This window comes from Gambusia affinis, linkage group LG05 (genome assembly GCF_019740435.1).
Source record: "Gambusia affinis linkage group LG05, SWU_Gaff_1.0, whole genome shotgun sequence".
NCBI classification, from domain to species: Eukaryota; Metazoa; Chordata; class Actinopteri; order Cyprinodontiformes; family Poeciliidae; genus Gambusia; species Gambusia affinis.
In genome coordinates, this window is record NC_057872.1 from 18,297,142 (window position 1) to 18,566,108 (window position 268,967).

The window sequence follows — 268,967 nt, forward strand, 5'->3', positions numbered from 1 at the left end:
TTTTCTTCCCCATGCCTCTGAGTGAGTCACCTGCAGAAAAACTAAAAGAACATTTCATAAGCTACAACTTTTTTAGGATTTAGATTTGCTGCCAGGGATTAATGAACAGTGTACACATTTCGTCCATATAAAATAACAAAGTTTATATTATTTTACTGAGATCTTATTTCATAGATCAACACAAAGTGCATGATTGTTAGGAGGAGCAATACACATATGAAAAGTGTGCATTTGTAATTAACACTATTCTTGTGATGCCTCAAAATAAAATTTAGTGTAGATTTTTTTAAATCAAGATCTCAGATGTTCTTTAGAGATTATACAGCATGGGATAGAAAAAATCCTTAAAGTAGAAGTTTACTTTTTATCAGGAAAACAAAACCTTAACATACAATCAATGTTTTAGATCAGAGCTTTTTAACAAGTTAAGAAAGTCCAATCAAAGTCCAGATCTAAATCAAAGACTTGGAAATGTAACTTTTACAGGTGAAATTCATCTAATCTGACTCAGCTTCAGATATTCTCCAAAGGACTGGCAAATGAGATATCTTTAGAGCTGGTAAAGACAAGTAGCAATAAAGCTGCTTGCACAACACTGCTGAAAACAAATACATGCCACACTTTTCAGATTCTTCCACTTCACAACTGAAAATAATAGTACTTATTACCACCAAACACTTGCATGTCGCTTAATTTTCTACCAAACAAATAAAATAACACAGAATATCTTGACGGTTTAGCTAGGATTTTATTTTTCACATGTTTTGAGATGTTGGTGTGAAGCCGGCAGGCACAACAAACCTGAAAACAAAGTGTAGGTGCTGTTGCTCCAGGTGACAGTGAGGAGATCTGGAAATGCAGCAGGAGCATCAATGAGTCAAAGAAAAACACAAAATCTTGGTTTCCAGGGAGTCAGCAGTGGTCAATCCAGAGTTCACCTCTGCAAAATATGTGAAGAAAATCTTAGTTCAGATATTTTTTCAAAGGAATTTCAGTGAGTGTATTAACAAAGATATATTTTTTATACAATGCATATAGTTTTTTTATGAATGAGGAAAATTTAGGTGGTGTAAGTTTTAAAACAAAAGTATAAAGATTTTTGAATTCTGAACTGTTAGGTTCAAAGAATCTGAGCACCCACAAAAAGAAGAGAGAGACAAGTGAGTTTTAGATTTACTTGCAAGGAGAACGGACAGAGATGTACTCAGTTACAACCTCTTCCCGCTCTGAAGTACGTCCTGCCAAGCCCTCACTTTTATTTCCACACAGGGGGTCCCTAGTTACATAGCTTGTTTGGTTATCTTGAGTTAATTACATAGCGTTGCTGTTTCTTCTGTTCTCTTCAGTCACAGGCATGTTGCACCTATGGGCTGAAGTAGTGCAGAGTGCAGAGTTCAGTTCCTGTTTGTTTCCTTCTGTACCAATAATGTAGGAACTGATGAACTCACAGAACAATGGAGTTTCTTGTGCATTTGTGGTCTCAAGCACAGTTCCCGCGTCCCTGGGTTATAAACTTTGACCCTTAATCTTCCGTTGTTTATCCTACCAGGTCAGTTCTCAGTTTGACACGGTTATCGTTTCCTGCAGACATCTCTCACAAGACACACATTACAGACACAGACATAGAATCTAACAGTCCTAATAATGATTAGTATTTATATGGGTTCTTATTTTAATTCTATCATGAACTGTGCTTTGTTTATGAAATCTAAAGAGATGAAAATATTATTTTGTGGGACTTTGCACATGAATGACGTAGTGAAAGTTGTGCTTCTTAATGACCAAAGAAAATTCAGATTGATCAGGCATAGCTGACAATAAAAAGTTTATTTGATTGTCAGCTATGCCTGGCCCCAGCAGTCACTTCTAAAACTCAGTAACCAACAGTAAAGGTATTGATCCACAGGCCACAAACACATATTTACGAAATGCAAACATAATCAATAATATATCATGAATAAATGTCAATAAAAAAACCTGGTGACTCATTATGAAAGAAATCGCAGCCTGCACTTATCTTCAAGCTAGCAAAGTTGAATTATGCCTTTATAGAAGTGCAAACAAAGCTCAAAGTGACCTTCTTGTCTCGAATGCGTGTGGGTGTGTGTGTGTTTAAAATACAGTGAAAACACACACACATATGTCTGGGTTTCTTCTCCTGTGGGCAGTAGCTGTTACAGGGCCAATTAGGGGAATGAGGAACACCTGTGCTGGTCAGCGCCGCTGTCAGCTGCTGATGCTTTGTGTTGAGCTCAGCTTTGCTAACACACACCTACACAAAGGACATGATACTGACTTGTTTTCTATTTAGAGTTAATAAGCCACGCATGCAGACCCACACACTGTCTCAGACCTGCAGAGCAGAGCAGGAGAGTAAGTTTGCTGCTAAAACTGTTACAGTAAACCCCAACATGAAGCCAACCATCAGATCAGTCGTCTGTGTATTTATGGGAAATACACAGAAACTCTTTGTTTCTGATAGCAGAAGTTGAAAACCTTGTAAATATTTGAACTGTCAGTTTTTGAACAGCTGAGTCTCTCAGAAATACAAACTAGCTGGATGTGAGGTTGATCAACACTGCAAAACACAAAATCTTACAAAGTATTTCTCATCTAGTTTCAGCACAAATATCTTAGTACATTTGCAATAAAACAGAACTAACTTACAAGTAACTTTTCAGCAAAACATAGGAGCTTGTTTCAAGTGAATAATGCCTTATCAATGATAGTGTTAGTTCTAATGGCAGATTATTTCACTTATAAAATGGTGTCTTGTTTTAAAATGTTTTTAAAGTCTTTTTGAACAGGTTTTTTTTTAAACAAGACTGTGTGTTGTTTTAAGACTTTTTTAAGGTTTTAAAACAAGACATTTAGAATATCCATCCATTGAAGTTCTAGGTTGGACCCACACAGCAAATACTATGGCAGACAGGGATTTCTTTTAGGCAGAAATAAAAGCCAGTGCAATGGCAGAAAATGATTTCTTGTTGGCAACAATAGAAATTTTACAGGAGAGCTTCAAAAGATGGTGGAAAACCTTAGGATGAAAATCGAGCACCTCAATGGTGGCAGAAACAATAATGCAAGGAGCTGGAAAGCAGAAAATGAAATACTTGCAGATGCAAAAGAGCATTACGAGATTAGGGCTCTTAATTTTGAATTGGAAGAAGCAAGATCCACTATTCAGACGCTGAAATGTGATTATGATGCCATGTTAAGGTTAAATGTGCTGCTGGAACGGACACAGATCACAATTAGAAAAAATGCAGAGGATTCTTTGAGAGAAAAGTCCAAGAGCAGGAAAGGCTTGAAGCAAAGAATGATGAGTTCAATAAAGAAATCGTTGCTTTAAAAGTAAAGCTTGACAGGATTAAATCCAGGGTGGCAGAAAAATCAAAGGATGTCCCGCAAAGTGAAGAGACCCCGGAGGAAAGCCCAGAAAAGACCGCAGAAGAGACAACAGAAGAGACACCAACAATGTTTCGAAGAGTCGGGCAAGTTTTTATGAACATGTATGAGTCAGGAACTTTAAGATACTGGCTGCCAACCTGGATTTTTAAATTTCTGTACAGGATCTTTGGGGGTCGCCGGCACCAGGAGCCTAGGGGGATAGCGGCGGCAGAGCAGGATCTTTGGGGGTAAAATATTGGTAGGTTGAAAGATTGGTTGAGGGAAATAAATTCTAACTCACTCCATATCGTAAATGAATGCAATATGAAATGATTTAATATTGCTCTACGCAAACAAGAAATGTAGGGTACAAAATAGTATGTGACACATTATTGACCGTTTTGTTTTGACTCATTGGCTTTATGCAAACCTACACACTAAACATTATTCCTCGTCTTTTATTAGTTGCTCTCATACTGAAACAAATAGCATGCTAATTCCTGGAAGATAAAATTTATTGGTGGGTTTCTAAAACTGTCAAAGCATTAGATTATCCCACAGAGCATCATTAAATCTATTATGAAGAAGGGTAATAAGTTTGACGCCAAAAAAAGCTAAAACGAAAAGAGGGCCATCAAAGCTCAGAGAGGTCATAAACAGAATCGGTAAAACTCTAAAACAGTTGTACTGCAAATTAATCTGTAGGATCACTAAACGTCTTTGAAGAACATCTTGAATTTTAATAACTGCCTCTACATAATGAAGAAAGACTGTGAAAGAAACATACTTCAGGGATGTTTTTGACCAGAAATCTATAAAACTGAAACTTATCTGAAAACAGGAAATGATGAATATAACCGATAGAGGTAAAAATATTTCTGCGTAATTTTTTTCTGTCTTCCAAAGAAGAGACACATATCTATACAAGAAAAAACTTAAACCGGCAGAGTGTGGTTTACAAACCACACTCTACACAGTCAGAGCTCTGACTGTGTAGAAATAAAACAGAAATAAAATACAGTCCTTTACTGTATCTGATTTTATTCACCATGACCCTTACAAAAAAAATCCCATGAAATTCACATGTGACTACATATGGTCACATGTGATTACATGTGGTTCCCATGTTCCACATGTGATAAAGTATTTTGTTCATGTGATCCATGGTTCATTCAACATGGGATCACATATTTCTCACCTGTGTCTTTGTTTATGTGCCTCTGTCCATAAAATGTAGTCAAGATCGTAGGAGCTTTGTTTTATTAATTTTTACATTTTGTTCGAGGCCAGTGGTCCAGTGAACCTCAGATGAGGAATGAATCACATCAGAACAGCCAGAGACCTCACCACCTTCAGCACTGGAGACGGAAAACTCCCCACCTGAGCATCACCACCCACAGCACCTGCTCACCACCCACAGCACCTTCACCTGTGGTTACTGGCACGTATAAAAGACCCCTATACAAGCCACCAATGCCAACATGTATGTGTGTGTTCTAACCATCCTTGAAGACATTAAGGACACTCAGAGGGTTCACAGTCGAATGCTACGGTCTCTCCTGAAACAACGTGAAGGACCAGTCGCTGAGGTTTTACCTGAGGTTTTGTTTTCCCTCTCTGGACTGGCACTGATGGTATTAAACCCGTTTCTACACATCTGGTTTCGACACGTTTATTGTCTGGGCCTAATTTGGGGCAAATCTGCATGGCGTCATGCTCAGATGTTAAAAGTTGTTCCTGGTTCTCAACAGTTTCAAACAGAAGTAAATAAATTGTTGTTTTTTGTACACTTATACTTGTCTTAGAAGTCTTGGTTCATAGCTACTTTAATATGCAGTTATGTCTTAGAAAATTATATGAGATTGACATGTGACCTCATATTCATCGTGAAAGTGAATAATATCAAGAATTTGGACATTTTCATGGTAAAAAAAAAAAAAAGGTGGTCCCATTATTTTATAATTGTATTATGTATATCACATGTATGTCACATATTTCCACATGTGGAAATGTGTGTATCACATGTGAATCACGTGATTTTACCATGAAATGTTCCAAAATTACATGTATATATGTGCTTTCACATGTGATTCACATCTTTCACACATCATTCGCATGTAAAAAGTTGTGTGAACCACATGTGTGGTTTTCATCTGGTCACGTGATTTTCTTGGAATTGTTTTGTAAGGGGAAGTTCAGTGTTTATCTTTAATGTGATTTTACTTGTGGTTTTTAAATTAATCAGAAATAGAAAAAAAAAAACTTTTTTAAAAGCAATGACATAATTTTCTGGTGATCTTTTGAACTGCAAGGTAAAGTCAGACCACAGGAACGAGAACTAAAGTCAGGTTACATGTAACTGACATTACATCTAAAAGGTGATTTTTTTACTGTAAGAAAAAGAAAAAAGTTAATAACAAAAATGTGAACACACATTGTTGAATAATTATATTTTGTTTTGTTTTGGGTGAAAAAGTAACTTTTTTACAAAATCATAGTCATAACTCTAAGAATGGAATTTATTCTTTAGGATTTTTTAATTTTTTTTTATTTTTGCTGCTCTGAGTGTTGCTATAATTGTTACAGTAATCCACAGACGAAATGCTGAATGTAAAGGAAAAAAAAAAACAGATTTGCCTGGAAATTAATTTCCATGTTTGTGTCTGTGTTTCGTGGTGATAAGGACCCAAAAGCAGACTGGCGGCTGGCATGCAGCTACAGGAGGAAAAAACACTCTTAGGTATTTCCAGGGATGCAAGCAATAACTTAAACAACAGCAACACAAAAGGAAAAATTGATGGGGTGTGAACAGGAGCTGAGGAAACCCCCAGTGACAAACCGACAGGTGTAAACACGAGGATCTGACAGAGAGCGGATGAAAACCAGGATTATTAAACAGTGGGGAGAGCGATTGTTGAATGGATAACAGCAGCGTTCATGAGTAGCATTAATGACCAGATAAATCACAGACACCGTGGAAGTAACTAAACTCAACAATGATGTGGGAGAACCAAATGTTACAAGAGGAACACTGAAACCTGGGAAGCAAAGAAAATTCTCAAGACAGAACACAATCCAGACACCAAGGTCCATAATTCATGAGTTTGTTCCTCCGGTGTGGTTTCAACCGTGACTTTCAAATCATTCACATGCAGGAACGTTCCCCTGCAAAATTTCCAGAGACAAAAATTATTCTCGTCACAAAACTTTTTTCATATCAAAAGAAAATATAACTCAAAAACAACAACAAAAAACACCTGTTGTGCTTCTTGAACCCCGTATCATGATGCTGCCACCTCCGTAGCTCTCTGTCAGGAGCTATTTCTCAGACAAAGCAAAACAAAAAGGCGTATACCAGTGTCGAGGTAGAAAAATGATCAGTATTCATCAGGTTTATTTTTGTTTTCTTTGTCAATTTCATGCTGAAAAGCAACCAGTTTCCCATTACTTTTCCTATTGAATGATTCATTTTGGTTATAGAATTGCCTGTGTGACATTATTCAGGAGAAAAACTAATTTTCTCTGATTACGACCCCTTCTGTGCATCATGATTGCTTTGAAAATGCTTACCTCTTATTCATTTGGTTTTTCAATCTTTTTCCTTTCTTTTGCATATTTATATTCAGACATATGCTCAGCACACAAGTCCAGATGTTGATAAAATCTCCTAAACTTTTGGGAATATCTGTGTGATAAAGATTATGCTGTATATATAAAACAGTTTGACATCCAATTTTTCCCAACATGGGCCCTATAATATGTTATAGATCCAGATGCCATTAAGACATATTTTAATCTCCTTCTCCAGTTGAAAGACATAATTTCCAGATATGAAAATGGTACTCCAGCAGCTCCTGCGTGGGCGTCGGAAGCAACTGTGCATGTTGAATGTGTGCCTGGTGGTTGTAAAGGATCGTGTTCGTGCCGTCCTAGTGGTGTTTGCTTTAAATGAGGGTATCCTCAAAAGCCCATTATCAGGCTCAGCTGCAAGAGACTGTTGGCCCTGCAGGAGAAATATTTCACAATTATGGACTTTTGTGCTTTTTCTACGACATGACCCTCACTGGACTGAAGAGAGTGCTCTATCTTTTTTATTGCCAATTACAGGTGTCCAAAAGCACATTGAAGTGAAATAAAGTAAGAATAATCTGCACTGAACTGGGTGAGACTGGCACACAGAGTGAAAGACAGACAGGGAGATGTGCAGCAGAGAGTGAAAGATGTTTAGGTTTTGTTAAGTCGTAGTAAACCCACATTAATGTTGCATGATAAAAAGCTCTCAAGCAGATTTAAACACTGAATGTACAGTTGAAACCAGATATGTATATACACTGAATAAAAAAAAAGACATATTTGTCATAGCTGAGTTTCCATTAATCATTGAATTGGGCAAATTGAAATTACGAAAGTAAATTACACCAATGGAAATTTTTGAAAAAAATAATGTTTTTCGATCAAATGTTTTTCTCTAGGATGAGGTGGTTTTATCAAAATGGACGTATTTTGATAAAGCCGCGATGGAAACGCTTTTTTCACACGAGTCACGTGATCAACAGCCGGACGATATTACTGGCGAAAATGAAGAAGAAACCCACAGCAACTAGTCGGAGAATGTTGGGGGATTTTTTTTGTTGTTGTTTTGGGGGGTGTTTCGGACAATGTTTAGCTCAAAGGATCGCACAGCTCATATGTTGAGTGTTGAATCCATAGCTCTTCTGGAAAATCGCCGATTGAAATTTCCCCCAAAACGCCGCATATATACGTAGCCGCTCCCAACGGCTGAATCGGACGTCAACGTCTCCTCTGACTGCTAACAGGTGATTAGCGCCAGCGCCATGTTTGAATTATGAATATATTTCATGTAACTGTTTACATTCGTTGCTGCCATTCTTTTTAATTACTTATCGCACGAACAAGCTTATTCATATGTGATTTTAGTTTCATTTCCCATTTAATTGAAACACCGCGATTGCGAAATTGTGTTTTATCGACTTTAGCAGAAAAAAGACGAAGATTTGCGCACATCTGTAATGGAAACGCAGCTACTGAAGTTGAATCAGAACAAACGTTTCTTGTTTTAGTTTATCTCTGATACAGAACTGCTATGTAAACTTCTGAATTCAAGGGACGTTACAAAAAAATTCTTAAAGATATTCCTACAAAGTGTTCTGGCATTTATGAATTGGAAATAATTTTGGTAATTCTGACTTAAAGCAGAAAAAGTTTGGTAAGATTTATCTCCAGATAGTGAGAAGAAAAATTATTATTATTATTATTATTATTATTATTATTATTATTATTATTATTATTATTATTATTATTATTATTATTTTAAATCTGTGTATGTAAATAACTGTCTTTTAAAATTTTTGACTTGGGTAAAACCTTTTGGGTTTTTCCTCCATAAACTTCTCACAATAGTTCCCTGGAGTTTTGGTCCATTTCTCTTGACAGATCAGGTGTTACTGAATTCATTTTGTTATCTCTGTTACTGACGAGATGTATGTAACCTTTTAAATTCAAGGAAAGTTACAAAAAAAATATCTAAAAAACATTTTATGACATTTAGGAAATTTTAGCTAATTCTAACTAAGCTAAAACAAAAATAGTTTAAACTGATTTAACTTCAGACAGTGAGGAAAAAAATGTAAATATCTGGTTTGTATACCTCTCTATCACTAATAAAATGAGGTAAACTGGATCTGTTTCTATGGAGAACAAAATTTAGAAGACTCTATTTCTTCTAAATAATCAAAAACAACTACATATTGCCCCCTCATTTTATTTCCAGCAGCTAAATTTGTAGCAGAGAGTGTCTCTCAAGAGGCAGGTTGTGTTCAGACTTGTACAGCACAGTGAGTGTGATGTTGGCACAGATGGAGGCCAAAAAGCCAATAAGTATCAGGAAAAACGTCTGACTCCTCAAACACTCTGCTCCCCCCCTCCTCTGTCCCTGGGAGCCTGATTAAACACAAAACAGTCTGCAGCGTGGTAGCTGTCAATTAATCCTCTGACTCTGAGCTGAGCGGAACCGTTTGACCAGAATTTCCCTTCAGAGCATTATCTACCCCCGGAGGATAACTGGGAGTCAAAGTTAAGTGAAGAGGATTTACTTTTTATACGGTGTTCTACACTGTAAACCTTACACTACCTTATATAAGTGTTAACACCGCTTCAGCTTACACAAATCTTGCCACATTTTAATGAATTTTTATGGAATCAATCCACTCATTTGTGGAGAAAGTAAAAACATATATGAGTTTTATACATTTTTTATTGTTGGTAAAAATAGCACAGTCAAAGAAAATATATGGAACTAAGTTAGGGCCAAATGTTTTGTTAATTTGAAAAGCTTAATTGTAGTAGAAAAACTAAAACTTAAAATTGAAAGCTAGAGTTTTAGTCTAAAACTTGAACTTGTTTCCAAACTAAAAATAAGTGTGCTATTTTTTTTTTATTAAAAAAAAGTGATTTAATACTGGAAGTACTTTGAATAAGTTATTAGTTTTTATTTTTCAGTTTTTATGTTTTTAGGATCAAGGCTTATTTTTTAAAAGCATCAAATCTTTTATTCCACGTTTAGATCTGTATTATACTTTCAGATCATTTTTTTTCAGGTTCAGACTTTTGGCCCCGATTTTTCAAAGGTATATGGAGCTACATTAGAGCATTTTCTTTTTCAAGTTAACAAAACATTCAGCTACATAAAGACCTAATTGAGAGTCAGCCATAATTCTTGAAAATCTATTCAAAGATGTTTTCCATCCAAACTGACATGGCTTCAGCTAATTCACAAAGAACTATAGGCAACAAAAACAACCTACATTTAAAGAAAGTCAGTGTTTCAGCAATTGTTCCAAATTAGACGAGCATAAAAACTAAATGCTGCTTCTCTCCTATATGTATAAACTTTATACACAAATTAGGAAACCTACATATTATTGGGTTCTGCATTTTAAGCTTCATTGTTTATTTATTTCTTTCCCTGTTAAGCTCACCAGATGTAGTTAAATGGTTGTTTTCTCAGACTGAAATTTGCAAGAATATTTCTATAGAAAACATAATTATCTGAACAGCTAGGATGTAAAACTAGCAGAAGAGCAGCATCAGGACAGGATTTTATACATTTCTATGAAATAACAGTTGCAGTTTTTTTAATCCTGCTAAAATGAACCTTGCTGAAATTACTGAGTCAAGTCAGGAGCTCTCTTGAGGAGGCTGTCATTCATTAATAAAGTTTGCAATCAGCATGTTGCTGATATGAATATAAATGCAGCTCACCTCAAGAAGCAAAAACCACTGGAACAGATCACACTTTTTAAGAGAGCATCTAAAAATCAGCAGGAAGATTTTTCCACATTCATGTGTCCCCACCAAGTCCTTGAGGTTACTTTTTAGCTTGATTCTGACTGTTTCCTCTTTTTTTTGTTTGTCATCTTGTTTTATTTATGGTGTTTTTGTTTTGGGGCATTTATTTTTGAACCGCAATGTATCAGTAAAGCTGAACATACTTTGCTTTGGATTAATAAATCATGAGTAACCTGCGCAGTTAAATAGGAATATGTCACCACATAAGGGATTATCAATCATTGTGCCATCTGGAAGAACATACAAAAACACAAATTTAAAGAAAGCAAAATAAAAAGAGCATTAAGTTTTGATGTGTTTCTGGCTCATTTTCTGGTAAATAACAGGCCGCTGACCTTGATGATGTGACTGCTGACAAAGGCAGAATAATCTCTGAGTTTACAGAGTTGTGCTGTCAGCTCGGATTCAGCCAAATTCAGGGAAACCGACGGCTCAGCGCTTCACTGCACAGATGGATGATGACTGAAAGCAAACCACGAGAGCAACTCAAAAGCTGCTTAATGTTTTCAAATGGCTGAGTCAGTCAGCAGACCTGATCAAAAGAGCAAGAGTTTTATTTACGCAAGACAAAACTAAAGTCGGAGAGTGAGAGAAACATCAAGTGAAGACAGCTGCAGTCGGTTCCTGGCAGAGCATCAACCACGAGGAAGCTTGGCGTGCCACGGCGGCGGCCATGTGTTTACGATTTCATTCGATCCAACTGGTTCCCATCCAAGTTTTTAAAGAAGAATCTTGTAATTACATTTATGCACACAGGTTTATCTCAATAAGTTAGGAGATCATTGAGAAGTTGAATTATTTTAACATTACAGGTGAAAACGAGACACCTATGTGGATTTATTATGTATTTTATGGCTTACAGCTACTTTTAATATGACACAAAACAGATTTGAAATGGGCTTTTATGTGACAGAAATTTTATGTCATGCCCATGTCATGGACAGCACTATCGCAAGGAAGCAGATGGCAGACAGTCACTGACTCAGTGAGCTGCAATGCTAAGAAGCTAGCTGTTCACAGAGGGTTGTATCTAACTGTAATAAAAAAAAATTGAACAGAAGGAAAAAGTGTGTCAGAAAAAGGGGTAACAATCAACAAAGATAACAACAGAGAGTTATGCTTCCATTAATAGGTTAGTATAGGTTTATGTCCAAAACATGTTCAGAACATTTTTTGCACAAAATTATTCTTAAATAATGAGATTTTAAACTGGCCCATTCTGGCTATTTTCAACTCCGTTCAGAATGAGCTGAAAGGAATCCAAATAAGTTGCTGCTGGCCACTCAAGGTTAACATTTGCATGTGACAGAAACACAAATATACAACCATACATGTTTGAAAAGCAGAAGTGGAGCCTCCCGCACAACCAACAAGAATGCAGCAAGTGGTTCCTGAATGGTAACTCAACAACAGAACTCTTGTCCTTTCCAGCAGCCATTGTACAGCACATAAAACCAGCTGCCCAAACGTTTTGGAGCTTAGCTTGGGTTGCTAGGTTGAGAGATGAATTGTTCCAGAAATGATTGTAATAAAGGATAACTTTGTTGTTTTCAGGTAATATTGATAAGATCAATACATTTTAATTCTGTAAATAATAGTAACATAATCATAATATAAGCAGTAATAACAGCAATAATAATAATATTATAAACTATAACTACACAATGGATAATGATGATGGAATGATAATGCAAGTTTGCCGTCTCAAATTAAACTTTATTTTGAAAAGAACACTTCATATTGGAACTAAAGATATTTTATACATTCAAAATAAAAAAAGCAGCAACTAAAAACAAAGAATAAAATAGATTATGAGGTCTCTGTAAACTAATTTGCCCTTCATTGCATGGAGCTGATTTTAATTTATCATGGGATTAACTAACGAATAGCTTATTACGACAGGCTAGATGTAAAACGCAGCTGATTTTTGGTACTTGAAGAACAAAATGTGTGAGTTGGAGAATCTCCTGCAGGCCGTTGTAGTTTCCTCTCTCCATCCTCCACGTCTGTCTGTCGTGACCTTGTTAACACTCCCTCTCTCTTCCCTGCACCTCCACTGCTCCCCAAAGGCCCCGGTAATCTCCACTCCTCCAGAGCCACAATATTTCTCCTCAAAATCAAATTTGTCGCCGCTGGTTGATTTATCGAGGCGACCTCTCCTGCCTGCAGAGCTGAACCAGGCTGCTGTGCAGCTTCACCGTTCCTCATCCACGCTCCTCTTTCTTGGTGCAGGTTGTTATATTTGCTCATGATGCTGGGATGTTTTCTCTCGCTCTTTGTTTTGGCCGATTTGTACCGTGTTGCTCAACCTCTGTACTTTCCTGCCTTTCATCCTGCAGAGCTTCTGGATTTGGCAGACGAATGAGTCAGACTGCTTTTAAGAACAGGTGAAAGAAACAGCCGGTTCTTTCTGCTTCCTGACAGCTGATGTATGCGCATGTTTAAAGAAAGAACACCTCTGAATAATGCGGGAAGTCCAGGGATTTCGGTGATAAGAATTACTCATAATGAGTTCACTTCTTTTTTCTTTGCAAACAAGTCGTGGACACAGAGATAAACACTAAGCGCTCCTTTTCTCCGTTAATTAATTTGAACAACCAGCCTCATGAAGCAGAGAAGCTGACATTGTTAGTGGGAATAATGGGTCGTGGGGTAAAAACATTTGGACTTGAACCAAAACAAGACAAAAAAAAAGTGACAGTCTGTTGCAGAACCAGTGACGTGTGTGTGTGTGTGTGGGGGGGTGGGGGGGGGGTGGGGGGGGGGGGGTTTAAAGGTGATATTTTTGCAGCTGTCCTTGTTTATGAAGAGAATACAAATAACTTTCACACACAGACACAACTTGTGTTCCAGCCGCTGCTGAGTCATTTTTCGGCTCCTGTCTTTGCCAATTTCAGGAGGATTTCAGGAACAGAGAGGAACTTTGCTTGTCAAGGTAAACAGCACCAGATCTGTGTGCCAAGACTTTAACAACTTGTTTCTGTTTGTCTAACCTGCTGGCAGGCAGAAGCATCAAAAAATCATTCCACAGGAATGGACGAGTTTTGACTTCAAAAGTATTCATATGATAAATTAAAAGGAGTTCAATAATTCCCATTTGCATGATTTGTTGTTTTTCTCATTTTTCTGTCTCTTTCTTCCAATTGGATAAATGATAACAGTCTTCAGTCTGGTGTTTTGGTCTCAACTAGCTGAAGGACAATTTTATTTATAGAGACTTCATAATTCATTATATTTGTTGTTTCTCTTGTTTTGTTTATTTAAAATGTCTCCCAGTTCCAGTGTTAAATATTCATTCACATTTAAAGTTTAATTATGTTTTAGAATGTGTTCTTTTGTTATTATGCCAATATGTTAACTGAAATGGTCTCAAAACAATATCATCATTATCGCAATAACTTCTGTGATCATTTATTGTCAATTTCTCTTTTAGAGCCAAAGATAATAACTTAAAGCACAAACTATTTTCCTTTTACTTCTCACTACTTTTTGTTGGTCTGTTATTTTAAAACTCAACAACAGCAAAAAAAAATAAAAACATTTACATTTCTTTTCTGGAATAAACTCTTGATTTCCCAGTTAACTTTTATAAATGGAAATAAAGTGAGATGGAGGCCAGGATGAAACGTCCTCATCTTGCCAGAAAAGGTCAGAGAAGTGGGCACTGGTTTGGCAGAACGACCTGGCACCATTTGAGATTACGTGCTTTGATGATATGGACCAATCTCTCTGGCACACTTTTGCAATCTGTACTTTGTCTTTTCTGTAGTAAACAAATAGCTCTATTAAAACCTCCAGAGAGCCTGAAGGGACCATGTGTGATCTCCAGCTCTCTGAGAAACACGATGAATCCTGTGGCCGGTGAGATGATCTTCTCCTAACAGCTGGTGACTCTGTGTGTGGTCGGTCTGCTCTCTAACTTTAACCGATCTAATGTCTGTCGTTAGCCTCCGTCATCTTTGCTCTTCTGGGCCTGCTGGTTCCTGAAATCGCCTGTCAGGAACCAAAGACCCCTGAGGAAGAGGTGGCCTTTCTGAAAGTGAGGCTCGATTTGATGAAGGATCGCTACAGGCTGCTGTGTAACCAGTACGCCAATATGGCCGACAACTGCTCAGCTCCAGGTATGTTCGTCCTCCATGCTCCAGCAGATGGATATATGCTGTTGCTTGCCAAACTGTTTACCTCACATATCTTTATAAATATGTTCGCCTCAGATCCAGTAGGTTGACTTCACCTCAGACACACTTAACTTCACTGTATTTATTCTAACAAAAGAGGAAATCAGGTTGGTGATTAACATCATTTCAGCAGCTCCTGACCCACAGTCATAGACAGCAACAGAAAAAATGGGGACAGCTGATTATAAATAACAGTTAATATTTTCGTACAGGAAACAGGAGACTATAAAAGACATCTGATAACTGAAAGATTACTTTTTGTCAAAAATTAAAACCTAAAAAAAGAGGTTTAATTGCGGCACAGTAATCCTTCACAATTGGTGTTTTTGTCCGAACAGCCATAACCTGCACAGAGTGTCCAGCTGGATGGCTGCAGGTGGGAGACCAGTGCTTCCACATGAGCACCGACAGGCACAACTTCTCCTCCAGCGCTGAAAAATGTAGAGAGACAGGAGCCCAGCTCGCCATGTTGACCACCAGAGAACAGCATGTAAGCACTCTGTTCATCTTAAAGGTGCAGTATCAAATAATTGGTATTGATTTTTAAGTTCTTAAACAATAACTTTTAGGACGCAGTGGAAAAAGAAGGCAGGAGGATCGCAGGGTTTCACATTTACTACTGGATCGGACTGAGTGACAGTGTAACTGAAGGAGACTGGAGATGGATGGACAACTCACCACTAAAAACTTCGTATGTATTTAAAAAACAAGTTATTGAAAATCTGTTCATCATATATTTAGAAATACTTACTAGTGTAGCTTGTTGGTAAAGGGATGGGCAGTTGTTTGCTGCCATCAGTCATAAAAATGGATGTGAGATAATAGACAAAACTTCAATAAACTTAATGTAATTTCTTTAACCTATGAATTTTGTACACTTTGATCAAATGTATATTTGGAAAACTGACCCATTTACAGATTTCTTCTGTTTCCTTTAGAAAACAGCCATTGTAGATAGAAAAAAATGGGGGACTAAATTTCTGTCAAATAACTTAGAGATAATGTAGAGATTAATCTCTGAAATTTTCTAGAAAGAAAAATGTAAATTTTTGAGTTTAAAAAGTGAAAAAATCTTAGAAAAAACTCAGAAATAAAAAAAATACTTGAAAATTTGTAAAGTAACATTTTATTTTACTTTAGGAAAAAAAAATAGAAAAGTCTAACATTTTTAAAACTAAATTTTTTATTTTTTTCTAGAAAATTCCTGCAATTAATATCAAACTGTCTGAATTTTTACTTCTCCCATTTTTCTATCTACAATGACCCTAACACAGTTTTTCCTGCAATCAGTTAATCAAACAACTTTTAATGCCAGACAAAGATAAAAAAAAAATGCAGTTTTCATATGATGATTTCATTTATTCAGGTACACAATTAGAATAGAATAAATAAATTTAACTCAATTTGGCTCTTTGTGAAAATATAATCACCTTTCTAGCCGAGTTATGAACCAGGAAGGTTTCACAGCTGCACCGAACGTCAGATCAGATGTAGCTGCTATGGAGAGAAAAAAAAGAAAAGAAAATGAATAGTCGAGAGTTGAAAAAAGCAAATAATGGAGAGTAGAAGAAGAAGAAGTGAGGAAAAGTGATCCGTTCGACACCCGCAGCCTAAAACTACAGAAACAGCTCAAGATAACATTTAAATTGTTTATGGAAAAAATACAGTAAAAGCATTTTCCTGCTTCAACCTTTATTTACATTTAATTATTGGTGTTTAAGTAGAACTTGATGCAGATAATTAGCCACATGGTTAAGTCACGTGACATAGAGACAGTGTGTTGCAGTCACTCTCTTGTTTACTTCTAATGTCACTATAAAATGTGAAAAGCACTTAAACTGTTGAGGGGAAACTCAGATTAGTTTGATCAATAGAATAATGTGTACAATCTGTTATAGTTTTCAAAGTTTGCACACAAAACATGGCAACATGGTTTGCTGCTATGAGACTGAAAAAGAAAAAAAATCACAGCAGCAACATGTAAAATTAAACTAGAGGAAATATGAATGCTTTTAACAGCAGAACTGAGTGATGATACCCAAAAGTCTGCAATAGTTTGAAATCCAGACATAAAAGATGTCAGAAAAAAACGAAACAATAAAAAGTAGATGATGTTTTTAATTGAGTGCAGCTCACACATTGACCATAAAATGATTCATAAACTTGCACCAATGTTACAGAAACACGTCACAGGTTGTATGTAGGTCATTCCTGCTGTGAAGCAAACAGTGAGACACCCACACTAGATTAATTTACGTTTACAAGAATATTCTTCTAATAAGTACAATTGTTTTGGAAACAGCTGATTTCAAGCCAGACCTCGGGATCAGGATGAACAAATACAGAGAGGGGTATTGTTACTTCAATATTTTCAGCATATATTTTGATTTTTAATCAGTTTTTTCAGTGTTAATATGTTAGCATTAGATTAGCATGTGGTAGTTTAAAAACTGATAAATGTCAGCAATTGTGGGAAATAATGAAATACTACATCCCACAATTGTGCTTACGTACATTTTTCCTACTTATGAAAGTAGATTTTTTTGTTGGCATACTTTTGACTTTTACTTTGAGTATCTGTACTTTCTACTCCACTACATTTTGTGCTACCTAACATATTACATTTGCATTACATTGTGTTGGTTTTTTTTATTTGTGAGGTATTCAATTAGAGTTAATAGGTTAAAAAAAACATTAATGCTGTTCAATTCTTGTGTCCACATTTTTAAAATAGTGTCAAGAAATTAAAATATTGTTCCCTATTGACCCATTACAAAGCTGAATTTACAGCAATTTAATGCTTAAAACTTTAAAAATCAGTGGAATTTCTTTGTTAGTTTTGTCTAATGCCCCTTTCTTCAGAGACAACTTTTACTTAAATGTGTTTACTGCAGTTAAAATAACAGATTGGTTTTGCTTTGCAAACCTTCAAAGGTTTGATCATTCCTCTTTCTTATTAGCTGAATGGTATTTAGTTGCAGGTCAAATTCTGATGCACAAAATCACACTGCAAAATTTTTACATCTCACCAAGTACGTTTGGCTTCTAGTGCAAATATCTTAGTTCACTCGAAATAAGACAAAACTCACTTACAGGTAACTTTTCACCAAGACATAGGAGCTGGTTTAAGTCAATAATTCCTTTACTAGTTGTTAGTAAAGTAATCTTCCAGTGGATCAAGACATTTTTCCTATATTATAAATGAAATAATCTTTCAGGTGAACTATTTCTTTTTCATCAATACTAAGGAATTATTGGCTCCTATTTTTAGTTGAATAGTTACTTGCAAGTTTGTTTTGTCTTATTTAAAGTGTACTAACATATTTGCAGTAGAAATGACACCATAAATACTTGGTAATATGTTGTTTTTGTGACCCAGTAAAGTGGGTCACAGAATGTAACCACAATTATAAAGAAATGCATTATCTGCAGATTTGTTCATTAAAATGGCACACGATTGACTTATTAATGAAAATACACAAACAGTAGACACACTTGATGATATTCTTCTACACCACTGAATTAGATTTAACAAGTACTTTTACTCTCAATGCTTTCACACGTTTTTAAAAAGCACTTACATTTACTCAATTGAAAATGTTGATACTGTACTTTTACTTTTACTAGTGCACTGTACAGTTTTGTCTGTTTATTTGTATTTTAACTAAAGCACAGTGTTTGTAGACTTGTGAACGTGAGTAGCTCATAAAAACCCTCTTTGGGACTTCCTTTACAAACCTCTAGGTGGCGCCTGGGAGTCATTCTGTGTTCGAATACAAATACCTGCTTTTGTGTCACATATCTACATATTTTATTTTTTAAACGGTCTTTGTGAAAACACTGGTTTCTGTTCTTATTTTTTAAACAGTCTTTGTGAAAACACTGGTTTCTGAGCTTATTTTTTAAACGGTCTTTGTGAAAACACTGGTTTCTGTTCTTGTTTTTTAAAGGTTCTGGAGTGTTCACAGATCAGAACCAGACAACAATCAATCCCAGGGTCCTGAGGGAGAGGACTGTGCGGTGGTGGACAGCTACACTCAGAGCTGGTACGACGTGCCCTGTGAATTTGAGTATCCTCGAGTCTGTCAGAAGGCCGCCACGCCGCTGCTATAAACCAACAAACCACCACTCAGCTGCTGCATACTGAGCCTTTATTGAAAAACTTCATAATACAGTCATTATATTACAGATTCACCTTTAAATCAACTTTATTTTTCTGGAAAAATCATCCTGTTTCTGCTTTTGGGAAATAAAGTATCACCATCTGTACAAAAAGATAATATGTTGAGTATATTAAATTTTTTTTTTTTTTTTTTTATAAATGGATAACTATATCATGAACAGATAATAAAATATAATTGAAAATGCAGATTACATGACAATACACAATAAAATTACAATAAAAAACTGTATTTCTACAATAATAAATTCACAATATTACAGATATGTTACATCTTAAGTACAATTTTCTGACACAAATATATATATGTATATATATATATATATATATATATATATATATATATATATATATATATATATATATATATATATATATATATATATATATATATATATATATATATATATATATATATATATATATATATATATATATATATGAGTTGTTTTTATATTTATATAAGTTGATATGTATATATAAGCAACTAAACTTATTCCTGGATTTAAATTCAAAATGGAAACGGTAGAAAAACAGCAAGTCAACATCAATAATGCTGTCAGGAGGTACGTTCAGGAAGGTGAGGGAGAGGCTCTGAACTGTCAGACATTACAGAAAAGCAAATATAATCTCCAATGAATCACTGATCTATATGGTTTAATATATAAAAAACCTTCAGGGAAACATTAAAAGCTTCTGTGCAGAGGAAAGAGGATTAAAATCAGTTTTGTCTGACTGGCAGAAAAGACAAAATCCTCCATGGATCGTTAAAGTTACTTTTTAAAACAACTGAAATAACCTTATACTTCTGTATTCAGGAAAATTTCTTTAAAATGTGAATATAAATAGCAAAACTAAGAAAAAAAACTTCTGCCTTTTTGTGGTCTGAACCGTTAAAATTGATGCATATGACCAATCAAGACGCAGTCCTTATGAGATATTTTTATGGTCTCTATTTCTGAACAAAGAGAATTTGAATATTTTTTTAGATGAATGTATTCTGATTTTTTATTTAAAAGATTGCCTCGACTCTTTTGAAGGGCTGGTTAAAACGGCTGGCATTTCGGCCGACCTCCTTCCATTTTATATCAAATCCACAAACATCTCAGTTTTAATCTCAAAGTTTTTATTTATTTCTACAAACTATAACAATAAATATTGTTCAGTGTGTTCAAATCATTTGCATAATCTAATTGTATAGTATTTTATTTTCTGAAAAATTTAAATTCTATTGTATTTCCACTGATTGTGGTTCTTCTCCCAGTTGAACAAAGTTTACTTTTGCAAAATATGAAAAATTATGATCACTGATGAAGCCAAAGTAGCAAGCATTGATATCTGATTGATGTATATCAATTACCAGAGTCACATTTAAAAAAAGAAAATACTAAAAATCATTTGTTGGAAAAGTAGTTAAAACTGTTTCCAAACTGACTCGTTTTCATTAAGATGCAAAGTTAAAAACAGCAAATATCTGATCTGGTTGAAATGACCATTATCAGTAAAAAACAATCCAAAAAGGTAAGAAAAAGTGGTTGATACGTACAATTTTTACATTTGTTTCCAGTCTTTTTTCATTTTAGCAATGTCTACAAGTTTCCGTCTCTTCTGTCTCTCCTTCAACACATGAAAGAGCGTTAGCACAGTCCAGAAACAACGAGGGTCCGTTTGGGACAGAATTGTTTGCATGATGCCCTGATGTCCTGCTGCGAACTGTCAGGCCTTGTAGAAACCTTTAGGCTTTGGGCTGAAAAACAAACAAAGTAAAAATGTTTAGTTCAAGAAAAGAGACACAAATGTTCTTGATTCCTAAAGGTGACCTATTGTGCAAAATTTTATACTTTCATTTGGGTTTTCTAAAAAACAGCCCAAGGGCTTTTAATAAAAAAACAGCCAGTCGTTTATTGGTAGTAAGTTAATGTTTTTTAGTGTATGGAAAATGAGCCGTTTCGAAAACCTCTCAATTGTGTTACATTCAAGGGGCACTGTGCCGTTACCTAGCAACTCAAGTGGACCAGGTGACCAACATGTTTGGTCATCTGGTTTTACCAGTGTATGAGTTGTACTCTGGCTGCTGGAAAAGACAAGTGATTAGTTGTTGACTTACCATCAACAAACTACTTGCTACACTCTTGATGGTTATGTAGGAAGTAATGCTAATGCTTTTCCATATCTGTTTGCAGCCATTTTTTATGTGAGCGTAAACACTGAGTTGAGGGGGCGTGGTCAGCAGCACCTTATCTGGATTTAGAGTGACAAGACACCCTAAAGCAGGGGTGTCAAAGTCAAATGGACGGAGGGCCAAATTAAAAATTTAGCTACAAGCCGAGGGCCGGACTGATCGAATGTTCATTGAGACTTTTTTAAATGACGCATTTGGTCTAGTGAATTTACTGCGGACAAAGGGGGGGCGCGGGGGGGGGGGGGGGGTGCGCGCGTTGTGAGGATCGAACGGGGGGGGGGGTGCGCGCGTTGTGAGGATCGAACGGGGGGTGCCGGGCCGGTTCTAATAATAAATCAAGATCATCCCAGGGGCCGTAGAAAATCTTCTCGCGGGCCGGATGTGGCCCGCGGGCCTTGACTCTGACATATGTGCCCTAAAGCATCTCTTCCTGAAAGAAGTTCAAAATGATTTTGTAGCCTGTAGATCAATCCTAATCTGTTCAAGGGAGCATAACAAGGTCACCTTTAAAACTTCAGTTATATGTGTCTAAATGTATCAATGCGTGCCATCCTGTCAATCCAGCACATGATTATCGCTTACTTTTCGCACTTGCAGAGTCGATGCCTTAACAGTCTCATCTTCCGCTGATGTGAGTTACAAAAAAGAAAGACAGGCAGTGAGAAAACGAGAAAAGAAAAGAAAAGCTAACATTAATGTCTGATCCAAATGAAAATGAGAAGAGTTTAATGTACCTGTCTGCGCCTGAAGAGGATGAAAGCTAGAATGAGGAGGAGGATTAAGATGACTCCAGCAGCGCATATGGTCACTATCATCCACACAGTGAGAACGGGATCTGTGGAAAACAGAGAGACAGAGTCGTCAAACAGTTTACAGTAGAGGAAATGACACGTTCAACCAAGTTTCTGTCTTCAAGTGGCCGCAGGTTCATAACCATGTCATATTTCCTGCTCTCCTCTGGCTTCCTGTGCTCACCGATCTTCAGAGCTATCACAGCCGACGTCAGCGTCGTCGTGTTCCGCCTCAGATCACACCTCCACTTTCCAGAGTCCTCCGTTCCCACTCTCGGGATGATGAGGTGACCGGGCAAAAAATTGGCTTTCGCCAAGGATGATGTAACCGGGGGGACCCATTTCACCGTGACGCCAGTTTCCAGAGGACCGCCGGTGGAGCAGGACAGGTTCAGGTGGTGGCCTGAAATTAACTCCGTTCCTGGGGAGGGGATGACTGGAGAACAAAGAAAAAGAAGATTTTATTTTTCATTTCAAAGCAGAAAACTCACTGAAAAATAAATCTGTCACGGCCTTCTAAGTTCCAAAACCAAAGTTTTTCCAAGGATGTGGGAGGCAACAGGTGGTTTGTTTCTTTCACGCACTTCCGGCCCGATTGTTTGAAAAACTGTTAGACAAAGCAGCAACTAAAAGTTTCTTACAACCTATATAAAAATTAAAGTTAACTTAGGGTACTACTTTTTGGCTTACAAGTTCAAAGGGTAGTCAAAAAATTGTTTTAAAAAACCTCCTGTTGTCACACCAGACACCGTCCTCCACCAAGGTGTGCTTTTAATATCTTAAATTAATAGAAAGGTCTAAAAGTTACCAATGCAATCTTAACAATTCAAAACAATTATTTACAGATTTTAGTTCAAAACTAACTTACATATTTTCTAACTGCCTACAGAAAATATAAAGTAGTTGTGCTTAGATTACAAATCTGTGTCGATATTCTGCTAAAAACCCATTTTTGCAATCACAGTGTTTACATTAAATAAGAAATTATTTTAAAAAATATAGATAGATTCATAATCATAGTGCTAGTGCTCATCATTCATCAGAGGAGACGTCGGCGTCTTATTCAGGCGTTGGCGCGACAAGCTCCTTGTACTTGGGAGCGGCTACATAAACGCCGTTTTGGGGAGATTAGTCTGCGGTTTTACAGAAGAGCTATTTGATCAAATGTCACACAACCTTTTAGAAACTGTGCGATGCTGTGAGCTGCACATTAAATGAAAAAAGAAACAAAAATGAAGCATCCTCCTTCTACCGCTTCCTGTTGTCTTTGTCGTTTTCACCAGTAGTAACATCCGGCTGCTGATAACGTGACTTGTGATGCAAAACATTTTTTTCAATTGCAGTTTTGCGGAATACATCTATTTCGATATGACTGAAAATCCACCTCATCATCATGCAAAAAAAGGAGGATTTTTTTTAGAAACTGTTGTGTTTACATTAAGCAAATTTATTTGCGTACTTTCAATTTGCGCAATTTTGTGGCTAACAGGAATGCAGCTGGTGAAAGAACTTATGTGTTGCAGTCAGGTAACATAAACCAGCTGAAGTTTTTGTTTTCACTTACTTTCCAGCACCTCTACAACCAGACTCCTACTGAGCACGTAGCCGTTTGTAAATGTGATGGAGCAGTTGTAGGTCCCTCTGTCTTCTGCCCTCGCCAGATTTCTGTGCAATGAAAAATTTCCACCAGCTGTGAAGTTTTTAAAGCTCAGTTCTCTGGCTGTAGCCTCCGGTTTCAGCTGTCCATTCTCTGATGAGAAGGAGAAGACAGTCTGTTGAGTGGAAGATGTTTTCGGGGTGAAGAGCCACTCAATTGTCTTGATGCTGGACGAATTTTTTTGCACAAAGTCTTTGGGAGTAATCCAAAAAGGAATGCTAAGAGGGTGGTTTGTAGATGTGTAGACGTATTTGGATGCAGAGGAGAAGTCTGAAACAGAGGAAAACCGTAAAAAGATTCAAACTTTTTTCCAACATGCAGTAATCTGTGTTCACAGTCAATCACTCACCAACAACAGAAACAAAAAATTTGAATCTGCTCTCTTTGTTGTCTTTCACAACACACTGCCACTCTCCATTGTCTTGGCTTTCAGCTTTCTTTGTGATTGATCCTTGGAGAGGAGTTGCTTTGTCGCCCGCTGGTTTTATCCAATAAACTGAGTGTTTTCTATTAGTCTCAGCCTTGCAGTTCAGCGACAGAAGATTTCCAGGGATCAGGGATGATGGTTGATCCTTCATACTCACTAACATAAAAAACAGAATGCATAGATACGGAAATGTGTATTTAAAATCTTAAAAAGAAAACTTTCAATAGGGAATATTTCAGCTTCATTTTAGTGATTTTGGAGGTTTTCTTGGAAGTCAAAAATCTAAAAAATCTATTAAAAAAACCCCTAAACGTTTTAGGTCAATGCTTTAACTCTGAGCAAGACATTCAAAATATTGTTCATATATTTTGCCATGTTAAAGTTAAAAGTGTTGTGGTTAAAATACAAAACATCCATAATTTCTTCTTACCCGTGACTTTGATCAGGTGAAATTTTAATGTGCTATGTAAATTAGTACTACGTTTCACTTCGCAGACGATGGTTCCAAAGTTTTCCTCTTGCATGTCCTTGATGGTCAGACCACTGGTAGAGATGTCCAACCTGCTGCTCCAGATTTGACCAGAACCTGATGCAAAATTGATTCAATACAAAATAATGTCAAAAGTACCACAAATTACAACAATTATTAATATTGCTTTTAGTGGTAAATTTCCATTTCTAATGCTTTGCTTACCTGGATTAACATGTTTTCTATTTAAATAGGAAATGTCGGCAAGCTCAATCCTAGGGTCTCTTTCAAAGAACCAGCTTACGTAATATTGTGAGGGGAGTGATGGAGACTTCAGATCAACACTGTCTCCAACACGAAGATAATTCACTTCATCAGCCCCTAAAAGTGAAATAATATTAAGTGTTGATATTCAAAACCAAAACACCTTCTTCTAAAAAGTCTGCACTTTGCGTTTCTTACCAGTTGTGTTGAGGACAATGATGAGACAGACAAAGAACTGAAGCAGGTTCTTCATTTTGGTGCCTGAAATCACAGCAGGAGAAAGGATACAGAAAACTGTAGTGAATGAATTGTTAATTATATTTGAAGAGAATTAATTCAGAAATTAAGAGAGCAAAAGATTTTCTTATTTCAAGTGTAAAGTCACGACATACAGACATATTCAATAAGTAAGAATGCTTTCTGATGAGGCTCATTTGTCAAAAATACCTTTTGAAAAATAAACCTTAATCTGGTATCAAGAATATACTAAAATCCTAAATTCAAGAACGGAGGCATTAAAGAGTCCTATTATATCAAAACAAACCATTTTAGCTCACATGACCTTTTTCACTCTAGTTTAAACGAGTTATGCTGTGGGCTTTGTATTTTGAAAATACTGCAACTTGTCAGCATTTATAATTTTTTGTCTTAATTCTTGACTTTGCAAGGAAGAGAAATCCAATTTTTGAACTAAAGTCTCATAAAAAATTTAATTAATATTTCAACGCAGTTTCTAGAAGAATTGTCTTTTAAATTTACAGCTTTATTTGGTAGAATTATCCTTGTTTTAACATTTAAATTGCTTCGATATTAAATTTTGGTAAAGAGGTGAAAGGATTTAAGCGGAAGCAGCCCTGGGGTTGTGGTGGTCTCAGATTTAGAGAGATTTTTAGAAGATAAAAGAGGAAAGCTTCAGAAAGCTGAGAGTAGGCGGCCTGTGGTGGGCTTTGGATTCAAACAGGCAGGCAAACGTCGAGGGGGAAGAGAAACTCTGAGCGCGTTCGCTGGGTTGTGGTGGGACTTGATTTAGTTAAGGTGCAGATTGTTATCCCAGTTCTCCCCTCCCTTCTTCCTCCCCATCTGCCTCTCACACCCCCTCTCTTCCTCTCCTGTTCCACGAAAGACGGATCTCTCCACGCCTGAAGGGAGAAAAAAGAGAGACCACAGCACCAGCAGCGAACACAGACTGCGGTTTAAGGTACATGTTTATCCTTTTATGCCTGTTTTACTGCTTCATCTCACTTTCATTTCTCTTTTATTCTCTGAGTTCTGTTCAAAAATCTGTTTTAAATAATCAGAATCAAAATCAGATTCATATTGTGTGCACAAACAAGGAATTTGACTTAACTTTTCAAGCGCTCACAGCGTACAGACATTAAATACCAAAATATACACACTACAGTCAAATAAAATAATGACAAAGGAACTATTTTTTAAATTTAATTGTTACATTAAAGAAAAAGTGGCATTTCTTATATTATATATATATATATTTCTTTTACACATTAGCAATAAAATACTTTTTTTCTTTATCTACTTTACAAATGATTTATTGCAGATTTGTTGTCCAGATTATGAAGACTGTCAAGCTCATTCTGGCTTGAAACATACCAATTATACAAAATCAATGAAAATAAATGGCACAATTTGTTTAAAATATATTTTTAATAATTTAAGACACAAAACATTTTATGAGAGGATTATTACTCTACTGGGTCTTAGATGATACTGAACATAAGAAATTCAACTGTTATGAGATGCTCTGTATTAATCTTTTAGATGAGCGGTGTCAAAGATTTTTTTGGGTCGGGGCCAAAATTGGCAAATTTAAACTACCCATGGGCCACAAAATTAATTAAATTAAAAATGCAAAAAATATGTTTATTGTAGTTTTTTGTTTGATGTTCCACCTACTCAACAATAAACAAAAAAAAAAATAATTGAAACCTGTAAATAATTAAAGATCCAAAACATAAAAAGGACTTCGGACTGTCAACTTATTAACAGAAAAACATATAATTTCCAATTTTTAGGGGGTTATCAATTGTTTTTTATCTTGTTGGCCCAATTTTTGGCATTCTTGACTTTTGATCGGGGGCTGAAAACAATTATCGCAAAGACCACAAATGGCCCACGGACCACATTTTGAACAGCCCTCTGCTCGACATTTTTATCCTTAAATTCTTATAAATGTGTCTAATTTTATTTTAAATGGGCCTCAACCTTATGACAAAAATAAACAATGCCATGTTTAATAAATATAAAATGGTAAAAAAAAAAGTTGTTTAGCTAGTTTGTTGAGTTTTTCATATATTATTTTTATCAGCGGTCGAGTTCAGAATGCCGTGATTTTGGTTTGGGCTCGTTTTCTCACCTTATCTTCATCGCTTTATTCTTAAATGATCTGTATGTTTCTCATTTGGTTAAATGACAAATGAATTAGCCAAATTTCGATGTGTTTATTTATATATAAAACTATTGAAAAGCTGGCTTTGCTAATAAATATTTAATGTTTATAGTATCTCATTGACACATAATGTTGCTAAAAAATTTTTTTTTAAATCTAATCTCAGTTTTACTAAGTGTTTCCTTAGTGAAACAGAGACTGTAATGGCCGCTACTGCGCCCTATCTGAGTCATGTGACTTGCTCAGGGCGCTGTCGTTACATATCCGTAGTCAAATATCCGTCTGGGGGCGAAAACTGCTCACATGCTGAAACATTATTCCTCCAAAATTTAAATCTGAGCATTAAGACAAATTTCAGCATGTAATATCAGCGCGGCTACAGGCTAGCATTATTCACTTCGGAAAAACATGAAAACGGCATTAAAACGTGATCATCGTGAGAAAATGAAAGTTTATTGAATACTACGGCTTGTTTTTATCAAGTAAGAAATACATTTACACCTATTTAATGGATCTTTGGACGTTTTGAAGCGACTTTTTGTTACGGTACAGTAATAGCTTTCGTGGCTAAGCTAATCTGCTGCTGCAGGCCGTGCTAACGAAACTACGGTTGCAGTACTGCTTTAATTTAGACCGCTGCGTCTTAAAATGAGGAGTTATGTATTAATTTAAGACTGCTGAGTTTTTGAGTATATATAGCTAAGTTCAAAATAATTCATATCTCTGGTAGATTTAGATTTAAAGTGATTCTCATTCAACCAGGAAGTTTGTTTTTAACTGTAATAGGAATATGGTATCAAAGGAAAAACCTAGAAGTTTTAAAAATAATCATTAATCTCATTTATTTAGATTTTTAAAAAATATATTTGTCATAAATTATTTAAACTATTCTTAGTTATGAATTAAAAAGCTTTGTATGCATTGCAGCTTCCTATAATTGCTGTCCATTTAATTAGATGTTTCCAGTGTTATTTTGTAAATTTATCTTTGGTTATAAGCTTCAACTCTGAGGATGGAGGGCCTCCTTGCCATCACCCTAATCTTTAACAGGTTCTCCGTTAGTTGTAAGCGTGGATCCTGACTGCGACACTCAGAAACATAATGCGGCTTGCAGCCAGAAGAAACAATGTGGTAAAATAAAAAACGATACATTAAATAATAATAAGAATAATTTTGGGCTCAACTGCACATGACATTATTACTTTTAGCATTGTATTAGACTCAAATAACTGATAAATGCATAATCATAGGTGACTTGGATCACTATCAGAACTATGTCAAATACATTTATGTGTAATGTGTTTGTTCTGATAGCAATAGTATCCATGTGTCTCTATGATAAACTTTGAATGCCTAAAAAGCAGAAAGTATCATGAGTCACATAGGTTTGGACTGAGAAAGGAATAATGATTCAGTATTTGTTACAGCTGATCTGCAAGAGAGTGATATGTGAATGTAGAGTGTAGAGTGACACAGATGATGAGCAGACGTTCAAAGTCTTTGCACCTGTGGAAGTTTAACCCAGAAACCACCACTTTGTTTTTATCCTGCATCTGTAGCAGGATGAAGATTCAGATCCACTGATGAAGAGGAGGGAAGGGCAATATGAGGGCCAAACAGGGCGGAAAGGTTAGAGAAAGTTAAAACACAGGACAGACGGAGGTTCAGTCTTTACTGAGGGAGTTCTGTGATTGTTTGTTGGTTTTGTTATTTTTTAATCGCCTCTTTCTTGTATTTGAGGAAATTTGAGGCGAACTGCCTTTTTTATTCTCTGACAATGACAGAAAAGAGAAAATATTCTCAATACTTGCTGTCCGGTCTGGTTAAACAGGCAAATTTCACTTCATATTTTCAAATATGAAATTAGTTTTCCTGAATTGCGCCTTCAGTTTTACGCCATAAAGAGCTTCTTGAATATGTAGTTGTTACTTATTATGAAAATACATTAAGACAGCTGTAGATAGAAAATTAAGTAAAAGAGGTAAATGTTACAGTGGAGTGAGGTTATAAATTATTGTACACAAGCTGATTGTTTATTCTTATAAGTTTTGTGCCTATTGTATTGCATCACTTTACGTATAATTGAACTTTGAAAATCCTTATTTCTTTTTTTTAATATATATATATTTGCATTTTAACTTTATAATTTGCAAATTGCACGTAATTTAAACAGAGCATGAGTAGCGCTCATCGTAGCGGTCAGTTGTCCTGAACCTTCAGAACTGTAAATTTTATTTATAGTTTCTATAAAAAATAGACAGAAAGGGATTTACTAAAGAAAACGTTGAAATATAAACTTTTAAGTTTTAATTTACTTTCACCATAATTACATATTTATCCGTTTGTGTTGCTTTTACACTCGACACTTTGTTTTTATGTTCAATCTTATCAAACATGCAGAGAATAAACATCGCGTCAGTGAATAAACATGGCATTTGTATCCTGTGATTATATAAATAAAATAGAAAATGTCTGTTGTTGAGGCCTCGGTGGGCCTGCGGAGCAAATGACTTAAAATCATTTTTCAATAAAGGTGTCACTCTTTAATGAAGATATTAAGAGCAATTTATGTGTTTTGAAAAATAAATGTAAATATGTACATTTAGAAAAAGGTTATACTTACAACCCTTTTCAAGTGCCAAGCTCAGTGTGATCCGTTGTAGACGGTGATCTGGAGTCAGGCGGAAATGCTTTGTATTTATCTAGCGAGCCTGTTTTTAAGAACCGTTGCACCTCCCACTGCAGCGATTGGTCTGAAAGAAAGACGCACACTTGTTAATTAAAGCCGGAATCAAAATAATGACCTTTGATTGGTTGTTGCAGAGAAAAAAAGAGACACATGTGCATAAAAAATACAGTTTTTTTTAGCCTAAGACTGTTTCCATCTATTTGTGACAAGAATTTCCTGGATGAATTATAGCTTAGAAACAGAAAACTCATCTTTCGGGTAGTGTAAAGATACCGTTTTAAATCAATAAGATATTCTTTTTACAATTTCTGTCCAAAATATTTCATAAAGTGCCTATTGGTCTAATAAATATCTAATGAACACATTTTAAACAAATAATATTTTATTCAATATGTTTTGCAATTTGTTTTAATTTCCGTACAAAATATTCAAACTCAGCCTTCACAGTGCGGGTAGATTTATTCCAGCAGCAATCCCTGAAAAATAAGCCGCCCACAAACAAATATATATATATATGATTACACAAGAACTATTAGAGAAAGAAATATTTTTTTTCTGTTTTCTGTTTTTTCTCTCTCTCTCTTTCTGCAGGTGTACAAGCAGACTTCTCAAATCTTGTATTTTTTCACTGACAGATATGATATGTTAAAAAAAATAAATAACCACAACTTGAAAACAGTTAATTGTATTTAGTATAATCTGCATAATTTTATATCTAGCAAAAATGAACTAGTTCCATCTCAGAGGTTTACGAAAGACCTCGGCGCCTGTTTCCAAACTTCAACCCGTCAAATCACGAGAACAGAGTTTATCACAGCTTCTTTAGTGTTTAATGCTCTTTTTAAAGGATTTTAGTGGCCTTTTTTAAGCAGCTGGTAGACAAGAGGAAGGGCAAACAGAGAGAAGTGGAAAACATGCAGAAAATGGCCCAGGGCCGGGAATCGAACTGGGGACAACCGCTTCGAGGACAGTAGCCTCCGTTTATGAAGCGCAGGCTCTCTCACTGATCCATGTGGTGGCCAGTCATCCATGGTTTCAGATTGAACATTTTTAATGCCTGAATCGGCTCACCGGTGTAACAAGTCCACAGCTTCTTAGCGCCACAACAAATCGATGTCGAAACGAGGAACGGGAGCTGGAACGGAGGTTTCTTTGGATTTAGAGGACGCAGTATGTCCATGTCTTCTTGCGCATTTGAAAAGTCAAAATTCAGAAATCTGCATTTCCACACAAACTGAAAGAATCCCAAAAAGAACTTTTGCAAGGTCAAAACACTGAACATCTATGGACGTACGACTATTTCAGGTCAAACTATTCTTTTTAATTCATTCAGTCCAACATACATAAAGCAGAACTTTGTTAGTCCATTTGATCAACTTTAATGTGCTTAGACACATTTTGTCTTTGTTTAGACAGAAGGCAATAGTTTCTGTGTTTCTGCCATTTTTCATTGTTGAATCTGCAGCTTTGAGTGAAACGTTAAAAATTCAACACTATGTTGTCTTTATCAAAATGCAAATTATTTTACTGTAATTTGGGCCGATAATTCGAAATTCTTCACATGAAACATTGTTCGCTTGAAGAATTGTGTCGAACGTTAATCAAGATAAGGACTGAAACTTGTCTGTCCGAATCTGGTTTTTGAAAACTTGTCAAACAGTCTGTTGCCGTCAATAACGTGGCTCTGATAACTGGTGAGAAATGACCATTTAAATAATTTATATGAGCCCATTTTGGGCTTAAAGTTTAAAGCCTGCTATAGGAATCACCTCCGTCAAGATGGACTTCAATAGTTGATGCCTATGGCTGCGTTTGCTCTTCTAATCGTGTTTTATTCCTGCCCAGTGGAAGCTTGTTGTTGGCAGTTTTACTACCACATTAACCTTTTCCAGTATTTTCTGCAAAACTGAGCCTTCAGATGGCTATAGCTTTTTAAGGCTAAGAAACACATATTGTTCCTTTTCTGCTCTGTCTGACTTTCATTAAGAATACAGTGGAGAAATTAAACATTTCACTTTGTGATCAGTGGGGGTTTGTTTCTGAAGGTATTACAATTATGGACAAATAATTCAAAGTTTATCTTTTGCACCAAGTTTTATTTTTAGCCTCTGACTTTTAATATCAATATCGTTTTATTGTTTATTTTTTCTATAAATAATTAAAAAGGAAAGAAAGATAGTATGATTTTGTTTTATGCCTTTATGAACAAATTTAACCTCTGACTAAATTTGCTTGAATTTAGTCAGAGGTGATGATTAATGATGATTAAAATGAGCCGTGGATATGTCCCAGCAACACAAGTCTATTAGTGGAAAGTTTCACATATGAAAAAAACCTTAATATTTTAGTTTAAAACATGTAAAGATAATAATTTGGAAACAGTTTATTGAAGCCCAACTTTGGCATTTAAAAACAAAATTAAACAACCAAACTTTTGTAGAGACTTTTGTGTTTTTTATTGTAAAAATCCATGTTCAATTTATGTGTTTCTGAAATTTAAAGTAAAAATCTGCTGCATAAAATCAATTACTTTCTTTATGAGAAACTACTGAAGGACTGAAGTTAAAGATCTGCTCACAATAATCAGTTTTAACATTCAGGAGAAGCTGCGTCCAAAACTATTGTCTATCGTCTCAATAACACAAACGCAATCTGATTCACTCTTTTTTCAAAAACCCTGTTTTTTGTTAAACTTAATAAATGGGGACTCAAGACCCATTGGATGAAAGTCACTGGATGTTTGTGGTCCAGCTAACTTTGAAATTAAAATGACCATGAAAACATTTGGTTAAAACAGATTAAATCTCGGGGATAAAGAACATTTTCCATTTTTTGCATCATGTCTGAAAAGCTTCTCACTAAAAATTTAAATGTGTCCATCTGAATCCAGCGCAGTGCAGAAAAGATGAAAACATGAAAACATGTATTAGTTTCATTTAAGTTCAACCTCATGCAGACTCTAGAGAGAGACACCAGAATCAGTTTCCTTTAATCGGGCAGATCAAATTCTGAAAAATCCGATTATTTTTAATTCACTGAATGCATAAAAATAAGTCTTCCCATTATTATTCCCTTTATTATTTCAAAACACATCAAGCAACAGAGTTTTTTCTAAATTAAATAAATAAATAAATGCTTTGATGAAGCAGCACTCAAGTCCAGTCCTCAAGGGCTGCTGTCCTGTAAAGTTTAGATGCATCCTTCTCTAACGCGCCAGAATCAAATGAACGGTTCAGTAGCAGGCCTCTGCAGATATGAATGATGAGGAGGATGAAAATAAAATTCAGTAATTTGATTCAAGAGTTTTGGTAAAGTAAAAGTTGCAAGAGGATAACAACTGTAGAAGAAATATTTTTGATGGAAAAATTGAGGCTACAAGAAGCACATCTGTGGAGAAAACTGGAAAATTAAATTTTAGAAGATTTTAAATGCAGAAGGAGGACTGGAATAATAATTGATGAATATACTAATCAGCTAAATTGTCAAAACTTTACAGTCTCCATAAGCAGTTTCTGGTTTGTCTTTTTGTTGAAAAACATACTAATAAAGATCTAAGTGACTAAAGAAAAGTTGCAAGAGAGCAGCTAGAGGACTGGACTTGTGTGGCCCTTCTTTGAGTCATTTACTGGAATATTCTTTATCTTTTATATGTTACGGACTTTTAAATGTAAAATCTCAAAGAAAACCGATCGGTAGCAGACAAAGAAGGCAGATGGGTGCATTTCTAAAATGTCGAGAGGATTTTTATAGACACATGTTTCTGTTTGAGACATGACCTTTGGTCATGGATTTGGTTGGTTTGTGTGAAAATCGCCTGTTAAAACTGTAGTTTCTCAAATATAAGTGAAGCTGCACACAAACATTTGGGGTTTTTTTATATTATTTCCCAAGCTAATTGCTTCAAATCTGCTTAGATACCTGAAAAACCTGATTTGTAAAAGGAGGAACATAAAACAAAAATTGATACAGTTCAGCACATTTCACACCGTTAATCCTCTTATAGAGTAAATTTTCACTGAAGCAGCTACAGTTATCAGATCAGTGGGCCGGGTGCTTCAGAAACACACTGCTGAGGTGGTTTGGAGACAGGAACCACAACAAGGACAAAACAAACATCTCATACACGTCTCATGTGTCTCTCTGAGGTTTCTGTGCTTGCCTCTGTACTGCCTTCATGAAGGCTTCACACCTGCTTCTGTTCCCTCTGAGCTCGTAAATGAAACGGGCCTGTCGCTTCCTCTGCACGACGAGACCTGCAGGTTAGAAACACGTCTCCTGTACATAATAAACCCTCTTTAAAGAGAGTCTGGGAGTGAATCTGTTTAAAAACGCTGCGGGCCAAGCGTGGCGTTCCTCTCTGTCGATTTGTGATTTTGATGGAAAACACCTGAAAGTGAGGACTCCCTCGTTAGTCACTCACCTAACGAGGGTGTGTGTATCACAACGTGTCATTACCGAAAGAAAGAAAGACCCAGTGTGGGCCACGATCAAGACACAAGGAATGATTCACATTTTTCACTCTGCTCATCCCCCGTGTTCTCCTTCTGAGGGTTTCCCTCTGCGATCGATCTCAGTTTTTCTTCTGTTTTCTTGCATTCCGAATAGCCATTTTAGGTGAAAGCTAATTTAAACAAATAAACAAACGGTGGATGTTTGAGGCGCAGTGGAAAAGAGTGAAATGTTTCATTCTCTGCAACACTTCAGATGTGTCAATGCACAAAATGTCAGTGGAAAAGAGAGTGAAAAACAAGTGACATTCTGCTCAGTGACTGAAAACATTTTCGTCTTTTAGCTGATGGAGGGGAACGTCATTCAAGCTTTTTTGAAACCTCAACATTGTGAAACAGGGGATGAGGACAGAAAAGTTTACGGTCTCTCCCACTCATTTCTTCTTCATCTGTGAGGTTATTTTTGGTTAGTAGGATGCTCTGTGATCACTTCGTCAGAATGTAAATACAGGCTCCTTGTTTTTGACAGACAGAGTAGTTTATAACACAAACAGGATTACAGTAAATCAGATTACCGTATTAAGCAGATGTACTGTGTTTTTTGATACAAACAGTATAAAGTGAATTTGTATTTAGCTTCCCTTAGCTAAAACTTTCCGACTCAAGCTCCTTGTTTGGCAATTCTTCATAAAATAGCTAATTCTCAGTCTGATATTTGGGGATCTTCTTTTAACATGAAGTCTTTCCTACAGATTCTCACTTAAATTTTGGTCTGAACTTTGACTGGGCCACTATAACATCTAAAGTAAATTGTTCCATTGTATCTCTGCCGCATGTTTATGGTTGTTGTTGTTCTACTGGAAGCTGAGCCTCTGCTCCTAGCTTAAATGTTTGGCAGATTCTAACATGTTTTCTTATATTATTGTCCTGTGTTTAGCGTCACCCGTCTTCCATCAACTCTAAATAAAGATGACCAGGGAGACATCTTAGATCATCCAACACGCTTGAATCCAAAAGCTAAATCACCTCCTAAGTGCAGTCAGGTTCTCCAGAGTCCTGCTAATGACCTCATTATTTGACTCAGGTGTGTTGAAGTAGAGACACATCTAAAAGTTGCAGGAGACCAGCTCTCTAGGCCTGGAGTTGCCCACCCCTGGTGTAGAGCACGTTCTTCCACATGTTTGTTGTGTCCCTAAACTGCAAACGGATTATGCTTCCATTAATTGGTTAGGATAGGTCCATAGACTATGCAAAACATTTTCATTCCATTTTTTCTTTTGCACAAAATCATTCTTAGATAATGAGACTTTAGTCAGTTCTGAACAATTTGGGTTCCTTTCAGTATAAGCTGTTTTAAGGTCTCCTGTCTCTTTAAATCCAAATAAGCTTCTGGTGGCCACGCGCCCAACTCACCCTCGCCTAGAAAATGGCTACAAACTGCAACTCTATGCACAATTATACAACCATCATTGAACATTATACAAACATCTTTTCTGAATGGTAAGTCAACAACAGAACACTTGTCTTTTCCAGCAGCAACTTTACAGCGCAAATAGCGGTAAAACTTGCTGAGCAAAACCCCTGGAGCTTGCTGGGGTTGCTAGCGGAGCTCAGCTACCAACCCCAACGGGGTTCTGCTGTGGTTGCTAGGTAACGGCTCTTTGCCGGTTGATTGAGACTGGACAAACGGTAGCTTTTTTTTAAACGACTTTCAGACGCCATAAAACATAAACTTATTGGTAAAAAAAAAAAAAGGGGGTGTTTTTTAAAAATTATTTTTTATTTTTTATAAACGCTTTGAATGTTTTTAGAGGCAGTTAAGACCCAAAATGAGAATTTTGAGAAAATTCCTAATAGATCACTTTTAAGACTTAGATCTCTGCTGCTATTGTCAAGTTTCTGTCAAATGGGCCTAACAAGAGATTTGGATTTGCGCCATGCTGTTTTCATGTTCAGATGATAGATTGAACAGCAATCTGAGATGTTCAAAGCTTAGCTAACCTAGCCTGGCAAGAAAAGTCATGGATCGCTAAACGTTTCTGCTCTTTCTTGTTCTTTAAGATGATGTTTGTTCACTAATGTTACCTAACAAACCCTAGACATCAACTGAACAGCTGGATTAGATTAAATTTCAGTTTTTTTATTTACTAATTTGTTTTTTATAAAGGGTTTTATTTAGGTCTATGAAAGTAAAAAGGGTCTGAATACAAATGTGTATCACACTTTTCAGGTTTTCATTTGTAAAAAGTTTTGAAAACAATTTATTCATTATCTCCCATTTCACAATTATGTTCAACTTGATGATAGTCTAAAATATAACCCCTTCCAAAAAACATATTAAAGTATACAGTTTGATAGAAAAGGTTAATTACAACAGAAATAAACTCAAAGGGAGGAAGAGTCAAAGTAAAGCCTCGAATCTAATCGTCTAAAGAAAAATAAGCTTCAGTCTACTGAAGAAGAAAAACTGATTCCACTGTTGACATTATGAATGTTTTTATGCTCTCATTTGTTGTTTTTATCATTATTGTGTGTCACTTCACGTGACCTGTCTAATTTGAGACACTTGTGTTCAATAAAGGGTGTGTCCTTCAAACAAAGGAGGTTCAACACGAAAGCCACAACCTGTGTGAGTCTATTGATGTCACGTTGAACGCTGTGCTTAAGAGTGATTCTGCTAACAGGTTATGGGCCCAGAATCAATAAAGTAAGTAAACAAGGAAAATGAACAAGAGAGAAAAAGATTTGCCGCACAGCCGCTGGTCAAGGCTTGTTTTTGATGGTGACGAGAAAAATTACGAACTATGGGAGACAAAGTTTTTAGGTCATCTCCGATTGCAAGGGCTGAAAGAGACAATTTTGACGAAACCCCCCGATGAAGACGATGAAGAAGAAGACGCAAAGAAAAACGCTGAGGCTTATGCAGAGCTCATTCAGTTTTTGGATGACAAAAGTCTAGCACTCGTCATGCATGATGCAGCAGACGACGGACGTGCAGCGCTTGGAATCCTGCGGGCACATTACGCCGGCAAAGGAAAGCCCAGAGTGATTAACCTGTATACCGAGCTGACGTCACTGCAGAAATCACCCTGTGAGACAGTGACGGAGTACATCATCAGAGCTGAGACCGCAATCACCGCGTTAAGGAGTGCAGGTGAGGAGCTGAGCGATGGACTTTTGATCGCCATGGTCTTGAAAGGACTTCCAGGGATATTTAAGCCATTTGCTATTTATATCACTCAAAGTGAAGAAGGTGAGAGCTTGACTTTTGCAGAGTTTAAGACAAAACTTAGAAGTTTTGAAGACATTGAAAATATGCGTGCCACAGTATCTGAGGACAATGTGATGAAAGCTAAGGCACATTTTGGCACGAAATGCGCACCAAGAGGTGCAAATGATCCTGGAGAAGGAAGTTCTGACATTGTGTGTTTTAAATGTGGAGGTAAAGGGCACATAAGCAGAAACTGCCAGCGAAAGCAATGGTGCAGTTACTGTAAGAATAACAGTCACAGCAACGCAACCTGCAGACGGAGAAAACAACGAGACAACGCAAGGAAAGTAGCCGAAGAGACGGGCGGCGACAAAGAGTTTGCTTTCCGGGTGGCGGACGCTGACACACGACAGTGGGCGACATCAACAGGTGAGGTCTGTTGGTGGACGCTGGTGCGACATCACACATAATCACCGACATCAGGAAGTTTCGGAAGCTTGATGGGAGTTTCCAGGCCAAGACGCACTGCATGGAATTAGCAGATGGATCCAGGTGTCTTGGGGTTGCTAAGCAACGAGGAGACGCGGAAGTGTGTTTGATTGACAGTAGAGGTCGACGTCTTAAAAGCGGTGCTGAGGCCTTATACATCCCTTCATATCCGCAAGACATCTTCTCAGTGAAAGCTGCAACATCCAGCGAACAACGGTGATCTTCAAAGAAGGAAAAACGTTCTTCTCCGAGGCAATACCAAGTTCCCCATTCACGTATGTAACAAATTGTATTACTTACAAACTATGGACAATGAATGTGGTGATCAGTGCAAAAAATGTTATGACTTACAAAGTTGGCATGAGATTCTTGGACATTGCAATTACAGAGATGTATTGAAGTTAGAAAATGTTGTTCAAGGCATGGAAATTAAAGGGAGAGGAGAACCGAAGCCATATTGTGAAGTATGCACAAAAGGAAAATTTGTTCAAACTAGGAACAAGGAGCCAGATGCAAGAGCTAAAGAACCGCTAGCAATGGTCCACACAGATTTAGCAGGACCTATAGACCCAATGTCCAAAGATGGTCACAGATATGCATTATCCTTCACAGATGATTATTCCAGTGCAGTCTTTGTATACTTTTTGAAAAACAAGAGTGACACAGTACAAGCTACTGAAAAATTTATTGCTGACATGGCTCCACATGGAAAGATTAAATGTATGAGGTCAGACAATGGTACAGAATTCACAGGAAAAGAGTATCAGGCATTACTGAGCAGAAACGGTATCAGACATGAGACCTCAGCACCATATTCTCCACATCAAAATGGTACGGCAGAACGAAATTGGAGAACTTTGTTTGACATGGCTAGATGTATGTTAATCGATGGTGAGATGCCAAAAATGTTATGGCCGTATGCAGTTCAGACAGCTGCTGTAGTGCGAAATAGATGTTTTAATAATCGCACAAACCAAACGCCCTATTTCATGTTGACGGGCAGACAGCCTAACATTTCTAGGATGCATAAATTTGGATGTGTATGTTACACTTACAAACGAGAGAAAGGGAAGCTGGATTCAAGATGTGAAAAAGGCATTTTTATAGGGTATGACAAGAATAGTCCAGCCTATATGGTCTACTATCCAAACAGCAGGAAAATCCAGAAACATAGGCTTGTAGAATTTGTATCCAGAGAAAAAAATGAGACGGATGTAACTTTGGATGATGATGATGACATGATTAGAATTGGTCCCAGAGTAACCAAAACTTCAGAGGCTGATCCAGAAAACGTTTCTGACCATAAAGTGAGCACAGTAGAAGAACCAAAAGCGAGTACCAGTGACACAAGACATGAAGAACCTGAGAGGCGATACCCTGTCAGAGAAGGAAAGAAACCAGGTTATTTAGATGACTATGTATGTGGCATTGATGATGAAGAACAGATAGCTAACATTGATTATTGTTACAGACTGATAAGTGGAGTACCTCAAACCTACAAAGAAGCTGTAACATCTGTAAATGCAAAAGAGTGGGTTACAGCAATGGATGAGGAAATGCAATCATTAAAGGACAATGTTACTTTTACCTGACCAATTTACCTGAGGGTAAAACTGTAGTGGGTGGTAAATGGGTATATGCAGTCAAAAAGAATAGTGATGGTTCAGACAGATATAAAGCTAGATATGTTGCTAGAGGATTCAGTCAAAAGAAAGGTATGAACTATGATGAAACCTTTTCACCAACTGCTAGCATGACAAGCATCAGAGTGCTGATGCAAAAGGTGGCACAGGAGAACATGTTTGTTCACCAGATGGATGTAAAGACAGCATATTTACATGCCCCAATTGAATGTGAACTTTATATTGAACAGCCAGAGGGCTACAAGGAGGAATCTCAAGAAAATAAGAGACTGGTGTATAAACTGCAAAAATCTCTTTATGGACTTAAACAGTCGAGCAGAAACTGGAACAGAATGTTGCATGACTATCTATGTGAAATCAAGTTTGTTCAAAACCCTGCTGATCATTGTGTTTACACAAAGATTACTGATACTGAAACTGTATTTATCATTATATGGGTCGATGATTTGATTATTGCTGCCAGTGATACGAATATCCTTAGTGATATAAAAGAAAAACTTAACTCCAAATTTAGGATGAAGGACTTAGGAAATTTGACACATTTTCTTGGCATTGACTTTGAAAAAGATGATGAAAGTATTAAAATGTCACAGTCAAAATATGTGAAGAAAATACTGGAAAAGTTTGACATGCTGAACTGTAAGCCACGAACTACCCCTTGTGAGCAGAAACTTAACTATGCTGATAATGCTGAAGTAATGAATGATGTCAGAAAATACAGGGAGGCAGTAGGAAGCTTAATCTATTTGTCAACATGTACAAGACCAGATTTAAGCTATGTGGTAAGTAAACTGTCACAGTACTTTGCAAACCCAACCACAGAACAGTGGAAAACTGTAAAGCATGTTTTAGGTATCTAAGAGGCACACAAGATAAAGTACTATGTTTTAGAAAGGGTGCCTGTGGGAACCTTATATATGCATACAGTGATGCCGATTGGGCAGGTGATGTAACAGATCGAAGAAGTACAACAGGTTACTGTATGAGTCTAAATAGAGATGGTCCAATGGTCTCGTGGAAGACCAAAAGACAGCCTACAGTATCTCTATCAACATGTGAAGCAGAGTACATGGCATTAGCTGTTACTGTACAGGAATGCTTATACTTGAAACAACTGTTGTTCAACATGGACGGTAAGGATTATTTAGCTAAGATTTATGAAGACAACCAGGGGACCATATCGTTAGCCAAAAATCCTGTGTATAGACAAAGATGTAAACATATTGATATTAAATATCATTTTGTAAGATCAGTTGTAAATGAAGGAAAAGTCATTTTAGAATACTGTCCAACTAATGAAATGGTTGCAGATGTACTAACTAAACCAGCAACAAAGATTAAGTTGAGGAAGTATGAAATGTTTATGTTTGGTGTAACATGAAAGTATTTTGGTAGAAATATTCAGAGTCAGAGGAAGTTACCCAAATGTGAGCAAGTGGGGGTGTTGACATTATGAATGTTTTTATGCTCTCATTTGTTGTTTTTATCATTATTGTGTGTCACTTCACGTGACCTGTCTAATTTGAGACACTTGTGTTCAATAAAGGGTGTGTCCTTCAAACAAAGGAGGTTCAACACGAAAGCCACAACCTGTGTGAGTCTATTGATGTCACGTTGAACGCTGTGCTTAAGAGTGATTCTGCTAACATCCACATTGAATTTAATCCAGTGTAAATTTTGAGGGAAAGAAACACTAAAACAGCAGAATATGTCTGTATGATTATGTGCCTCATCGTCACTGAAATCACAAAAAAACACTTAAAATTTTATTCTTGTAAAAACTTTCAGACTGTTGAGTTCAACCTTTACACACAGGTTCATCAGTTCAGTCATTTAAAATGGTTTCACGTTCAAGGTATTCTCCTCAGTGAGGCACGTTGCATCTCCAGTTAAATACATGCACTGTGGTTAAGACAGAAACCTACATTCTACCATTTGATCTGCGATTGGCTAATGATGACAGAGGTTATTGATGACGTTAGTTTGCCATGGAAAACTTGCTCTGCCTACATTCTGCTCTGTCTGTATCATTTACTGTTTGTGCATCAAAAATTGCTGCTATATTCCTGTAAATAATCAAGATATGTATTCATCTTTTTATGCCAACTCATGTAAAAATTATAATATGGCTACTGAAATAGAAACAAAAACTGTCATGTGTGGAAAAATAAGTTTAAAAATCCCAGAATGTTTATTGTTAGTGTTGGCATTTTATTATGTTCTTAGGTTACACAGTGAAAGTAAACAAAGCATAAGGTGTTTTAAACAAAATGCTTTGGAAGATGAACAATGTATATAAAATATAGGGTTAAAAACAAACAAACTATGGTGGTGGTTTTGTTAATATTCTGCTTTACTTAATAATATCAGTCTGCTATAAAAAATATGTTGAGCTTTTTCCGCCATTGGACTAAATTAAACAGTGAAAGAAGCGTTAAACTTATTTTGTATATCACTTTCTACCCCTGTATCAGAAATGTCCCCAAATTTCTTTCTAATTTGAGCCATATTTTATTGTCTAAATGGATCATAAACGTCCCTCGTAGCAGGAAAACGCATTCTGTCATTCCTGAAAAGCATTTTTGTATTTTTGTTTTGAAATGTCTCTCTTCTGTCCTCTATGAACTATATATTACCCTACATACAGCCATACTCAATAATTCGAACATTGAATAGTTGATTTTTTTTCAGTAACTCAAGTCACTAACTGAAATCTTTTTTTCTCAAATTTCTCTCTAAATTATAATGATTTTCTGCTCATCGGTAATGAAATCGCATTCTAGATTAGAATATTACATAAGATTACATGAAACACATGTTTAATACCTGCTTAAAGGTTGTTATTTTCAAAATGTTCCTTTAATCTGGCGAACGACTGTAAAACATATAAAGCATGCAACAGAGTAACAATCTGTACTTTTGTAGCTTCATTTAAACCCAAAACCTTTCACACCCCCAGCAGAGTTTGATTTTATTTCATTTTTATTCCTTCAAGAAATTTGTTTTTTGATGAGAAATCAGATAAGGATCTCTCAAAAGATTCTAGAGCAAAGTAAAAGGTGCATCAAATCTGGAGGAATATCAACAGAAACCTGATTTGCAATATAATAAAAAATATTTATATTTCTTTATAATTAATTAAATAAGTCTCTAAAAATAGCGCATATCTCTATATTTCTGAGCAGGCTCTTGCAGGTTTCTACTGCAAGAACCTGCAGTAGAAAGGTTCATTGATTTCTCGTCAATGATGAGCTCCGATCTGAAACAGATGTGGATTATTGTGTGTTTAAATTTGAAATATTTACAATGGAGCAGGAGGAATTTAACCCTTTTAACACTTTTTATAGAAGAAATCTGCTGTGACACTGTTGGGCAACCAGACCCACCATACCATTTGTCGGTGTTATCAGAACAGAGCCTTTTTTTTTTTTTTTTTGTGCACTTATATATATATATATTTTGTGTGTAGGTCCCCGTATGGATGGGTGCCTATCTAAGTGGAGGCAGACGTTGTCAAGAGTATTGCAATGATCGTAAAGGTTTTGTTCTTTAATATGAAGTAAAAATGTATCAAAACAAAAATTTCATCTGCTTAACTATTATCCCCCATTTGGATGATCTCAAAGTTCAGTCTCCACAAATTCATTGCTGCAGAAGCAATTTCAGTATGACAATTTCATGTAAAAAGATGTTCTTTTTTTCTTTCTCTCATTGTTTCAGAGTAATTACACGTTGTATTAGAGAAGATGGAGAGCAGTGCGTCTGCAGAGCAAGTAAGTGCCACTGAACCAAGTCGATTTGTCCCTTAATGTCCTCAAATAAAAAACTAATTAAAGCTCCAACCTTCATCCTCCTAATGAATACTTTTTTATTCGCTTGTTTATACAGAAAGCCTTTATTCTTTATGTTGTATACTAAAGAGACTCAGAGTGGTTTGTAGTTTTAGTGATGTTGACGTTAGAGACAGAAACAGAGTGAATGCTTGAAAACGTGAAGATGAAAATGTAATTTTACCCACAACAGTTCAAAGGCGGTATGTTTAATCTGCTGCACAAATATTACTAAATCCACAGGAGATGCGTTATATCCATCCATACTACAACTGTCCTGAAGCGTTTTCAAACATTTCAGCTCAGGAGAATAATTTTTCTTAAAGCCATAAACCATCTGAGAATTCACTGCAAAAACACAAAATCTTACAAAGTATTTTTTGTGTTTGCATCATTTTCTACTGTAAATAGCCTAGAAATAAGACAAAACTAACTTACAAGTAACTTTTGGGCAAAATGTAGGAGTTTGCTGTAAGTCAATAATTTCTTAATATTGATGAAAAAGAACTAGCTATAAGTCAAAATATCTTTTTCCGCTGAGAGATTATTTCATTTATTGCTAATTCTTTGTCATCAATATTAAGGAATTATTGAATCAAAATAACCTCCTACATTTTGCTAAAAAGTTAATTGTAAGTTAGTTTTGTTTTATTTCAAATGTGCTAAGATATTTACACTAGAAAGTAGAACATAAATACTTGGTAAGATTTTGTGTTTTTGCAGTGAAAGAAGTAGCAACGGTCAGGAACAAAACAAATAGAGGTTTTTCTGAATGTGTAATTTTTGTAAAATGGCAGGATAAAGAAGGTTGTTATAGTTCAACCTGCAGCTCTTCTATTACTTTAAAAATGTTAAAAAGCGCCTCCAGTTCAGATTTAACGTATTTCTTCAGGCAGTAAAGACTTTTGGGAGAGTTCATGTAGAAGGCAGCTTTAATGCTACGTGGATAAACATGCAGACGCATCCGTTTAGCGTGATCATGAATCAAAGGATTATCTCACAAACACAGACAGCTGCTCTGATGCTGCTGGCCTGAAGCACACCTGTGAAACATTAAAGGCCAGTTTCACCATCACCTCTTATTCCCTTTAATTTGCACCACATCCCCTGGTGAACTATTAGCGCCCAACAGATAACCCACTTAGTGGGACATGGGTCTCTATAATACCAGACACCCATAGCACCTCATCGGTCTCAAAAACAATTTTATCTCATGCAGAGTCTGAAGTCTGATCACAATCTGGAGTTTACTTAAACGTGAACTCGAGTGATTTCGACGTGTGAAACCTACGTGGGCCTGCAGCTACACATGAGGGGAGTTTACAGGGAGGGAAAACACCTCAACACACGATCGTTTGACTCCGAACAGATCGAGAACATTCAGTTTTTAAAATGTTTAAATCCTTTGGCAGGGCTTCAGTTTGCACCTGCAGGCCCGGCCCAGCTGGCAGCTTGTTTAAAATGCCTAAAGCTCCCATTCTGCAGCACCGCTGCTCTCTGCGCTCAACATGAATGTGGCACAAATTTGTGCTGGGGTTTCCTGCACAACAACGGCTGTTTTATGGTGAAGTAAAAGCAAGTGAAATCACATTAGCGGATCTGCTTTGGCTCCTGATGGAAAACACAACTTGAAATGGAAATGCAAGAAGGAGGGATAATCACCAGTTCATGAATTTCGGTTTCGCTTTGAATGCCTGAATGTGTGTGTATGTGCGTGCGTTCATTTGTGAAAGACAATGAAAAAGGGAACTGAGTAATGCAGGTTATTATGAATCTATGAAAAGGGAATCCTATTGTCTCATATGAGGACACCCCCAGTGAATAGACAGTTATATTTTCATAACAGGGAAACACAGCTTGGTAATAGCCTGCAGAGAAGAAAAATAACTCACATTAAGGCTCGAAAGTAGACATAAACGTTGGGTGAAATGATGAATTAAATCCAGCAAGAGGAAATGGAGAAATTTAATGTGTTTTTGTTCTTTAAAATGGTGCAGAATAAAAGCTGTGTCACTTTAATCCATCACAAAGTCAAGAGTTTATCAAGAACTGCTGCTTTTCAGGTTTATGTGCAATAAGTGGACGGACATCAAAGAACTCAGCAAAACAGCAGAAGTTTTGGACAACAAAGCCATCTGTTGATCCTGATTTCCCACAGCCAGCAGACTGAAGGTAAAAACAGCTCCAGAAAAGTGACACTGCAGTACAAATGCTAAAACATCACAAAGACAGATATGCCTGCAGGACGGCATTGAAATTATGAAGCAGAGTCTCTTCGTCTTAGTTTTATCGCAGGCCATCAACAAGGCGAGCTGTTTCACTCGCAAAATACACATAATCCCTTCTTAAGATGTATCGACTGAGAGAACAAGCATTATCTTTAAAGGTAATTTCTTAAAAAGAATCAATAACTTTTCTTTTTTTAACCAAAGTGAATCTATTCTGTCTTTAGACAAAATCTTGCAGCAGATATGATACTAAATACTTGGCATCGGACTAAAAAAGCTTCAGACAGCTAATACAAAGACTCCCCATTGTAATATGATATAAAATATGGCAATTATATGTCCTCAGACTGACTAAAAGCCCAATAGAGATACGCACAAATGGCTTTTTGAAGCAGTTTAGTTTGCAGCGAACACAAACATAACAAGCTTTATTTTCCTTACGGTATATTATATTCTCCTGCATTTTGGAAATTACACAAATATGTTCGTCCGCAACAAAAAAAATACACCACTACAGTCTACAATAGTTTAAATCCTAAACTCGACTGTCGTTACAGCATTTAATCTGACCCACCAGCAGTCCTTACGGGGCGGTCACCGAGGAGATTTGATCATTTCTAAAACTAAAATGAGACAAGAAAGACCCAACACTCCCCAACATATCAGATCATATAACAAATCAGGAAGTGAAGCAACAAAAGTTTGTTTTCATATCCTTAAAGAATCTCCATTTACGAAATGGAGACTCAAGACATGAGCGCAATGTTACAAATGCGCTCATGTCTTGAAAAAGCAAAAATAATTATATTAAATGTTAAATTTGATTTATCTTTTAATTTTAATAGAGTGGAGGTTTTTATAACGAGCTTATATCTCATAATAAAACTTTTTAATGATAATTGTTCTTCAAATAAGCTAAATTTAATCCATTTTATAACCGCAAATCCTCATCCAAAATCTAACACTCTTGAGACAAGAGATTTTAATCCTAATTCATAGATTTTATGCACTTATAATGAAGAAAACTGAATTTATACTTTCAGAGTTAAACAACGAGAATGAAAGGAGCAGCTACAGTTTAAGTGCCTCTGAAAATACAAAACGATTTTAGTAGACATGTTTTTTCACCATCATAATACCAAACACTCAAAATGTTTTTATTTTTTAATTTGATGAATCAAAAAGGGAAAGTTTAAAGTTGCTTTTGTATTTTTTTTTTTTTTTTTTTTTTTAAGCCCTAGCACCAACATGCCCACTAATCCCAGTAACAGATACTGGGAGTTTAATTAGTATACAGGATAAAATATAAACAGCACCTCTGAAGATTATGATCACTGCACCAGATTTGTAGTAAGAATACTGAAGTAAAATACAGACTTTTATTTACATAACAGATCACAGACAATTTCCCCCGGAAAAAAACAGCGAAACAGAAAAACACTGGATGTTTTTTAGAACTATTTTATATAATTATCTCATAGATATTTTTAACCTTACAAACTAGCATTACAAAGCAGAATTCATGCATTATTGTTGCATTTTTAATTAAAAAGTGTTTTAAGTCAAGGCTCTATGATTGTGCGCCAACACATCCATAAATCCCAGGAAGTGAGACAGAAAAATCCAGATTATTCTGCTCGCTGGATTTTTTTAGACATCTGATAGCAACAAATCTTGGCAAATACAGGCATCGGATTTTATTTTTCACCATCGCAGTCCTCATTTCTTAAAATATTTTTTTCAGTGTAATGAATGTTATCAGTCCTCTAAATCAGCAATATAAGGGCGGATTTGGTTGATGTCTCCCATGTTATTTGTACACTTTTAATATAAGAAATGCTTCGTTTTGCAGCACAGGTGCCAAAATGAACATGATAGGACTTAACGGAACCCCCTTGTTTTAAAATCTGTTATTGTGACCCACCAAGACAAAACATCTGCCAGAAAAATAGAAACTGGATGGTTACTTTTGATGGACTAAATGGTAGTTTTATGTTGTCACCAGGTTTAAGGGCTTTAGTTGAACTCTTGTTTCTTTCATTGCGTTTGCAACAAACTCCTGCAGACAACAGCTTAAAGTGTCAGCTCATGAAGCCTTCGACCTGCGTGGCGCCCTGATGCTTTCTCCCCACAGAGATCATGAATATTGGGATTTATTCAATCTATTCTTATTAAACCTTCACTGTCGTTACACGAGAAGCTCCAAACCAGCAGTGTGTTTACGATAAAACCCAACAGTGACACTCATACAAGCACTGCACGGACCTAATGACCCTATTAGCATCATAAATCACACAAAATATGCTCTGTATATAATATCTAATCTCATTGCTTTGGCACAGCGAGCCAGGGGGAGCCATTAGGGACACGTTTTGTCAAGAACGTCATTATGGTGATAATATTAGTTATATAACCTTCTGCTCTTCAGAAAAATACATGAATATTCTGCAGTTTTCTTCAGTAAATGTGTCCCCCAGATCAGCATTTAGTTTGCAAATGACAGGTTTTTTTTTCCAAATGCAGATGAACAATTATTATTCTAAATGCAAACTAAACAACGTAACAGTAGTCAGGTTTCACATTATCAGCAGCGTTTTCAACCGATTAGCAGCAGCTGGAGATAAAAGTCAACAAAACCTCCATAGAAGAGCTTCACTCTCCAGGATTAGTGTACTTTTAAATCAAATGTGCTGAAGTTTGTTCACCTTCATGTATGAACTGCTGCTGAAGGATTAGCACATATTTAGCATTCTCTTTATCCAATGATTGCAAAATATACGTGTTCCAGTTGCATAAGTTCTGATCTTTCAATGTAAAGACGAGCATCTATTTTTGGCATATAGGTTTTGACATTTTGAAATTCTCTGGCTGTCGTAACTGGTTGTTGAAAGACAATAGAAACACTCGTACATTAGTGAAAGCCGCTAATTAAAGTTGGTGTTTCAGGTTTGTTATAAGTGCAGCCATGAACAGGAGTAACATATTAAATCCCACAAAATTTTGATCCACTTCTTTACTGTTTTGTGTGTTTTTATCAGATAATAACAATAGACCGTCTGATATCTGATTCCTTGTATTTGTTGTACATATTTCAGTTATGGAGACATTTTTATAAGGTCAAACACACCTGAATCTGTCTAAAATCATATCAGTTGTTGCACAAAGTGAGTTACAAAAAAGGCCAAAGTTACACCAAAGTATTTACACTATCTACCCTCTTAAGGAGTTCATCACTGGTCGCGTTTCCTAACTTGTTCGTTTTGCTATTTTAAGCCTGACTTTTATCTCTTCTATCAGAAATAAATCATTTTTAAATTTGCCTACTGTTTTCTAATAAAGCTTTATGTGAATAGAGAATATTTAGGAGTTACTCACAGGTGATGATCTCAGTACAGCAATGAGTTCAGCTCTGACATTTGGCAGCTTGTATGCTGTGACACCGTCTCGTTCATACACCGCGACACACACAGGAAGTCAAACACCTCTATGATCCAATTCGTTCTGCTACAAGCCAAATGGATCACCTGCATTAAATTCAAATAGCCTATATGCCACTGACTTTTGTTTAAGCACTTCTGCGTTTTTCAGCCACATAGACCACTTCCAGGTGTCCGGGTATGTTAGCAATGGCTCCTCAGTCACTGCAGGACTATTAATGATGTTTAGAACATTATTCAGATGTCCTCAAAAGCTCCAACACCAACAAAGGATTTAAGCTGTTGGTGTCAAACTGCATAAAGAACTTCGAAGGTAAGTCGTGTGTTCACTAAAATACTGCATATGTGTCTAACATAGCAAACATCGACAGTCTTACACAGGTATTATGTAAACGTTAAGTGTTTTGTTTACCTGTGCAATGTTATATGTTTACCATGGTGCAGCTCTTGCTAAAAGCAACAGGATTGAGAGGCAACCGGAAATGATCCATGTGGCTTAAATTTGAACAGAAGTATGTCACCACTACTTGTGGCATATCGGCTATTAAGGAGCAGGAACAACAGGGAGCTACCAGCTGACAAAACAAGATTGCATTTTAACTTATAAGATATTATCTTTTTACTCTTTAGTATATATGTCACTGCTGTTGGTGTGTGTGTGTGTGTGTGTTTAACAGGTGTTTTATTGCATGTAGAGCTGCACTGGGGTCAACACCTGTGTCTCAGTGCACCAGTTGTGGGAATTTCAGATCTTTGGAACCAGTACAGGCCCAGTTTACTGCGTCTCAAACAAAGTGTTACAATATTGTTTGAAGTTACGACGAAAGAGCTCATGAAGCAACGATTTCTCATTTACTGTGCCTGAATTAAATATCCCTTCAGTATATGATTACATATAGACGTTTTCCATTGATTACACTGCAATATTACTTTATGCATGACCACACTGGGGAGCCGCACAAAATAATGTGGCAATCAGCGGGCCGTGTCGTGTTTACTGATGTGTGGTATTGTGATTTTTAGACTGGTGGAGGAATCCAGAAATAATGAATCATCTGGGTGTTCCACCTGATTTATTGATTGGAAATGAAAGTAAAAAAAACAGTTTGAAGCAAATCTTCAATATCTTTATTTACAACCAGCAATAAGAAAGGGCAATAAGTTTACAAATGAACAAGCACATATCAAATGATAAAATATGTTACCTTGAAGCATTAATAAAGAAATATTCACAGGTTTATCTTGTAACTTCTTAAGGTGGAGGAAACAGAAACAAAAACGATTAAGGTTGGAAAGGTCTTAACTTTCCAGCAGCAGAATGTAACTCATAAAAAATATATTTAACATATTTGTTGAAACTGTCACAATGTTGTGACAGTATGAGACTGAAAATCTATTAAAAAAAAATATATATATATATATATATATATATATATATATATATATCTTTTGCCTCCTCCTACTGATATGTAGAAACAACCAATCAGAGCCAGGAGGCGGGTCTTAGTGCTGTCAATCATCCTCCATGTGACACTGCTCACCTCCCCTTGCTTTCTGCTGTACTGCAGTTAGCAAAGCCTGTTGTGAATGCGAGGCTAGTTAGCATAGCCACTGATGATGCCGTATAAACGGTTTTCCTGTAACGTAAAGTTGTTTCTCCCCTTTCAGCACATTGAGTACATGAGAATGATTGACATCGCTGAGACCCTCCTCTTGGCTCTGATTGGTTATTTTTGGTCAGGTATGGTGCATTTCTTCAGATTGCAATATTAGTCCAGGAAGGGGATGGAGAATATCAATCTTATCAGCGATTATTTCATCTTGTTACGACATGGTTATAGTCTAAACAGGTAAAACCTTTTTATTTTTAAATAAAAGTTGAATACTGCAGCTTTAAATCAATTAGCTTGCGCTTTTATATCAAAAAGAGCTCAAATTTGCTCATTTTAGCAAAGATGATAACGTTAGCATGACAGCTAAGAAGATTAAAAAAATACATGTTAAAGCTAAAATTACAATGATCACCTCCTATACAGTATTTGCTGAAAAAGCTCAAAGTGCTGACAGCATTACATTTGATTATACTTTCATTCAGACGCTCATTTACATTCGTGCCGCATTCACCCTCTGCTGTTCACTCCTCTTTATCTCCATCTCTCTCTCTCTCTCTCTTTATCTCTCCTTCCTCCCTCTTTCATGTCACTCCCGCAGCAGAGGTTGACGCGGCAGGGCTGGCGGCTTCTCTCTCCGGCGTCCTTGCTGCGGCTTTGCTGCAGCTGTTTGGCTGTGATAAAGAGAGTAAAGAGAAGTTTTCACACTAATTACGGCAAAAATAATGAAGAGCTCACTAAAAGGAGCAGAGAAAAGCAAAGGTCATTTTGTACAAAATGAGCAGAGTCTATTAGAAAAGCAGAAGGAGATTAATGGAGACGGTGTAAAGGGATGTTTTAATAGATAGAAGTGAGCGTTTACCGCACACACTGGCAGTACTTCTTTGGTTTCTGAGACAGTTGGGTTTTCTTCATCCTCAGAAATTTCTTCTGTAAATAAAGAAAGCAGAGTTCAGCAGTTACTACAGTAGTTACATTTACATCTGTAACTATTTGGAAAAACAAAATACTTTTTGGAGTATTTTTACTACAGTGTACTTTTTACTTTCACTTTTTAACTTTATTATGAAGTGTCGCTTCTCTTACTTGAGTAAAATCTCTGGATAGTGTGACTAATCTCACAGGCTTGTTTTAATCAAAATTTCAAACACAAACTTGCAGTTTTTATTAGTTTCATATTGAAATAAATTGATTTGCCTGATTGTCATTTTACAATTATGTCATTTATGTAAATTATATTCATTTTGAGCTTTAAAATACCGATTTTTATTGAATAACTTTATATTTTCTTCCATCTGATCAGGTCAGTTTTTAATATTGAGTGATTGATGTTTATGAATTACCTTTTTACCAAATACTTTTTCCTCTTACTTGGACGGCAACTTTTTACTTTTACTTGAATAATTTTATTATGAAGTAGAGCCACTTGTAGTTGAATAACATTTTTGGATATTCAACTTACTGTGAATAACTGAATGAAGAACAAATATGTTTTAAGCAAATATTCACCAGACACACACTTGCATTTTTTTTAATTAAAGTTTCATATTGGAAGACATTGATTTGGAAAATAATTTTAAAAATCAATTTTGATTTGTTGTGATTATTTCTACAACTTTCTGCACAACTTTATAATTTGGTCCATCTAATGATGTAATTTCTAAACATTAATTGACGTTTTGATTAGTCACTTTGTACTTGAGTAGACTTTTTTTTACCAAATACGCTTTTACTCGAGTAATTTCTTGGAAGATTACATTTTACTTTTACTTGAGTAAAAATATGTTGAGGTTCTGCCACTCTTCAGCAAAAGTTTTGGGCCTCCTACCCACCTACAACAGGAAGCAAAAAAAGTGTCCTGCCTTTCCACATGTACCTTCTTTCTTTTGTTCCTCTTGTGCATGACGATGATGACGATGATCAGGATGATGACTACCAGGCCTCCAGCTCCGATTGCAGCCCAAATCCACCAAACCAGGCCCAGCAGCTGTATTGGGTGACCAGATCCTCCGACGGCTGCTTGAGCAAAAACATCAGACTAGATTAAAATGAGAGAAACTCAAAAACAGGAATTGGTTGAGTAAGTGATAAATTCAGTCCTCACCAGTGGAGTTCTTCCCATTTCCTTTATCTGAGGATTTGGGGTTTTTGATTAATGTAGGAGTTGTTGGAACCACTGAAAAACCAAAAAAAACAAAACATTTTATACTTCTGAACACAGCATTTTTTTCAGAGTAGGCTTATATTTTAGTGAAAACATCCTACCTTCTACATTCATGGTTACAGTTTTAGTAAAATACTCCCCTTGATGGGACACTATACACTCCCAAGCCCCTTTATCTGATAAAGCAACAGGTATGAGCTCAACTTTGGGTTTGGGCTGAACTGAACCATCGGGTTTCCGCCACTCGATTATAGGTTTGAGTTGACCTGACACTCCAGAATTTGTTTTACACTCCAGAGCAGCGTCAGCGCCGACCTTTACAGTCTCAGAGGGAACAACAGAGACTAGAAGGGATGAGAAACAGAAAGAAGAGACGGTGAGATTCTTAAAAGATGGACAACTCATGTAAAAGCTGCTGTGTATTCTGGCCACAAATGTTGATGCATCTAAAAAACATTTTAAGACGTCTAAACAAAGAAACTGAGCAAAATTGTGAAAAGCAAAACTGTATAGTCTATGCTTCTATTGTGTTAATTGAGATGAGAAGTAAAATGAACTTTTAAACCCGTTTCCTGCCCTTAATTGACTATATAGGGACGAAACTTAAAGGTAGCCAATCGTGACACTCTTACTGCATCTATTGGTACTCCAAAAACACTTTGTATCAATTATTTGCCAGTTATGTAAGAATAAACTGTTGGTTCCAGAAACCAAGATGATAAGATGTTCAAGCACAATGGGAAATCCAAATGTGGAAGAGCAGGATGCTGGGATATTATTGACATATATTGTTGTAGGCTGTGGAAAAGCAATCCAAGCTTGAACAGGTTTAAAAAAATCATGTGGTTTTTTAAACCACATATTTGTTTTTAAACAATTTCCTGTTGTTTGGTTTTTGCTCTTATTTTTAAATGGTGTTCTGGTGCAACCTTCAGTTTAGTGGAGTATTGTAATTATTGCCACCTTTGTTCCCCATAAAACTAACTCACAGTTTTAAAAAGAAAACATGTTAAATATTCCCACTTTGTTCATCCGTTGCTGTTCCATTCATTCTTAATAACTACAGTTTCAATATATCAGTGTAATCACAACCCTGTGTGCTGGTTTTTCACAGACTGTAGTTTTATTTTGTCATGGATCTGTTACTCACCCGAAACTACGATCAGATGGTGTTCATGAACTGAACCATCTGCAGCACAAGTAAACTTTCCAGAATCGCTTTCCATTACATTGGAGATCTCCATGCCTGTCTCTCCTTTTTTCTTTGCCCTCAATTTAATTGCACTTGATCCTAACATAGAGAACAGATATACTTCATGATTATATTTGTATTAATGGCGTAAAACACACAAGTACATTGCTGTGACTAATTTTGTAGGTACCTTTGGTAGGAAGGCTATTTGTCTGGAATCTGAGTATAAGCTCATCATGAGACCATTCCAGCCTAGTTTTGAAGCTGTTGACGCCACACTCTAGGGTGACTGTGTCCCCAACCCCTGCGATATAAACTTTGCCTGCAGCAGAAAGCGCTCCCAGCACTGAAGAAAAAAAAAAAGTTTAAGCATTCTTTGGTTGAGCTTTGTAGCTTACAGTATGAATATATTTTCATTGGCAAACCAACTCACCCAAACCAAACAAGATGATTGTCTTCATTCTAGAGGTGAAAGCATAAAACAGAAGCATGAATGCAGCAGATCAGAGTGAAAGCAAACTCTTTTTTTCCATTTTACCGACACGCAGCTACTGTTTCAGAGCGCCTTACCAACCATGTGATCCCTAACCACCAAGCTCCTCTCTACTTCCTGCCGTTCTCTCTTCTTTTTCATTAAACATGTAACTTATGCTGGTTTGACTTACAATGTAGGAATAATGGTGAAATATAAAACGTATAGAGGATTTGCTCTTTTAAAATTGCTGCAACTGTGATGCATCTTAAGGATGCTTCCGGTGCAGAAACACAGTCAAATCCTCAATCGAAAACAAGTTTTAAATTATTTTACTGAACAAACAATATGTATAAATTAAAAATGATCTTAAAAACAATTTATCAAAGCAGTAATTTAAGTTTGTAAATGTAATTATACAATCAGAAAGGTTTCAGTGGGTTTTCAGTCTGCAAACGTACTTTGTGCTACATTAAAGCAGCAAAAATATTAATCTTATATTAGTTACTCTGCATACAATTATAATCTGATCAGTTAAGGCTGAAAACAATCGATAAATTATTATTTGCTACAATTATCAAGCAAAAATAAACCGACTGGTAATTCAAGCACAAAATATTTTTGAGTACATACTTTGCCGGAAAGAAAAATGGAGTATCCGAATGTAAAACATTCAAGTCGTTTTTCTGTTTAAACTCCAAAACCGAATAAAAATGTATTGAGAAACACCAAAAATACTCAAAATTTGAAAAACAAATAAATCAAACTATTTACATTTAGATCTTACCTGAAGACAAAGTTTGTCGTTTTGTCTTTAATGCCGTTATTGAGGGTAAAAACCTCTTATCCTCTCACTAGTTCAGTTCATCGAAGCAAGTGTGCAAGGATGCAGAAAGTGTAGAAGGCGGAAGAGCTCTGAAGAGAAAGCAGCACTTGGAAAGTTGTAGGCCAATCTAAACCCCAGCTCTCAGTGGGTTTGCTGCTGACGCCTGTGAGTTTTCTCTCAATCGAGGCCTGGCATTCTGTAAGCTGTTCTCACAGAACTCCAGGAACTTAAAAATGCAAACAGAAAGATTAAATAGTTTGCCAGACTATTCGGTTCCTACTTTCATTTGCTCATAAATGGGAAGTCAGAAAATGGGAAATCCAAGAAATGAGGAGTTGAAAGACACGGAAGAGCAAGGTTGACAGAGAGAAATCTTTATTTTTCACAGCAGAAGTAACAAAGCATTTGTTTTCAAAATAAAACACAAGTCACCCTAGTATCACCCTCACCGGACGCTTATGGAAAAACATGTTGATTTATCGGTTTTACCGGGTTTTTTTCTTATGAGTGTTTTTAGCACTTAAACAGGTAGAGGAGGTTGAGTCTAACTAAAGTGGTGCAATGTTCCAGTCAAACAAGAAACAAAGGCCTGGAAGCGTCACATGTCAGTGAATACGGGCAGTGACTACCGATGGCAGTGGAAATCAATAGTCGGGACAGATAAGCACTTGCGTAAACATGTCAATCATGAGCTCAGCGTCCGAGTCGGGCGCATGTTTGGGGCATTTGTTCAACTTTTCCGAACGCGGTGGATATTTTGTCTGGGTAAAACCCGAATGTTGCGTTAAACTAGTCTCGATTAGCTCTGGCTTTGACTCAGAGTTGCTCTGGTGAGTTTATCCTCCATCAGGCCTGCGGTTTGTTATCAGTGGCTACAGACAGACAGCAACTCCCTCATCCCACCCCCAACAATACTTATCTGTACATTTGCACCAATTTATTAAAGTGTGTTTATAAGCAATCTGAGGAACTTATTTATTTACATGTTTGTCAGTTGTGAAGCGTGCCAGAGCGTTTTTAAGAGCTTGCTGTTGTGGGTTTTGTTGGCGTCGTCTTCTCCTGGAGTGAAACGCTGGCCCGCCTCAGTCGGCCACTCTGCGGTAGAAGTAAAGGTAGCCCAGGTCTTTGGGAGGTTTCTCTGAAGCACAAACCTTCTGATCGTTAAAGATGATCCATCTGGGGGAAAATAAATACATACAGAGTCATACAACAATCCGTTTAATCACTCAGTGAATCATTTTGGAAAGTAAAATACCAGCTGAGGCTTTTCAAAGTATGTAAAGATCACAAATGGAAACAGTGGAGGCGAAAGAAAAAGAAATAAATATTTAAATCTTGACGAGGAAGCCTCTCTGTGAGGACTTATTTTTTTATGTGAACTATGATGCCATCTACTGTGCAAACTTACAATTTACATGATTCTCAAGCTTTACCAGGACTATTTACTCTGAGGAAATTATATATTTATAGGACAACAAGCTCAGCTTCTCAAACTATTTGAATATAAAGAAGTAGTTTATTTTATTGGGTAAGTTAATTTAATTTAGAAAAATAAAACTTAAAATAAAATACGTGAAGTGTTGTAGCTTTGATAAGTTTTTTATATCAATTGATGGATTTTATTTTTTTTTATATTTGAAATATTGCCAGACTGATGGGGTGAACTATCCTGTTTTAAAACAGTTTTTTTTATTTTTAAGCAGTGAAACTGTCGGCAACTTACTCAACTAGCTGTCGCTAGGTAACCACAGAATAAATGAGTTGCTAGGTAACCATAGAGCGAGTGAGTCAGTTAAAGCCACCAACCTTACTGAGTCATTGTTAGAGGTTGAGCTGATAAAGCCTTTCCTACACCTACATCCACCAAACTGGCGAAAAAAGGTGTTTTTTATGTTATTATATTTTTTGTTTTCTTCTGAATTATTTTATCTTATTTCTGATATTTTAGCTGTTCTAAATAAAGATTTCATTTAGTCACTGGTCTCCACCAAATGGGTTTATTACAACCTGATGATTAAATGTAGTTTTATTAAAGAAACTTTGAAAGTTAGTAATATTTAGACAAACTTACTGCTGGTCCTTCTTGATGTGACAGACATAGTGTCCACACATCGTGCTCGTCCCCATGTGACTGATGAATGCAAACAACTCGTACTCTAAAAAGGAAGAAAACCTTTATGCTTCATCATTAAATGAACAAAGCTAACCTGTAACTTTTCTTCTACAGAGTGAGATGGCAGGTAATTCTGACCGCCTGTCTCTCATTAACTCACTTCCTGGTCCATCTCTGACGCGAGGTCCAGGCGGAGGATCCCTCCCACCCTCGCTCTCTGCGGCTGAGCGCCCGGCTTCGGACACCTCCATGGAGTCCAGGTCGTCCAGGTGAGAGAAGATCCAGTCCACCGCACGCTCCAGCACGTTACTCTATAACAGAGATCAATGTAACGTATGACCAAATCGATTAAATCCACTAAAAAGTCAAGGTTTTTTTTTGAGTATCTTAAATGTAAATGTGAAGATATTTTCCTAAAATAGGAAAACTGCATAATGGATCTGCAGACCAATGACTGGAACGTAAATATAAAACCCTGATGGATCCTCCTTGGATTTTCACAGTTAACAGCAGACCTTCCATCATTCTTAATGCTTCAAAATCGACATGACTCGTCCTTCACCACACAAGTTCTCGCTTTTCCTTTTTCTCAGCCTTTTCTCTTACTTGAAAATGGCTTCTTCAGAGACACCCTCAGTGACGATCAATGAATCACTTCATCCTCATCAGATTCTTAAAGTTTTTGCCGCTTAACTTTTAAGCAAATATCTTGCAAAATGTTAAGGTTATGGGTAACACTTTAAATGACGGGTTGTGAATAAGACTGTAATGACACTGTCATAAACATGAGTAAGTCTTCATGAATATTTATGACTGTTGTCAGAAAATGTCATTCGGTAAATCATGACACTTTTAACACAAAGTTGACATTATTCAAAATGTCTTTGTCATGACAACTTGACATTAACCAAGAAATTATGATCCGACATAAATTTGTTTTAAAAAATATTACTGATCATTAAACTTCAGCTTTAATAACATAAAGCTACATAATTTTTTTAAGTTTAATCAGTCATACTTTTATTAATGACTTAAAAAGTCCAAATAAAAATAACAAAATACATCCAGAAAGCCTGGAGCTGCTTCTCAGGAGAACATCATCATCACAAGAAAGTGAAACTGAAAGTTGTTAGATCAAGTTTTCCATAATAAAACTGGAAAAACCCAGCAGCATAATCAGACAGATTTTCCAAATGTAACCAAGTTGCCAATTCCCTCCTCTAAACGGACGTTGTGAAACTAACCGTTGCTCTGAGCGCTTTGGTAGCCTGATCTCGACTGAAGCCCATTGAGACGATCGTTGCCAGATGTTCCTCCGAGAGGCTTTCTGTGGGAGTGGTTCCAGGTCCAGAACTGCTGCCTGGCAACACAAGTGGAGCCGAAAAGTCTGCAGAGAACCAGGAGACAGAAGCACCAACAGATTGAATAAAGAGCCCATTGGAACGCTGCCTGGAAGATCCCCAGTTTCTACACACCCGGATCGTCCATGTGGCTCATGATCCAGTTCATGGCAGCATCAATTCCAGTATTCCCAGTGTAATAGACCGCTTTCCTGCAGGCTTCCAGTGGAAATCCCATTTCACATAACTGGGACACAGTGGAGTCATCAAGGACTGGAGCTGGGATAAAGTTGACAGGAAACAGTTGAATTATTTTATGATTAGCTACTTTCTATTTTTCTGAACTAAAAATCTGAATCTTACCAATTTTTATAGCCTAATTTCTGGTGAAAATATACAAATAAACTTGAACACAAGATTTCAGCAGGATATATCAGCTTGTTTTAAAAATATAATTTCTTCATACAAATTAATAAAAAAATTTACATAAAATTTAATTTTATGTCATTTTTTTATGTGCTTTTCCTGTATGCTTTGTGAAGCACTTTGTGATTTTATCTGTAAACGGTGCCAAGAAAATACAAATTTACAAGATATTTTTCTGCAGTAATTTTTCAATATTGTGGAAATATTTACTTAAAACAAACTCTTACGTTTTGCTGATAATTTAACTGTAAGATAGTTTTGTCTTTTTCCAAGTATAATAAGATATTTGCACTAGAAACTAGACAAAAAATATTTGGTAAGATTTTGTGTTTTTGAAGTTCAAGTTACTTAGTAAAAGAAAAATGACATTCAAATAAAATAAAAAACAAGTTAAAAAAACAAAACAAAACCAAACAGATGTTTTCTTTTTAAAAGAGAAATTAATTTAAAAATTGTGAACTAAAAAGGCAACGGACGGACTCATGAGAACAGAAAAGGTAGAAAAAGGAAAAGAAGGAAAACAAGTGAGGACAAAAAAGTGGCAGAAGAAGAAAAGGAGCAGAAATGACAGACAGACTGACACAGCAGCGGGGAGTAGAGCGAGTCGTCGTCCTCGTTGCCATGCGAACCCAGGATACCTTTGACCTCCACATCTGGGGTCATGAGTGGGGGCGGGGCCACCTCAGGTAGAAGCTCCTCCCCCGGCTGCTGGCCGGTCGCACGCAGGGCGCTCAGGTCCAGGGTGTCGGGAACGTCGATGCTCACATCTGTCCAGAGAAATTCACTTCATTTCTATCACAAATATAAACTTTTGTTTCATGGTGACGAGATTTTCTTTGCGAAAGTGACACTAAGAAAGTTTATATCGAAACTTTTCGTTTGTCTGAAACTTTCCGAACTCATCAAAATGTTCGTTCTTGACGATTAAAGATGAGGACTTACTCAGTTTCACACAAACAGCAAACAGTGTCTTTGCTCACCCAGTTTCTTAGGCACCCAGTCAAGGCCAAAGGTGAACTTCTTAATCTGTATGACCAGGTGATCGGGGAAAGAGGCAAACCGCGTTGTTCTGACAAATGAGATGACACAGATAAGTTCTTCTAGGTCATCAGAGTTGAGTTATGTGCAGGCTGTTTAGTTCCATACTTGGTAGCAGAGGTTTTTGCTTGCACGGCTGAGCTCCAGAAGTCTGTGAGCATCTCTGGTTCGCTGAGTGCCGCCATACAAGCCGAGAAGGGGATTTGTGCTCGCACTGTCGGCGCTGATGAGTCCCCCTCCTCACGGCGGCGCTCTGCCTCCTTAAGTTCCTCTGGAAACCAAAGAAAAAAAAACAGGACCAGATCCAGTAGATTACTTGTTTGTACTCCTAATTTAAACATCTGACTCTACATATGGATGTGGTGAATGTCATTTAAAACTAAAGATAAAGAACAACATGGAGGTTTATCAGCAGCTCACCTGTGTTAGCAGCCTGGTCCATGGGAACGGGCAGCTGTACTATGTAATCCACCCGCTGTGTGTACTTGGCTTTTTGTGACTGCTGACAAACTATCTTCTCCTCCACCAAAAACCTGAAGGCTTCAGATGGGTTGGGCCCGGAGCGACAGTTCCTCTGTGAAAGAAAAGGTGGGTTCATTTAATAAGGAAGCTGAGGACTAACGGGTGTTTACACACCTGATGGTCAAACTAAAGTTGGGTCAAAACAGTCTAAACAGGGATGGTGTGAATGCACACTCTGGGAGGAAGATTGAGAGAGTATCTTTACCTCCACCATGTTAATGAAGTGCAATAAAAACTCCTGAGCATCCTGTTGTCGATTGGTAGAAAACTCTGGGTGGCCCCGCCCAACAAGTGCTTTAAACATCCGCGGTGCTATCCCAACCTGGTCGCCCTGCAGGAAAAACACAAACAGAATTTAAACTGGACTGCTTTAGATATTAAATATGTTTTATTTATAATTCCCAAAATGAGCATTGCAAGACTACGTCTTCTCACTCTGGGTTCAGGTGAACCGACTTCATCTACGGGATCTGGAGCAGGTTTGGAGTATTCTCCTGACAACAGGCCGTAACCGAGCTTGGCTCTGGATAAACAAACAAAACAGACGTCAGTGCATCCAAATGTGTCATTAAGGAGATTCAGAAAGGCTTATTTTATTTTTTGTTTAACCAGGATAAAAACCCACTGAGATTTAAATGATCTTTTTCAACAGAGCCTGGCCAAAATAAAGCAACAAATACAGTAGCAGTGACTTTTCAACCTGAAGTTTGTGGTCCTAAATAGCAATATTGAGTCATTAATGTATTGCAATTAATTTTTTCCAGATTCAATATCAATTTGGGAAACCCTGTGAATCTATTGAAATTGTATTAATATTATCTTTGATTGCTGTGCTGTTTATTTTACCAGACTGCAGATGGAAATTAGCATCTTGCTAAATTCTGTGTATTTATAAAAATATTGTACATTTAGTAATATACACTGGTCCATTTAAATAAAATAAATTCATTTTTTAAGTATTTAAATCAATATTGAATCTAGTAGAAATAGAATTATGACCTAAACAATAAAAGTTTTATTGTTAGCTTCTTAGTATTACCTAATCCTAATCCTAAAGGAGAACTTCAAAGGTGAGAATAATAACTGTGCAGAAAAACAAAAACAGATTGTTTTAAAGTGTACTATCCACACCAAATCTGGTACGTTTCTGTTAGGTGATTTCAAAGTCAATGAAAATATGAATCTGATACACAGATTGTAGATTCTGGAAAAGTACTATTGTGTCTAAGATTTCAGATAATTTATGGAGATATCAGAGTCCGTTTTGAAAACACTCACACTTGAGTTTTGAAGTCCTGGGTTGAGTCACTTGGTGCTTCATCAATGATCTTGTCAATGTTTGAAACGTATCTGTAAGGAATAAATAAATAAATAAATAAATAAATAACATCTTCACTCCTTTAAAATAATATAAACCAGGCTGAATTATTTGATCCTTCCAGTTTCATTAAAGTGATCATTTCATGTCAGTCTAAAAAACCACTAAGTGCTTAGAAAGACAGTTTCAGATTATAAAAGCAGGAAAAAAAGAGATGGCGTTACTGACGTGCTCTGGAAGTCTGGGACGGTGAAGAGCACTTGCATGACGGAGTTGAGGTAGCAGCTGTTTCCCAGGTTCTTCATACCCGTCAGACCGGGTCCAAACATGGGCTTCAGGGTCGTCCCCGACTCCTGGATGACCTCCCACTCCCCCACTCGCTGGTTTACAGCAATTTCCAACTCAGTCATCGTCCGCTCAGTCTGAAAAGAGAGAGTTCAGAGGTGAAAACAAACACTGGGTGAGTCCAGTTGTACGAAGGTAACAGAGTGTGAACCAAGAACTTTTTAAATCTCAACACTAAGAGTTGCAACACTTCTCCTGCAGCCTGTCTGTGTAGCATCATTAGGCAAATGCATAAATATATCATAAAAACAACATTTCAGCGCGCAGTGAGAGGTATGGAGATCTGAGCCGTCGACATTAGTGCAATCTGTGGTTTGCATTGGAGAAGCAGCTGGCAAAGAAATTAAAAGCAGCAGGGATTCAGAAAACATACAGGTGTCGCGAAAAAGAAGCCAAATGAAGATATGTTGCTGCCTTAATAGATTATGTGCTTCTACTACTAGATAAATTTGATATAAAATATGCATAAATTGAATGTGTAATGTCCAAACAAGATACTACTACATGCCTGTCAGACCTGACAGCAACATGAACTTCTGTTTTTATTTTGTGCAAGCACATTGTGTACACCAAAAATGTGCAAAATGTTGAGTGTGCACAATTTTGGACACTCAATATAATAAAAAAAATAAAATAAAAATCATCCATATGCACAAAATATAGTTGATTTTGTGTTCTATATAAAAATCTGACTAGATCTGCTACAATTCAGTTTAGGGCTACAACTAACAATGAGTCTAGTAATCAATTATTCTGATTAATCGATTAATCGGATAAAAAAATTAGCATATTGTGCAAATTTTTTATTTAACCACTTGTGCCATTTTCTTTTTTTTTTTTTACAAATATAAGAGACAAAATTAAAAGATGCAAATAAACAATTCACTTCCTTTTTAAAAAAAAATTAAATAAACATTTTATTGCCTAAAATGCATCAAGATAACATCCCTTTACCAAACATTTGATCATTTGTAGTATCGGATGAATCCGCAGCTAAAAAAATACTTTAACATCATCATGTGAAAAGTTCAGTTCTTTCTGCTTGACTCATCAGTACAGTGTCGGGCTGATTTATTGATTATTGTTCTGGATTAATCAATTAATAAATGGATACTAAAAGCTGCTTAATAGTAATTTTAGTTTTTCTTACAGAATTTGAACTCTGTAAAAATAATAAAAAAAACAAAAAAAACATGCCACATTTCTGAGTAGAACATATTTACAAAGGTGTTTTTTATTTCCTTAAATTAAAAATGTATATATTTTTGTACAGTTTTGGCTTCACTGCTGCTCTGAATATGTTGTTCTTTCAGGAAATCGCCCTTTTTTTTGAGTCTGTATACTCTAGTTATCGATTATTCAATTACTAAATTAGTTGAGGATTATTAATCTCCTCAACTAGATCAAGTCAAGGTATCAAACAGATTTAAGAAACTGGAAATAAGACAGAAGAATCAGAAGATCTGTTGGTCGTACAACTCGACCTTCTGGAGTCGACTGTTACACGTGTACCTTCTCCATGGTCATCATGTTGATGCCGAAGTGAGCGAGATGCTCCGGTAACTTGGAGTCCAGCACCATGTCGTCTTCATCGTATGAATACACATCTGGACAAACAGAACAGGGATGATAACTGAGAACCACGACATACAGACAGAGACTAAACAAGAGCTGAAATGCTGACAGAACTGATCAATAGACTTTATCTATGATTAAATCTATTTCCAGAATCAGTAACATTTGGAAAAAGAGGGAAAAAAAAAAGATTGATGGGAACCCAGAATCTTAGTGGAGGTCAGGGGACAGAAATTACATTTTCCACAATTAAATTATTTTAGTCATCAATTATTCTGGTAATTAATTGGTAAGATTTTTTCAAATGGGCTCTTTGTGTCCATTTTTTATACAACATCATGAAACAAATCTTTAATGTAATATTATAAACACATAAAAATGCAAATAAATAATTCAGCTAATTTTATAAATAAGCATTTTATTTCCTAGAGTGCTATATTGTAGCTTTCCTTTAGTGAATGTCTGATCATTTGCAGCGAAGGATGCATCTGCAGCTAAAAATAATTTTACCACCAACATATTCAAAGAAGAAACAAATATTTCCACCTGCTCTACAAGTCATTATTATAGATGATAATGTAGAGGCCTGAACACTGGAGCAAATTTAAAAAAGGTCTATTAGATACGAGTCACTGGAAAACAGAGGGTGACCTACAGAAAGCAGATTAGTGACAAACTATATCTCTAGAAGAATTATTATTATTATTATTACTCCTTTGCTGGTTTACACATTTACAAACTTACAAAGCAACAGCGCCTCCAGAATACAGATAAATCTATAACCTTTACTACTGAAAGCTCATGATTGGGTCCTCAGCTTACCAGCACCATCAGGAGTGATTGTGCCCAGTTTGACAGCCAGCGGGTATCCAGTCTCCTGGAAATGGAGGAGGGCGTGGTTGTTGCCCCCGGAGCCGTCGAAGTACCTACGACCGCACAGCACTTTGCCGTCTGTGAGGTTCATCCAGATGTTCTCCTGCAGGTCACACACCTCACACCGCCAGCCACTGCCGAGGCGGAGAGAAGATTAAAACCTCACATATCAAAGCTCTGACACTCACTGGGGGAAAAAAAAAACCCAGTGAGTGTCATAGAGTCCATGTTCTCTGAACTCTATTATTACAGAGAAAGCTAAAGTCCTGCAGGCTGAATGTAAAACAAGGACCTCAGAGTTTCCCCAGAAAACCTGACAAACCCGCTGGTAGAGGCGCTAAGTGTTTCTGAATTAAAAATGTTTAAAGTTGACAGAAAATTTGACATCACCTGGTAAAGATGTTACTAGAAGACAGTATGAACAAAACCTAAACACCAACTATAAAATCTTTTAAAAAAAAGACAAACATAAAAAAATTCTGTTGAGATTAATATCAATGTTTGGTAACACTTTGTTTGAAGAGGTGTGCATAAGACTCACCTGACATTGTCATAAACATGAAGGGAGTTTTCATGAATGTTTATGACTGTTAACATAAAGTGTCATTCCTTAATTACTGCTCTGACAAGTTCTTTCAGCAAATTGTCTTCTTTTGATGCTATATACTCCAATTAATCGATTACTAAATCAGATGACGATTATTTCAATATTTGATTCATCCAATTAATCATTTCACCTCTACACTGAAAATCTGGACTCAAAACCAGTCTCAAACAGTAGATTGCTAACAACCAACGTTGTAATGCTGCAACCTTTTTACTAACAACTATATTTTCTGAAGACGATAAACTTTTTTAAGCAAAAATATCTACCAAATGAACCGACCGGCACCTCTTTTTTCCTATTTGGAAAGAATTAAAAAGATTTACTCCACAGGATGAGTAAGAATTAGTTTCTAATCTATAATTTCAAACATTGAGTAACGATCTTAAATAATGAAGCTGCTGCTAATATGATCAATCTTTAAGATAAATTAAAACATATTCTGTTTCCTGTTAGTTAGGTTTACATTTTCTCAGATCAGAACTGTGTTATAAGGGTATAAGACGATTAGCTGTCACTTGGTTCTTTAGCGTGTGAATGTGTGGAAGTGCAACTGTGTTGGGCAAGTTTTTATTTGAATAATCTAAAAACTCTCTTATGTAACAGATTTCATAAAAACACATTGATTAGTTTAATAAACCACCTGGGAGGGATCTTGACTCCGTTGTCCAGCTGTTTAAGGTTGGCGGCGTGCTTCGACTCCTGTCTCACCTCTCCGTCCCACTGTTGAACTTGTAAGGTGTGAGACACTGAGTCTGCTGCCATGATACCCGACATAGACAGAGACACCTGGAAACACAGCAGAGGATGCACAAAATGTTAGAATAATGTCTCAGTTACTTGGAACTACAAGGTTTATTTAAACGGCTCTGGTGTGAAAATGAAAGGTAACACTGTAGATGTTGCAAAAACCAACACTCAAGTTACTGAGTGAGAGTAAATGAATAATACACAGATAAAATTGAAAATAAAATTAAATTCTACAATTTTAATACAGAACCTCTTGCAAACCAGAGTACAGGTTCTGACTATTTACGCTACAAACAAAAATAAAAAAACAGAAATTTTGGAGAGACATTCGTTGATAAAAGTCCAAGAGTTCCCAATGAACCATTTGGCAACATGTGGACCATCTGAAAAGTTCTTTTTTTATTTGCCTTGAGCCAAAACAATAACATCTAATAAATAATGAGTCAATGCTCCTATTGCAAGAGAATAAATCCTTCAAACTTGTAGTGTGTAAGATCAGAGGAGCTTTGCAGCTGCTGTAACCATCTGAATATAATTCTTAATACAATAAAAAAATGAAAAGTTACCCGCTCTCTAACAACATCCGGCATTGTGCTAAGGTCCTCTGAGGTCACTTCCTGTCTGTCAGGTAAAATGACCACCTTTACGTCCTCCTCGTAAAGCTCCTGCTCCACATCAAAACCTCCTTCAATCCCTGGAAGAAATTAGAAACAATAATGATGCCAACATGTGATGTAGACATGAAATGTCCCTCCATGGTTCTCTGAGGTTTTCTCTCTCTGGTCCAGGTTCTGAGTTCTGGTGAAGACAGGAAGTAGACGCCTATTTGGTTGTCCACTGACCCTCACTGCTGTTCTTCTTTTAAAAGTGATGCAAAAGGCCAACAATAACAAAACTCACTGGAAACAAAGCCAATGCTAGAGTGATGTGCCCATATTCAAAGTCAAAATTTTGACTGAATTTTATTGTTTTAAAAAAGCAGAAACACAAAGAGCAGAGTGCAATTAAATATCAGAAAAAACTCATCGGGGGAACACAACAGGAAAACATTAAATCACACCAGAAGTACGCTGCTTGCTACATTAAATGTTATAGCTTTTTTTCTGACGGTCGTTTGATTTAAATGCCATAGAATTATTTGTAGTTTAAATCAATAACGCGTGCAAAATACATCTATGTGCATGGATATCGAGATACAAATATTAAAAAGTTTCGTGAAGTAGCATTTTGCAGCTCTGGTTCATTGCCTGTAAGAGCAACCAAGAAAGATCCTTTCCCAACTGGGAGAAAAGTGACCAAAATTAGAAATGGAGAGAAAAAACAAAGGAAAAAGAACCCACCTTCTCACAAGCAACAGGAGTCGTGAAGAAACTTTGCATTTTTTCCTCCTTCATGTTCAAACCACAATAAACTGACACTAATACCAAAATTGTGACTTTGTGTGACCATGTACCACTTTTGTTTTAGAAAATTGTTTTAGCTCCAACTCATCTCTAACAGATTTTTGACAAGTTGTGCAAACTTTTCATCCATTCCCTCAGGAAAACTCACCTATAGCCAGTCTAGTGGGCTTTTTCTTAGGTGGGTGTCCTGAGCCAGAGTTGTTTTCATCCTCCTTCTGTGAACAAAATAAATGTTTATTATAATTTGAAGACGAGTAATTGAAAAGACAGTTTACATTATATTACACAGTAAAATCTACCTTAGCCTTTCTAGTCCGGGTAATGTGCAGGTAAGCCCTCTGACCAGTCCGAGCATGATGTCTGTCCACGTACTGACTGCCAAAACCCAGAAAAGTGTTCATGCACACGTATATGCCTCCTTCGCTCTCCTGTCAAGATAAAACATGTACCAAAAGTCAGAAAAATGCGAATAATTCATAACATCAAGTCACAACACAAGAAATTAAAGTTGGAGCACATCTGTAGCTCTTGATGACAAAGCATCCGTTGCTCTAGCTCCTGTCAACCTGCTAAGCTTCACTACTTAGCAGCTTATGTTACAATTCCAGCACAAAATGAGATCAGAAAAGAATGGTTAAAGTATGCGACAAGGTTATATTAAATTCAGCTCATTCAAAGTCATAGCTATTAAACAAAGTTTACTTGTTTTCTAGCTACACGGCTAGCGCTGCTAACTTTCCATTACAGAGAATTACTAGCTTAGCATCAAGCTAGCCTGCTAGTTAGCCACAACAAGAAAATTTAGTTCAAAGTAGAAAACCTCTGGTATTTTTTTCTTGTCACAGTACAGCACATGATATGAATACATTTGGAAAACTAACACTCTTCTTCTGGCTAGTGGAGGTAGTGCTTCACAAAAGGAAAAGGCTCACCGGCGACGAAAATGACAGGGCGCATTCGTCTTTGTGGACACGGTCCCCAGGCTTTGGGACGCGAATTGTGGACAAAACTGACATCAAAACCTCTCCAACGTCCGCCATGGTGAAATGACTAGTTCTGCTTTTCCGTGGGACGGTTGCTGTCCTGAGTTTGGACACCTAGTCGGTTGTTTACCTGGTTCTAAAGGGAGTCTGGTGTCTCTCCTATATGTTTGGTCTGAATGAATCAGGAGCCGATGCCTGGTGTTAAGGAAGGAAGGCCGAACGAAAGAACAGCCAGCTTTTACCGTAATACACAGTATAAAGACACCCACTGTTATTTGTTGTAAACTTCACACAAATCGTATGAAGATTAAATTAAATTTATAGAAATTATTAAAATTTCTGTGATAACCTATTGTAAAGGAAAACGTTATTTTTATGACAAGCTAGATATCTGGAACAGTTTGGGCCAAATATGCTTTTACTACACCTTTCTAACTTTGCTATGGATTGATGATTCTTTGACATAGAATTTGTTGCATTTTATTTTCCATTTTCTGATTTTCATCTCAGATTTTAAAGAATTCATAGGTTGGTGAACTCTAATTTGGATTATTCAGAGCTATTTACAAAACAATGCAAAACAACAGTTTAAAATTGGACATCTTGCAATTTTTTTATTTTAATAAAAGGATCATTATGGAGCTCCTTTCTTCTATTCTCTACAAAAATAGGTCTGGATTATATTTACATATGTGAAAAACGCAGTTTGTAATATATGGTTCTTATATTAAACTCTAAATCAAGATGACATGATTATTTTATTTTTTTTAATTGTCAAACTCCAGTCCTCAAGGGCTGCTGTCCTGCAGTTTTTAAATGTGCCACAGGTACAAAAACGCTGAAATGAAATGGCTTGATTAGCTTCTTGTTGTGTAGATAGGTGCTCCAGAGACTTGCTAATACTTAGTTATTCTATTCAGGTGTGAGGCAGAAGAGGTACATCTAAAAGTTTCAGAGCCGTGGCCCTCCAGGACTGAAGTTTGACACCTGTACCTGTCTTGTTTATGCTTTTTTTTGCATTTGATATCTAGACAGCTTTAAGGAAATTTCTTTAAAAAGAGAGAGAGAGATCCAGCCGAGCCGAGACCGAATATTTGCCTTGTCGGTGAGATTCCAACAGGCTGTTGACTTTGAGATGACGTGTCGCACTTACTTTCTTTTTTACGGTAGTAGAAGTTAAGTTAAAGAAAATCACGCCCTCTGGTGGCGAATTATAACAGTTGCCGTTTCAAACGCTGTCTAAATTAAAACATGCTCTGTCCCTTTAATAAGTTCAAAACAAACCAGCAAACTTACTTTGCTTTGATTTCTACACACATCTTTCGGATTTGGTGAGGTAATAAAAAAGATGTGAAGAACTGGTAGCATGCAACGATGAGGTTTCGATTTCTCACACTTGCTCATTTTTTTTCTGGATTGTCATTATCTGCAGACACTCCTCCTCTTCCTCCTCTGCTGCTGCGGTGGGATCTGCTTTTTGGACCATGGCGCTGCGCTCTGAGCACTTCACTGTATACGTGGCGTTGTGTTTTCTTCTTGTAGCATTATCTACCCTCACTGTAAGAGCTTCCGCAGGTAGCGGATCTAAAGTTTTGTCTCTTTTGCAGCCGTATGACTTTCTGTATTACAGCGGGGTCCGTGCTTATTACGGAGAGGAGTGGACAAAGGCTGCAGAGCTGCTGGAGAAATCCATCCAGACCAAGGAGGCTCTGCTGAGAGCCCGCAGACAGTGTCATGATGACTGTGTGTCATCTGGGACCGAGGCTTTCAACAAACTGGGTAAGTTTATAGATAATAACTATATTCTGGTGAAGATATTTATTAATCAGTCAGTCTAAATTAAGAATAAATATCAGATCGCTCAGCTTAGCTTCTAGGCTGGTTGAGTTTATTAAAGTACAGTGGTTTGCATAGAGATTCATAAACTTTTTCAGGTTATCATGCTACAACTACAAACTGTTTTTTTGTTGGGATTTATGTAACAAGGAAAACTCAAAACAGCCTAAGGAACAGTCAGACTTTACACAGCTGAATTTAGGTTTCAACTAAGGATGCACTGATCCTCTTTTTTCACTTCCGATAGAGATATTTGAGGTTTAGGATTGGCTGATACCAATCCGATACAGAAAATCTGTGCTGAATTAACTTAAAAATGTAGTTTTTTAAAACACAGACTTAAATGTATCAAATTACAAATGTATTTGATAGCCCTGCTCCAGTACAGCACACTTAAGCAGGTATATAAGCTGTATGGCTGGATGTGAGATGTGTTTGTGTTTTCTGTGTTGTCAGACTCAGAGAAGGGCAGCATGTGGGACCTCTGGGCTCTGGACTGGATTCAGCAAAAAGCCGAGTGTCTGAGGTTCTGTATCGGACGCTCCGTCTCCCCAACGGGACAGCTTCCTGTTTCTAGTGACATCGAATATGAATTCAACACTCGCAACCCCTACAACTTCCTACAAGTCACTTACTACAAGGTAAGATGCACTTTATGCTATGAAGAAGTATTAAAGGCACTGAAAAAAATCTGACTTTAAACTTCTGAGATCAAAAGTCATATATTTTTTCTTTTTATTGTGGTCCTACTCATCTTCCGTACAATGGCATATTGGGGCCATTTAAATAGAAAAAAAGGTAAATTTTTGTAGTCAGGAAGTAAATTTTTGCCAAAAAAATCAGAAATTCTTTTCTAATTTCACAAATTGTCTAGAGAAAACAATTACATTTTCTGAGTTTCAAAATTCAAAAATTTGCTTAAAAAAAACTCAGAAAATTTTAGATTAATCTCTGAAATTTTCTATTAAACAAATGCGGAAATTTTCTGAGTTTCAAAAGTTGAAAAGTTGCAAGAAAAAACTCTGAGCATTTGAGATTAATCTCAGAGATTTTCATGAAAAAAAAAAAGTTTCAAACGTTGAAAAGTCAACGTTTGAAACTCAGAGGTTTTTCTTGAACATTTCTGAGATTAATTTAAGAAATTCTGAGTTTCTTCTTGCACATTTTTGACTTGTGGACCTCAGAAATTTCCACATTTGTGTCTAGAAAATTTCCGAGATTATTCTTAAGTTTTTGGCATAAATTTCCTCCTTTTTTTATCTACAATTTGGACACACCTTCTAATTGAAATCAATTAGAAGGTGTGTCCAAACGTTTGTTCTGTACTGTACATTGGACCAAATACGTTGTCAAACACTCGTACTGTGCATCCTCAGAGCTCTGGTAAATAAACATATTAGTATTTTTGCTCCCATTGACTCTACAGTTAACATTCTGTGATGTTTAATTGAAATGAGCTTCTAGGCTGTTAATTGTGTCGTATTTTCTGGAAACACGCCAGGGTTTGTCTGACATTCTCTCCTCCTCCACACCAGTTGGAGAAGTTGAAAAAGGCGGCGTCTGCAGCTCACACGTATTTTGTGGCCAACCCGAGTCACCTGGAGATGAGGAACAACATCGAGAAGTACAGGCGGATGGAGGGAGTGGCGGAGGACGACTTCCATGACAGAGAGGCTGAGAAACATTGGGTAAGATGAGAAAAAGGGTCTGTTTATCAGCAGTAAGTCTGAATGAATGCAGTGATGAGGCACAGCGTCCTACAGAAATATTTGTACACCTTGAAATTTATATTTTGTTTTAGTAAAACCTCAAAAATTTATGTTTTTGTGTTATAGAAAAACAGAAAGTGGTGATGACTCTTTCACTGTGAAGTGGAAAATTCTATTTAGGGTTATTATAATAAAGAAAACTGAATGCAAATGCACACTTTTTATATTTTTTCTTCCAGTTATGCACCAATCTATGTTTGTTGATGACTTTAATAAACTTTGAACCTTAAAAATATTTAATAAAAACAGCAAAGGTTTAGGTTGTGATGTGATAAACTGTAAAAAGAAGAAAACGTTGCAGTAACGTTGAGGATTAAAAATATACACCACTGCTGCTCCTGACGTTGTTTCATCTAAGTTTCCATTTTAATGCAGGCGCCTTGTTTTCCCTCAGGTTCTGTACGATGCAGCCATGCAGCACGAAGCGTCGTCCGACTGGCTGCAGGCGGCGGAGAAATGGAGAGCATGTGTGAATGAAACTCTGTGGCGGACAGACGAGTGCAGGGTGCAGTGTGAGGTTTCACCGCAGCCGCTGCCTGAGGACCGGGGCGTGGACGGCGTGGACGGCGCCTTCGAAAAGGCTGCAGGTGGGAAAACTTACAACACAGGATGAGACATTTTCACACCACAGGAGAGGAAAACTTTGTTCTGGATTATTGTTTAGTGTATTTTCTCAATGCTTTTAATGTCTTTATGCAGTTTGGTTGAATTTAAATATGTCAGGGAAAAGAGATGAAAAATACAGGAGGAAATAGACAAACTTGTAATTTGTTCATTTGATTTTATGTGTTTTTCCTTCTGCAAAAATTACAAACTTGGAGGATAAATACATTTTTGATTGACTCCTTATTGTCTCCAAAAAAATGACTATACCGTCATAAGTTTTAATGATAATATTAATATAGCTCCCATATTATTTCTGCCAAACATTAACATCCATTTAAAAAATCAATAAATATACAAAAACCTGTCTGGCCCAGCAATCAGGAGTAAAAACATGAACGTACTGAAATGACCAGCGTTGTTTATGACACATATGGACGTTCGTTTGTCTCGTCTGTCCAGCTCTGTCCCTGTCCCTCCTCTCATGCCGGCAGTCCTGCGTGACTCAGGTCGCCACACGACCCGGACGGATTTCTGCACAGGAGGACTTCTTACCCACTCAGCTTGAGCATCTTCACATTGCACAGTTTAAATGTGAGGCTTTGCTCAGTAAAGAGGAAATGTTTTAGTTATTGTTCCATTATTTATGGTGGATTTTTGTTTCTCCAACAGCTGGTGATGTGAGTGGAGCGCTGCAGACACTTCGCTCCTTTCTGCTGTTTTACTCCACTGACAAGGACTCCTTAGACAACCTGCAGCTCTACTATGAGACACTAGGGGGCGATGCGGAGTCACGCGGCATTCAGCCTGCTCGGGTAAAACTCTAGAGGTCGTTTATTGGCAGATAATCTAAATCTGAATATTTTCCTGTTTCAACCACAAACTTTCATGGATTTTATTTGGACTTAGTGTGAAAGACCAGCACCAACCAATACAGAACTATAAATGAATTATTATTATTATTATTTTAAGGAATAGTAAATCTGTACTGATATGTTGTATTGTAAATAGTCTGTTTTTGCTATTTTCAATACACACGCACATTATGAACATTTTAGAAAAGTGATCCGACTCAGTTGCACATCCTTCGCATTTCAGTTACAAAGTAACTGCTGTAATCGTCTTGTACAATATACTATTATTATGAATGAAATCTTGTTTTATGTATAATATTTTACACTTTAAGAACTTTTTTTGTGAACCTTTACACCTGATGATGTTGTTACACCTGAGTTTGTCCTTTGCGAGACAATAAATTATGTTTTTATTATATTCTGTTGTATTATATTATAAACAGAGGCATGGATTTGTGTTCAGGCCTTCATACTTTGATTCCTTTTGATGGAAGTTAGTGCAACCAAATGCCTTCAGATCATCTAATCATTAAATTGAGCCCAACAGTTTGTCATTTAATCTCCACATAAATGGCGGTTTAAATTTATTAGTGGACATTAGTGAACAAAAGGCATCATGAAGACACCAGAGACGTGTGGAAGAAGCTGCTCTGGTCAGAAAATGCTGGGCGATGCATGCAAAATGTTTTGTACAGCAGGAAACAGGGTGGAGGCAGCATCATGCTTAATAGAGGGCAATCCTGGAAGAAAACCTGCGGAATCAGAGCATATGTACATGTGCTGCAATGGTCTAGTTAAAGTCCAGACCTAAATATAGTATGTCACACAACAGATTTCTAATTTTAAAAAAGTTTGAAAACTATAAAGCACATTGAATAGCAAGACAAAATGTGAAAAAGTTAAAGAAATATGACCCTGAACAGGGTGGTTTTGTGTTATTATTTTCCACTGATAGGAAAATGAAGGAAAGCATAAATCAGAGTTTAGTCGTGCAATCTCCCTCTAAATATTTTAAGTTCAAATTTCTTTTCCAAAAATGGGATAACATGTATTTATTTAGAGCACTTTATGTGTAAATATATAAGATTATTGGCAGGTGGCTAATTTCCAACTCTAGTCTGACTGGCTGGTTGATGTTACAGTGATAAAAACTACAAAATAACACTTCAGAAGAAGAAATGCATAAAATCTATACATCATTTAATCAATAACATTCATCCAAATAGTCGCGTTTGACTAAAAGTTTGTGTTTTCATTCAGGAAATTGCCAGATACATCAACCAGTCGCTGCAGGAGAAGAGCCTGTTGTATTTCGGTGTGGAGAATCTGAACTTTACTTTCACGGACCCGGTAAGCGCCGACACCCAGAGCAGCGACTTAAACCATGTAAACGTCTGTTTGCTCAGTTTATTCATCATCTTGTTTGCAGGATCTCTGGACTCCAGAGGATGTTGTGCCTGAGTCTCTCAGAGAAAACTGGAGGTGCGACAAACTGAGGCAAAATTCACCTGAAATGTGAGGTTGACTCAGTGTGTTTGATTCCCTACAGAGCAGAAAAACAGATGATAAATGAGAAAATAAAGGAGGGAGATCAGCCAGAAGAAGTGGACGACAGCGGGTTTTATGCAGGCAAGAAAATCGTTCCATCGTTTCATAATTTAGTTTTTCTTCTGTCTCATTTTTTGCTGTTGTTGGTCTCAACAGGGGGTCTGGTTCCACAGGTGGGAGTGACCATCACCATGGACGATGATGCTCTAAACGGGACGAATCGGGTCGTTCTGGACGGAGTCATGACTGAGAAGGAGTGTGATAAAATACTGCAGCTGGCAACTGTAATAAAACTCAACTCTCCCTCCAACACAGAGGCTTTTGTAGGTTTGCACCGATTTCCTTAACTTTGGGAGATCGGTGATCGGCCCGTTTTTACACGTGAAGCCGATCTTAGCCATCCATTTTATGCACCTTGGAAAAGGTCTGAAAATCAACCACTGCCCTCTTCTGCTCTCCTGTTAGGAAGAGCAGAAGACTCACCAGGTCAGATCGACTCAAGTTTGCAGTCAACAATAGTCGCCCCATTGTTGCAAATTCAGCGACTTCTTTGCTATAATTAGCAACATTTCAGACAAACAAATGTAAAAATTGGCCAAAAAGGTTTTTAAATAATCGGTTATCAGCGAGGGGCTACAAAACTGAAATCGGTGCACTCCTAATTGTTTGTCTAGTTTTTAGTCAAACGTTTTTAGTACACATGAATTGAGATTATACTAACTTAACAGTAACGTATAAAGGCTTGTTTTAAGTAAATAATTCCTTGACATTGATGACAAAGTTGTAGTTCTATTGAAAGACAAATTTACTTTAATTTCCCTTTGTTATAAATGAAATTATCAGCCAATGGATCTGGAACTTTTTTTTTATCAATATCAACAAATTTTTTACTTAAAACAAGATTTCATATCTTGCTTTTAGTCAATGTTAGTTTTGTCTTAATTCATGTCTCCAATATTAATATTTGCAATAGAAACTAGACAAAGTGGTTGTTTTTACAGTGTACGTTGTGCTTTTCAGGTCGCGGCGTCTCTTGGCGATGGCTACAGAGGACGGCGGTCCCCCCACACTCCTCACGAGACGTTCGAGGGTCTCACTGTCCTCAGGGCTGTGAAGGTGGGTGGAAATCAGAGGATGAGAGCAGCAATAGGAGAGGTTTTTGTTTGGGTGAAATCTCTGAAGTCCTCCTGCTGTCTGTGTCCCAGCTGTCTCAGGAAGGACTGGTGGACCAGTCAGACACCAGACTGCTGCATGAGCTGGGAGAGAGAGTGAGAACCCTGCTGCACTCCTACTTCAGGAGTCCCTCAGGGCTTTTCATCTCCTTCACACACCTGGTGTGTCGCAGTGCCGCTACGGGTAATCACAATCACTCTTTATTCTGTCCTGGATCAGAGGAAGTTTCATTTCGACACGGTGATTTTGTAGTCACATCATGTTTCCGAGTGTTTCCCCCATTCCTACTCGAATCGCTCCATCCTTATTCTGAGTCAGGTTAAATACTGACATCATCAGCTTTTGCTAATTAATTTCCAAAAGGTTGCAGCATCAGCATTTCCACATAGAGTGCCTTAAAACATTTAGTCTCAACATAAATCCAGCTGCATGCACCCTAAAAGTCTCAGACGTTTTTTTTTTTTGTTTTTTTTGATACAACATTAGTGAACAAGCAGCAGACAATCATACAGACGGAGGAAAACACCAGATGAATCGGGGACAGAAATATGGAGAAGTTTAAAGGGAATCTGTTGTGAAAAAAATCACATTTTGTGTATTTTTATACTTCCAGTTGGCTTTTAAAAACCCTTCAAGCTCTTAAAAAAACATCCAGTCATTATCTGGAAATAAGTTAACGTGTTGTTGGTGTCCGGAAAATTAACCGTTTCGAAAACCTCCAGATTAAGTAACAAACGATGAGCTCTGAGCTGTTACTGAGCAACGCCAGCCGAGCCCAGCCCGTCGCCTAGCAACCAAAGCAGAGCGCCAGCACGTCTAAAAACACTTTGTGTAATTTTTCCTCCTCTTTATCATCATACAGGTGCTTCATGTTGGTGTGTTGCATGAAATTCTAATGAATGAAGTTTGTCGTTGTGAAGAGATAAAAATTGATTGAATGCAGCAAAGCACAGGACATTTTATTATTAAATATGCAGCAGCTTTTCAAGTCTTTTCTTCACTCTATAACTGTGTGATATTAAGAAATAATCTATGTTTTTGTTGAATATCAGTTTTAGAAGTGATATAGTCGTATTGTCCTCTCTTTTGCTTTTTTAATTGTTGAAACACTCTTTAGGGTCAAGGGTCATCTGGGTCAGGTGCAAATCTGCCAGCTGGAAATTTTTGAGCTCGTTTTAATTTATTATGCAGTTTATTGATTTATGGATTTATAGACTTGTTGCTCATTGCGATAGATCTGCAGATAACTTAAAAAATACTTGAATCAGCTTCTGAGTCGATACTTTGGACCGGATCAGGACAGTTTCCAGTCCATCACCACGCCGGTTCTGAAACGTGAATCTGTTTGTCTGTTTCCTTCCAGGTGAGCAGGAGGGCAGGATGGATTTGTCTCACCCGGTCCATGTCGATAACTGTCTGCTGGAGCCGGAAACCAGACAGTGCTGGAGGGAACCGCCTGCCTTCATACACAGAGACCTCAGGTACCAGAACACCGGAGGTCCACTAGTCCTCAGTGTTCATTTCATTTGCTCCATTTCGGCCATTTTTTACTCTGAATCATGATTTAATGTCACTTTGTTCCAAATGTGTAAAAAAAGAGAAAGCATATATAACTTAAAAGGAAGTGAGATTTTCAAATAATCAGATTCAGGAAAGATGCATTTTAGTTAAAGGTGTTAATTTATGGAAAAATCTAAATTTCTTTCTGCCTTTAAAAGAAAACTGAAAATCATTTTGATGAAGGGATTTGGCATTTAATAAACTGATAGTTTGTTTTGTAATTTTGTATCTAATAGTTTTCTGAGTTGAACAGCTGAGTTTGTCTTCATAGAGGAAAGATATAAGTTTATACTTCTCTCTGCTCCTGTTCATTCGCTTTTTCTTTTAGTTGTTACCTGAACTACTTATATTTATTGAGTGAATTGGAATAAAACTCAAGATAAAGGGATAAAATGAAATAAATTCATGTATTTATATAAATTTTTTAAGTCTTCTTCAGCATGTAAAAGGTATTTAAACAAACTGTCACTGCACTAACAAACTGTCTAAAATCAATACATCCTATAAAATATAATAAAATGTTTTTATGTGTGTAAAAATGAGGAACATTTTTACCCAACAGCGCCATTCTCTACTTGAACGATAACTTTGACGGAGGAGAGTTGTTGTTCACTAAGCGAGACGCCAAAACAGTAACAGTGAGTCACTTTGATGATCTGAAATATGCTGATTATTGATCTCTTTTTTTTTTTTTACGCCGTGATGAATGTTGGATTTCTTTGCCCTCATTCTTGTCTGCAGGCTCGAGTTAAGCCCAGCTGTGGTCGACTGGTGGGCTTTTCGTCCGGGCCGGTGAACCCCCACGGCGTGACGGCCGTGACCCGGGGTCGGCGCTGCGCTCTGGCCCTCTGGTTCACCAAGGAGAAGCTCTACAGGGACATGGTGAGCTCTGCGGTCCGACCCGGCCTCCTCCCCGCTTATGTCACACCTGAGGCTGCGCGCGCTGGTGTCGTGACTCTGGTGTTGGATAATCGGAGCGGCTCGAACACAATGCAAATCTGCTGCTGGTTTTGCATGACGATGGGCATTTACTGAGCCTGTTCTGCGGCCCGGTCGATGCGGTCTCATCGTGTGCACGCTTGGAAAAGATTAACCATTTAGGACTCGGCGTTCCACCTCTTTACTCCACATTTAGTGATTTCACTCAAACCTGGGAGGAAAAAAAAAAAAAAATACAGGTTTCGGCCGTGAAACGAAGCATTCCACGTCTTGTCAGGTTAAAACCGTGAACTTTAATGTTTTATGGAGATTTTATCTAATAAGCCGACACAACGTACCGCAGTGAAGGGAAAATTTAGAAGTTTTCTTTTCTAATTAAGATCTGAAAAGTGTGGCCTGCATTTTTATTCAGCCTCATGAGTCAACACTTTTCACTGCAAGCCTTTTAACATCTACCTTTAGTTTTGGGTTTTTATTAAAATTAGAAGTTAAATACAAGTGTACAGCCAAACTTTACACAGTTTCAAATGTCCTACAGAAAATAACAAGGAAATTTTGAAACAAGAATTTAAGTTATTCCAAAGTAAAGTAAATATTTATTTTAGCTTCTTAATGTGAGTGAAAATAATAGAGTAATATATGCTCCTGAACTAGATAAGAGCAGATTTTTTTTGCATATTGTGAAATAATTATTATTTGGTTTAAATTGCAGCAATTAGTTAAAACTCACAATTCAAGATTGATGAATTATCAGAACTTGAAAAAACAATTTTAGACATTTGCTTCTTGTTGTCAAATCAACTTCATAAACTTTATTTTCTGAGTTAAAACCAAAACAATTTTTCTGTTGAGTTAAATTTTCAAGTTAAATCACCTTTAAAAGTTTTACAGTGTACAACATAGTAAAAATACTCTTAAAAGTTTTTTTTTTTTTTTTTTTTTTTTTTTTAAATTTACTAAGGTAAATGTACCGCAACTCTGGCTCCATCACAAAAATCCCAAGGTTGATTAGATTGAAGAGTTTGGTGTATAAAAAGTTTTTGAGTTCAGTTTCATCAACTTCACACAAAACATTAACAAGATTGAATTTAAAAACAAGAAACAAACACACTTTGTTCTTCCACAACTCCTTCAGAATTTGCTTTCCAAATCAGTTTCCAGCTTGAAATCAGCATTTTGATATATTTTGCATCCGTGCTGCAGGAGCGAGAGGAAGCAGAGGCCTTGTGGGCCGCCGACGGACAGAGCGCGTTGAAGAAGGACGAGGAAGAGGAGGAGAAGGAGGGCAGCGCCACCGCGGGCCGCAACGCCCGGAGCCACGCGCTCAAAGAACGGAGCAGAGAGAGAAACACGGTGACGGGCCGCAAGGACGAGCTGTGACAGTCAGAAAAGACGCTCAAGACTGAAACTGGAATTTATTTTCATCTTTCAGTTTCCACTCAAGCATCTCACTCTGTTTTTGTTTTTTTATTCTGTGTCTAGTTTGTGCTTTATTTATGCTGTAAGTGATGGAGAGCTGCCTCTGTGATGTTAGTCTGGATGCTTTTCCAACCAATCACTGAATTTGAAAATGGAAAGAATATAATGTGCATTAAATGTGACTCTTTACCAGCGAAGCATGAGTGCCACATGCCAAATGCATGCAAGAGGAAAGAGGATTATAGATGGAGAGAGAGGTTAGAAACGGTGGCAAAGTAAGGCCAGGCTGCAAGATCTGCTCAGCGATTTACCTCCGCCGGTTTTATTCTGCTCTGAATTTGAGGAAAATGATAAAGTTCGACTGACATGAGCCTGACGCACAACACTCTGCTACCAAAAAAAGCCCCCAAAAAACAGTAGAGAAATGTTGGATAGAGAGAGAGAGGTGAGCGAGGTTAAAAAAAAGGATAGAAATAGAGAGATTACTGTTAATCCCTTATAAATGAGTGCATTTGTTTATGAAGCTTAAAAAGTCTCCCATTTAGAATATGGATTATTAATCCAAGGAGAGAGCACTTAATCATACACATCCAGTGGTGTGACAGCCGGCCGGCCTCCCACTGCAGCCTCACCATTCCCATTACAACCAGTGTCTCTTTGCAGCCTTTTCTACCGGGCCCATATTAACACTCTCTGCTGTAATCTGACACAAATTTGGGTCGAGCGGCTCATTTAAAGTAGTTTTAACCCTTTCCTTTCCTCGCCATACAAAATGTTGGGGTTAATCTCCAGGTGCCATTATTCTCCCGACTGCCTGGTGCTGCGATCACAGCCATGAAACTCACATCCAGGCATCTTCCTGCTGTTTGGAGTTTTAGCAGAAATTACATAGAGCCCGGATGACAACTTCTGAAACTGAAATCAGAGCTTCCCGTTGTCGGTCTTTTCCTCAAACTCACGAGCTCTGCTTGGTTTTCTGTGAATGAACTGACTCAGCCGGGTGATTATCTTTGATTTCTTTTTAGATCTACAGAATTAGATTTACCATGAACACGAGGTTTGGTCTGGAAAACATAAAAATAACGTTTAAAGAAATCTAACTTAATTGGAAAATTACAGGGTTCTTGAAGCAGTCTGTAAATGTATAGAGTTAGATTCAGGTATTTATCAATTATCGTGATAAATTTCTTAATATGATAAAAAAATTCAGATTTATTGTCACGACTCAAATTCAAAAATACTTTATTGATCCCAAAGAGAAATTATCCATCCATCCATTTTCTGTTCACCCTGGTCCCTAATGGGGTCAGGAGGGTTGCTGGTTCCAATCTCCAGCTACGTTCCGGGGGAGAGGCGGGGTTCACCCTGGACAGGTCGCCAGTCTGTCTCAGGGCAACACAGAGACACACAGGACAAACAACCATTCACACACACACTCACACCTAGGGAGAATTTAGAGAGACTAATTAACCTGACGGTCATGTTTTTGGACTGTGGGAGGAAGCCGGAGAACCTGGAGAGAACACGCATGCACAGGGAGAACATGCAAACTCCATGCAGAAAGACCCCGGGCCGGGAATCGAACCCAGGACCTTCTTGCTGCAAGGCAACAGCTCTACCAACTGCGCCACTGTGCAGTCCTCAAAAGAGAAATTAAATGTTGCTAATTTAAATCATTCAACGAGTTATTGTAGGTTGTTATGGGAGGAAAGATCTCCTGTAGCAGTCTGTATTTCAGCAAATTTGAAGAAGCCTCTGACTGAAGAGGTTGATCTTTCATTGATGTACAATAATAGTTCTGTAGCTTTACTAAATCTTATCACATCACGTCTTTAAGTCGCTGATTTACAAAAACAATAACTGGAAAAGCAGGCAGTGACTTTTAATTTAAATATTTCCTTTCTATCTGTAAGCGCTCTATCCTCATGGTGGAACACGACGGTGGCAGCATCATGCTGCTTTTCTTCAGGAAAACTATTCAAAGTTGCAGAGACGTCACTTTTAATTCATGACACATTCAGATTCCAAGGCTTTACGTTGGAAATCTCCTGATGAACGGTAAATAATTTAAGATTATTCATCTGATTCATTCATACTACCAACATATTGTCCCGTTAGTCCTAAAATCACGACTTGCTACTTGCTCTCTGTGTCCTGTCTGGTGTGTCTGCTAACAAATCCCCTCTTTGCATTTCTGGTTTTTGTGTCCCGCAGCCTGTCTCTCCCAAACGCAAACACTCTTTCCAAATCCCGGGTCAGGGCTGCTGTCGTCACTGCACTCGACGGAGCACAGGTCAACACTTTAAAACCCCCCGCAGCTTAATTTATCCTCACTGCGTCGTAATATAAACCTCAAAATGGGCCGCACACACATTGACACACATTACAAGCCTGTTTATTCTGCTCCAGATTTAGATATATGGATAAAACATGCAAACAAAGAGTTCATGCTGTGTTTTGTTTTTTTGGGGTTTTTTTTGGCACAGTGTTTATCTTTACTGGTTTCAATCCTTGATTGGAAATAATATGTTAATATTTGACCCGTTTAACCTTTGGTAGGGACATTTTATTTTATTTTATGTTAATTGCAGGCAGCGTTTTAGCATTTGAGTCCGTTAGTGAAGATTTCTAGTCAGTTTTCTTCTCACGATGCTCAATCAGTTGTTATGTTTGTGTACAGATTGTTTTGGTGACCACAAATTCATACAAACGTTACTGCTTTAAAATGACTATGTTTTAGGTTTTATTAATATAATATTAGCCAATCCAAACATTCTGTGTGAAAAAACAAACAAATAAGACATGACAGATTTAAAAAACTGAACACAACCCATAGATATTGTGATTTCTGGTAACTTTATAGCAATAGAAGTTTAAATTTCAAATAGATTTTAATTTCATTATGATATCAACGCCTGTATTAACCATTTAGTAAAGTGATGTTAATATTAACAGAATATTGCCTTCTGTTAATATTAACCAGAGTATCATTTATCTTGGTCTGTTTTCCAGCTTTTTATTTCCTTCCTTTATGATGCCACTGCAATGTAATGTTTTGTTTGTTCTATATTTTCATTATGTAAAACACTCTGAACTGCCTTGTTGTTGAAATGTGCTACACAAATAAGCTTCCCTTGTCTAATTCACTTCATCTATTCACACAGGTGCTGCAGCCGGAGCTTTAGAACGGTCAGTTATAGAAATACTTTTCTATCGCTGGACAAACGTGAATACAGAGGAAAATCTTGTGTTTTACCTGGTATAATAAAAAAAAAAGTTCTCATGTAAATTCAAGTTCATTTGTATGGCACATTTCAGCCCAAATCATAAAAACACAAAAATAAAAAGTAATATAAAACATTATACGGCCAAAAATTGAGAAATGAGCGACAAATGTTACATTTTGTCAAGTGCCATCATCAAAATGATCAATGATCAATATGTTGATCAATGTTCCAGTGGTTATGAGGCAAAAGCAGCTATAAACAGGCAGGTTTGCAGCCTTGATTTAAAGGAACTCTGTTTCTGCAGTTTTTCAGTTTTCTGGAAGTTTGTTCCAGATTGGAGAAGCTGAATGCTGCTTCTCTGTGTTCGGTTCTGTTTCTGGAGATGCAGAACTAGAACCAGAAGACCTGAGTGGTCTGGAAGGTTGATACAAAAATTAGCAAATACTTTGGTTCTGATTTTTAGGCCGACCTGTGAAAACACTGTTGTAGTTTAAAACGTAAACCACTGCAACATTTACCTTTCAAACATTGTTCAAAAGGTAAATTCATACTCAGACTTAAATGACAATTAAATGTTAAGTCGAAGAAGTAAAATCAACACATCATTCAGTTCCCTCATCCTGACAAAGTACAGGGTGACAGTGGAGAGGAACAACTTCCTCTGCAGCAGGAAGGAGAGTCCTAAGTGGAAACGCACCACTTGACCAAAAGCACCCAATCAGAGCCAGGAGGCGTGTCTTAGCGCTGTCAATCAGTGCTGCTAACTGAGTTAATGATTGACCTCCTGGCTCTGATTGGTTGTTTTTGGTCAAGCAGTGCGTTTCCATTTAGGACTCTCCCTCCTGTTGCAGAGGAAGGTGTTCCTCTCCACTGTCACCCTTAGCATTTGATTGTCATTTAAATCTGACTATGAATTGAATTTATTTACCTTTTAAACTGCAACAGTGTCTTCACAGGTTGGCCTAAAAATCAGAACCAAAACATTTGTTATTGTTGTATCAACCCTCCACTCCAGTCAGGACTTCTGGTTCTGGTTCTGGAGATGCAGACATGGAGAAGCAGCATTCGGCTTCTATGCCCTTTAATCTGGAACACACTCCCAGTTGGGAATAGTTGGAGGAAATTGGTATTTTCACGGATTTGTCTAATATTATGGTGACAGTTTTAACAAATATGTAATGAACATATTCTTGTAAAAGTCACACACTGCAGCTTTAATGAGAAACACAGACGTTTTTAAGCAGCAGGGTTTCCATAATGAGCAGCTCAAACAAATTACTGAAAGGTGTTTTGGGAACTCCAGCAGCTGATTTAAACTCTTTTTGCTCAAACGTGCTGGAGAATATTTGGTTTCTGCTGTCTTAAAAGTTAAATCTTTGTCTGGATCTGCCATTTCACAGAACAGATCCAAGCTAAGCTGTTTCATAACGACTACAGGTGATTTAGGTGGTTAGGTAACGTGCAGCAGCTGTGAAGAGAAACCTCTCTGGAGAATTTTGTCAGGTTTCATGAGAGCGTCTTGTTGTAATGAGTGAGCAGAAACAGAAAATAAAGATTTTAAATCAAACCAGACAAATCTTTCTTTGGGCACTGAAAATATGTCATTAAGAATATTTTAAAAAGTTGATTTGGTGCAGTGTAAATATTTAAAATCAGAAAGAAAAATCTCTGAACCATTTTGTTTTTCCCAAAAAGCCTTTAATTGGCAGCAGACTTATTTTCGAGTACTTTGGAAATAGCAGAACAATTAGCAAAACGTCACCTGAAGACTTTTGTCATCCAGTTTATAGTAGAGAGAAAAGAGAAAAGTGATAAATCGTGTAAATAGGAATTATTAATCTCGTTTTAATTTATCGTGATTAACTGATTTATTGCGACAAGCCTATCAGTAATTTCCCACATTATTCCTTCCAGTCTGGTCTCTGCTCTGCTGATCTTCCTCTCCATCCACCAACTTTCTAATATTAGCTTCAGTTCAGGTTTACAGAACACAAACTGCAGCTCCGACCTCCATAAAAAGCCATGTTCCCAGGTCTGACATCCAGTCTCCTTCCCTCCCCAGTATGGTTCCATCTCTGTGTTTCTCACCCTGCTCAGGCCCTGTGACCCCCCACATCCACGTTTTACACCTTGTTTGGTTTCCCTCTGCTCTCCCCCCGCCCTGCCCCTCTTCTCTGTCCATCAGGTTTTATCCCCTCGTTGCTGATCTGCCTTCATCCCTGCAATCCTCATCTGTTCCTGATAGGAGCGGTGGACCGAGCGAGAAGCATCGCGCCGCGTGTGGGACAACAATAAGTGACAGAGCGGAGGAGAAAGTGTTCTGAACTTATGACAACGACCTGAAGCGACTTGATCGCTGGAGGAAGAGCTGCTGAAGATCCAGACAGTCGATTGGTGAGTGGATGCTCATGTGCTTCCCTTCAGACTTTTGTTTCAGTGACCAGGAAAAAAGTTTACCGAAAGGATAAAATCACATTTAGTAATGGAAAATATCTATAAATCCTAAAGCTCATATGTTAAATTGCTTCATTGTTTTTGTTACGCTAAGTTGATTACCTCCTCCTTTATTTTATTTTGCTGTTTGTGTGTTTTATTTTTGTTGCTACTATTCATCCTCTAATCTTGTTTTTTCTGCAGATCAATACTTATTCTGTGTAAATTTAAAAATAAACTAAAATAAAATCACATTTATCATTAAGTAGTTTCTTTATCTTTTACATATAAAAGCTTTCAAATGTAAAAATCCTGCATATCAAGATGAATTAATTTTAATATTCCCCTTCATGCTGATGACAACCTCATATTGCAACGAACTCAGTGAACATATTTGTTTGCTAATCTTTTGTGGCGGATAAAACAAAGAGATTTGAGGCGAATATTATGGTGGTATTATATGGAGAGATAATCTCAGTAAAAGCAACTTCCCTCTCCTGTGGGATTCCTTAAAAAGCAGAATTAAATTGGTTGTGTGCACACATTCAGATTTATACTGAGGAATACGCGGAACCCGACTCTAACCGCCATTTTTCAACTTGATTTAAAACTTGATCAATAGATGTAATTTTCAGAAATTACTGCAAGAAAAATCTCCAGCTCCCTGTCCTCCATCTGCCCGTCTCGTCCCGCTGTCCTCTCCCCATCCCTTTCTCCGTCTCTCATCCAGATGTAAAGAGCAGTCAATAATCGGATGAGAGCAGATTTGATTCAAAAGGCTTCCCTTAAAATCTCAGCCCTGTTGGATTTTAAAAAAAAACTAAACTGGCTCTTCTGCCTCACCTCTCGCCCTCCCTCCCTGCCTTAATGCACTTCTCCATCCAGCAGCCATTTAATCACATGGGAACAATGACAGAGTTCCAGGAACAGGACGGCAAAAACAACAAATAACAATAAAATAAAAATAACAATAAAATCCTGCCCAGTTTTCACTTTCAGGATCATCAGCTGCTAAAAGAAACTGCCAGGTTTTAATTCAGATGTTGTTGGGGTTTTTTTTTTTATAAATCAGATCTCTTTCATTTAAAGTCAATACCACCTTCACTCTCTTCCCCTCCTTTTTTTTACTTTAAACAAATTAAAGGCAAATCCTCTTGGTCATGTGTTATGACAAGGGCACTCATTCAAATAGTGAGAAGAGCGACTGAGAGATTGCAGCCTGCACACATTGGATAGCACACACACAATTGTTTTTCAGGTAAGACAAAGGAAGAACAGATATCCTGATTGCTCATTCATAAGAAAAGTAATTTGCTATGTCAGCTTATCATATTTTTTGCTGTGAAATGCTCTATTTTTAAATCTGTGATTGCTTCTTCGCCTGTCTGCTGATTGCATTTGTCACACCGTGTGAGTTCGGCCATTAGGCGATTGATTTTCTCCCCTTTTTAATCACCACATTACCAAAATTCAAAAGCCATCAGCACTAAGTGAGAGCTCAGCACAAACTCTGCGTTGTTTCAGGAGGAGCCGATACACATCTGACACGGCTACAGGACATTCTGGTTTTCTGTGTACATTCAGGGTGAGGATGTGTTGCATCTTCTGGAAGAACAAACTGAGTCGTTAAAGTCATGTTTGCCTCCTGGTTCGACCTCTCTCTGGTTTCTGCGTGTGTGTGCGCTGACGTTGTCCTGAAGGTGTGCCCCGCCGGTTCCTCTGCGAGTTCCTGCGTATTTATGAAAGTTTGCAAAGCAGACGAGGGTTTGTTTGACTTGCAAAGCAGCACTTACTTGGAGTCAGGTGTAAGGCAGGTTGACAAGCTCAGGTAGGCGCGGGTTCGATTACAATATGAGGTGAAAGCTCAGGTGGATGGGTTTCTTTTTAATTACCTGACTTTTACTATGTTTTCTTCATGGTTTTTATTTTAGGACGTCTTTTTCTGTTTCCACTGGTGACATTTGCTGGTAATCAGCACCATGGGTGAAATGGAGCAGCTGAGAAAGGAGGCAGAAAGCCTCAAAGATCAGATCACTGTAAGTAGATCCTTCTCTGTCAAGAACCAGGAAAAAACTAAGTTTATTGTATTTTATGGTGATTCTCAGGGTAAACTATCATCCTTACTAAATGAATCCCTCTTATTCTGTGAATCAATAGGAGAAAAACACATGTAGAAAATTTTTCACATGTGTTTTTCTCACTGTTAAAATAACATGAGAAACATTTTCACATAGATATTGTCATAATGGCCTAATGTGTCATTTAAAAAATAAACATTACAAAGAATTTGATAGATTTTTTTATATATGTGTATCAAATTAACATGTGAAATAATGTCTTCATGTCACTTCCAAAAAGTATTTTATGTAGCAACATGTGAAGTTTTATTCCATGTTTTCTCATGTGGAAATTAAATTGCGTAACAGTATGTGAAACTGAAGTTAAAGCCTTCCATGTTTTTTGTCCAAAAATGTTTTTCTGATGTGAAAAATTATGTAACATGTGAAGCGCACATGATCAAATATTCAACATTTAAATTTTTTCCGTTCGTTTTTCACATGTAAATGAAACACATGGGAAAACTTTGCACATGCACAAACGTTTCCCGTGTGTAAGTTACATGTGAAGCTTTGATGGGATTAACCATCAAATCTAATGTTTTGTGCATGTATGTCACATGTATGTAAAACATGTCACATTAGATCATGTAATAACTTTGAAAATGTGTATTTCACATGTAAAAATTATAATTTATGATAAAAAAAAAAAAGAAAGTCAAAAACATGTGAGAAAAATGTGCTAACTTTTAAATTTTGGATGTTACATGTATTTATTTATGCGACCACATGTTCCCGAGTGTTGATGATGATTTCTGGTGACATAATCACATTAAAAAAACCTGAATTTTGTGCATTTTCTCTGTGAGGGTAAGCGTGTTTTGGGTCTGTGTGCTCTGTAGGCGGCCCGTAAGGGGGTGCAGGACACCACGCTGCAGGAGGCGGCAGCGGGGATCACTGTGGTGGGGCGCATCCAGATGAAGACCAGGAAGACGCTACGGGGTCACCTGGCCAAGATCTACGCCATGCACTGGTCCACCGACTCCAGGTAAATACATGCAACCATGCACACGAGTTCACCTGGTTTACCTGCAACAGAATCGATCTCTGTTAGGACGCACAACGGTGTGTTAGATACCATAATAACTCAAACAGCTTGGGAAAATTATTTTTCTAAATCTTTTGTCTAGTTCCTAGTTCAAATATCTTAGTTCACTTGAAATAAGAAAAACAAACTTAAAAGTAACTTTTCAGCAAGATATTGAAGCTTTCCTTAGTATTGATGAAAAGTTCTAGTTCCAGATAAATTCACTTATAGCAAAACATCTTTTCCGTGTTATAAGTGAAATAATCTGCCAGTGGAACTTCAATATTAATATTATTACTTCTAATTTATTTTTGTGTTATTTCCATTGAACTAAGATATTTGCGCTAAAAATTAGACGAAACTACTTGTTAAGATTTTGTGTTTTTTTCAGAGTTTGATGTGATTTTTGTGTTTTTATTGCTGTTTGCTGCAGGCTGTGTGTCAGCGCCTCACAGGATGGAAAGCTCATCGTGTGGGACAGCGTCACAACCAACAAGGTGGGTCAGAAACAAACACTGTCACCTGCAGCGATGAAGCTTTGGATTTGTCTTTCCACTGAGGACTGAATGTCAGGAGGTGTAACGCTGGGCAAAGAGCCAGGCGGTTTCATTTACAGAACATTTTTAACAAAATTCACTGTAGAAACACTTGAATGAGTTACAACTTTTTATTTATTGATGATTTTGTCTTTTTTTTGAATGCCTGTTTTACAGCTCTCTGTATGCAGCGATATCATAATAAAACTCCTGGTTATTGTTATCTAGTGTTTGTAAAAACTCTCTGTAACTAAACCTGCCTAATGTAGACAAAGCCTTGTCAAAACAACCTGCCAAAATATACAAGGTCACACTGTGACATTGTTAAATGTCAATACTACTTCTGGTTCAGGGGTTTCCTTTTTTATGTAAAATTTAAGGTAGAATTTTATATTAAATATGTTTTCTGGCTTTTAATGTTATCTATTATATTTTATGTCTTATTCTAAATGGGTTATTGAATAGGAATATTTAGCTCATATCTAAAGAGAGTGAAGAGTGAAAAACAAAACAATATCCAACATGAAATAATTTTTTAGAGGTGCCACTGAATTTTTAAAACTAGAAATAAGTACAGAAATAATTCATTAAATATAGAATTAATTATGTGCATTATTTCATTTTAAAAATTGGATATAGCTAATTATTTATTTGAAAAGTTGTTTCGAAGCAGCCAATCAGACGCCAGGTCTTAGCCCCGCCCACTGAGTTTGATTGGTGAAGTTGACAGTTTAAATTAATTCGTGATGTGCTTCAGCAAAGGTACATAAAATGATTTATTGAATCATTAAATAATTATAATTAGTTTGTAGAACGAAATAAATACATTTAATTGAGGCATGTATAAATAATTGTACCTTTAATAAATTATTTGTGCATTTACATCCAACTTTAATAAATTAAAGTTATTTATTACAACTTGGCACTCTTCGCTTGCTAAAACTAAATAAAACTATTTTGATATGTAATGGATTAATAGCATTATATTTCATTTTGTAGCATATTAGTTCTGATTGGACAATTAACAGTAGACGGTTTTTGGAATTAGTAAAATTTCATCTTTAAAAATCTATTAAAATAATTTAATTTTGTTAAATTTTATTGAAATTTTAGAATAAAGTGTTTTTAAAGGCCTTAAATCTATTATTTGCCTCTGTAGTGTTGTTCAAATTTATCCTAATTAAATTCAAAACCTTATCTTAGCTATTAGGCGTATGAAACAGCAGTTTTTCAGGTTTCTAAGACAGCTGGTCGCGTCCTGTGTGTGTCCCAGGTGAACGCCATCCCGCTGAAGTCGTCCTGGGTGATGACGTGTGCCTACGCGCCATCAGGAAACCTGGTGGCATGCGGCGGACTGGACAACATGTGCTCCATCTACAACCTGAAGGGGAAGGATGGGAACGTCAAGGTGATGCGAGAGCTGGCCGCACACACAGGTAGGACGGGTGAAATTGAAAAGACAAAAATAAATTTGCCACTTTAGGAAACAAAACAAAATTGTATTTTTTACTACAAAAGCTTTGGCGGTCGGATGAGGTAGTTTATTTTTGTCGTATAGACATTGATGTATTTCACTGGAAACACTTTTTTGTATCACGAGTCACATGATCAACAACCGGATGTTTACACTGGTGCAAACCGTGAAGAAGACGACGACAGGAAGTAGATGGAGGATGATGACGCAGCATGATTTTTCAATGACTTATCTCGTGAACAAACTTATTCACACGTGATTTTAACTGCTTTTAGTGGAAACACCGCAACTGCAAATTTGTGTTTATTTTTTTTTTACATTAGCAGAATATAGACAAAAGTTTTTGCAAATTTGTAATGAAAATGCAGTTACTGTGACCAATACTTGAGGGCACATCTATTCAGTCTAGTTCTATATTTTGTTGTCTGAGCACCTCCTACTTTATAATTTATATTTAGAATTCCTAATTGCACATTTTGAAAGGTTTGTTGCAGTTTGTTTTTGCGTGTTTGAACAACGTAGCCATCCTATTGTTTTTGTCCGTTTCAGTGTCATTATAATTTATTTTACACTGGTCGTTATACTTCTAATTGCTAAAGTTGTGTTGCGTTTACATGTTTGATCAAGCCAGTGAAGCTACTGGTGTATTTGAGTGTGTTGTACTGGTGCAGAGTTATCAAAGAAATTTATTATTCAGTATAATTATGCCTGTGTTTTCAAAAAAGAAAAGCTTTAAATCAGTTCAGTTCTGTCTTTCTGTATCCGAGCGACATCAGCTGATTCTAAACCCCAGATATTTGTGTCAGTATTGGAAAAGAAAAAAGTGGATCTTTTCATCTGTAGTTTTAAAACTCCTCTGTTTTCCCAGGTTATCTTTCCTGCTGCCGCTTCATCAGCGACACTGAGATCATCACCAGCTCAGGCGACTGCACCTGGTAAGAACAGATCGCAGATGATTGCACCGCCATCTTAGTGTTTAGGACATAAAATAAAAGCTAATTTCATTTCAGCATACTCTGGGACATTGAGACAGGGACCCAGAAGACTGTTTTTGCTGGACACCAAGGAGACTGCATGTCCTTGGCCGTAGCGCCAGACTTTAAGTTTTTCATCTCAGGAGCATGTGACTTTACAGCGAAGCTGTGGGACATCAGGGAGGGCACCTGCAGACAGACCTTTGGAGGCCATGAGAGTGACGTCAATGCCATTGGGGTACACATGAAGAAGACGTTTTCAGGAGGTTTTTCCTCTGAAAGCCTCGATTTGTAATAATTTGTCATTCTTTCCAGTTTTTTCCCAATGGTAACGCAGTGATAACAGGATCAGACGATGCCACCTGTAAACTGTTTGACTTGCGGGCTGACCAGGAGCTCATCACCTACCAGGACTCCGGCATCATGTGCGGCGTCACTTCCCTGGCCCCGTCCCTGTCCGGCCGACTGATACTGGCTGGCTATGACGACTTCAATGTGAACATCTGGGACACGCTGAAGGCTGAGAGAGTCGGTACGTACAGGTGGATAAATTATGGATTACACCAGACAATGGAAGAAACATTCGCCCTGCAGAGGACAGTGAGGGGAGCTTTGTGATGGCCAACCCATCACTTTGTTGTCCTTGGAACTGAATTTGCTTGTATTATTTGGCTCATTGTCCAGTTGGACTTTTAACTTTCTGCCTGATGTTTGACGCTGTTGCTTCAGCATTTCCACATAATGTTCTTTACTCATCATGCCATCTGTTTTGTGAAGTGCACCAGTCCCTCCAGCAGCAAAATACCCCCACAACATAATGTATCAGTTCATATCAATAATTATATTGATATCGATATATCAATATCGATATCAGATATTTTTTGTTTTAAATATCTGAAATAATGCCAAACTGGTGATGTGACCTTTCCTGTTTTATCCAGTTTTTTCTCCACAACATTGTTTTTTTATTTTTAAGCAGTTATGGGACAAAGTGGTGAAACCTGAAACTGCTGCTGAGCAAGTTGCCCAACAGGTTGTTGCTAGGTAACCATAGAGTGTGTTAGTGAGTTGATTGTACTCACTTTACCGAGCTAGTCTTGAGAGGTTTATTAGCTAAAGTCTTTCATCTGCCTACATCTCCCAGAATGCTGTGCAGTTCTGGATTATCTAAATATCTATTGTTATTGATCACAATTCTAACACATTATATATAGTTATTGGTTTATTGTCCATCCCTAATCCAAAACAGTTTCCTAATACAGTTTGATTGACCTATCAGGAGTTTCAGACCAATGACATCAATTGGACTATTGAAAACTATTGGAAAACAGTGAATATAAGCAAATAGAAATAAGTTTAATCATTTTGACTGACATAAAACAGAAAAAGGATGTTTGATTTAATGTTGGATAGTGTTATTTTATACAGTGCATGTAAATACCTAGTTTCAAATGCATAAATAAGACTTATATTTATATTGTTATGTTATTTATGTATCATATATAGTGGTTTTTATTTCAGAAAAAGTCACCTTCTTTGATTTATGCTGTTTTTCAGGGGTGTTGGCCGGTCACGACAACAGAGTGAGCTGCATTGGCGTGCCTGCAGATGGCATGGCCTGCTGCACGGGATCCTGGGACAGTTTCCTCAAGATATGGAACTGAGGCTGTCCCTCTGCTACAAGCAGAAAGAAAGCGGTTCATTTATGCTTGGAAACATGTGAAGATTTAAAACAAGACGAGATCAATGGAGGCAGGAGGAGACATAGAGTGAGAAGAGGGTATTTTATCTGTGCCAAGTCATTTCTAATGTTGGAGAAGAGGAGCGTAATGCAAGGGTTTCCTCTTCTCCCAGTCACACTGCACTCTCACCTTCCTTCTCATGTTCTGGCGGAAATTAGGGTAGAACAAAAGAGTGGGCGTCCTAATCAAATTTCTCATTAGTTAATCTGCAATTCAGATGAAACAGATGGCGGATACATAATTTTTGGAGCAATATTAAGATTACCCAATGCGAACAGTTGCCAAATGGAAATGGTAGCACGCTGGATGAGTCAGAGCTAAAAACATGTCAAGTCACAGCCTGTGTAGAGTCACAGACGCTCCACTTATATGCTGTTTTATATGAGAATGTAGGTTACACCATATGAATAACATGATTTACAATCATTAGTTTTAGCTTCGGTAGATCCCCTAAGTACTTAAACTTTCTTTTTATTTTCTAATTTTATTTAAACTTGAGTCAATAGTTTGCAAATGTCTGCATTTGTGTTTGTTTTGTATGTGACTGATGGACAATATTTAGCAGGATTTGGGATCATTTTTGGCTTTATCCCCTCAGTAAATAGGTAAAAACTCAAAATGACAGATGGATTAGTAAAATGGTTACTTGGTGACCCGTTTATCTCAAGTCAAAACTGTATCAAAGCAGTAACCTTGAATATTTATATATCTGCTTATACATTTATCTTTATAGCAGGTAGGCTCTGAATACCGATTATATACATTTAGATGATAAAACTAAAATTTCAACTACATTCTTTTTCAAAACTTGATCTGCACTGCAATGTAAATGAATAAATTTGGGATTCTGCTAAACAATTGCACATAGTCTTAATTTCTGACTCTCATAATGTTCACTGCTTTGATAAACTGAAGTTTACGTGAGAACACACTATCAGTTATATCCTTTTATTCTCTGTATCTGCTTGTCCTTGGAGGGTTGCACTAGTGTTCATCTCCAGCAGTCATTGGTCAAGAGGAAGGACACACACTGGAAAGGTCACTAGTCCATTGAGGCAACACAGAAACACACACACACCTAAGGGGAATTTAGGGAAACCAATTAACCTGACAGCAAAAGTGGATAGTCAGCACAAAAAATATACATATAAAGGGTACCACTTGTTTTATATATCTGTACTAGACTGTAGTCATCTGAAAAAAATACTGAAGAGTGGAAAACTGTCAAGTGGGGGATGCTGTGGTGGTGCAGGGGGAAAGCATGATCCACGCATTGGTCTTAGAGCTCATGGCAGTGGTCGCAAGTTCAATTCCTGGCCTGGCAACATTTGCTGCATGTCCTTCCCTTCTCTCATTACCCAGTTTCCTGTCGAACTTCCTTCAAATAAAGGCCACTAGAGCCAACAAAACCTTGTAAAAAAAAAAAAAAAAAAAAGAAGCAAAGTCTATTTAAGTGCAACTCAGCCTGTTACCTAGCAACCCCAGCGGAGCTCAGCCCATCACCTAGCAACCCAATGGAACTCTAGCAGGTTGGAAAAGTACTGTTTAATTTGTGAAAATGTTTAAGCAAACGCTCAAGATGGATGCAATGTAAAACCAAGGATGAGTACATGAAGCACTTCATGTCCACTGTGGAGGATTCTGTGGCGGCGCAGACAAGTTTATCTGCCTAAACTCTGGGAACACTGGAGTTTGTGGCATTAAAGTTTTAATACCTAGAGACTTACAAAAAAAATAAAAAATAAAAATTCTGGTGGACCCTAAAGGGAAAATGGGTCAACATTGAAGATTCAGCAGGAAAAAAATATACAAAACCAAATTAATTATTCCCCAGACACAAAAATCAAGATTGTTGATTGAGATTGTACAGACTTGTATGCACTCAAATCCCTTATAATTAAAAAAAAATAATAATCTGATGAGATGAAAATCACAATAGGAACAATCAACTCTGTATACTTCAGCATTGTGAAACGTTTTAGAAAACCAAATGGTGTCTCACTGGCTTAAAAAAAAAAAAAAAAAAAAAAAAAAAAAAAAAAAAAAAAAAAAAGTTTTAGTTAACAGCAGGTGTGAACTTGTGCTACAACAATTAGTTTTTAGGATTTTTACTAATTTTCTGCATGAGTGGTAGTAAGAGCAGACACAGGAAAACCAAAGGAGCACTTTGCCAAAAGCACCAGAAAATGAAAAGGCAGCTAGACATGAGCTGATCTTTTAGTGTTAAATCTTTATTCCGTAGACAAGATTGGACAAATTTAAATTACACAAATGCTTTAAAAAGGTCTGACAAAAAAAGTGAACAAAATCTCGCATGTAAAAGGACAAGCAAAACAATAAAGGAAAAAAAAAAGACCAAGCAAAGTAGAAAACTGCAGCATGTAGCAGATGCAATATTTACATACTTCAAATATAAGCTTCCAGAAGCTATACACATAAAAGCACATTTTTAAAAAAGATTCTGAATATCTTCCTTCAGTGGTTCTCCTTGTCCAGAGACACTGCCAGCACCCTGCGGTCCGTCTGTCCAAGTCTCTGCTTGGACTGATTGGACACCTTCAGCTTCGTCTGCCATGTGAAAACAGAGAAAGTCACTGCAATGATTCATTTTATTGAATTACACATAATCAGAAATCCTTCTGCAATAAGTCAACATGGGCTTAAAGGGTTCACATTAAGCAAAATTCACATTTTTGTACTTCCATTTGGGTCTCGACTGCTTCTAAAAAAAATAAACAGCCCAAGTGCTTCCAAACAAAGCAAAAAACACCAGACTTCTTTGTGGCAATAAGTTAATATTTTTTGGTGTTTGGAAAAAGAGCAGTTTCAGAACCCTCAAAACGTAGCATCACAAGCAGACCCTGCCCCTCACCTAGCAACCCCCACCCATTACCTAGCAACCCAAGTTGAGTTCCAGCGTGTTTGGTCAGCTGGTTTTACCGCTGTACAATGGCTGCAGGGAAAGACAAGTGTTCTGTTGTTTACTTACCATTCAGAAAAGATGTTTGCATAATGTAAAAAAAAAACAAAAAAAAAACATGTCTATAATTGCACATCGTTTGCAGCCATTTCGGCTTGTGCATGTAAACATTGAGTTGGGGGTGTGGCCAGCAGCAACTCACTTGGATTTAAAGTGACAGGAGGCCATAAAAATCTCATTTTAAAAGGAGCTCAAAATAAGAACTGACCAGACTGAAAAATCATCCAAATATAATTTTGGGCAAATGAAATACAAAAAAGGTAGTGAACATATGTCTATCTGTTCAAGAAAGCATAATAATGGGTCCTCTTTAAGAGACGATGGTATTAGTGTAATAAATGAATGCCTGTTTGTACCTGAGAACGTTGGTCATGGGGAGAGTTGGTCTCTTTAAGGATCTGAAGGGGAGAGCGACCCTCAGTACCTGGAGGAGAAACACCCAAAGTCTTACAAATCTATAAAAAGAGACAAAAGTCTTCACACCAATTCTTTCCGCCTTACACACCTTTTTGCTTCAGTTTTCCAGACTGCCTCTTGTTTTCGTTGCCGATGCTCTTTACTGCCACATGGACAGCAAGAGGAGAGGCGCTTCCTTTGTTCCCCTGAATTCCTCTGGATCTCAACCCAGTGGCACCAAAACCTTTCCCCAACCACTGTGGCTTGAACTCCAGCTGACTGGGGCTCTTTATGTCAAAGGTGGGGCAGCGGATACCTGTGCACACAGTTACCTGCTCTGGACTGGGGGTATCTGGTCGCTCTGAGGGAGGCAGAGGAGATTTGGTTTCCTCTGCTTCCTTTGGCTGGGCCGCAACAGAAGGAAGGGCGTATGCATGATCCACGCCATCCACAACTTGGTCCTTGTCCACATTAGGTTCTGAGAAAGCACGACTTCCATGGTGAATCTCAGCAAACACCTGAGATGAAGTTGCCCCCTCATGGCATGTTATCAGGCTCATGCTCAGCCTCTTGTGCAACGGGGTCTCCCTTGCTTCTTCTGCCTCCTCCAGGCTAATATTCGCTTCCGTTTCAATCTCCACTGCCACCTGAGGATCCCAGAGAAGCTCAAAGGGACTCGAGTTGCCAACAAACAGAGAAGCTTGATCGGGGGTGGCCAAGAGGTTTGCATGTTCGACTAGAGAGCTAAAGTCAGTTGCTCTGAGTGGACCGAGAAGCGGCTCTGTGGAGGCCAGTTCCTCATCCCCATGGACCTCATCAATTGGATCACTGTGGTGTTTCTGAGGATCTTCAGGGACTTTGCCTTCAGCCTCGTTGTGGAAGAGCATGCCCAGGCGGCGGGCAAAGGATCCGACAGTCGCTGGGGGAAGAATAAGCAGAAGTTCAAGTAAGACCGCTGAGGCCGAGTAAAGCCCAGCAGGAAGTTACTCAAAATATTTACCTCTCATGATTTCCCTCACAGGGGTGCGGGTGATACCAATGGTAGGCGAGCGGGGATCTTTTACAGCCAGGGGACACTCGCTTTTCACAGCTGCAGCAGAGGGGGACTCTTTTCCACAAACCTAAGAGGTTTATAGAAAGGAATGATCTCTCATTTTTTATGCTAATGTAATATTTAGCCAGGTGGACAGAGTCTCACAGCAGCAAATTACGAAAATGCTCAAGGTCACAGAGTGAGAACAAGAGATAAGAGGAAATAGGCTAATATTTCTACTATTATAGTTGTTGCAAAATTTTCTAATATCATGCAGCCACCTCACCTAAATCAGGTGACCAAATTACCTCTCACAGAGAAATGCTAATGAGCCAATTCAACTCAAGAGTGTTGGGGCACATGCACAACTACAAGTTGCACAACAGACTCCAGGGACTGGAGCTTTAGTGGGAGCTAAACCATTTCATTGGTATTGTCCTGTTGAAAGCTCCCAGTCTCAAGCATTTTGTAGTCTTTTAGCAAACATGACCTCTTATAGGTTTCTTTTTTCACTCTTGTATAAAAGGGCAGATTTATGAAGTGCACAACCAGAAGAAATTCTTGAACCTGAGCAAAGGATCTTTGTAGCGTTACCATAGGACATTGGTTTGCTTCTCTGATTAAAAGTTCTGCATGCCCAGCTACTTAGTTTGGCCATGACTTGGTAGGTTTGCAGATGTGACATATTATCTACTCGGACAGAACAATGCTCAAATGTTAGAAATATTAAGATATTTTATATCCAAACTTCTCCATAACCTTCTGCCTGACTTGTTTGCTGTGTCCCTTGGTTTTCATGATGCCATTAATTCACTGATAAACCTCAGATGCCTTCAAAGTGAAGCTGGATTTAAACTGGGATTACAGGAGCTGAAAAATGCATTCACTGATTTGTGTTGGTCTGTGTCAATAAAATGTATTCAAGTGTGTAGTCAAACTAGATAACCAACCTGAATAGGTGATCGATCAATCCCAGCAGAGGGAGAGCGTGGATCTATCAGATGGCTCACATGCGTCTTCTTGATGGTTAGTTGTGGTTTTGCATCTGCAGACACAGCCATCTTGCTCTCACTTGTTCCCATAATGCCTATTAAAGGTTACCTGAATCACAGGTGGACAAAAAGCAAGTTTAACGTTAAAAAGGACACAAGAAATATGCGACTGATTAAGAACTGACATGAACCCTGCAAAGGGATCTTAAGTCAACACGTTTCTATCTAATAATATAACAATTTAAAACAAATTTCTTCTGTCTACAGGGGATTCTATACAGCCGCTGTTCTAAAATAAACACCTAAGTGCAAATATCTGCAGGATACTTGCAATAATTGCTTGGACAAATGCCAGCTATGGTAAGGACTAGTGCAAGTAGCAAATCTGTAAAAAAAAAGAAAAAAAGAAAAAAAAAGAAAAAAAAAGCAGAATAATATTAAGTGAAGTGGTAAAAATTGACAGGGTTTACTTCCCAAAATGCATAAAGAGAGAGATTACAAACTGTACAAGCCTGCATAGACCCCACGTCTAATTGTACTAGATATTAAAAATATCTAATTTTAATATATCAGCAATCACTTAATTGCTGATATATTTAAGCAATTAAGTGTTTCAGACTAGAAAGCAAGTCAAAAACAATGCAGTTCAGTCAATGAAGCGTCAATTAACTAAAGAGTTACCAGTTTTAATGATAAAGCTAAGAAAAATGCGTAAAGTTTAAGTTTACAAAGTGTTTCTTTACCTTAGACGAGACAAAGCCACTCGCTGAGAAACACAACTTCAGACCCTTTCGCTTCCAACTTCACCTTCCGATAAGCAGGAAAACACGAGTTTTTAAAAGATTTAAATGGCGGGGTTGCGTGCCTCATGCTTTCAAACGAGCCAATAAGCGCACGTTTCCGCTTTGCCGCCTCAGGCCCGATTGGCTTAAAGCAAGACACGTTTGAAATGGGCGTGGTCTATGCGTAACGACGTTTTTGAACGTTAAGCTAAACAGCCAGCGCCAAAGATAAAATATTCGTTTGAAATCTTTGAGAATAACACCCATTTGCATTATTTAAACTCATTTATTTCCGGAATAAAAGATATAGAAGAAAAACACGCGGTGTACCTTGCAAAACAGGTCAGTTAAAATAACTAAAAACGTAGTGATATTCAAGTTTAATTTAGAAAATTACACATTTTATCGCTGTATATTTAAAATATCTTTCTAAATGATGAATTTCTATGTGAACATTAGTTATTTCAAAATATTTAACTTTTATGAAATATAATAAATGTAAGTAAACTTGAATCAGATTCAGAAAGAGATTACGTTTTTCTATTTTTCTCCCAACAGTGAGAGAAAATCAGCAGACAATTTCAACTGTAAAAGCTTCATCTTGATACCTGTTGTGAAAGTTTTTTGCTAATTAAATATCCCATAAATCTCCCAGTACATCCAATCTGAATCATTCTTAACTTGGTGTATAATTTTCTGTGTGTAAGTATATTTACACAGCATGTTCTTGTCCATATGTACAAAAAGTACATTATACATTATGTATTGTGTGACGTCTTCTAGCGTCTCTACAGCTACAAACATAGTTGTTAAAATACTCATCAAAAAAAAAAACCTCTTGTGGTCTCATGTTTGGAATCAAAGCTTTATTGCTGGATATTATATTAAAGATTGCAATCAGGCTTCAAGTAGCCTGAAAACAACCATAGTGCATCAATTATGTTACAATACACAGTATGGCATACAGGAGTATTTTACAATGAAGCAAAATTAGTTTTAAGAGCATTACAAAAAAGAGCAAAACAGGGGAGCCATAACAATCATTCTCATGACGTGTTTTAAATGTTACCCAGTTAATCACAATGAAGAGACACACACACTTGATCATAGCAATAACAGTCCTGCTGGTTGCCAGTTCACTGTCCTGGCAGATCAATGGTCACTAAGAAGGTACATGATATAAAAACAAAGCTGCAGCACTTTTTGACTTGTGTTTCTTCTCCTGAACTGCATCAACCGTCTGTCTTCAGAGCTCTCTGGGTGAAAAGCAGAACTCATGGTATTACTACAGCAGCACTGTACCTTTAGTCACCTAAATCCTAAAAAGTACTTGTAGGTAATGAAGACTGGGGGAGTACTGAGTGTCATAACACAAACCAACCTAACATTACTCGCTACAGAAGATACAAATCATCACCATGCTTGTTGTTTACTTTATTCATCAAAACTTCAAGTAAATAAAAGGGAACCTTTTTAACTCATTTGCTAGAACAACAATATGAGGACTAGCAAATATCTGAAACCTAGCAGCAGCTTGACTGAACGACTGCTGGTTGCTTTTCTCCAGCTGGAGACTGATACTGCATTATAGTAATCGTTTAAAACACACATGAACATCTAGTATCTCCGATGTCACAGTGTCCGCGTCTGCCATTTATATCCGACTATTAACCGCTCCGATTCCCCCCAAACATCGACCTCCATTCCGAGCGCATTCACACTCGATGAACCCTAGTCCTCATTCACTTCCACCCTCCACTTCTCTCTGGCTGAAATGAGCCAGCAACGTGTCCAAGTCTCTGCGGTCAGCCGCAGCGTACAAAGAGCTCTCTCCCATCATGCTGAGAGCCATCCGTAGTGTGGACCAGATGTTGTCGGACATCACCGTGGCTGCTGCGCCTCCGGGTCCCCTCGCAGCTCTCGCTCCGTCTCCTGCAGCCTGCCGCTGGAGAGACAGCGCTTCCAGGAAGTGCTCCACAGCCTCTCTGTGGGCAAATTATTTATACGCACATATAAGAAAAGTAATTTTGGATAAATATTATTTGGATAATTCTTGGATTTGTACCGTTTTGCTACAAATTTGGGCTGAAAAACGCATCACAATATAAGGGTTTCATATCAGTAAATATTGATAATTATTGATTTGTTTTTTGTTTTGAATATGTGAAATCCAGCCAAAGTGGTGGAGTGACCTTTTCCTGTTTAATCCACAGTTTTCACTTCACATCGTTCAAGCAGTTAAGAGGCATGGTGACAAAACCTGAAATTGCTTCTGTGCCAGTTACTCAACAGGCTGTTGCTAGGCAACCATAGAGCCAGTGAGTTGCTAGGTAACCAAAGAGTGAGTGAGTTAGTTGATGCTCCAAACCTTGCTTGGCTTGCCTTGCAGAGCTAAAGCCTTTCCTCTGCCTACATTACCCAGAATGCTGCGCAGTTCCGGATCAGAATTTGGTGAAATTATTGAATATTATATTAGATCCATTTGATTTAATTTCCCTTAGGGATCAGTAAAGTAATTTTGAATTTGAAGGATCTACTAATACTGATCACTTCTATATAGTAATATATATTATTGATTTATTGTCCAGACCTATTATTGATACAGTGCAAAGTGAAAGTATCAAACATCTAAATACTGATAGTTCAAAGTTTCTGTATTTTTTATTTGAATTTATTTATTTATAGTTAACTAAGTAGGTATTTATTTATTTTTTATTGTTATTTGACAAGACAGTCTATCAAATTGTCATTTGACAGTCTTTCATAAGAAACCTATTAAAATTAATAAAATTATTAGTCTTCAATTAGAAAAACTACTGTAAATATGTTTCAAATTCTACACAGACACTGAATGAGTAGGGTAATAACTACAATTGCTTACAATTTACTGTAATTATTTTACATCATATAAATCTATGTATTTATTTCAATAAACTAAAAATCAACTTCAGAGGGTTAATTGCAAAGACTACTGAATTCAGTTTTATGTCTTAGATACCAATTTCTTATCCCCAATTAGAATTAAAAAAAAAAAGAATGTGCCTTATACTATTGTTTCCTAATTAGACATTTCCTCACCTGTGTGCCCCTAAGTTAACGCAGCTGATTCCCAAGTTGTAGCGACTGCGTACAAAACCTGGCTGCAGTTCCAGAGCTCTCCTGTAGGCGGCCACTGCCTCTTCTGAGCGGCTCCCATTGGCCAGCGTGGCGCCCAGCTTGTTCCACAACAGATAATCCTGATTGTGCCACATAGTAAAAGGAGGTGATGGAGTTATGGAGAGCTCAGAAACAGACATACAGTGGCTAGGAGCCCAGTGTTGACCTCTGACCTGTGGAGTAACTGAAAGGGCAGCACTGAAGCAGTCCACCGCCTTGTCGTACTCTCCGCTCAGGTTGAACAAAACTCCCAGACCGCACTGCAGCTGGGGGTCCACCTGGGAAGGGTCAGAGTTGGCAGCACATAAGAACAGATTCTGGACATCGGTGAACAACGACCTGTGCAGGAAAACAAGAAGAAAAGAGAATAAACAAAAGAGTCACTTCTATAACATGAGTGCTGAACGTCTGCCGTGCTTCATTACTCACTCAGGCAACAACGATCCGAACCGCTCCTTCTCCTTTTCTCTTTCGTGACCGCCGTCTCTTTGACGGTCCCGCTCGGACTGCTCCCACACAGACTGGTATTTTGGATTGTGCTTCAGCCAGTCGCGTAACGTCTCACAGGCCTGCCTGTGCAGCGACTCGTTAGTGAAACTGACAGCCAGCGCCATCAGCGCAGTCAGGTTGTCCTTTTTCAGCTCTATACATCTGTTGAGGAAAAGCAGCAAAACAAAGGGAGGAAAGTTACATTAAAAGACGCAACTAACAGAAACTCTCACAGGTCGCCAGTCAATCCCATGCTACCGACTTGTTCATAAAGACTTCTCTCCACAAATGTGCATCAACATAAGACTGGCTACAAGAAAAAGGTGTCTTGAAGGGGACCTATTGTGAAAATTGTACACTTTTGTATATTTCTGTACTTCAATTTGAGTCTCAACTGCTTCTAAAAACATCCAAAATACCCAGCTGTTTTTTTGGCACTAAGTTAATGTTTCAAATTACAAATTAGCAGCCACAGCCCCTCATCTAGTAACCCCAACTAAGCCTAGCCTGTTACCTAGCAACCCCAACAGAGGTTTACCCTTCACTTAGCAACCCAAGAAGAGCTCCAACACATTTGGTCATCTGATTTTACAGCTGAAAAGACTCTCCAGCTTTTCAACAATGTAGGGACGTATAATTGTGTGTCTGTTTGCAGCCATTTGTAAATGTTGAGTTGGGGGCGTGGCCAGCTGCAGCTTTTGGATTTAAAGTGACAAGAGGCCCTAAAACAAGCAGAACTGAGCAAAGTGAAATCTCAAACAAAAGTTGGCTTTTAGGACCATTATTGCTCTTCCAGAAAGCTTTTTTGCCATAATTTCTAAAACAATATTTTTCCATGTTCTTGGACCAACATGTCCATTTTAACATAATGTGATGCCAACACATTATCTGTATTATTTGCCAAAAAAAATCTTATGCTCTGCAATGTTCTTATATTTTAAATATAAAAACATTAATTCCCTATTACTTTGTATTTATCATTTTTACAAGTATAGATTTTTTCACCTAGCCTTAATCTAAATTTAACAGTTTAGATTAAGGCTAAACCGTTAGAGACTCCTTAAAAACAGAAAAACAAGAAAATACATGTTGCATATATTTCATTGGACAACTGTATAGAAGACAAAAAAATGTCTACTTAAAAGAAAAAGCATAAAAATTAAATACAGTCGTCTTGGTCAATTTTGATCGTTTTCCACTATGAATCATAATTTTGCAGTTGAGGTTTAATTTAAAAATTATGTTCTGCAATTTCCAGGTCTCACCTGCGGAGGGCGCTGATGGCAGCAAATTCCTGCTCGTTCTCTGCCTGGCAGGTTCCCAGATATTGCCAAGCCTGCAATAAAACAAATACATTTTTTAATTTCTCCTCCTTTGCTTATACAGGGCTGCTACAAATTTTCAATGTAACATTTCTATTTTTTTTTTCTCAGAATCAGATTTCAAAACATTTCTGAGAAAATTTTTTAAATCATTTGAAACAGCAAAATGTGGAAGTTGGTTTCAGATTTTGGAATATTAAGTTACCTTAAGTTTAATAACACTGAGAATGTTATTACACTTAATTAATAACTTAATTTAATAACATTCAAAATGTTAGTATTTGGAATATTTTATAGAAATACAAATTACTTAAATTAAAGTTTGTTTTAAAAAAAAAAAAATCATCCAAATATAAACGAAAGCAAAGCGATCTTTGTTTTTAATCAGAAACATAAACTTAGATTTGGAAATTTGGAAAATGACCAAATCCAATTCTACACTTTTCTAGACCACAAAGGTTTGAGTTTTTTTAGAACTGAAAAAATACATAACCAAAATATTCTTAATAATTTTGTCTGCATTTGAGTAAAATTAGGTTAGAAAAAATGATTTAGTAGGTAATTTTAAATAATTTTCTTGTGGATTAAATAGTTTAACATGGCCGCTGTTGCCGTCTCACCAGCTGGTTGTCTGGTTCCTTCTGGACGGCGCTTTCAAAGAAGCGCACAGCTCCCGGGATGTCGCCCGCCTCCATCCTCTTCAGTCCTTCTGAGAAAGGGTCTGGGTGGGACAAGCAGGGGTTGTCCTCCTCAAACTGATACCCCTGTCAGAAACACAACCAAGAAAACTCAGAAATGGTCCCGGTAGAGAAATTAATGGGATTCATTGCAGCTCGGTCACCTTGTCGTAAGAAGAGCTGAGCAGCTGGTCGTAGTCGGACAGCCAGGGATGGCTTTCTGCATCTCTCTTTGCCATCTCCTCCCACTCCTGCTGCAGCTTCTCCCAGAAATCAACGTCACTCTGGCAAAACCAGCAACACACACCGTTACTGCCTGGTTTGTTCACATCAGGCATGTTTGACATTTTTAAAGGAAAAAGAGTTTCAATGCATTCAATGAGTTTTGAAACGAGTCAAAGATTTTAGAGTCGTGCATCTGGAAGAGATGAACTGATATCAGCCCTGATTGGTGACTGCAAGGTCCGAAACTCAGAAGTCCAATTTTTTTCTAATCAGTGAACAAAATCACACGTGAATAAGTTTGTTTATGTGATGGGTCATTAAAAAACACGACGCGCCGTCATCCTCATCCACTTCCTGTCATCGTCTTCTTCAACAGTGACATCAGATTGTTGAGGCTCGTGTGACATGAAAAAAAAGTTTCCATTGTAGTTTTGTGAACTAAACCAATTTCAATTAAAACAATGTCAAAACTTTTTATCAAAAACAAGTTGTTGTTTTTTTTGTTTAAATTGGCATGTTTCCATTGTAAGGAAAAGGATTAGGGCCACCGGAAAAAAAAAGAAAAAAGAATTGACTATAAAGTCAGAATTCCGAGATTAAAGTCAGAATTCCGAGATTAAAGTCAGAATTCCGAGATTAAAGTCAGAATTCCGTCTTTCTGACTTTAATCTCAGAATTCTTAGATTAAAGTCAGAATTCTTTTTTTTTTTTTTTTTTCGGTGGCACTAATCCTCTTCCGTACCGTTAAGCTAATTCATTTTTGAAATGTGAAATTATGCCATTATGTGGTGAAAGGAAACAGCTGCTGAGGCTAAGAGAGAAACCAAGAGTCCCAGGAGATAACAGGAAGTCTAGATGGAAACCAGAGTTTCCACCCTCCTTTCTTTCGAAAATTTAAAATCCTAACATGTCAAATTTCTCAAAACAATATTTCAATACTTTAAATGAATTTTGCTCAAACGATTCATATTAAATAGTTAACCCCTTTGAAAAATAGAAATTTTAAAATAGTATTTTTGATAGTTTTAACTCGCTAAGAGGCATAATCTTTAAGGAGAATTTTTTTTTTTTAGTAAAATAAATTTGTAAGGGCTTTTTATTTTTTAATTATTAGGTTTTGAGATTCGTCACTGACAGCAAAAATGACTTTGAAGCATCAATACAGATCCTAAAGACAATTTTTAATCTTCTCAGACTAGTTTAGACTAAAATATTCATACTAATAAGAAAACATGTTGAAAATTTTAACCCTTTAAAGGCCAGAATGTGGACATAGCTTCACTCTTGATGGAAAAGAAATCCTAAATAAAATACATAGAATAAATTTAAAGAGTACTTGATCTTCATCATTATTATGTCCTGCAATATGGAAATTATGGTTTTAATGCATCCATATTAATTGTCAGATTAAAAATGGAAAAACAAAGATTACAAATGAACCACAAATCTCTTTCTGTTGAAAGATGAGGAAGGTTTCCTCATCTTTTTCTTGGTTTAAAACCTCAACCTGTCAGGAGACGGCGTCTTCAGCAGCTTCCCCCCCAATTAAACCACTGGATTTCCGTTCTTTCACGTTCTTCCCGTACCTCCACTGCAGCTTTGGCTTGTTGGAAGTCTGGTCCCGACGTGGTGAACTGGTCCACCCAGGCTTCAGCCGACTCCTCCGACACCTGGAGAGCAACGAAGAGCAACGACAATAGGTGGCAGGGGTCTGCAGGTGCTGAGGCTAAGGAAACTGTTACAGGAACGAAGGATGGCGACGTTTAAAAAACGGGACAGAAAAGAGCCGGGAGGTGAATGTAAAGGAAGCAAAGATGAAAGCAAAATGGACACAAGAAATCATTTCTAGTTCCTTCCTAATAAACTAGTTACTGAGTGCTTAATGCGTCCTTAAATTAAAAATAACCATTATTTTATAAAATAAGCCTTCTGCTGCCACGACCACAGAGGTCCTACCTGCCTGACGACTTTGGCCCACTGCTCTGCTTGTTTAGCTTTAACTTTGTCAATCCTTTGATTCGTCGCTGCAGGTTCCAGGGGAAGACTCCCTCCCCCCGTCTCCGTCAGGAACTACGATAAGGACGGCGAGGGGAGGCAGGGGCAAACGGATGCATGTTTCGAGGGGCGGCAAGCAGTTTGTGGGCAGTTTTTTTATATTTTGGGGAGGAGAGGAAGGGGGGATAAGCATCAAGTTTGAGTAGTATAGGTAATTAATTAACAAGTGGTAGTTGTTAATTGAAGGAATGGCATGCCAGGATTTTAAGGGAAGGTTAAAAAAAAAAAAAATAGGAAAAATGTATTTAAGTTATGTCATGGAAAATGGTACACAGTCAAAGCAACAGCAGGACTGACATATAAACCATTATTTCGAAGTTCAGTATTAATGGAAATATAAAAATGTAGCTTTAACGTACAAATAATAAGACAATAATGATGATCTGAGATGAGTTAAAGACATACTTTCTTATTGAGCCCATTAAGAAATTAAAGACCAGTAAACTTAATTCTTACTAAAGTTCTCTATTTTTGTCAACACATATTTGTCAAAGTTGGTTTATTTAGGGTAATAGGTTATTTTTTATAAGTTGAAATTAATGAAGCAGAAAGATTTACAGTTTGAACTGCCAGAGGCCTTTCAGGGAATAAATTAATTAATTGCAAGTTTTCTAATGAAGGATTATTCATGATTCATGCAAAGATTTTCAAAAATATGCCGCTAAGCATGAAATAAAAACAAATTTATGGGTGGATAATCATTACTAAAAATCCCACCTTGCTTTGGGTGGAGAAAATGTGATTGTAAAATTCAAATTTCTGAAGATGATCTGTAAATAAAAAACTTTTAAAACTAAATATCAGATTCCAAGTAGGATTTCTAAAATGGTCTCTTTTACATGAAGTATCAGTACAATAACACAGCCCGTTAAAGATCTTAAATTCTCCAGTTATCAGTGAAAAGTAACAAGTCAGATTCCTGGAAAATAAAGAAATATATTTATAACTTCTAGGTAGGTTTTGGAAAGTAATCTCTAAAATCCTGGAAAACAATCTGTAAATTCAGAGAACACTCCAGAAAGCAACCTGGAAGTAAAAGAAAAAAAAAAGGAGTAAATTCAGTTAAAGTTTTTAAACTTTGTGTTTTGGAAGTAACAGCAAGTGGTTTCTGGACGGTAAGTCAACAGCAAAACACTTGTCTTTTCCAGCAGCCATTGAACTATAGCAGTAAAACCAGATGACCAAATCTGCTGGGAGTTGCGCTTGGTTTGCTCGGCAACGGGCTGGCTCGGCTGTGGTTGCTAGGTAACGGCGCAGCGCCCGTTGATTGTGACTCGAGAATGGAGAGCCTTTTGAAATGGCTCATTTCCAAATGTGAATTTTTTCGGATTAGGTTCCATTTAAAGTTCCCTAATGAAACCTGAAAGTTATGGGAAAGCAAGCACTAAGTTTCAAAAAGTAACAAGGACATCCTACAAATTATGGGCTGTGTTATAGAAGGCTAAAATGTTGGACTGCGTATTGATTTCCCCCCCACCCCTAATGTTGAATGCAATTATCCCCCTTCCTGGTTTGCTAATCATTTTGTTTTCTTGGCATGAGTGGTTCTACACACTATCGTAATCTTTAGCAGAAACCCAAAATCAGACGTCTCCTTTTTAAGCCTCTGAGACGATGCAGCAACTGCAGTAAAACCAAGGACAGAGGAAATATTGAGTCAACTGGGAAACAAACTGAGCTTTGCTGCACACGTACAGAAAGCAAAGATAGGAAGCAGACATTCATAGAGCTCCTCTATCTACAAAACAAATTTAATCTCCAAAGCTGTGCAGCCTTGAGATTTTTGTTACAGGGAGACTTGTGGCTTTATTTGGTTAGATTTGTGGAAAATATTACACCGATGAGTCACAACACAAAAACCTACGCTGTGCAAAAATGAACCAGTTTGCTCCCCTGATATGTTCCCAGTTTAAAACCATTCCCTTCTCAGTGGGAAGTGACTCATACCTGGTTGAGGTTGGAGGCCCAGTTCTGAGCCTCCTCGGCCTGAACTTTATCTGTGAGCTGTTTGTCTGTTCTGCTCTCCACTGTCACACTTCCCTCGCCAATCTGCCTAATGAATCGCAGGAACTACACAACAACAAAAGGAAATAAATAAACAAACAAAAGATGCGTTTACCATTTCTGACGAGTCAGGCTTTTGCCGTTACAATGACTTGAACAAAGCAAAGTAAAACTTGATCATCCTTATGATACAGTTACAAAGATCCATACAACGAAATGGAAAAGAAATAGAGAAAGAGGATGGTGACGGATGTTGGAGAAAGAAGGACAATCTCAAAGATTGAGCACAGAGACAAGCTGCCCACCTCTGTATTTTGCAACTTAGGGTCATCGACCTTAGAAACAAGCTCATTGGCTGTCTGCTTCAGCTCGTCTCCAGCTTGATACTCCTTGGTCCTGTCAGATAAAAAAGAAAACATATAAAAAACACCAACATAAATAACTTGGGCTGGAGGTGCAGTGAGAAGCAAGAGTTTCATTTCCTTGCGGTTATGAAAGCTGTTTAAAATGAACCCAGGCTGAAGACAAAGAACCACATTGTTGCTTGATAAATGAGGCCAACGAAGGCCAAGGCTCACATCCTCCAAGCAGCTTTCATTCGTGTTTAATTGCCTTTTGCAAGATGTTTGTCAAACAGGAACATATTTAGGAAAAAACAGTAGGCTAAAAGTTTAGAGGAATGAAATTTCAACTGACACATTCACCTGACTACACATCAATGTTTCAAGGTTTAGCTCAGAATGTCTTTCAGTGCTCCTCTTCTCCTCTGGTTTATCGCAGCTTTCTGTTTTTGAAAAGCCATTTATTGTCTGAATAGACTCAAAGCAGAGCCTGCTCTCACCATTCAGCCTCCTTGTCCCCAAGGTCTCCGAGCCACAGCTTCTCCTCAGACTGCTCCAGATACTCCTCCGCCCAGCGCCCGGGATCTGCAGCAGAAACAGGCAAACATGCCGTTAGTAAACAGCATCATGTCTGAACCACATATACATCATGTAGGTCGGGGGTGCCTAAAGTCGGTCCTCGAGGGCCGGCATCCTGCATGTTTTAGTTCTCTCCCTGGTTTAGCATGCCTGCATCAAATGATGGCTCATTAGAAGGCCTAAGGAGAACATAGACTTGCAGAGGAGGTTGTTACTACCACTAGGGAGAAAACTAAAACATGCAGGACGCCGGCCCTCGACGACCAACCTTGGGCACCACTGACGTAGGTGGTATTAAAGCATTTCTAAATAACCCCAAATTAAGTTTCTTATTTAGAGCTCATCGACTTTACTTTGTTTTATTAGTATAATCTATGACGGCAATCTGGTTTTAGGTTTGATGCTTTTATCTTGAAAATACAATTTCTAATGTCGGTATTATCGAACGACAGTTTAACAACAACAAAAGAGTTGATCAAATGTATCATGTCATTAGCAGCCTCCTTGATAGATACAAGGTATGTTTAATTTGTAGATAAATATGTTTTTGATATTGAGCAACTAAAACTGTGCATTTGTTTGTTTTATTGAATGCTAAAACTAAAGTTAGTTTTAGATTATAGACAATATTTTTAAGTTGTAAACAAGAGTAAGGTCTTTTAGCTAATACTGTTTTTTTGTGTTCATATACAAGTGAAACTAAAATTTTATTGTTATTAAACCTCACTGTTTATCAGCAAAGCCTCAAGCTTCATTGCTGGACTGATGTTAACCACCAACTTGATTTTCTCCCTTGGTTTTTAATTTCCCTTTGGGATAAATAAAGGTTTTTTGAATTTGAATTTGTTAGGTATGTTTTAATTTTCCATGTAAAGTTTCTGTTATCAATTGTGTGATAGTCTTTGAATGTGATTTTATTTTCAACACTAAAATATATGTTTGTTATTTCTGTTAAAGATGTGGATTAATTATGTAAATTTACGTTAAAAACCACAATACGATCACTGACAACTGGCCGTGTTTTCTGCAGAAACTGTTGGGCTGATGATAATCGCCAACTTGATTTATTTCTCTTGACAGAATAACAATCCCACGGTCTTAAACTTCTCCACAACTTTCTCCTAGTCCTGTCTGATGTGTTCCTTTGTCTTCATGATGCTGTTCATTCAGGGCAAATTACCCACAGATGGACTCCATAAACTAACTGTGTCACATATGAAGGTAGTTATTTAGTTTATTAAGTTACATACAAAATATGTAACTTAATGAAGGGCTGTAATATACAAGCATCTGCTTGTTTTCTGATTTTTTTTTGTAAAAAACATTAATCCGTTTCCCTTCACTTCACTATTATTCTCCACTTTCTACCAGTGCAGAACATAAAACCCAATAAAATCCACAAGGTTTGTGGTTTCAATTTGGATGAATGTGAAAACCTTTAAGTTCTGAAAGTCAATGTGTGCCTGATTTGATTACTGCGCTCCAATTAAAAACAGAAGACATATGGCAAACCGATGACAACACAGAAAGCTGAATTGCACATCCAGCGTCGCAAGAGAACCCTGAGTGAGACAATCTCGGATTACCTGCAGCTTCAGCGATAAATTCTCTCGTCCAATCAGCGTCTGCTGCTTCACCAAGAGCATTTGTGGCAGCAGAGTCCGAGCCGGAGACGAACTCTGCTGCCCAGTCGCCTGAGAGGGCCAACGCTGCCACATCTGGTGCTATGAGGGAGAAAAGAAAACACTTATACTTCTCAAAGAGATTTGAACTAACGTCACTCCGTACCTATAGAAATAATCACGTCTAGACAATATGGCTGAAAAATAATCACAATATAAATGTTTAATATTAGTCGATATTGATAATTATTAATTAGGTTTTTTTTGTTTTAAATATCTGAGGTATTGCCAAACTGGTGGCATAACCTCCTGTTTTATCCAGATTTTTCACTTAACGGCATTGTTTTTTATTTTTTAAGCAGTTATGAGGCATGATGGCAAAACTTTAAACTGCTGCTGCTGTTGCTAGGTAACCGAAGTTGCGAGTTGTGGGGATTTGAAACTGCTTGCTACTCAGCAAATTGTTGCTAGGTAACCGAAGAGTGAGTGAGTTAGTTGGTGCCACCAACTTTGCTTAGCTAGCCATGAGACGATGCTAAAGCCTTTCCTCTGCCCAGAATGCTGTGAGTTTCTGGGTCAGAGTTCAGTGAAATTACTAAATTTTCTATTAGATGTATTATCTACTGATATTGATCACGTCTCTATCGCGATACATATTGTCATACATAGTTCCCACAAGTCTAAACTGGAGGTGATCTGCACCATCTTACTAGACAAACGCAGCTCAGTGCGCTCTTGACCAATGTGTGAGAGAAAGACACATGAACAGGGTCACTGCTTTCAGGATCAACTTGAACAGAGAAGAAAAATATGCAAGATGTTGCCAACAAGCTGCCTCCCATCTCATATTACGATCTAGTTTACTACCTAGTGAACACTATGAAGGAGCTTTAAATCTATGACCGAATACAATCAGTATTTAAGCAGATTTATAAAGGATGTACTAACACTCAGTGCGAATAACAAGGTTCTGGTGACTGGCAGAGTAAGTACATTTGGTAATATGGGTTAGTAACATGTAGTAATGTGTAAGCTAAATATCCCTCTTAGCTTGCAGATAAATGCGACATTAGCTAAGCTAATTTTGTTAGTTCAGCAGTAATACAGCACTGATATTTATCTTGGTATTACATAGCGGTGAGTAGAGTATTCAAGAAATTAGAATGTACTTATATTGTTTACAAGTTAGATAGCAACAAGGCAAGAGCTTGTTCTAAGCTGTTGTCATAGCAGCTCTATAGCAACTGCCTGCCAAGATGGCTGTCAGTTACAAAGTTCATGGAAATGTGACGTCACTTTGTATTGATTTATTGTCCAGCCTTAGGAACAACCTGAAGTGGTTTAGTACCTCTCTGTGGAGCTTGTCTGTAGCTCTGCTGGTCAATCTGCTGCATTTCCTCTAAGAGCTGACCCATGTCAAATGTGTGTGCGGGCCGAGGGGGAGCCTGCAGGAACTCATTCACAAGCTGAAGGACAAAATAACCAAGAAGTCAAAAATATATAAACAAAAAGATGTGGAATTAATCGTCCATTGGGGAAAAAAAAAAAGAAATCAACACTGACCTCTTCCTCTGTTGCAATCTCAATAGGAGTGGGGGCAATCTGAGAGAAAAGATGTGTTTACAATAAAAACCAAATGTGGTGGATTTAAATTAAGCCGTGATCAAATGGCAAACCCATAGAAAACTCACTGTGGGTGTTGAGCGGTGCCGCCATGCCCCTTCTTCCTTGGTCATGTGACCGGTCAACTTCATGAGGGGATTGGCTCCCCCGCATTCTGCCTCCACCAGCTCCCGCATCGCCATGGCAGCACAAGGACGAGGCAACGCTAGCCAGATCCCCTAAAAGCTAGAGAGAGAATTCGGATAATTTTACCTGGACCACATAAGAGGTAAAATATCAATGTTTTTACTGCTAATAAAGTTTAATTTACAGACATTTAACACATGGTTGATGTTTGCCCCAGAAGATTTAATCTACAGCATTTTCCCAAAACTATTCAAATCCCAAGCAGCTTTAGAAAAATCAACCAATAACAAGTTTGATTTTAAATCGGTAAGATAGAAATCTCTCAATAGAAAACAAATACAACAGGAGAATCAAATATAAAACAACAAAACACACCAACTATTTCTATTTACATTTTATTAAAGTAATGTCATGTTGGAAAGTATTCATACCCTACACAATGCAGGGTTTCCTTCAGTGTATTATAAGCCTGGCGGGCCACCAGGCTTCAAATGTGCCCCACCAGGCTTAGCATTGTTAACTTATCTTAGTTTTTATTTATTATTATTATTGCCCTTTTAAGGACTTTATAGTTGGTGTTCAGGCATTAATCTTCCACTCTTCCAAAAATCCATAACTATGAAGTAATATTTTCAAGTTTCCTGTCAACTTTAAACGTTTTTAACTCAAAAACATGGCGGCCGGCTGGATGACTGCCGTAGCACCAAGCGCTGGGCTTAGCAAGTTTTCTGGGGGAAACCCTGCAATAATAAATGGGAAAAAAAACTTTCTATTATTTCAATTAAGTTCTTGTTCTTTATGTTTTATTAGAGTCCAACTCAAGGTAGATGTTGTTTGGTTGTTATGTTTAAAAAATATTATTTCATTTTATGTTACTTAATCTAGCTAATTTCGATCTATGTCTGACTGAGTGGAGCATCTCTACAGTCTGCATGGCCACCATTAAAACGAAGTGTTAAGAAATGCAGCTTGTGAGGGAGGAGCTATCCTTTTTGCACTTTTTCATCATTAATGTTTCTCAGGAAGAAATTAAATAAGTGATGTTTTTCACAGCAGACAGAGCAGGCGAACCCAAATCTGGAGGCTCTTGTCACATCAACTAATTCAAAGCCCATCTGCTGTTTTACATGACATTCTCTGGCCTTCTGTGAGCCATTAGTAATGAGGACACAGAGGCCCGGCAGGCACTGGCTGCCTATTTCAGCTACTGTCACATCATTTTGAGCTTTTAATGCCACTGTAATCTCTACATTCAGAAAAAACAACAACATAGCATTTATGAAAATAACAATGACTGATAATACACATTTGAAAGAAAACTCTTTTTCCAAAAGAGATGCACCAAGAAATCACCTGTTATCAAAATCTGGTAAATTTTAGACAAATGATTCTGCCATTTCTTTTTGATCAGCAAAAACACAAGATCATCAGCTGATTATTTAAATAATTAATACTGGATTGGCAAAAAATAACAGTGAAGGTTGTTATTGTTTGTTTTTAATCTTGTGTTTTAAGATATTTCATTATGTATATTATAATATTATAATATTTGAAAAATGTTAAAAATGTTGAGTGGGTTGATTTGAATTTTGTGCTTTGGTTTTGTTTGTGTCTTGATGTATTTTATTAGCTCTTTTTTGTGTAAGATTTGTAAAAGTAAGACTCCAATGTAATGTTTGTGGTGTGGACCCTGGGAGGAATCGTTTCTACCATGGAAGAAACTAAATGGGATTTTTGAATAAACAAACCACTCTATGCTGTTATCGAGTGAATGTCAGTGAGCTGTCTTTAAATAAAACTAAACTAAGCAAAAGAGGTTTAAAAAGACCTTTAAAAGCAACATGTACTTTCTGTTACCATGGCAACAGCTTATTCGGGTTACAAGACAGAAAAACAGGAAGGTCAAACATAGCAGAGCGAATTAGTGCTGTTTGAAGTTATTGCAATAAATGGCAATGTTGTTTTGAGACAATTTTCAAGTAATGGCACAATAATGCAAGAACTCATTCTTATTTTAAATTCTAAAGAACATTTAAAACAGGAAGATATTTTAAATATCCAAAATAAATAAACAACCGAAACAACAAATTATGAATTATTAAGTTTCTGTAAACAAAATTTTCCTTCAAAATAAAACAAGTTGAAACCAAAGACCCAGGCTGACTTTTGTTATCCAGTTTTTGAAGAGAAAAATGACAAATTATGCAAATTGAAATTATTGACGTTTTATTTCCAATTTATTATGCGATTAATTGACTTGTTGCAACAGGCCAAGTTAGATTCTACATTTTTACTAAGCTAATGGTTAATATAAGATGCTAAATTATGTAATCATCTGGTCTTACATAGGGACTGCTTTCTGACAGATGGTGTGATTTCACATCTCCCTGGTGAAATATGTAATGAGTGATCATTCATAGCAAGAATATTTGATTTTATTTTTTTAGTATTTCTATTATATTACAGTTCTTAGAGAAATCAGCAGTGCATTTCTAGTTTTATAACTCAAACAGTTAATCCAAACATTTTGTTACATGGGCCAAAATCGTAGTGCCAAAAGTACTTACTGGCCAAAATTTAAACAGGATTTTGCATGTTTGCTGTATTAAAAGAAATGCATCAAGTTTTCAAAAAATGTATACAGGATTTAGGTCACTTTCTGTCAAAATGCTTATTTATATAACCAAGTTTAATAAATTAGATTAAAGCTGATTTGGATTCAATAAAGTTGCCTTTTCAGTAAAAGTCTGAGCACAGACATGGTTCCATTTATTACAAAATGACAAATCTTTTGTGCTGTTGTAAGAAAATTATGTTGGTTGTAATTCTACCCTTATTACAAATAAAAAGCTAAGACTCTCTGAGGGATGTTCCAGATTTGTATCATTGTTGAATTGCAGTCCAAAGGCCACGAATGGCCCTCAGGCCACACTTTGAAGCAAATGAATGTGTATAAAATGTACGTTGCAGTTTAGATAAGTTTATGGCTTAACAGAAGACAGAAACGTGTCACATCCTGACCTACTCCAAATCCCTAACCTTTCTAGGGACACAACTGAGCTACAATTTCCATAATGAAATGCGTGGAAGTGTAATTTAATTCCCCTTCTATTCCATAAAAGTGAAACCTTTTTTCTTTCTACTAAAACCACCACAGAGTATTGCTTTGTAGGTAGACAATTCATTGTAGAGTGCAGTTTTCTAACTGATTCACACAGCTGCTGCATTATGATTAGGGTCAAAGTAAGAGGATTAAACAAAGATATTAATGCTCACATTATCACAGATAGGCCACTGTGACACCTGTTTACACACAGCACTCAGTTTTTGTTATACACAGCCTACTTTTACACACAATCTACGTAAAAGACCCAGAAAATGTTGAACTGTGCACACCTGGCAGCCTTCAGGAACGTTAAAGTGTTGCTACCTGAAGCTAACTGTAGCTACAGACCCAAACAGCAACATTAGATTTGATACTCATGTTTATCCCATTACCCAACATGCAGCTAATAACACAACAACAACAAAAAAAGATATGAACTATAACAGGCCGCTTGTTTTTTGCTAACAAGCTAGCTACAGAGGGCCAGGAGAATCGATCATTCCTGCGGTGTTCACCCCGAGGAGGAGTGCGAGCAGACGGGTAGCGTGTTGTTCATCTCACCGCCGACAGCTCCGGATGAAGCCCAACGAAAGTAGCTCCGCTGCGGGATGTCGCTCCACGTCCTGTCCGTCTCTTGCTTACACGCCGATAAAAGAGGAAAATCCCCCAGCAACCGTCAGACAACGACTGCTGCTGCGTGTTCCCTGCGCCCCTTCTTTATTTACCTTCCTCCTCCATGACCCGCAAAGCCATTGACCGAGCGCCTGGAGAGAGACTAGCGACGTAACGCAGATACGTATTCTTCAAACGTTTTACGCAGAATGGTGTCAGAGAGGAAAAAGAACGTAAGTTTACGTAAAATATGCGGGGAACGGAACAAAGTCCTGAAGCAGCATGATACAAAAACACATGCAGTGTCATTGAATAGTATGAAACTAGTAACAAAGAACACATTATAGATAGATAGATAGATAGATAGATAGATAGATAGATAGATAGATAGATAGATAGATAGATAGATAGATAGATAGATAGATAGATAGATAGATAGATAGATAGATAGATAGATAGATAGATAGATAGATAGATAGATTTACATAATAATAATAATAATAATAATAATAATAATAATAATAATAATAATAATAATAATAATAATAATAATAATAATAATGATAATGATAATTTATATTTATATTATTTATCTTTAGGACACTCAATTTATTGTAAATTAAAAAATAAACACACACTCTATGGTTTTGTTTTGCATGTTCTGTATGTTATTGCTATATTACGTCACTTATGGTTTTGATGTATTTACAGTTTGGATGGAGTATCTCGTAAATAAAAAAAAGCAATTTCCTCAATAAAGCTCAATAAAGTGTATGGTGTTTTATTTTATTCTGTTCTATAGGTCAAAGCTTCAAACTGCTGTAAAATGTACATGATTTCCAGATCCTCAGACAAAATGCTGCAGAGATCTGTTAAGCTTGGGAAGATACTACAACACCATTATTTTTTTCAACACAAACTGAATCCAAGGAATGTAAAACTAACATGCAAAAAGGAAGTTATATATCAAGTCAGTGTCAAAATACTAACAGGTTGTCTGCATGGGCGTAAAGTTATCCCAGATGGACAGGAAGACTGGATCTTCCATGACAAATCTACCTTTGAGTGTAAAGAAGCACGATGTGCCAAAAATGAAAAAGGCTGAGGCCGTGATAAATCTAGAATCCGGGATTGCAGCATATTGGATTCAGTCTACATGTCATGGGGTTATTTGAAATTGTTTGAAGGTACGACTAAAGCAGATATATAGTGTTACAATACTGAAATATTTGGAGCTCAATTAACTAAGTATTCACTTTATATTGCCTTACATAATTATTCATTCCCCTTAAAGCTGCAGCAGCAACTTTTATAAATAATATATTTTTTTTAATATTTGTTGAAACTGTCACCATGTTGTGACAGTATGAGGCAGATAATCTGTGGGGAAAAAATAGTTCCTCTGCCTTCTCCCACTAACTAGAAACAGTAAATGAGAGTCTTAGCATTGTCAATCACCCACGTGTGTGCTGCTAATCCTCCCTCCAGCTTCCTTTCTTGTTTTTTTGCTATTCTACTGTAGCCACCAATGACAGATGAACAGGTTTCCATCATTAGCACATTCACAAGGATGATTGGCAGCACTAAGACATGACTGAGCAGTAACAGCTCAGTGAAATCAACCTTTTCATAGATTACCGGTCTCATACCATTCTGTCATAACAAATATGTACAATACTTCTTTAAATTAAAGTTAAACACTACAGCTTTAAACATTTTTACATTAAAACAACAAGCTAGGATTTATTTCATTGTTGTATTTTGAAACATTCCTCTATTGTTATTTTTAGACCCTCCTTAAATAAAAAAGTAAAACTTTCTCATGGAGACGTCATATAGTGTTTTTATTATGAATTTTGCAATGTTTTCTGACACTTTTCAATAACAATTACTCAGCATAATCCATGTTGGCATTATATCATTAATTACAGGTAATGTTCAAATAGCAACATAGTAATAATGTAAGTTTTTAACCAACGCAATTTTTATTCCTTCTTAATGTGACACTTGAAAACAACAGGCCTTATTTTTTTTTCACTGAGAGCCTTATAGCACTGCACATTAATAGGCTACACAGACAGACAGCAAGAGACACGGAGGGAGAGGTGAGGGGAGGAAGGCTGGGAGGGAGGGGAAGCTGAGGAGAAGCACACGGTTGTACATTCACTGAACCAAAGACGACAGATGAAACGGGAAGGAAACAGAAAAATAACAAAAGCAACACACACACACACAAAAACAAATAATTTATTTTTAAATGTGGACAAAAAATAAAATCCCCCGATGAAAGAAAACGAGCAAGACATTTTGAAATATCACAACAATGTGCCCTCCTTTTTTTTTTGGTGATGCAAATTCTTAAATTACAACAATATTACACACAAATTAGGATACACTCATCAAGCCAAAGATGATCATCCTTATCACTAATACTACTCTTTATTATAGCTATCATCTTTATACTATTTTCTGATCCTGGAAAGGTGACTCCTTAAATGGAAAAATAAATCATAATCTGCTCCCTCTCAGAAATGTGCAGTAAAAGAGAAAGAGTGAATGCATTGATAAGAACAACAGCAATAACAATAATATCGCAATAGTCATTGTTGTTTGTACAGAAAAATTAATTACAATCGATACAATCAAAACTGCCCAAGCTGAGCGGACATTCTGGAAACAGCAGGGGTCGTGGGGGTCATGGATGGTGCTTGTGTGTGTTTGTGTGTGTTTGCAGTATAGAGTAGCGAGTGAAACAGTGACATGAGAGTCATTTATAGGGAGGTCAGAGAGGCCAAGTGCTGTTTTCTTATTTTGTGGCACAAGCTGCAGCGCTGCAAAGACTCCAGTTTGAAGCTGAAACTTTGACAACGTCAATATTTGAGCTTTTATTTTGGAGTATTGCAGCAGAAGCGCTTGTGTTGGATGTTGAGGTCTGCGGTTGGTTATCAGGAGATCAATACAGAATACTGCAAAGTAAACCAGTCTTACACTGGATCTCAAAGGTGAAGATCCCCTCCTAAAAAAACATAATAATTCAGATTATTCTTCTCCTCTAATGTGACATTTATTCTGTAAATTCAACAAAGCCACAGTAATGTGGTTTTTTATTACTACACCATGAAACAAACGCTTTTTTTTTTTGCTTCAATTTCAGGTTTTAACGCACATGTCCTCAATTACAGTGGCTCTCATTAACCAGAAATAAATCAAAAATAGAAAGATGTTTTTATTTCTTAGTTACAGCCACAGTTTGTATTTTATAAAGCATCTCACTGGTGGCCAGAGTTAGGTAGTAACTAGTTACATTTACTCGAGTAACTTTTTGGAACAAAATGTACTTTTAGGAGTATTTTTACTATGCTCTATTTTTTACCCTTACTTGAGTGAAATGTTTGGATACTCAAGCAAATGTGAGTAACTTCAACCAAACATTCACCAGACACAGACCTGCAGTTTTTGTTAAAGTTTATATTCAATTACCGTAAATAAATTTCGACTGATTTTGTTATTTTGTAATCATATTCATTAGAATTATTTTCATTTTGATCCAAAATTTACACATAACTTTATATTTTGGTCCATTTGCTGATGTAATTTTTACATATCAAATGCAAAAATGATACTCAGTACTTGAGTAGCATTTTTACCAAATACCTTTTTAGTCTTGAGTAGCTTCTTGCTACTTTTTTACTTTTTCTGGAGTAAATATGTTGAAGTAGTGCTACTCTTACTTGAGTACAATATTTGAGTACTCCACCCATCTCAAGTGGAGGCAGCATAATGCTGTGGGGTTTTCATCTAGAGAAACTGACAATTTCTTTAAAACTCTTCCAAATGGCAGTAAGCTCTGACCCCAAATCTTCATGAAAAGCTGAAGATCAAGATGGATTTTATTTCTCAGCATCACAGAAAGCACTTCACTGATAAACTAAGAACTGAATGCTGAGATTAAAAGATGCTTCTAGGATACGTTAGATACGAGGAACCAGAGTTATCTAGTGAGATTATTGCATCTTTCTTGTTTCTTTTTCAGTTGAATTTCACAGCTTAAATGTCTTTGGTGGTAGAAAAAGTTTTGAAATGTATTTTAACAGGAGTGTGTGCACCTTAGAGATCCACTTTATTACATGAATGGAAATAAAATTGCAAGGACATAGAGGTGTTTCTTTTGAATAGCTGAGTGCGTCTAATCTCACTGCCTTCAGTCTGTGGTTAGAGGAGACGACGCAGCGAGGGAGAGCAGAGCTTGTGCACAGACTTTCTGAGTCTCACAAAGAGGCTCAACGATGTGTCGGGATCAAGGATTGTGTCTTTGCTTAAGGATTGACTCAAAACCTTGGTGCAACTGACATTTTGCTTCATTCTTGTCATTAACAAAGGATAGAATACAATCAATATTTTTCTTGATGATTAAACAGTCCCTTTCAACCAGGGTTACACTATACAGACACCAATTTCTGCGTTAGAACGAGTGCACCACAAACGATTCTGGTGGAGGGGGTTTGTTTAGGCGGGTAAATTACATTAACTGTACACATTGTGCCATTGAACATTTAAGTGGAGAACAGCAGCCAGTTGTCGGCTATAGGTCACATATGGCGTTTGAGCGTCGAGAGTATTATGGTGATTGTGTTGTGCGAAGTGTTTGTAAGCATACATTCCTTATACTAGTGGAGTCAGTTTGATATTAAAAGTGTCGGAGTGTGTGACTGGGGAGCTGATTTATGGAGAGATACGGCTCAGTAGCGGCGGGCGTTTCCGTCTCTGCCCTCCTTCTTGATGATGATCCGCTGGTCATCACTTGCGTCGTCAGGTGACTCCGCTGCCTCCTCTTCCTCCTCCTCTCCATCGCCCTCTGTGTCGGCAGAAATGCCCATACGGGATTCGTAGGACTGGGAGAAAACAGGAGGGCAGAGTGAATAAACGAAAAAATAAATCGATTTATCCTGACACCAATCAACGGGAAATGATCTCTACCTCCATTGGGTTGACGATGATGGTGAGCGCCGAGTCGTCCCATTGGTTGCTGCCCTCTTTAGCCCCGCCCCTGGAGCCTTCACCCCGACGATGGATCGAGCGAATTCGGAAGACACCGAGGATCACCATGACAACCAGGAAGCCCACACAGACCATAATGATGACGGTGGCTGCTCCTGGAACCACTAAAAGAAATGAAGAAAAAGTGTGACAATTCTGGAAAGTGTGGTGTGCCTTTAAATTTATTCTGATAACTCTGTTTAAATAAAAGAACAATGCAGAGAACAGTCCTTTGAAGTCCTCTACTTGGTGGATGTGTGACAGAATGGACATTAGAAGTATTACACCCCCTCCCTTTTTTTACTTTACTTTATTTAAAGACTTCTTTTGACCGTGCCTTTGGGCTGCACTTCCCCTGCTTGAGCTGGGATGCAGTTACAGCAGTTCGCCACCAGTTGGCACATGGAGCACGGTGAGCACTCCTGACTCAGCGAGCCAACGGCAATTTAGTGCAGTAACGGCTGGTCAGCGGAGGCGCTCACTGTCGCTCTTGTCTGTGTTAACAGTGTAAAGAAAATAAAGAACCTGCGAAAAACACACTGTCTAATCATTAAAGTGTGCAACAAAAATTGGTGGCCCGTACGGGGATCAGCGGTGCTTCAGTAAAGAGAAAGAGAGATCGTGGCACACCAGCGATGGAGTTGGAGCAACTGCAGGACCAGCTAAGTAAGGCCCTAGTGCAGTTGAAAGTGGACCAGCTACAAGAGGTGTGTTTATATGGAAAAGTCTCAGCAGAAAACCAAACCAGGAAGCACAAGCTGATCAGTCTAATAAATACAGCTGTAGATACAGCTATAGATTGTGAGGAAGAGGATGTGGCTTGTGAATTCCTCAGCAGATTAATATCAAAAGCTAAAGAAGTGAGCGAAAATGAGATGTCACAGATGGTCGATGATGCTGTGAATCAGGATAATGCTGCTCTTATAAGTTTGCAAGAACAATATGCAGCATTACAGTTAAGTTTCAGGCTGCAACAAAGAAATTACAGGGATAAATGGCAAAATTGGAAAACAAAGTGAATAAACAACCTACCAACCCCATTGTAGCACATCCACCAGAAGTTACAATAAGAAGAGAATTTAAAATTAATGGCCAAATTGGAGAAAGAGGTCAGAGAGACAAACTGTCCTATTCAAACCTGATCCATCAGATTGAAATGGGCCTAAAAAGAAATCACAGTGAAGTGGAGATCATAGAGGCTGTGGTCAGGGCTATTAGCCCAGGTCTACCCCTCCGCGACATGCTAGAGATCAAAACAGACCTCACTATTGCACAGCTGCGAACAATACTAAAGGGTCATTACAAAGAAGACAGCTCCACTGACCTGTACCATCGGTTAATTAACATCACACAGGACAGTAATGAGTCACCACAAAATTTCTTGTTTAGAGCAATAGAGTTAAAAGAAAGATTGCTCGCGGCATCTAGAGAACCTGGCTCTGAGGAAGATTACGGCCCAGAACTGATTCAAAAGAAGTTTCTGAGAGCAGTAGGAACAGGACTTATTAATGATAATGTTAAACATCAGCTCAAGAACTTCCTGGATGATCTGACAGTTGCAGATGATGTACTGATAGCAAAGACTAATGAGGCAGCTAGTATTGAATGGGAAAGGCAACAGAAGTTCAGAAGGAATAATAAAGATCTGAAAGTGAGGGAGGTTAGAGCAGAAGCACAGGCAGTTCCCAAAACAACAGTTGGAGCAGTTTGGGAGCAAGAACAGCCATCTTCCATCGAAAAAAAAAATAGAACTGGAAAAGTACAATCATCTGCTTCTCACACAGAAACTGAGCTCCTAGATGCCATCCGACAACTTCAAAGTGAGATGCAAGACATCAGGAGACTGGTTAATGACTCTCATTTATCTATTTCCAAATCAAAACCAAGTCGGAGGCGTGGATGTAAACATTGCCAGGAAAACAATAGAGGAGAGTTTTGTGACCATTGCTTCAAATGTGGACAAGGTGGGCATCTATCACGTGGGTGTAGATTTGTTAAAAACACATCAGACAGGCCCGGAGAAGCAGATATGTCTGTGAGCAGTGTGACATCTGTACCAGCAACAGAATATGATAAAAAGGAAAATGACCAAACAGGAAATGGACACAAGCTGACCACTGACATCACACATCATTCGGAACTTAAGTGTATGGAAGGAGTGAGACATGCAGCACCTGAGTTGAATGAGAGTGTTGGTATCAACCTCCTCGCTCCATCACAAAGAGACAAACTGCTTAACTTGATTGGAAAGAAGTGTACCATTATCTGTCTGCTGGATGGAGTGGAAACCAGAGCTCTATGGGATACTGGATCACAGGTCTGCCTCATGAGTGAAAAATGGAGAAAGCAGAATCTCCCTCATGTTACTATCAGAAGTCTCACTGAGATTATTGGACCTGGAATATTGGATGGAAGAGCAGTGAATAAGACACCAATCCCTTTTATTGGCTGGGTTGAGGTCAAATTTAAATTACCATCAGTGAGTCAAACACAACTAGAGCTCTGGGTGCCAGTTCTAGTTGCTGAAGAGGATGCAGTGGGAGAAGAACCAATCATTGGTTACAATGTGATTGAGTACCTATTAAAAGGGGTCTAGATCCTCCCACCATCATCACAGAAGCTGTTAGTACAGCATTTTCCATTGAAAGTAAGAAGGCAGAGGTATTTCTAAAAGTCATGAGAAATATGAAGGAGGAACAGGGCATAAGTACTGTTAAAACATCGAGAGAAAACTTCATCATCCCAGCTGGCCAGACGAAGATGGTGAAGTGCAGTACACGAGCTGGTCCACTTGCAGGTCAGCAAGGAGTCCTGTTTGAACCTCTGTCACAGTCGCAGCTACCAGAAGGACTAAGGGTTAAAGAAGGAATAGTGTGCCTACATCAGAGTTCCTGGTCCTGCTTCAGAATCCCAGTGAACAATGATACTGCTCATGACATTATTTTACCCTCCAAAAGCAAAGTAGGTCAAATCCAAGCAGTAAAAGCAATGTATGTGGCACCAACAGAATCAACAAAAATAAATGAAATAGAGACACCAAATTTCAATTGTGAAAATGGAACTTCAACAGGATCAGAGAGCAAAGGAGAAAAAAAGGAGAACCAAAATAGGGCTGAAAGTGAAGATCTTTGGGATCCACCAGTTCCCATCAGCCACCTTTCCCCAGCACAACAGCAGTTGGTGAAACAACTACTCCGAGATGAGTGTAAAGCCTTCTCTCATGATGATTATGATGTTGGAACCATCCCCTCACTGCAGCTCAAAATCCGACTGCAAGATCCCACACCAGTGACAAGAACATATATATCTGTTCCAAAACCACTGCACAATGAGGTAAAAGAATATCTTGAAGATTTGTTAAATAGAGGATGGATCACAAAGTCTAGGTCAAATTATTCTAGCCCAATAGTCTGTGTCCGTAAAAGGGATGGTAGCCTCAGACTGTGCTGTGATTACAGAGAGTTGAATAAGAAGTCTCTGCCAGATCGTCATCCCATTCCCGCATACAGGACATGCTAAATAGCCTGATTGGAAGTTCTTGGTTTTCTGTCCTTGATCAGGGAAAAGCCTATCACCAGGGCTTTCTGGAAGAATCAAGTCGCCTCCACTGCATTTATCACACCGTGGGGTCTGTATGAATGGGTGAGAATACCATTTGGATTATCATCAGCACCAGCAGAGTTTCAGAGGTCCATGGAGGAGTGCCTGACTGGACTACGTGATGAGGTGTGTTTGCCTTACCTGGATGATAATTTGGTGCACTCTAAAACATTTGAAGACCACTTGAATCATCTTAGAAGTGTATTGCAGCGTTATCAGGAAGCAGGAGTCAAGCTGACACCAAGGAAATGTGACATCTTTAAGAACCAAGTGAGATTTCTTGGAAAGTTGGTCACAAAAGATGGATATACAGTGGATCCTGCAGATATTGCTCCTGTACAGGCTTTGAGAGAGAAAAACCCTCCACAGTGGGAGAACTGAGAAAATTATTGGGATTTGTCTCCTACTATCGCAGTTACATCCCAAACTTCTCCGGCATAGCTAAGCCTCTATATGATCTTCTCTCCTTAAGCCCTGAGAAAAGGGAAAAGGAAAACACAAAAGCGAGAAGTAGGGAAACAAAATCAGAACAGTGGACAATTACCATCATCACACCCAATTATATGGTCAGCAAAACATCAAGAAGTGCTTGGCCAGTTATTAGATTTTCTAGTGAAGCCACCAGTATTGGGTTATCCGGACTTTGAACAACCGTTCATTCTACATTGTGATGCTTCACAAGAAGGGCTTGGTGCTGTACTTTACCAGAGACAACAGGGAACTCTAGCAGTCATAGCATATGGATCCAGAACGCTAACACCCCCAGAAAAAAACTATCACCTTCATTCAGGAAAACTGGAGTTCCTGGCTCTGAAGTGGGCCATCTGTGAGAGGTTTAGAGATTATCTCTATTATGCACCACCATTTACAGTTTACACTGACAATAACCCTCTTACATATGTGCTTTCCACAGCTAAACTGAATGCAACCACTCATCGATGGGTTGCTGAACTGGCTGATTTCCAGTTCTCAATAAAGTATCGCCCAGGTAAAGTAAATGGAGATGCAGATGGTCTCTCCGAATGTCACTCAGCATGGAGGAGTACATGCAAACCTGCACACAGGTAGTACACCCAGAGGTGATGAACAGTGTTATTCAAGCAGTTGCTCTTCAGTTTCAAGACTCTGAGCCATGGCTATGCCCAGCAACCATCAACAGTCTGGTCACAGAGGAATGTGATGCATCAGTAAAGGACATCAGTAGAGCAGCTCTTAGACAAGCTCAACAAGATGATCCAGTGATTAGTGAAGTATTGAGATGTGTTACTGCACAGAAAAAACCAAAGCATGGCTGGCACAAGGGCAACAGGTTGGCTGTTGCTCTGATGAGACAAAAACACAGATTATATATGGATGAAGATGGACTACTCCACATAAGACAGCCAGTCGCTCACAACTCCTTCTACCACAGAAATATCATGCACTTGTTTTTAAGGAGCTTCATGAGGAGATGGGTCATCTTGGAGTTGAGAGGGTGTTGCATCTCATCAGAGATCGTTTCTATTGGCCTAACATGCAAGGTGATGTTGAACACTATGTCACCCGTGTATGCAGTTGTTTGAAACAAAGCGGCCCAATAAACCAGCTCGAGCCCCTCTTACCAACATCATCACTACATACCCATTTGAGTTAGTCTCCATTGATTTCTTACATCTGGAGAAATGCAGTGGTGGGTATGAATACATCCTTGTAGTGATGGATCATTTCACACGGTTTGCCCAGGCTTATCCTTGCAAAAACAAAGCTGCCAAAACAGCTGCAGAGAAAATATTTGGGGATTTTATTTTGAAGTTTGGTTTTCCCACAAAGCTGCATCATGACCAGGGTAAAGAGTTTGAAAACAAACTATTTGCATCACTCGAAAAGTACAGTGGAGTCAAGGGGTCAAGAACAACGCCATACCATCCGCAGGGTAATGGTCAGGTTGAAAGGTTCAACAGGACACTACTTGCCATGCTGAGGAGTCTGCCAGAAATTGAAAAAAAAGATTGGAAATCTTCTCTACCAAAAGTGGTTCATGCATACAATTGCACAGCAAGCTACTGGCTATGCTCCGTACTTCCTCTTATTTGGTCGTCAGCCCGGCTCCCATTGATCTTATGTTTGGTCTCAGTGAAAAGAACCAAAGCTCTTCCCACCGGGATTATGCAGAAAAATGGAGGACAAGGATGAGTGAAGCCTATCAGTTGGCATCCAGGACAGCCAGTAAGCAAGCGATGAGAGGAAGGCTCACTATGATAGGAAACTGCATGGAGGGGAGTTGTATCCAGGTTGCCGAGTGCTTGTTAGGAATCTGAATGAGAAGGAGGACCAGGAAAATTGAGAGCATTCTGGGAAGATAAAGTGTACCTTGTTAAAGAAAGGAAACATCAGGACAGTCCTGTCTATGAAATTCACCCAGAAAGTGGAAAAGGGCGAATCAGGACCATCCACAGAAATCTGCTGCTTCCATGCGATTTCCTTTCAACGACAGAACCAAAAGTAACCACTCAACCTAAAAGACCCCGAAAAGAGAAAGAGAAGCAGAGACATGCAGACAGCTCTGATGATGAAGACGACTGGGAAGCCATCATTCATCCACCTCTACAGCATCACAAAATGGAGTCAGATCATCTCATCGAGAGTCAGCTGAGAGCGGAGGCACCAGAGTTCCACCCAATCAACGAGGACATGCAAAGGGACTGCATAGCTGATGGTGGTGGACCAGGGCAGCAACCAACTCTTGGTGAGGACATGGATGCAACACTAGAAGACGACTTTCATCCAGAGAACATGAACAGTGGAGATGAGTCTCACCAGTCAGCTGCCAGTGACCAAGAAGAGACTGACATATCACCCCACAGGGTGGGAAGGTATCCTTTTCGAACAAGAAAACCTATGTTACGATTCAATTACCATAATTTGGGACAGCCTAACCCTAACCCTAACCCTCTAATGTGAATAAGTTAGAATGATTTGCATGATTAAATACTTTTTGATGTATCTTAGGTAGAATGATAGATGAGTACCCATGGTATCAATTTCAGCATGTTTTTAAAGGTAGAGTTTACTTTTAAGTTAAAGTACCTTACTCTCAGAAGAGATTGCAGATATTTACGCTACTGGCGGATCAAGTGGTGGATTGTCATCGTGCACAATGACGTCGACTGCAGCAATGTGACGTTAATAGGAGATATATGTCATATTGTCGGACTGGACACAGCATAGCATCTCTTTGAACATTCATTCTGACTCCTTCCTAGAAGTACTCTGCATAATTGTAAAGCATTAAAACATGTTTGCTGATTTATTTGCTGTAACGCTAGGGTACCCGAATGTCGGGACGACATTACATTTTGGAGGGGAGAGTGTGACAGAATGGACATTAGAAGTATTACACCCCCTCCCTTTTTTTACTTTACTTTATTTAAAGACTTCTTTTGACCGTGCCTTTGGGCTGCACTTCCCCTGCTTGAGCTGGGATGCAGTTACAGCAGTTCGCCACCAGTTGGCACATGGAGCACGGTGAGCACTCCTGACTCAGCGAGCCAACGGCAATTTAGTGCAGTAACGGCTGGTCAGCGGAGGCGCTCACTGTCGCTCTTGTCTGTGTTAACAGTGTAAAGAAAATAAAGAACCTGCGAAAAACACACTGTCTAATCATTAAAGTGTGCAACAGATGAGTAAAGGTTTGTTGAGAAACATTAATGAATAAACACCAACGTGAAGACTACAGAAGATAGGTTTGGGTAAAGGTGAGAAGAGGTTAAAAGCAGAGATTAGGGATAAGACAATTTAATTCATAATTAGTCATAAGGAAAAGACAAGACATAACTGGCCCTCCGCACTGACAGACCAAGCAAGGAGAGTATCAATCAGAGAACCAGCCAAAAGGCCCATGCTAACTCTGGAGGAGCTGCTACTGGTTTAGACAGACCAGTATCTTTGAGTTAGAATGGTCCAGTCAAAGTATAGACTAAAATTAACTTGAGAACTGGTGTCAAAAACTGATGCTTAGAGACATCCTCCATCCAATCTTACTGAGTTTGAGATTTTTGTGAAAGACAGTGGGCAAAAAAGAATAAGTTGTATTTATGTGGATGTGCCAACTTAGAGACAAACAGTGAATCACAAAGGCGATGAATGAAAACACTGGAACCTCTTCTCCACCCAAAGAGCCAATTTTACCCTCAGTTCAGCTAATTAAACACATTTCAGGCTGCAAATGTTACTTGACCTTTTCAATAAAGAAAATGGACATCGTGGTGGACATCTACAATAAAAATGTCTTTTTAAAAAAGAACCATCAATTTATTCCTTTTTTTAGTTGTTTATTTTTTTAATAATTGTTTGGGGTTTTTTTTGCACTAGTGGGCTTTATTTTACCGTAATGCAACAGAAAGAGGGCAGAGAGAAGGAAGGAAAGACATGCGGCAAAGGGAAACAAACTTGGGACAGCAGCCACTGCGATACTCAATGTTGTTATTTTTAGGTTTTTAAGTAAAGAAAAACATAAAACTAAAAGAGGCTGAATAAATTTCCTTCTGTGGAATGTGGATATTGATGGAAAATTATGTAAACAACTGGGAAGAAAAATAGATTTTAGAAAGCAATACTGGCACTTTTACTGCCATTCATTAGTTGACATACATATACTGAATACAAATTCAATACATGTATGTCTTGAACAAAAGAAAATCAGCTTAAACCCATATTTGCTGGTTTATTTCTGTTAAAAATGGTGGGTTCTTAATAATGTTTAGCTAGAGTTATTAAGACCCTATGTAGACGATGCAAAGAGCCACTCAAGGCTCTGGCGCCGCAGGTTGCAGACCCTTCATTTACAATGTGTTAACAATAAAATACATCAGAGTTTGTGGTTATGATGTGAGAAAATGTTTCTGGGGTTTTAATTTTCTGGCTTCAGCTGATCTTTATAAGACAGACGAGTCAATGTGTCATCAGTACAATCAACAAAAGATTTGAAAAGTTGTCCAGCTGGTTTAAATATTCACATTACCTGAATGAAATTTACCTCAATAGTTATGGAGCTGCATTATTAAGATTTCAGCTCAAACACATGAAGTTCCTGCCAACTCTGTCACAAAATGAGGGTTTCTATTCCTGTGAAATTCTCCTCCAGATCCATTAATATCCTTGTGACTCATGGAGCCGTTTATGGAAATGCATTAAGTTTAAAGATGTATTTATAGAGCAGTTCATTAGATGGCCATAAACTAGCTGAGAGATCATTAAACAGGAGACAACTTGTTCTTTTATCTCTATTCAGGACAGATTAAATGGTTTTGTTTCTTGATTCAGTCTTAATGAAAGTCAAACATGTTTACTGATATGTTGCTACTATCAATCTGTTCCTCTGAGGAAACTTTTATTGAAAAAAAGGCAAAACTTTCCATCTAGACAACATGAAATGTGACTGGAAAGGCAAGACTGAGACATGAAGAGTAGAAATTTAACAGCTTTGTTATAACAACATTAACATTTTTAAGTATCGAGAAAAACGTTAATGTTAAATCTTTGGTTTTACATTATTGGTTGTTCACTCTGAGTTTCTCTTTTGTCTCCGCATACAAATAAAAGGCGAATCAACTCCTGCAGCATTCTTCCTCTACTCTTCATTTTGACTTGCAGGTGCTTGACAACAGCTTAGTTCTGGTCACTATTTTACATTTTTAGAAACTCAAGTGATTCTTCACTCATTTTGGTGGATGTGTTGGTTTGAAAGCTGAACCAGCTGTTTGCCTCAGTCAGGATGCTCAGTCCGTCATCAATAGGTTTGACCCAAACCCTCTGTCAACCTCCAGGACTTAACTGCCTGTCAGTTTGGGTTTCACTGTTTGGTATTCAGCTCAGAAAATCTGGCTGCCCTCTGCAAGGCTCTGCGATCCACTCAATGTCACACCTGGGAGTCGTGCATGGCGGCCCAGCCTAATGTCAAATCTTTCTGGCTGAGTTTCAGAGTATTTTTGTGTCAGTCATTTAAAACAATAACAAGATCAACCACCACTTTTTCACAAATGCTGAACCAGCCACCTGGGATTATAACTAAAGCTACCTCTAATTTTAAAATTTACGCTACACGTTTAGGATTCTCTGTTTAGTAAAGCTTGTATTTTCCTTGTTGATATTGAAGAGAGACCTATTATGCTAAAATTCATATTTTGCATGCTTTTGTACTTCCATTTGGGTCTCAATTGCCTCTAAAAACAGCTCAAGCACTTAGAAAGAACCCAGCCGGTTACTGGCAATAAGTTGGTGTTTTTTGGTGTCTGGAAAATTACTTGTTTTAAAAACCTTCAGAATGTAATGTGTCAAATCAGCAGGCACGTGCCGTTACCTAGCAACACCAACAAAGCCCAGTCCGTCACCTAGAAACCCAACCTAACATTTGGTCAGCTCATTTGACCGCTACATGCGCTGTACAATGGCTGCTGGAAAAGACAAGTGTTTTGATGTTTAATTACCATCCAGAAACCACTTGCTGCATTCTTGTTTGTTGTGCAGAAAGCTCCACTTGTGCTTTTCAAAGATGAATGAATGTATAATTGTGCCTCTGTTTGCAGCCATTTTCATGTGCAAGAGTTTGGAAGTGTGGTCAGCAGCAACTTATTACAATCTAAAGTGACAAGACACCATAAACAGCTCATTCTGAAAAGAGCTTAACATATCCAGAACTGACCAGACTAAAATCTTATTATCAAAGAATAATTTTGTGTAAAAAAGGTAATGAACGTGTTTTGTATAGCTTGTAGATGTATCCTAAACTGTTCAAGGAAGAATACTTTAATAATTTTCCTCCTACATCATGAAAGGTTTAAGGTTTAAAGAATGCTTTTACGGAAAGGAATTAGTTGGCAATCAGGTGGTTAAGGAAATATTACCTGAGTTGCGATGTGGATTCGGCAAGGTGTGTCCACTCAGCTCTCCAGAATGATGAGATGGATGGAGGAACTGCTGCTGTGAGGCCAGCAGGTGGGAAGGGTGGTATAGGCTTTCCAAAGAGTGAAGAAAGTTCACCTGAAAGTAGTGAAAACGTTACAGAATTTATAACCTAGAAAGCAACCCAGTTAATATAGAACATTCATTGTGACACTATCATCAACGTTCCAGCTTTTGTTGGAAAAATGCTTCAAAAGGTCAAGGCTAAGGTCTGAAAGCTGTTATGGATGTTGTTTGAGCGATGTTTCTCGTTACCTCCAGAGTCAACTCATTGCTTGTGTATCTGCCATTCATCTCGGAGCACGACAGGCGGAACCGCCTCTCAAAGCGGCCAGAGCCTCTGGCCAGGCGGTACCGGACTGAGCGGAGGACGTCCTCGTACACAGAGATGGATTCAGCACCTGGAGGAGACGGATAGGAAAGAAGATCCCAGAGGCAAGAAAAAGAAGACAGAGAGACAATGTTTGGACAGCCACAACAGAAACAATATCCTGGCCTGCAAAAACATTCATACACTTTTTCACTTTCTACTGGGATTTTACATAGCAGACCAACACAAAGCAGCAAATCAAGGCCTTGGAAGATGAATGAAAGTAAAGGTGATTTTCCCTCCAAAAATATCAGTGTGGTGTGCATATGTAATCAGCACATTTTGGTTCCAATACCCCCAAATATAAACGAATACAACCAAATGCCTTCAGAAATAACCAAATTAGTGAAACATGAATATGACAAAATGTGTGCTAGAAAACTAACACAGAGCTAACACATGCGTTAAAATAGGCTAGCACTGGGCAATATGGCTGCAAAACAGGTCAAGATGTAAGCCTTTCAGATCAGTCGATATCGATGATTATTGATTGTTTTAAATATCTGGAATACAGCCAAACTGGCAGTGTGACCTTTCCTGTTTCATGCATTTCACAAAGCTCGCCGCACAGCATTCTGGGAGATGTAGGTAGAGGAAAGAGTTTAACCAGTCAACCGCTCACAGCAATCTACTAACTCGCTCACTTTTTGGTTGCCTAGCAACTCACTCAGCCTTTGGTTGCCTAGCTATGACTTGTAGCTAGGCAACCAGCAGCTTAACTGGCACAGTAAATAAAAATAATGACAAAAAACAACTTTGTGGAGTAAAAACTTTGAACAAAACAATAAAGTCTGGCTGTATTTCAGTTATTTAAAACAAAAAACGAATCATTAATTACCTATAGCCAGTTATCAACTTCAACTGATAAGAAATGTTTATATCATGATACATTTTTCACCCATATCGTCCAGACTTAAAATCGTAAAATTTGCTTCTTTGTGAATCAATAAAGATACAGTAATTTTAAAAATGCATTGCAGAGCAGCAGTACCTGTAATTGCGATGTAAGCGGTGGTATTGATGATATCCAGTCCTCGCTCTCGCACAACGTCCATGTCTACCAGAAGCTCCTCCCGCTCTGGATTCAGCTCCTCTCCCAGCGGCTGCACCTCACATCCGTCCAAAGTGTGAGCCACAGCATCCGACATCAGGGCTAAGAGGCGATGCAGAGTATGACATAAACAAACATAAACATTCCCGTTTCTGAGTAGAAACTAAGAATTGTAAACATTAAATCTCCATGTCTTTGCTCACCTCCGCCCTCCATGCCCTGTGCAGCTGTGTTGACAGCATGTGACAGTGAGCAGACGATCCGCAGCTCAGGGAAGAGGGGGACACCGCGGGGTCCTTCAAACTCAGGCGCCGGACGGGCCAGATGTGGGCCAACCCCGGACAGAGAGATCTGAGGGGCATCAGGCTGGAGAACCACCAGGTATCCCTCCAGCTGTTTCAGTGACAGGCAGCTTTCCTCATTGAAACACCTGGAAGAGAATTACAAACAAGAAAACAGATTTATTTTACAGCCTTTGAATGGAGTATTCAATCAGCCTATGAAATTAAGACAAATACAGGTCCATTTAAATTTATTGAAACGTGTGGAAATCACTAAAATAACACATTTCACTGTGGTAGAACAATTCAGTGTTTGTGTTCTACCATCACAAACGCAAATTTGGACTATAACAGGAAACATAAGATCACATGTTACTAGAGGAGGGTAGAGCACCCAAAAACTCTGCTTATGAGAGTAGCACTACTTCAACATGTTTTTGCTTAAGTAAAAGTAAAAAGCAGCCATCCAAAAAAATTACTGGAGTAAAAAGTACTTAGTAAAAAGTACTGAGTAGCTGATCAAACTTTTAATATTTAAAAATTACATCATGAGGTAGATCAGAAAATAAAATTACTTGGACATTTTGGTATTTTAAAGGTGAACATGAAAATAATTAATATAAATAAAATCAGGCAAAACAAAAAATTTTTGAAATTAATTTAAAATTTAAGAAACTTTAAGAAAAACTGCAGGTGTGTGTCTGTGTCTGGTGAATTTTTGAAATTAATTTAAAATTTAAGAAACTTTAAGAAAAACTGCAGGTGTGTGTCTGTGTCTGGTGAATTTTTGATTAAAACAAGTTTGTTCTTCATTCAGCAGCGTGTAGAGTATCCAGAAATTTTACCGAGGTGAGATTAGCAATACTTCTCCTGAGTAAAAGTAAAAAGTAAAGTGCAGTGAAAATACTTCTTTCACTATTCTCTGTTGCTGGAGGATTAACCTGGCGACTCTGAAACGTTTTTCTTTTGGTCACTATTTTTATCCTCTCTTAGATTAAAATAGGTAATATAAATCTGAATTAGACGGTTATAATAATCTATAAATTTAAATCTGAGAAAAAGACAGACACTTGAAAACTTTGCATTCTCATCTACACTGTAAAAAAAAAAAACATCTCTAATTTACGGTAAAATGCTGGCAGCTGTGGTTGCCAGACTTTTACCACATTTATGCCATAAAATTCTGGCAACCGCAGCTGCCGACATTTTACAGTAAATTAGAGACGTTTTGTAGAAAAAAGCATTTATCTTTTGATAAGCACTCTGAATAAATCTTCTTTTTAATACTGTATATTTAAGGTCACTCTTAATCAGTTTATTAAAAAACATTTTTGTAAATATTTTGACTAATATCAAATAGAATTTCAATCCTACTTTTACTGCTACGGCTGTGTTTGCTTTTAGCTATTTTTCCTCGTTTATTATCCATATTGCATTTTAACTGGGTTTTGATATTTGTTGCTATGATTCATGTTACTCCCAGTCTTGCCCAGGTCTCTCTTGCATTAAGAGATTTTTAATCTGAAAGGTTACATACGTCCATACATTTTGTTAATCAGGAACAAGTAAACAGTGATTAATGTGATGTTTTTTGAAGTTTTGTTTCAGTTCAGGTTGCATTATTTATATAGCGGCAATTCAAAACACGTCATTTCAAGATATTTTACAAGACAAACAGATCCAGTTATGTAAACTTCTGTTATTAAAATACAACACATTTCTTCTTCTTTCCAAATGAAGTTAGCTCAATAAGAAGGTAAAATTTATGTTTTAGACACTAAAGAGACAGTTTAGATATTTTAATAACCAGTGAGACTGAACGGGTCAAACTGGGTACAGTGTTTATAGATACCCAGAAGGGTGATGATGATAGTAAGACTGTTTATTCTTTAATTAACCATACTATTGTGGCAGAAGCAGAAAACTTCATTTATTTCTCTTTTTTTTTGTTTGTTTGTTTGAAGCTCCTTATGGTGTAGCGATAAGGGGAAGACAATTTGTCGACTTTTAAAATTAAACCAAACATATCAGTGAATCCGACTGTTGTTCGTTTCGGTTTTCCGGATGATGCAGCGAATACCGACTAAATTTGGGAATCTTTCTTTGGCTTTAATTTTTAAAAAGCCCAGAGGCTTTTGGGGAGCAGATCAAACCGATGCTGAACACGACTTTAGGCAAGCTTCTCTGGCAGCTCACTCCTCCTCTTCCCATGTGCACCAACATCTTTAAACAGAGTGTGACATGCTAAACGAAATCCTCACAGTTAATCAGTGTTGGTTTTATTTTACTGGTTAAACAGTGTCACCTTGATGTTAGGATTTAACTCAAAGCAGAACAGCTGCAGAAAGCATGGCAGAGTATTAAAAAAACAACCTATTCCCCTGCTCTGCTATTCCACTGTGACCGCGTCGCCATTTATCTGTTGTGATGCTGAAAATAACAAACGTGCAAACACATTTCTGCTGTGTAAAATGTAATTTTCCTGCAAGAAGAAGAGAAAAAACACTGAATCAATGACAAATTGCTACAATTTCTTTACCAGCTTGCCCTAAAATTCACCATCATATGTGAAAGGGTATTAAGCTGATTAAGTGGTGTGAGTGTGTGTGCTATATATCCACTATCAGAGTAAGCAGCTGCTTCTATCGGCCTCTCCAGAAGGGCCTGCTGTTCAGCCATCTGGTTGACTCCTGGGCTCAAATCAGTCTAAGCTTCAAAAACGCAATAAAACATGGCAAAGTAAAGAAAAAAAAAGAAAAAGTACTCTCCTTGAGCAGAAAGCAAAGAGGGGAAAAAATCTGTGCATGCCCTTGAATTCCTGGGATCTTTAAACTGTCAGATAGAAAAAGCCCATCAGCTTGATGCATGGCTTCATAATCATCTTAATCTTATAAAAACATGTGACTAAAACATTCATGTTTAAAGATAGCAATGAGAATATCTGCACAGGCTGCTGCTGAAAGTGCAGGCTGGCTGTGCCCTACAGGGAAGCAGCAGAAGCTCAGGAAAGGTTTTTCCTTCATTCAGATTCTCTCCTGCACTTTGCTGCCACATCACACCAATCATTAAAACTCACACTTCTGTTTCTAAAACCAAAGAAAAATAGCTAATATGATAAGTTTCTCCACATGTACAGTCAGTAAAACATCTGTAAAGCAAAAAAACAGCTGGAACCGGATACAGGTTTGCACAGACTCTCAATATTTACATGCTGTCAGGGCCGGCCCAAGCCTTTTCAGGGTCCAAAGCTGATTTTAATTTGAGGCCCTCATACCAACAGGTACTTCATTATTCCTTGGCGACTCCATATGTGTAACATACCTAAATGTTTTAACCACTCAAAGCGCTTTACGCTAGAGTCACATTCACCCATTCGCACTCACAAACACATTTATGCACTGATACGCAGATTGGTAGGCAATTTGTGGTTAAGTACCTTGCCCAGAGGTACATTGATATGTGTCAGGAGGAAGCTGGAATCGAACCTACAACCTTCCGATTGCATACAGCCACAGTCGCCCCATAATTTTACTATTACTATTAGGGTAATTTGCAGTTATCTGACATCATACCAGAGCTACTATAGCTTTTGACTTCAACCTCACAGGAGCAGCAAGCAAGCAAAGGTGGTTTAATTAATTCACATTTTGAAATGCAGGGTGGTATTTAAGTGTGGCATATTAATTTAACTGTTGAAAGTAACATTTGCAGATAAACACTGAATTTACAGTAAACAAGTCAGCAGGTTTAATATATTTTGATTGTAAAATTTGGGAGAGATGTGTGAAATGTGCAATTTATCATTACGAAGTAAAATCGAATGATGCTTTTGGGCCCCAAGCACCCGCTTAGTTCACATTGCCTTGGACCGGCTTGGTACACAGTAAATGTGCGTTGTGCGCTAGGAACAACAGATGATTGGAAGCTTGTGTAGTATTTGATCAATTATGTATTTAGCACACTAATTTGATAAGTAGGGGGATTTTTATAAATAAATAACAACCAGAAATATACAAATAAGAAAAAGTTTCTTTCACTTTAGACATTAATACTAAAAATTCATAAAAATCTAAAGATAAATGATTTGTGATTTAACTTTAATCCACATTCACCTTAATTCAACACAAAAAATGAACAAGCTCCACCTGCTGTTGACTGTCAATGAAACCTGAAGGCAAACCAAAGAGGTTAGATACTCTTTGTTATCTTCTGCTAGTATATATTTATGTTCGACCTTTACTGCACATAAGTCATTATCTCAGCCGAGTTAAGGTCCGGTTTATATGGACTCAGTGTGAAGTGAAGAAGCAGCAGTGCAACACACAAAGGGGTCATTTATTTTGACAGCTGAGGAAAAGTAAATGTTCGGTATTTAATTAAACTATTAGTGAATCTTTTCATCAGACCAGTGCAGAGGCCGACTGTCCTTTCAATGGAAAAATGCAACTCTGAGAAAATAAGGTGCTCTTCTTTTCTTTTCCCCTAATTTCACTCCAAATAAAATGTATAACATACATTTTACACAGATAAATCAACCTGGCTGCCGTTAGTGACTCCATGCGACTTATAATAAACAACTTATTATAAACAACTCTGGGCTTGTCTTTTCTAAAGTTGCTTGCAAATCTCATGAGTTGCTGGTATTTTGGGCTTGTTTTTGAATGTGAGGTTGCTTATCTGGCCTTGGCTTTCTTTCTGAGAAAAACCAATAAAAACCTGCACCAGCTCCCCACAACAAAGCAAACAGGAGCGGTTTGGTTGTCTTTTCCACGGCCCCATTTCCTGGTTATTGCGCCTGCCTGAATTGACTCGGCACATCCCAAGAGCCCAACGTGACAGGCACACGAGTGATGAGACAGCGTGAGAACTAGTTGCAGTAAGTGGGAAAAATATGGGAGAAAATATAATAAATAGTGAGGGAAAGAGAAAGTAGTGGCATGTCTCAAAGGCATGTTGTATTGAGATATTGCATCAAGAAATACGTGGCCAACATGCTAAAAAGCAAAAAATATATATAAATAAATAAAAACTGCAACTTTCTGTTCAATGTGATATATCTGCAAAATGCACGTTCCTTTAGGTCAGAGTTCAAAAGTATAAATTACTCAAATAATTTAAACAGATTTTAGAAGTAATTTGTGTTCCTATCCTTAACCATATATTATGGAGGTTTTTCTCCTGTGCTTCAGCTAGCTTTAGCTTTTCTTCTTGCTGCTTAAGACACAAAAAGTGACAATTGTAAGCATCTAAGCACTTGTTTTTGTGCTTATGATGTGACTACACTTTATTATATTATAAATTCAGACACTCTAGATAATGTGTGATTTCTAATCAACAAAAAGTCAAATGTAAACAGACAGATTCTCTTGTTTATTTGCGTAACAATAGCTCTGGTTAAATGAGCGTTGGCTGTGAATATTTTATGTTTCGGTTCATATGCTGCGTAAACTAAAGCTAATTTATTCATTTGATGCTAATAAAGTCATGACTTCATATCAAACTGTTTAAAGGGATAGTGAACTTATGCAAATTTCTCAATCTGAAGAAAGTAATTAACATTTAGCGCTGTCATTATTTTGATATCAGAGTAGTAATAATTTTGGTAAAGAAAGTCTTTAGTCGGATTTATTGACAGTGAGAAAAAAATAGTTTTTGTGAAATGTGTGCAAGTTCTCTAACCTCTTCCCTTTCACTTACAATCTGGAACAATTTGCCTATTTAAACTGCTGTTGATGTAAATTTTATTGGTGCGATCTTTGTGCTCTATTTTCTCTTTAAAAGTCTGCATGACTCTGCTTTTCATAAGTATTTATATTTGACGTAATTCTTTCTTCTGACAGTGTAATCTTTTTGCATTGTGTATTAAGAGAACTCAGGGATCAAATGTTTCCTTTTTACAGCTAAATTAAATCTTAGTTTATTGGTAATTTCCTGGCTGCATTCAGTTTGTCTTGGGAGAAGATATGTCCCTTTAAATTTTCTGCGGTGCTGCAAATCATTTGGAGTTCATAGAACGTTTTCATTAATTATAGGGTTCTTCTACCTGAGGGAAGTGGTGAGTTTGAGAGGTCGGACTCCAGGGGTGGCGAAGCGAAGCGAGTTTCTGTAGGTGACCTGCTGAACGGCTCGGTTGAAGCTCTCGATGTCGTCTCCCTCCAGCACCAGGACCGACTGACTGGGGTTCACATGGACCTGGAAGGACAAGTAATCAACATTTTATCATACAAATTACCCGTCTGTGAAATCAAATTAGACTTTTAACCTTCAGGTTAATTCAAAGCAATAAAAATATTTAACTTATGGTGCCTTGCAAAAGTATCCACATCCTCTGATTTTGACACATTACAACGACAAAATACCATTTATTTTTCAGTGGTTTTCATTTCACAGACCAACAGAAAGTAGAAAATAACTATGAAGAAAATGGAAATTATAATATAGCTTTCTATAATCTTCCACAATTTAAAAATATGAGAAGCTTAGAGAGTATTTCTGTTCAGATACATTTACTCTGATACCCCATAAATAAAATCCAGTGAAAGAAGCACCCTTGAAGTCATCAGTAACCACCAGTAGTCTGTCAGCGAGACACACAGCAAAGGGGCATAAAGATCTCTAAAACTCTGCATAGTTCTCCCATAATATCCATAATAGCACACTAATATGGATATTGCAGCAAATACACAGAGGAAAAAATCCACCTATCTGTTTCTTGGCAATAAATTAATGATTTTTGGTGCCTGGAAAATAAATTGTTTCAAAAACCTCCAGATTGTTAAGTCACATTGAACGGGGATTGCACCATTACCTAGCAACCCAACTCAAGCCTAGCCCTGTCACCTAGCAACCCAAGTGGAGCTCTAGCACATTTGGTCAGCTGGTTTTACCACTGTATACGCTGTACAATGGCAGCTGGAAAAGACTGATTCAGATTTTGTTGTCGACTTACCATCCAGAAACCACTTGTTGCATTCTTGTTGCATTCTTCTGCAGAAGTAGAGCAGAAAGCTCTACTTCTGTTTTTCAAAGATGTACAGTTGTATAATTTTGCAGTTTGCAGACATTATCATTTGCTAGTCCAAAATTTGAGTTGATGGGTGTGGCCAGCAGCAGCTCATTTGGATTTAAATAAGTTGAAACAGTTCATTGTGATAGCTCAATATGAGCAGAAATGACCAGACCATAATCTGATTTTATAAGAATAATTTTGTGCAAAAAAATGTAATGTTGTTTTGTGTATTCTCTCAATCTATCCCAATCTGTTCAAGCTGAGAACAGCTACCTGAGGTTAATAGGTTACCTAAATTTTAAAATCAACTATTTTATGGTTTAATCCAAACAAAAGTAGAAAATATCTCAGTAGGTAATCAGGTATTTTGTATGTTCCTCACGGCCTGCGGCAGCAAACACAGTTCTGGTAACCTGCAGCTCTCCTGAGGCGTTACCTTCATCCCAGAACCCAGAGTCTCCAGGTCTCCGAAGTCCAGCCCCTCCCTGCAGGCGTACAAGCACTCCACCACGCTGTGCGGCTCCACGCTGCCAGGACGCACCGTCACCCCTGACAGCAGGCCATGGTAACCACCCACAAACTTCACTAAAGTGCAAAAACACGTGATATTGTCTCACCAGCTTGTAATTTGCACTTTGTTGTTGCATCAGCAACAGGAAAGACAATCAGCTGAGCATTTGTTTGAAACAGGGAGGTCACCTGAGTCTTTTCCCTCTGGGATTGTGTTGTTTAGTATCTCCTTCTGCTTCTCTTCGGGTTCTGTTGGGAAAACCACAGAGAGAGGCAGAAAAACAGAAAACAATAAGCCGTACTGAGACAGACACTTCAAAGGAGCGTGGTGCGAACAGACAGAGGGTGCAAAGATACACAGAAAGCAGCAAAAATACAGAGACAGACTATAAATAAATACCACAAGCATGCAGAAGTGAGAAAACTATAGTGGATCTTCAAAAATGCAACGTCTCCTCATTATCTGGCAGCAGCTGCCACCATGCAGCCAGCAGACACAGTGGATGAAACACTGAACGTGCTTATGTGTGCGTGTCTTTTCTATGATAATTAGCTGCCAGAGCTTCCCATTTTAACGAGCGGTTCTGCTTTAAGTGGCTCTGAGCTGCCTGCCCCCTGTGTTGTTCTGCTGCTCTAAATAATTGATAAATTATTTATATTATTAGGCCTTAAAGACAAGACGCAGCAACCACACTGAGTAAAATGAGGAGCACGATGCGGTTTGTCCTCAAGGTGCGTCTTGAGACGCGTCATGAGGCGCAGCTGGCTACCTTTGGTGGTGATATTTGTTAAAATGACATGCCAGCTTTGGATGAAATTAAAAATGAAAATACGAACCCCAGCAAGCACCGATGAGCATCCTCTGACGGGGCGCAGGGTTCGGGATGGCACCGTTGTCATGGATGAGGGCAGGGTCAAAGGTGACGCCGTCCACATACAGCGTCACTGATGGGAACTGGACACTGAGGGACAGATGATGCCATTCGCTGTCACACACCTGTTGGACGAATATAATACAGAAAAAACAAGAGCTTCAGAAAATCCTGGCAGATCTGAGGGAACATCTAAGCTTTTTTTAATTTTAATTTTAGGAAAAGATTATTGTTGTGTTCAAGTTCCACTAAATGAAGTTATACAAGCTGAAAAAAACATATTAATGCTAAATATGCTGCAGCAAGTACAGGTGAACGCTGAGGTCAGGAATATTATTTCAAAGAAATTACCTGAATGAAAATGTTTCCTGAAACATTTGAAAGTTGAATTTGCTTTTGAGTGCCCACAAGTAATATGTAAATATCAATGTAAATTTAATTTAATGTAAATATCCTTAAATTCAATTTAATTTATTTATGTATCTCCAATTACACGCAAAAAAGAAACACAGAAGAACTGATCTAATGGTGTTGAAGAAAAGTAAAAAAGTAAATAATTAGGGAATGAATCGGGAAAAGAGTCAAGTTATCATCAGTTGGAGAACCTTCAAGCATTTGGCATGGCGATGTGAGTAATGCCAAATGAACCACTCAGTTGGCTTCACTCATTAGTGGTTGTTGTTGGAGCAAAGCATCTGTGCAGCATAGCTAGAGATTAGAGACATTTGTGTAGCATCAGCTGAAACTGAAGCAATGCAAATGTGAATTAAGTTAATAAGCTGTCTCTAGTCTGAGCTGATGCTGTGCATATTACAAGATTAGATGTGGAGAAAAGCTATATTTGAGCGATATTTACGTAAAGTAGCATATTTTTGTACACCCCTGAAATACAAGGAAGATAGGTAACAGTGTGACAAGACAGCTTTCTTGTACTTTTCCTCTGCTAGAGATAGATTTTAAGAGCTGACACTTCTTTGTCTTGGTCGAATTTCTTCTTTTATTTAGGCACTCACTGTACAATACACTTAGACACGGGACTAGAGTAGAGAAGACAAGGAAAAGCAGCAAAAATTCATTAAAAAATATTAGAAGTCTTTACAAAGCTTCAAGGACTCATAATAAAAATCACTTTAGGAACTACAAAAAACCCTGACTCAATTGAAATATCACATAACAAAATAAGGCATTTACTTTCATCCAAAAGCCAAGTAAGAAATTATCTGCAAGTAAAATACTTGCTTAAACATACTTTCCACATTTTACTGAACATTTCTTTTGCTCTCCATTATTTTCGTTTTAGGTTTCTTTATATAAACAGAAGCAAAAACACTGAAAAAATGGCAAGGGAATTACAGCGATAAGGGTGAGGGGTAGTGGGGAGAAAGACTGGAGTAACAAGATAACGCAGCTCAGACAGAAGGCTTTAACAAATCTCCCCTGTATCAGCTCAGCTTCTTTAATCTGAGCAACTTCAGTCTGTCTGAGACCAAAGCTTCAGACAAAACAACTCTCCATCCCCAAAAAACAAGCAGTCACGCATCAAAGAGTTAAAAAAAACAACACAGAAACTCTGAGCAAAACTGTTATTTTTCTTAAGTTAACTTCTTGTTTTGACTTGGAGAATTGGAGACTGACACCCCCACTCTAGAGTCCTGGGCTCTATTATGCTAATTTACATGAGATTGTAGCTTTTTCTTTTCTTTTTTTTAAGATAGTGTATGTAAATATCTGGTTTTAAATGTTTTCCATCTTATGTTTCATACCAGAGGTGGTTTGTAAATAATTACTACTTTTTTTAACACCATACTTTTTTATTTTTAATTCAGTTATTTTATTATAAACTATCACTACTCTTACTTGAGTGAAACCTCTGGATAATCTACCCAATATGAGTAACTTCACTGAATGAAGAACAAACTCATTAATCAAAAATGTGTGAAGCAGACCTACAGAACTGATTTCAAGTTTTATATTAAGAAATTATGGAAAATATTTATTTGGAAAAGAGTTTTTGCTGCTTAAAATTTGTTATGTTATAATTCTGTTCTTTACTTGTATTAATATTAAACTTTAAAACACCATAATTTTCACAGAACTTTATATTTTCTGTCTGACTGATATCATTGCAAAATTTTGAATCGGATGCTCTGAATAGTTACTTAAGTAGATGTTCTACCAAATACTGTTTACTTTTACTTGAGTACTTTTTACTTTTATCTGAGTAAAAATAAGTTGAAGTAGTGCTACTCTTACTTCAATACAATTTTTGTGGACTCAACCCTTCTTTCTTTGTTCGATTTTAGCCGCATCCAACCAAACCAGTCAGTACCAGGTTATCAAAATCCACGTTTTCTTTTGTGACAGTAGGGCAAATTAGTTGATCTGTAATAAATAATAAAGGGTTCTTATAAAGATTTGAGCAATGACATTTGGAGATTATTTGAGTTTCCTCACAACCAGCTCGATGTGTTTTATGGAAAGATAAAAATCCAAGTTACATTGTATTTATATTTATGCTCCCACAGAACAGAAAGTCAAGGTATCAATAAATGTGCCACAAGTAATTTGACTAAAAACCAATATTTTGTTAACACACTTAATAAATTCACTCAAATCAAAGGGTAAATTTTTATAAATTTTCCAGTTATTTTACTGCAATAAAAGATTAATTTAAGGCTTTTTACCAAAGGTGCTAATAAACGTGTGCAACACCTTTACAAACACACTAAGGTTAAATATTTTGAGGAATAGATGTACGTTAAAACTTAATCATCCCTTAAAAATGTTGTAAAAATTAAATATTTAAAAATGCCCATCAGCTGAACCTGTACACATATTTAAAAAGTTAATCGAAAATTAGCTTCCTTGCTGATTGCAGTGGCTGCTTGATTTTTTGTTGCTTTTTGCACATTTTTGTACTATTCTCTGTTTATTATGTGTAGTTATGGATAAAGAAATGGGTAGATTTAGCATGACAGTCATTATTTTATCAGATGAGAGCTTCTTCCCTTCTCACTGCAGCTACTTTTACATACATTAAGGAAATTATTTATCATGGCGAAAAGTGCTGATGGCTCTCATCTGGTGATGAGAAACGTGTAAGGTAATGAAATCGGAAGCTAAAAGCAAATATCTTCTTTATATCCAGCTGAGAATAAATGTTAAAAACGGAAGAAAAAGCTTTCTGGTCGATGCACAAATTGAATTCTATCCTGGCTTCTATTATCCTTTCACAGGTAGATAATTGCACAATCCGTTAGTCAGACTACAGCTGCAAAAGATGGATGATACACACAGCATGAACCGTTTAAATTAGGCAGTTACTCTATAAAAAGCTTTAGAGATAAGAGAAAAAGCCGGCTCTATCTTCATACTGCACTATGTAACATCAAAGATTATACATTAAGCATGCTGCAGAAAGGAAATGGACTGCTAAACTTCCTCAAATTCAGTCAGAAAGAGAGAAAAGCAATTAAAAATAAAGGTTTTTCCAGGACCTGCTCCAGCTTCCAGAGGAACTTGACGGGCCGTGCGGCCGAGACATCGGGCCAGTAGAAGAGGGAGAGGCGGCAGCCGTGGACGGAGAGCGAATAATGGGAGTAGGAGTCATCTGTAGAGCAGAGGAGGAGGAAGACAATTGTTGGATCTATTGCTTGGAGAATAAAGAAGAGAACTGACTTGATTTAGAGCTGAATCATGAGAATTTCTATGCAGAAGAAAAGGTGGTTGAGTGTGGGTTGTTTATGTAAATCGAACATGAGTGACACTTTCTGTAGCTGTGGCTAAATGTAGTAGCTTTCCCGGTTAAACCTTCAAAACCACAGCAAATCCCAGAGATTAAACGAACCGTTCTTTACGGTGCTGCACACAATAGTCTCCTCCTCTTTGCGATTTCCTCTGGACTGAGTGGCTGAAGGCTGGATGTTGGCGCCGCCCCGACGCATCCACAGCTGCAGGGTGAAGTGGTCGCCCGACAGAGCGGACACAACTGAGTCAGGAACCACCGCCACATGATTCGACCCGTTGAAGGAGAAGACCAGAGAAGAATCGGAAGAAGGAAGAGTGGGGAGAGCCGAGGTCCAGTTGGCTGCTGGAGATGGAGGTGGGAGAAGATCGACTTCACCCCTGACAGCACCTAATCAAAAAAAAAACATAGAAACAACTCAATAGAGTTCAATTTTTATCTCTTTTTCCATACTTTTTCTTCATTATTTAAAGGTGACCTATTATGCTTCCTTGATCAGGTTAGGATATTCATTTATTTATTTTTTTCCAAAAATCATCCTTGGATAACAAGATATGAATTTGGTCAATTCTACCTATTTCATTCCTGTCAGAATGAATCTCTTGTCACTTTAAATCCAAATAAGCTGCTGCTGGCCACGCCCCCAACTCAACGTTCACACTCATATGTGACAATGGCTGCAACAAAATCTGCAATTATACAACTATATGTCTTTGAAAAGCTGAAGCAGAGTCTTTTCCAGCAGCCGTTGCAGTAAAACCAGCTGACTAAAAGTTCCGGTGGGGTTGCTAGGTGACGGGTAGAGTTCCGGTGGGGTTGCTAGGTGACGGGTAGAGTTCCGGTGGGGTTACTGGGTGACGGGTAGAGTTCCGGTGGGGTTGCTAGGTAACGTGCCAGGCCTCCTCTGAGTTTGCTAGGTGCCGTTACATTCTAGAGATTTTTGAAATGGCTCTTTTTTTAAAAAAAACAAAAAAACATTAACTTATTGCCAAAAAACATCTGTATGTTTTTAAGCACTTTGGCTGTTTTTAGAGACCCAAATGGAAGTACAAAAACATTCAAAATGTGAAATAGATCAATATTTACTTCCAGTTGAATATGATTTTTAGGTCTAAAGTCAAAACTTACCACACAGTCGCCGAACAGAACGGTCAGAGTAGCTGTCTCTGTCACAGCCCTTCCCAATATGGCCGGTTTGAAGTTCTACGGTGGCCTGGATGTTCCACACCGTTTCTTCGCAGGTCTCCAGATGCAGGCTGGGGAACAGGGGGATGCTGCCTGACCCAGGTGTGTACTCCACACGTTTTGTCCATCCTTTAAAGAAAGAAAAAACTGAATAAGAACTTTACATTTTAACACACAACTCCGATATTAAACTGAATGGGAGATCAATCAAATGACATAAGCCTGCAATGTCTAAAAAGAGACAGCAAATGTAAAAACTGCAGTAACATAAAAATAACAGAATGACAAGATATCAAAGATTTAAAAAATATTAGCTCATTTTAAAAATCAGGACAGCTTTGCTGAATCTTTTGCATTGCGAAGAATTTCATCAGCTCTTCTTTTAACAACAATCTGGTGGTGTTTTGCAAAATAAACAAGATATTTCCCCTCATCCTTCATTTCAAACACATACTGACAGATGCTGCAAGAGGTTCATTGCTCTCTTTGGTCTTTGCAAGTTTACAAGAAAACTGTATTCATTTATAACTTTCTCTCCGTTTGTTCTTATACAAAGTACGTCTGACCTCCAGTTTAGAGTGGATCATCAATTGAGTATAAATCAGCTTTACACTCTCTGTTCTTTCATTCTAAAAAAGGCACTCAGTGATTCTGAGTTTAAATCTGTCTCTTTCTGGATCAAAGCTTTTCAAAAAGAAACTGCAACCATTACCTTTCAGTATTCTCTTTTTTAATAGAAAGCATCCCAGGTACAGGTTTTGCCAGTGTTTTTCAGCTAGATTCACCCTTCAACAGAGGTGCCATTGGATTTCCATAGAAAGTACTCCCGGTTCAGTGATTTAGTGTTAAATATCTCTTTCTGGGCCAAACTATTGAAGTTTGGCCCAGAAACATCCTAAGAGTTAATGCCATTAACTCTTAGGATGTTTTCACTCCTGACAACATTTGTTGCATTTTCAGCTGTTGTGGTTTACTTTCACACTGCTCTGTGTCAAATGATCCAAACTAGTTGAAAAACCTGTTCACCTCCTCGCCTGTGGGGGTGCAGCACCAAGAACCACTTAAGGACACGACACAAAAACCTCTGAAGAAGAGATCAACTTCCTTCTTCACAAAATGTAAACAAAAATTAAATGCAGTCAGATTTTAGAGGCTGTGGGATTTTTGAGGCATTTCCTCTGCTAGCTCTAGACTCTTGTCTTAGTTTTGGTTGTATTTACCCAGAATGCCCCAGCGTTATAGTTTGCTTCCTGCTTTTGGAGCGCTCTCTGGTCTGCTTGAATACACATCCACATTCGAACCACGACACAGTTCTCTTTAATTGAATCAAGACCTGGATTTTTAGGCGGACCAGAATTCAATATTTTGCTCTACGTCAAAATCCAACTGTTTATTCACACCTCCCTAAATGAACCAGACTCTCTAGCAAAAGACCAGAGTGTGAATATAGTGGACTAAACATGGTTCTTAGTTTTCCACTTTTACCTCAGTTTTTCAGTGTTTAGGATTTTCTATCCTCTCTCCCTGTCTCTCTAATTGGCCAATCACACTCACCCTGGTTCTTCTGCACGTTTCTCCCTGTTTAAATTATTTCTCTGCGCTGCTGCCTCATGCTCACAGGATGACTGATTCCTATAATGATATTGAATCAAAGCAACTGACTGGGCTTCCGTAGATACCTGGTGGACAAAGTGCTCCACTCTAGTACTTGAGTAAAATATTGATACTCAAGGTCAAATCTTACTCAACTACAGATACAAGCTGCATAAAATCCACTAAAAATGACAGCAATTTTCTTTTTCTAATTGTCATTTAAAATTTTATTTCAACTGAATTTGATCCAAATTGGATTCTACATGACTGGAGGTCATTTATAACAGATAACATTTGCAGTGACTTGGCATGAGACTGATAAATTCAAATGAGTTAAATTAAATTTAAATACCTTCCTATAATATTACTAAGCCTTAAAACGGTCTATTTGCAACGCAGCTCATGATCTAATGATGCAACCATGATTAAGCTGAATAGCTGCCCACACAATTTCTAACTCAGAGTGGAAATTTCATCCAAAAATGACTGAATGAAACAACCAAATCACACGTCTGACGCCTCCGCAGAGTTACTCCAGAATAAAAACTGAGTCAGAAAAAAAAGAGCCGCCTGCGACGTTGATTACCGATCCAGCCGGGTTTGCAGGACGGCTTGACTGTGACGACAACCTGGGCATCAGCCTGAGCGCGATTCTTCCCACAGTCGAAGGCGGTCACCCAGAAGGTGTGAACACGCTGCCGCTTCGAATCCAGAGGCTCCGTGTTCTTAATGTTACCTAGGAGACGCAATGACAAAGAAAGAGAGGACATGACATAATGAGACAAACAGAAATAGAAATGGAGGGCTAGTCGCCAACAACAAGCTTTTTCAACTGAGTGAAAAACCTCCTGAAGCTCCACATGTGCACTGAGTCAAAACAGGGTTTTCAGCGCCGCTTTCAGGGCGAAAAACAGGAAGATAAATAACAGCGAGCAGGATGAAAACAAACGGGTTTTTCCTGCTTTTATAGATAAGGCTGAACAGAGTGAGTATCTGTGAAGGGCTGACAGCATTCTGCATGCTGCCTGACAAACAGCAGGTAGGGAAAAGAAGATGCTTTGACATGAAGAGATGAGAAACAAAGAGAAACAGAAGAGAATTGAAAAAATAAAAAGCTTGCAGCACAATGGGAACAATAGATCTCTGTGCTGGTGTCTGAAAACAGAAAGAAGCTACTCATCCTTTGCAGGATGCAGAACTTTTCCAGATCTGGACATTTCCTGCAGCATCATTCTATAACAGGGTCTCCTCAGCTGCTGGGTCACATTACTGAACTGGAACGATTGAGCCCCCAGAGTGCAACACTGGACTGTAAATACAGAGAATCTAACGAGGCAGAAACAAAATGGGAGGCTATATTAAACCAATAACTCTCCATTACAGCTGGAGCTGAGAGTTTGCGGATGCAGAAATCAAAGTCCGCCCCCACAAAGTCTATTTCAACACTGTTTGTTTATACCTGAGGTTTTAAGTCTCTGCAATTTTCCTAAATTTGCCACTCCACAAATATCAATATCTCAGCAGTGCCTGCTGTTCGATCTTTATGCTTTCTTTGTTTTCAGAGGAAGGCGCTCTGGTCAAATGATCTGACGTGTGGTGGAAAATAGTAAAATGTGGTGCTGGAAGCATCATGCATTGCGATGCTTTTCTTCTGCGGGGACACAGAGACGGGTCAGAGTCGATGGGAAGATGGATGGAAGGAAAGTGAAATACTGAAAGAAAACTTGGAGCAAATTGACTCCAAAAATACAGATTTCATTCTGTTTCAGAATGGCCCAGTCAAAGTTCAGACTTGCATCCAATTTTTTAAATCTGTGCAAGACTTAAAACGTAATGTTCACCGACACTCAAACAATCTGAGGGAAACTGAAAAGTTTATCAAAGAATTGTGAAAAGGTGGAAAAGAAAGAAAGAAAGAAAAGAAAAGAAAAGAAAAGAAAAGAAAAGAAAAGAAACACAACAAAATACTTGAATCTGCAGCAGTTCATTCAAATTGATTAAATATGAACATTTTACTATTTTTGGTTAAGAATGTCAAAAAATGTTTTAGGTTCTCCACAACTTGAGACTATTTCCACTAATTTCCACAAAAAGTGGAAACTAGGGCTAAAACTGACAATAATTGATGGATCTATCAATTGTTCTGATGATTAATTAGATTAAAACAAATTGGCATATTCTGCAGATTTTCCATTTAACCATTTCAGCCTTTCTAAACAATATCAGAAATACATTAAAACATGCAAATAAACAAATAATTCAAAAGATTTTTTAAATAAGAAAGTGCAACAACGTAGCAGATCTTTAGTGTTGCTTGATAATTTGGGGAAAAGGATACATCTACAACAAAAAAATGTAAAAACATCAACATGTAAAAGGTTCAGACCTTTCTGCTTGAATAAACAACAATGCAGTGCAGGACTTTTTGCTTGAATTGACTGATTAATAATTGAATAGGAAAAGGTGAGCAATAGCAGATTTATTTACAGAATGTGAACAGGATGAAGCTTAAACTTTGTCACATAAAGACTTTTGTATGGAACTGATTTACATGCAAAATACTTTTTTTTATCTTAAATTCAAAATGTTTAGATTTTTGTACAGTTTTGGCTTAATTACTGCCCTAAGTATATTATTTCTGTAGCAAATAGAGTTTTATGACCCTGAATAATCCGGTTAATAATTAACTGGTTACTAAATTAGTTTACGATTATTTCCATAAACGATTAATCAATTAATTGTTTCAGCTCTAGTGAAAGCCATGCATCACTTTCCTTCCACTTCCAAATGGTAAACATGGTGATCGTGGCTGAAGGCTGATCAAATGTGTGATCAGTTCTGCTCTGTTAGTACAGCATGCAGGACGTGAACCATCTCACCGTCGTTGTCGATAGCGAAGGGCACGTTGGGAGTGATGATGTCATAGAAGCAGATCTGGCTGTACTGCGGGGAGCAGTCGGCATCCAGCGCCTCGACCCGCACGATCCTGTCAAACAGACGGCCCTCCGGGACCGAAGCCTCGTAGCGACGCTCCACAAACACTGGGGAAAACTCGTTGACGTCGTTCACACGAACATGAACCGTGGCCCTGAGGGAGAGGAGGAGGGGAAGCAGAGAGAAGAGGGTTGATATCACTACAGCGGGGATGTAACACTATTCTAACAAACATCTCAGTAATTCATTAATCTATCGATAACTTTAATGTTTAATCGTATAAAAATGTCTCATTCAACTGATTTTTTATTTAAAAATTTGAGCCTTTTTTATACAATATTAGAAATACATTAAAATATGCAAATAAACAAATAGTTAAATTCATTTGTTGGAAGAAAAAAAAACATTTTACTGCATAAAACGCAATAACAGCATTCCTTTTAGTAAGTCTGGACCAGCTGAAGCTAAAACTGCCCTAAAACATATTTACAGACGAAGGTCTTTCTACATTGTAAGCATAAATAAAACTGATTATGAAGTCCCTATAAACAGAATTTCCCTTCAAAAAACATTAATCGACGGAATAACATTTTTTTAGCTCATTTTAATTTATCATGCAATTAATTGATTAATTACTTATTGTGAAGTAAGAAATACAGCCACCTGCAGGTGGAAGTTAGCTTCACTTAAACCAAATATTTTTGGCAATTTTTGTGGAAAATCTACAATAAACTCATAATTATGCATTCCCTTGAAATTAGAGATAAAAATTAGAAATCTGTAGATTTTCTGTGAATTTCCACAATCGCAGAATTGTAAAAAAAATATGGAGGGACTTACTGATGTAACTTGGCGGTAAACAGATAGAAAATGTTTTACTTTGATTGATAAGATCATATTAAAGCACACAGTTGTTATCATGCAGATCCTATTTACGCATCTCTCTGGAGTTTAGAGGGCCACCTAAAATGCCACGGTGGGCCAGATTTGGCCCCCGCGCCTTCAGTTTGACACACAGCTTGATGACTCTACTGGCTGCTGTTGTTAAAAATGGAAACATTGTGACTAACTTGTGTGATTTCTTGCTGTTGACGCCATCGGGTCCCTCTCCACAGTCGTAGGCCTGGATGGTGAAGCTGTGCTCCCGCTGGCTCTCACAGTCCAGCGGCTCTTTGGACCGGACCAGACCCTCGCCGGTGGAGCGGTCCAGAACCACAGCTTCAAACTGGACGGAACCGGAGCCCGAGGGGCCATTGTGAACCCGGAAGCCACAGATTTCACCTGGGTTGAGAATATTAATGAAAATGAATTAAACATGGCTTTATATGAACATCAAGGTTAATTAAAAAAACCTTTGATTTAAGAGAACTCAATCTTGGTTTCTTTTTTTATTATTTTGTCCTGATTATTGTAACACATTCATTTTATTTATACGAACAGCGTTCACCTGGCCTCCTTCTGACTAACGAGTGTTGATTTTCTCATGGTTTATAAAGCACTCTGTGGGTCCATTCAATCAGGCAAATTGTTTTATATTTGTGCAAAATATGTGCATGCAACATACCAATAAATAGCTTAAAAGATGGAGAAAAAAATGTCTAGAGATTAATTGTCAGTATCCATCAAACTGCAAACAAATTTATTTCCACAGTACACTATTTAATATTTTAATAGCAAAGCAGTTTATTTGCTATTTCTGTATTTACAACATGGCAGAAACCTATTGGAAAAGGCTTTAAATGACATCTCTAAAATCTGTGTTGGAATTACTGGATCTTGCTGGTTTCGACCCAGTTGATAATAGAACACCGATTAGCTAGAAAAATGGCTGGGATTGTCTGGCGATGTTCTAGATTAGTTCTGATTTTACTTGGCAGACTAGAACGACTTTGTGTCGTTTGTCAATTATGAATTGAAGCCAGCAGAGAACGGATCCGTCGAGGTTTTGTTCTCGGGCCTCTTTCTATTCAAAATCTACATGCTTCCCCTAGTTACAGAGGACCAACTGCACAAACCTGCCACCACAGAGACACAATGAACAACTTACATCCTCTGGAATCAGCTCCTCTGCAAAATAATCCTATAAGCAAACCTGCCTTTCTTTCTCTTTCTTTTCTATAATAAAAAAAAAATGTCTGTCTAGGGCTGCGACTAACAATGATTATAATTATTGTGATGATTAACTGGATAGAAAAAATCCTAATTTAACCACTGAAGCCTTTTTATACAACATTGTAAATACATTAAAAGATGCAAATAAACAAAAATAATAAGGTTTTAAATAAGAAATTGGAGCAAAGATACTTCTTCATCTAAAAAATACTTTGACTATCAACATGTGAAAGGCTCAGACCTTTCTGTTTGACTTAACATCAGCACAGTGAATGACTGATCTGTTGATTAGTTTATGGATTAACTGATTAACAACTGGATAGAAAAGTTGCTTAATATGTGATTTTCTCTTTGAATTCGAACCAGGTGGAGCTGAAACTTGGACACTTGAGAACTTCTAGGTAGAACATATTTACTATTTTTTTATTTTAAATGCAAATTGTTTGTATTTTTTGTACAGTTTTGGCTTAATTACTGCTCTAAATGTGTTGCTCTTTCATTTTTTGAGTGTTTACTCCAGTAACAACAACAATAAATCAAGCTAAATTAGTTGATTATTAGTCAATAATCAATTCATTATGATTATTTCAAATAATTGTTTCAGCTCTGTATAAACACATGCAAGTAAATACTTTTCATTTTGTCCATTTAATTTCTTCTAAGGTTGATCTGTTTATAAAGTCTGTGAGCGTTTTGAAGTCAAATTCCTTGTTTTTGAACGTAATCTTGCCATTAAAGCTGCTTCTGGTTTTATTCCTACTTTAAGAGGATCACAGTCTTTCTAAGCAGACACACGCTGGTTAATAATAATAACAAAGGCTGTCTGCTTATGTGGAGACACAACTTTAGATTTCAGTGTCGCCACATAACCTAATAACATAACAAAATGTTGGCTCTTTTAACCAAAACTAAAAACAGTAATGTTTATAAGAAGGGTAAATAATGTATGCTATCATTTTTATTCATCTGTTTAAACTTTCAGATTTAGTATCTCCTTCATTTACGTGATACCTTATAATTGTATTTATTGTTTTTAGTTCAGTGCTGTTCTGATTAAGATAAAAAAGTAACAAATATATACATGACAAATGCTTCAGTTTTAGTTATTTTACAGGAATAAGTTGAGGTGCAACTAATCACAAGAATTTTGTGCTTACCACTGAATAAAGGTAGCAAAATTATTACTATTACAGTTTTTTAATGTGGAATTATGCAAGTGAGATGACATATGATTTAGTTAATCCATGATCACAAAACAAGGAAGCCGAGCTAAAACCTCACAGACTGATGCATTTTCTGGTGTCAGAGTTTGACTGTGGGAAGAAGGTTTTTCTCTGAAACTGCTAAATTATTAAGCGATGCAGTCCTTCAAAGAACGGAGAATCCCTGTTTATCTCTGAAAAGACTTGAAGTCTCTGAGGGGTCTTTCTTTTTTAGACCCACCCATGTTACTGACAAAGAACATTTCCTCTGTTTTGTTGCTCCTCTTCCTACATGTTAAGCATATTGTTGAAGGGGGAAAAATGAAGCATTCATGTACTTTTAAACAGTTTCTTTTTTATTTTTTGATTTAAAAAAAACCCCAAAAACATTAAGCCTAATTTAAATTCAAGCCACTAAATTCTCCAATGAAGTATCATAACCACTGAACATGTTTCTATTATAGAAAAACTGAAGCAAACTAATGTGATTTTGAGGACATTGATATCTAGAAATGCCTTTATGCACCCATTTATTTCAAACGTCTTCTATCAGACACATTGAATAAAACTGCAACAGTTACTGAAAATAAAAATCCTCAGAATAGCAGCAGATCCCCATCGGTTGATGAAACTCAAAGGTTCATGCTGGAGCAGCTACTTTCCTCTTCTCTTTTGACATTGGCTCAATATATTCCAGAGTAATTCAAGTTGATCTTTCATAATTTGACTCAACGTGGTTATTTCCAGAACTCAGAGTGCAAACATGATCACCTTATTTCATCAGGCTGCAGAAAGGCACAGCGCCTGCTGATTGCTCCTGCTGCAAAGGCTTGAATTACACCATGATGGGCTAAAAATAGTGGACTCTTTGACTGAACACATTGCCTTTATTATTTAGGGAGTCTTTAGGGAAATATTGCTGGTGGCTGTGAGTGGTATTATAGCTCCAAACGAAAAAATAAATGAGCGTGTCATTTACTACTGAAAGCTGAAAGCAATCCAGTAAAAACAAACTGCATCATTAGAGCAGTCACATGACTAAAACACCATTGAGCAATTTGAATAAAAATTACATGACTTTCTTTGTCTTGGTGTTTAGCTAGTCAAGCAAATGGTCTGATGTATTATTTTATTTACAATGAACAAGTAAAATAACCTTCTTAAATTAAATCTGATTTAAAATTTCTGTTTGGTTATCCTTGTAATCAACAGATTACCAAAATTATTTCTCTGAGCCAGAAGACAGAACAAGAAAGATTCTTTTTATAATATTTTATTTTCTATTTGATTACCTTCTTCAAACTGACAAGTTTAAATATAGAATGATTGATTTGCATTTAAGTTTGCAGAAGCAGGTGAAATGTTATTTCACAACATTTGAGTTAAATGGAGGCACAACTCTGGGTGCGGTTTAAGGCTACACTTCAAACACAATGTGCGATCTCTCAGAAAAACCAAAATAAATCAGGCAAAATATCAGTAGTGGGGTCCTGAAAATGCTAAATTAATCCAATCTAATAGATTGATGTAATCTATATCCGACTATAAATACCACGGGAATGTTTAGCCATCATACGGAGACGGGTTGTGTGAAGCTGTGAACTTGTTCTGGTTTGAATGTGTTTAACAACCCAAACCAAAGGTTAGGCCACTCAGTGAAGAAGAAGCCAGATTACAGTTTGCAAATGCATCAAAAAAATGTATGTATTTATTTATTTATTTGCAGATAAATTATTTGATTTGACGAAAGTGAAGTTTAGGTCTTTGACCTTAATATCCATCCTTCCATCTGGAATAAAAAGAGGGAAGACGAAAAGCCCGAGAACATCACCTCAGCTGTTAAGTACAGGTGTGGCAGCATCATGTTGTGAGGCTTTTATGCTGCAGGAAGGATGGATGCACTTTGTAAAACAGAAGCCATGATGAGGAAATAAGACTGTGTTCAAATAAAGAGGCAGCATCTCGACATCGGGCAGAAATATGAAGCGTGGCCTCAAATGGGTCACTTAGCATAGCATCAATCTTAATACTAGCAAGTGGCCATCAGGAAGTCCCATAAAAAACCTGAGTTACAATGGTTCTGTCAGGAGGAATGGACCAGAACTTAAGCAAAGTACTGTGAGAACCTTGTGGAAGAAAACTGCGACACTAGCAGAGCTGAAATTAACATTTATTTTAGTAATTGACTATTCTGATAATTAATCGCATGAAGAAATGGCACATTCTGCAGATTTTTCATTTCCAATGTTAGAAGTGCATTAAATGATGCAGATGAATAAATAATTCAATTTCCTTTCTAAATAAGAAAGGAAACATTTTCTTGACTAAGATGGAAAAATATAGTTTTCATTTAATGCATGCTTAATCATTTGTAGCAAAGGATGAGTCTGCAGATAAAAAATACTTCCAACATCAACATGTAAAAAGGTCAGACCTTTCGGCTTAACTTAACATCAATATAGTTTAAGGCCAAACTATTGATTAGTTTTTTGATTTAAGTGATTAATTATTGGATAGCAAAAGGTGCTTAATAAGAGATTTTCTATGCCAGTTGAGGAGTTTTGGGTAGAACGTATTTATAGCTTTTATTATCTTTAATGCAAAATGTATATTTTTAGTACAGTCGGCGTAATTACTGCTCTGAATGTCATTCGTTCAAGCAAATGTCATTTTTAGAGTCTGGATACTAGTTAATCATTAATCAATTTCTAAATTAGTTGACGTTTATTTCAAGAATCGTTTCATTACAATTAATGCAATTAATTAAGTCATACAGTTTACAAGGAAATGTATATTAACGTTCCTAATTATCTAATTTCTTAAAATCATAACCGATCTAAAACGGGAAAATTTGTCAGATGTTAGATACCGATTTTTAAAAAAGCTATGAGTCTTTTTTTCTACAGTGTACGTATAAAAATCAGCTGCATTTTGATGGATGCAGGCGGTGTTACCAGCGTAGTGAAGCGGAGCGTCTTTGTCCAGGGCGAAGAGAGGGGGATTGAGCAGCACGGTGTTGTCGTTCTCCATGACAATCCCCTGGTACTCTGTCTCGATCCATGGCTTGTGCTTATTGGCTGAGAGAGAAGACCGAACAGGCTTTGGGTTAAATGGAGCAATTACAAGGAACCAATGCATCTATTTTTAACAGTCAATTATGGGGGAGAGACATGGTGAGAGTGTGCATGAGTGGAAAAAAAAAAAACCCACACAGAAAGTAACGTGAGACCATTGAGAGTCAGATAACGTTCACGGTTGACGTTTTTCCTCCATTTTTATTTCAAGCACCCTCCAGCTCCACAGTCCTGATTCGTTTCCATCAAACAGACACAGACAGAAATATTCGGCTCTGAATCAAACGCCCAAGGTTCTCTCTGAATCCAACCTTTAATTGCTAAATAATTATTAATCCTTGTGCCGACTGTTCGGTGCTGACTGATCAAAGGCCAAGTTAATGAGCCACAAGGATGACAATTTTACACTCCAGCAACGATCAAAAACAAAAGGCGGCGCTCCCTCCCTTCGCTGGTCCCCGATCTCCCAACTCAGAGGCTGCAGAGTTTGAAATCAGACACAAGCACAAGATGTATTTCTTTATTGTCGCCGCAGTGAATTTTCGAGAAAATGAAACTGGAACTAATTTTTCAGTCTCAGAGCCACCGAGAGCAAAATAAAAATAAATAAAAAAAATACTTCTGGCTGTGAATCTGATCAAACTTCTTTAACGTCACACACAGAGCTCAGGATCATTTGTATTCTCTTTGCCTTAAAGCACAAAAGCCTGCTGCTGAATTTAAATATGTATTTTTATATCGCTGCTGAAAAACAGCTTGAAAAAAGTATTTCTTTATCCAACCTCTCCTTTACCAGGCACTGTAAATACATTTTATATTCATTTCATATTCATGTACTTTAAATACTGTTTGCTTTGTCTTCACCATTTATATACCACTGCAGCTTTGACCTGCAGCTCCTTTTCTTTTGCACATATGGATAACTTAAGAGATAAACAGATTAAAGCTGCAGTATTTTTCCATTTTACATTAGTTTAAAGGACATTATTCATGATTGTGGTTTATAAATTATAGACTACAATTTAAAATGATTCAGAAATGTTTTAAAGGTACTTTGAAATTTTTTTTGGCTATTGCAGCTCTGTATGAGGAATTATTTAGTAATATGATAAAAATATTGGTTACTACTAATCTACACTTTGCTTTTCACTTTCTTTCTTTATCATCATCATGAGTCATCAAATAAATTTGTTCTTTAGTACATTTTGTCTGTGTTTATAAAAGGAGCGTTTGGAGTTAATTCAGCACCATTTTTTTATATCAACTCGGTTTCGGATGATAAGAAACCCCAGATATCTGTATCAGTAGTGAAAGATGTGGACCGTAAACCCTTCTTTAAACGGGCAGTATTAAGTGTTTTCCAGGCACATAGTACCATCTTATAACACAATATAGTAACATCAGAAGTTGTAAATACATATATATATATATCGAAAATAACGTAAAAGACTTTTGACTTTGTAATTTATCACCTTGAAATTGGGTTTTGTCTCTTTTACGTCATAAAAATATGTAAAACTTGAAGAAAAAAAAAGTCAATTTTGCATAATACTGCCCCCATAAAACCAAGCAAAATTCTTAATCGCCTAAATATTTGTTTTTCACTTTGTACATACATTTGAGAGAGAAAACCCCCCCACAAACTCTCATAGAGCTATGCATCCCTGCCCGTTTCCAACTGGAAAAATCTCTATCTGGCACCAAAAATTAGTTGCCATCAACACCCAGACATAATCACAGTAATTCATCTTCTTCTCCACCTCCTCTGTTTCCGCGCCCCAGCTTGTGTGTTTCTTTTTCGGTCATTTATCTCATGCCCTCTGCTCATCTTCCTCTCCTCCCTTCCTCCCTCGCTGCTATGTAGCATTAATCTGAGCATCAGGCCTGTGGATTACATTCGGGATTACAGATTGAGAGGCATCTCGCTCCATCTCTCTGTCTGTCCCCCTTGGCACTGCTCCTCTTTCTGTCACCCTATCCATCAGGCCGCAGCTCTCACCCGTCAACCCCTCCTCATTTGACCTCTTCACACCGCACACACCTACTACTGTATGCGCACACCAGGCCCTGCACCCTCTCTCCCTGCTGTCACCTGATCTCACGTACCACCTCTCCCTCCTTATCTTCCCTCTCCTGCACGGCTGTGTCAGTTTCATCCGCCTCCTCCTCGACATGACAATCACTAGCTCAATTACAAATCTTTCTCTATATTCTGCTAATGTCGAAAAAGAAAAACACAATGATTTTGCAATTGCGCTGTTTTGATTAAGCTGATAATACATAAAAAAAATATGGCAGCGACGGATGTAAACACTTACATGAGATATATTCATAATTCAAACATGGAGCCGGCGCTAATCATCAGAGACGTTAGCATCTGAGTCAGCTGTTGGAAACCGCTATGTATGTATGCAGCGTTTTGGGGAAATTGTAATCGGCGACTTTACATAATAGCTATGGATTCAACGTGTTCGAGTGAAACAACTTTTTACGAACATTTTCGGGGAAAAAACCCCCTCAAAAAACAAAAACAAACCATCATCCTCCTACTACTTCCTGGAGTCTTCTTCGTCCTCTTAGCCTGTAGTAGTACCGGCTGTTGATCACGTGACTCTTGTGACGTGAAGACGTCACACGAGTCTTCACGTTTTTCAGTTGCGTTTCGATACAACTGAAAAAAAACTCTTTTTATCTCAGAAGGTGAGGTGTTTTTTGTTTTTGTTTTTAAATTTGGCGACTTGTACTCTAAATTTTACTTTAATGGAAATACAGCAAGTGAAACAGGAACTGCATTTGAATTCAAAATTTTTGTCAATATTATGCTATTGTCGAAAAAACACAATTTCGCAATTGCCTTGTTTCCATTGAATAGGAAATTAAAATAAAAACACAAGTGAAAAAGCCTATATACTCATTTTTTCAATAACTCATCCTCATACTACTTCCTGTAGTCTTCTTCGTTGCCAGTAGTAACATGGCTGCTGATCACATGACTCCTATGACACGAAAAAGTGTTTCCAATGCAGTTTCGCTGAAAAACCACCTCGTCCCTTATTTCTGAAATTGGTGTGTTTTCATTATGCAAATTTACTTTCGTACTTTCAATTTTCACAAAGTTATGGTTAAAGCAGCTAGTGACAATAGCTTGAATCAGACGTTTCTATTACAAATGTGGGCAAATCTTTGTCAATATTTTGCTGGTGTAAAAAACCCCCACAATTTTGCAAATGTGCAATTCCATTAAGTAAGAAAGGAGATAAAAATGCCATATGAATTATCTTAACTGTTTTTTGTTTTAAAAAAGTGCAGTGCCATCATACTCCTACTACTTCCTGATGTCTTCTTCCACGTTTTCACCAGTAGTAACATCCGGTTGCTGATCACATGACTTGCATGACAGGAAAAATAAAATTGTTTCCATTGCAGCCATTTCCACATGGCTGGAAAACACCTCATCCTAGAGCAATAATATTTTGCTTAAGTTTTTTTTTTAATTGGCGTATTTTTATTTTTTTTTTTAGCATACTTTTAATTTGTGCAATTTTATGGTTAATGGAAACACAGCCACTGAAGCAATGATCTTGAATCAGACTCTAAGAGAAATCTGGGAAGCGGCTCCATCATCTCCGAGTCACACCACAGACGGAAAGGAAAGGGCACATGCAAAAGATGCAAAGATGTTTATGTATGCACCTGGTTATGCATGAGGAATTGAAGCTATACATGAGTAAGTCACAAGATACATGGCTCTGCTTGGAAAAATACCCCCACCCCACCTGACAGGTCTGTGTGTTTCTATGGCAATGCAAAACCTTCATCCCCACACTTCACAGTCAAAAACAGAAACAGAAAAAAAAGGAATTGAAACTGACCTTTGTTGCAATTGGCAACCGAAGTTAAGCAAAGGAGGAGGAAGGAGAGAAAATTCATTCTGTCCATCTGAAGGAGGAAAGAGGGGAGGATAAGAGGGTGGGGGTGAGGAAGGAGAATAGAGAAGAGGATGAGGAGGAGGAAGGGAGGGAAGGAGGGGTACAGTTCATGCATCAACAACAGATCAGCAGTGGAGGGGACAGTACAGTAGCAACAAGCAGATCAGGCATTTCAGATGGCACTTTGGGGGGACGGAGGGGGTTTCACATTGCTGTCGTCTGTTCAATAAATCACCATTAAAGTGACAAGGATGAGAGCTGCAAAACTAAATTCAGAGTTGCATGACTGGAGCTGTAATCCAGGAGAATTTCAGCATTATGCCGCCCTGACATGCAGCCCAGAATAGTATCACACACACATATATAAATATACCTGGTCATGAGTGGGGAACGTTCTGCATGTGGCAGGGCTGCGTGTTTTATCACGGTTACCCCTCATGGTTTGTTTAGGCTGATGGGAACATTTCGGCTTGCGAACGTGATAATTAATCTAATTTTGTGTGGTTTTTTTAACATAAAGATGACTACACACATTCAGAATAACAAACATGCTATGCGACAATTATCTGACATACATTTACAGCAGGGGTACGTGCATGCGTAAAGCGGCATTAGGAGGAAACGCCGCAGAAATGGTGGGTTACAATGCAGGAAAAAATGTGGGATATTACCGTTCTGAGTGCGGTGATGCTCCTGGTTGGTACCCTGCCTCTACGCTCGCAGCATCCGCCTCTCACGCCCCTGACACTCGGTTCGGTTCGGTTCAGATCAGCTCGGCTCCCGGAGGCTGACAACAAACCCAGGGCTTAGCCTCCGAGGTGCGGGTGGATGGAGACGGAAGCGGCCGGATGCTGTTCGAGAAAGGACGCTCAGGTGGGGTTATCAGGGATGAAATGTGGGGAGGAAAAGGAGAGCGGCGGACGTCCTTGTTTTTCCCACTCGGCAGGAGGAAGAAAAGCGGTGGGAATGTTACGCTGATGTGCCCTCCCTCTCCGCGCTTCTTAACCCGCCCACACTGCGTCCTTCTTCCCTCTCTCCTGCTGCCCTGGCTCTTTTCTCCTCCTCTCTGACTCAGGCTCCAAACGCAGCAGAGACTCAGTCCCGCCGTCACCTCACAGCTGTCAGCTCAAGCCGCGCTGATTGACTCGACCGCCTCCTTGTTTTTTTCTTTTTTTCTTCGTTTGTTTGTGCGTATTTTCATCCGTTTACACGCGTTTCACGCTGCTCACTCAGTCGGTTCCTCTCTGCAAAATGACATCATGGCACCCGGATTCGCCCTCGTGCCAAGGCTAATTCTGTAAAAACAAACAGGCCCACTCTATATGCATTTTTTTGCACCTGCAGTGATTTGCAAAAATGATGATGCATTCCCACATTTTGTCACGGTGCAGCCTCAAGATGAGACTGGCATGCATTCAAAGCCCAACCTCTTTATTCTGATACCCCTAAATAGATCACTCATAGTCAAGGTAAAGTAGAAAACCTCAACATATTTTTACTCAAAAGTAAAAATAAAAAGTAGCCGTCAAGAAACAACGCAAGAGTACAACACGTGGTAAAAATTCTACTCAAAGATCAAAACAAAAAACAATTTTTAAACATCTAAAAATTGCATAATCACACAGACATGTTATGTGGAAAGTTGGTATTTTAAGTGCCAAAATGAAAATAATTTATATAAATTATATAATTGCAAAAATAACCAAATCTAAATAAATTTCTTTCAGTACAAAACTTATGAAACTCCAGGTGTGTGTCCGGTTAAAACAAACTTATTCTTCATTCGCTAAAGTATTTGGTTTGAGTAATTGATCAAAACAGTCATTTATAGTTTAAAAATTACATCATCAAACGTAATTTCATTAATAATATAGATTATCTTGAAGGCCTTTGAGGTTTATTAGAGGATAAACGGCATCATGAAGACCAAGAAACACAGCAGAGGTCAGGGAGAAAACGGACTGTAAGAAAGTAAAAGCTGCAGAGATCCACAGCGTCACAGCTGACATTTACAGAAAAACAGTAAGAGGAAATCTATGAGAAAATGTGCTTTTGTCAGAGCCGTTCAAAATGAAGCTTCTTATAATCTGTGGCAAAACTTGAAAGATGTTTCATTTATTTATTTGTATTTATTCCAAACAGGATACAGGTTCCTTATGAAGTGGAGCGCCACAGTGAAAGTTGTGATGCTCCACTTGTGAAAGTAAAATAAGAAATAATTCATTGTTCCCTCAGGGAATTTCTTTGAGAGCAAAAGTGCAGCGACTGCGAGATACATACAAAAATAAGACGTAAAAATACAGAGCAGATTATAGAATAGTTAATTTAATTTAAATTGTTAAATGCAGCACCACCCTGGCATCTAAAGACAAGATAAAGAAATACTTAAATTAATGCACAAATAAAAACAAAAGTAATGTAAAAGCAAATCAGATGGAAAAACTGAAGATCTCTTATAGGTCAAAAACTTCAATGCTTCAGATGTCCTTCAGTCTGCTTTTTTTTTTTTTTAAGTTGTATTTTGTATAATCCTGCAATAAAAATCCAGCTGTGTTTTAGTACCGGAGCACATCCGTTAACAAAAACACCACAGGATGTTTATTATTTCTAAAGCTCATAAATCAACTGCAAAAATCTTGCTTAAAATGCAGCATTTTATTAAACATTACAAAAGTATATTTCAAATCACATCTACCCGACGTTTTTTTGTACATTTGCTTCAGATAAGGCAAAAAAAAAAAACCAAGCCTCTTGAAATAGCAAGTCATCAATTAATAATCAGCATGTTATGTATAAATATTACTGGAATCTGGGCCGTTGCTACAGTGAGGTTTGTCCTCGAGTTTGTGAAAGGACGGCGGCGGCAGCAGCAGCAAACTTCACCCTTACTCAGAAATGTACACATTACAACGAGGCATTTGGGTTCCGGTCTTTCACTCGGATTAATTACAACCTGCTGTTAGAAACACCGGGGCAGACTGCAGTGGAAAGCATAGCCACTGCGTATTTAATAATGTTAAAATAAAAAAGTACACACAGCGCATGGCCCCTAATCACACAGATCGGAGTGGACAGAGGGACCAGCACCACTTTCACATTTGTGCATTTAAAAGTGAGGTTGAGCTGAAAGGCAGGAAAATGATGCGTCTTATAGAAAAAAAAACTACAAAAAGTTAATGTTCATCAAACCTTTATAATATATATATATATATATATATATATATATATATATATATATATATATATATATATATATATATATATGTGTGTGTGTATGTGTGTGTGTGTATAAACCTCCTGTAATTTTTTAATTACGAATCAAATTAAATCCAGAACAAACATTCATTGAATCAAGGCCATTTAGAGTCGGGTTTTAGTTGTACATTGTGTGATTTTACAGTGCTTGTATAACCACTAGCAGCCATTTGCAGAGAAAACAAGCCCATCATCGCCTCAGCCTTTCTGCAGAAACGTGTGCATGTCGTGTCATGACATCAGGAAGTGTTATGTTATACATATATTTATATTCATATATAAACGGTGGCACTGTGCTTAAACCTTCTGTTTGGTTTTAGTGCTGCTGCTGAATGCGAGCGCCAGACACGGGGCGACGAAACAACAAAAGCACAGGAGCCTAAAAACAGAACCTGTGACTCATAAGTGCAATCCTGTGTCGACAGCATGAAAAGTCTCTTCAGTTCCACAAGTCTTAAAAATTTCCACAAAAGAAAAGAAAAAAGAAAGTGATAACAATAAACAAGCAGGAAACTGCCCCTGATTGGTTCACAATTACCCCATGTGACACAATGGTAATTTCCTGTAAACATTTTCTCAAAATGTTTATAAAAACCACTCCTCCCACTTATAAACACAAAAATATATAGAAATTTATTTTTACATCAACATATATTCATATTTATATATTATTAAAGGCCTTAAAATAGTCTGTGTTCTGCTCCCCGAACGCCACAGTTCCCTTCCAGGGTCGAGGAATTTCAGCCTTGAACGGACCTGGAAAAACATCAGAGTTTAGATTTTCACTCTGGATTAGTTTTAAAAAGCAGATCACAAAGCAGAAAATGTGACTACTCACCTTCCCAGGTGTCAGAACCGGGTTTCAGTCTCGTTTCTTCTCTCTCTGGTCCTTCCTAGGCACCAGAGTTATACGGAGGAATGGCAGAATTAAATAAGCCACGAGGAAGAACAGGTGACCACAGAAGTAGATGGAAGAATACACCTGAAAAACAAAACAAAGATGCACTTTAAAGATAGGCCAAATTTTCACATGAATTTGCTGATTTTCATCTTCCAAACTAAACCAAATCAAATATTTTCTTCATAACAGGTAACATGTAAACACACTTCTCTGTTGAAAGGGTTTTTGAGAGAAATACGCTTAGTTAGAAAGAAGCTTAAATAATGTTGGACAAAGCAGGAAGCTACAAGAAAAAAATTATTTCTCAGAACAAAGTCAAATTTCAGGTGTGGAAGTTGCAGCAAAAAATATTTCTCCAATTTGAACATTGGAACTTTTATCTTACATCGATCATGAGAAACCCTGGACTTGTGAATGTTGGAAACATCTAGGAAATCTCCCAATCAGGATACCAGACTATAAACACAAACCGCTGTTAATAGTTAGTAACTCTGTGCTAAAATGTAATGTCCATAATCATGCCTTCAGTGTTTATAATAGTATAATCCTCTTATCTGTGGAGCCAGAGATGTACTCAAAATAAAAGCAATGTGTTGAAAATAGAAATAAATGAAAGTTTTGATTTGCCTACAAAAATCCATTGCAGCTCCAGATTTAAATCAAATTTGCTATCAATCTGCAAAAAGTGAGAAAAATGGAAAATCAGTTTTAAATCCTTAAAAAACTACAACATATTCAAGATAAATGGTAGCTTTCTGGTGGATTATTGAACAATATTTAGTTGGATAAAGACCGTTTTTTTTTTTTTTTACTGCTTCACATCTGAGTGGTGTGGAGTCGACTGGCCTGCAGAATCTGTGATGAATATAACTGGATTATATTCACCAGTTCCTGTGGATTTATCATTTAGTCTCTGAAACATGTTTAATGTCACCACTAATCGTTTCCATTGGAATAAGGTGGAGCGATTGGTCTGGCGACTCCATAACATTAGTCTTTTTTACTGGTGTCTTTGGGGTCTTTATCTGGCTGGAACATCTCTAAATGCTTTTTGGGTTTATAACTAAAACGCATTTAAATATAGAGCAACTTGTGCTCTTGATGTTGCTTTAAGCTGAGCGTTCCTACTGTGACTTCAGTAACTCAGATGAGTCAGTTAACCAATCAGAAGCTTCCACAGCCATGACATCATCAGAGGTTTTCCTTATTGTTTAAAGAGGCAGTAATCATTCTCTGTGTAAACTTCTGGTTTTAAAGCCATTAATAAATTAATCTTTGATGTATTTTCTCTCTCATTATTGTGGCATTAGCAAATAGAAATAATACTAACCTAAAACAAAGAGATGTTTGGTCTGATTTAACTTCAGACAGTAAGAAAAAAGAAGTCTGTCTTTTTATTCGGAGTGGGTCAATTTCTGGTTTTGACTGTAAATAATTACCGCTTCCCTACAAACCTTTTGATGCGTTATTTTCATATTCCTCCCGTTTCTGCACTTTTCATAAATCCTTAAAGCTCCCTAAAAGAAACGGACAGCCCGGCTTTGTGTGGCAGCATCTTTCTGTTTAATAAAGCGCTTTATTGGCTCAGCAGGGGTTCTGACACAAAGTGTGCCGGGTCCACCGCCAAACATAGTTTAGTTCAGCTCAACTAATGCAACAAAACAGTAAGCCATGGCAGACAAAGGCTTAGCGCCGTCTAATCAATTTGTTTCAAGCAGATTACAGAGATTTACTGTGAAAACCTCCGACAGAAAACCACAGGGTAGTCTTATGGCAAAATGTTAAACTTGGAAACTAATTACAGATTGTTTCACAACTTCATTTGCTTTCACACCGGCTTCATGTGCATGTTATTATTTTTGGAGTAAAAAGAGAGAGAAAAAAAGATAAAGTATCGTCTGGGCATCCAACCAACCGTCGTAAAAGAGGAGAAAATAATTCAGAGGAGAATCCCGCTGCAGCGTGCTCACTATCAATTCACTAAAATGGGACCCTGGGATATATTTCAACCCCTTACTGCTGTCTTAGCAACATATTCCTCCCAAGCTGAGCCCTTTGTGCTCTTATTTACAGTGCACCTCTGGAGCTTAAAGAACTGTTTTGCATTTGATACTCAAAGCGCTCCCTGAGCTGAAAACGGAAAATATAGGCGAGGTGAAAAAAGATCCCCAAACAGATTTATCTTCTTAGAGGTGTAGCCTCAGGAGATGTGTGTTACCTTGAGCCATTTGTCATAGGTGAAAAGGCAGAATGGCACCAGAGGATACCCCATGAAGAGCCAGTGGATAAACTGCTGAACTACATAGATGAGGGGGTAGAAGTGGCTGTTGGCCAGGTTGGTCAGCAGGGGACTGTCCAGCACTAGAGCCTGGGCCTGTTCAAAAACACATAGAATACATGAATGGCAATAAAAACACAGCAACAATATGATTTAATAAACTAGTCCCACAATATTGAACCAATGTTCAAATACTAGTAGAATGGCATGATTCTAGTTAACAGTGTAAATCGATGTAAATACTATTTAATGCATAAAGAGACACATTTCTGACACAAGTGATTTACTATACTAGTGTACAAAGGTATTGAGTCCTCTTTGGCTAAATACTTAAAATTTGTTGCAACATCTGATTTCACCTGAGAAATCTGCAACATTTTCTACATTTTCAGCTGGTTTGCTTTCACACTGCACTGTTTCAAACAAACCAAACTAACTGAAAAATGTCCCTCCATAAACAAAAATGGAGCAGCACCAGATTTTCGTGGTTGTAGGATTTCTTCTGTGTCTTTGGTTAAAAAAAACTACATGTCATTCCTCCCTTTAGCGTTAGACATGGCTGTTTGTTTTGGTTGTATTTACCCAGAATGCCTTCTGCTCTGTTTCCACTTCCTTCTTTAGTAGAGGTCTCTGGTCAATATATGCATTCAAAATGCACCAGAGCTCACTTCGACCGAACAGAGACCGGGGTTTTTAAGCGGACCAGAGTTTGGGTTTTGGTCCGCATCAGACTTTGATTACGCATTCACACCTCCACAAACGAACCAGATTTTCTAGACAAACGACCGATTAAAGAGGACTAAACTGGGCTCCTGTTGAATCTGATCATACGACCACAGCATGAATGATAGACACAAAGTAGACAACCAATTCTCATTTGTTTAATAGATGAAATATACAAAAAAAAGCCCAAATGCTATTAAACTGAAAACAACAAACAGCTGAATGATGCATCTCAGGTTCAGCAGAAGCCTGTTGAAGGCTGCAAAAACCATGTGGTAGAGGCGCAACTTGCTAATTTCCACCAAAATGCGGGTTATGCATCTATTTAAGTCTGTATTTGTTAAATTGAATTAGTTGAGATAAAAGAAAAATCACTAACACATTGAAATGTGAACTCAATTCTTGTTTTTAAATTAAGTTATAGTTGCCATTCAACCCTGCAACAGTCCTGGTTTAAAGAAATAATTAAAAGTGAGTTAACAAAACATTTTTTTTTTCAGAATTTACTCTTATGTTCTCTACTTGTCTTGTTTCTTCATGTTTTAATCACAATTTGATGCCACGGTCAAATGTTCAACAGAAAATTAGCAAAAAGTCTTAAAATTTAATCTACCGACCAAGATTAATTTGAAATATTACGTGGCTTCTTGAAAAAATTAGGTGTACAAATTGTGTGTCAACGTTTGTTTTCTCATAATTTTTCTGTGTGGAAAACGAACCTGCCGCTCTACAGTGATGATGAAAAACTCCATGGAGAAGCACAGGATGTATCCAGAGTGAAGGCCGTGCCAAATGGTTAAGAAGAACAGCGTGGCCACATGAGACAAGGTTTTATTTCCCAGGAACTTCAACCGCTTGAACACATGTCTGAAAAGAGGAAAAAGCCAAAGTCACGAATCACCTTTTTGGCCATAAAAGCACTCAGAAACACCTCAGCTGTCACAGCGACTTGAACGAACTCACCGGCAAGTCGGTGTTGCGTAGCAACTGAGTTCATTAGTACATTTGAACTTTACATTTTCTAAGAAAGTATCAAGCGTAGATATCTATGAAAGGTGTCAAGTTCACACATTGTGCTCTGTATGAGTGCTGATGGCAGGCTTCTGCACTGGCTGACGGCCTGACAAATGAGTACAGGAAGTTCTGCTGCTTAAAGAGTCAGACGAGACTCAGTGCGCTTCAGACAAGCTGCCTGTTAGATAGTTAATGGTCTAAACTCTACAAGAAACTTGTTTCAGATCGCTTCAGATCAGTCACGTTTGCTTCTAAAGCAGAAATCTGAGAGAAACAGGATGACATATTGGAAGAAGATCATAAATCAGCGCAGTTGGAAGCTACAAAGCTAAACAACATGTGTTAAACTAATTAGATAAAAACAAAATATGTTGCCAAACTCTGGTTTTAAACGACTTACTGATCTACTGAGTTATAAGATGCTTATAAAGAAAACTAATTGTTTGATTCGTTGACCAATAAAACACCTCAATATCAGTAACATTAAATCTTCACGTCACAGTCTGACCACTGACCCAGCAGATTTATTTTAATGTCAGCAACAATGTCAGGAAGTTACAACATTTATTTATTCATACCGCTCACCCCAGTCCTTCTAAATATTTTAATGGCAGGCTATTAAAAACTGAAATTTGGTTTAGGCTTTTGGTTTCAGTGTGGCACTCAAAGACTTTCAGTGACCCCATCTGGAGGCGCCACCAGAGGAAACCCCAGGGATTCGTCTACGTGAAAAGCACATTTCCAGATTAACTTTGATTTATAAACATGACCTGGTTCCAAATACTGATTTATAAATTTATCTTGTGATTTTTTAATTCATAAATGAAACTAGGAGTTGATATTGAACTGTTAGCATGTCATGATGGTCTTCAGTCAGAAGCCTCTTTAGATTCACTGTGAGACTGACTGCTGTTGGAGATGCTTCCTGCCGATGATCACCCTGGATAAAGACTCTCTGAAGATACTTGGCTGATTTGAGTTATCACAACATTTAATCTCACTCTGGGAAAAATGACTGAATTTGAATTAACATTTTTCATACTGATGAAAGCAAATAAGAAACTGGATTTTGTTCCCACTCATTCTCGCAATCCGCTTTGCCAAGATTGTTGCCAACAAACCTCGTCTTTGCTTTAGAAACCTATAAATCAAAATATAAATTACAAAAAATAAGACATTGATGTTTGAAGGTTTAGCTTCATGTGGTTTGGGTGGCTTTCTGCTTTTGCACAGGGAAATAGCTCATCATGCTGATAAATATTGATAAAATTCTGGTCTTTTGTTGTACTTTCTCTCAAAGTGAAGCAATGATACAACAGAAAACTTTAATTGCTTTTAAAATCAGAATGTGAGTGAAATTATCGCTATATTTGAAAGTGATATATACAATTCTGACCCTCTGTGTATTAAACTGACACTCCTATTTGTATTTAATTAAAGGCCACTGAGCAGCTTGCAGAGAAAACACACATTCTCGTAACCATCAACGAGCTTCTGGCTTATTTACAGCTTTTTATTTAATTACTCTTCTTATCAGTAAACAGTGGACTTCACAGACATTATTCCACTTCCAGGCACAGACCCAATCTTTAGAAATGGTTTATAAATTCTAAATTCAGTTGAAGCTGGACCTCTTTCTGAAAACTGAAGTTCGCCTCTTTTCCAAAAGCAGTTTGAAGTGTGTTTGGGAACACCGTCCCGCTGGAACAGCAAACTGTACCAAAGTTATGCTCATCTGGCCCAAATTGTCAACTCAAATGAAAGGAAGTTGGTTTGAAAGAAACAGCCTGGAGTAATGCCACACTATGCGTAACGTCAACATGGACTGCAGCCAAGAAAGAATCACCTTCTGCAGCAGGAAAACATTCAGGTTTCATAAAGGTTTCCAGCTGCTCACTTGTGCAGATTGATTTAGAACAAAGAAGAAAAGTGGAGCTACTTCAAAATGTCTCAACTTTCCCTCACATAACTGGCTGCACCAACAGGAAAAAGATTCAGAACAAACATCAAAACTGGTTTAGGACGTGTGAACTCCGTCATTAAGCTTTTAAAAAATGGTGGAATATGCCTGAAACTACAATTTCTGATAAGTGAAGTGGTCATAAATTCAGACTGAAATGCCAGTAAGTAGCTGCAAAAAGAGTGAAATGGTTAATGTAAAAATTTATTGGGTGTATGTATACCTGTACATCTTATGCTGTTTGTGAATGAATTAGGAAAGAAACACTAAATTCTAATTCACAAACTCAGTTAGTGTTTTTTTTAATAATCACTCCAAACCAGATAGAAGAACAGGTCAAATACATCATTAATAGAAAAAAAGCATAATATAATATCAATGCAGATGAAAAGTGTGTGTAGACCTCAGCCTGGGGTTAAATGCTATGAACCTTTTTAACTTTTTGAGCAGCAACAGAGGCATTCGATCTAAACTCTGATACCATTGAGGTGCTAGGAGCAGAAATTCAAAATTGGTTCATATGACACTATTAATAGGTATTTGTGGGTTAAATAATTAATCATCCATGTGTCAAGTATGCTCTGCATTCACTAAAGGCAAATTACCACCTACATTTCATCCCCTTAATGTTTTCAGTTTTACTATTTCACAGCCAACCCTCCTCTCCTCCGTTTTCTGCTTCCTAAGCAGTCTGAAGAGCGGAAATGAAAGAGTAAGCAAAAGTTGTTAAAGCATCCAGCGGAAATGGACCGTGTAATAAACCATAAGCTCGATAAATAAATTGCTTTGTTTGCTGAGGTCTTCATTGAACTGGGTCAGGTGCTGGAGGAATTTAATGTGCACAACTTGAGCTGGAAATTGTCAATGATTCCTTTTGACCTGGATGCCTACTTCCTTCTTGTTATTATTCCACAACGTGTGGATTCTGATTGTGTGCCAGTCCTCTCTTGGGAAAGGAACGCCATAAATGGATAACTAATTGAACCGTTTCCACTACTGCTTCACTGATAGCTCATTAATTTTTTAACTTTTACAACACCACTTCACTTTAGCTTAGGGAGGATTACAGATCTTAGAAACCCCACTGACCTCGCAGCCCAGGCGTTTGTGTTGATGTTGAAAGACGCAATTGTTCCTCCAAAGAGGGGCGTCGTCTCAAAGAGCCACACCTTCATATTGGCACAGGCGTCCCATTGATGTTTACCATTGACTACGCCGTTGTAGCCAAGACCAGCTAATATACAAACACCCTCCTGTGACAAATAAAACCCAAAAACACAAGGCATTTGTTGAGGCAAGTAAACAATAGAACCTTTTTAGAAATGTGTCTTCGTATAGTTTGTTGGTCACTGTATGCAAAAAGCTTCATCATGCATGATATTTAAATTAATTTAATGTTTCTACAGAACACCAGCTGTAAAAAGTTAAGAACAGACTAGACAAAGTAATAAAAAGTCAGAGCAGCGTCGTGTGAACAACGTGAATCTTTTTAACAAATCCTGAGTAAAATGTGTTATGATGGGAAAACCTTTTCTAAGAAACAATAAGGATAATGGGAAAAGAAATATTTAACTTTAATTCATCACCCTTCTCTACACCCACACACTGACAGACCATTGATAAACGACGCTTTTTCATTTATCAATTTCATTTCACAACCAATCAGAAGGCATCAATGTGTTCACAGGAGTTGGATACAAACAACTTACATTTACTCAATTACATTTGTATTTTTTTAAATGCACCTTTAAAGAGGGAGTATTTTTACTACGCTGTACTTTTTGCTTTTACTTGAGTAATTTCATTATCAAGTATTGCTACTCGAACTTGAGTACAATTTTTGGGTAATCTACCCGCCTCTTGGGGCGTGCTGTGGTGGCGTAGGGGATAGCGCTACCCACATTTGGAGGCCTTTAGTCCTCGACACGGCCGTCGCGGGTTCGATTCCCAGACCCAGTCGACATTTGCCACATGTCTTCCCCCCTTCCTGTCAGCCTACTGTCATATAAAGGACACTAGAGCCCACAAAAGACCCCTGGTGGGGAAAGAAAGAAAAAAAAAATCTACCCACCTCTGGTATTTCTTCTTCCCAAAATGCAACTCTCTTAATGATAATTAAACTAGAGTTGTTTTTCTCTCAAAGCTAGTCTCGTCTTTTTCCTTTTCTCAGTGGAGGCTGCTTGGATTAATGTACAGCATGCAGTTTGAGCTGAATCCATCTCTGCAGATTGCTTCAGGTCAGCCTGTGGCTCTTTACTCTATTTTTTAAAAAGCTGCTTATATCTCCACCGCGTCATCATCTCCTCAAAGGATCTTCACGGTGAAACTTCACTATAATCTCATGAAGGATTTTCATGTCTTGTCCAGTTACAATAATGTGCAGAGGGGGGCAAAAAATTTAGCTTAAATGAAAGTAGCACTACTTCAACATATTTTTACTCAAGTAAAAATAAAAAGTAGCCATCTAAGAAGTTACTCAAGTAAGAGTAAAAAAAGTATTTGGTAAAAAGTCTACGCAAGTACTGAGTAGCTAATCAAATTATCAATCCTTTAATATTAAAAAAATACATTATCACATGGACCAAAATATGAAGATAAGTGGAAATTTTGGTATTTTATGACCATAAATGACAGTAATTCATGTAAATAACAAAAAAACAAAATAAGACTAAAGAAAATGTTCCCAAATCAGTTCCTGTCAAAATAAAACTTATGAATCTTCAACAAAATGTGTGTCATTTCCTGGTGATTTTTTGGTTAAAACATGTTTGTTCTTCAGTCAGTGGGTAAATAAGCCAGAAGTTTTACTCAAGAGTAGAGAAACCTCATAATAAAATTACTCAAGCAGAAGTAAAAATATTCCTAAAAGTAATTTTTTTAAAAGTTACTAAAGTAAATGTAATTGAGTTAATGTAACTACCCAGCCCTGATAATGAGTGAGTTATAATAGATTTGTGCTTTTTTTCCGCATAAACATTTAAATGCTTTTTTAATAAAAAAAAAAAAAAAACAGGATGTGAAGAGCATTTATGCAACACATTTGGCCCAGTTGAGATAATAAAGAAAGGACTTACCGCTATAACCCAACAGCTGACGTATTTATACAGCATAAATTTGCCCCAAAGCAGAATAAAAACACAGCGATACCAGAAAGGCTGAGCCTGCAGGAAGGAAATGGTGTTTATTTTAGAAAGCTTGAATAAAAAAAATAAACAAGATAAATGTTTTATCTTGTATCTGTGTTAAAACTGCAGATCATGACTCATGTTCTCACCTCGTACTCATCTGTCAAAAGGTAGGTGTCTGGAAAATAAGGACTAAATATTGCATGTATCGATAGGCAGAGAAAGCCCAGAGCAAACCTCTTCAGAGCTGGAACAACACTGAAACAGTTATTGAGAGAAAGGTTAACTCAAGGGCTGTGTCTCTGCTTTGTCTTTTTAATCAGAGATCTAATTAAGATAGTCTCTCTGCTCATTTTGCTCTGCATCACTCGTGGTTTTCCTCTCTCGTACCTGTTGGGAGGCTTTCCAGGGCAGTCGGTGAGTTCCCTCGATACCAGCTTCTGGTAGCTGCGCATTGTGAACTGGGGACCCACCAGAAACCCTCCGTAGAAGTAGGAAAACCCGAAGACCTCGAGCAGCGTGGGCACTGACGGCAGAGCGGCTTTCACCTGATCAGCGCTCAGCTGTGACTGGGTTTACAAGACATGGGAAACAAGGAATGGATATCAGTAGAAATAAAAAAAAAAATTAAAGAGAAAAACAACTGCAGACAAACGTTGGCCGACGTGGCTGAAAAATGTACTTCATATCAGTTGATATCAATAATTATTGATTTGATTTTTTTGTTTTAAATATCTGAAATTGTGAACAGATGGCGTGACCTTTCACATTTTAGCCACAGTTTCCACCCCTGGGCGTTGTTTTTTATTTCTAAGTTATCAGGCACAGCAGAGAAACCTGAAACTGCTGCTGTGCAGTTACTCAACAGACTGTTGCTAGGTAACCACAAGTTACTCAGGTTGTTGCTAGGTAACCAAAGAGTGAGTGAGCTGGGTACTGCCGCCAACCTTGTTTAACTCACCGTTCAAGGTTGAGCAGATAAAGTCTTTCCTCTGCCTTCATCTCCCAGAATGCCGAGCATTTCTAGATCAGAGTTAAATGGATATCCTAACAGATGTATCATCTACTGATATTGATCACGCCTCTATCGCGGAATATACTGTTACTGATTTATACTGCTGACCTAAGAAGAAAAGGCCATCCAGCTTAACCTGATTCTCTCATTAATCAGAGAAAAAGCCAAGAAATTTACAGTAACTCTGGGAAAAGCTGCAGAGATCCATAACTCAGCTGGAAGAATTTGTCAACAGGAAAACTATTATTCTCTAAAAATATGGCCTGCATGGGAGAATGGCAAGAAAAAAGCCACAAGATACGCTGTTCACACTTTGTCACAAGTCATGACAAAGTGTGCTCCGTCATGGCGAAAAGCTTGCTCTACTCAGATGAGAACAAAATGTACATTTGTGGTAAACACTGTGTGCACTATACCCTGAAAACACATTACCTGTGGCAAAACATGGTGGCATACTGAGGCGATGCTATTCTATAGAACGGACAAGGAAGTTGAGGGCAAGATGAGTGAGGCTAAATGCAGAGAGATACTGAAATAAAATCTGTAACATCCTACAAAACACTTGGAACTGGGACAGAGGTTCACTGTCCAGCAGGAAAACGTCCTAAAGGAATATCCACATGTTCTCCTGCTGTTGCAACAGTCCAGATCTAAATCCATCTATGAAAATGTATGTACACAGGTGTTCTCCAGCCGGACTGACTGAGCTTGCAAAGAGTGACGAGAAAAAAAAAAAAGTCAGTCTCTAAAGGCACAAAACTGCTAAAAGGCTATAATTGAAGTGGAAGCTGGGTCAACAAATAATTAACTCAGGGCTGAAGGCTAGAAAGAAATGCAAAACGAGCAAGTATTAAAACGTTCTTGTTTCCAAAAATAAATAAAGAAAAATTAATCAAAATCAACATTATTCTGTGTAGGTCTAAAATCCCAACTGAATCCATTGAAATGTTTGGTTGTAAGAAATTATGAAAAGGTTCAAGGGAACGTTTCAGACTGTCCTCCTTGGAAAATTACAAAAAACTAAGAAAATCTATAGAAACAAGTGGAAAAACAGAACAAAAACATACAATTAGGATTTAATTAGTGTGACTCAATAAAAACTAATAATGATCAATCAGAAATTGTCACACGTTTATTTTCTCTGCTAGAATTGAACTGAAGCTACCATAGCAAGTAACCAAAGTAAAAGTTATCAATAAGAGTGCATAAAAAAATAAATGTAAATGAATTCAGGGACAAATAACAGCAGATAATCATTATTAACAAATGTTTTTTAAAGAACAAAGACCATTTGTTCTTTAAAACCTGTATGTAAGTAAACGGGAAATTGTTGTGGTTTGTTTAGAATAAAGGATCATCAGAGCAACTCCTCTCCAAACAAAAGCCCTTTTGTTTTCATGGCCTGGATTGCAGACTGTCCTGTTTTTAGAGGTTTAGAGGTGAACTGTTTCAGTAGATCAGTGGTGAGATACGTCTCCAGCTCTACCAGACAGTGACTCATTTAGGATTAAACTATTTTAGGAAAATACTTGAGATACTACAGATGAAACTTTTATCAATCCTTATGTTATTACACCATGTTTCTGTCCCTCTCAACGAGCTTTGGCATTAAAGGAACAGTCCTGGTGTAATCATTAAGAAAGGTTAAAGTTCAATCCATTGGGTTAATATATAATATCAAACATACAAAGTGCAGTTGTTGTATTTTACACACTGATAATGCAACAACAATTCAATATATTGAGCAGCTTCGGTCTAATTTGTCTGAATGATTAACTGGAGGATAAAAGCTTCATACTCTTCAGTTCATCTAGTTGTTTATTTCTGGTTGAGTTATAAATTTGCAAAGTGTTCAAAAGGTCTATTTTTGAATAAAATTGCACAATAAATTGAATTGGTAATACACAACAGCGAAGGACAGCTGGGATGAAACATCCAGTAGGATAATATATTTCATAAAAATGATCATTTCCACCAACTCATCTAGGCTTTTGGATTTGCTTTCACTGCTCTAAACATCGACATTTGATAGATGTAAGTGAATGAGTTGTCAAAGCTCATAAAAGGTGGTGATCATAATTGATATCATCAGTGCGACATTCAGCTCTGTTATCGCAATTAGACTTTTTTTTTGCAGCCCTACGTTTTTACCAGAAGACGTTTGTAATGCAGGTCCTCAAGGCACTGAATGTTTTTAGATGTTTTCCACACCTGATTTCAATTGATGGCTGATTAACAGGATTTTGTGGAATGCAATCAGGTGTGTTAAATCAGGCAAACATGCAGGGCAGTGTGCCTTGAGGAGCAGGGCTGATCTAATACCAGGGTGTTTAGTCCTCAAGAGAAAGTTTAGACAAGCTTGCTGACACGGCAGAAAAGGTAATTCAGCCTCTTGAATCAGATGTTTGAGGACTGGAGCTGCACAGTCCTGATATAGAGTAAATACCATCATAAAAATTCACACATAAAGCCCCGCAGCTGCACAGTATAACTTCTTATACTCTTTATTTTTAGTTTAGACAAACCCCCAGACATAATCTTTTCTGAAAAGTCCTTCTGTTTGATTTTTTTTTCTATGACATGATTAATAAAAAGAAAAACAGGAAGCTACGAGAAGATAAGAATGAGAGCAAATAAAGCGCGACACAACGAACCCATTGGATGGATAATATAGTAACCAAATATAAGCAAAACAGACGAGCCAACTCACTGGTTCTTTGCCACCATCGTAGAAATCAAATGCCAGACCTGTGAACCAAAAAAAAAGAGCAAGAAATTGTGAGCGACAACTTGGCCTAAACTCGTCATAAAAAGATAAATGAATCAAGGTACTGTTTTTATGATTGAAGTAGAATCAGCTGTGATCACCGATGAGTTTCAGTGTAAGGACGCAATGAGGCATCGTCCACTTGATGTCATACTCCTCTGTTGCTGTGTAGTAGTATCCTGCCATCAGGTACAGCTGCAGAAAGCAGAATATGAAGTGATACAGTCGCTGTAAGCATCGTTAAATTATAAGGCAAGCTGTGGTCCAGAGCCGTCGTCCTCCATCTTTTAGCAATGTTCCAACATAGCTGAGACCAAATGGATCTTCAGCAAAGATTCAAGTTGTAAAAAGTCCTGCTAGCATCCTAACTGTCTAAATTGTGTATGTCTGAGCAGATTTTACATTTTAGCATGAAATTAATGGAAACAATTTGGTCATCAACAGCTTCTAAAATCTGGTAATGACCTGAAATGAAGGACAGAAGCTCCCAAATAGCCATGGGCCAAAGCCACAGCTTTAATTTCTCTAATCAGGTCAGGGAAAGAGCCGGAAGCACTGGAGATTTATACAACTTTATTAAACACACTGATACTGTCCCTCCCCCACCTGCTGCTACATGCTCCCTGTCAGCATACTATTACACATGATGAGGAAGCTTCAAGAGAACCGCCTATTTAACTGTCTAATTATTTCAAAACATTTGTCTGTGCTTTCTAATCCATCCCTATGAGCCAATTTTATCAAAAGCATTTTAATGGCAACACTTGGTGGCAAAATGAAGCTTTTAAATCCAATGAAAGAAGAGGGAGTCGTTTTAATTTTACCTGCTGCATTTGGCTTAATTTTTAGATTTCTGCAGTGCTGGTATTCATCATTTATTGCTCAGATTCATCTCACTTTTAAGAGCCTCTGAAGACAAGATAATTATTGTGCTATGCTAATTCATAAAATCAAAATGCTCCTAATAAAGATAGAAGAGAGAAGCTCATATGATCCCTAGCAAAAAGAGGCAGCACGATTTTTGCGTGTTTAAATCTGAATTAAAGGTTAAAGCCATAACAGACTGAAAAGGTGGTAAAATATATTGTAGAAACGAAAATGCAAATGCCCAACAGTCCAATTTTAGAAACACGTAGCCCGAGTCTGGTGCGTAGACACAAATCCATTAACCGGGGCACAGAAAGATGAGGGAACGCTCACCATTTGAAATGTAAAACTGCTCAGGACGCCTGTTACCGTCCTCCCCATGAGCCTCAGCATCAGAAACTGGACGAAGATGCATAGTGCGGAGTGATACAGCTGGGAGCCTGGGAGGAAGGCGGACAGAAGGGGGAGATGAAGGTGAGTGCAGCCGAGTGTGACCTGTTGGACTCAAAACGTCAACAGCGCTTTTCTTTACACATTTTAGTATTTTAGTATCGGCCGAGACGGAGAACGGCAAAGACATAAAACACAAAAAGAACTTGAAAGTAGTTTTCAAACGGAGGAAGAAAAAAGTTACAGACCTGCTGTAAAGTCCAAGCGAAGCCACAAAAGAGAGAAAAGGGAGAAATCAATGTTCTGCTGTTGGAAGCAACTCTAAATGGCACTTGACCACAATGGAGCCCAGGCTCTCATTATTTTACTTTGGTACAAACTGATTTGTTATTACTTCAAAAGTTTCTAATCTTAGGTGCAAACAAAGATACACCCAGTTTCAGTTCTTGTGTTTTCAGAGTCAGGACGTGATTAAAAACAAGCTGTTTTTAATCGGTTGTAAAATTATTGAAATCGAATCTCATCACTCAGTAGCAAACTTCAGCACTAATATCCTGCAGTCGTTTTCTCTATGACTTTGTGGAGGAAATCTGGTCCACTCTTCTTTGCAGCTTCAGCTCTTTATCAACATTTTCTTCTGCATTGCTCTGTTAAAGTTGTTGCACCTCTAAACTTTTGCCATTTGCGGCCATTTTGTCCTAGATTCCCTACCGTGTTTGGGTCCATTGCCATGTTGACGACCTAATTTCTTCCGAGTTTCAGTGACTGCAAGGTGCGTTGCTCCAAAGAAGTAAAAGAAGCCTAAACCATCACTGTGTTTGAAGGGCAACATGAGGAGTTTAAGCTAAAAATCAATGTTTAGTTTTCGATACCGAACAGCAACATTTGGATGTCTCTACGTCGGTCCTTTGAGTCCATGACAAATTTCCTCTAGGGACAATAAAGTATATTCTATTCTATTCTGTTTGTATAATGAGTCTAAAACATTTTCTCGTAACTGTTGTGGCTCATTAACATTAACAAACCAAAGCAACACTGCCATGCCCTTTTTAGAGCGCGTGGACGCCTCTGAAAACAAGTTAGACTCGTTCAATGGGGAAACCCTGGAGGTTTTTCCTTGTTTCTTTCAATTTTACAGGCGGATTTTACTAGGACGTCCACATCTGGAAATGCTGACTAGCAGTCTGGACTTCAACTTGTTTGGAAATGGCTTTATAAACATTCCCAAATTGACGGGCGATAAGAGTGGCTTCAGTAAGGTCATTGCTCATGTCCTTCCACTCTGGTGTTGTGTTAAAACACATCAGGAAACAGACAGAAATCCCTTCTTTTTAAATAAGCTGATGAAGTGAATGTTATTGGCTGCACCTGGTTGATACTTTCCACCTAAAATTACAAGTGAAAGGAAAGAATGTATTTCAAACGCAGCTTTTCCATTGTTTTTACTGAAGTATCCCAATATTTTGGCCCACTTGACTTTAGATAAATAGTAGTTTAAATAATTTTAGAACCTGAAAAAGCATCCCCCAATAATTAAATGAGCAAACCAACTGGTTTAAAAATAAAACATGTTTGGATAGTTGTCAACTAAACTCATTAAAATTAGTAGTTATTTCCTGTATCAACACAATAATTATCATCTTAATAGCTAAATGAAACATGTTTAAGCCACATCCTTCATCCATCTGCTTATCTACCTCAGGTCTGAACTAAACGCAAAGTTTTGATTAGTTGACTTTTTAAGTATTTACAGCATTTAACTTTTTATTTTATTTTTTTTTAAGGGAACAGGTCTGCACCAACATGCATGGTGTGAATATTTAATGTCTAGATGCACATTCCTTGTGGTCAAACCTGCTGGCAAAGTCAAAGAGAACCAAAGGCACTTCCCCAGAAGTGACTAAGCAGAAGTTGATGATTCATCCAAATGCAAAACAGAGACTGATCTGCAGGTGCACAGGTAAATGTCAGATGGATTCAGATCCAAAGCTTGATGTCGGATTTTGTCTCAGTCGAGAGAAGGTTGCATGTTTCTATCAAGAGTCTGAAAAATAAGCAAGTTGTTTCAGAATTAAACCTGAAAACCTTTAGAAGAAGTAGCTGCTCTGCGGCATGAAGTATCTGGCTGTTTTCTGCTGAAAAATTATTCACTATAAAATAAGTTGTTTAAATATGTGTCCTTCCATATAAGCTCTTATAAATCAACATACAAATTATGGGTCTTTTTGTTCTTACTGCAGAAGTCTTTGCCTAGTCCCACATCATTCTACCTCACAATTTTCTACACGTAGAAAAAGCTGAGATTTGTCTCTAGACCTGATGTCGACCTTCTTATTGAACTCTTCCAACATCTTTAAATGATCTTTAATTAGTTTTATAGGACAGCCTCACATTGTGGATCCACAAACAGAAATTGAAAGAAGATGATATCAGCAGATTGTGAAATCTGCTAAGAGAAGATTATTTAAACTTTTACATCTTTCAGAAAGGAATAAACCTCTTTATAGAAGTGTAGGAGGATGGCTTCAAAAGTTAATGTAATGAAATAACTATTGCATATATACATGGATGAATGTTAGATATTTCATTTATTTTGAGCAGTTTTTGCCTCCTTTGCCATAATTTTAGCCCATTTTGAGGCATGTAGCCTTCTGAACGATCGGTTTTCTCAACATTTCAACCATGCCGAGAAAGTTATTTCAAGATTTTCTCATGTCCTTCAAATACGCTGAAGAAATTTAGTGGTGAAGAAACAGAGGGAGAAGAGGAGGTTTAGCAAGCTAAAAAGGAAGTAAATTATCTACAAATCAAGATTACGAGCTTAATAGACATTAAACAGAAAAAAAGCCTTTTGATGAGGGACAACAAACGCATTAAACTTGTTTTCATTCCAATAAACTTAATAAACTGAGACTTAGAGAGTGACTTCTTACTAAATAAACACTTTCAAAAACATGAGTGTATACTGGAATACAACTGTTAGAGTATGTACAGTACAGACCAAAAGTTCTAATTGAATTCAATTAGAAAGTGTGTCCAACCATTTGGTCTGTACTGTAGATGTGGACTAGTTTATGCCACCGTGGTTCAAATGTGTGAAATGCCTTAAACAACTATTTTTCTCACACCAAACATTTTAGAAGACATAAAAAAATCTTTAACTCACGTGGGACAAAAGTCACGAAAAACTCACATAACACCTAGTTTTCCTATGACCTGGTTAACATAAAGATCACATGGATTTATTTTAATTGTTAAGGCTGTAAACTGTAAAAAAATAATAAAAATAGAAAAGATCCTAACTTCCTAATCTGGAAGTTATTGAGTATTAGGATGGGTTTTTGATTCTCTGCAAAAACAGTATAAAAATAAAACAGACAAACCGAACCGCCAATAGCATGCCAACTTCAGGGAAGGTTAGCAACTGCCACAACATTTCACAATGTACAAAGAGAGGGATCTTACACAATCTCTCCACGTCATCCAGCAGACTCCTCAGTCCTGTCTTTGCCTCACCTCACAGATTTTCTACATGATTATTTCTGGGAAGTGAGGTGGTTCTGTGTTGATTAGAACAGAGATTTTCTAAAAGGCCCAGGGTGAGCCAGCTTTAGGTTTCTGGCAGAGAGCACTAGATTTTTATTTTAAATGTTATTTCAAAAGTATCTCATAATGCCATCTCATCTAACAAGATTCTCAGAAAATCAGGCCACAGGACCATACATACTCCACTGTGCTTAATTAGAAGGTATCAGGTGGCTTTCCACATATTTATCCTTTATTCAGCACCAAACACACCTGGAGCATTTGTTGCCAAAAAATACAAAGTTAAAGTATTAAGTTTAGCAAACACCAGATGCTTTTGTTTGTGATGGTAATACAGAAAGTTTTTTTACTTGGCACCCTTTAATACAGGTTAAAGGGTGCCAAGTAAACTTTGGAGATTATCTTGCGTCATAATTGTGTACCAACTGTATAAATGTGCACTAACTGAATAAATGTGCACAAACTAAATGCTGTTTTTTTTTCTACATGCAAGTTTTTTTAGATTTGAGCACATTGCAGATACAAATCAAACAGCTATACAAAGAAAATCTTTGCAGCAGTTGTACATTTTCCTCTCAATCTCAATTTCTCACCAAAGTTGAATGCTGCTAGCGCCAAGCCGGAACAAATGTGGAATAAGTGGATAACTGTGGCGGGCTGGTAGAAAAGGAACCAACGATACACCAGGGCGAAGGGATACCCTGCAGGAGGAAGAGACACAAAAGAAATATGTCAGTGCGTTTCTTTGGCTGATCCAAGTGAGCCACAGTTCACTACTGATATCAACAGCAGTGACCTTGTGGTTAAGGGAGTTGCACGTACACACAATGAAGCCTGTGAAAATCATTTTTAAAAACGTGTGGTGTGTTGTAGACAGACGGATTAACGCTCTGTGATCAGGGTAAGGTTTGTTTTTCATGAAACATGGACTATTTGAAGCTATGTAAAGCAATCAGGGAATGCAGGCTGGTTTGATGACGAGGGACCCATCAAATTCAGTTTGAATTTGAGGGAATTTGAGGGAGCCTGATTCACCAATCAGGTGAATAAATTCACCTGATTGGGTCTAGCGCAATCCAAAGTTCACGTGATAAACAAACTAACATAAAGATGAGCGCTACAGAAACCTCCAAGAAGTCAGAATATCAAGGTTTACATATAGGAGGAACATATTTAAGTGAACATATTCAAACTAAATCATCCGATTGTATTTAAAGAAATGGTTTTGAAAGTTTTGTGAAAGAGAAAAAAAGAAAACTGAACCAGTCATTTCTTTCTCATGAAAATGTCATAAAATGTTTCATTTTGTAGCTTTGTAAATCAAAAACCGCAGTGCTATAAAAAGTCTTCCCCCTCCTTACAGATTCAGACTTTTCCCCCATTTTAGTCACACAATAATGTTTCAAATCAAATAACACCAGTCAAGTGTGGCATGATTTAAGGAAGCAAGAAAATTAGATCCCGTTAAACTGGCTAATCTGCAGAAAGTGACTGCATGTCAGAAGTCCCTCACAAGTTTCCATTGTGATTCAATATATCGTTTAGCTCTTTATCAAAAATAACTTTTGGTAAACAAAAATAGTTTTCAAATGATGACTGTATTTATCAAGTAGAAGAAGAACATGCAGTAGACAAAAAGATCTCAAAAAGCAAAGCTTTACTTTCAAAGCCATTTCTAAGCGAAACAAGTGAGAACCATTATTCACAACTTGAGAAAAACGGTGGTGGACCCTCCCAGCACTGGTTCGCCTCCAAACATCAATAAAAGAGTGCATCCCCGACTCATCCAGGAGGAAAAGAGCCAAGAACATCTACAGCACTACAGACCGCGCTGCCTCAGAGTTCCTGATTCACTGGGAAAACTGGCAACCGTTAGAGACTTCCTGAATGAAAATCACTGTTGAGCAAAAAAGCACAAAGGCACATCTTACATTTGAATACCCAAGACTTTGGGGGACTTAATTTATTATTTTCAATTAATAAATTAAGTCATCATTTAAAAACTGCATTTTCTCAGGTTACTTTTGTCTCATATTAAAATTTAAATATTTAAATGTGTGAAGTGTAAAAAAATCTGCAGGGTGGGGGGGAGGGAGGCAACTAAAAGAGCACTAAGTAAAAGGAACCCCTGAAAATCAATGATACTAGAGCAAGTTAGTTACTATAGGTCGGCTGTATTATGCAACAAACCTTTAGCAACACGCAGCAACAGGATGACTCAAGAGGATAATGCAACCAAAGTCTAATCTGAATGGCCACGTTCAGACTACATAGTATTATTGGAAGGAGTCCAGACGTGTACGTGTGCTGGAGCAAAGTTCAGAGGGGCCAGCTCTCTGAGGTGCAAACATTTGTAGCCCATTTTGGAGAGGTTACTCTGTGTCATGCTGCATTCACAAAACTGATCCCTTTCCCAACTCGACGTCAAAACGAGTGCTAAAACCCTGGAGGTATGTCTGGGGTTTTATAACCAACTGACGTGCCCTGCTTTTCCTGCACACAGAAATAGCCATACTAGTACACCAACACACAGATGTCATATCCAAATCAGGGCTTCCTGCTAAGCCTATAATAAACCTGCAGGTCCGACGGTACAGCCAAAGATAAAGTCTGCTTTAAAAAAAAAGTCAGAATGAATGGTCTACCTGTGACCACCTAAGAGTTTATTTTATTATATTTTTGTATTATTGTTGTGCTGAATGTGTGTGGCTACATATGACTAAAAAGGATTTTATTTTACTGTGTTTTTTCAAGTCCAAAGTCAGAGCAGGTCTGAACTGCTTGAAGTTAATGACTGTCATATCACTATGCTTGATTGGTCATAAAACCTTCCTGACCTACATCACACTGAGAATATATCTTATATCTTAGATTGGTCAAGAAGATGATGACTAGACAGTACAGACGAACTGAATGCCGCTATTACAGCAATCTTCTTTAACATCTCAGCAGGGTCGCAGGCTGACTGCACCTATGCCACGCTGCACTGATGAAGAAATGCATGACATTCATTCAAGCCAAGCTAAGTGTACCTACTTCTCAGTAGGCTAACATTTCTGCATTAAGACCTTCTCTAGTTCATTTCAAGTAATGATGACATTTTCTGAGAAACTTAATGTTGGGTTTTCCTTAAAAATTAACCAGAGTAAACATTTGAAAAGCTTCACTCTTTGTTTTCCCTTTTTTAATTGAATTACTTTTACACATTGACTTTTCCTTCATAATCTAATTTATTAAAATGCACCAATAAGAAATCAGTTTGAGCAGTTTTTTAAAAAATGATAATTTTAGTTTAAATTGTGGCACTTTTTGACCTTCAGACCTTTTTCAAAATGAGAATGAGGAGTTGAGAGCACATATTGGCAGCCACTGCACAGCTCCTTTCACCTCCACCACCGAAACATGATCCCACTGACAGTTTAACCAAAGTGTGGTCAATCAGTTTCTAAAGTCTGCAACTGCACATTTTCCTCAATCAACCATCACACAGTTGCCTTTATTTAGATTTTGTAGGAAAACCTTTGAAAGCTTTAAGTCCTAGCCTCTTAGATATTAAGTTCACACTATAAGAACGGGTGTGATCATTTTTAAATGATATTACTGATTTAGTCACACACATAAAATGCTGTTTTGCAGTTGAGTGACTGAGTTAGCTGACACCAACAGTTACAGAAAACACAGGTAGCAGTTAGATGCTGTCACCCGGACCGCTCTCAGCTCTCCCGGCTAACACACCGACATCTTCATCAGGCCAAACTCACCGATTAAAACCGATAAGATGAGGCGAATCGCTGTCTCCGGTGAACCTAAAGACTCCGACAGTTTCTCCAGCAAGGGAGCCGCCATCTTTCTTGTGGGCGGAATCCTATCTTCAACAACGAGTCAGTCAACTTTGGAGGGTGCGCTGTTTTTTAACAGCTCAACCCCATATCCACGCTTTAACGGCTCGACCTCCTTTAGCTGTCAGGTTTTCTCCTCCTACAGGTCCTCCTCTGATGTCTTCATCATTATTATATCAGGAATAATTTTTTTCTGAATCCCGTTTCTTAAAGTTTTTGCTACGAAATAACCAAATGTGGGCAGTAAGCCTGTCTCACCGCGAAGGAAGCAAAGAAGAAAAACTATGTTCATTGAAAACAGACGAGGGAATGTTGTACCAAGTCTGCCCCCATGTGGCCAGTAGTAGGAACAACAAGTATGGACACTGAAATAAAATGTTATAAAACATACAAAATCCTTTCATTTTCATCGGTAATATGAATTTTAAACAGTATTTACTATTTTAGAAGTGCTCATATCCGCAAAAATTTCGATAAACATATTTTTAAGCGAAGTGAATGTAAGCCTTCAGGGTATGAATCTTACTGGCTGGATGGTGATTGGCTGCTGGAATAGCATGAGAAAGAGGAGGGACCTTTCCTCCATAAGTTACTGGAGTTCATACTTGTTTATAGTAAGGTTAAGACAGATATCTGTCATAATTTGTGTCACTTCCACGTGGTAATTATGTTTTTAAGTCAAATGTTTGCATATGTTAATCAAGTTTATTTGTATAACACATCTCTGCAATTCAAAGAGATTTACATCATAAAAACACAAAAAGACAAAGTCATAAAAGACTCCACGCAGTAAACCTGTAAACATAACATTTTGTCAAGTGCCATCGTTACATTTCAAAATGATGGTCAATGTTTATATAAAAGACACAACCATTTTTTTTGCCTCATTGTCTGATTATAAATCTACTCTGTTTTAAGTTAGTTTAGCAACAATTGACTAACTGTATAGGCAACAAAAAATGTCTGAGATATTTTAAATTCCTGCATGACATGGGAAAATGTTTTGTATATTCTCGCACAAATCTAAAGGAGTTTGCAGACATTTTTAATGTCGTATTCTTCTGTAAGAAGTTATTCACTGGGTCAGGTTTTTCTGCCACACTGCTGTCGGGCTGTGCCCACAATTATTTTTTATTTAGGGATTGAGATCAAAGGCTTGTGATCGTCACTCCTGCACTTCGGCTTTGTTGTCCTTGTAACTGACTTCATTGCTTCAATACTTCCCACGAGAGGTTTTCCCCATAATGCCATCCATTTTGGAAAGTGCACAAACTGTATGCAGCAAAACCTCCACAAAACATGACGCTTAACATATTGAGGGATATCTCAAAAATGGAATTATTTGTCCCAGAGATAATTTGCAAACCATAAATCACAATTTATCAGCTGAGTTAAAAGTTATGTCTTCTTTTTCACTTACATCATTGTGGATATAGTTCATATTTTTAACTTGAGTACTTAACATGATTTACCTCATAAAATACTTTGATATTAACAAATTATGGGGGCTTCTCATTATGAGAAACCTACTAGACAAATATCTTAAGAGCAAAGATTCCTGTAGTAGCAAACTGGTCTAGACACTATTTATAAACGAGACACACACTCTCGCTTACGGTGCAAATGATTAGTTTGCTAAATTTAGCAAAGCACCTTTGTCCTAGATACAGTGTCATTTAATATGACAACATAACCGTATGTCTATGAAAAACATAAAAGCTTTAATTAAATCAGTTCAGATTTATCCTGACACGATCGTCTTTGTAGCGCAATGCATCCTGGGTATAGAATACAAACAGCCGGAATCTACGTATTCAGTCGTTGGAAAAGGGCGGGACTAGTTTCATCGCAGTCAATCTTATGACGTTTTATCAAATTACTCAGAATATTGTTATGCATGTCCTATTTTGCATTGTTTATAACAGACATATATAAAGATTCTTTTTATTCTTCTTTTATGTTTATGGTTTATAATACTGAATCTCTGGTCTTTCGACCTTTTTATTTATTATTGTAAATATTAGCAACAGCAGACCTTTATATAAACATTCCTCACCGGATATTATTTGCAACCGTTTATAAGAAAGCTCTGAAAACAAACTGAACACTTTAACACATTTCATGTAAATGTATACCAGCTAAATTTCCCTTTAATTATTTATTTAGTTAGATTTTGACTTATAAAGTTGCTTTTAATAAATAAAAATACTGGACTGTATCAAAGTTGAGATGACAAAACAGATTATTACTAATAATCTCGCATTTTTGTCTATTTAACTATTTAAACTCTTTGAATGCACGTGTAAGACCAGCTTTTATTTTTGTTTCAGCCAGAACCATGCAACTAGTCTCATAGAAAATTATGTTTATGCTTCCAGCTAGCCAAAACGAAAAATATTGAAATTGAATATGTGGAATAAATAAGTCATTGTATATTTTAGATCGTGCTTTTGTTTCTTCTTCTTGCTCTATGATCTTGAAACTCATCTTTAAATCAAGCGATGATTCAGAAGTGTGAAATATGAGCGCTTTTTTAAGATTTTCAGCATTCATAATACAATTCAATAGTGCAAGGTTTATTGAACAACAACGCCCTCTAGGGTCACAATATGGGACATGCCTAAATGAATATTGATCATTTATATTTACTGGCCAGCAGATGGCGGTGTATGGCGTGACTCATTGGAGTCCAATGATGTTGCATTTGATTGGTTGTTTATTGAAAAATACAACAAAATAAAACCATTCCAGACATTTGCTCAACATCTTCGAAGCAGCAGATAATAAAACACAAAACCGTTGGATGGCTTAAATGCAAGATTTAGACATGAAAGAAAATAGCTGTGACACTGTAGGTACAAAATAAATTTAGTCTGTTAAATTAATTCAGCAGCTAGAAACTGGACGCTGTCCTAGTTCCTGGTAATGTGTTTATTTATTGACATGGACTTCTGTAAGAGTTTTGCGACATGATGTTTTCACACAGTATTTGAACACACCATGACTTTTTTTTTTTTTTTTTTTTTTTTTTTTTTTATTGATAATAAAGGGGTTTACAAACAAGCAAAATTAACAACACAAATGAGTAATAAAATAGACAAGACAGTAATGCCAGGGTGTTACATATCAAGCACAAAAACACACCATGACTTTCCCTCTTTCCCCGTCCTCGCCTCTGATCTATGGAGATGCGTTCACGGATGTCCTGTCACACGAACCAATCCCCTGACATGAGAGGAGGAGTCAGGATTTCCGTCTTTATAAATACCCCGAGCTGCCCTCTACCGTTCGCTCTTTCGCCCCAGACAAGGACTGTGCCTTTCAGTCGTTTTTTTCATTTTCACAGTAAAGTCTCACAAAAGAAATCCGCAAACATGAGCAGAAAATTCTTCGTCGGTGGCAACTGGAAAATGAACGGCGACAAGAAAAGCCTCGGGGAGCTCATCCAGACCCTGAATAGTGGCAAGGTGGACCCCAATGTCGGTATGTGGAGATTTGTGACCACGATTACACAATTTCCTCTTTGAATTTGGACATTTTCCTTTATTTTAATGTTTGAACAACCCCGAGCGAATAGAATTCGTGTAGCTGGCCAATTTACGTCGGAAACAGCTCTGTCATTCAATGAATCAGTTAAGACTTTTAGCATCACAAATCTCCTCCTCTGTAATATTTTATACTTGATGATGGATAAAGTCTTTGGTCTAGTTTTTCTGGCTCTAATTTAGAGGGTGAAAGTTGTGAGGAGACACTGATGAAGGACACAGAGAGCTCCTGCCGTCATTTCGGTGGTGGGTGTGCGCGTGCAGAAGCACGTAGTCCCTGTAACTCCCGGGTGCGTTCAGGTTCAACTGGTGGCGAACGTCATTTGACATGAATCTTGGCCTTTTTAGCCGTAGTTCTAGCACCGATAATGCAACAAAAAGCACAGTTACCAGTATTTTAAATAACATAAGCGATTACATGCTTTCATAGTGGATACTTTTATGCAAATTTGGCCTTTGGATTTTTTTCTTCCCATCGTGACTTGAATGCACCGTCTGCGTTGCTGCTGCCTGCAGTGTGGAGACAAACCAGACAGAGGAACTGAATGTCAGTCAGTCCCTCTTGCAGTTCTACGTTATGCAACTCTATTATTGAGTCCAACAAGCCTCACTCACTCTGCTTGGACTTTGCTCCCCAAATAAATCCAACTTTGCAGACCTAATTTGTCAAATTTCTATAATTTCCCCCCAAATCATTCTCCTCTCTCTGGTTATTTTTACTCGTTTGGCTTTTGAACTCGGGGCTCAAGACCGGTCTTCGGCCTGTGCAGAATGCAAACCCGTTGGTGACCTTTTAGAGGCTGAACTCCGACCTTTAATGCAGATGACTCCAGCCCAGGACAAATGACCTTTTACCAAACCAATAATAACATGCAGCGTCTAATATAGATCCTCATAACCCCAAAGATACAGTTACATTGTGAATGTCAGTGTCTTGACTTTAATGTACTCTGCTTGTCCCATGCAGGCTGCTGCAAGAAAAGTGCTGCAGAGTATCAACTGTATTGTAATCTTTGTTTAAATTTATTTTAATTATCTTGAGCACAACATTAAATTGTTGAAAACTGATGTCCAAAGGCATTGTCACATTCTAAAAATGGTAGGAGGGTTTTACATAGTCTCCAGATTGAGGTTTAGATATTAATCACTAAATTTCTGTAAGTATTAATACTTGTAAAGCATTAATAATTTAGTTACTTTTGTTTTTAATTAGAGATGTACCAATTTGTCTAAATAAGCCAGTCATCCTGGGCCTTTAATGTACGGCTAACTGATTAAATATGAAAAACTACTCCTGAAAGAACTTCTACAGTTTTTGGTCAATGATTGAATTAACCTTGATGCACTTAGTTAATGAAAAAAAAAAACAATCCAATGAAGTTTAGGGGCATACTGTGATTCATAAATGGAGATGATGTTCCTTTATTTTCTGTTGCAATAATAGCTGCTACCTCTGTCAAAGAAACCTCAGCGCATTTGTCCCATTTGTTATATGTTGTATTAAAAAAAGCTATTCTTAATCTACAGGTTGTCTTCAACATTAAATGAAGACTTATCACCTGTAATGGATGAAAAGAAATCCCTCTATGCTATAATTTAATTATTTGAAGTGCATGACACTGAGTCGTGTTTATTTTTTGGACTGAAATTGGTAGAAGTTCCCATTTTAATGCATTTAATGGAAATTTATGTTCTCTAGCAGATTGGTGTATCTTTAATTTTGATTTTTAAATGCTCATTGCTCAGAAAACTTTTATTTTTGCATTAATTTTTTTTGCAGAATAATAGGAGCAACAAATTGATGTTAGCTAGTCAGATATTTGGGGTGATCTTGCTTGAGTTGTTGCTCTGCAGACTTCTTAACAGACATGCAGCTGCTAGCTTGAAATGTTTCCAAACAAATGAAGTTAGCAAGGGAAATGTGCAGGAGAGCCTTTTCTTTTCTTTAGCCAGGCGATTGGCAGTGTGCAGCATTAGGTAGGGAAGAGCAACAGTGCTACTTTGTATTCCATATTATGGATTATAAACTTGTGTTTTCTGTTTTAACAGAGGTGGTGTGCGGTGCTCCGTCCATCTACCTGGACTTCGCCAGGTCCAAACTGGATGCCAAGTTTGGAGTGGCGGCTCAGAACTGCTACAAAGTTCCCAAGGGTGCCTTCACTGGGGAGATTAGGTAAAGAGAAGAAATCAGTTAATTTTCTTCAGCAGAGCTTTAGTTTTGGTTTCGTCCTGATCATTTTCCCACCTGCAGCCCTGCGATGATCAAGGACTGTGGCGTGAACTGGGTTATCCTGGGACACTCCGAGCGGCGCCACGTCTTCGGCGAGAGCGACGAGGTAACATGATCATGTCTGACTTGCTTATAGTTTAGATTTGTAATGTTGAAATTAAAAACTAAAGCTACGTTCACACAGCAGACGAATGCAACCCAAACCTGCTTATTTTTTATTTTTTGTACCCATATGTGACTTATATCTGGCTTTTTCACTGCAATTTGAATGACACAATTGTGATATTTTCACCCCAAAAAAGATCCGATCTGCCCCACTTCCACAAAGTCTGATGTAAATCAGGCTTGTTGTACACTGGGGGAAACCCTGAGGGAAAGTCTGTGCAAAAAATCGGAATTGAGCAGTAGTATCTGCCGTGTGACCGTAGACTAATTCAACTTTCTTTTGTTTTTCTCTTTTCCTGCGTCATTAGCTGATTGGTCAGAAGACTGCTCATGCTCTGGAGAGCGGTCTCGGCGTGATCGCCTGCATCGGCGAGAAGCTGGATGAGAGGGAGGGAGGCATCACGGAGAAGGTGGTGTTTGCCCAGACCAAAGTCATTGCAGGTATGCAGCTTCCAGGACAGAGTCTGAATGGTGCAACTCGTGTTCAGATAGAGAGGGAGGGTTTGGAAATATGTCTGCTTGCGCAACACTAAGTCTTATCTCATTGACAGACAACGTAAAGGACTGGAGCAAGGTTGTGCTTGCTTATGAGCCTGTGTGGGCTATCGGCACCGGGAAGACTGCGTCTCCCCAGCAGGTAAATATTGGAAAAGCTGAATGTTTCCCCACCGAGGGCCGTGCCGTGTGGCTTCAAACACGATTTCTGTGCGATATCTCAGGCTCAGGAAGTTCATGAGAAACTGAGGGCGTGGCTGAAGACCAACGTGTCTGATGCTGTAGCCAACTCTGTGAGGATCATCTATGGAGGTGAGCTGTCTGAATTATAACTGAAAAGGTTATTGACAAGTTGTGACGTCACACGCGTAAGAACCCGCCCCATCTCTCTGCTGGAGGGCAAAAAATGACCAGCATTGGTTTTAGGTGTCAATATAATGCACTAAATGTTGAATGTTTGCCAGATGTATAAAAGAAAAAGGAACCCAGTGCTTTGCTACTAATTGTCAACACTGCAGCAGCTAGAAAACTGTGTCTAAGGATATTGCATTTCACTGGTCAATAAAAAGTTTTAATTTAAAAAAGAAAAATAGCAGGAGAGGGAAGTTGTAAGTTACACTAGCTTGACTTTGACAGCCTTAACATGTAGATGTGCTGTGGAATTTGATGTGTTTAGGTTCAGTAGAAAAAAAAAAGGCGACCAATTCACCAGCTTTCTGACAGATCATCAACAGACCTCAGTTTAAATTAGCTAATCAATCACAATCACTTATTAATAATTACAAAATAAACATCAAGCCTGAAAACTGTAATGAACTCAATGATCTGTTCTTTGTGAGGGAATTTTTTTGTGTCTGTGTGTTGAATCATTATACACCAGTGGAGCTGTTGTCAGTCAGTTGCCATGGCGACAGGTTTGCATTTAGCGTGGCAGACAAAGAGAGCAAGGAAAAAATGAGTAGTTTTGAGTTGTTCCAACGATTTTTCTGCATTATTTTTCCCTTTGTTGTGGATTAAATTAGTAATACCTCCGTCTCCAGGTTTCATTTTGTTAACGGATTTGTTCTGCTGCAGATGGAACATAAATAAATTGTCCTTTTGCCCTCCAGCGTTGTGCGCGTGCGTGACATTTCTGGATGTAAACTATAGTAAAGTGTCTAGGGGAATTGTTGCACATTATCCTCCTCATGCATCAATGCTGCTCCTCAGGTTCAGTAACAGGTGGTACCTGTAAAGAACTGGCCTCCCAGAAGGACGTGGACGGTTTCCTGGTGGGTGGAGCCTCTCTCAAGCCAGAGTTCATCGAAATCATCAATGCCAAGGCGTAAAGACCCAACCGGATCGGCTCCCTCATCTCGCAGTGCTTCTTCCCCTCTCTCTCTGTTCGAACCATTTGTGTAATGTCGTCATTCCCTCGGTTTTTTTTCCTCCTTTTTTATCTTTTGGTATATTTTCCCATTAAGAAAAAAGGGAGAGGCTGACACATGCACTGGTGCTGCACTGATGAGTCTACTGAGAACGGCCTGCGTGCAAACCTGCCCTCCACACAAAGTGCTCAAGCTGACTACCAGGTGTGGACGCGCGGTCCCCTGCCTTTACTTGAAAGGTTTACGAACTTCTTCTGTAATTGTTTTTAGAATAATCTGTGTCGCAGTTCTTGTCAGTTTGTTTTTACTCTGGTGTCTCTTCGTGTGATTGTGAAGATCTGTGGCTTTTTTCCCCTCACTGTAGACGTGCATGATCCTTTTTTTTGTTTGTTTTTTTAATCACTCATTTTGCAGAGAGAAAAGTGTCCATTAACATGTTGGCTGTATTGTGTTATGACCCACAGTTAGAAGGGAAACTATACAGAAATATTCTAATAAACGGTTTCAAGGATATTTCTGTGTCTCTGTTTTGACTTCTACCTTCACTTTATAATTAAATATTTAGAAATGATTAAAGGTAATTGAAAAGAACGTTTTGTCTGTACGCTGTGTTGCTATGAAGGCAGAGGAGTTGATATTCCTGACTTGTAGAGCAGAGAGCGTCTAATTACAGAACTGACAAAACCCTGAAGGATTTCACTGCTATTTTTATCCCAAGACTGAAGCAAGAAACAACAGGGAACAAATATGAATTAAATACTCTTAATGTGGTGTTTTTAAGTGGATTATCATGTAGAAAAGGCTTATTTTATCCCAGAATATTTAAAAATACAACTTAAAGTCTTGATTATGTGGAATGAGTTTACAGTTTACTTGTCTACGTTATAGATTTACTGCACTAGATAAAAATCTGTATTTACAATATTTTACAGATGTAGATAGAAAATCACTTTGTTTTGAGGCTGGGGGTGTTCTATTTAAATATTTATTGGTTGTGTACAAGTCATTTTTGTAATATATTTTCTTTTAGGAGTAGTTTTACTACACTGCAGTTTTTGCTTTTACTTGAGTAAAAATTTCTTGATACTCTGCTGACTTCACTGAATGAAGAGCAAACATATTTTAACCAAAAATTCAACAGACAAAGACACACACTTACAGTTTTTGTTAAAGTTTTATAAGTTTTATATTGAAAGAAACTGATTAGGAATTTTTTCTTTTGCTTAATTTTTTTTGTTGCTAATATGAATTATTGTCATTTCTGTCCATAAAATACCAAAATTTATACTTAACTTTATATTTTGATCCATCTGTTGATGTATTTTTTAGATATTTAATTACTCTTCAGTAATATTTCAAATGGCTACTTTTTACTTTTACCTGAGTAAAAATATGTTGAAGTAGTGCTACTCTACTTTTAGTCACTCTACCCACTTCAGCTCTTTAATTAAATGAGAAACATTTAATTTCCCTTTCATTTTTTTCACACTCCAGTCCACCAGGGGGCGGCACTGTTTTCACGTGACTCTCCGTTTCACGTCAGTGTTTACAAGCGAAGCGTGACGTTCACGGATCCGCAGAAATCCGTTTTCAACCGTCGCTAAGATCCTCCAATCTTTTCAGGAAAATGCTGCCTCTTAGAGTTTTCCTCAACGAGAGACTTTCCGCGGTGGCGGAGGAGATTTTAGGAGCCGTGGAGAAGACAATAACGGTGTACCAGGAGGAGATTTTACGCTCCAAAGATTTAGAAATCAGGCAGCTCAGGATGCAGCTGAAGCTCCTCCATTCAGGTATTTTCTGGTATAATTCTCATGGAAACCATGTGCCGTGCAACTTGGTGTTAAAGTGTGTTAAAATGAAATTGTTGTGGCGTGTTTTCGTTTTGTAGAGCCTAAATCGGACAATTATCTTGAAACCGAGCAGCTGCATTCTCCTCCCCCTCCTTCTGCTTCTCCTTCTGTCCAGCCCCATCAATCACCCCCTGCAGTGGCTGCTGTCCATGAGGAGGAGCAGCAGCAGGGAGGGGAGGAAGAGGATGAAGTCTGCTGCGTTGATCAGGAGCTCCCAGAGACCTCACAGGGCAAAGAGGAGCAGGAGCAGCCGCGGGGAGACGCTCCCAAGCGGCACTTCTGGATGGTCCACGACCCCGCTGAGAACCAGGACGACCCGGAGTCAGAGGCGCAGGAGTTCATCTCACCCCACACCGGGCTGCCGATCTCTCTGCACGAACAGGCGCTGCACTTCCAGCAGTTTCTCAGCAGCAGCAGCAACAACGGCGGGGGGAACAGCAGCGGCGACGAGAGCAGAGACAGGCCCTACATCTGCTCCGTGTGTGAGAAGCGCTTCACCAACTGCTCCCACCTGGCGGCCCACATCAGGACGCACACGGGGGAGAGGCCCTACATGTGTGACATCTGCAGGAAGACCTTCATCACGACAAGCGCTCTGAACAGACACCAGACCATTCACACCGAGGGGAAGCGATATATATGCGCCTTCTGTGGAAAGTCCTTTAAATGGATGGAGTCTCTAGGCAGACATGTGAGAAGCGTTCACAAGAGTGATAATGTGCAAGTATGAGGTTCGCATTAAAGCTGCAGTATGTGACTTTTATTGAGAAGAACAATGCTTTTTTTATGTATTTGTCAAAACTGACAGTTTGTTACGAGATCATCTGTGAAAAGAAAAATTGATGGTCTACTTATCTACTATTGGTGTCTGACGAAATGCACCGCCCCCCGACCAAAAACAACAAATCAGAGCCAGGAGGCGGGCCTTAGCGCTTTCAAACAATGCTGCTAAATATGTCAAAGGAGGAGAAACAGCTTACCTTCACAGAAAAACATCTGTCCGTGGCTATGCTAACAAGGCTGAGCATTCACAACATGCTATGCTAGCCGACGTAGCACAAAGCAATGTGGTAAGGGAGGATGAGTCACATGAGATTGTGATTGACAGCGCTAATCCCCGCCTTCTTTCTCTGATTGGCTGTTTCTAGGTAGTGCTAGGAAGCAGAGGAGCTACATTTTTCAGATTATCTGTCTCATACCATTCTATCACGACAGTGAAAGTTTCAATAAATGTGTAACCAAATATTTTTTTTTTATAAAAGTCATGCAACTTTTATAAAAGTATATCAATTATTTTTCATATTTATTAAAACTGTAATGATGTCATGACAGTATGGTATCAGACACATAATGTGAAGGATGCTATTTTTTTTGTCAAGCTGCTCCCAGTCAAAACGACCAATCAGAGCCAGGAGAAAGGCCTTAGTGCCGTCAATCACTCTCATGTACACTCTACAAAATGTGCTACTGGCAGAACAACAACTCACCATTACAGAAAAACCGCTAATCATTGGTAGCCATGCTAACTAGCATTCATGTCAGGGTTTGTTTTTGTGACGTAGCCATAGCGTAGCAGAGAGCAAGAGGGACGGTGTAAGCAGCATGTATATGAGCATGATTGGTAGCGCTTAGACCTTCCTCCTGGCTCGGATTGCGCTATGTAATTCTGAAGTTAGTACAGGGAGCAACAACATTACATTTCTTATATTGTCCCAACATAATGATAATTTCAACAGACGTGTAAAAACATTTTTATATAAAAGTTACATACTGCACCTTGAAAGGCGTAGTTATACTTCAATTACATGTCTGTATGAATTAATTATTAACTAAATAGCTGGTGTTCGGAATGTTAGTAAAGTGTGATTTACTGTATGTAGTACTGAATCTGCCTGGATCCCGTCAAGCCTTGTATAAATTAATAATTGGTAGCAAACTGATTGTGTAAAATTAACATTTTTACGTCATGTAGGGTCCATGTATCATTTCAGAATAAAAATTAAAAGTCATTCTTCATCTTTTATCTCCTTTTCATGCTGCAGATTAAAAAGAACATCCCACGAGGCGCCAGTAGGGGGCAGTAGCAGCTTTTCATTCATAATATCCTACAATGAATCTGAAGAATTTGGCAGACTTAATATAATCTCAGTCCAAGAGTGTGGATTTATTTTCTCAGTGAAAATGTCAGTGTTCTCATTCTGCTGCAAAAACCCTCAAAGATTCCTTCTCTTTGTTTATGTCACATTTAAAAATTTAAATAGGGAACATCCATCAGTTCACTCATTGTTTTTCTTCAGTGGTAATATAAAAGATAACCTGAATAAATGCAATTTTTAAATGTATTAGTGAAAAAAAAATCTGTGAAAATGTAATTAAACCAAATTGTGATTAAATTCAGTAAAAAAAAAACCCCAACAACTTTAATATTCACAAAAGAATATTAAATATTTAAAGTAAATTAACAACTATGCACTGTTTAGTGTTGATTTATCACTAAAACAAATAATAAATGCATTTTATTATGTTGATGTGACAAAATGTGACAAAGTTAAAGTATTTTGATCCAAAATTAAGGATGTAGTTTAAATCTGTTGTAACACAATTCAAACGTCTGTGACTGAAAACTCAAAGTTCATCCAAAAACAAGCCAGCTGTCCCTGAGTTTCTCCTTTTCTTCCTGGAGATCTTTCCATTCAGTCGTTTCCTTTCTGCATTAATGAACACCAGCTTCTCTCTCTGAGTGCCAGAGCGGTGCATCAGAACCCATCAGTCATCAGGACAAATATGTTTGCTGAAGTATCTGGATGCCAGACAATCTGTGGCAAAGAGAAATCCAAAAATTATTTTTTAAGGGAAAAAAAATGATGAAAGCAAAATATGTTTTTAATCTGATCCTTAGAGGAAAGTTAAAAAGAGAGGAATGAATTCAAACTGCTGTGATGAAGGGAGGCTGAGCGAAAGGTGGAAGATAAACAAAGCAGAGAGAAATAAAGAGGGAAAAATAAAACTGACACAAACAGTGAACAGAATGTAACACAGGGAGGAAATTAAAATAAAACAAAGAACAAAGAAGAAATGACCAAAACAGAAACAGAAATAAATCTCTAACACATAAAAATCATGATATGTATCTATTTCAGGTTAACAGAGAAACCAGAGAGAATCCACACATCCCACAAAGAATATGCAAAATCCTGCAGAAAAAACTCTAGGCTGGGATTTGAACCTACAACCTTCTAGCTGGAGCGACAATCCTAACACTGCAAAATCACAAAATCTTAACAAGTCATTTTGGTTTAGTTGCTAATGCAAATATCTTACTGCTCTTGTAAGATAAAGGAGTTTCTTTTAACTCATTAATTCTTTAATGTTGATGAAAAAATACTAGTTTCATTAGCAGATAATTTATCTTAAAACAAGACATTTTTTAAATTTTTTGTGGCCCGTGGACTGATTTTGATGCTGATGGAGACTTTTTATTTATAATAAGAGTAAAGTTCTAACAACAATGCAAAATTCATCTTTTTATAATAAATACAACCAAGAGACTTTTACTGCCTCGTCCAATCTAATTTATTAAACTTGGATAAACATTAAAAGCATTTTGACAGAAAGTGATCCAAGAGAAAAAACCCACAAAAACTCTTAAAACTAGATGTTTTAAATAATGTTTACATTTTTGTATCGACAGTAAAAAAAACATCAGAAATTAACTCCTTTATTTACTTGATTTTATGTTTTCTAAAACTTTTATTTTCTTGGCCTGGTAGTAATTTTCACTCAATGATTTTGGCCCATATGACAAAAAGTTTGGAAATTATTTAATTTATGCTATTTTTTATTTTTATTTTTTGCTCCTGTTTCTTTTTTTATTTTATTTTTTTTGTAACTTTAAGGTGCACTGGCATAAAATATAAATACTTGTTATTTCTTCCCCTCTCTGGAAATTTGGACCAAGACTGTTCAAGCTTCTGTGGAAAACGTTTTTAATTGGCGTGTCATGTTAACATCGCTGGCCATGGAAGCTGTAAAAGTGTGACTTTAATTATCTTATAATACAAGACAGATCCTAATGGCTGGACTTGTTTGATTTGCACAAATGAAAGTCACATGTTGAGTCCAGAGGATCAGGCAAAACATTTTTTAGTGCTGTGTTTTCAACCCAGAGATTTTTTTTTTTCGTAGAATTTAATTGATACCAGATAAATATTGTGCTTTGAACATTTCCAACAGTCTATATATGTAAAATTTATTCATAATTAAAGTGAAACTGAAGTAAAATACTGCTAATCTTTTTCTGAAAACATGCAAGAATGCAAGACTAGATTAGAAAACAATGAAATAGCTTCAATGTTTTCCTCACTTCTCTCAAATAATTATTGTGTCGTAGAGCCGAGTTTTTAGGTGGAAAACAGAGGACAGGGTGTGTTGTTTAATAAACCTCCTAACTGTGAACTGATTTTGTATTCAGCCATTCAGTGAGTCAATATTTTACAAAGTTTCCTCTTCAAAGTTTTGGATACTCATTCCCAGATCATTTTTGTCATTATGGATATTTAATTTGAAAACATTCTCTTTTCCCCTAAAACTCTGAAACAACAGAGTGGGGAAGCTAGCTTTGAGTTCATCCATGTGGTAAAATCATATTTCACTAATTTTTCACTTCTTGAGTGACTTATATTAGATAAACGGTGTAATGCTTCCAATTCAGGACTGGATTATCCCAGATTAAGTGTTAATCCTCTGTGTTATATCTAGTTTGATCCATGATACCTTCATTCCAAAATGCAGGATTTGTTTTTATTTGTTTGGCTTCTAAACTGACTCCAGTTCAAAGTTTCCAGTCTAACTGGGTCCAGTTTGGAGAATAAATTAACCCCAAACCAACAGCGAGTGAGATTAACTTTTTGACATAAACTACAGAATAAAGGTTGGTTATAAATTATGTAAATAATCCTCAATTTTCAGAAATTGAAGGTCAGATTCGAGATTTTATCTTTTAGATATTAATAACTAATTAATAATTGTAATCTGATTTATATCTAATTATTTATCAATCAGAAAAAAAATTGGTACCATAAACATGAATGTGAGCTGTTTGGTTTGAAATCATTCAAAGCAAAGTTTGGAAGAATAAACTTTTTTCAAATCTCAAGTTGTTATTTTTTAAAAAACTTGTACAAAGTATAAAAATAAACACTTTTCCAGACTTTTTAAGGCTTCAGAAACTTTGTTTTTATAGTAATGACTCTGCTGGCTTTAATCTTTCCATTCTTCTTTAGAAAACACTTCAATCAGTTCAGATTGTGAGCATCTGTGAACAGCAGGTTTTAAGTATTGCTAAAGGTTCTTAATTTGATTTAGACTTTGACTAGACCAATTAAGATGTGATTTCAGCCATTTTATTCTAGTTCTGGCTGCATGTTTAGGTTTGTTTTCCTATAGAAAGTATCAAGTCTTTCCAGCTGCTCTGAGCTCTTCTTGTCCACCTTTTGACTCTGGATCAGAGCTTCACCTACATGCAGAAGCAGAGGATGATTAAATGGATGCAGGTCCGGGTCCAATCTGAAAAATGTAGCTGTAAATACAGAAAAGAAGAAGCTGATTCAACGAGATTAAACAGAAAATAAAAAAAACTACGACAATAATTATTGTCTTGCGTCTGGACGAGTGTTTGTGTTTAAAAACACTCGACCTCTTTGACCTTCACCTCCTCCTCCGTGCCGGAGAAAAAAAAAAAAAAAAAATACGACTGATGATGTGCTAAGAATAAAACCCCAGATGTGATTTCATCAGAGGGGGTAAAAATGAGATCTGTCCTGCAGGAAGGCGCTTTACATTATGTTGACACACTTTTTCAAGGTGACTTTAAATGACACACACCCCACAGAAAAGACGAAACGCCCAGAAGCAGCGGCAGCGTGAAGGAACGGAGCTGCAGATTCTGGGACGTATCAATAAATGTGATCTGTGGGGCGACAGCGAAGGCCGCAGATCTGCAGGGAGGAGATTCCTCTGGTCGGTCACACACACACGCACACACACACACATGCACACACGCACACACACCCACACACACACACACACACACACACACACACACGCACAACCCTGAGCCTTCAGCAGCATCAGTAAATCACTCCTTGCCGCTCCTCCCTTCTTTCTCCTTCTCCCCAAATTTCCCTCTTCTCTCCGTTTTTCTTTCTTTTTTCCTTTTTTTACAGCGCAGTCAGGAATGCTGGCTCTACAGGGTGGCTGCTGCTGCTGCTGCTCACTGGAGCGACTCACCTCCCATGTCTCACACTCATCCCATGTGTCTCTTATTAGCTACACTCACCCGAGAGAGAGAGGGATGGAGGGGCGGAGGGAGGGAGGGAGAGGCTGGTGCAGAGGGGGAGGAGTGGGAGGAATTTGATATGCTTTGTGCACGAATGACTTGTATAAAACAAAAGACGGGGCAAAAACTCTGAAACACACACCAGGACTCGGGGAACTATAGCAAAAAGAGAGATTATAATTTATTCCCAGATTTTTTGTTTCTTTTGCCCTCATTTGCATCTTGTTTCACAAGGTAAATTGAAAATAAAAAATAAAAACCGACCGCCATACCATGAAAATGTAAAAAAATAATACAAATAATATGTGTTGTATATATAATTATATCATTATCAACAAACGGACAACATTAATCATAATAACAATACTATCATCATAAACAGAAACACTAAAATTGCTGGTCTCATGCATATCGAACGCCCCTCGGATACAAAAGAGGGAGGATTTACTAAAAAGAGAACCAAAAGCTCCACCGGTCCAGAAGAAGCGCCTAGCTACATGCAACGACAGAAAAGAGACTCATGTACACATTCCTTCTGGCATCAAGTATTTTACAACATACTGTACTTCACAATCCTCCTCCCCTCCCAGCTAATATACTGTACAGAGCACGATACAAAACAAGGTTAATACAGGGAAACGTTGGGGACGATGTGCAACATTTTCACACCTTCTTCTTTTGTTAGTCCTTCAAAATGTTCCCATCCAGGTTCAGTTTGATAAGTTCCGTCTTTGTTTTCAGTGCTTTTCTTTTTCTTTTCGTTTTTCTTGATTCAGTCTGTTCTTGCACAGATTCACGTGTTTTGTTTCTACTTCTTGCCCGAGCCGCTCTGCGTCGTGTCCCCTCCCTCACAGGGTCTTGTCACTCTCTTTCTTCAGGTGACTGAAAGATAAAAGAAAAAAAAACAAAAAAAACCAAGAAGAAATGAGCTCAAGTTTACATTAATGGAAAGATCAGCATCATTACATGTGGTTCACTGATGCACCTTTACAGATTGTAAGGTTTTTGGTAGCATCCTCCAGACACATGGCAAGCATTTCTAAGATGCAGCATGATCTCACACGGAAAAAGTAGAAAAATCCAACCTTTCGTTTGAGTACTTTTATTTGTTTTTTTTAAAGAAGACGCTGTGGTTAACTCTTGGCAGCCCTAAAGGTGCATTTCCACTGAAAGATACTTTTCTAGTTCCCCTGCAGAAACCAGAACCAAATCAATGTAGCGGAGCAGAGGCATCCCAGGAAACGGAAAGGTGAAGCTTTGTGATGACCTTTGGTTTTGGCCATCTTCCTGTTCTGCAATTTTGTTTACCAACAAATTACTTAAACCGACAGCAGCTTTTTGGCCGATTCCGTTTTTTTTGTCTGAAATGTTGCTAAATAAAGCAAGAAAGTGGCTGAGTTGGTAAAAGTGGGATGATGATTGTTAAATGCAGACGTGACTTGTCAGTCAAACTTTGATCACAGCAGAGCAGAAGAAGACAGAGGCTGATTTTTAGTCATTGGCTAAGGTAGAGAAGATCTACCAGTCTCCCAAAAAAAAAGGACATCTGATCCGATTTTCCCTAATTTAAGCCTCAGTTTTTACAGTTTGCTTTCAAATACATAAATCAAATCTGTCAACCTGAGTGGAAATATTCAATTCAAGAGAGAATTCAACAGAGAGAAACACTTGAATCAAAAGATTGGCTTTATTTACTGGAGAAAGTCAGATTATTCCAACCTTCTTATTAGTTAAAAGTGATTTTAATTCAGTTTCAGTATTTATATACAATGACATAAATTGTGTTTTTTACTACAGGTTGTAATCTTTCATCCTTTCCTCTCATACACAGAGTAAAGATCAACAAATGTCAATCTACTCTGTCGCTTTTGTGCTAAACACAAGAAATATTCAGTTAGAAAAATACTCCAGAAAAACCCCCTAAAATATGCATCTAGTCTGCCTTGGAGTAAAAGTCACTGAATCTCTTGTTCTGTTTTTCTTTGTTTTACATTTTAAATTTATTAGAGATAAAACTGCACAACAACCTGATCGAGTCCCTGACAGAAAATAAGTGAAAAAGCAAATAGAAAATCTTTTATTTTAAAAGTTTATAACAACGTCTGGCTGCCTGGAAGCAAAATCTAAACAAATTATTGGTGGTTTAAAACTTTCAGTCCGGGATTTAGGACAGGCTTAATCTGAAGCTTTCCACATTTGAGATCAAAACCCGGGCTTTATAATTGAAGCTTATACCCGAATTATTAACATAATTTAGAATTGAGATTTTTCCGTAGGCCTTGATTAAATCAAAAAAAGTCACTGCATAGCAGAACCAAAAGCAAACAGGATACTCATTGACGTTAAAACACTCTGCATCAGTTTTGCTTCTCTAAAGTAAAATCAATACTTTTGTATGGCAGTAGGCCCAACAGTGTGTTTGGGTGATTATGTTGAAGCAAAACCTGTTTTATAAGATTCAGGAGGCAAGAAGAAGAGAGCAATCATCATCAGAAACCGTTCTTTAAAGTGTCTTTGTGGAGAACAACTTCAAGGCAGGTCGACATTTTCAAAAGTTGCAGCTGATCAGCCTTGCAAAAGCATTTTTATCTTATTTTTTGTCACATTGCAGCCTCTAACTTTAATGTATTTTACTGGGATTTATGTGATTAGAGCATAATTCTGAAGTGGAGGTAAAATAAAGCAACAAAAGTGTGGGGTGGATTTAAATGTTTCCCTCTAAACTAAAATACGCCTAAATAAAATTCAGTGCAACAGATTTTCTTCAGAGGTTTCCTTTAAATTGGGGCCATAAAGTTTGTTGAAAATATAAATTTTTTAAAAAAATCTGGAAAGCAGTTTTGAAAATCTTTTTCAGTTTCAACTTTTTCAAGTTTTATTTTTTATTTTCCTTCTTTTGAACAACATTTACGGTCCTAGTTTAGCTCCATAGAAAACATTGCTTTAAACATTTTACAGTTTAAAGCTAACTTAAAGACAACATCTCAAACTGGAAAAAAAGGTTTTCCAGTTAAAATGACAGCCCAGCATACATGTAATTAAACAGCAAATAAGCCACAATTTTACAAAAACGTTTCTTGTAATTAAATAGAGCATATTTAGTTTTGGGTAAATATGTTCTACCCAAAACTTCTCACCTGGTAAAGTTTTAGTTTTTGTCAAATTCTGTAAAAAAATATACAAAACCATCTCCCACCAAGCAACTCTTTTTTTTATCCAATTATTAATCAGTTAATCCAAACGATTACTCCAATACTGTACTGATGCGAAGTGTAGCAGAAAGGGTTGAGGTAACGTATTTCAGATATGAGTAAAACAATAGAAACTAACATAAGCAACAACACAAATAAACCAAAAACAAAGTAAAATAACCATGAAAATAATGCAACATAAAACAAAACAGAATGTCAACATAGCATGTCCAAAAGAGGAAGAAGCTTATTTACTACTTCTTGTCATTAAAAAACAAAACTATGAATTACCAGCTGATTTTTACTAAAGATTATCAAGCTTTCACTAAAGGAATACTGTGTTATTGCATTTTAGGCGACAAAATGATTATTTTTTTTATTTAAAAGGTGAATTTCAGTTGTTTCTTTGCATCTTTTAATGTAATGTATTGTATAAAAAAGGCTTAAGTGGTTAACTGAAACATTTGCAAAAAGCTTATTATTATAATTTTTTTTCCAGTTGATCGTAGGAATAATCGATTGCAGTTTAGACAGAACGGACAGACGGCTTTAGCACCTGTAATACTCGTCCTGTGTGAGGGAGTGGTGGTGATGGTGGTGGATCCACTGCTGTTCCAGGGCCAGTCTCTGGATCTGCAGCTCCGCGCTCTGGGCCTGCTGCATGGCCTGGAGCTGATGGGCCGCTGACATGGGACCAGTGAGGGAGGAAGGCTGGGGCAAGTCACGGAAAGGAGCACCTGTCCCCACAGCAAGAGTTGGAAAAAAGAGGGTCAGAGGTCACCGTCGAGAGTAAAGCGGCATGACCGTAATGGCTTTTAGCACTGTGTTGTTGTTAGAGAAGAAAACTGAACGAGTACATGGACGAGGAGCCTTCTCCTCACCGAACAGCTGTTGGCGAAGCACCTCGCTGTCAGTGAGGGGGTGAGCCAGGATGGGCGTGCCGAGCGCTGCTCCTGGGTAAGGAAGGCGAGCCAAAGGAGACCCCGACGCCAACGGGTCCATCAGGGGGTGAACCCCGCCCGCCGCTGGATGCCAGTGATGTAATAGGAAATACAGGACACATTTAAAGTGAGTCAAAGCAGGATCTTCAGAAGACGTTTCACAGACAGGAGCTTTTATTAGGTCAGACCAAAAGACAGTCGGGGAATATTGCTGAACATGATTCAAATATTTAATCCCACGACTTTTATTTGGTTTTATTCCAGACAACTAAATGTAGAAAACATTCAAACAAGCGAGAGGAGAATAAGCGCTAGTCCAAATCTGGCCTAATATGTAGAGAAACTGATGCATTTTTATACGTTTTGGCTTTTCATTCACACAAAAACTCTGTCTGATATCACTAAAAATGATTATTGATGAAAACTCTAAACAAAGTGGCGATTTGAGAAAACTCTGTGTTCATGTTTACGTGTGTAGACGTCATTACAATCTATGACATGATTCCCAATTGACATTGTCTTAGTTTCTTATTAACTATATTCTAATACACTATCTAAAGTACTTCAACCCATATACCTGGCTTTATAAATGAATCTCCTTACAGGAAGTTATGGTTGCTTTGAAGCATCCTGATTGGCTGGCGGGTTGTAGCTTTGCGTTATACTTCTGGGTTTGGTGTGTTTAAAAACGACGCTCAGTGGCGGATCTGTGCGGGTTCATATGGATGAAAACTTTTCTAAAACTTATCCCCTATATACGGTATTATTTTTTAAAACGACATGGAGTATGTGTGTACTCTGACTAAAAGAAACAACTTTTAAACGGATTCAGCCATCTAAAGAAAGAAAGATCATTTCAGAAAAACACTAACCACATCAAATTACTCCATGGTCAGTGTACAGCAATCTTGCTAAATAAAGATCCATGTTTGAAACAATCCTGTATTGTTTGTTTCTTATAGGTTGTTTATGTGAAATTAAGAAATGTAATGATCAATACTGATCAGAAAAATACTGGAACCTTCAGAAATAATATTTTTTAAAATATTTTTAAAATATTTAATACTGAGATAAAAAAAATAATTTTTGTTAAATTGTCTGTTTTATTTCCACTGAATTAAGACTCTTTTGCATCTATGAATCCAAAAATGACACCCATTTTTCTCAATCAGGTTCGGTTTTTATAAAAATTACATTCTTGTGACATTATCATCCAAGAAAGGTCTTAGGAGAAAAAAAAGTTTCCTGACAAACTTGGATTTCTGTAAATTGTACAATAAACACTAGTAAAGGTAAGGACATGTAACTTGAACATTATGTCTTCATTGTGTGAAATCCTCCATCTCTTTTCTGTCCTGATGGACTCACTCCTCCTGCTCGTCACTCATTGATCCCAGACTCTCAGCAAACCGATCCATATGTGAGAACAAGTCGTGCATTTTGATGCTCATGTTGCTCCATAGTTCAGAAAGTTGACCAGATTGAGCAAAACCAATGGGACTTTTGGATTCAGCACATCAAAATGACCCTAAAACAGCTGAAAAACCACAGACAGTTTTTTGGCTGCTGTGTAATCACTTACAATCTTTGTAAGTGAGAACAAAGTTTGACTCTTTGAGTTTGGGACTTTTGTTGCATTTTGAGTTTGCTGTCAACAGCATCCTCTGTTAATTACTAACTAAGCAGCTGTTTTGAAGTAGTGTTTTGTGTCTAACGTTGCTCATAGTGACAGATCTGAGGTTTGTGGTGTGAGCTGACTCGGACTCGGACAGCAACGGTAATAGCAGTTGGTACCTGTGTCTTGCTGGTGCAGGTGAAGATGTGAGTGGATGTGTGAATGCTGGTGATGATGAGGCGTCACATTCAACATCTGAAGACGCCCCAGGTTCTCTCCTCCACCTCCTCCCCCTGTTCCGCCTCCATTCCCCCCTCCTGCTCCTCCGCCTCCCCCACTTCCTCCCCTTTCTCGCTCCCTCTCTCTTTCTCGCTCTCTGTCCCCAAAGGCCGGCAAAGCTGCTCTGTCCCGCTCCCTCTCCCGTTCCCTCGCTCCGCTCCTGTCACGCTCGTACGAGGCAGGGGAGCGCGTGGGAGTCGGATAAGTCTCGGGCGGAGCAGCTGGGGCAGGAGGCGGAGGCACATGAGAGGACAGGGAGTTAGGGAAAGAAGAGTGGGGCACTGGGTGATGAAGTGAGGAAGAGTTGGAGGTAGGTGGAGCAGGTTGAGGAGGAGCGGATGAAGGTGCAGAAGGTGGTGCCGGGGCAGAGGGGGCGGCCAGTGGGGCAGATGAAGGGTGAGAGGGGAGGGAAGGTGGAAGGAGGGATGAAGGAGGCGGATTAGGCAGTGACTGTGGAGCAGGAGGTTGTGGAGGTCGGGTTACTTGTGCCAGGGTTGGGTTTTGAAGGTGTGGAGGTCCAGGTGGAGCTGGAGGAGGAGGAGTGCCGTAGAGTGATACTTCATTAGCTGCTGCCCCTCCTGCAAGCAGCAGGGAGTGAGCATGTGCATGGGCGTTGCTGTGGGCATGCGCATGCGAATGAGCAAGCGCAATAGCTGCAGGGTCAGGTATAGATCCCGCAGGATAAACCCGCTCATCACTCTTAAACTCAAATCCAGGCTTTAGCCGATCTCGATGAGCTGCCATTGCGTGAGGGAAACCCATGCCTCCCAAACCTGCACCGCCAATTCCTCCTGGTACGGGCCCCCCGGCCATCCCAGGGTGCCCTGGCACACCTGGACCACCTTCAAGGCTGCCACCGTACAAAAAGCCCAAGATGGCTGCCGCTGTTGCTGCATCGGTGGGTAGGTGGTGTGGGTGGCTCAAAGCATGGTTTTGTAATTGAGGGAGGAAGAATGAGGGGTGGACATGGGAGTGACCATGGTGAACTTGAGGGTGGTGTGCCTGAGCACGACTCGCTGCACCAAGAGGAGACATAGCATGTGGGCGAGCGTATTCGCTCAGGGTTCTCAGGGCTGGTGTGTCAGGTCCTAAATATGGACCTCCTAACCCAATCCCCAGGGCCCCCTGAGGCCCACCAACCACTGCCGATGCCCCACCCATGGTGGGTAAGAGGAGGGAGTGGGGAATAGCGTGGGACAGAGAGGGGTGGAGATGATGTGTCGGTGGAAGATGAGCGTGTGGATGTGAGGGGTGATGCTGGGGGTGAACGGGAGGGTGGGCGACTACGTTGGCGGAGGAAGAGGCGGAGGAAGAGGAAGGGTCAAGAATGATGGAGGACGAGGGGGGGAAGAAGAGCGAGGAACCCTGGCGTCCCCCTCCGGCAGCACTAACATCCTTCTGGTGCTGAAAGAGAAAACAGACAGACAGTAAATCATGTGTATATGACCTACGTTCCTCCCTTCCTTTCAACAGATTAATTTAATCTACATCAAATCCATAAAACCTGACACTGGACATAATTATCACGCTGAAATGTGCACACCTGAAGATGCCGATCCAATTCTCTCTCACGCTCTCGTTCCCGTTCCCTTTCTTTCTCTCTCAGGTCTCTGGCCCTCTGCTCAACTTCCCTGCGAGCTCTTTCAATCATCTCGTTCCTCTTTTTCCACAGTTTGGAGCCATCCAATGGGACAAAGAGGACATCGCTGCGGGCACAAGAGTTGCCACTGCCTCTGTCAAGGACCTTGTGAAACCTAGAATCATTGGACATAGTGTTTACAACTATTAGGAGTCAGTCTGATGTTAAGAATTAAAAGCACTTTGCAATACGTCTCTTGAACTTTTTCACATAACAACCACAAACTTCAGTGAACTTTTTTTGGATTTTATGTGTGAATATGTGTAAAGCAGAGCAGTTTGTCACAAGGAGACACAAGTCCAATATCTAAATGACAATAGCAGTTAAAAGTATTGAAATGTGACTCAGTCTGTTTTGAAAAAAGAAAGAGAAGCATCTTCATGAGCAAAAAGATAGTAGATACACACACCAAAGGACTAAATACAGGAAAAGGTATTAACTCAAGCACGGCTGAATATATTAGCATGTCCTCAGATTTTTATTTCTAAAATACTCTAAAGATAATTACCAATTTTACATTCATTACAAAATTATACTGTATTTTATGTTTGTATATCACATAAAATCCAAAGAAATACATACAAGTTTGTGAGTATAGCGTGCTCAAGTCCAGTCCTCGAAAGCTACTGTCCTGCAACTTTTAGAGGCATTCTTATTCCACCAGACTGGGAACAAATGGCTGAGCTCCCTCACCAGCAGTCATTCAGCTCTGACTAGGCCTGGTAAGGAACCATTCATTTGATTCAGGTGTGTTGGAGAAGGGATGCATCGGAAAGTTGCAGAGTAGTAGCTCTTGAGGACTGGACTTGGGCACCCCGGGCCTAGTGTGATAAAATGTTAAATGTGAAAAATCTCAGCGGTATTAATACTTTTGCAAGGCTCTTTATTCCAGTATGATTTTACCGTGCTGATTGGCTGGCGTGAATAGGAATATCCACATGTTTTGGTTCAGGTGAGGGACTTCTTAACACTGGGGGAGGGCTTTCAGTTTCTTCCCGGTCCTCTGGTGGTTCCTCCTTGATGACGGCTGTTGGAGGTAGACCTGAGTCTGAAGGTCCCTCCACACCAGGAAGTGATGAGGTCAAGGCAGGTGTTGAGACGTTGCTGTTGTTGTTGGTGGAGTTACTGAGAGGTGGTGGTGCCTTCGAGACATTCTGAGGTGAGGGTGCCTGTGAGTTTGTGTGGCTGCTACTGCTGACTGCGCTACTGTTGCTACTGCTGTTTGCCATGGTGCTGCCATTGCTTCCGTTGGAGTGATAGGTGCCACTGAACTGAGGATGATTGTTCAAAGTCCCATGGAAAGACGAAGGGCGGCATCCAGGTGAACAGCTGGATGACACACCTGGAACGGGAAGTTGTGAGGTGGGTGCAGAGGAAGAACTAGAGGGAAAGGATGAGAAGGCTCCCATCTGATTGGTAGATGGGCTAGGTAAGGGAGACAGAGGTATTGGAGGAGTTTGAGCAGAGGACTGATAGTGTGGAGGACGTGTACTAGGTCCCATAGTTGATTGGGGTGCCTGGGAATGGGAGCTTTGAGGGGGGTGTACAGGTGGCTGAGGAGGCGGATGTGGGTATTGTCCGTGAAGGCTGGAAGAGGAGGAAGGAGAGAGTGCAGGAGGCTGATTAGGGCCTCCACGGCTTTGGTAGAGAGCAGACTCTCGCAGGTTTGAATCCCTCTCTCTGTCTTTGGGCCCAGGCTGGAAGTGGGGGTGAGGTGGGTGGGCATGTTGCGTTCCTCCTGTCCCTGGGTACTCTCGTCCCAGGTTTGGAGTCACTCCAGGGGAGCTTAGGTACTCTCGATTTGTGCCAGCAGAAGGAGGTGCCCCAGCTGGAAAGTCTTTTCCTCCATTTGGAGGATAGTCTCTGTGGAAGTGATCTGCTCCTGTTGAAGGCATTTGTGTCTGGTCCATGGGTGGAGGGAAATCCCTGTTGGATGAATTTGGGGGATGAGAATGGGGATGCTGGGGAAGAGAGGAATGAGAAGGGTGATTGAGGTTGTTTTGGGGTGACGCAGGTGGGTCACGGTTCAGCATGGGGGCGACTGGTAGACCACTGGTTGAACTTGGGGGGTTCCCCTGTGGTATGGAGTTGTTATTAGGGTTGCTGTTGCTCACAACCTCTCTTGTCTGGCTCCCAAACTCACTCCATCTGTTGCCATCTTTGTCTCTTGGGTGCCCCCCTGCAGGTCCTGTGGGCCCAAAGTCTCTATTCTGATTTTGATTTGGCAGATTAAACTCCCTTCCTCCTTCCCGCTCCCTTTCGCGCTCCCTGTCCCTGAATGCTGAACCAAAGTCTCTTCGATCTGGACCTAAGTTGGGTCCATCTCTTCCTGAGCCTTGGTACTCCCTGTTCTGCCCTACGGGCATCCCCCCAAATTCCCTAGCTGGAATGTTGTTGGGGACACTCATTGCACCACAGCTATTATTACTACTCCCCCCTCCATTACTGTTGCTGCTGTTGCCAACTGGAGTAGAAAACTCTCTCGTGATCTCTCTCCCACCACACTCTCCTCTTACTCCCCGCTCTCTCTCTCCTGTGGGGCCCCTCTCTCTGTCCCCCCCCCCTCCAGCGTACCTGGGAAGATACTCTCTGTGAGGATGGGGGTGAGGATGGGGAAGGTAAGAGGGGTGACGAGAGGATGGCGGGTTGTAGACGGAGGGAAGTTGCTGCTGCTGCACAGGGGGCTGGTGCTGTGGGTGGTGGCTGCCAGGATAGCGGGAGTAGCCCCAGCTCCCCTGGCAACCAGTTGTTGCCCCGCCCTGCCAACTGGAGCTGTAGTGGTGAGGATGGCTAGAGGGCTGGGTCTGAGACTGGGACTGGGACAGGGGCTGTGGGCCGCACTGTGGCAGCAGAGAAGGAGGCGTGGACTGAGCCTTGTCCATGAGTTTCTCTGTTTTTTCAGTTTTGTCTCTTTCTGTCTTAACCTCAGCCGGCAGGTTTTGTCCCCCAAGCTCCAAAGGCTTCAGGGCAGGTGGAGGAGGAAGCGGAGGGGGCAACGAATGGGGAATGTTGGGGCTGTTATGTGAAAATTCTCCTCCAGAGATCGTTGTTTTGTTTATGCACTGTGTGCTGGCTTTGGAAGTCATTCTGTTGGTTTCAACACCCGCTGGTGAGCCATACTCAACTTTACACATCAATTTGGAGTCCAGGGAGAAATACGATTTCCTCCCACTATTGCTGTCATTTGATGAATCTCCTCCTCGAATAGAAGGAGTTAGACTAGAGGAAGAGCAGGGAGTAGAAGGGGGCTTCAGAGATGAAGAATCTTCAATTGTCTCTATATCTCGTTTTTCTCCATCGCCACACGATTCTTCTCCTCTCCCCTCTCGTAACGTTCTCCTATCCTCCCCGGTCACCTTCCCTGCACCAACCTCTTTACCTTTCTCACGTTCTCCTTGCTTTGGTGAATCGGGTCCATCAGAATCAGAGTCCAGGCTACCCAAAGGGGAAGCGGAAAGACTCGGAGATGAAGATCGATTGTCCTGGTCTATATCCCGCCCGCTACTCAGGCTGCTACTGCTATTGGCCAGGCTCCCTACGGCTGAACTCCTACTGCCCTGGGATTGGCCATCTTCATTGTCACTCTCCCGAGAATGGCTTGCAGCTGAGGTTGGAGGTGGAACAGTGGAAGTTGTTGAGCTTTCAGTCAAGTGTGTTGATGTTGGAGGATTTGGGTTTGGTGCTGAATCCTAACAAAAGAAAATAAATTGTAACTTTAGAGTGAGGTAGAGTCAAAAATAGATTTTTGTCAAAGACAGCAAGGTGCAAGTTGCTTAATAAGGGATCTTTATATAAGAAGCTGACGACATGTAACACAAACCTGAACTTTCTGTCTCTTTGGAGGTGATACAAGTTCCTCCCCCTCACTCTCTGATGAATCATGTCCTTGTGATCTGCAACTGAAGCGATTTCCAGCCAGTTCCTCAGCACCACCTCTTTGCTAAAACAACACAAGACTTTTAATTTTGTTGTACTGAATCCATAATAGGCTCATATCTGTTTTTAGAACAAAGCCTGCAGCTGCATGCGTTTAAACATGAAGCATCAAAGGTTTCAACGTGCTGACAAAAAATTAGCTAAACAGTTCTTAACACTGCAAGGGTATGTCTGTAGCAACCATAGTGATGACTCACTCACTCACACACACCAAATTCAAAACAGGCAGTTTTTCTTTGTTTCATGACTTTTATCATTTGCATGCATGCATATTATTACAGGCAAGACAGTGAGAGGTAACGATGAGCACAAAGAGATGAGCTCTAACCGTCTGCCGGTCGGTGCGTTCAGGGCGAGTTGGACTGGTGTGTGGGCGCCTGCCCCTTCTCTCCTCACTTGCCCCCCTCCTTCGCCCACTGCGCATGGGCATCTGCAAAGTCCACCAAAAGCGGAAAACATGGTGGGGTGGTCCAAAGTGTTAAATGTTTATATGTTAGAGAAGAGAAAGAATGAGAACAAGAGATAATTGAAAGAAAAACAAGAGAGTAATTTGAAACAAAAGGGGTGGAGCGGCAGTTTAGGGTAGCAGTAGTAAAGGGAAAAATGAAGAAAAGAAGAAAGGGCAGAAACAACAACAAAAAGAAGGGGAGAATGACTAACCAGGCATTTTGTAAAATTATCTAATTTCTTACTAATTATGACATAGTAAGACAAACATTGAGAAATTAAGCAGGTATATACAATTCTACAAAAACAGAAAAGCTAGGCCTAGCACATACCGATTCTTTGTGCGTCCTTGTTTTCATTGTCTTTACTTTATAACGTCCATTTCACAACAGAAGCCATTCCAGGAACAGAACTGGTTCCAGTTGTTTACCAACTGCAAAAGCTACAAAAACCTGCAAAGAAGCAGAAGAGAAGAAGGCATGAGTCAACCTGAAGGGAATTCTGCTCAAGTACTCAATGTTTTTGTGAAAAAAATTTAAAAAAACACGATGAAAGGACACAGTGGTCATTGACGTCATTTTGCTGTCTGTACTCGCAGGGGAGTTTGTGAACTGGAGACATTTTTAAAGACATGCGAGACTATAAGAGCAGAAAAACAGCATTTAAATTCGCTGCATGCTCCACACTGTATCGGCACCACTGCTCTTCGCTGCACTCAAAACAATCTCCTCTCTGCTCTTAGGTTTCAGCACAGCAACGGAGAACAACAATCTCAAGAGGTTCATCCACTCCGACTGTCAGAATACACCGTTTGGTAGAGCGGCAGCACTGGAATACTGGCATTTTGGAATGTAGTCTGCAGGAGACATTCTGTGAATGAGAGCCACAACCCCCGTCCTTCTTCCACCTTCCCCAGAACAACCCACAGCTACTTGTGGTTAACCCACATGACCTGGTTATGGTCAGAAGAATCACAAGCTTATTTATTCAGCGACCCATTAGCGGAACAAACAATGTCAAGATGGTTTTTTCCATGTGGTTCTCCTCGACAGTGAACAGTAGGCACTCATCGGGTTGGTCTAATCCATTCATTCATGTGCCACTATGATGAAAAAAATGGCTCATGAATATTAAATGAGGTTAAAAATAGTGTGCAGGGTTGTAAGAGAAAAGAAAGAACAGCTAGAGTAGAACCAGAGTGTATGAACACTGTAGGTGAGTCATGTAGCAGCTTTATTACACATACATTAATTAAATAAAAGGCTCCTGCAGCAAGTGTGAAATCAGGAAAGTAACAATCACTGATTTTAATGAATATGCACTCACTGGTCTCTTTATTAGTCACACCTGTTCAATTGCTTACAAAAATAAATAGCAACTTAGCCAATCACATGTCAGCAACTCCATGTATTTATGCATCTAGATGTGCTAAGGAGGAAATGATAAAGTTCAAAGCACCGGCAACAATATTTAAGAGATTCTGAACAAATAGTTGTTTGTGTCAGGCGAGCTGGTCTGATTATTTCAGAAACTGTTGATCTGCAGAACTGTCACACATGACCGTGTTCCTGGTTTATGGAGAGTTGGGAGAGAAAATATCAAGCAAGCGGTAGTTATGGGGACAGAAACGCTTTGTTGAAGGCAGAATGGCTCATAGGGCCAGAAAGGCAACGATAGCTCAAGTTACCACTAGTTACAACCAAGGAAAGTCAAATACAAAACACTTTGACCCTCAAAGCAAATGACTACAACAGCAGAAGACAATTCCCGTCAGCTAAAAACCTGGAAATAACACTAAAGTTGAACAGGACGACCAAATCTCCACAGCATCTGCCATATTGATACCTTAGGGTCATAGACGACATGAAAGCATGAATCCCTTCAGTCTTGTTTCAATTGTTCAGGTTGGTTATAGTTTTTGTATCCCCATTGTTTCACTTATCTGAGACTGGTTTGGAGTCTCAGATAAAGAAATCCCGACATCCTTCTCCCCAGTGACACTATTGCTCATTCTGGGGGTCTCAATGTGTTGCTACACCAGTGTAATCAACTAGCAGGTTCTGCTCTGGGATGTCCTCTCAGTCAGATCTATCTAGTAAGCCTCCAGAGGAAGGCATCTCGATCAGATGCACAAACCCCCTCAAGTGGAGCCAACCTGAGTATCGCTAATGACAGTATCTGCTGGTTTATAAACATAGAGTGCCCATCTTATGATGGCTACTTCCAGTATGAAGGGCATTATGTCACAAAATCAGATCATCTCAAACTGCTTTCTTGACAATGACAATGACTAAATAAGCCTCTACAGTCACCAGATTTTAATAAAGAATAACTCTTTTCGCATATGGTGGACATGAAGATTTGCATCACAGATGAAAAGCAGATAAATCTGCAGCAGCTGCGTGATGCTATTACATCAATGTGGACCAAAAACTTGTAGTAATGTTTCTGATACATAGTTGAATCTATTCCACAATGAATTATGGTAGCTCTGAAGGCAAAAGGCAGGTCCAGCCTGGTTATACCTAAGTGTTGGACCAACATATTTTATCACTAAGTCTTGCCAACCTTTGGTGTAGGGGGATATGTTTTTGGCACACTTTGGGCCCCTTGATACAAATTAAGAATAGCTTAGATGTCAAAGCATGCCAACAAATCTGCAGCAACTGAATTAACTATCCTCTCAAAATGGACCAAAATATGTGTTCCTCAAATTATTCCTGTCTGTCTAATCATGTACTAGCCAAGGCGAAAGGCATAGTCCCTTAATTCACCTGCAGATAAATTGATTAATAACGCAGCAGCAGCAGCAGCAGCAGCAGCATCCAGTAGGGGGTCTAAACAATGCCTCTCAGTTACAGGTGGCATCCTTGCTGGCCTGCCAATGGTCCACCGGTCATCAAACACCAGCACTGTCACCACCAACTCGCAGCACATGCATCATCAACAAACTGGCCTCTTCTCTGTGTGTGTGTGTGTGGGTGTGTGTGTGTGTGTGATGCAAAGCAGCAGCATGCAGTGGCTCTGCTTACATCACCAACGATCGTGCACCGCAACGACTCTTTTCTTCCTGCAAAAATGTTCCTGATACACATGCAGAGGGGGGGACCGAGCATAGCTGCAGCCTAAATGCTACCAACAGCGGAGCCCCAGCCAGCCAGCCAGCTCCTCGGCGACGTGTTCAGCAGCACATACATGACTCCACAGTCTGTTTTCAAAGCGATGCACATGTTAAAAAAAAGGTGAATCGGAATGGCGATTTGCTTTGCCTTCCCTCAGACCCCCTTTTTTTTTTTTTTTTTTTTTTTTTACCTCGCAGGAATGTGGATGCACCGCGTCGTGCAGCATTTATTCGCCAGGACATAATTTTTTAGATATAGCAACGCAGATTGACTATTGTGATGATGAGGATGATGATGATGATTAGCGCACAAAGAGTAGGTACAAAAAATGGCATGGTGAGAACAAACGTGGCTCACAAACAGAGGAGTGTAAGAATCCATTTTCTGCTTCTTACCTATAATATCCAGCGATGCGTTCTCCCACTTTGCCTTTCCCTTTCTCCCCTTGTGTATGTGTGTGTGTGTGTGTGTTTTTTTTTTTTTTTTTTTTTTTTTGCTTTATGTTGCACGCCGACACGCACACCTCAGGGCCCAGGCGTCTGTCAGCAGAGCCTGGCGCTGGCTCATGTTGCAGCGGGATCCGATCATAACAATAACGCAGAAGAAATCTCCTGCTACTCCTTGCAGGGAGAAAAAAAAAAACAGGGGTGCCAACTGCAGACTGTACAAATTGATGCCTTTTCCCCACCCCCTTTCTATCCCCCCCCCCCCTTTTTTTTCCTATTTTGCACCCCCCATCTCTCTCTCTTCCCCCTCTTTCTTCAAGACGACTTGCACTTTTTTGTACCCCCTCTCCAGTCTTACAGTCAAAATATTTAGCGAGAGAGAGTGAGAGAGAGAGAGAGAGAGAGAGAGAGAGAGAGAGAGAGAGATGCACGTCGGGTGAGGGAAAGGGAGAGTGGTGAGGGCGTGATTTGCATAAGGAGAGAAGGGGGGAGACATGAGGAGGAGGAGAGAGGAGGAGGGAGGTAGAGAGGCGCAGAGAGAGGGCCAAAACTCTGAAGAGGGAGGGGATCAAGAGGGAGGGTCTCCTTAGACTAGTCCCTCCAGAGTCACCTTTAATACATGGAGAGCTTGAATAACTCGCCGCAGTAAACCTCAACGAGCAAAAACAACAACAACAAAACCATAAATGTCTGGTTTTAGTAGGTAAATGTGTGCGCTTCCTAGATTTTTCTATACTATGTCTAAACAAAGGAGCCTCGGACTCGTTTGGAAACAGTTGAATGTGTCTGTCTGGGAGAGGGTTGCAGCGGTGTGTCCAGTCAAGCGGCTCTGCAGACCTCCTCCTCCTCCCCGCTCCTGTCGTTCACTCCTTCTCCTCTCCCCTTCGCACAGCCCCCTGTCCCGTCTCCTATTGTGTGGTTACCGTGGCAACCCGTCCGGAGACTGTGCGTGGTGCGCCTGCGTGGCTCCAGCCTTCCTTCATCATCATCAACGCCACCAGCAGCAAGCAGCCCGAGGAGGAGCGGCAGCGGCAACAAGCGGCTTCGGCTGGAGCAGCGCCGCTCTGCTGGCGCGCCCTCTGATGGCGGGTGCCGGAATTGACACTAGATCGGATACATTTGGTTTGGAAACAGGATAAAAGTAGCAAAATACTCTGGTTAGGTGTTACCAAAGTTGGTTAGAAATGCCCCAAAACGTGTACTCAAGCAACACTTTTTTACTTGAGTAAATATTGTAGTAAACTTGAAATGAGACTTTTCAGTCTGAGATAGGAGTTTGTTTTAAGACGTTTTTTAATATTGATAAAAAACTACAAGTTCCACTGGCAAATTATTCCACTTATAGCAAGACATTTTCCCATGCTATAAGTGAAATAATCTGCCAGTGGAACTAGTACTTTTTCATCAATATTAAGCAATTATTGCCTTATAACAAGCTCCTTTATCTGACTGAAAGTTACCCGTTATTTCTGTCCTCTTCAAGAACACAAACATATTTGCACCAGAAACTAAACCAAAATACTCTATATTTGAACTTCTGTCAGCACATTCTTCATTACGTCACTTGTCATTTCTAGTGCAGTATAACTTATTGTATTTAAGCTTCAGTCAGAGGCTGGTTCAGATCTGGAGTAACACAGACCACCACAGGATCCCTGCCCACAGCTTTCTGTATATTCAACAAATCTTTAAAGAAATTTAGATAACATGAGTTAAAGTAACATTTAACCCCCCTCTGGGATTAAGAAAGTATTTTAAAAATGAATTGAATCATTTTAAAAAACAACATTAAAGACAATGTCATAACTTTATTGTTTTTTGACAAAGTACAAGTAAGTTGTTGCACTGAAACAGGAATTAGACAAAACAACATGGACTAACACCTTTCAGGAATGGATGAAAAGCATATAATACGAGGAAAAAAATAAGATACTAACAAGACCACCAATAGACTTAACTTGTTGAGGCATTGGATCAACACTGCCACAATGAGTTTTCTATTTATTTAAAGACGTATTTATGAGTTATTTGGTGTGTTTGGGGCACCACTGAAACAAGTGAGTACATAAAAACATTTGGTTTCTCGTGCTGCTGATGGCTCTGGCACTCAAAGGACGCTGGGGTTGCGGAAATTGTGACCAGCGAAGCGGGCCTGGTCCCCTAACTCCTCCTCAATCCTGAGAGGAAGACATAAAACACAGAGGGCAGCAAGCAGAGGGATGGATGGGAAAGAAAAGAAATACATAAATTACAGGCTCTTAAATGACATTTAAGAAGGATGAGATGAAATAGAAACTCACCTCATGAGCTGGTTGTATTTAGCCAGACGCTCCGACCGACATGGAGCACCAGTCTTGATCTGACAGAAAATATTAAACATTTACAGGCTTGCCTTTTTTATCATTAAGGCAATTTAAAATGTTTGCTTATTTTTCTTAAGGCTATCAAGTAGCATCTACTGAATGAATAAGTCCAAACTGGAGGTTTCCAGTTTTACCTCATGCTCATGATTTCACCAGGTGCTTTTTCTCTTACGCTAATATTGCTGTTTGAGATTATGCCAAACTTATGTGTTTGGAAGTAAAACAGACGAAGGGAAAAATAATCCACTGGGTTGAGCGCGTTACCTGTCCGGTGCAGAGACCAACCACCAGGTCAGCTATGAAGGTGTCCTCTGTCTCACCAGAGCGGTGGCTCACCATCACCCCCCAACCATTCTCCTGAGCCAGTTTGCACCTGAGGAGCAGCCATAAGTGTCATACGCATGCAGCTGGGTGCACTGCAGGCACACATACATGAGATTTTGCATGAATGAAAACAGGGCAGCGACGCACGCTTTGATGGCCTCAGTCACAGAGCCAATCTGGTTGACTTTCAGCAGCAGACAGTTGCAGGCTTTTTCCTCCACAGCTCGCTGTATCCTGCGGGGGTTTGTCACAGTCAGATCATCTCCAACAACCTGCAGAGAAAAGTCCCAGAAAATATGAAGAGATGTTTTGTTTTTCAGCAGAACTGGAGTTGACGACTACGTTGTCACTTTGGAAACATATAAAGCAGTTACCTCTTTCACAAAGTCTCAGGGAGCTGCTGTTTATGTTGTGTTTATGCACTTTTTCTTTGGTTAGTTGGTAGTAAATAGAGTGCAGTATCTTAGTTTTATTACTTAAATTATAACTAATGGAGCAAGTTAGACTCTAATTGGCTGAATTTTCTCCCACAAGTTCTGTCCATCTGAGTTGTTGACTATTTTTTAAAGTTTGTGTTTTTAAAATTGTGTATGGTATCTGGTTTGTGGGACTTTTAAAATATTGTTGCTGTATTTTCTATGGAAAACATTTTTTTAATTACTATTTGTTCTTATTTATTGTTTTGTGATGTTTTAAAGTTATTAATTTCACCAGGGGATGGTGAGTACATATGATTAATTGACAATAAAGTAGACTTTGACTATTTTTAGGCTTTGACTGGTTCATTCCAACATGTTCAACCAAACTGTTGTACTTTACAATTTAATGTTACATATTCTATATGCCAGAATGACTTTTTGGGGGGAATTTTTAAATGTGCTTTAAATTCATAATTTTACATACCTTCACAAAGTGACAGTCCCATCTTACCTGGATGCCAACCGAAGCTGTAAACTGTGACCAAGCAGGCCAGTCGTCCTGGTCAAAAGGATCTTCAATTGACACGACTTGAGGAAAGAAATGGACATATGAGTTAAATACCACATCCTGTTATGAAGGAAACAACAGAAGGGATGAAGATGCTAATGATGCCATACACATTTCACGTTCCGCAAGCTGCAAACACACTCCTGTCAGCATAACAAGCCTTTCTGTGCTGTCACACATAATCAAAACATCCTCCACAGACCTGTGTGTCATGAGGAGAGAGCAGACTCTCCAGAAATCTGTTTTTCTCTTTGTTTGCTAGCCCTCTAGCAAATAAAGGCAGGACTGTGCCACTGCTATTCAAAGAAAATGTGTTTACCAACAGCAGTGATGCAGTAACTCTGAGAGTAATGGCCTTTCCGTTACAAATCTGCGCAAATCTTTGTTGACATTCTGCTAATGTCGAAAAAACACAATTTTTGCAATTGTGGTGTTTCCATTAAATAAGAAACACAATGACAATCAAACGTAGATAAACCTGTTTACGTGCTTAGTCATTAAAAAACATGCTGCATCATAATCCTCTCACTGCTTCCTGTCGTCTTCTTTGACCTTCTGGCCAGTCGTAACATCCGGCTGTTCCTGTCGTCTTGATGTGACGCCAAAGAAAGTGTTTCCGTCGCAGATTTGAGAAATTCATTTATTTCTATGCAGCCGAAAGACCACCCGTCCTAAGGCAAACTTTTATCAAAAATTATTAATAATTTTTTTCAAAATTATCATGTTTCCATTTAGCAAATACATTTTGTAATTTCCATTTGCGCAGTTCTACAAACACACCTAATGTACATTTTTTTTCTAAACAAACAAAAAAAAAGGTTTTTGTACAAGGATGTTGTTTTTAAGACACATCAAAACATGTATTTTGCAAAAGTGCAATGGAAACACTTTTTTTGCGTCACACCAATCAATCACGTGATCAACAGCCGGAAGTTACCACTGGTGAAAACGTCGAAGAAGACGCAATAGGAGGGTGATTTATTTATTTATTTTTTCAGACAATCTGAAACTCGTTGCATCCACAATAGAAAGTTGTGTTCTGAGCTCTTCTGTAAAATCGCGCACTACAATTTCTCCTAAATGCCTGCAGCCAGCGGCTCAATCAGACACTAGGATCTTCTGTGATAGCTGTCAGATGATGAGCACTAGCCATGTTTGAATAATGAACATATTTCATCATAACTGTTTACATCCATCACTGCCATAATTTATATTGACTTATCACTTGAACAAGCTTATTCAAGCATGATTTAAAGTTAATTTCTTATTTAACGGAATTCCGAAATTGTGTTTTTTCGACATTAGAAGAATACCAACAAAGATTTGGGCACATTCGTAATGGAAAAGCAGCTACTGGATGTCTCACAAAACCTGCTTTACCAACCTGGGTAATTATTAATGAAGCCCTGATAGATGCTGGCTAGCTCCTCAGCGCTGATGTTGCGGGCAGCGTTGGGCGGGGACTTGAAGTCCAGGTCATATTTACCCTCGCTGAAAAACTCAGAAGCGGCAACATCCATCCCTATGACCACTTTGTCAGTAAACCCCGCCTTTTCTATGGCGGTCTTTATCAGCTCCAAGGCTGACGGAGAACAAGTAAAAAAAACCAGTTAATACGGTATATGATGTTAGGAACCGTTTATAGGTGCGTGGACTTTTCACCTTCGCGGTTTTCTTGAATATTAGGGGCGAACCCTCCTTCGTCGCCCACATTGGTAGCATCTTGGCCGTACTTCTCCTTGATAACGCTTCTCAGAGTCTGGTAAAGCTCCGCCCCCATCCTCAGCGCGTCACGGAAAGACTCTGCACCCGCAGGCAGAACCATGAACTCCTGCATGGCCAGTCTGTTACCAGCATGCGAGCCCCCGTTGATTACATTAAAGGCCTGCAAGAGAAACACAACGGGAGGAAGCTTTAACATTGCTCTAATACATAATAAATATGGTTTGCTCTACAATTAATCAATAACAATATATTGCGAATCTGATGGTAGAATCTTCAATATTGAGACAGAACCGCATAGCATTCTGGGGGATGTAGATAGAGGAAAGACTTTGGCGTTGATAACGCTAAAAAGTTAGCGTCATCAATTTACTAATTCGCTCTTTAGTTACCTAGCAACTATTTGTTGAGTAACTTGTGGTTACCTAGCAACAACCTAGTAACTTGAGGCCACCGTGCCTCGGAACTGCGTTAAAATAAAAAAAATAACAGCGGAGGTAAAACTGGATAAAACAAGAAATGACACGTCACCATTTTTGCTAGAATTTAAGATATTTAAAACATTTTCAAGGTAAGTTTTCAAATATTTTCTACACCACATTTTGGAGATAAAAACAATACAAATTGACTGAAAAAAGAATATTTTAATTCAGTATTACATGACATTTATTACTAATGTTAGTTTTCTTTGTGGTAGTATCAATATTCTACAGCAGGGACAAGTTAAGCTAAAATTTAGCAAAATGTAATAAAAAATAATATTTTAATAATATTCCTAATAATTTAGGAATATAAATTGTGACCTTTGCAATGAAATACAACTGTGAATTTATATTTCATTCAAATAGAAATGTATTTGTGAACAGGATATTCCCTCAAAATCAAAATATTTGAGAATCATAATCAAAGTTTTCTAAAATGGGCAAATAAAAGTTTGTGTTTTGCAAATAAAATTTTCTCTTTGTAAAAATAAATAAATAATAATTGATTTGAATAAAGAAATTAGGCTTTGTAGACAAAACGTATTTTCAAAAATAAAATAGTCCATTAAATTGCATATGTTCTACTTACCTACATATGTATACTTCTGGCTGGTCTGATTATATAATTGAATTTTAAGAAGAAGCGGTTTATTGATATTTTACAATTTGTTCATGAGTTTTTTTTTTATATTTCCTGCAACATTTTGCTCTTTAAAGAAGTTTAAAATCTTGATGTGGTGAAAAATGAAAATTTGTCTTGGTTCTGGCATGACAAAATGTGGAAAGATTAAAGGCGTATCAATAGGCCTGTCGCAATAAGCAATAAATAAATTAATTGTATGATGAATTAAAATGAGATCAATAATTTCCATTTGTATGATTTATTTTTTTCTCTTTTTTTCTCTTTCTAAGAAAAACTCGAGGAAACAAAGTCGTCAGTTTTCTTTTGAATAATTTTTTTTATAGAGACTTCATAATTGATTTTATTTGTTATTTTTGCTGTTCTGTTTATTTATTTGGGGATATTTAAAATGTCTTCTAGTTCCAGTGTTAAATTTAAAGTTTATTAATCTTTCAGACTATGTTCTTGCATTATTTTCTCATTAACATATCACTTGCAAATGATCTCAAAATAACAATATTTTATTGCAATATATTTTGGGAGAACTTATCAACCAGGAAAATTTGTTACTGGAACATATGAATAATTTTATGTGAAAATTACAATTTGACTGGTTATAAAAACAAAATAAAAGCTCACTGGAACTGGGAGGACGAGATCCCCGTTTCCTGCCAGATCAGCGATGTGACGGTACAAGGGGACGCCTTTCTCCGCTGCACCAGCTTTGCATATAGCCAGTGATACTCCAAGAATAGAATTGGCCCCAAACTTGGCTGCGAGGAAACACAGAATCATCACACACAGATGCAGCTGACGCAGGCCGCTGCAGCTGCATGTCAGTGCGGATATCTCAGCACGAGAAACGCAGGCTCACATTTGTTGTCAGTGCCGTCCATTTCGATCATTATGTTGTCCAGCTTCTCCTGCTCCAGGACACTCACTCCCTGGGAGGAAAGCAGGCTGTCACAAACAGAGTAAACAGATTTTTCATGCTTCTCCTGCTCCTTCAGCAGCTGATACTCACAGACTGCAGGAGAGCGGGCCCGAGGGTGTCATTAATGTGAGCAACAGCCTTGGTAACACCTTAAAGGACAAAAACACACATTAAAATTCACCAAGAGGAAGTGGAGAGAAGAGAAGGATGGATGCCTGCTAACGATTGTCACCTTTGCCCTTGTAGCGAGTCTTGTCGCCATCTCGGAGCTCCAGAGCCTCGTAGATGCCAGTCGACGCTCCGCTGGGCACAGCCGCCCTGAACAGACCTGGATTAGGAAAACAGGGAGGGGGGAAAGGGTTAAAGGTCGGAGAGACTGGAGGACATGATAGATGCTAAGGGAGTATGTTTTTGTCACCTTTGGCTGTGTGCAGATCTACTTCCACAGTGGGGTTTCCTCTGGAGTCGAGGATCTCCCTGGCAACGATGTTCACTATAGACATCCTGCAAAATCTTAAACGTTAGCCTCATTTTGATCGTTACAGCAGATTTTGCTTAAAGGGGCAGTATTATGCATTTTCAGCCACGTAGTATGATTTTATAGCTCAATCAAGGAACTAGGTTGCTTTCAGTTATAAAAATGCTGCAAGTATTAAATATAAATTCATAATTTAGCATCTTGCAAATGGGCCTCTGTCACTTTAAGGGGCAGTATTACATAAAATCAACCTTTTAATAGCTTTTCATCATGTTACAATGTTATTCTCTAATCAAAAACATACCTGGAATGTTGCCAAAAATCCTTTAATCTCCATGGCAACCAATCAGCTGTGCAAAACGCCTGGTTGGACTTAGCTCTGCCTTTGACAACACAGCTGCAGTTTCCAAACTTCCACACAGCTCTCTCCTTCAGCTCCTTCAGACTAGCCAGCAGCAATTAGTGGAACCTGGTAAAACTGTGCATCTGCTGAGCTCAGAACAGGAGCTAGTTCTCAGTGCGACGCTGGTAGAAATGTTAAAGGGTTAATAGAGGAGCCATGTTGTGATAACTTCCTGAAGGTGGAATTTCAGAAAAGGTAGGAGTTTTCAAAATGACAGAGGCTCAATTTCAAGACGATAAATTACAAAGCCAAATTTATTTTAAGTCGTTTTAGATATAGCATTTTTATAACAACTGAAGGTAACATAGTTACTTGATTGTACTTTAAAACGAGAGTATGTGGCTGGAAAACACATAATACTGCCCCTTTAAGAAACTGCTGCTCTTTCTGAAACTCTACATCATAACATGACTCCTCTATTAAACCTTCAACAACATTTTACCAGCGTTGCACTGAGAAGTTGCTGATGTAATGAGAGCAGCAGATGCAAAGTTCCACCAGGTGTTTGCTAATTGCTGCTGGCTAGTCTGAAGGAGCGGGGGGGGGGGGGGGGCTTAAAACCTGCAACACTGGGGAGGAGCTGTGCCTTGAAGGCGGGGCAAAGTCCAACCAGGCTTTGCACAGCTGAATGGTTACCATGGAGATTAAAGGATTTCTCATACATGCATGAAAGAATCAAAACAACAATCCAGGTGTATTTTTGATGAGGGAACAACATTATAACTTAATGCAAAGCTAAAGAAGTAGATTTAAACATAACACTGCCCCTTTAAGTCCATGCAGAAAAATTTGACAGAAGGAAATGAGCAAGTGAGGTGGGTGGCAATGAAAAATGGATGATAGGTCTTCAATTAAACAATAAGATAAAATGATCAAAATGCATTTCACTGCAGCCCACAGTCATAAGGAAGAGCTTTCACACTTGCTTCCTCTCATGGACTCACACTGTGATTACAGTGACGCAGCCTGATGGATGGAAAGCTGTGGAATCTAGGCTCCCTGTGAAGAGGCTCTCACACGCAGTAAGAGCTGAAAACATAAATCAAAACCCAATAATGCATATCTATTAAAAAATAAAAACATTTCAGCCCTTGAGCCTGTCCAGAATCTGTGCAATCTCAGCCAGTGACTGATATTATGGAGAGACAGAAGACAAACATGCAGCAGGGGAAGAGAGGGATGAGGAAGAGGATGCTTGGAGGGGATGGAAGAAAGAAATGGATCAATCTTTTTTTTAACGTTACCTGCTGTGTGTTTGATCCTGGTGGAGAGAGTCAGTCGGCAAATGACAGGGGGAGGCAGAGGGATGAGGAGCTGGGAGAAAGAGCGCTGAGAACGTGTGACGTGAAAGGAGGGAGGGGGAGCGAGTCACGGGAAGAGGGAGCGAAATGAAAGATGGATTGGCATGGCTGGAGTCACATGGATCTTTGTTTTAATTAGGATGAAGATTATCTTTTAAAAAAAAATCCTTTTATTTCACCAGCAAATTTCCTCATAAAAAAAGGGTGTTGGTGTCAAGTCCAGAAACGACTCCATCCCGCTGCAGGCACCAATTTATAAAGAAAAAGAAACAAACACATCTGCTGTCTCGATGACAGGCAGCAGACATCACAACAAAGCAAACCCTGTAAGACAGATCTGTGCACAAAGTGGGTCATGTTGTCAGAGAACATCGAAGACGAAACCACATGGATGAAAGGAGACAAGGAGACAGGTAGACAGGTAACAGGAGCTGCAGCTGCTGGAAGGAGCATTTAAAAATAGCCACAGAGGTAATTAAAGACACAGAGCACACAGCAGGAGGCAGAAAGAGAGCCGCTATGGGTGATTTGTCTGAAAATGTTTCTCCGTTTCCAATATCATGTACAGATTCGTGGTTTGGAGGTCTGTTGTTACGTCATAACAAAATTCAACATATTCTATGAGAATTTTATGTGACAATCCAACGCATTTCAAAAACATCTGAAAAGTGTGGCATGCATTTATATTTAGATCCCCAGAAGCCACATGAAGTGCACGCTTTGTCACGCGTTACAAAAGAATTCAGCACATTTTGAGGGGATTGACCAAGACAAGCTGGAGCATTTCAAGAGTTTTGAAAATAAAAATCTGAAAAGTGTGGCATGCATTTATCTTTCGATCCCCAGAAGCCACATGACATGAACACTCACGTTTGGAGGACTGTTGAACCTTTGGTCTAGTTACAGCCAATCACTTTAAGATCACTTAAAACCTTTGGGGATTTTAAGCGATCAACCAACACAACGTAGAGCATTTCAAAACAAATTCTGAAAAGTCTGGCATGCATTTATGCTCAGACCCTTTTCCCCCTATTCCACTAACAAAAACAGTATACCTATGTATAATTTTAGTACAAATAAGTTGTGGGAAGGCCTCAGAGGTTTGATTGAGGGCTGCGGTAAAGAAATGTAGCAGCACATTGCTGTGGGTCTTAATTGAACTAGAATGGTCTAGTCAAAGTCCAAACCTAAATCCAATTGAGAATCTGTACCAAGGCTTGAAGACGAACATTACAATCCGATACGACTGAGTTTTAAACATTTATAGCAAAAATACTTGCTGCTGTGATTTTATAGACAGATGATTCTGCAATGATTTGACTCAAGGGGCGCAAATAGATGATAAACCTTTTATATTTTTAATTTTCTGCTTTAGATTATTTTCTTTCCTCTTCTTAATTATACCTGGGCCTGTTGACGTCATGCAACCAAACAAGGACAAGTTCAAACACCATCAGCAAGCGTCACCTGATCCACACATTTAAGATTTACAAACCCAAAACATCACAAGAGACATTTATCAATTATCTAACAATGTTTAATGAACTTTTATTTAGTTAGATTAATTAGGTAACAGTATACAATTCAGTTCACAGACACACTAGTGCCCTCACAAACATAAAATGGACTGTACAGCAGAATTACTGGATACTGCAGCAGCGAACTGCAGCGGGTAAAAGACATGTCAAGTTTTGAGAATGAGTATATATTTATATATAAAGTGAGTGGATTTTCACCCATGTTTGCACAGGGGCATCTGTATAGCTCTATGTAACAGTACAGAAGTTGATCTGAAAATGTAGCCATCGAGAGTGTGTTATATTTTGTTGATCGTGTGTGTGTGTGTGTGTGTGTGTGTTTAATATGTTGCACATGTTTAGACAGTCCAGTCATATCAAACATTAATGACGGGCAGCTCCGTCTTCGGCGTGTTTCACAGCATCGGGGGAAGCTCTCCCTCAGTTCCTTCCATCTGCTTCCTTGAAAAGTGGGACACCTGCAGAGACGGAGATTACATCAGAGCAGTCCGACATGCTTCTAATTTCAAAATTCATTCTTTTTCCAGAAATAAAGAGATACAAAACACTGTACATCACAAAATCATTTTGAGATGATGAGATTTTAGTCTGCTCTGTTCTGTATATTTTTAGCTCCTTTCAGAATGAGCTGTTTTAGGGCATTATGTTGCTTTGCATCCAAATAAGCTGCTGCTGAACATGCCCTCTCTTACATGAAAATGGCTGAAAACAGATGCGCAATTAGACACACATACATCTTTGAAAAGCAGAACTGGAGCCTCCTGTCTAACTAGCAGAAATACAGCAAGTGGTTTCTGGATGGTCAATCAACAACAAAACACTTTTGTCTTGTTCTGCAGCCATTATGCAGTGGTAAAACTGCTGACCAAATGTGCTTGAGTTCCGCTGGAGTTGCTAGGTAACAGGGCTGGGCTTGGCTGGGGTTGCTAGGAAACATTGTAGTGTCCCAACAATCAGGAGGTTTTTGAAACGGCTCAGACACCAAAAGACACAAACTTTTTTTTTTAATAGCTTGAGCTGTTGTTGGAAGCAATAGAATGGAGTAACAAGAGAAAAATGTGCAAAACATGCCTGCACAACTCTGAAGACAAAAGGACAACAATCAAAGGAGAAACCGCAGGAGTCTGGACTTAAATCCAATTGATCACCTCCGGAAATATCTCCTGACACGGACCTTTCAACCTCAGTCAGCTTCAAACGATCTACAGAAAACAAAATGGCAAAAAATTGAGAATGTCTCTACAAGGTAAACTGGGAGAATCCCAGAAAGACTGGACTGTCACTGCTACCAGAGTTTTATAACAATGGATGACAAGAACAACTTATAAATTGCCCTTGTAACTATTGCAAAAAATAATGTTTTGAGACCATTTTCAAGTAATGTATTGATAAGGCACAGTGCTGCAAGCTGGCCTTCTCAATAATTTGTACTTTAGTAAAGAACAAAACACTGAAACTGGAAGATACTTTGAACATCCAAAATAAGACAACAGAAAAAAACTTCACAACCAAAACTGTAATTAAAATTGATTCTGATGTTTCTAAACAAATATGCCCTTCAAAAAATATACAGGTCATCTTAATATATAATGTGATTAATTTAGTTATTGTGACACATTTATGCATGACACAGCAATCATAGCCCCATCTCACTAAACTGCACACAGTAACGGCATTTAATCATATTTTCCAATGTATTGATATTTACTGAATAAATGAACAGAGTGGAGGAAATAGTAAAACTTATTCTCAACAATACAAACTGTTCAGTTTAAAAAAATATATGTATAATTAATTGGAATTTACAATAAATAACAATAATAAATCAAAATTCTTATAAGAAATGTATGATAATAAATTATAAACATGATAAATGCGCACCGTTACTATAACACAGAGCGAGAAAACTCTGTGTTGGGACTCTAAACACTCTTCAAAGGTCAAAGCAGACCTGAATATAAGATAACAGCGATCGTTTTCCTATCAGCATAGAGACTTCTGCAACTGCTCGAAAATTCACAGATTCCCTACTGTGCACCTTCGAACATGAAATAAGTAACAGTCTGTTCCTGAGTATTCCCATTAACAGTTAAAACTTACAAACTCCAGCAGTCGGCTCCTGAATCAGGAACAGAAACCAAACGAACCGTAAACAAACCCACCATGACCTGAAAACGCAGAGCGCCATCGGAATGAACTCCTCTCCCGGGGCAGGTCGACCTTACCTTCTCACCAGTCGTAACGCGGACGGGTGGGATGCTGACGATGTCGAGGAGACTCATGTCGATGGGGGGATGTAGAGCTGGAAGGGGCAGGAAGGGCCAGCTGCTGCCCTCCTCCGCGCGGGTCCTGACCGTACTCCAGCGCACGGGCATGTGGGGGGACGTATCGTACTGCCTCCCTCCTCCACTCCTCATCAAACGCTGCTGCGTCACCTGAAGACAAAGAGGTTTGAAATTTTACTGGACTTCCCCAACACTTATATACACATATCAGGGTTTGTAAGGTTTTCAATTCAAGCATTTTCAAGGTAACTTACCTCACACTAAGATAAAAACAATTAAATAAACTACGAAAAAGATAGTTTTCAATTACATTCTGCAGCAGGAGTAATGAGTACCAAAATATAACAACTCTTATACACACCCAATCAGATCCAAGAACAAAACACTAACAAATTAATAATGTTTTTTAACGCAAAAAATACAAGCAAACATTTATTTAAATTACCATACACAGATCAATAAGTCATTGAGCCATCAGGAATAATAAATATTCATTACACTGAAACAATCCAAACAAATCATGTTAAGCTAAATGACCTTTCTGCTTAAATTAAATACTTGCACACAGAAATTACAAAGAAAATCTCTAAGAAATGTTCTCTAAGTTTTTTTGGCATTTAGCAATTAGAAATAAATTTTAGAATTGCATCTGATCTGAAACAAGAAAAGTTTAGTCCGATTTAATTTCAGACAACGGGGAAAAAAATGTCTGTCTTTTTATTAACACAAATAATAACAGTAATAACTATTTGTAAATCGCTGAACGTTACAAGGATATAAAAGACAAAATAAAACTGTGCACATTAAAAACAGATAAAACACTAAGAAGGCAATAAAGCCTTTTATTATGAAAATATTTGGTTTCAAATGCAAGCGTTTTCCAAATTTGGTCTTTTAATCAAATGCTAGATTGCACTTTCTCACAAAACAGTGCAGTTTGAATATTAAGCACTTTCAAGGACTTTGTATAGAAATCAAGCACTTCAAGGATTTCAAGCACACATATGAACTCTGAGCTCACTAAGGAGCCAAAGAGAAGCTTGTTTTATAAAACATAATCAGCACTCGTACTCACTCTCATCAAGGTTGATGAAGTCTTGCCTTTCCTCTCGATCTCCGGTGCGCCTGTTTCGTGAGCGCGCCATTATGTGCGCTCGCTCCCCGATGTGGTGGCCGATGGCGAGGCGCTCCAGGCCGCTCTCGCTGTCCCTCATCGACTGCCGTGTCTCACGGATCTGAGAGGAAAAATGGCAAGAAATGCAGTTCACAAAACAATCCGATGACCAGAACTTGGAGCTGGGCAATAAATCAATAATATCGTGATAGTAACTTGAACAATGGATAATACGTCTTATAGAAAACTGAATGTTCTAATGCTGAGTTACTGCCAATGCAGAAACAAGAACCAGGGGAGGAGTGGGGGAATGGGAGAACCCACTAATAAGATCACAAAACATGTTATTTAGTTATTCTTAATTTATTTACTTATTTATTCCTTGTTCTGACTTTTTTGTTGTTCTTTTTTCTCTCTCTCTCTCCCACCTCTACTCAAAATATTGAAACAAGGAATATTATAGAAAACGAAAATAATAAGAAGGCATATCAAGTTAAAAGACTTTTAGAGTAACATAACCCACATATGTTAATTAAGTTTTTTGTTGCGACACCGCTTGGGTTATTTTTCATTCTTTCATTCATTTTTGTTGGTTATTTTGAAGATCAATACCTGTTACTCTGTAATGTTTGTTTTGTATGAACTATTCAAACTCAATAACACTTTATTGATCCCAACTGGAAATTAAATCTCGTAACTCAACACAAAAAGCATTTTTAATTTATAGAAGATTTTCACTGAACTCCGATCCAGAACCACACGGCATTCTGGGAGATGTAGGCAGAGGAAAGACTTTAATCAGCTCAGCCTCTGACAGAGAGCTAAGCAAGTTTGGTGGAATCAACTAACTCCCTCACTCACTCTTTGGTTGTCTAGCAACTCACTCACTGTTTGGTTACCTAGCAACAACATGTTCAGTAACTGGCAAAGCGGCAGTTTAAGGTTTCGCCACTGTGTCTCATAACTGCTTAAAATTAAAAATCAACGACGTGGAAACAATTTCGTGGATAAAACAGGAAAGTTCACACCAACAGTTTGCAGAGGTGGGTAGAGTTTACTTTAAAAATCAATTTTAAAGTAAAAGTAGCACTACTTCAAAATGTTTTTAATCAAGCCAAAGTAAAAAGTATTTGGCAAAAAGTCAACTCAAGTACTGAGTAACTGATCAAATTGTCACTCATTTAATATTTCAAAAATACATTAATCAGATTAACCAAAATATAAAGTTTTGTGGAAATTTTGGTATTTTAAGGACCAAAATGACTACAATTTATGTATGTAACAAAAAAAAAAAAAAAAAATCGGGCAAAAGAAAGTTCTTCCAAATCAGTTTCTTTAAAAAAGTAAGGAAACTTTACCAAAAACTGTAGGTGTGTATCTATGCCTGGTAAATTTTTGGTTAAAATATGTTTTTTGCTTTTTTTATAAAGAATCCAGAAAATTCACTCAAGTAAGATTATTATAATATTTCATAATAAAATTACTCAAGTAAACTTAAAAAGTAAAGCATAGAAAAAATACTCCTAAAAGTACATTTTTAAAGAAAATTACTCAAGTAAATGTAATTTAGTACATGTAACTACTTACTATGGCAATACTGAAGTACTGGCTATATGGCAGTACTTCAGATATTTAAAACAAAAACCTAATCAATAATTATTGATATCTACTGATATGAAACCCTTGTGGCGATACATTTTTCCAGCCCTACCTGAACTCTGAACAAACCAGAACTCAAATGCTTGTATAACTGAGATTTATGCTGCTCATGATTTATCCTGCTCATGATTTATCTCCTGTCTGTACAGCTAGTGGTTTCTCATGAGTTACTAAGGCCAGAAGAATTTGTTCATGCTTGTATAAACACACGGTTACGGCGCGGCGCTCAGACAGGTGTAAATCAGGCCTTCTTACATGGTAATATAAGGCCAGCCTTGGAAAAACAGCTAAAAATGTTAATATATTCCTACCCCTCCGGGGCCTGTTCTTGTTTGACTCGTCTGTTGATAAACTTTGGGAGCTCCAGGGTCTGTGGACGAATACGAGATCACTGTTGAGGAGGAAAATGTTTGACAGTTTGGCGATCCGGACATTCTTTCCTATGAGAAGAAGACAAAACAAAACAAAAAAGCTGAAGTTAAACTTGAACAGTTTTGTCTTCACAGCTGAGGTTAATGGTTGACAGAGCTGCTTACCACGTTTCCCATCATTTCTCCCATCATGCCAAACATATCCATGAACCCGCCTCCCTGCAAACATGGAGGAAAGCTTTATAATATCCATTTCCTTTAATACAGGGGTTCTTGATTTATTTAAGACAAGAAAATAAGCAATCAATAGGACAGAAAAAAAAACATGTGAATACATAACCAGGAACAAAATGATTAGCTCAGCACTATTTTTCTGTTTGGAAAGGAGTAGGAAGAAGTGAACATGTATTTAATGCTACCCCTTATAATAATTTAATGAAATATATTATATATCGATGCTCAAATCATCAAACATTTGGAATAAAAACCATGTTAACATTCATGCATCTGTTCACTCATGCACTGTGCTAAAGAGTCAACAAATAAACTATATTAAATAGACAAAATGACTACAAGCCAACTCTCATAACAGGATAAGAAATTGTTGTTATTATTATTAATAGAAATAATAACAATAGTAATAATGACACCGGAAACAATAACTGGACATACATCAGTGTAGTTACCTATTCCTTGCCAATGTACACCTATAAACTCTTTTTAATCTGTTTTATATAACAATAAATACAAAAACAAAGAGGAAAAATACTGACAATAAAAATATATTATTAAACTTTTGAGTTTTAGTAATAAATTTATGACGTTTTTAAGATTATTTAAATTTAAACTACAGAAAACCTTAGTGACATAAATTCAATTTAACTTATCTAACACTTGAAGCAAGTTAAATATAACTGTTTACTCAAAATGATGTTTTTCAGCTCTGATAGAGTTAATTGTTGTTACACAGCTTTACCATGTAATGAGTTACTGGTGATTTGTTTCAGCTTGCTAAAGAACTCTACATTTTCAAGCTAGAAAACAATTTAACAATAGCAAGGAAGTGGCGAAAACTTAGTGGCATAAATTAAATTGAAATTAAACGAAGATTTGTCTAAAATCTCCAACCATATCACAAATATATGAATAATCTTATTTTAACACAGAATGTACCTACTTTTACCTAAGCTTTTTGTGAGAACAGAAATAAAATAGATGAGAATTTTTGAGAAGAGTAAATAAATCGGTTACCCACCATTCCCATCATGCCAAAGGGAGCCAGTGGACCCGCCTAAAACACAAATCTCATGTTAAAAACATAGAAAATAAAAAAAAAAAACACTAATTTGGGGATTGAACAGATAAGATGTTGCCGCAGCAGCAGCCTGTTACCTGTCTGCGTGCCACACGGTGCGGCTGAATCTGGGGGGTGAGAGCGAACGGATCCATGGCGAATGGTCCAAACATCGTCCTCATCTGCTGCCTGTGGGCAGCAAACGGATCCCTGGAAGAAAACAGTTCAGTAAGTCACTGAGTTCAGCTGCCTGAACTGGATTTAAAACAGGTCAAATGAACAAGACAGAAAAAGAGTAACAAACGCAGTAATATTTATGGGTGTTTCCAAGCTCTTATTTCACAACCATCTCAGTTTCAGCACCTTGAGACACATGACTAAAGAGAGATTGATGTATATAATAGCACAAAGATGTATAAAAACAAATGGCCATACATGTAAAGGTCATGCTTTCCATATTGAGACTTTTAGCCATTTAGCTTAGCTTTATGCCCCGGTGCGGTGTAAACTGGAGACATTTTCCACAACATCAAACTGGATTCTGCAAATTTGCCGTAATACAGACTGCTATTCCATGTACAATGACTCTGAAGAATTTTCAATTAATGCAGGGTTTTCCCCAAAGTTTTACAAGCCTGGCGGGTCACCAGGCTTTACTTGTGCCCCCACCAGACTAAACATTGCCTTTTTAAAAATATTTTTAAAATGTTTGCATTTTTTAAGACTTTATGGTTGGTCTTCAGGCGTTAATCCTCCAATAGCATAATTATGAAGTAATATTTTCAAATTTCCTGTCAACTTTAAACATTTTTAAACTTTAAAACATGATGGGCCGCTGGATGAATGACTGCCCTAGCATCTAATCACCAGGCTTAGCACGTTTTCTGGGGGAAACCTTGTAATGCGTTAAAAACCACACTTCATTTCCCTTTGGGATCAATAAAGTATTTTTGAATTTGAACTGATTGCCGTGCCATTCAGTCACACATATACCTAAAGTAACCTAAAAAAATAGTTTCTTATTGACACTCATAACAATTGTACCACAAAATATTGCAATAAAACTTTCGGTCCATTATGACTAGAGTCTTTTTATGTCAACTATGTATCAATAAAAGGGTGCTCAAATGCAAACCTACATAAAATATCTCTTGCATTTACTTGTTTTTCCAATTAAACAGCCAATAAAAATACTCGTTCTACTACTTCCCCAAAACAGAGCCAACATTTTGATCAGATTCAAGATGTTAAAACTAATGATGAATCAAATTAAGATTTTCAGGAAGAATCGTGTTTATTTAGCCTGTTTAAGTAAGAAAATAAAAATTTTTACATATATTTAGTCGAGCAGAGTGACGTGCTGATGTAAATATGCAGGGTGAGAAATTACCAGAAAAGACCAGAAATGTGCTCCCGTTAGCTCAAAAATAGCTAAGTAGAAACAACAGGAAATGTGGTGTTGATTGGATTTTGCTATAGCTGGTGTTTTAACGCATTACTTTCGGGAACTGATAGTTCTCGTGTATTTATTTAATTATTATTTTTTTCGCTTCATTGTCTATCCAATATGGTGGACCGCTACAGGCCCCCACCACAGCTGGCTACAATAACGAAAGGTAGGCTACCTTCAACAGGGCGCTGTGAAAACGCAACTTCACTGCACCGGCATTGCACAACAACATAAATAACACAGTTCAGACCAAATGCAGTAAAAGTCAATGCTTACATCATGAAGGGATCGTCTTCGGCGTCATTCAAGAAGCGGAACATGCTAAGCGGTTTAACTCAGCTGGCTGATGCTAGCCAGCTAACTTGAGTTAAAGAGACGTAGAGAAAGAGTGACAGTCTCACTTTCAGGTCGGGCTGAAATGTTGGACTTTTAGCCCGGCTGCTTCCCGGAGAAAACGACACAGTAGCTGTATCTCTTTCTCGACGCGGTCTCTAGCTGAAACTGTCACTAGACAGTAAATTCCAGAAACCTGGAGCAAACATTGAAAACGGAAGTCCGTCCCGTAACAAAGGAAAACACCGCTGCTAACAAGCTAGCATCGAAGCTAACGAAGGTGACTTCCTTTGCTTTTCAAAATACATCATTTCCGAAGAAACTTTTCACAATAATTATACATTATTCAAACAAGTTTGTGATATAGAAAAAGATCGTATATGCTCTATAAAAACACTCATTTATTCAAACTAGAAGCTCGTTTCAGTTTGTTGCTTACACATTGCTAATCCAGAACAATATAGCTATGTCAATGCACTAAACAGAAAATACTAATCATTTAAATGCAATTATAGGAATTACAGTTTACCCTTAATACCACACAATTACACTTGAATATGTCAACTTCAAATTCTAGTCTGAAGTTCACATGTTATTTTTTTTAAATGTATTAAAAGGTTTTATTGGTCTGATGTAATATTTCTATTTTTAAATTTTATGTTTTCATTTGCTCTAAGCACACAATTATCATAATTAACAGAAATAAAGGCTTCACAATATGTCTGTGTATTTAGTCTATTTAATGTGTTTCACTTAATGAATTGATTAACTAAAATAAACTTTTCAATAATATCAAAATAGCTAACTATAAGATTTTAAATTTAGTTACAAAAAAAGACAAAAAGAAAAACAAACTTGAATGGAGATAAACGTTTTATCCAAAGCAAAAATATGGATTAAATCAACATTTTTTAAGAAATGGTCTTGATCATTTTCAGCATTACTGCCATGTTAACAAGATATTAATTGTAATTTATTGGATGATGCTGTTGATGTAAGAGGAGTGAGTGTAAAAATACATTCATACTTCTACTCGCTCCTTTGAACATGCAAATATACTTTAATGTTCTTTTGTTTGCTTTTCTGTTTTGCATTTATTTTAGTCGTAGATAACATTGTTTATTCTTTTATTACACTACCCTCAATAAAGTCCGTTTTGTAATGGAGGCAATCTGGCCGATGTTTCATGAGCTTCAGGCAGTGTTTAGAGAGGCGTTGAGCTGCAGCTGCTCTCTGTTAATGCACATGATGACCCTGACACTACAACTGAACACTCCCATCTGAAAAAGGATAACTTCTCTCTTTTGGGTCAAGCTGCATGCTCCGCTTATATAAAACACACTGAAAATGTTTTGAGAAAACTGGCAGAGAAGAATTACAACAAAGTTTGTCAAAACTCTTAACCAGCTGAAGAGCAGTCCAAGTGCCATCTCTGTTTTCTCTCTCGTTCATGTTTTTAATTTTTCCTTTTTCATCTTTGTAATGAATTAAAGTGTTTGCTCTTGTACAGATTAATTCGGTTCTTTGTTAATAAATCAGAAATTAAATTAGCCCCATATTTGGCAGCTGAGTCCAATTTTCTCCAACCACAAATCATAAAGTAACAGAAAGAACTTAAAAAAAAAAAAAAAACACACAAGAAACTTAAAAAAAAATAGCCAGAGCTAACAAGAGGCTCTGTGGTTGATTTTAATTTGCTTAGAGACCAGACTAGAGCTACTTTTAAACAAACTGTTAATTCTGCTTCATACTGACATTTGAAGTGTTTATGTCATGATATGTGCAGGAATTAGACCAAAATGCAGACAGCAGTCTGCAGTAGCCTCATGACTGGTAATGTTTAACAAAGAGGAGACTGAATAACTTACAGAAAACCAGATGACACAGAACAGAAAGGAACCAACAAGGTAACAGAGAACTGACTGGTCTTTATACAGAAGGTCTAATCAAGGAATGAGGAACAGCTGGAGGGAAAGCGCAGGCAGAGGAGAAAATAGAGAACAGCTGGGAAGAGGAGCAGGCTGAGAAAGATGAAAAGGAGGAAAATGACAAAACAGAGTCTAAGACTGGCTGAAAGAAACACTAGTCTAAGGAAACAAAGAAAGAGTAAATTAACTCAGACAGGAAATAAACTAAAGTGGAAAAATCTAAGTAAATAACCAAGTCATAAATAAAAAATGATGGCTGAGACAGAATACAAACAATTTTTTTTTTCTTTCCAGAGAGAAACATTCATCCAGCATTAATTTAACCTGTAATCACAAGAAATAGATTTTTATCAAAGTTGCATTTGAATGGTCTCAGAAGCACACAAGATTATCTATTTCACTTTATTGCAGCATGAAGATATTTTTAACCATTGTGGTTAGAATGTTGACGTGTTTACGTCTGTTTTTGCTCGAGCACATTTATATTCTGTTTGTGTTTCCTCGTAGGTGCAGACAGTAAAATGTGTGGTGGTGGGAGACAGTGAAGCTCAAAAAAACCTCCTTATTGATCACCTACACAACAGGCCACTTGTGTGCTGTAAAATTAATTCATTATTTAGTTAGTGATATAAAATGTGGTTTTCTATGTTGTTGCTTTTGTTTATGCTCTAAGGTTTTTGACCAATATTCAGTCCTGGTAGAGATTAGTGGACAACCCTACTGTCTTGGCCTGTTTGACACAGCAGGTAAGTGTCCTTAAAAGTTTAAGTATTGTTTCAGTTTTGTACATCTCTTTGTCAAATGATCTCCTGTTTTTCTTATTGTTGATGCTTTCAGATCAGGCGGACTATGACAGATGTTTAGTTTTGTTGTTGCTGAGTCGAAATGTTTTCAGAAGCCTAAAATTATTCATACCTCTGGCAAAGTTGGATCTTTTAATTTTAGGTGTGTGCCAAAATGTACCACCATGTCCCAAAGCCAAAAATAATCCAATTTACCATTGGCTTATATTTGATGTAAATGAGTATGTCTGAAGTTGTTGAGGGCTTCAAATGAAACAAAAATTCAATTGTTGATTCACTATCCATGATGTAGTGAACAAACATCTTTTAATCTCCATGGTAACCATTCAGCCGTTTGCTGATGTGGTACGTATGTGAGGAAATTTAATCCAAACGTGCCTGATTGACATGTGATGTAAACTTGTTCACATCAGCCTTTTCTTTGTGGAGGAAAAGACAGAAGAAGAAGGTTTCTGATTGACATTTTTATGACCTCCTCTACTTTTGAATCAATTACTTCATATGAGTTAATTTTTTATATTCAGTTTGAATGTAGGGTTATGACTGTGACGATTTCATCTGTTGGTATTTTATTTTCTTTCATCCTTTGTCTCATGTGTCACCTCCTTCTGTTTTATGGTGGTTGGAAAATAACTTAAGGTGCATTACTGCTGTCTCATGTGTCGCCTCCTTCCTCTGTAATTATTTCCAGCTGTTCCTTAATAACCCGTGTGTGTATATATGTTCTCACCTGTGTTATTGTTCCCTGTTGGATTGATACATTAACCTCAGCTCTGCCCTCTTGTGTTGCCAGCGGGTACTGCAAAAACTTTTGCATTATTATATTATTTTAATTTAATTAAGATTATTGTGAATAAGTTAAACATTGGAAGCTCATTTTATCACACCCTAATCAGCTAATTAACTCAAAACACCTGGAAAGGTTTCCAGAGCCTCTAAATTATGGGTGTCCAAAGTGAGGTCCAGGGGCCATTTAAGGCCCCAGGAATGATTTTGCACAGCCCTCAACTGCAACCTTGTTTTTTAATTTAATTTACTTTAATTTAATTTAACAGTAAATGGGACTGCAAACATCCAGTGACTTTTACTAAAAGATTTGGTCCATTTATTAAAATTGGTGAAGAATGAGTGATCCCGTTCAGAAAAAAATAGACATATATTTTCAACTTGAAGAATTTGACATTTGCTGATTTTGTTTTGTTTTCTTCAAACCAGTGAGACTTTGTTTCAGCTCTAAAGTTATTTAGTGATCCCTTTTCCACACAAACTAGAGCAAAATATTCTGCGTAGTTTATTGTTGAGCAGATAAAAATAAAATGAATAAAATTGTTTCTATAATTTTAATTTAAAATTTGCCACCATGGCAAAAAGTTTCAATTGAATTACACAGGTCTAATTCAATTAAAATGTGGTTTAATTAGAGTGAGGGTGTGAACACTTGTATGGGTCGTCCACTTTTTAAAAGATTTTCTGTTCTCTAAGAATTATATTTTACTAGGATTGGAAAAATGATGCGTTAAAGGTGGGAAAACAAAGGAGAATATATTATGCTTTTATTTTTTGTTTGTATTTTTGATGCTAAAATTTGGAGTTTGTACAGTATAAATCAAATGTTTTGTTTTTAAGCACCTTTTGTAAATTTAAAAATGACTCTTTAAGCCTCTTTCTGTTCAAGAAAGTGTTTTTTGTTCAATTATTTTGTTCTGAAACTTAAAAGTAATTTCAGCTTTTCTTATTTTAAAGTAAATTAAAAACACAAACTCTAACACTTGAAACACCTCCCCCTGCTGGTCACAAAGGGAGGTGTTTCTGTTCTTGTGTGATACGCGGCTGCGTCATAACAGGAGCAATAAATGTTTATTTACAGTCTGGACTGTGCACAAAGTTCGAGCCTTAAACACAGGTGTCACCTGCCGGAAACAGAAAGATGAGTACATCTGGAAAAACGTCACAGAACGTTTTACAGGTCCAAGCACGGAGCAACCGAGTAATGTAAAGACTTTGATGAAATTTTGATCAAATAAAGTCGTTACATCTAATATTAATGTGTAATGAAATAATAATCGATGAAGAAAATGTGTGGGAATTCTGCACACAAAACGTTTTTTAAGGCCTGAAAATATACCGTTTGGATACACGGAGTAAAAAAAAAAATATATAAATATGACGCTAAGAAAAGACGAAATGGGGTAGTTTCCTCATTTAAAATAGAAAAGATACGTAATGAAGCATATAAAGCGAAATGCTATTGTAGGAAAAAATAGGTAAAGTTTAAAAGTTTTAAAAGAATGAATAAAATCATTTTTTGAATGTGTTTGTAACTTAAAATATAAAAATGCTTAAATTACTCTCAGATAGTGTTTAGTGATGTTTTATTTAACTTTTATCTGTTCCAATGTTTCTGAGTGAAACACTGACTGTGATGATTGGAGAAAAGTCCTTTAACGCAGGTAAATTTCTCTGAAAAGACTATTTTCCAGTTGCTATATTTCAAGTCAAGAATAACGACTGAGACGGAAACTATAGAACAATACAAAAAAACAAAAGCAATGAATAAAAATCACTAAGCAACAAGACTCCACTAGAATTTTATATATACAGTTTATATATAAAAGTGTGTTGGTACATACATTCTTAAAACATTTGATTTGTAGATTGTAATGCACGTTATGTCCAGCAGGTGGCAGTATATCAGTTCCTCTAAAGAACTGAGTCTTGTGGTTTGCGGCTGCGCACAAAGTAGTTCTACCCTCAAACCCGGATGAAACCAACGCCTAACTTGTCGGTAGAAAAACGGTAAGCGTAACAAAAAATAAAGAATTAAAAATAGGTTGTTTATTGGTTGCCACAGACCGGGATTTATGAATAAACAACTCCCAGAAATATAAAGTATTTACGTAGATGAAGCGTGTGCATATCAGTGCAGCAGTTTTTGAGTTTGTGAAAGTTTCCTGTAGGTTAGCCTTACCTTGTGTTCTTATTAATTTTAATACTTCTGTTACCTTGGGTAAGTTATTGTCACCTCTGTTCTTGTTAACCATGTTTTTTTTTCTCTCTCTCTCTCATTAGTAGGATTGTTTTGTGGTTGAGTTAGGTGGGAGAAAGATACTAAGAATTATGTTTTAAATTTAATTATTGCAATTTTCAATCACTGTGAAACCTTACTCAGTTTTATTAGCCATAGTTGGTCGTTTTTTTTTTGTTTTTTTTTTGTTTTACAACATGACTTCTGAATATCGACTGTTTAGGCTTTACGTTTTACTTGGTTTCAGATCTCGGAGCTTTGCTCATTTAGCGGAAGTGTTGGCAGTATCCGCTTCATCACATTGAACTAATAAGCAGTCTTTTTACAGTTTCCCCCCATTTTTTTTTACATCTTTGGTATGTGGCATATGCGGAAGCCGCTCTCTGACATTAGTAGTGTTTGTTCCCACATGCATTAACAAGTCTAGTCAGAGTGATTAGCCTTATTTTCTTACTTTTACTGATTGAGGACATCTGTAATTTACTTAGTTCAGATGAAGCAACTGATAAGAGGTATACATATTGAACTGTCGCAAGAAAATGTCTTAGAAGTATTACGGTAGAAAGAAATAAACCACTTGTACTTTTTAGGATTTTATGTTTTTCGCAGGGTTATGTTATTCAAGAGAAACATTACATTTAGAAAAATGGCTATAGTGATTTCTTTGATCTAATTTAAGTTTTACACAGAGGTGTGCAGAGTACCCCAACGTTGTATACATCAACATATTTTTTAGTCAAGTAAAAGTAAAAAGTAGCCATAGAAAAAATGACTCAAGAAACATTGAAAACGTATTTGGTAATACTGAGTAAATGATTACCAAATAATCATTTATTTGATTGTAATGATTGATTGATTCGTTACACGATTGTAATGATTGTAACAACTACTTTTATAATTTACATTGTTCTCATCAATATAGAATTATGTAATTTTAAAGACTAAAATGGGAAAAATAACACATTTTAATGATTTAAATACATTTTAAAATAAACAAGTAAATGTGAAACTAGCCACTAAAAGAGAAATGTCAAAGGAAATGTGTCTAATTTTGAGTTATTTCACCTGACTTAAATGTGAGGGTAAAGTTTGGTAAAGGAAAAAATGAGGAAGCCCTTCGGGTTTGTCTGCTTCCACCCAGAACCGGCACAAACAGGAGGAGAGAGTCGATTCTTGTGGTTCAGACTGCTGGCAATTTTTGGGTTTCTGGTCTGGATTCTAACAGATCCGTCCTTCTTTCAGCCAATTGAGTTTTATTTCTAACATCAACATGTGGAAAGCTCTGCTCTTTCTTTTAGATTTAACATCAATATAGTGTAGAGCTGATCTGGAGATTAGTTTTTGAAATAACCGATTGTTAATCGGTTATTAGAAACTCTAAATAATTCTGAGTTGAAACTGAGAATTCTTTGTTTTTCAGAAGCCCTAATCCTTTTCCATACAGATGATTATTTCTGTCCAGTCTGTCAAAAGAGTGAAATTTGTACAAAGAGTTTATTTCCTGAGCGTTCCTGTCTCTACATACCCTGTTTTGGAAAATGTTTTGTACTTGGCGGTTCAGATACTCGTATAACTGCTGGAAAAACCGTCTGTCTGGAAAAAGTATAAAATTGTGAAACAAACAATTGTAAGTGCCTTGCTGTAATTATTCACGCTCATTAGGACTGGCAACACGAGGATGCTGTTTTACCACTAGCTGAGTAGTTAGTGGAGGAAATTACTCCTAGTATTTTGTTTTAGAAAAGAATGTTCCACCATTAACAATTTTATTTTTCTTCTAGTTTGTTTTTGAGAACATCAGATGGAGACAGGATGGGAACAATTTAAAAGGGTTTCTCAAAATGTGTAACAAGTGGATTTATGGAGGTAGTTATATAAAAAAAAGAACCATTGATTTAAATAAATTGTTGAACAATCCTTTAAATATTTTTGCTTATTTAAAAGTTGCCACTTTTTATGGTTGAATGTAAGGTTGTCACAATAAGCAATTTAGTAATTAATCGCATCATCAATTAAAATAAGTTGAATAATTTACATTTTGATATTTCTGAAAGGTAATTTTGCTTTTTATTGATTGTTTTGTTTGAATTGAAATCATTTTTCTCTGTAAAGTTTCTTGAGACGCCGTTTGTTGTAAATTGGCGCTATATAAAAGAACTGAATTGTAAGTGGGTTTTATTTTTTATTTATTTTTTTCGTTTTTGTGTATTAATTTGGATATCTAAAATATCTTCCAGTACCAGTGTGAAGTGTTATTTTGCAAAATTAAAATGTTTTGGTCTTTGGGAGGGTGAAGAATATGAATATATCACTTGAATATTGTCTGAAAACAACAATCACTAACAATTTAGTGACAATAGTTGGATGTAAGTTGATGTGCTGCCTTTATATGAATGTCATAAGTCAGAAATAAGTTTGTCTGCTTTTCCATCTGTCTTATAGCTTCTTGCTGACTTGTTGCTCTTCTGTTTCATTACAGATGCAGACTATAAAATGTGTAGTGGTAGGGGACGGTGCAGTTGGAAAAACCTGCTTGTTGATCTCCTACACAACCAACAAGTTCCCCTCAGAATACGTGCCCACAGTAAGACATTTTAACAATGAGTCATCCTGTAAACTCACAGCTTTAGAGCCGCTCTTCATGTATATTTCTTCATGTTTTAAACTCATTAACCTCTGAGTGGGACTGCAATGGGATTTGTCAACATACTCTGTTTTTTGTTTTTTTTTCTCTAAGGTTTTTGACAATTATGCTGTGACGGTGATGATTGGGGGGGAGCCCTACACGCTGGGCCTCTTCGATACAGCAGGTAATTATCTCTGGAAAGTTTTGGTGTCTGTAAGTTTTCTTTGACTCAAACTAAAATAATAATAATAATTTTTGTTGTTGTTGTGTTTGATGCTCTCAGGTCAGGAGGATTACGACAGGCTGCGTCCTCTCAGCTACCCACAAACAGATGTTTTCCTCGTGTGCTTCTCAGTTGTCTCCCCGTCGTCGTTTGAAAACGTCAAAGAAAAGGTCGGTGATTGAGCAAAATCAGAGCGTAAAATGGAAATTAAGACAAAATCTGGTTATTTGTAAATCAGTTAAACCCATTATCCAGCTGAGGAAATTCAAAGACAATATGTTAAACCATAAAAACAAGAAACAAGATTGTGTGGTTTGTTTACAGTCATGTTTTATTACCTCTCCTTATTACTGTGAGTAGGGAGGAACTGAGCAGACCATCTGCTGAAGTGTGTAAACTGGAGGGTTTTGGTTATTGCGCAGTTTCAAGTGGTCTTTTTATTGTTGTTGTTATTTTTCTCACAGCAAGCTAGATGTTTTTTATAGGCTAACCAGTTACTGTTGTAAATGCTGCAGAAAGTACAGTGTCATTGTGTTGCTGTAATAAGAAGTGCTTATGTTTTCTTATATAGAAGACTTACTTTAAATATGGGCTTCCTGGAAACATCAACCAGAAAGAAAAATCTTTTTAAATTCATGGAGATGTTTTGTATTGATACTAAAACTGGCTCATAGCTACTGAAAACTGTGGAAATGTGAGAGATTTACACATTAAAGATGTGTAGAAATCTTATATTTACCATTTTCTGGCCTCTCGAAGTTTGTTTAAAGTACAGGTTATCGTCCCACATTCAAAAAAGCCGATCACTGTCTTGCTCATGTACACTCTGACTCTGGAATTAAACCCATAACCTCCGATTAGCAACGACTACATTTAGGGTGGAAAAAGTTCTGTAAAAGAAAAACGTTATTTTCTTAGTCACCAAATCCTGGCATACTAAAACTGGACACACAGACTTTTAATATCCACAGTAATAAAAAAAAAGAAGAGAGACATCAATAACTATTGATGAGTCTTTTGTTTCAAATATCTAAAATTTTAACAAAACCGGTGGTGTCCTTTGCTGTTTCATCCCCAGTTTTCACTCCACACTGTTTATTTTTAAGCATTAATGAGGCACAGCAGCAAAACTTTAAAACTGCAGCTGAGTCAGTTACTCAACAGCTTGTTGCTAGGTAACAAAAGAGTGAGTGAGTCAGTTGATGCCACTCACTTTGCTTAGTTGACCCCGAGAGGTTAAGCCGCTAAAGTCTTTCCCCTGCCTACATCTCCCAGAATACTGTGCGGTTTTGGTTCAGAGTTCAGTAAAATGATTGAATATCGGATCAGACGTATTATCTATTGATACTGATTGATATTGATTGTCTATCATGATGTGTATTGCTATTGATTTATTGTGTAGTACTATAAAGTAAAACTGAAATACTTTGACTCATCCTGTATAGACCAGCAGGGTTAATTGTGAAAACTCAACCCCAGCACAGGGTGTGGTACATTTAGATCTTTAGCAAGTGTAGAAAGGAAAAACTAAATTTGACTCTCTGAATTTGATTTCAATTCTTATGCATCTATATGTTAAGATTAATCCACCCTTGTGTTGTAATCTGGTGTATTTTCATTAATATATGCTGTTTTGAATACACACATCGTTTAGCAGACTTTTAAACTTTTATGTTCAGAGCTGCAGTGTGCCTGGGCCAAAACTGAAATGTGTAAAAAATAAATTAACAGATAAATAAACAATTTCAGGTCTTTTTATTATATTCACATTTTCTAAAAACTTACATCTACTATTTTTTGGAGGGGTATCTCAATAGTTTTTTGCAGTTGCGAGTGTGTTTAAGCTAGATCTGCACAATATGTTGAGTATTGTTTAAACCTGCAACTTCCTGAATCCAATATTTAGTGGGATATTATATTTCAAGTGTCATCTATTCACACTCTGCAAATGGAGAACACATTTTACCACTTGGATGGACTTTTAAGTGCCATAAATGTCCAGAATGATGCATATCTGTAGTGGTAGAAATGCTAAAATCGCTGACAGAAAAGACCATTGTGTTCTGATAAACAAGACTGAAAAATGCCCTGATTGAAGCTTACTATACTCCTTCTATTTTATATTTTATTTTTGTGTGTAATTGTGTGCTTTCCACTTGGCTGCCACTTTACTGCTGATGCGCTTCAATTTCCCCCCTGAGGACAAAATAAATAAATATTCTCTTCATGTTTTTATGTAAAAAAAAAAAGTAAAAATGCATTTTATAAACAGTTAATGATCTCAAAGAGGCTAAGTGGCTTAAAACACTGTTGTTGAAGTTCACAATTGCTATAAAAACAATTACATTTAATTGGCTTAAACAACTGTTTGTTTATAACTATCATTCTTTCGTTCTTAGTTGTTACTATCAAAGGGTTTCTTACTGTTGTTTTGGATGAGGTTGCCTTCAAATTCGCAATCCTAGTATTTTCAATTATATATAGTGTGCAATATTTAGGTTTTAGTTTAAACATTTGGAATCATTACAATAATTGTGTAATTATTCTTTTTTTTGTTCTCCAAATTAAATCAGGATTGTTGGCATTTTCTGACAGTTTGTGAGGATTTTATATTCCACAGTTGAAGTAATAATAATAAATTATAATTAATAATAGTAAGAGTAGTAATATTAGATAAAATAAGGATGATATGGACTTAGAATTTTATATCACTAAACTGCACACAGCAACAGCATTTAATTATATTTTTAAATTTAATGGTATTTATTTACGCTTTTGTCTCTGTAAATCAACATTTTTTTCATGATAATTGATACGATAAATGCCATTTGTTAATAGAAAAAAAAATAAAATAAAATAAAATAAATTTTTATTGTTTGTATCGTTCTCGTCCCAGTGGGTTCCGGAGATTTCTCACCACTGTCCAAGCACACCTTTCCTGTTAGTGGGAACGCAAGTAGACCTGCGGGAAGACAGCAACACCCTGGAGAAGCTGGCTAAAAACAAACAGCGCCCCCTGTTCCCTGAGAGCGGGGAGAAGCTGGCTCGGGAGCTCAAAGCCGTCAAATACGTGGAGTGCTCTGCGCTCACGCAGGTGTGGAGCTAATTCACCAAAACGTGACGAATCGAGTGTATAATCAGTCTAACCCTTCACTTTACCCTCTGTTTTCTTCTTCTTCTTCTTGTGAAACAGCGAGGGCTGAAGAACGTGTTTGATGAGGCCATACTGGCGGCGCTAGAACCTCCCGAGATCAAAACGAAGAGGAAATGTGTTCTCCTATAAAGAAATGCCGACGACGAGGCGAAATCGCAGGGAAAATTCAACTGAAGCATCCATTTGGTAGCAAGGAAATACGGACAGAATACGGAAGAACGGTGCCATAGAGATTTTATTTTATTTTATTATTTTTAACACGAGCTCAATGATTGTACCTTCTGAAATGAGAACATATTGCCTTCAACATGCAATATTTATCCTTTACTGAAAGCTTTTAGAAACTACTGTATTCTCCTTCTGTATTCAGGTGTCCCCTCTCCCTTTTCCCTTACTGCTTACTGTAACGATTCTATGCTGCATTTTGTGTTAAAGGAGAGATTCTTTTATCAAGTTCCTCATTGTTCTTTACTTCAGCAACATGGTAAGACATTTAAAGAGGCACTGAAATGTGAAGTGGTACTTTTTAGTTTCTTTTTTCTTTTTTCCTGCCCTTTTGAATTAGCTAATGAAAAGCCAAAGAAATCTGTCACGTTTACCTCCCTCAAAGTTAAGTGAATTCCTGTTGGGTTTTTTTATATATCTGAGTTCTAGGAAATCTTTGTAGTCTTTTTTTGATTTTAAACTTGAATTTATTTTGTCTGGTTGATTTTTTATTTTTTTTATTTGCTAAATGACCAACAATGATTTGATTGATGTTTGAAAACAATTAAGGTGTAATATTTTTGATAAAACTCAACCTTGATATAAGGTGATGAATCTTTTTAGAAGTGTTCAGGGTTTAAGAAATCAGAGGATATTTTTAATAAAATCCTTTTTTTTTTAGTCAAAAGTGAAAATGAGTTCTGTTTTGTGTGTTAAATTAATTGTGTGAGTACAGAGCACTTTTAAATGAACTTTTTTAGATTTTCTCACATCACAGCTTCAAACCTCAATTCATTTTATTTAAATTTTAAGGAGTAGATGAAAATAATAGAGCATTATTGTGAAGGGAAAGTAAAAAGTTGCATGATTTTCCAAACATTTTAAAAATAATTAGAAATATGTGACGATTGTTTCCACCCTCATATTAGTCAACATTTTCCAGAGAATCATTTTGTTGGAATCGCATCTGCAAGTCTTTTGGGATTTTTCTTCAGACATATTTTTGCTTTTTCTGCTTCAAGCTCAGCTTGTTTCCATGGATATCACAGAAACAGACTTTAACTAAGCCACTCTAACACATAATAATGGTCTTTTTCATCACTGAATGTTTTGAGTTATTTCCCTAAAATATTTTCAGCATTGGCCTGCATTTACTGCCATCTTCTTTTTTCCAAAACACAAGCAAAGATCCACACAGGATGATGCTGCCACCACCACATGTCACCATGGGGATCCTGCATTGGAGGGAGCGTGTGATGTTTACATCCCGTTTCCTGTGGTTTTTGAGTGTATAACTAGATTGCATTAATGTAAAAGTTACTTTGTAGAATTTCATCTTGAACAACAACCTTTCCCTTTGAATGCACTTTCAGAAAACATGACAGATCAGCATTAATTAGATCTGCTCCTCAGTTGTAATGCAGAACCTTAGTTTTCGGCAGATATGGGTTATATGGCAGTGGCAGCGCCGTTGCACTTAAAGTTCCATCTAATACATGTGGTCCAATAAAAAACCAAAACCGGCTGCATAAAGGAGAGTTTTACAAATCTGAACAAAATCACTGCTTCCCACTCTGAGACCCAACCCCGGGTTGCAGACTTTACTCTTGTTTGGCAGAGGGATTTTTGACAAGGAAATGATCAAATTTAGCTGAGTTTATGTTTTTTTTTTAACTTTGCTCGAAAAAGTTGTGGTTCTCGCTTTTCAACTGGGAACTGATCGGGACAAGTGGTCAGGCAGAAGTACATTCGGTACTGCTTAATTTTGCAACTCTGGGAAAAATCTGAAACAGTAACTCAAACAGGTTTGTGTTTCAGGTAAGCTGTTGTATTTTTGGACGGACCTGATGTGTTGGAGCGTACAGAAATGTTTTTACATGCAACATTACAGACGGTGAGGTAAACAGAAGCTCTTCTTGCTGGTGGATAATGAATTGTAGGAAAGACTCTGATACACAGTTGTTCAAAAATAATATCACTTTGTGGGAAAAGAGTAAAATAAAGCTCAGAATGCTTTTAAAAGCGTTTATTCCCATCAATGCAAAAGCATCGGAAATGTGGCCCATTCTATTCAGAACAACATGAAGAGAAATTGATCAAATTTGTCCTCAGTCTATACAGAAAGTGATAGAAAGAGAATAAGGAAGTTCAATAAAAGAGCAGTGTTTGCATCTTCTCATTTACTGTGTGAAACTAGAAATACTTAGACTGAGCTTTCCTGTTAGTTACTGAAATAATAGTTAAGTTATAAAAGCATTTTTTTTTTGATAAACAAATCTGTGTTGAGTTGATTCTACCAACTTTCATCAAACTTTTCCACGTATTCCAGGATAATTGGACTTCATACACTTCGTATTTTGTTGTGGAAATGCAATTCTTCCAGTTTTCCATTGTGCTTGTACAGAGGTTAAAGCTGCAGTGCAAAATGTTTTCTCACATATTTGTTGACATGATCACTATGGTATAACAGTTTAATATAAAACAGATAATCTGTGAAAAAATAATTAACCTCTCTGGCTTCCCCAGTGCTCAACCACCAGGAGGCGGGTCTTATCGCTGTCAATTATCCTTATCAATATGAAAATGTATTATTTATTAGTTTTCCACTGTTAAATCAAATTTCTATTCACACCATGCTGTTCTTCTGACTGTGTTTCACTCAGATTTTACAGGAAAGCTCCATGACCATGTTTTATTTTGAACATGTCCATTACAATTAATTACACAGAACCGGTAAACGACACGTCTCGACTGTGGGCTCTGTTTGGTTTTTGTTACTGTGCTACAGCTGCTACTACATAGAAATACAATCTTGACCAAAACGATTGTTTGATCTGGTTAGTGTTCTTAGACTGCAGTTACTTTGAACACAACTGTAACAAATAAATAAATCAGGAACCAAAAAGGAAACATAAATACAGAACACGTTCAAAGACCTGCTAGTGTAAGACATGATGTATAGGCATGAAAAACACCGCTGCAGTGTTTCTGTTAGTTTTAGTTAATTTCAGCTTTAAAAGCGTTGTCAGGTGAAGGTTTAGGTTGCTGTGGTGAATCTGTCCTCCTTTGCAGTTTTGGAAGAGGAGAACAATGTTGTTCCACAAAACTCTCATAATTAAAGATTTGTTTGCTGCAGCTTTCAAATTAGAAGTGCCAGAAGTTTCAGACAATTATCTGAAATGGGACTGTTATTAGGAATGCTGTCTGGTGTGAAAGCTGTTGTCTCTCTGCTGGATTATTTGGGTCTTTAATTGACTTCAGTCTGCTTTTGTTTGAGCCGTTTCAAACTCTGCAGGTGTGAATGGTGACTGTATTCTTGCACTGCTGGCAGCGGACTGAGCAGCACCAGGAAAACTTGCAGGAGCAGCGCTGCACCACCTCGGCCCGGCCCGCTCTGTAGCCGGGCCCACAGCACACCAGCTCACAGCCATCTGGAGCCAGCCGGGACGTTCCTGAGGAGGAAAAATAAAAAAATAACGGCCATGTTAGTTTTTAATGGGGCTGGACAATAAATGAATAACAAGATACAGTTGTTTACATTCACTATATGCATTTTTTTTTTCACTGTAATGAAATGAAATGAACGCAAACTTTTCCTGTTTTAGGTCAATTGTGATTACAATTTTTATTCTATTTGCTAAATGCCAGAAAAATGAGAGAGAGAACCTCTAAAGGTGATACTCATTGCTTCTTAGGTGGATCCATTGCTCAAGTTTTGGCAAGATGTATGGACCAAAATTCCTGCCAACTATCGTGAAAAGCTTGTGAGAGGATATCCAAAACGTTTGACCCAAGTCACAAAGTCTAACAATCAATGGTACCAAATACTTATAAAGTATACTTAAATTTTTGACTTTGAAGAAAATAATAAAAATTGCCTTTAAGCATTCTCTTTCTTATTATTGAAAATAGAAAAATAATTGGTAATCCTAAGTAACCTAAAACAGGAAAAGTATATTCTGATATTACATCAGACGGTGTGAAAAAAATACTCATGGTGTATGAAAAGTTATGGTTTCAACTGTATATCGAGATGACATCTGATCAATATCAATTGATAACATGTCTGACATCTGATCAATATCAATTGATAACATGTCTGATAGAATCTTCAATATTCACTGAACTCCGATTCAGAACCCAGAGATGGAAAGGGTTTGTCAACAAGCTAGGAAAGGTTGCTGGCATCAACTAACTCACTCGTTCTTTGGTTACCTAGCAACAATTTGTTGAGTAATTTGTGGTTACCTAGCAACAACCTGTTAAGCAACTCCAGCAGTTTAAGGTTTCGCCACTGTGCCTCATGACTGCTTAGTAGTAAAGAACGACATGGAATGAAAAACAGGAAAGAACATGCCACTAGTTTGACAATATTTTGGGTATTTAAAACAAAAAACTAATCAATAATTATCAATATTGACCGATATGAAAAGTTTAAAAATTGTGACAAGCTTTTCAGCCATATCATCCAGGTTTAGAGTGTAATGCCATGAACTGAAGCTTCACAACTTGAATTGTTTGTTTCTTGGATTTACCGTTGCATCTTCTACCAGCAGTCCCTGGGATGCCGTTATCTGGGTCAAGGTGGCAGAAATCTGGGGAGGGTGCCACATACACAAGGTCTCTGGCAGCAGGGGGTTTGACGTAGGGGTCACGAGGGAGCAATGCTGGCCTGGACCCAATACGAGTCAATCGGACCTAGAAGAACAAGGGTTTGCTATTATTTTTTACATTTTTATTTACTTTCAAATAAATAAATAAATATCCACACACATCGCTGTCCTCTAGTTCTCATGAGATGTCAGAGTTCCTGGAACTAGCTGACGACCATCTTGGTAGGTGTCTATAACCAGCTGTCATGACAGTTGCTATGGAGTTGCTATGACAACGATAAACAAGCCACATTCTCTATCGCGGCTTTGTTTACATGTCTCTCTTTTGGATATTGGTCAAAAGTGTCAATGTGTTTTCTTTTTTTTTGGTCCACAGTTTGTCTTTGCATTGTGCTTGCCTACCAAGATGGCGGTTCAGTGACACAGACCACTGTTTGGTTGAATTCACCTTTCAGCTTCGACTTCAGGATGATTAAAAAAATAATACTGTTTCTGGCGGTGCTCAGATTTTAACAATAAAAGAACAATAACAGTGGGACAGGTTGTAAATTTCTTCTCTTCAAAATCCTTTTACCTTACACCCTTGCCATGTTAGACTCTCTCCCCACCCTCTCAAGCCAATATTTAGTCAATATTTAAACTAAATCAGATCTTATTGCTGAAACAGAAGTTTTTTGTGTATCGAGCTACGAAAACATGAGCAGAAATCATGTTCTGATACCTCTGTGGCTCCATCAAAGCGTTCCTTGAGTACAACGCCAACACGTCTGAATGGGGGCATGACTTTCCAGCAGGTTTTTAACTCACAGGAGCCAGAGACACCGTGACATTTACACTCTACCTGCATGTTGTGCAGGATGGCCTGTGGATCAGAGTATGTAAAGTCTTACTTGGAGCGCCATTTACTATCAAAATGGGGAGTTAAAATGGACTTCAACACTGCAAACCTTTCGACCGGCCTCATTGTTGTGGAGGTTCATGAGTGGGCGTCCCGCTGACAGCCCTTTGGCCCGCTCAGGTTCATCCACAAAGGTTTGAGAAAACGCCACGCCATAGGACAGGTTGTCACTGCACCCTGACCACTGGAAGCCTGGTGGGAAGACAAGACCATGGACAAGTCTCTCCAGGAACGTTTTTACAGATTCTTAAAGTGTGGATTCTTCGCTTTCCAGTGATGTCAAACACATGAAAATAAAAAGATAAATGAATAAGACATAGAAATATGAGTGCTGGCACTTGGAAAATTGGATTTTTGGAAAAGCAGCTCTAAATATTTATCCCCAAACCTGCTGAGCAATAAAAAGCTGTCCTCCAACTCAATTCCCCCTGTCAGCTCCTTCAGACTAGCCAGCAGCAATTAGCAAACACCTGGTAGAACTGTGCATCTGCTCGGCTCATTATACCAGCTGCTTCCCAACGAAACACTGGTGAAAAGGTTGTTAAAGGGTTAATGAAGCAGCTCCTCTGTGATGACTTCCTGAAGGCGGCGTTTCAAAAAGAGCAGGAGTTTTTTTTTAAAGGGACAAGGTCGCAATTTCAAAGTGTTAAATTACAAAGTAACATTTGTTTTAGTCATGTTTCATATATATACAACTGAACATGTTGTAGTTACTTAATTATGCTTAAAGTGGCACTGCATGCTTGGAAAACACATAATACTAACTCTCTAAGACTGACTTGATAAAACAAGAGTAAAATATTTACTAGTGATTCATTGATCAAATAATTTGAATCAGGTGTTCTGGAAGAGAGACAAATCTAAAATATGACCAGAATGGAGAAACACTGACTTATGTTCAAAGTTGGATAGAGTACCTGAAAATTGTACTCAAGTAAGAGTAATAGTACTTCAATATATTTTTACTCAAGTAAAAGTAAAATGTAGCATCCAAGAAATTACTCAAATAAGAGTAAAAAGTATTTGGTAAAACATTCTAATTGATCAAATTATCAATCATTCAACATTTAAAAATTACATAATCAGATGGACCAAAATATTAAAGTAAGTAAAAATTTGGGTATTTTAAGGACCAAAGTTACAATAATTCATACAAGTTACAAAAAATAAGATCAGTTTCTTTTACTAATAAACTTTTGAAACTTTAACAAAAACTGCAGTTTTTGTTTTTATCTGGTGATTTTTCATTTAAAACATGTTTGTTCTTCTGTCAATGGCTAGAGAATCCACAAAGTTATTGCTCATTGTTATTTATTATTGTTGTATGTTTACTCCTATTACTTTATTTATTCATTTATTTATTTTAATTTTTATTGTGTGCTATGCTGGGAAAAAACACAATTTTCCCCCCATAGGGGATCAATAAAGTATAATTATGTTATCTCATCTTATTACCTTAAATATTACTTAAGTAATGTAATGTAAAATGACTCAAGGAAAAGTAAAAAGTACAGCAAGGTAAAAATAATTACTCAAGTAAATGTAACCAGCTACTACCTAACTTTGTAGAATGGATGTTAGATGATGGGGAATCAAACTGTTAAAATTAAGGACAGAACCAGCAGCTCCTCTGCGGTTTGATGCTCTGTGTGACTCAAAGAGGAGATATTTTCCAACAGAGATCAAGCTCACCTTCAGGGCTGACACCTCTGACCTTCCTGTCGCAGCCACACCTCTCCAGCTCCCCACGGGTGCAGGCTCGGGTCACGGCCACCGCCACTGCTGCTGAAGACAGAGCGTGCACAAACGCTGCCTCACGAGTGCCTGGCACCAAAAGAGCAGCACCAAAGAAGAAGAAGAAGAAGAAGAAGAAGAAGAAGAAGAAGAAAACAAGGATTGTTTGCTTTAAAACTTAGTAAACGCCTGTTCCTCCGCGTCATCTCAGCGAGGGACGCACCTTGATTCATGACTCTTCCGAACACGTTGATCCCACGTGGCGTGGTGGAGCAGTTCCAGCGGCGATTCCTGAACTGATGCTGACACTGAGACAAAGTCACAGAGTGAATTTCTCACATGATGCCTGATGTCCCTAATCTCTGCTGTAGTACCTCTTCTATGACCATTTCTGCTGCTTTGCGTACGGACTCCATGACCTCCCCTCTTGCCCTGCACACCCCCACCTGCCCCGGGGTCAGCCCCCTCAGCCGGGCACATGGAGCGGCACCAGACACGGCTCTGGAGCGAGGCAGCCTCGCCAGGGAGCTGCAACACAAAGGTGGTGAATGTGGCTGTGATTCCCCACAGGTGTGAGTTGCAGACAGGGAAGATGGAGGGGGGTTAAACAAAAAAAAATAAAAAAGGAGAGGCAGAGTGGACAGGGATGACGGCAGAGAGAGAGAAAAGAGAAAAGGTCACCAACTGAGAGAGACAAAGAAAGAGAGGGGAGCTCCTGAAAGAGATTTAGAGACATGTCACCATCTTTTAAAAGTTATAGCATGACAAACAAACTCTTTCTTTTCGTTCCTCCCAGTTCATGCTACACTTACAGCCAGTTGGTTGCCATGGTGGTGTGGGTGCTGCATAGCAGCAGCAGCAGCAGCAGGAGGAGCAGTGGTGCCGAGAGATTGACAGGTGAGACAGTTGGCATCAGACTGTCTGTCCGTCTGTCCGTCTCCGTGCTTCAGGCTGGGTCGTTGGACAGAAGGCTGTCCGGCTCCACCGTGGAAGTGCTCTGTCCTGTCTGTGTGGCAGTGAGGGTTTATGGTTCTGATCCCGAGTCAGGGGATGAGCCCTGCATGTCTGCTCAGAAACATGAGAAATGAGTGTCTTTTCTATCATAAACGGTGATCAAACTACAGAATACAGTGATTAGTACATATTTATTTATTGTCATATGTCATTTTTCTGTTCCTAAATAGCAAACACTGTATACTGGTGATCATTACTGTCAGATTTTTATTTAATTTGCCCATAAAAACAATAAAAACAAACAGAAAAACCCAGCTGTGCAGGACAAGATCCTTAAAGTCTGATAATACAATTTCCTCTGACATTTTTTTAATTCATAACTGAAGGATTATAAAAAGTTTCACATCATCACTTGAAATTCATATTGTTTTAAAAGTGTTTTTAAAAATGGATTTCACTAGTGGATTGAAAATCTGGTGGTAGATTATCTCAAACATCTGTATTTAAATGTGCTTTACTTAATTTATATTCTGGATATAATGGTAAGTAGAAACCACTGTGTTATGTTGAATAAGTGTGTAACTCAGAATAATGTGTAAAAAATTATGAAAAAATATTGGCAAATCAGTCGCTAAGTGTTGATACTTACACCTAAAAAGAGATATCTAATAAAAAAACATGTTAAGTATTGTGAAGATCTTGTATTTTGTAAAGAGAGGAGCAGATAAAGATAGTCTATTTGAAAAATTCAGGTAAATAACAATCTATTTGAGTCAAGTACACTTTTGTTTTGGTTATCCTCAGCTGCAACAAATGTCTGACTAGTTCTTTTAGTTGTATAAATTCACATCTGTTGTATTTGTATCTCATCACTTTCAAACTATACTGTGGCTGGAAAACAAGGCGAACATTTATTTTTAGGCTGCAAGATGAATGTTTGTGATTGTAAGTTGTCTATTTTATTGTTTAAAAATATTTGTGAGGAACACAGGATGAAAACTACATAGAAAACCTGAATTACTTTTTATTTTTGCAAAACAAAATAAAAAAAAATCATGAAGCATTTGAATTGGAATGAAACTGGCCAATATTTTCTGTGAAAAATTTTAAAAATGAAATAAAATCACATTAAATTTTACTCACTGGAAACTTTATTTCAATTGGGACTTTCTTTGAAATGGTAAAACATAATACAAATGTGTGACCACACACCTATAAATGTACAAAGAACTAAAAACTACAATCAAAAGTAAAATCTTATAAACTCAAACTAGATTAAAACTAAAACTAGAGATTGATCAATTGTGACTGAAAATTAACTAAATTTTAGTCAGAAGATTTAAAACAATAATAAATAATAAATTTGCTAAATTTGTGCTGCCGAATTAACTTTTGAAAGTTATCATGATCTGCAATTCAATTCTGCAGATTTTGTGTGGTTTTTCTAAAGTCAGCAAACAGAAATACTTACAGGGTTGTTCCAGAAACTGCAAACTCATCTTTAGAAAAATGAAAATATGTCCACATGTCCCAGTTGAAATTTCAAGTTAGTAACATTTACCTGAAATAAGGAGAAAAAAAATTAATCCACAAGGTTTTGATGAATAACTGCAGTTTTTTTTTTTCATTCAAAGGAAGACTTTAAACAAAAAAGTGCCATTTTTCATTGGATTTGCCTGTGTTGTCCCATGAAAACAAACGTGTGCATGCTAAGTTGAGACAGCAGTGATGTGTGAGAGCACAGCAGATGGGAGTGATTGGTTTTAAAGGAGGAAGACAGCATGGGTGGGAGAGGGAGGGCTGGCGTGATCCAGGGTGTGGAGTGATGCAGAGAGGAGGAGGAAAGTTTTGAAAAACGTGAGAATTGTAAGTATTAAAGCTATAAAAATATTCTATATTTGTCAGGAGACCTGAAATCTGGGCCTAAATCGAAGGCAGATTAACGAAATCCCACTGACATAGGACTACATGTGAATTTCTGTGCATGCAGAGTTTCTTTTAGCATCCTTGCATGCTTGTCTGAGCCACAGAAACACTCAGCTATAACTGAGCTGTTTGATTTTGATTTAATTTCCCTCCAAACTCCTCTGATCAGAAAATACAACCTAGCATTTTGGATTGTCATACAGTACATGTTTGCATGTGAGAAAGTGTCTTACCTAATGTTTAATTTTCCCAAACTTTGTTGCTCGTTTTACGAGTTTCCCCCTCCTCTTCCTCTATGTTCCCCACATTTGCCCCCTGGTTCTCCTTCTCTCCCACTCCCTATATTGTCTTAGAAGAAGGGGTGACATTTGGACAAGGGAAGGAAAACTCACTGCTGACAAATATTGGAACTGAGGCAAATAAATCACAAGATAGTAGGGAGCGAGGGCATGAGGAGAGCGCAGATACTCACACCGGCAGTGGAGAAAGTGACAAGAAATAACAAAGTGAGTTTGTCACAAATCTGAAAATAAAACATCGTAGTGGGTTCAAATATTCTGTCTTATCCTTTTAAGACAATGCATTAGTAACTTCTTATTTATTGTTTACAAATATTTGAACTTCAGCAGCCGGTGTAGCTGCACTTCCTTAAAATTTATGCAGTAGTTTCCCCTCCGTCTGTCTCGGCCTGTTTGCTCAGACTGGGATGTTCATAAATAAGGAGGTAATAAAACAGACGCTTCTGATGACAGAATAATTCTCACAGGATATTCTTGATATTGCTGGGATTCAGAGGTCTTATCTGTGCTCCTGTTTGGAAAAAATACCCAGATTTATGACACATTTTATGACAATATAAAGCCTCTTACTACCTTCACTTGATTACAGTTTTAATTGCTTATGCTCTGTTTATTTCTCTGTTGTTGGTTTGATAGCATAGCTACAGTGTGAACTAACAGTTTTTGTATGGTTTTGAGTAAACATGAGTAAATACAAAATGTAATTTCTAAATTATTATGTAATTTATTTAGGGACAAAGCTCTCTAAACTAGTCTGGCTCTAAAAAAAAAGGTGATCAAACCGTGAATTAGCTGTGCATAAGCCTTTGAAGGTCTCACTTGTCTCAGTGAAAGTCAATGTTTATGATTCAACAATAAGAAAATGATTAATGGAAAATAGCATGATGGTGACAGTAAAACATGGTGGTGGCAGGATGATGATCTGGGGCTGATTTACCTGCTTGTCTTGCTGTAACTGATGGAACCACAACTTTCTCTGTCCTGCAGAAAATCCTGAAGGAGAATGTCCAGCCATCAGTTTCTGACCTTTACAAGCATATAAGTGAAGATTTGGGAGCGGAATAGTCAAAGTTTCTACTTAGACCTGATTGATATGATGTCCCTTAAACTGACTTCTTACTCAAAATCCCCCAATGTGGCTGAATTAAAACAATTTTACAAAGACTGAGCCAAAGTCCTTCCACATTGATGTAAAAAAAAAAAAAAACTCATTGCCTGTTATTGCCAGTCCTTTTTCTCATGAATTAAATCATTATTTGAAAGTTACATTTTGTATTTACTCAGGTTGTCTTTCCCTTATATTAAAATTAGCTTGAAGATTGTAAACATCAATGTAACAGAAGAAATCAATATGTAGGCAAATTATTATTATTTTTGCCACAAAACATGTTTTTAGCTTTTGCTGCTGCTTCATAAGAATGAAACAATTACAAAAATCAATACAGTTTGATAAAACTTTTCCCTCAGTCAGCACAAATCTTTAAATTTACATTTTGGCAGCTGGAACTTTGTCCGTGGTTGTAATGTGTTTGTATCTGTTATATAATATTATATTTATAACTAACTTTTCAGATGAAATTCACAACAGCTAAACTTGGTGATTCAGACATACTGTAAACTGTATACTCCTGGGTTTTTTGTGTGAGTTTTTCTGCTGGAAATCTCAAAACGTCACCGCAAACTTCCTCCTGACAGATCTGTCTGCACACGTTTTCATTCCCCCAAATTTCTCCGCTCGCTCTCCTCCGACTGTATCTGCGTAGACGGGCGACTTCTTGCCTCCTTCTTTCGGCCCTCCTCATGTCGTATTCCTCCTTTGTGTCCCCCGTTTCTCCAAGTGACGTCCTCTGTTGTCTCCCACAGCAACACCATGGTGATGAGCTTGGCCACCGTCACGTCCAGCGCCTCTGTTAAGCTCTTCCCTTCACCCCCTCTCTCGTAAATAACTTGCCCTCTTTTTTTTATTTTTTTATCGTTATCGTTACCCTATTTTGTAGACGTTTTATCACGCTGACATGGTCTGGTGGTGATTGACTGTAGCCAAGAGACGCTTGTTAAAGCTTCAGCCATGACATGTACATGGAGATGACTTGCATTTCCTACTGTTAAAGAGAGAAGCAGTGGACTTTGAGAGTGTCTGCTGGATAGATGGGGCACATCTAAACTGATCTTCCTCCATGCTCTCATGGTTGCATGGAGGGGATGATTGACCTCATTCAGGATGGCTGCCTCAGGGTGTCTCTGGACTTCACAGGCATATCCCCCCTCGAAACATGACCTCTCACCTTTAGCTCCTGCATTACTGGAGGCCCACCTGCCTCAGCAGTTTGAGTGCAGATGCAGAAATCATCTGAGGCGTACACATGATCGCTGTGCATGAGCACGCTCACGTTGCTCAGGCATCCCTGCCAACAAAGGGCTGAATGCACTGCTGTGCGGGCGTGTGTGTGTGTGTGTGCGTGTGCATTAATATTATGGGATGGCGGGCGGTGGTGTTGTCAGGCAGGGAAGTGGGGGTGGCAGAGAGGGAAGGGAATGGATGACCCATGAATGTTATGGAAATATGGTGGCGTTGAGATGGGAGGGGGCCTGGCTGCGGCCTGCGCACACGGGATGGAGGGAGCAGATATTGGGATGAGGTGTTAGTGACGGTGTCGCACGTGAGCCCTGTGCACGCGCGCACATGCCTGTCTAAGGGGCATTCAAGCAACAGTAACAGACAATAGCCAGGCATAAGGCTTTGTTGCTATGCGATCTGCATGCGCCGTACCACAGGGAATACTAGTGGCCACTGGAGTGAAGAGAAAGGCCTTTTTTTTGGCTCAGATCTTTTTTTTTTTTCGAAGAACATGCCATGTTATTTACTATGAATGGGGAAAAAGAAGCTTATATTTACATTGTTAAAGGGAATTTCATCTGCTGTTATCTGTGAGTGCATATTTGACCTTTAGAGGGTAAAGTCATGACTTCAAAAAGTTTTGGATGCAGAGTCATTTATCGATTACACATCTACCGTATCAAGAGGGAAATATGAGTGAAGCTGGATTACGCCTACTAAAAATAACATCAGAAGCGTTGACAGATAGTAGACAATATACCAAATTAAAGTGCAGTGTAAAATTACAAAGTGATCTTATCTAAAACTGAAATACAGTAGTATCAATTATGAAATAAAAATCTGATTTAATTTACATTTATTTAAGATAAACATTCAAACCTTTCTAACAATCAGGGATTATTAAAACAGCCATCAAATATTTGTTATAACTGCTACAACAAGCATAAAATATTTACTGGTCTTTTCACCTTTTCTGTTGGTGACCATTAAGACTTTGAGGTTGGAAAACCTCCTCGCCGTCACCCTAATCTTTAGGGACTTTGGCTGTGCAACTCAAAAATATTACTTCCAGTCTGAAAAAACAACCTAAAACCTCATTCTCAACAGATATGATGTTTACAGCTGTTACAGATCGATAGATTGATCTGTAGCAGAAAAGAAAACTACATGCAAAATGTATGAAAGACAAAAAAGCAATATGTTTGTTTTCTTACAGGACTTTACTGATTCAGTGTTTCCAGATTGATGCCTTATGTCACTTTGTGTTATTACAGGCAAAGCCCTTATAATTATAGTTTCTAACAAAACAAACAGCACAAAAATGTGAACCTCAGTGAGGGATGTACGAACGAGATTAAGGAAGATCTGAAATACATTCCCAAAAGGCAAACACTGTCTTTTTTTCCAACATAAATATATAGTAATGGCCTTGCTGTATGTTCGCCAAAATAAAATCTGCATAAAGTCAAGTATATATAATCTAAAAAGAGATATTTAAAATGATCTGTGCATATCTAAAATTCACATTCAGCAATACTAGCAAAAACGTTCAACTTATATTTGCTTCATATTTGTTTGCATTAAAAGTTCATGTTTTTCTCAATAAATTATGACGTCTTTGACCATCTCATTTATTGATGTAACTCAATTTGATTTGATAATTGCTCACAGAGTGATATATTTTAAACCCAGAAATTATCTCTCTTTGAAAATTAGAATGTTACATAAGACCAATAAATAAAATGTAAAACTGTTGACTTTACAGTCTCAGATAAGAACAGGTGGACAGTGAGTGCTGCACTGAAGCATATCACTGGAAAGTTGTGTGGAGGGAAGAAATTCTGTTGCATTCATAACACCCCAATGCACTAAAAGAAGGCTAATCCAACTGTTGAGTAGACACATTGTTTAATAACTGGACATATCTTTCAGTAGATATGTAAAGTTAAAATTTTCAATTAAAATTTTAAGGTTTTCTTGAACTTATGACAATTAACAAAAACAAATGTTAGAAAATATATATCCCACCTTTTGTAATGAATCTATCAATCTATAAGCTATATGAGTTGTGTTTTTTTAATGAATAAGTAAATTTTTTGACAATTATTGTCAAAAAATAACAATAATTGTTATTGTTATTGCAAACCGAAGTGCATCTGCAGGTGTAAGAGGACTTTGAGACTGCTGAGGGTCACCTGGGGTCACACAGTCTCAGTTGACTAAATTATTAAATTTTACATTTATTGAGGAAAGCTATCATTTCTACTGATTGTGTGTTAGTTTTGCTAACATTTTCAACACACTCCAAGTGGTTGTATATTGATTAGTAAATGTCCTGAAAAATAGTGTAATTAAATCAACTGTTATTATAGTCTATAATCATATAATCATTGCTTGAATGTAACTCAAAAAGTTAATTAATACTATAAAAAACTATGCTTAAATTCAACATTCACAAAGCACATAACTCTCCAAGCCGAGCTTAATACAGTTAACTTTGACCTTTACATGGAAAAGCAGCAATAAATCTTTAAACCTGCAGTCTGTAACTTTTATAAAGAATTCCTTTTTCACATATTTGTTGAAACTGTCGCCGTGTTATGACAGTTTAATAGACAAATAATCTGTGAAACGATCGATCTCCTCCACCTCCTTCCTGAGCTGCTACTGCTGTCTGAAGAAATGCTCCGCTCAACCAACCAGAGCCAGGAGTGCTGTCAATCATCCTCGTGTACTTCCTCTAAAACGTGTTAATGTCAGAGAAACAACTTCCCATTATGGGAAAACAATTTATGCTAACTAACCTTAGCTTTCACAACATGCTATGCTAGCTGCAGTATAGCAGAGAGCAAAGAGTTAAAGGGAGCAACACACTAGATTGTGATTGGCAGCTCTAAGACCCGCCTCCTGGCTCTGATTGGTTGTTTCTAGTTAGCACTGAGAGAAGAAAGAGGAGCCTGACTTTTTCACAGATTATCTGTCTCATACCATCCATACTGTCACAACCTTTAACAAATATGCAAAAAAATATTTGTAAAAGTGACGTACTGCACCTTTAAGTACCTGTAAACAATTCAGATCCCCTCTTTTTAGTGGTCAAAAAATTACTGAAAGAGGTAGAGATGGATTCTTATTCCTAATTATCTGTGGATAAAGATGTCTGCAGTGTCTTTATGTTTATAAAATTCAATTGTATTCATGTCCAGTTATGATATGCTTACCATTTGGAGGCTTAAGTTTTAAGAACCAATGATATAAGTAAGTCAGCTATTTTAAGATGATAAAAACCATTTTATCTTTCAAATTGTTACTGAAATTGTAGAGCAGCCTAGGCTGATTGGGAATCTTTGAATTTGTGAATGTTGTTATGAATCTCTTAAAGTGTCAGGTACATAGTGCCATCTTATAGCATAATCAATTGCTATAAAATTATAATTTTATAGCAAAAATGGCAATTTCACAACTTCAGTTAACACAGTTGTCTTAACTGAAGTTGTTATAAAAAATACTATATCAAATATGACTTAAAAGAAATTTGACATTGTAATTTAGCTTCCTGAAAATGGGCCTGAGTCTCTTTAAAAACTCTTGCTTTTAAGGCAACTCCGTCTTCAGGAAGTTATCACAACATCTCTCCTCTATTTATCCTTTAATAATGTTT

The 268,967-nt window shown here is 37.9% G+C and overlaps 17 protein-coding genes and 1 non-coding gene across 31 annotated transcripts; 6 read left to right on the forward strand and 12 right to left on the reverse strand.

Annotated features, from left to right (window-relative positions):
• The first annotated feature begins 14,510 nt into the window (after nt 1-14,510).
• Nucleotides 14,511-19,216, forward strand: si:ch73-86n18.1 (uncharacterized protein LOC564061 homolog). Its single transcript, XM_044116837.1, has 5 exons — nt 14,511-14,619; nt 14,706-14,879; nt 15,275-15,426; nt 15,506-15,627; nt 18,887-19,216. The coding sequence occupies exons 1-5, from the start codon at nt 14,604-14,606 to the stop codon at nt 19,047-19,049; spliced, it is 627 nt and encodes a 208-aa protein (XP_043972772.1). The 5' UTR covers nt 14,511-14,603; the 3' UTR covers nt 19,050-19,216.
• Nucleotides 19,217-19,569: 353 nt separating this feature from the next.
• Nucleotides 19,570-49,272, reverse strand: cd4-1 (CD4-1 molecule). The gene is made up of 11 exons (XM_044116839.1): nt 49,227-49,272; nt 29,937-30,066; nt 25,105-25,167; nt 24,868-25,023; nt 24,604-24,759; nt 24,096-24,329; nt 23,654-24,016; nt 22,274-22,525; nt 22,033-22,133; nt 21,881-21,924; nt 19,570-20,863 (listed from the first exon to the last, which is right to left on the reverse strand). Exons 3-11 carry the CDS (start codon nt 25,157-25,159, stop codon nt 20,833-20,835), a joined length of 1,392 nt encoding a protein of 463 aa, XP_043972774.1. The 5' UTR covers nt 25,160-25,167; nt 29,937-30,066; nt 49,227-49,272; the 3' UTR covers nt 19,570-20,832.
• A 1,121-nt stretch (nt 49,273-50,393) lies between these two features.
• Nucleotides 50,394-55,844, reverse strand: cd4-2.2 (CD4-2 molecule, tandem duplicate 2). Its single transcript, XM_044116843.1, has 9 exons — nt 55,514-55,844; nt 54,688-54,716; nt 54,445-54,600; nt 54,213-54,353; nt 53,164-53,406; nt 53,003-53,074; nt 52,775-52,914; nt 51,761-51,828; nt 50,394-51,572 (listed from the first exon to the last, which is right to left on the reverse strand). The coding sequence occupies exons 2-9, from the start codon at nt 54,713-54,715 to the stop codon at nt 51,488-51,490; spliced, it is 933 nt and encodes a 310-aa protein (XP_043972778.1). The 5' UTR covers nt 54,716; nt 55,514-55,844; the 3' UTR covers nt 50,394-51,487.
• A 66-nt stretch (nt 55,845-55,910) lies between these two features.
• On the reverse strand, nt 55,911-69,065 carry usp5 (ubiquitin specific peptidase 5 (isopeptidase T)). Its single transcript, XM_044116838.1, has 20 exons — nt 68,792-69,065; nt 68,159-68,287; nt 68,008-68,074; nt 67,023-67,150; nt 66,350-66,495; nt 65,052-65,236; nt 64,167-64,261; nt 62,538-62,731; nt 62,270-62,341; nt 61,427-61,514; nt 61,197-61,322; nt 60,890-61,043; nt 60,578-60,740; nt 60,412-60,500; nt 60,070-60,198; nt 59,141-59,284; nt 58,910-59,052; nt 57,826-57,976; nt 57,624-57,708; nt 55,911-56,728 (listed from the first exon to the last, which is right to left on the reverse strand). Exons 1-20 carry the CDS (start codon nt 68,897-68,899, stop codon nt 56,635-56,637), a joined length of 2,490 nt encoding a protein of 829 aa, XP_043972773.1. The 5' UTR covers nt 68,900-69,065; the 3' UTR covers nt 55,911-56,634.
• Nucleotides 69,019-80,740, forward strand: p3h3 (prolyl 3-hydroxylase 3). The gene is given in 18 exon segments (XM_044116844.1): nt 69,019-69,043; nt 69,046-69,085; nt 70,275-70,621; nt 71,135-71,319; nt 72,214-72,366; nt 72,842-73,034; nt 73,513-73,644; nt 73,723-73,865; nt 75,165-75,254; nt 75,334-75,386; nt 75,454-75,533; nt 75,609-75,736; nt 76,473-76,568; nt 76,658-76,808; nt 77,989-78,106; nt 78,748-78,823; nt 78,927-79,067; nt 80,328-80,740. Coding segments are annotated over 18 exon segments (2,328 nt in total). The 3' UTR covers nt 80,505-80,740.
• Nucleotides 80,741-82,104: 1,364 nt separating this feature from the next.
• gnb3a (guanine nucleotide binding protein (G protein), beta polypeptide 3a) lies at nt 82,105-95,971 on the forward strand. 3 transcript variants are annotated; one of them, XM_044116842.1, is made up of 10 exons: nt 82,105-83,732; nt 86,016-86,164; nt 88,135-88,239; nt 89,163-89,308; nt 89,781-89,844; nt 91,157-91,319; nt 92,226-92,292; nt 92,368-92,569; nt 92,647-92,863; nt 93,889-95,971. In XM_044116842.1, exons 3-10 carry the CDS (start codon nt 88,183-88,185, stop codon nt 93,993-93,995), a joined length of 1,023 nt encoding a protein of 340 aa, XP_043972777.1. In that variant the 5' UTR covers nt 82,105-83,732; nt 86,016-86,164; nt 88,135-88,182; the 3' UTR covers nt 93,996-95,971. The 3 variants fall into 3 exon arrangements, with proteins under 3 accessions (XP_043972777.1, XP_043972776.1, XP_043972775.1); XM_044116841.1 differs by lacking the exon at nt 82,105-83,732 and having other exon boundaries at nt 84,818-86,164; XM_044116840.1 differs by lacking the exons at nt 82,105-83,732; nt 86,016-86,164 and adding an exon at nt 87,418-88,031.
• A 312-nt stretch (nt 95,972-96,283) lies between these two features.
• On the reverse strand, nt 96,284-100,378 carry cdca3 (cell division cycle associated 3). 3 transcript variants are annotated; one of them, XM_044116846.1, is made up of 7 exons: nt 100,218-100,340; nt 99,433-99,583; nt 98,450-98,570; nt 97,559-98,368; nt 97,410-97,477; nt 96,967-97,026; nt 96,525-96,641 (listed from the first exon to the last, which is right to left on the reverse strand). In XM_044116846.1, the coding sequence occupies exons 2-6, from the start codon at nt 99,562-99,564 to the stop codon at nt 97,000-97,002; spliced, it is 1,158 nt and encodes a 385-aa protein (XP_043972781.1). In that variant the 5' UTR covers nt 99,565-99,583; nt 100,218-100,340; the 3' UTR covers nt 96,525-96,641; nt 96,967-96,999. The 3 variants fall into 3 exon arrangements, with proteins under 3 accessions (XP_043972780.1, XP_043972783.1, XP_043972781.1); XM_044116845.1 differs by lacking the exon at nt 96,967-97,026 and having other exon boundaries at nt 96,284-96,641; nt 100,218-100,378; XM_044116848.1 differs by lacking the exon at nt 96,967-97,026 and having other exon boundaries at nt 96,284-96,667.
• A 724-nt stretch (nt 100,379-101,102) lies between these two features.
• On the reverse strand, nt 101,103-118,388 carry pex5 (peroxisomal biogenesis factor 5). Of its 3 annotated transcripts, XM_044116851.1 has the most exons (17): nt 118,143-118,368; nt 114,418-114,574; nt 114,290-114,328; nt 114,075-114,192; nt 112,691-112,828; nt 111,026-111,110; nt 110,490-110,580; nt 110,128-110,250; nt 108,082-108,195; nt 107,712-107,795; nt 106,065-106,184; nt 105,844-105,987; nt 105,167-105,237; nt 103,842-104,063; nt 103,586-103,751; nt 103,335-103,492; nt 101,103-102,241 (listed from the first exon to the last, which is right to left on the reverse strand). In XM_044116851.1, the coding sequence occupies exons 2-17, from the start codon at nt 114,529-114,531 to the stop codon at nt 101,995-101,997; spliced, it is 2,034 nt and encodes a 677-aa protein (XP_043972786.1). In that variant the 5' UTR covers nt 114,532-114,574; nt 118,143-118,368; the 3' UTR covers nt 101,103-101,994. The 3 variants fall into 3 exon arrangements, with proteins under 3 accessions (XP_043972786.1, XP_043972784.1, XP_043972785.1); XM_044116849.1 differs by lacking the exon at nt 108,082-108,195 and having other exon boundaries at nt 118,143-118,367; XM_044116850.1 differs by lacking the exons at nt 108,082-108,195; nt 110,128-110,250 and having other exon boundaries at nt 118,143-118,388.
• Nucleotides 118,389-120,020: 1,632 nt separating this feature from the next.
• On the reverse strand, nt 120,021-164,877 carry clstn3 (calsyntenin 3). 2 transcript variants are annotated; one of them, XM_044116853.1, is made up of 19 exons: nt 164,308-164,877; nt 163,580-163,646; nt 159,588-159,710; nt 154,390-154,600; nt 153,265-153,473; nt 150,972-151,121; nt 148,736-148,921; nt 147,710-147,997; nt 147,360-147,472; nt 143,828-143,987; nt 143,180-143,239; nt 142,917-143,065; nt 141,515-141,663; nt 135,394-135,620; nt 135,131-135,292; nt 134,025-134,170; nt 133,712-133,847; nt 123,171-123,355; nt 120,021-123,085 (listed from the first exon to the last, which is right to left on the reverse strand). In XM_044116853.1, exons 2-19 carry the CDS (start codon nt 163,644-163,646, stop codon nt 122,933-122,935), a joined length of 2,874 nt encoding a protein of 957 aa, XP_043972788.1. In that variant the 5' UTR covers nt 164,308-164,877; the 3' UTR covers nt 120,021-122,932. The 2 variants fall into 2 exon arrangements, with proteins under 2 accessions (XP_043972788.1, XP_043972789.1); XM_044116854.1 differs by lacking the exon at nt 163,580-163,646 and having other exon boundaries at nt 164,308-164,876.
• Nucleotides 164,878-166,276: 1,399 nt separating this feature from the next.
• lpcat3 (lysophosphatidylcholine acyltransferase 3) lies at nt 166,277-189,598 on the reverse strand. 2 transcript variants are annotated; one of them, XM_044116855.1, is made up of 13 exons: nt 189,239-189,598; nt 186,071-186,178; nt 181,875-181,984; nt 180,776-180,869; nt 180,618-180,655; nt 177,283-177,461; nt 177,042-177,150; nt 176,842-176,928; nt 174,857-175,020; nt 171,513-171,660; nt 170,011-170,166; nt 167,730-167,873; nt 166,277-167,647 (listed from the first exon to the last, which is right to left on the reverse strand). In XM_044116855.1, exons 1-12 carry the CDS (start codon nt 189,321-189,323, stop codon nt 167,754-167,756), a joined length of 1,398 nt encoding a protein of 465 aa, XP_043972790.1. In that variant the 5' UTR covers nt 189,324-189,598; the 3' UTR covers nt 166,277-167,647; nt 167,730-167,753. The 2 variants fall into 2 exon arrangements, with proteins under 2 accessions (XP_043972790.1, XP_043972791.1); XM_044116856.1 differs by having other exon boundaries at nt 181,875-181,981; nt 189,239-189,596.
• A 1,221-nt stretch (nt 189,599-190,819) lies between these two features.
• Nucleotides 190,820-190,876, reverse strand: LOC122831884. The gene has a single exon (XR_006370783.1). It is a non-coding gene; the product is annotated as a U7 small nuclear RNA (small nuclear RNA).
• A 1,677-nt stretch (nt 190,877-192,553) lies between these two features.
• Nucleotides 192,554-197,631, forward strand: tpi1b (triosephosphate isomerase 1b). The gene is made up of 7 exons (XM_044116858.1): nt 192,554-192,799; nt 194,911-195,034; nt 195,113-195,197; nt 195,565-195,697; nt 195,808-195,893; nt 195,976-196,063; nt 196,961-197,631. The coding sequence occupies exons 1-7, from the start codon at nt 192,691-192,693 to the stop codon at nt 197,077-197,079; spliced, it is 744 nt and encodes a 247-aa protein (XP_043972793.1). The 5' UTR covers nt 192,554-192,690; the 3' UTR covers nt 197,080-197,631.
• A 929-nt stretch (nt 197,632-198,560) lies between these two features.
• On the forward strand, nt 198,561-202,225 carry LOC122830993 (zinc finger and SCAN domain-containing protein 12-like). The gene is made up of 2 exons (XM_044116859.1): nt 198,561-198,908; nt 199,007-202,225. Exons 1-2 carry the CDS (start codon nt 198,746-198,748, stop codon nt 199,696-199,698), a joined length of 855 nt encoding a protein of 284 aa, XP_043972794.1. The 5' UTR covers nt 198,561-198,745; the 3' UTR covers nt 199,699-202,225.
• A 3,841-nt stretch (nt 202,226-206,066) lies between these two features.
• Nucleotides 206,067-221,162, reverse strand: atn1 (atrophin 1). Of its 2 annotated transcripts, none has more exons than XM_044116861.1 (10): nt 220,871-221,162; nt 217,686-217,805; nt 217,235-217,336; nt 216,791-216,910; nt 213,874-216,659; nt 212,875-213,085; nt 211,232-212,735; nt 209,378-209,521; nt 209,053-209,233; nt 206,067-206,187 (listed from the first exon to the last, which is right to left on the reverse strand). In XM_044116861.1, the coding sequence occupies exons 2-10, from the start codon at nt 217,710-217,712 to the stop codon at nt 206,154-206,156; spliced, it is 5,109 nt and encodes a 1,702-aa protein (XP_043972796.1). In that variant the 5' UTR covers nt 217,713-217,805; nt 220,871-221,162; the 3' UTR covers nt 206,067-206,153. The 2 variants fall into 2 exon arrangements, with proteins under 2 accessions (XP_043972796.1, XP_043972795.1); XM_044116860.1 differs by having other exon boundaries at nt 209,354-209,521.
• Nucleotides 221,163-222,714: 1,552 nt separating this feature from the next.
• LOC122830995 (gamma-enolase-like) lies at nt 222,715-230,601 on the reverse strand. 2 transcript variants are annotated; one of them, XM_044116862.1, is made up of 13 exons: nt 230,481-230,601; nt 228,774-228,859; nt 228,588-228,683; nt 228,446-228,504; nt 228,296-228,365; nt 228,061-228,194; nt 226,258-226,480; nt 225,980-226,177; nt 224,539-224,615; nt 223,756-223,880; nt 223,549-223,657; nt 223,222-223,280; nt 222,715-223,098 (listed from the first exon to the last, which is right to left on the reverse strand). In XM_044116862.1, exons 2-13 carry the CDS (start codon nt 228,856-228,858, stop codon nt 223,029-223,031), a joined length of 1,305 nt encoding a protein of 434 aa, XP_043972797.1. In that variant the 5' UTR covers nt 228,859; nt 230,481-230,601; the 3' UTR covers nt 222,715-223,028. The 2 variants fall into 2 exon arrangements, with proteins under 2 accessions (XP_043972797.1, XP_043972798.1); XM_044116863.1 differs by lacking the exon at nt 230,481-230,601 and adding an exon at nt 229,138-229,143.
• A 1,455-nt stretch (nt 230,602-232,056) lies between these two features.
• mlf2 (myeloid leukemia factor 2) lies at nt 232,057-242,524 on the reverse strand. 3 transcript variants are annotated; one of them, XR_006370631.1, is made up of 9 exons: nt 240,525-240,878; nt 238,897-239,008; nt 238,760-238,795; nt 237,670-237,723; nt 237,445-237,573; nt 235,436-235,595; nt 234,301-234,510; nt 233,147-233,277; nt 232,057-232,533 (listed from the first exon to the last, which is right to left on the reverse strand). XR_006370631.1 is itself a non-coding variant. In XM_044116864.1 (8 exons), the coding sequence occupies exons 1-7, from the start codon at nt 240,566-240,568 to the stop codon at nt 234,305-234,307; spliced, it is 741 nt and encodes a 246-aa protein (XP_043972799.1). In that variant the 5' UTR covers nt 240,569-240,891; the 3' UTR covers nt 232,057-232,533; nt 234,301-234,304. The 3 variants fall into 3 exon arrangements, 2 of the variants coding, with proteins under 2 accessions (XP_043972799.1, XP_043972800.1); XM_044116864.1 differs by lacking the exon at nt 233,147-233,277 and having other exon boundaries at nt 240,525-240,891; XM_044116865.1 differs by lacking the exons at nt 232,057-232,533; nt 240,525-240,878 and adding an exon at nt 242,450-242,524.
• Nucleotides 240,135-253,239, forward strand: cdc42l (cell division cycle 42, like). 2 transcript variants are annotated; one of them, XM_044116866.1, is made up of 8 exons: nt 240,135-240,414; nt 243,017-243,255; nt 245,993-246,108; nt 248,817-248,921; nt 249,075-249,147; nt 249,247-249,356; nt 252,083-252,280; nt 252,380-253,239. In XM_044116866.1, exons 4-8 carry the CDS (start codon nt 248,817-248,819, stop codon nt 252,467-252,469), a joined length of 576 nt encoding a protein of 191 aa, XP_043972801.1. In that variant the 5' UTR covers nt 240,135-240,414; nt 243,017-243,255; nt 245,993-246,108; the 3' UTR covers nt 252,470-253,239. The 2 variants fall into 2 exon arrangements, with proteins under 2 accessions (XP_043972801.1, XP_043972802.1); XM_044116867.1 differs by lacking the exon at nt 245,993-246,108.
• A 1,915-nt stretch (nt 253,240-255,154) lies between these two features.
• On the reverse strand, nt 255,155-262,355 carry wnt4b (wingless-type MMTV integration site family, member 4b). Its single transcript, XM_044116868.1, has 9 exons — nt 262,215-262,355; nt 260,602-260,854; nt 260,164-260,317; nt 260,013-260,097; nt 259,748-259,879; nt 258,105-258,247; nt 257,879-258,019; nt 257,080-257,242; nt 255,155-255,996 (listed from the first exon to the last, which is right to left on the reverse strand). The coding sequence occupies exons 2-9, from the start codon at nt 260,700-260,702 to the stop codon at nt 255,827-255,829; spliced, it is 1,089 nt and encodes a 362-aa protein (XP_043972803.1). The 5' UTR covers nt 260,703-260,854; nt 262,215-262,355; the 3' UTR covers nt 255,155-255,826.
• Nucleotides 262,356-268,967: the final 6,612 nt, after the last annotated feature.

What these genes read in the sequence shown, in the direction of transcription:
- wnt4b (XM_044116868.1), bottom strand. Translation starts at nt 260,702, where the DNA reads ATGCCAACTGTCTCACCTGTCAATCTCTCGGCACCACTGCTCCTCCTG. An exon ending in CAGAGGTGTCAGCCCTGAAG is followed by an intron (nt 258,248 to 259,747) that starts GTGAGCTTGATC and finishes TCTTCCCACCAG; the next exon opens with GCTTCCAGTGGTCAGGGTGC. An exon ending in GCTTTGATGGAGCCACAGAG is followed by an intron (nt 257,243 to 257,878) that starts GTATCAGAACAT and finishes TTGTTCTTCTAG; the next exon opens with GTCCGATTGACTCGTATTGG.
- gnb3a (XM_044116842.1), top strand. Translation starts at nt 88,183, where the DNA reads ATGGGTGAAATGGAGCAGCTGAGAAAGGAGGCAGAAAGCCTCAAAGAT. An exon ending in AGCTCAGGCGACTGCACCTG is followed by an intron (nt 92,293 to 92,367) that starts GTAAGAACAGAT and finishes ATTTCATTTCAG; the next exon opens with CATACTCTGGGACATTGAGA. An exon ending in GTGACGTCAATGCCATTGGG is followed by an intron (nt 92,570 to 92,646) that starts GTACACATGAAG and finishes CATTCTTTCCAG; the next exon opens with TTTTTTCCCAATGGTAACGC.
- cdca3 (XM_044116845.1), bottom strand. Translation starts at nt 99,564, where the DNA reads ATGGGAACAAGTGAGAGCAAGATGGCTGTGTCTGCAGATGCAAAACCA. An exon ending in TTGATCGATCACCTATTCAG is followed by an intron (nt 98,571 to 99,432) that starts GTTGGTTATCTA and finishes TAAACCTCTTAG; the next exon opens with GTTTGTGGAAAAGAGTCCCC. An exon ending in TGTGAGGGAAATCATGAGAG is followed by an intron (nt 98,369 to 98,449) that starts GTAAATATTTTG and finishes TTCTTCCCCCAG; the next exon opens with CGACTGTCGGATCCTTTGCC.
- mlf2 (XM_044116864.1), bottom strand. Translation starts at nt 240,568, where the DNA reads ATGTTCCGCTTCTTGAATGACGCCGAAGACGATCCCTTCATGAT. An exon ending in GAAGACGATCCCTTCATGAT is followed by an intron (nt 239,009 to 240,524) that starts GTAAGCATTGAC and finishes GTTTTCTTCCAG; the next exon opens with GGATCCGTTTGCTGCCCACA. An exon ending in CAAGAACAGGCCCCGGAGGG is followed by an intron (nt 235,596 to 237,444) that starts GTAGGAATATAT and finishes TTTTCCTCTCAG; the next exon opens with ATCCGTGAGACACGGCAGTC.
- cd4-2.2 (XM_044116843.1), bottom strand. Translation starts at nt 54,715, where the DNA reads ATGAAGACAATCATCTTGTTTGGTTTGG. An exon ending in TGTAACCATGAATGTAGAAG is followed by an intron (nt 53,075 to 53,163) that starts GTAGGATGTTTT and finishes TTGGTTTTTCAG; the next exon opens with TGGTTCCAACAACTCCTACA. An exon ending in AGAGGAACAAAAGAAAGAAG is followed by an intron (nt 51,829 to 52,774) that starts GTACATGTGGAA and finishes CTTTATTTACAG; the next exon opens with AAGAAATTTCTGAGGATGAA.
- LOC122830995 (XM_044116862.1), bottom strand. Translation starts at nt 228,858, where the DNA reads ATGTCTATAGTGAACATCGTTGCCAGGGAGATCCTCGACTCCAGAGGA. An exon ending in AGATCTGCACACAGCCAAAG is followed by an intron (nt 228,684 to 228,773) that starts GTGACAAAAACA and finishes TTCCTAATCCAG; the next exon opens with GTCTGTTCAGGGCGGCTGTG. An exon ending in TTGGTCTCTGCACCGGACAG is followed by an intron (nt 223,281 to 223,548) that starts GTAACGCGCTCA and finishes ATTTTCTGTCAG; the next exon opens with ATCAAGACTGGTGCTCCATG.
- LOC122830993 (XM_044116859.1), top strand. Translation starts at nt 198,746, where the DNA reads ATGCTGCCTCTTAGAGTTTTCCTCAACGAGAGACTTTCCGCGGTGGCG. An exon ending in GCTGAAGCTCCTCCATTCAG is followed by an intron (nt 198,909 to 199,006) that starts GTATTTTCTGGT and finishes TTCGTTTTGTAG; the next exon opens with AGCCTAAATCGGACAATTAT.
- atn1 (XM_044116860.1), bottom strand. Translation starts at nt 217,712, where the DNA reads ATGAAAACAAGGACGCACAAAGAATCG. An exon ending in GGAGAAGGCTCCTCGTCCAT is followed by an intron (nt 209,234 to 209,353) that starts GTACTCGTTCAG and finishes CTGTGGGGACAG; the next exon opens with GTGCTCCTTTCCGTGACTTG. An exon ending in ACACAGGACGAGTATTACAG is followed by an intron (nt 206,188 to 209,052) that starts GTGCTAAAGCCG and finishes TTTATCTTTCAG; the next exon opens with TCACCTGAAGAAAGAGAGTG.
- clstn3 (XM_044116853.1), bottom strand. Translation starts at nt 163,646, where the DNA reads ATGGACAGAATGAATTTTCTCTCCTTCCTCCTCCTTTGCTTAACTTCG. An exon ending in CCCAGAGGGAAAAGACTCAG is followed by an intron (nt 143,066 to 143,179) that starts GTGACCTCCCTG and finishes TTTGCACTTTAG; the next exon opens with TGAAGTTTGTGGGTGGTTAC. An exon ending in AAACTCACCACTTCCCTCAG is followed by an intron (nt 135,621 to 141,514) that starts GTAGAAGAACCC and finishes ATTCTCTTCCAG; the next exon opens with GTGTTTCAATGAGGAAAGCT.
- usp5 (XM_044116838.1), bottom strand. Translation starts at nt 68,899, where the DNA reads ATGGCGGACGTTGGAGAGGTTTTGATGTCAGTTTTGTCCACAATTCGC. An exon ending in CCCAGATGTGGAGGTCAAAG is followed by an intron (nt 59,285 to 60,069) that starts GTATCCTGGGTT and finishes ACTTTATCCCAG; the next exon opens with CTCCAGTCCTTGATGACTCC. An exon ending in CGTCAGAGATGGACCAGGAA is followed by an intron (nt 57,709 to 57,825) that starts GTGAGTTAATGA and finishes CTTCCTTTTTAG; the next exon opens with AGTACGAGTTGTTTGCATTC.
- pex5 (XM_044116851.1), bottom strand. Translation starts at nt 114,531, where the DNA reads ATGGCGATGCGGGAGCTGGTGGAGGCAGAATGCGGGGGAGCCAATCCC. An exon ending in GGCACCGCTCAACACCCACA is followed by an intron (nt 114,329 to 114,417) that starts GTGAGTTTTCTA and finishes CTTTTCTCTCAG; the next exon opens with ATTGCCCCCACTCCTATTGA. An exon ending in AGGAACCAGACAACCAGCTG is followed by an intron (nt 105,238 to 105,843) that starts GTGAGACGGCAA and finishes GTTTTATTGCAG; the next exon opens with GCTTGGCAATATCTGGGAAC.
- cd4-1 (XM_044116839.1), bottom strand. Translation starts at nt 25,159, where the DNA reads ATGAAGAACCTGCTTCAGTTCTTTGTCTGTCTCATCATTGTCCTCAAC. An exon ending in CATTGTCCTCAACACAACTG is followed by an intron (nt 25,024 to 25,104) that starts GTAAGAAACGCA and finishes TTTCACTTTTAG; the next exon opens with GGGCTGATGAAGTGAATTAT. An exon ending in TAGAAAACATGTTAATCCAG is followed by an intron (nt 24,760 to 24,867) that starts GTAAGCAAAGCA and finishes ATTTTGCATCAG; the next exon opens with GTTCTGGTCAAATCTGGAGC.
- tpi1b (XM_044116858.1), top strand. Translation starts at nt 192,691, where the DNA reads ATGAGCAGAAAATTCTTCGTCGGTGGCAACTGGAAAATGAACGGCGAC. An exon ending in TCTTCGGCGAGAGCGACGAG is followed by an intron (nt 195,198 to 195,564) that starts GTAACATGATCA and finishes CTGCGTCATTAG; the next exon opens with CTGATTGGTCAGAAGACTGC. An exon ending in AGACTGCGTCTCCCCAGCAG is followed by an intron (nt 195,894 to 195,975) that starts GTAAATATTGGA and finishes GCGATATCTCAG; the next exon opens with GCTCAGGAAGTTCATGAGAA.
- lpcat3 (XM_044116855.1), bottom strand. Translation starts at nt 189,323, where the DNA reads ATGGCGGCTCCCTTGCTGGAGAAACTGTCGGAGTCTTTAGGTTCACCG. An exon ending in CCTTACACTGAAACTCATCG is followed by an intron (nt 180,656 to 180,775) that starts GTGATCACAGCT and finishes TTTGGTTCACAG; the next exon opens with GTCTGGCATTTGATTTCTAC. An exon ending in TCATCACTGTAGAGCGGCAG is followed by an intron (nt 170,167 to 171,512) that starts GTTCGTTTTCCA and finishes GTTTTTGAACAG; the next exon opens with GCCCAGGCTCTAGTGCTGGA.
- si:ch73-86n18.1 (XM_044116837.1), top strand. An exon ending in TGACCACCAGAGAACAGCAT is followed by an intron (nt 15,427 to 15,505) that starts GTAAGCACTCTG and finishes AATAACTTTTAG; the next exon opens with GACGCAGTGGAAAAAGAAGG. An exon ending in AACTCACCACTAAAAACTTC is followed by an intron (nt 15,628 to 18,886) that starts GTATGTATTTAA and finishes TGTTTTTTAAAG; the next exon opens with GTTCTGGAGTGTTCACAGAT.
- cdc42l (XM_044116866.1), top strand. Translation starts at nt 248,817, where the DNA reads ATGCAGACTATAAAATGTGTAGTGGTAGGGGACGGTGCAGTTGGAAAA. An exon ending in GGGCCTCTTCGATACAGCAG is followed by an intron (nt 249,148 to 249,246) that starts GTAATTATCTCT and finishes TGATGCTCTCAG; the next exon opens with GTCAGGAGGATTACGACAGG. An exon ending in TTGAAAACGTCAAAGAAAAG is followed by an intron (nt 249,357 to 252,082) that starts GTCGGTGATTGA and finishes TTCTCGTCCCAG; the next exon opens with TGGGTTCCGGAGATTTCTCA.